We start from the raw sequence: 281,392 nt of genomic DNA on the forward strand, positions 1-281,392 counted from the left end.
TGAATTGGTGTCAGTGTATGTCTTTGTTACTGGGTATCAGTGTGGGTCTGTGTTACTGGGTATCAGTGTATGTCTTTGTTACTTGGTGTCAGTGTATGTCTGTGTTACTTGGTGTAATTGTGTGTCTGTGTTACTGGGTGTCAGTGTATGTCAGAGTTACTGGGTGTCAATGTATGTCTTTGTTACTGGGTGTCAGTGTATGTCTTTGTTACTTGGTGTAAGTGTGTGTCTGTGTTACTGGGTTTCAGTGTATGTCTGTGTTACTTGGTGTAAGTGTGTCTGTTTTACTGGGTGTCAGTGTATGTCTTTGTGACTTGGTGTCAGTTTATGTCTGTGTTACTTGGTGTAAGTGTGTGTCTGTGTTGCTGGGTATCAGCGTATGTCTTTGTGACTTGGTGTCAGTGTATGTCTTTGTTACTGGGTGTCAGTGTGTGTCTGTTACTGGGTGTCAGTGTATGTCTTTGTTACTTGGTGTAAGTGTGTGTCTGTGTTGCCTGGTATCAGCGTATGTCTTTGTGACTTGGTGTCAGTGTATGTCTTTGTTACTGGGTGTCAGTGTGTGTCTTTGTCACTTGGTGTCAGTGTATGTCTTTGTTACTTGGTGTAAGTGTGTTTCTGTGTTACTGGGTATCAGTGTATGTCTTTGTGACTTGGTGTCAGTGTATGTCTTTGTTACTTGGTGTCAGTGTCTGTCAAAATACTTGGTGTAATTGTCTGTCTTTGTTACTTGGTGTAAGTGTATGTCTTTGTTACTGGGTATCAGTGTCTGTCTTTGTGACTTGTTATCAGTGTATGTCTGTGTTACTTGGTGTAAGTGTGTCTCTGTGTTACTGGGTGTCAATGTGTGTCTGTGTTACTTGGTGTAAGTCAGTGTCTTTGTTACTTGGTGTCCGTGTTTGTCTGTGTTACTGGGTGTCAGTGTATGTCTTTGTTACTTGGTGTAAGGGTGTGTCTGTGTTACTGGGTGTCAGTGTATGTCTGTGTTACTTGGTGTAAGTGTGTCTGTTTTACTGGGTATCAGTGTATGTCAAAATACTTGGTGTAAGTGTATGTCTTTGTTACTTGTTGTAATTGTCTGTCTTTGTTACTTGGTGTAAGTGTATGTCTTTGTTACTTGGCGTCAGTGTATGTCTGTGTTACTTGGTGTAAGTGTGTGTCTTTGTTACTTGGTGTAAGTGTATGTCTTTGTTACTTGGTGTAATTGTCTGTCTTTGTTACTTGGTGTAAGTGTATGTCTTTGTTACTTGGCGTCAGTGTATGTCTGTGTTACTTGGTGTATGTGTATGTCTTTGTGACTTGGTATCAGTGTATGTCTTTGTCACTTGGTGACAGTGTATGTCTTTGTTACTGGGTGTCAGTGTGTGCCTGTGTTACTTGGTGTCAGTGTATGTCTTTGTTACTTGGTGTCAGTGTGTGTCTGTGATACTGGGTATCACTGTATGTCGTTGTGACTTGGTATCAGTGTATGTCTTTGTTATTTGATGTAAGTGTATGTCTGTGTTATTGGTGTAAGTGTGTGTCTATGTTACTGGGTATCAGTGTATGTCTTTGTTACTTGGTGTCAGTGTATGTCTGTGTTACTTGGTGTCAGTGTATGTCTTTGTTACTTGGTGTAAGTGTATGTCTTTGTTACTTGGTGTCAGTGTATGTCTTTTGTAACTTGGTGTCAGTGTGTGTCTGTGTTACTGGGTATCAGTGTATGTCTTTGTGAATTGGTGTCAGTGTATGTCTTTGTTACTGGGTATCAGTGTGGGTCTGTGTTACTGGGTATCAGTGTATGTCTTTGTTACTTGGTGTCAGTGTATGTCTGTGTTACTTGGTGTAATTGTGTGTCTGTGTTACTGGGTGTCAGTGTATGTCAGAGTTACTGGGTGTCAATGTATGTCTTTGTTACTGGGTGTCAGTGTATGTCTTTGTTACTTGGTGTAAGTGTGTGTCTGTGTTACTGGGTTTCAGTGTATGTCTGTGTTACTTGGTGTAAGTGTGTCTGTTTTACTGGGTGTCAGTGTATGTCTTTGTGACTTGGTGTCAGTTTATGTCTGTGTTACTTGGTGTAAGTGTGTGTCTGTGTTGCTGGGTATCAGCGTATGTCTTTGTGACTTGGTGTCAGTGTATGTCTTTGTTACTGGGTGTCAGTGTGTGTCTTTGTGACTTGGTGTCAGTGTATGTCTTTGTTACTTGGTGTAAGTGTGTTTCTGTGTTACTGGGTATCAGTGTATGTCTTTGTGACTTGGTGTCAGTGTATGTCTTTGTTACTTGGTGTCAGTGTCTGTCAAAATACTTGGTGTAATTGTCTGTCTTTGTTACTTGGTGTAAGTGTATGACTTTGTTACTGGGTATCAGTGTCTGTCTTTGTGACTTGTTATCAGTGTATGTCTGTGTTACTTGGTGTAAGTGTGTCTCTGTGTTACTGGGTGTCAATGTGTGTCTGTGTTACTTGGTGTAAGTCAGTGTCTTTGTTCCTTGGTGTCCGTGTTTGTCTGTGTTACTGGGTGTCAGTGTGTGTCTTTGTTACTTGGTGTAAGGGTGTGTCTGTGTTACTGGGTGTCAGTGTATGTCTGTGTTACTTGGTGTAAGTGTGTCTGTTTTACTGGGTATCAGTGTATGTCAAAATATTTGGTGTAAGTGTATGTCTTTGTTACTTGTTGTAATTGTCTGTCTTTGTTACTTGGTGTAAGTGTATGTCTTTGTCACTTGGCGTCAGTGTATGTCTGTGTTACTTGGTGTAAGTGTGTGTCTTTGTTACTTGGTGTAAGAGTATGTCTTTGTTACTTGGTGTAATTGTCTGTCTTTGTTACTTGGTGTCAGTGTGTGTCTATTACTGGGTGTCAGTGTATGTCTTTGTTACTTGGTGTAAGTGTGTGTCTGTGTTGCTGGGTATCAGTGTATGTCTTTGTTACTTGGTGTCAGTGTATGTCTGTGTTACTTGGTGTAATTGTGTGTCTGTGTTACTGGGTGTCAGTGTATGTCAGAGTTACTGGGTGTCAATGTATGTCTTTGTTACTGGGTGTCAGTGTATGTCTTTGTTACTTGGTGTAAGTGTGTGTCTGTGTTACTGGGTTTCAGTGTATGTCTGTGTTACTTGGTGTAAGTGTGTCTGTTTTACTGGGTGTCAGTGCATGTCTTTGTGACTTGGTGTCAGTTTATGTCTGTGTTACTTGGTGTAAGTGTGTGTCTGTGTTGCTGGGTATCAGCGTATGTCTTTGTGACTTGGTGTCAGTGTATGTCTTTGTTACTGGGTGTCAGTGTGTGTCTGTTACTGGGTGTCAGTGTATGTCTTTGTTACTTGGTGTAAGTGTGTGTCTGTGTTGCCTGGTATCAGCGTATGTCTTTGTGACTTGGTGTCAGTGTATGTCTTTGTTACTGGGTGTCAGTGTGTGTCTTTGTGACTTGGTGTCAGTGTATGTCTTTGTTACTTGGTGTAAGTGTGTTTCTGTGTTACTGGGTATCAGTGTATGTCTTTGTGACTTGGTGTCAGTGTATGTCTTTGTTACTTGGTGTCAGTGTCTGTCAAAATACTTGGTGTAATTGTCTGTCTTTGTTACTTGGTGTAAGTGTATGTCTTTGTTACTGGGTATCAGTGTCTGTCTTTGTGACTTGTTATCAGTGTATGTCTGTGTTACTTGGTGTAAGTGTGTCTCTGTGTTACTGGGTGTCAATGTGTGTCTGTGTTACTTGGTGTAAGTCAGTGTCTTTGTTACTTGGTGTCCGTGTTTGTCTGTGTTACTGGGTGTCAGTGTATGTCTTTGTTACTTGGTGTAAGGGTGTGTCTGTGTTACTGGGTGTCAGTGTATGTCTGTGTTACTTGGTGTAAGTGTGTCTGTTTTACTGGGTATCAGTGTATGTCAAAATACTTGGTGTAAGTGTATGTCTTTGTTACTTGTTGTAATTGTCTGTCTTTGTTACTTGGTGTAAGTGTATGTCTTTGTTACTTGGCGTCAGTGTATGTCTGTGTTACTTGGTGTAAGTGTGTGTCTTTGTTACTTGGTGTAAGTGTATGTCTTTGTTACTTGGTGTAATTGTCTGTCTTTGTTACTTGGTGTAAGTGTATGTCTTTGTTACTTGGCGTCAGTGTATGTCTGTGTTACTTGGTGTATGTGTATGTCTTTGTGACTTGGTATCAGTGTATGTCTTTGTCACTTGGTGACAGTGTATGTCTTTGTTACTGGGTGTCAGTGTGTGCCTGTGTTACTTGGTGTCAGTGTATGTCTTTGTTACTTGGTGTCAGTGTGTGTCTGTGATACTGGGTATCACTGTATGTCGTTGTGACTTGGTATCAGTGTATGTCTTTGTTATTTGATGTAAGTGTATGTCTGTGTTATTGGTGTAAGTGTGTGTCTATGTTACTGGGTATCAGTGTATGTCTTTGTTACTTGGTGTCAGTGTATGTCTGTGTTACTTGGTGTCAGTGTATGTCTTTGTTACTTGGTGTAAGTGTATGTCTTTGTTACTTGGTGTCAGTGTATGTCTTTTGTAACTTGGTGTCAGTGTGTGTCTGTGTTACTGGGTATCAGTGTATGTCTTTGTGAATTGGTGTCAGTGTATGTCTTTGTTACTGGGTATCAGTGTGGGTCTGTGTTACTGGGTATCAGTGTATGTCTTTGTTACTTGGTGTCAGTGTATGTCTGTGTTACTTGGTGTAATTGTGTGTCTGTGTTACTGGGTGTCAGTGTATGTCAGAGTTACTGGGTGTCAATGTATGTCTTTGTTACTGGGTGTCAGTGTATGTCTTTGTTACTTGGTGTAAGTGTGTGTCTGTGTTACTGGGTTTCAGTGTATGTCTGTGTTACTTGGTGTAAGTGTGTCTGTTTTACTGGGTGTCAGTGTATGTCTTTGTGACTTGGTGTCAGTTTATGTCTGTGTTACTTGGTGTAAGTGTGTGTCTGTGTTGCTGGGTATCAGCGTATGTCTTTGTGACTTGGTGTCAGTGTATGTCTTTGTTACTGGGTGTCAGTGTGTGTCTTTGTGACTTGGTGTCAGTGTATGTCTTTGTTACTTGGTGTAAGTGTGTTTCTGTGTTACTGGGTATCAGTGTATGTCTTTGTGACTTGGTGTCAGTGTGTGTCTTTGTTACTTGGTGTCAGTGTCTGTCAAAATACTTGGTGTAATTGTCTGTCTTTGTTACTTGGTGTAAGTGTATGTCTTTGTTACTGGGTATCAGTGTCTGTCTTTGTGACTTGTTATCAGTGTATGTCTGTGTTACTTGGTGTAAGTGTGTCTCTGTGTTACTGGGTGTCAATGTGTGTCTGTGTTACTTGGTGTAAGTCAGTGTCTTTGTTCCTTGGTGTCCGTGTTTGTCTGTGTTACTGGGTGTCAGTGTGTGTCTTTGTTACTTGGTGTAAGGGTGTGTCTGTGTTACTGGGTGTCAGTGTATGTCTGTGTTACTTGGTGTAAGTGTGTCTGTTTTACTGGGTATCAGTGTATGTCAAAATATTTGGTGTAAGTGTATGTCTTTGTTACTTGTTGTAATTGTCTGTCTTTGTTACTTGGTGTAAGTGTATGTCTTTGTTACTTGGCGTCAGTGTATGTCTGTGTTACTTGGTGTAAGTGTGTGTCTTTGTTACTTGGTGTAAGAGTATGTCTTTGTTACTTGGTGTAATTGTCTGTCTTTGTTACTTGGTGTCAGTGTGTGTCTATTACTGGGTGTCAGTGTATGTCTTTGTTACTTGGTGTAAGTGTGTGTCTGTGTTGCTGGGTATCAGCGTATGTCTTTGTGACTTGGTGTCAGTGTATGTCTTTGTTACTGGGTGTCAGTGTGTGTCTTTGTGACTTGGTGTCAGTGTATGTCTTTGTTACTTGGTGTAAGTGTGTTTCTGTGTTACTGGGTATCAGTGTATGTCTTTGTGACTTGGTGTCAGTGTATGTCTTTGTTACTTGGTGTCAGTGTCTGTCAAAATACTTGGTGTAATTGTCTGTCTTTGTTACTTGGTGTAAGTGTATGTCTTTGTTACTGGGTATCAGTGTCTGTCTTTGTGACTTGTTATCAGTGTATGTCTGTGTTACTTGGTGTAAGTGTGTCTCTGTGTTACTGGGTGTCAATGTGTGTCTGTGTTACTTGGTGTAAGTCAGTGTCTTTGTTACTTGGTGTCCGTGTTTGTCTGTGTTACTGGGTGTCAGTGTATGTCTTTGTTACTTGGTGTAAGGGTGTGTCTGTGTTACTGGGTGTCAGTGTATGTCTGTGTTACTTGGTGTAAGTGTGTCTGTTTTACTGGGTATCAGTGTATGTCAAAATACTTGGTGTAAGTGTATGTCTTTGTTACTTGTTGTAATTGTCTGTCTTTGTTACTTGGTGTAAGTGTATGTCTTTGTTACTTGGCGTCAGTGTATGTCTGTGTTACTTGGTGTAAGTGTGTGTCTTTGTTACTTGGTGTAAGTGTATGTCTTTGTTACTTGGTGTAATTGTCTGTCTTTGTTACTTGGTGTAAGTGTATGTCTTTGTTACTTGGCGTCAGTGTATGTCTGTGTTACTTGGTGTATGTGTATGTCTTTGTGACTTGGTATCAGTGTATGTCTTTGTCACTTGGTGACAGTGTATGTCTTTGTTACTGGGTGTCAGTGTGTGCCTGTGTTACTTGGTGTCAGTGTATGTCTTTGTTACTTGGTGTCAGTGTGTGTCTGTGATACTGGGTATCACTGTATGTCGTTGTGACTTGGTATCAGTGTATGTCTTTGTTATTTGATGTAAGAGTATGTCTGTGTTATTGGTGTAAGTGTGTGTCTATGTTACTGGGTATCAGTGTATGTCTTTGTTACTTGGTGTCAGTGTATGTCTGTGTTACTTGGTGTCAGTGTATGTCTTTGTTACTTGGTGTAAGTGTATGTCTTTGTTACTTGGTGTCAGTGTATGTCTTTTGTAACTTGGTGTCAGTGTGTGTCTGTGTTACTGGGTATCAGTGTATGTCTTTGTGAATTGGTGTCAGTGTATGTCTTTGTTACTGGGTATCAGTGTGGGTCTGTGTTACTGGGTATCAGTGTATGTCTTTGCTACTTGGTGTCAGTGTATGTCTGTGTTACTTGGTGTAATTGTGTGTCTGTGTTACTGGGTGTCAGTGTATGTCAGAGTTACTGGGTGTCAATGTATGTCTTTGTTACTGGGTGTCAGTTTATGTCTTTGTTACTTGGTGTAAGTGTGTGTCTGTGTTACTGGGTTTCAGTGTATGTCTGTGTTACTTGGTGTAAGTGTGTCTGTTTTACTGGGTATCAGTGTATGTCTTTGTGACTTGGTGTCAGTTTATGTCTGTGTTACTTGGTGTCCATGTGCGTCTGTGTTACTGGTGGTCAGTTCATGTCTTTGTTACTGGGTGTCAGTGTATGTCTTTGTTACTTGGTGTAAGTGTGTGTCTGTGTTACTGGGTGTCAGTGTGTGTCTGTGTGACTTGGTGTAAGTCAGTGTCTTTGTTACTTGGTGTCCGTGTGTGTCTGTGTTACTGGGTGTCAGTGTATGTCTTTGTTACTGGGTGTCAGTGGATGTCTTTGTTACTTGGTGTAAGTGTGTGTCTGTGTTACTGGGTGTCAGTGTATGTCTGTGTTACTTTGTGTAAGTGTGTGTCTGTGTTACTGGGTATCACTGTATGTCTTTGTGACTTGGTGTCAGTGTATGTCTTTGTTACTGGGTGTCAGTGTGTGTCTTTGTGACTTGGTGTAAATGTATGTCTTTGTTACTTGGTGTTAATTTTCAGTCTTTGTTATCTGGTGTCAGTGTATGTCTGTGTTACTGGGTATCAGTGTATGTCTTTGTTACTTGATGTAAGTGTGTGTCTGTGTTACTGGGAATCATGGTATGTCTTTGTTACTTGGTGTCAGTGTATGTCTATTTTACTTGGTCTAAGTGTATGTCTTTGTTACTTGGTGTCAGTGTATGTCTGTGTTACTAGGTGCAAGTGTGTGTCTGTGTTACTGGGTGTCAGTGTGTGTCTGTGTTCCTTGGTGTAAGTCTGTGTCTTTGTTACTTGGTGCCCGTGTGCGTCTGTGTTACTGGTTGTCAATGTATGTCTTTGTTACTGGGTGTCAGTGTATGTCTTTGTTACTTGGTGTAAGTGTGTGTCTGTGTTACTGGGTGTCAGTGTTTGTCTGTGTTACTTGGTGTAAGTCAGTGTCTTTGTTACTTGGTGCCCGTGTGTGTCTGTGTTACTGGGTGTCAGTGTATGTCTTTGTTACTTGGTGTAAGTGTGTGTCTGTGTTACTGGGTGTCAGTGTATGTCTGTGTTACTTGGTGTAAGTGTGTGCCTGTGTAACTGGGTATCACTGTATGTCTTTGTGACTCGGTGTCAGTGTATGTCTTTGTTACTGGGTGTCAGTGTGTGTCTTTGTGACTTGGTGTAAGTGTGTGTATGTGTTACTGGGTATCAGTGTATGACTTTGTTATTAGGTATCAGTGTATGTCAAAATACTTGGTGTAAGTGTATGTCTTTGTGACTTGGTGCAATTGTCTGTCTTTGTTACTTGGTATAAGTGTATGTCTTTGCTTCTTGGTGTCAGTGTATGTCTTTGTTACTTGGTGTAAGTGTCTGTCTTTGTTACTTGGTGTAAGTGTATGTCTTTGTTACTTGGTGTCAGTATGTGTCTGTGTTACTGGGCATCAGTGTATGTCTTTGTGACTTGGTATCAGTGTATGTCTTTGTGAATTGGTGTCAGTGTATGTCTTTGTTACTGGGTGCCAGTGTGTGTCTTTGTGACTTGGTGTCAGTGTATGTCTTTGTTACTTGGTGTCAGTGTCTGTCAAAATACTTGGTGTAATTGTCTGTCTTTGTTACTTGGTGTAAGTGTATGTCTTTGTTACTGGGTATCAGTGTCTGTCTTTGTGACTTGTTATCAGTGTATGTCTGTGTTACTTGGTGTAAGTGTGTCTCTGTGTTACTGGGTGTCAATGTGTGTCTGTGTTACTTGCTGTAAGTCAGTGTCTTTGTTACTTGGTGTCCGTGTTTGTCTGTGTTACTGGGTGTCAGTGTATGTCTTTGCTACTTGGTGTAAGGGTGTGTCTGTGTTACTGGGTGTCAGTGTATGTCTGTGTTACTTGGTGTAAGTGTGTCTGTTTTACTGGGTATCAGTGTATGTCAAAATACTTGGTGTAAGTGTATGTATTTGTTACTTGTTGTAATTGTCTGTCTTTGTTACTTGGTGTAAGTGTATGTCTTTGTTACTTGGCGTCAGTGTATGTCTGTGTTACTTGGTGTATGTGTATGTCGTTGTGACTTGGTATCAGTGTATGTCTTTGTTATTTGATGTAAGTGTATGTCTGTGTTATTGGTGTAAGTGTGTGTCTATGTTACTGGGTATCAGTGTATGTCTTTGTTACTTGGTGTCAGTGTATGTCTGTGTTACTTGGTGTCAGTGTATGTCTTTGTTACTTGGTGTAAGTGTATGTCTTTGTTACTTGGTGTCAGTGTATGTCTTTTGTAACTTGGTGTCAGTGTGTGTCTGTGTTACTGGGTATCAGTGTATGTCTTTGTGAATTGGTGTCAGTGTATGTCTTTGTTACTGGGTATCAGTGTGGGTCTGTGTTACTGGGTATCAGTGTATGTCTTTGTTACTTGGTGTCAGTGTATGTCTGTGTTACTTGGTGTAATTGTGTGTCTGTGTTACTGGGTGTCAGTGTATGTCAGAGTTACTGGGTGTCAATGTATGTCTTTGTTACTGGGTGTCAGTGTATGTCTTTGTTACTTGGTGTAAGTGTGTGTCTGTGTTACTGGGTTTCAGTGTATGTCTGTGTTACTTGGTGTAAGTGTGTCTGTTTTACTGGGTATCAGTGTATGTCTTTGTGACTTGGTGTCAGTTCATGTCTTTGTTACTGGGTGTCAGTGTATGTCTTTGTTACTTGGTGTAAGTGTGTGTCTGTGTTACTGGGTGTCAGTGTGTGTCTGTGTTACTTGGTGTAAGTGTGTGTCTGTGTTACTGGGTATCACTGTATGTCTTTGTGACTTGGTGTCAGTGTATGTCTTTGTTACTGGGTGTCAGTGTGTGTCTTTGTGACTTGGTGTAAATGTATGTCTTTGTTACTTGGTGTTAATTTTCAGTCTTTGTTATCTGGTGTCAGTGTATGTCTGTGTTACTGGGTATCAGTGTATGTCTTTGTTACTTGGTGTAAGTGTGTGTCTGTGTTACTGGGAATCATGGTATGTCTTTGTTACTTGGTGTCAGTGTATGTCTATTTTACTTGGTCTAAGTGTATGTCTTTGTTACTTGGTGTCAGTGTATGTCTGTGTTACTAGGTGCTAGTGTGTGTCTGTGTTACTGGGTGTCAGTGTGTGTCTGTGTTCCTTCGTGTAAGTCTGTGTCTTTGTTACTTGGTGCCCGTGTGCGTCTGTGTTACTGGTTGTCAATGTATGTCTTTGTTACTGGGTGTCAGTGTATGTCTTTGTTACTTGGTGGAAGTGTGTGTCTGTGTTACTGGGTGTCAGTGTTTGTCTGTGTTACTTGGTGTAAGTCAGTGTCTTTGTTACTTGGTGTCCGTGTGTGTCTGTGTTACTGGGTGTCAGTGTATGTCTTTGTTACTTGGTGTAAGTGTGTGTCTGTGTTACTGGGTGTCAGTGTATGTCTGTGTTACTTGGTGTAAGTGTGTGTCTGTGTAACTGGGTATCACTGTATGTCTTTGTGACTCGGTGTCAGTGTATGTCTTTGTTACTGGGTGTCAGTGTGTGTCTTTGTGACTTGGTGTAAGTGTGTGTCTGTGTTACTGGGTATCAGTGTATGTCTTTGTTATTAGGTATCAGTGTATGTCAAAATACTTGCTGTAAGTGTATGTCTTTGTTACTTGGTGCAATTGTCTGTCTTTGTTACTTGGTATAAGTGTATGTCTTTGCTTCTTGGTGTCAGTGTATGTCTTTGTTACTTGGTGTAAGTGTCTGTCTTTGTTACTTGGTGTAAGTGTATGTCTTTGTTAATTGGTGTCAGTATGTGTCTGTGTTACTGGGCATCAGTGTATGTCTTTGTGACTTGGTATCAGTGTATGTCTTTGTGACTTGGTGTCAGTGTATGTCTTTTTTACTGGGTATCAGTGTATGTCTTTGTTACTTGGTGTGAGTGTATGTCTGTGTTACTAGGTGTAAGTCTGTGTCTTTGTTACTTGGTGTCCGTGTGTGTCTGTGTTACTGGGTGTCAGTGTATGACTTTGTTACTGGGTGTCAGTGTATGTCTTTGTTACTTGGTGTCAGTGTGTTTCTGTTACTGGGTGTCAGTGTATGTCTGTGTTACTTGGTGTAAGTGTGTGTCTGTGTTGCTGGGTATCAGCGTATGTCTTTGTGACTTGGTGTCAGTGTATGTCTTTGTTACTGGGTGTCAGTGTGTGTCTTTGTGACTTGGTGTCAGTGTATGTCTTTGTTACTTGGTGTAAGTGTGTTTCTGTGTTACTGGGTATCAGTGTATGTCTTTGTGACTTGGTGTCAGTGTATGTCTTTGTTACTTGGTGTCAGTGTCTGTCAAAATACTTGGTGTAATTGTCTGTCTTTGTTACTTGGTGTAAGTGTATGTCTTTGTTACTGGGTATCAGTGTCTGTCTTTGTGACTTGTTATCAGTGTATGTCTGTGTTACTTGGTGTAAGTGTGTCTCTGTGTTACTGGGTGTCAATGTGTGTCTGTGTTACTTGGTGTAAGTCAGTGTCTTTGTTACTTGGTGTCCGTGTTTGTCTGTGTTACTGGGTGTCAGTGTATGTCTTTGTTACTTGGTGTAAGGGTGTGTCTGTGTTACTGGGTGTCAGTGTATGTCTGTGTTACTTGGTGTAAGTGTGTCTGTTTTACTGGGTATCAGTGTATGTCAAAATACTTGGTGTAAGTGTATGTATTTGTTACTTGTTGTAATTGTCTGTCTTTGTTACTTGGTGTAAGTGTATGTCTTTGTTACTTGGCGTCAGTGTATGTCTGTGTTACTTGGTGTAAGTGTGTGTCTTTGTTACTTGGTGTAAGTGTATGTCTTTGTTACTTGGTGTAATTGTCTGTCTTTGTTACTTGGTGTAAGTGTATGTCTTTGTTACTTGGCGTCAGTGTATGTCTGTGTTACTTGGTGTATGTGTATGTCTTTGTGACTTGGTATCAGTGTATGTCTTTGTCACTTGGTGACAGTGTATGTCTTTGTTACTGGGTGTCAGTGTGTGACTGTGTTACTTGGTGTCAGTGTATGTCTTTGTTACTTGGTGTCAGTGTGTGTCTGTGATACTGGGTATCACTGTATGTCGTTGTGACTTGGTATCAGTGTATGTCTTTGTTATTTGATGTAAGTGTATGTCTGTGTTATTGGTGTAAGTGTGTGTCTATGTTACTGGGTATCAGTGTATGTCTTTGTTACTTGGTGTCAGTGTATGTCTGTGTTACTTGGTGTCAGTGTATGTCTTTGTTACTTGGTGTAAGTGTATGTCTTTGTTACTTGGTGTCAGTGTATGTCTTTTGTAACTTGGTGTCAGTGTGTGTCTGTGTTACTGGGTATCAGTGTATGTCTTTGTGAATTGGTGTCAGTGTATGTCTTTGTTACTGGGTATCAGTGTGGGTCTGTGTTACTGGGTATCAGTGTATGTCTTTGTTACTTGGTGTCAGTGTATGTCTGTGTTACTTGGTGTAATTGTGTGTCTGTGTTACTGGGTGTCAGTGTATGTCAGAGTTACTGGGTGTCAATGTATGTCTTTGCTACTGGGTGTCAGTGTATGTCTTTGTTACTTGGTGTAAGTGTGTGTCTGTGTTACTGGGTGTCAGTGTATGTCAGAGTTACTGGGTGTCAATGTATGTCTTTGTTACTGGGTGTCAGTGTATGTCTTTGTTACTTGGTGTAAGTGTGTGTCTGTGTTACTGGGTTTCAGTGTATGTCTGTGTTACTTGGTGTAAGTGTGTCTGTTTTACTGGGTATCAGTGTATGTCTTTGTGACTTGGTGTCAGTTCATGTCTTTGTTACTGGGTGTCAGTGTATGTCTTTGTTACTTGGTGTAATTGTGTGTCTGTGTTACTGGGTGTCAGTGTGTGTCTGTGTTACTTGGTGTAAGTCAGTGTCTTTGTTACTTGGTGTCCGTGTGTGTCTGTGTTACTGGGTGTCAGTGTATGTCTTTGTTACTGGGTGTCAGTGGATGTCTTTGTTACTTGGTGTAAGTGTGTGTTTGTGTTACTGGGTGTCAGTGTATGTCTGTGTTACTTTGTGTAAGTGTGTGTCTGTGTTACTGGGTATCACTGTATGTCTTTGTGACTTGGTGTCAGTGTATGTCTTTGTTACTGGGTGTCAGTGTGTGTCTTTGTGACTTGGTGTAAATGTATGTCTTTGTTACTTGGTGTTAATTTTCAGTCTTTGTTATCTGGTGTCAGTGTATGTCTGTGTTACTGGGTATCAGTGTATGTCTTTGTTACTTGGTGTAAGTGTGTGTCTGTGTTACTGGGAATCATGGTATGTCTTTGTTACTTGGTGTCAGTGTATGTCTATTTTACTTGGTCTAAGTGTATGTCTTTGTTACTTGGTGTCAGTGTATGTCTGTGTTACTAGGTGCTAGTGTGTGTCTGTGTTACTGGGTGTCAGTGTGTGTCTGTGTTCCTTCGTGTAAGTCTGTGTCTTTGTTACTTGGTGCCCGTGTGCGTCTGTGTTACTGTTTGTCAATGTATGTCTTTGTTACTGGGTGTCAGTGTATGTCTTTGTTACTTGGTGGAAGTGTGTGTCTGTGTTACTGGGTGTCAGTGTTTGTCTGTGTTACTTGGTGTAAGTCAGTGTCTTTGTTACTTTGTGTCCGTGTGTGTCTGTGTTACTGGGTGTCAGTGTATGTCTTTGTTACTTGGTGTAAGTGTGTGTCTGTGTTACTGGGTGTCAGTGTATGTCTGTGTTACTTGGTGTAAGTGTGTGTCTGTGTAACTGGGTATCACTGTATGTCTTTGTGACTCGGTGTCAGTGTATGTCTTTGTTACTGGGTGTCAGTGTGTGTCTTTGTGACTTGGTGTAAGTGTGTGTCTGTGTTACTGGGTATCAGTGTATGTCTTTGTTATTAGGTATCAGTGTATGTCAAAATACTTGGTGTAAGTGTATGTCTTTGTTACTTGGTGCAATTGTCTGTCTTTGTTACTTGGTATAAGTGTATGTCTTTGCTTCTTGGTGTCAGTGTATGTCTTTGTTACTTGGTGTAAGTGTCTGTCTTTGTTACTTGGTGTAAGTGTATGTCTTTGTTACTTGGTGTCAGTATGTGTCTGTGTTACTGGGCATCAGTGTATGTCTTTGTGACTTGGTATCAGTGTATGTCTTTGTGACTTGGTGTCAGTGTATGTCTTTTTTACTGGGTATCAGTGTATGTCTTTGTTACTTGGTGTGAGTGTATGTCTGTGTTACTAGGTGTAGGTCTGTGTCTTTGTTACTTGGTGTCCGTGTGTGTCTGTGTTACTGGGTGTCAGTGTATGACTTTGTTACTGGGTGTCAGTGTATGTCTTTGTTACTTGGTGTCAGTGTGTTTCTGTTACTGGGTGTCAGTGTATGTCTGTGTTACTTGGTGTAAGTGTGTGTCTGTGTTGCTGGGTATCAGCGTATGTCTTTGTGACTTGGTGTCAGTGTATGTCTTTGTTACTGGGTGTCAGTGTGTGTCTTTGTGACTTGGTGTCAGTGTATGTCTTTGTTACTTGGTGTAAGTGTGTTTCTGTGTTACTGGGTATCAGTGTATGTCTTTGTGACTTGGTGTCAGTGTATGTCTTTGTTACTTGGTGTCAGTGTCTATCAAAATACTTGGTGTAATTGTCTGTCTTTGTTACTTGGTGTAAGTGTATGTCTTTGTTACTGGGTATCAGTGTCTGTCTTTGTGACTTGTTATCAGTGTATGTCTGTGTTACTTGGTGTAAGTGTGTCTCTGTGTTACTGGGTGTCAATGTGTGTCTGTGTTACTTGGTGTAAGTCAGTGTCTTTGTTACTTGGTGTCCGTGTTTGTCTGTGTTACTGGGTGTCAGTGTGTGTCTTTGTTACTTGGTGTAAGGGTGTGTCTGTGTTACTGGGTGTCAGTGTATGTCTGTGTTACTTGGTGTAAGTGTGTCTGTTTTACTGGGTATCAGTGTATGTCAAAATACTTGGTGTAAGTGTATGTCTTTGTTACCTGTTGTAATTGTCTGTCTTTGTTACTTGGTGTAAGTGTATGTCTTTGTTACTTGGCGTCAGTGTATGTCTGTGTTACTTGGTGTAAGTGTGTGTCTTTGTTACTTGGTGTAAGTGTATGTCTTTGTTACTTGGTGTAATTGTCTGTCTTTGTTACTTGGTGTCAGTGTGTGTCTGTTACTGGGTGTCAGTGTATGTCTGTGTTACTTGGTGTAAGTGTGTGTCTGTGTTGCTGGGTATCAGCGTATGTCTTTGTGACTTGGTGTCAGTGTATGTCTTTGTTACTGGGTGTCAGTGTGTGTCTTTGTGACTTGGTGTCAGTGTATGTCTTTGTTACTTGGTGTAAGTGTGTTTCTGTGTTACTGGGTATCAGTGTATGTCTTTGTGACTTGGTGTCAGTGTATGTCTTTGTTACTTGGTGTCAGTGTCTGTCAAAATACTTGGTGTAATTGTCTGTCTTTGTTACTTGGTGTAAGTGTATGTCTTTGTTACTGGGTATCAGTGTCTGTCTTTGTGACTTGTTATCAGTGTATGTCTGTGTTACTTGGTGTAAGTGTGTCTCTGTGTTACTGGGTGTCAATGTGTGTCTGTGTTACTTGGTGTAAGTCAGTGTCTTTGTTACTTGGTGTCCGTGTTTGTCTGTGTTACTGGGTGTCAGTGTATGTCTTTGTTACTTGGTGTAAGGGTGTGTCTGTGTTACTGGGTGTCAGTGTATGTCTGTGTTACTTGGTGTAAGTGTGTCTGTTTTACTGGGTATCAGTGTATGTCAAAATACTTGGTGTAAGTGTATGTCTTTGTTACTTGTTGTAATTGTCTGTCTTTGTTACTTGGTGTAAGTGTATGTCTTTGTTACTTGGCGCCAGTGTATGTCTGTGTTACTTGGTGTATGTGTATGTCTTTGTGACTTGGTATCAGTGTATGTCTTTGTCACTTGGTGACAGTGTATGTCTTTGCTACTGGGTGTCAGTGTGTGCCTGTGTTACTTGGTGTCAGTGTATGTCTTTGTTACTTGGTGTCAGTGTGTGTCTGTGATACTGGGTATCACTGTATGTCGTTGTGACTTAGTATCAGTGTCTGTCTTTGTTATTTGATGTAAGTGTATGTCTGTGTTATTGGTGTAAGTGTGTGTCTATGTTACTGGGTATCAGTGTCTGTCTTTGTTACTTGGTGTCAGTGTATGTCTGTGTTACTTGGTGTCAGTGTATGTCTTTGTTACTTGGTGTAAGTGTATGTCTTTGTTACTTGGTGTCAGTGTATGTCTTTTGTAACTTGGTGTCAGTGTGTGTCTGTGTTACTGGGTATCAGTGTATGTCTTTGTGAATTGGTGTCAGTGTATGTCTTTGTTACTGGGTATCAGTGTGGGTCTGTGTTACTTGGTATCAGTGTATGTCTTTGTTACTTGGTGTCAGTGTATGTCTGTGTTACTTGGTGTAATTGTGTGTCTGTGTTACTGGGTGTCAGTGTATGTCTGAGTTACTGGGTGTCAATGTATGTCTTTGTTACTGGGTGTCAGTGTATGTCTTTGTTACTTGGTGTAAGTGTGTGTCTGTGTTACTGGGTTTCAGTGTATGTCTGTGTTACTTGGTGTAAGTGTGTCTGTTTTACTGGGTATCAGTGTATGTCTTTGTGACTTGGTTTCAGTTTATGTCTTTGTTACTTGGTGTCCATGTGCGTCTGTGTTACTGGTGGTCAGTTTATGTCTTTGTTACTGGGTGTCAGTGTATGTCTTTGTTACTTGGTGTAAGTGTGTGTCTGTGTTACTGGGTGTCAGTGTGTGTCTGTGTTACTTGGTGTAAGTCAGTGTCTTTGTTACTTGGTGTCCGTGTGTGTCTGTGTTACTGGGTGTCAGTGTATGTCTTTGTTACTGGGTGTCAGTGGATGTCTTTGTTACTTGGTGTAAGTGTGTGTCTGTGTTACTGGGTGTCAGTGTATGTCTGTGTTACTTTGTGTAAGTGTGTGTCTGTGTTACTGGGTATCACTGTATGTCTTTGTGACTTGGTGTCAGTGTATGTCTTTGTTACTGGGTGTCAGTGTGTGTCTTTGTGACTTGGTGTAAATGTATGTCTTTGTTCCTTGGTGTTAATTTTCAGTCTTTGTTATCTGGTGTCAGTGTATGTCTGTGTTACTGGGTATCAGTGTATGTCTTTGTTACTTGGTGTAAGTGTGTGTCTGTGTTACTGGGAATCATGGTATGTCTTTGTTACTTGGTGTCAGTGTATGTCTGTGTTACTAGGTGCAAGTGTGTGTCTGTGTTACTGGGTGTCAGTGTGTGTCTGTGTTCCTTGGTGTAAATCTGTGTCTTTGTTACTTGGTGTCCGTGTGCGTCTGTGTTACTGGTTGTCAATGTATGTCTTTGTTACTGGGTGTCAGTGTATGTCTTTGTTACTTGGTGTAAGTGTGTGTCTGTGTTACTGGGTGTCAGTGTGTGTCTGTGTTACTTGGTGTAAGTCAGTGTCTTTGTTACTTGGTGTCCGTGTGTGTCTGTGTTACTGGGTGTCAGTGTATGTCTGTGTTACTTGGTGTAAGTGTGTCTGTTTTACTGGGTATCAGTGTATGTCAAAATACTTGGTGTAAGTGTATGTCTTTGTTACTTGTTGTAATTGTCTGTCTTTGTTACTTGGTGTAAGTGTATGTCTTTGTTACTTGGCGTCAGTGTATGTCTGTGTTACTTGGTGTAAGTGTGTGTCTTTGTTACTTGGTGTAAGTGTATGTCTTTGTTACTTGGTGTAATTGTCTGTCTTTGTTACTTGGTGTCAGTGTGTGTCTGTTACTGGGTGTCAGTGTATGTCTGTGTTACTTGGTGTAAGTGTGTGTCTGTGTTGCTGGGTATCAGCGTATGTCTTTGTGACTTGGTGTCAGTGTATGTCTTTGTTACTGGGTGTCAGTGTGTGTCTTTGTGACTTGGTGTCAGTGTATGTCTTTGTTACTTGGTGTAAGTGTGTTTCTGTGTTACTGGGTATCAGTGTATGTCTTTGTTACTTGGTGTCAGTGTATGTCTTTGTTACTGGGTGTCAGTGTCTGTCTTTGTGACTTGTTATCAGTGTATGTCTGTGTTACTTGGTGTAAGTGTGTCTCTGTGTTACTGGGTGTCAATGTGTGTCTGTGTTACTTGGTGTAAGTCAGTGTCTTTGTTACTTGGTGTCCGTGTTTGTCTGTGTTACTGGGTGTCAGTGTATGTCTTTGTTACTTGGTGTAAGGGTGTGTCTGTGTTACTGGGTGTCAGTGTATGTCTGTGTTACTTGGTGTAAGTGTGTCTGTTTTACTGGGTATCAGTGTATGTCAAAATACTTGGTGTAAGTGTATGTCTTTGTTACTTGTTGTAATTGTCTGTCTTTGTTACTTGGTGTAAGTGTATGTCTTTGTTTCTTGGCGTCAGTGTATGTCTGTGTTACTTGGTGTAAGTGTGTGTCTTTGTTACTTGGTGTAAGTGTATGTCTTTGTTACTTGGTGTAATTGTCTGTCTTTGTTACATGGTGTAAGTGTATGTCTTTGTTACTTGGCGTCAGTGTATGTCTGTGTTACTTGGTGTATGTGTATGTCTTTGTGACTTGGTATCAGTGTATGTCTTTGTCACTTGGTGACAGTGTATGTCTTTGTTACTGGGTGTCAGTGTGTGCATGTGTTACTTGGTGTCAGTGTATGTCTTTGTTACTTGGTGTCAGTGTGTGTCTGTGATACTGGGTATCACTGTATGTCGTTGTGACTTAGTATCAGTGTCTGTCTTTGTTATTTGATGTAAGTGTATGTCTGTGTTATTGGTGTAAGTGTGTGTCTATGTTACTGGATATCAGTGTCTGTCTTTGTTACTTGGTGTCAGTGTATGTCTGTGTTACTTGGTGTCAGTGTATGTCTTTGTTACTTGGTGTAAGTGTATGTCTTTGTTACTTGGTGTCAGTGTATGTCTTTTGTAACTTGGTGTCAGTGTGTGTCTGTGTTACTGGGTATCAGTGTATGTCTTTGTGAATTGGTGTCAGTGTATGTCTTTGTTACTGGGTATCAGTGTGGGTCTGTGTTACTGGGTATCAGTGTATGTCTTTGTTACTTGGTGTCAGTGTATGTCTGTGTTACTTGGTGTAATTATGTGTCTGTGTTACTGGGTGTCAGTGTATGTCTGAGTTACTGGGTGTCAATGTATGTCTTTGTTACTGGGTGTCAGTGTATGTCTTTGTTACTTGGTGTAAGTGTGTGTCTGTGTTACTGGGTTTCAGTGTATGTCTGTGTTACTTGGTGTAAGTGTGTCTGTTTTACTGGGTATCAGTGTATGTCTTTGTGACTTGGTGTCAGTTTAAGTCTGTGTTACTTGGTGTCCATGTGCGTCTGTGTTACTGGTGGTCAGTTTATGTCTTTGTTACTGGGTGTCAGTGTATGTCTTTGTTACTTGGTGTAAGTGTGTGTCTGTGTTACTGGGTGTCAGTGTGTGTCTGTGTTACTTGGTGTAAGTCAGTGTCTTTGTTACTTGGTGTCCGTGTGTGTCTGTGTTACTGGGTGTCAGTGTATGTCTTTGTTACTGGGTGTCAGTGTATGTCTGTGTTACTTGGTGTAAGTGTGTGTCTGTGTTACTGGGTATCACTGTATGTCTTTGTGACTTGGTGTCAGTGTATGTCTTTGTTACTGGGTGTCAGTGTGTGTCTTTGTGACTTGGTGTAAATGTATGTCTTTGTTACTTGGTGTTAATTTTCAGTCTTTGTTATCTGGTGTCAGTGTATGTCTGTGTTACTGGGTATCAGTGTATGTCTTTGTTACTTGGTGTAAGTGTTTGTCTGTGTTACTGGGAATCATGGTATGTCTTTGTTACTTGGTGTCAGTGTATGTCTATTTTACTTGGTCTAAGTGTATGTCTTTGTTACTTGGTGTCAGTGTATGTCTGTGTTACTAGGTGCAAGTGTGTGTCTGTGTTACTGGGTGTCAGTGTGTGTCTGTGTTCCTTGGTGTAAATCTGTGTCTTTGTTACTTGGTGTCCGTGTGCGTCTGTGTTACTGGTTGTCAATGTATGTCTTTGTTACTGGGTGTCAGTGTATGTCTTTGTTACTTGGTGTAAGTGTGTGTCTGTGTTACTGGGTGTCAGTGTGTGTCTGTGTTACTTGGTGTAAGTCAGTGTCTTTGTTACTTGGTGTCCGTGTGTGTCTGTGTTACTGGGTGTCAGTGTATGTCTTTGTTACTTGGTGTAAGTGTGTGTCTGTGTTACTGGGTGTCAGTGTATGTCTGTGTTACTTGGGGTAAGTGTGTGTCTGTGTAACTGGGTATCACTGTATGTCTTTGTGACTCGGTGTCAGTGTATGTCTTTGTTACTGGGTGTCAGTGTGTGTCTTTGTGACTTGGTGTCAGTGCATGTCTTTGTTACTTTGTGTAAGTGTGTGTCTGTGTTACTGGGTATCAGTGTATGTCTTTGTTACTTGGTGTCAGTGTATGTCAACATACTTGGTGTAAGTGTATGTCTTTGTTACTTGGTGTAATTGTCTGTCTTTGTTACTTGGTGTAAGTGTATGTCTTTGTTACTGGGTATCAGTGTATGTCTTTGTGACTTGTTATCAGTGTATGTCTGTGTTACTTGTTGGAAGTGTGTGTCTGTGATACTGGGTGTCAATGTGTGTCTGTGTTACTTGGTGGAAGTCTGTGTCTTTGTTACTTGGTGTCCGTGTTTGTCTGTGTTACTGGGTGTCAGTGTGTGTCTGTGTTACTTGGTGTAAGTTTGTGTCTGTGTTACTGGGTATCAGTGTATGTCTTTGTGACTTGGTGTCAGTGTATGTCTTTGTTACTGGGTGTCAGTGTGTGTCTTTGTGACTTGGTGTCAGTGTATGTCTTTGTTACTTGGTGTAAGTGTGCGTCTGTGTTACTGGCTATCAGTGTATGTCTTTGTTACTTGGTGTCAGTGTATGTCAAAATACTTGGTGAAAGTGTATGTCTTTGTTACTTGGTGTATTTGTCTGTCTTTTTTACTTGTTGTAAGTGTATGTCTTTGTTACTGGGTATCAGTGTATGTCTTTGTGACTTGTTATCAGTGTATGTCTGTGTTACTTGGTGTAAGTGTGTGTCTGTGTTTCTGGGTGTCAATGTGTGTCTGTGTTACTTGGTGTAAGTCTGTTTCTTTGTTACTTGGTGTCCGTGTTTGTCTGTGTTACTGTGTGTCAGTGTATGTCTTTGTTACTTGGTGTTAGGGTCTGTCTGTGTTCCTGTGTGTCAGTGTATGTCTGTGTTACTTGGTGTAAGTATGTCTGTTTTACTGGGTGTCAGTGTATGTCAAAATACTTGTTGTAAGTGTATGTCTTTGTTACTTGGTGTAATTGTCTGTCTTTGTTACTTTGTGTAAGTGTATGTCTTTGTTACTTGGCGTCAGTTTATGTCTGTGTTACTTGGTGTAAGTGTGTGTCTTTGTTACTTGGTGTAAGTGTATGTCTTTGTCACTTGGTGTAATTGTCTGTCTTTGTTACTTGGTGTAAGTGTATGTCATTGTTACTTGGCGTCAGTGTATGTCTGTGTTACTTGGTGTAAGTGTATGTCTTTGTGACTTGGTATCAGTGTATGTGTTTGTGACTTGGTGACAGTGTATGTCTTTGTTACTGGGTGTCAGTGTGTGTCTGTGTTACTTGGTGTCCGTGTGTGTCTGTGTTACTGGGTATCAGTGCATGTCTTTGTTACTTGGTGTAGGTGTGTGTCTGTGCTCCTGTGTGTCAGTGTATGTCTGTGTTACTTGATGTATGTGTGTGTCTGTGTTATTGGGTATCAGTGTATGTCTTTGTGACTTGGTGTAAGTGTGTGTCTGTGTTACTGGGTGTCAGTGTATGTCTGTGTTACTTGGTGTAAGTGCGTGTCTGTGTTACATGGTGTCCGTGCGTGTCTGTGTTACTGGGTGTCAGTGTATGTCTTTGTTACTGGGTGTCAGAGTATGTCTGTGTTACTTGGTGTATGTGTGTGTCTGTGTTACTGGGTATCAGTGTATTTCTTTGTGACTTGGTGTCAGTGTATGTCTTTGTTACTTGGTGTCAGTGTATGTCTTTGTTACTTGGTGTAAGTGTGTGTCTGTGTTACTGGGTATCAGTGTATGTCTTTGTTACTCGGTATCAGTGTATGTCAAAATACTTGGTGTAAGTGTGTGTCTTTGTTACTTGGTATAAGTGTATGTCTTTGCTTCTTGGTGTCAGTGTATGTCTTTGTTACTTGGTGCAAGTGTCTGTCTTTGTTACTTGGTGTAAGTGTATGTCTTTGTTACTTGGTGTCAGTATGTGTCTGTGTTACTGGGCATCAGTGTATGTCTTTGTGACTTGGTGTCAGTGTATGTCTTTTTTACTGGGTATCAGTATATGTCTTTGTTACTTGGTGTGAGTGTATGTCTGTGTTACTAGGTGTAACTGTGTGTCTGTGTTACTGGGTGTCTGTGTGTCTGTGTTCCTTGGTGTAAGTCTGTGTCTTTGTTACTTGGTGTCCGTGTGTGTCTGTTACTGGGTGTCAGTGTATGTCTGTGTTACTTGGTGTAAGTGTGTGTCTGTGTTACTGGGTGTCAGTGTATGACTTTGTTACTGGGTGTCAGTGTATGTATTTGTTACTTGGTGTCAGTGTGTGTCTGTTACTGGGTGTCAGTGTATGTCTGTGTTACTTGGTGTAAGTGTGTGTCTGTGTTACTGGGTATCAGTGTATGTCTTTGTGACTTGGTGTCAGTGTATGTCTTTGTTACTGGGTGTCAGTGTGTGTCTTTGTGACTTGGTGTCAGTGTATGTCTTTGTTACTTGGTGTAAGTGTGTTTCTGTGTTACTTGGTGTAAGTGTATGTCTTTGTTACTGGGTATCAGTGTATGTCTTTGTGACTTGTTATCAGTGTATGTCTGTGTTACTTGGTGTAAGTGTGTCTCTGTGTTACTGGGTGTCAATGTGTGTCTGTGTTACTTGGTGTAAGTCAGTGTCTTTGTTCCTTGGTGTCCGTGTTTGTCTGTGTTACTGGGTGTCAGTGTATGTCTTTGTTACTTGGTGTAAGGGAGTGTCTATGTTACTGGGTGTCAGTGTATGTCTGTGTTACTTGGTGTAAGTGTGTCTGTTTTACTGGGTATCAGTGTATGTCAAAATACTTGGTGTAAGTGTATGTCTTTGTTACTTGTTGTAATTGTCTGTCTTTGTTACTTGGTGTAAGTGTATGTCTTTGTTACTTGGCGTCAGTGTATGTCTGTGTTACTTGGTGTAAGTGTGTGTCTTTGTTACTTGGTGTAAGTGTATGACTTTGTTACTTGGTGTAATTGTGTTTCTGTGTTACTGGGTGTCAGTGTATGTCTGAGTTACTGGGTGTCAATGTATGTCTTTGTTACTGGGTGTCAGTGTATGTCTTTGTTACTTGGTGTAAGTGTGTGTCTGTGTTACTGGGTTTCAGTGTATGTCTGTGTTACTTGGTGTCAGTGTATGTCTGTGTTACTTGGTGTAATTGTGTTTCTGTGTTACTGGGTGTCAGTGTATGTCTGAGTTACTGGGTGTCAATGTATGTCTTTGTTACTGGGTGTCAGTGTATGTCTTTGTTACTTGGTGTAAGTGTGTGTCTGTGTTACTGGGTTTCAGTGTATGTCTGTGTTACTTGGTGTAAGTGTGTCTGTTTTACTGGGTATCAGTGTATGTCTCTGTGACTTGGTGTCAGTGTATGTCTGTGTTACTTGGTGTGCGTGTGCGTCTGTGTTACTGGTTGTCAGTTTATGTCTTTGTTACTGGGTGTCAGTGTATGTCTTTGTTACTTGGTGTAAGTGTGAGTCTGTGTTACTGGGTGTCAGTGTGTGTCTGTGTTACTTGGTGTAAGTCAGTGTCTTTGTTACTTGGTGTCCGTGTGTGTCTGTGTTACTGGGTGTCAGTGTATGTCTTTGTTACAGGGTGTCAGTGTGTGTCTTTGTGACTTGGTGTCAGTGTATGTCTTTGTTACTTTGTGTAAGTGTGTGTCTGTGTTACTGGGTATCAGTGTATGTCTTTGTTACTTGGTGTAAGTGTATGTCAAAATACTTGGCGTAAGTGTATGTCTTTGTTACTTGGTGTAATTGTCCGTCTTTCTTACTTGGTGTCAGTGTATGTCAGTGTTACTTGGTGTAAGAGTGTGTCTTTGTTACTTGGAGTAAGCGTATGTCTTTGTTACTTGGTGTCAGTGTATGTCTTTGTGACTTGGTGTCAGTGTATGTCTGTGTTACTTGGTGTCAGTGTATGTCTTTGTGACTTGGTGTCAGTGTATTTCTGTGTTACTTGGTGTCTGTGTGTTTGTTTGTGTTACTGGGTGTCAGTGTGTGTCTGTGTTACTTGGTGTAAGTGTGTGTCTTTGTTACTTGGTGTCCGTGTGTGTCTGTGTTACTGGGTGTCAGTGTATGTCTTTGTTACTGGGTGTCAGTGTATATCTTTGTTACTTGGTGTAAGTTTGTGTCTGTGTTACTGGGTATCAGTGTCTGTCTTTGTTACTTGGTGTAAGTGTGTGCCTGTGTTACTGGGTATCAGTGTATGTCTTTGTTACTTGATGTCAGTGTATTTCTGTGTTACTTGGTGTCTGTGTGTTTGTTTGTGTTACTGGGTGTCAGTGTGTGTCATCGTTACTTGGTGTAAGTGTGTGTCTTTGTTAGTTGGTGTCCGTGTGTGTCTGTGTTACTGGGTGTCAGTGTATGTCTTTGTTACTGGGTGTCACTGTATGTCTTTGTTACCTGGTGTAAGTGTGTGTCTGTGTTACTGGGTATCAGTGTCTGTCTTTGATACTTGGTGTAAGTGTGTGTCTGTGTTACTGGGTATCAGTGTACGTCTTTGTTACTTGGAGTCTGTGTATGTCTGTGTTACTTGGTGCAAGAGTGTGTCTTTGTTACTTGGTGTCAGTGTATGTCTGTGTTACTTGGTGTAAGAGTGTGCCTGTGTTGCTGGGTATCAGTGTATGTCTTTGTTACTTGATGTCAGTGTATTTCTGTGTTACTTGGTGTCTGTGTGTTTGTTTGTGTTACTGGGTGTCAGTGTGTGTCTGTGTTACTTGGTGTATGTGTGTGTCTTTGTTACTTGGTGTCCGTGTGTGTCTGTGTAACTGGGTGTCAGTGTACGTCTTTGTTACTGGGTGTCAGTGTATATCTTTGTTACTTGGTGTAAGTATGTGTCTGTGTTACTGGGTATCAGTGTCTGTCTTTGTTACTTGGTGTAAGTGTGTGTCTGTGTTACTGGATATCAGTGTATTTCTTTGTGACTTGGTGTCAGTGTATGTCTTTGTTACTGGGTTTCAGTGTGTGTCTTTGTGACTTGGTGTCAGTGTATGTCTTAGTTACTTGGTGTAAGTGTGTGTCTGTGTTACTGGGTATCAGTGTATGTCTTTGTTACTTGGTGTCAGTGTATGTCAAAATACTTGGTGTAAGTGTATGTCTTTGTTACCTGGTGTAATTGTCTGTCTTTGTTTCTTGGTGTCAGTGTATGTCTGTGTTACTTGGTGTAAGTGTGTGTCTTTGTTACTTGGAGTAAGCGTATGTCTTTGTTACTTGGTGTCAGTGCATGTCTTTGTGTCTTGGTGTCAGTGTATGTCTGTGTTACTTGGTGTAAGAGTGTGCCTGTGTTACTGGGTATCAGAGTATGTCTTTGTTACTTGGTGTCAGTGTATTTCTGTGTTACTTGGTGTCAGTGTGTTTGTTTGTGTTACTGGTTGTCAGTGTGTGTCTGTGTTACTTGGTGTAAGTGTGTGTCTTTGTTACTTGGTGTCCGTGTGTGTCTGTGTTACTGGGTGTGAGTGTATGTCTTTGTTACTTGGTGTCAGTGCATGTCTTTGTTACTTGGTGTAAGTGTGTGTCTGTGTTACTGGGTATCAGTGTCTGTCTTTGTTACTTGGTGTAAGTGTGTGTCTGTGTTACTGGGTATCAGTGTATGTCTTTGTTACTTGGTGTCAGTGTATGTCTGTGTTACGTGGTGTAAGTGTGTGTCTGTGTTACTGGGTATCAGTGTATGTCTTTGTGACTTGGTGTCAGCGCATGTCTTTGTTACTGGGTGTCAGTGTGTGTCTGTGTTACTGGGTATCAGTTGATGTCTTTGTTACTTGGTGTAAGAAAGCCCCCAGCGATTTTACATCCGCAGCACTTAAAGCAGCCAGAAGTACTGCACAAAGAACAGCTAGGCGTTGCGCAAACGACTACTGGCAACACCTATGCAGTCATATTCAGCTGGCCTCAGACACCGGAAACATCAGAGGAATGTATGATGGCATGAAGAGAGCTCTTGGGCCAACCATCAAGAAGATCACCCCCCTCAAATCTAAATCGGGGGACATAATCACTGACCAACGCAAACAGATGGACCGCTGGGTTGAGCACTACCTAGAACTGTACTCCAGGGAGAATGCTGTCACTGAGACTGCCCTCAATGCAGCCCAGCCTCTACCAGTCATGGATGAGCTGGACATACAGCCAACCAAATCGGAACTCAGTGATGCCATTGATTCCCTAGCCAGCGGAAAAGCCCCTGGGAAGGACAGTATTACCCCTGAAATAATCAAGAGTGCCAAGCCTGCTATACTCTCAGCACTACATGAACTGCTATGCCTGTGCTGGGACGAGGGAGCAGTACCCCAGGACATGCGCGATGCCAACATCATCACCCTCTATAAAAACAAAGGTGACCGCGGTGACTGTAACAACTACCGTGGAATCTCCCTGCTCAGCATAGTGGGGAAAGTCTTTGCTCGAGTCGCTCTGAACAGGCTCCAGAAGCTGGCCGAGCGCGTCTACCCTGAGGCACAGTGTGGCTTTCGTGCAGAGAGATCGACTATTGACATGCTGTTCTCCCTTCGTCAGATACAGGAGAAATGCCGTGAACAACAGATGCCCCTCTACATTGCTTTCATTGATCTCACCAAAGCCTTTGACCTCGTCAGCAGACGTGGTCTCTTCAGACTACTAGAAAAGATCGGATGTCCACCAAAGCTACTAAGTATCATCACCTCATTCCATGACAATATGAAAGGCACAATTCAACATGGTGGCTCCTCATCAGAGCCCTTTCCTATCCTGAGTGGTGTGAAACAGGGCTGTGTTCTCGCACCCACACTTTTTGGGATTTTCTTCTCCCTGCTGCTTTCACATGCGTTCAAATCCTCTGAAGAAGGAATTTTCCTCCACACAAGATCAGGGGGCAGGTTGTTCAACCTTGCCCGTCTAAGAGCGAAGTCCAAAGTACGGAAAGTCCTCATCAGAGAACTCCTCTTTGCTGACGATGCTGCTTTAACATCTCACACTGAAGAATGCCTGCAGAGTCTCATCGACAGGTTTGCGTCTGCCTGCAATGAATTTGGCCTAACCATCAGCCTCAAGAAAACGAACATCATGGGGCAGGATGTCAGAAATGCTCCATCCATCAATATTGGCGACCACGCTCTGGAAGTGGTTCAAGAGTTCACCTACCTAGGCTCAACTATCACCAGTAACCTGTCTCTAGATGCAGAAATCAACAAGCGCATGGGTAAGGCTTCCACTGCTATGTTCAGACTGGCCAAGAGAGTGTGGGAAAATGGCGCACTGACACGGAACACAAAAGTCCGAGTGTATCAGGCCTGTGTCCTCAGCACCTTGCTCTACGGCAGCGAGGCCTGGACAACGTATGCCAGCCAAGAGCGACGTCTCAATTCATTCCATCTTCGCTGCCTTCGGAGAATACTTGGCATCAGGTGGCAGGACTATATCTCCAACACAGAAGTCCTTGAAGCGGCCAACATCCCCAGCTTATACACACTACTGAGTCAGCGGCGCTTGAGATGGCTTGGCCATGTGAGCCGCATGGAAGATGGCAGGATCCCCAAAGACACATTGTACAGCGAGCTCGCCACTGGTATCAGACCCACCGGCCGTCCATGTCTCCGTTATAAAGACGTCTGCAAACGCGACATGAAATCGTGTGACATTGATCACAAGTCGTGGGAGTCAGTTGCCAGCATTCGCCAGAGCTGGCGGGCAGCCATAAAGACAGGGCTAAATTGTGGCGAGTCGAAGAGACTTAGTAGTTGGCAGGAAAAAAGACAGAGGCGCAAGGGGAGAGCCAACTGTGCAACAGCCCCAACAAACAAATTTCTCTGCAGCACCTGTGGAAGAGCCTGTTACTCCAGAATTGGCCTTTATAGCCACTCCAGGCGCTGCTTCACAAACCACTGACCACCTCCAGGCGCGTATCCATTGTCTCTCGAGATAAGGAGGCCCAAAAGAAAAGAAGAAGTAAGTGTGTGTCTGTGTTACTTGTTGTATGTGCGTGTCTTTGTTACCTGGTGTCCGTGTGTGTCTGTGTTACTGGGTGTCAGTATATGTCTTTGTTGCTGGGTGTCAGTGTATGTCTTTGTTACATGTTGTAATTGTGTTTCTGTGTTACTGGGTATCAGTATCTGTCTTTGTTCCTTGGTGTACGTGTGTGTCTGTGTTACTGGGTATCAGTGTATGTCTTTGTTACCTGGTGCCAGTGTATATCTGTGTTATTTGGTGTAAGTGTGTGTCTGTGTTACTGGGTATCAGTGTATGTCTTTGTGACTTGGTGTCAGTGCATGTCTTTGTTACTTGGTGTCCGTGTGTGTCTGTGTTACTGGGTGTCAGTGTATGTCTTTGTTACTGGGTGTCAGTGTATATCTTTGTTACTTGGTGTAAGTATGTGTCTGTGTTACTGGGTATCAGTGTCTGTCTTTGTTACTTGGTGTAAGTGTGTGCCTGTGTTACTGTGTATCAGTGTATGTCTTTGTTACTTGATGTCAGTGTATTTCTGTGTTACTTGGTGTCTGTGTGTTTGTTTGTGTTACTGGGTGTCAGTGTGTGTCTGCGTTACTTGGTGTAAGTGTGTGTCTTTGTTAGTTGGTGTCCGTGTGTGTCTGTGTTACTGGGTGTCAGTGTATGTCTTTGTTACTGGGTGTCAGTGTATGTCTTTGTTACTTGGTGTAAGTGTGTGTCTGTGTTACTGGGTATCAGTGTCTGTCTTTGATACTTGGTGTAAGTGTGTGTCTGTGTTACTGGGTATCAGTGTACGTCTTTGTTACTTGGAGTCTGTGTATGTCTGTGTTACTTGGTGCAAGAGTGTGTCTTTGTTACTTGGTGTCAGTGTATGTCTGTGTTACTTGGTGTAAGAGTGTGCCTGTGTTGCTGGGTATCAGTGTATGTCTTTGTTACTTGATGTCAGTGTATTTCTGTGTTACTTGGTGTCTGTGTGTTTGTTTGTGTTACTGGGTGTCAGTGTGTGTCTGTGTTACTTGGTGTATGTGTGCGTCTTTGTTACTTGGTGTCCGTGTGTGTCTGTGTAACTGGGTGTCAGTGTACGTCTTTGTTACTGGGTGTCAGTGTATATCTTTGTTACTTGGTGTAAGTATGTGTCTGTGTTACTGGGTATCAGTGTCTGTCTTTGTTACTTGGTGTAAGTGTGTGTCTGTGTTACTGGATATCAGTGTATTTCTTTGTGACTTGGTGTCAGTGTATGTCTTTGTTACTGGGTGTCAGTGTGTGTCTTTGTGACTTGGTGTCAGTGTATGTCTTAGTTACTTGGTGTAAGTGTGTGTCTGTGTTACTGGGTATCAGTGTATGTCTTTGTTACTTGGTGTCAGTGTATGTCAAAATACTTGGTGTAAGTGTATGTCTTTGTTACTTGGTGTAATTGTCTGTCTTTGTTTCTTGGTGTCAGTGTATGTCTGTGTTACTTGGTGTAAGTGTGTGTCTTTGTTACTTGGAGTAAGCGTATGTCTTTGTTACTTGGTGTCAGTGCATGTCTTTGTGTCTTGGTGTCAGTGTATGTCTGTGTTACTTGGTGTAAGAGTGTGCCTGTGTTACTGGGTATCAGAGTATGTCTTTGTTACTTGGTGTCAGTGTATTTCTGTGTTACTTGGTGTCAGTGTGTTTGTTTGTGTTACTGGTTGTCAGTGTGTGTCTGTGTTACTTGGTGTAAGTGTGTGTCTTTGTTACTTGGTGTCCGTGTGTGTCTGTGTTACTGGGTGTCAGTGTATGTCTTTGTTACTTGGTGTCAGTGCATGTCTTTGTTACTTGGTGTAAGTGTGTGTCTGTGTTACTGGGTATAAGTGTCTGTCTTTGTTACTTGGTGTAAGTGTGTGTCTGTGTTACTGGGTATCAGTGTATGTCTTTGTTACTTGGTGTCAGTGTATGTCTGTGTTACTTGGTGTAAGTGTGTGTCTGTGTTACTGGGTATCAGTGTATGGCTTTGTGACTTGGTGTCAGCGCATGTCTTTGTTACTGGGTGTCAGTGTGTGTCTGTGTTACTGGGTATCAGTTTATGTCTTTGTTACTTGGTGTAAGTGTGTGTCTGTGTTACTTCTTGTATGTGCGTGTCTTTGTTACCTGGTGTCCGTGTGTGTCTGTGTTACTGGGTGTCAGTATATGTCTTTGTTGCTGGGTGTCAGTGTATGTCTTTGTTACATGTTGTAATTGTGTTTCTGTGTTACTGGGTATCAGTATCTGTCTTTGTTCCTTGGTGTACGTGTGTGTCTGTGTTACTGGGTATCAGTGTATGTCTTTGTTACCTGGTGCCAGTGTATATCTGTGTTATTTGGTGTAAGTGTGTGTCTGTGTTACTGGGTATCAGTGTATGTCTTTGTGACTTGGTGTCAGTGCATGTCTTTGTTACTTGTTGTCAGTGTGTGTCTTTGTGACTTGGTGTAAGTGTGTCTCTGTGTTACTGGGTATCAATGTATGTCTTTGTTACTTGGTGTCAGTGTATGTCAAAATAATTGGTGTAAGTGTATGTCTTTGTTACTTGGTGTATTTGTCTGTCTTTGTTACATTGTGTCAGTGTTTGTCTGTGTTACATGGTGTAAGTGTGTGTCTTTGTTACTTGGTGTAAGTGTATGCCTTTGTTACTTGGTGTCAGTGTATGACTTTGTTACTTGGAGTCCGTGTGTGTCTGTGTTACTGGGTATCAGTGTCTGTCTTTGTTACTTTTTGTAAGTGTGTGACTGTGTTACTGTGTATCAGTGTATGTCTTTGTGACTTGGTGTCAGTGTATGTCTTAGTTACTTGGTGTAAGTGTGTGTCTGTGTTACTGGGTATCAGTGTATGTCTTTGTTACTTGGTGTCAGTGTATGTCAAAATACTTGGTGTAAGTGTATGTCTTTGTTACTTGGTGTAATTGTCTGTCTTTGTTTCTTGGTGTCAGTGTATGTCTGTGTTACTTGGTGTAAGTGTGTGTCTTTGTTACTTGGAGTAAGCGTATGTCTTTGTTACTTGGTGTCAGTGCATGTCTTTGTGTCTTGGTGTCAGTGTATGTCTGTGTTACTTGGTGTAAGAGTGTGCCTGTGTTACTGGGTATCAGAGTATGTCTTTGTTACTTGGTGTCAGTGTATTTCTGTGTTACTTGGTGTCAGTGTGTTTGTTTGTGTTACTGGTTGTCAGTGTGTGTCTGTGTTACTTGGTGTAAGTGTGTGTCTTTGTTACTTGGTGTCCGTGTGTGTCTGTGTTACTGGGTGTCAGTGTATGTCTTTGTTACTTGGTGTCAGTGCATGTCTTTGTTACTTGGTGTAAGTGTGTGTCTGTGTTACTGGGTATCAGTGTCTGTCTTTGTTACTTGGTGTAAGTGTGTGTCTGTGTTACTGGGTATCAGTGTATGTCTTTGTTACTTGGTGTCAGTGTATGTCTGTGTTACTTGGTGTAAGTGTGTGTCTGTGTTACTGGGTATCAGTGTATTTCTTTGTGACTTGGTGTCAGCGCATGTCTTTGTTACTGGGTGTCAGTGTGTGTCTGTGTTACTGGGTATCAGAGTATGTCTTTGTTACTTGGTGTCAGTGTATTTCTGTGTTACTTGGTGTCAGTGTGTTTGTTTGTGTTACTGGTTGTCAGTGTGTGTCTGTGTTACTTGGTGTAAGTGTGTGTCTTTGTTACTTGGTGTCCGTGTGTGTCTGTGTTACTGGGTGTCAGTGTATGTCTTTGTTACTTGGTGTCAGTGCATGTCTTTGTTACTTGGTGTAAGTGTGTGTCTGTGTTACTGGGTATCAGTGTCTGTCTTTGTTACTTGGTGTAAGTGTGTGTCTGTGTTACTGGGTATCAGTGTATGTCTTTGTTACTTGGTGTCAGTGTATGTCTGTGTTACTTGGTGTAAGTGTGTGTCTGTGTTACTGGGTATCAGTGTATGTCTTTGTGACTTGGTGTCAGCGCATGTCTTTGTTACTGGGTGTCAGTGTGTGTCTGTGTTACTGGGTATCAGTTTATGTCTTTGTTACTTGGTGTAAGTGTGTGTCTGTGTTACTTGTTGTATGTGCGTGTCTTTGTTACCTGGTGTCCGTGTGTGTCTGTGTTACTGGGTGTCAGTATATGTCTTTGTTGCTGGGTGTCAGTGTATGTCTTTGTTACATGTTGTAATTGTGTTTCTGTGTTACTGGGTATCAGTATCTGTCTTTGTTCCTTCGTGTACGTGTGTGTCTGTGTTACTGGGTATCAGTGTATGTCTTTGTTACCTGGTGCCAGTGTATATCTGTGTTATTTGGTGTAAGTGTGTGTCTGTGTTACTGGGTATCAGTGTATGTCTTTGTGACTTGGTGTCAGTGCATGTCTTTGTTACTTGTTGTCAGTGTGTGTCTTTGTGACTTGGTGTAAGTGTGTCTCTGTGTTACTGGGTATCAATGTATGTCTTTGTTACTTGGTGTCAGTGTATGTCAAAATAATTGGTGTAAGTGTATGTCTTTGTTACTTGGTGTATTTGTCTGTCTTTGTTACATTGTGTCAGTGTTTGTCTGTGTTACATGGTGTAAGTGTGTGTCTTTGTTACTTGGTGTAAGTGTATGCCTTTGTTACTTGGTGTCAGTGTATGACTTTGTTACTTGGAGTCCGTGTGTGTCTGTGTTACTGGGTATCAGTGTCTGTCTTTGTTACTTTTTGTAAGTGTGTGACTGTGTTACTGTGTATCAGTGTATGTCTTTGTGACTTGGTGTCAGTGTATGTCTTTGTTACTTGGTGTAAATGTGTGTCTGTGTTACTGGGTATCAGTGTATGTCATTGTTACTTGGTGCCAGTGTATGTCTGTGTTACTTGGTGTAAGTGTGTGTCTGTGTTACTGGGTATCAGTGTATTTATTTGTGACTTGGTGTCAGTGTATGTCTTTGTTACTGGGTGTCAGTATGTTTCTTTGTGACTTGTTGTCATTGTATGTCTTTGTTACTTGGTGTAAGTGTGTGTCAAAATACTTGGTGTAAATGTGTGTCTTTGTTACTTGGTGTAATTGTCTGTCTTTGTTACTTGGTGTCAGTGTATGTCTGTGTTACTTGGTGTAAGTGTTTGTCTTTGTTACTTGGTGTAAGTGTATGCCTTTGTTACTTGGTGTCAGTGTATGTCTTTGTTCCTTGGTGACAGTGTGTGTCTGTGTTACTGGGTATCAGTGTATGTCTTTGTTACTTTGTGTCAGTGTATGTCTTTGTTACTTGGTGTAAGTGTATGTCTTTGTTACTTGGTGTCAGTGTATGTCGTTGTTACTTGGTGTAAGTGTGTGTCTGTGTTACTGGTTATCAGTGTATGTCTTTGTGACTCGGTGTCCGTGCATGTCTTTGTTACTGGGTGTCAGTTTTTGTCTTTGTTACTTGGTGACTGTGTTTGTCTGTGTGTCAGTGTATGTCTTTGTTACTGTGTGTCAGTGGTTTTCTATGTTACTTGGTGTCAGTGTGTGTTTGTTTGTGTTACTGGGTGTCAGTATTTAGTTTAGTGATACAGCACTGAAACAAGCCCTTCGGCCAACCGAGTCTGTGCCGACAATCAACCACCCATTTATACTAATCCTACACTAATCCCGTATTCCTATCACATCCCCACCTGTCCCTATCTATTTCCCTACCACCTACCTAAACTAGGGTCAATTTATAATGGCCAATTAACCTATCAACCTGCAAGTCTTTGGCATGTGGGAGGAAACCGGAGCACCCGGAGGAATCTCACGCAGACACAGGGAGAACTTGCAAACTCCGCACAGGCAGTACCCAGAATCGAGCCCGGGTCCATGGAGCTGTGAGGCTGCTAACCACTGTGCCAATGTGCCGCCCAGTGTGTGTCAGTGTTACTGGGTATCAGTGTATGTCTTTGTTTCTTGGTGTATGTGTGTGTCTGTGTTACTGGGTAACAGTGTATGTCTTTGTTACTTGGTGTAAGTGTGTGTCTTTGTCACTTGGTGTAATTGTATTTCTTTGTTACTTGCTGTCAGTGTATGTCTCTGTTACTTGGTGTAAGTGTATGTCTTTGTTACTTGGTGTCAGTGTATGTCTTTGTGACGTGGTGTAAATGTGTGTCTGTGTTACTGGGTATCAGTGTATGTCTTTGTTACTTGGTGTAAGTGTCTGTCTTTGCCACATGGTGACAGTGTATGACTGTGTTACTTGGTGTAAGTGTATGTCTTTGTTACTTGGTGTCAGTGGATGTCTTTGTTACTGGGTGTCAATGTGTGTCTGTGTTACTTGGTGTCAGTTTATGTATTTGTTACTGTGTATCAGTGGTTCTCTGTGTCACTGGGTGTCAGTGTGTGTTTGTTTGTGTTACTGGCTGTCAGTGTGTGTCTCTGACACTAGGTGTCAGTATTTAGTTTAGTTTCGAGATACAGCACTTAAACAGGCCCTTCGGCCCACCGAGTCTGTGCCGACCATCAACCACCCATTTATGCTAATCCTACACTAATTCCGTATTCCGATCACATCCCCACCTGTCCCTATATATTTCCCTACCACCTACCTAAACTAGGGGCAATTTATGATGGCCAATTAACCTATCAACCTGCAAGTCTTTGGCATGTGGGAGGAAACCGGAGCACCCGGAGGAAACTCACGCAGACACAGGGAGAACTTGCAAACTCCGCACAGGCAGTACCCAGAATCGAAACCGGGTCCCTGGAGCTGTGAGGCTGCGGTGCTAACCACTGCGCCAATGTGTCGCCCCCCCCCCCCCCCCCGCCCACGCAGTGTGTGCCTGTGTTACTGGTTATCAGTGTTTGTCTTTGTTACTTGGTGTCAGTGTATGTCTGTGTTACTTGGTGTCAGTGTGTTTGTTTGTGTTGCTGGTTGTCAGTGTGTGTCTGTGTTACTTGGTGTAAGTGTGTGTCTTTGCTATTTGGTGTCCGTGTGTGTCTGTGTTACAGGTTATCAGTGTATGTCTTTGCTACTTGGTGTCAGTGTATTTCAAAATACTTGGTGTAAGTGTATGTCTTTGTTACTTGGTGTAATTGTCTGTCATTGTTAATTGGTGTCAGTGTATTTCTGTGTTACTTGGTGTAAGTGTGTGTCTTTGTTACTTGGTGTAAGTGTATGTCTTTGTTACTTGGTGTCAGTGTATGTCTTTGTTACTTGGTGTCAGTGTATGTCTGTGTTACTTGGTGTAAGTGTGTGCCTATTTTACTGGGTATTAGTGTATGTCTTTGTTACTTGGTGTCTGTGTATGTCTGTGTTACTTGGTGTAAGTTTGTGTCTGTGTTACTGGGTGTCCGTGTGTGTCTGTGTTACTGGGTGTCAGTGTATGTCTTTGTTACTTGGTGTAAGTGTGTGACTGTGTTACTGGGTATCAGTGTCTGTCTTTGTTACTTGGTGTAAGTGTGTGTCTGTGTTACTTGGTGCAATTGTCTGTCTTTGTTACTTGTTGTCAGTGTATGTCTTTGTTACTTGGTGTAAGTGTGTGTCTTTGTTACTTGGAGTAAGCGTATGTCTTTGTTACTGGTTGTCAGTGAATGTCTTTGTTACTGGGTGTCAGTGTATGTCTTTTTTACTTGGTGTAAGTGTGTGTCTGTGTTACTGGGTGTCAGTGTGTGTCTGTGTTACTTGGTGTAAGTCAGTGTCTTTGTTACTTGGTGTCCGTGTGTGTCTGTGTTACTGGGTGTCAGTGTATGTCTTTGTTACTGGGTGTCAGTGTATGTCTTTGTTACTTGGTGTAAGTGTGTGTCTGTGTTACTGGGTGTCAGTGTATGTCTGTGTTACTTGGTGTAAGTGTGCGTCTGTGTTACTGGGTATCAGTGTATGTCTTTGTGACTTGGTGTCAGTGTATATCTTTGTTACTGGGTGTCAGTGTGTGTCTTTGTGACTTGGTGTCAGTGTATGTCTTTGTTACTTGGTGTAAGTGTGTGTCTGTGTTACTGGGTATCAGTGTATGTCTTTGTTACTTGGTGTAATTGTCTGTCTTTGTTACTTGGTGTAAGTGTATGTCTTGGTTACTTGGTAGCAGTGTATGTCTTTGTGACTTGTTATAAGTGTATGTCTGTGTCATTTGGTGTTAGTGTGTGTCTGTGTTACTGGGTGTCAATGTGTGTCTGTGTTACTTGGTGTAAGACTGTGTCTTTGTTACTTGGTGTCCGTGTTTGTCTGTGTTTCTGGGTGTCAGTGTATGTCTTTGTTACTTGGTGTAAGGGTGTGTCTGTGTTACTGGGTGTAAGTGTGTGTCTTTGTTACTTGGTGTAAGTGTATGTCTTTGTTACTTGGTGTAATTGTCTGTCTTTGTTACTTGGTGTAAGTGTATGTCTTTGTTACTTGGCGTCAGTGTATGTCTGTGTTACTTCGTGTAAGTGTATGTCTTTGTGACTTGGTATCAGTGTGACCAAGTGGGCCCACATCAGAGACGCCATCTATGAGTCAGCTTTGACCACCTGCGGCAAAAGTGCGAAGAGAAATGCAGACTGGTTTCAATCTCATAATGAAGAGCTGGAACCTGTCATAGCCGCTAAGCGCATTGCACTTTTGAACTACAAGAAAGCCCCCAGCGATTTAACATCCGCAGCACTTAAAGCATCCAGAAGTACTGCACAAAGAACAGCTAGGCGTTGCGCAAACGACTACTGGCAACACCTATGCAGTCATATTCAGCTGGCCTCAGACACCGGAAACAACAGAGGAATGTATGATGGCATGAAGAGAGCTCTTGGGCCAACCATCAAGAAGATCACCCCCCTCAAATCTAAATCGGGGGACATAATCACTGACCAACGCAAACAGATGGACCGCTGGGTTGAGCACTACCTAGAACTGTACTCCAGGGAGAATGCTGTCACTGAGACTGCCCTCAATGCAGCCCAGCCTCTACCAGTCATGGATGAGCTGGACATACAGCCAACCAAATCGGAACTCAGTGATGCCATTGATTCCCTAGCCAGCGGAAAAGCCCCTGGGAAGGACAGCATTACCCCTGAAATAATCAAGAGTGCCAAGCCTGCTATACTCTCAGCACCACATGAACTGCTATGCCTGTGCTGGGACGAGGGAGCAGTACCCCAGGACATGCGCGATGCCAACATCATCACCCTCTATAAAAACAAAGGTGACCGCGGTGACTGCAACAACTACCGTGGAATCTCCCTGCTCAGCATAGTGGGGAAAGTCTTTGCTCGAGTCGCTCTGAACAGGCTCCAGAAGCTGGCCGAGCGCGTCTACCCTGAGGCACAGTGTGGCTTTCGTGCAGAGAGATCGACTATTGACATGCTGCTCTCCCTTCGTCAGATACAGGAGAAATGCCGTGAACAACAGATGCCCGTCTACATTGCTTTCATTGATCTCACCAAAGCCTTTGACCTCGTCAGCAGACGTGGTCTCTTCAGACTACTAGAAAAGATCGGATGTCCACCAAAGCTACTAAGTATCATCACCTCATTCCATGACAATATGAAAGGCACAATTCAACATGGTGGCTCCTCATCAGAGCCCTTTCCTATCCTGAGTGGTGTGAAACAGAGCTGTGTTCTCGCACCCACACTTTTTGGGATTTTCTTCTCCCTGCTGCTTTCACATGCGTTCAAATCCTCTGAAAAAGGAATTTTCCTCCACACAAGATCAGGGGGCAGCTTGTTCAACCTTGCCCGTCTAAGAGCGAAGTCCAAAGTACGGAAAGTCCTCATCAGAGAACTCCTCTTTGCTGACGATGCTGCTTTAACATCTCACAGTGAAGAATGCCTGCAGAGTCTCATCGACAGGTTTGCGTCTGCCTGCAATTAATTTGGCCTAACCATCAGCCTCAAGAAAACGAACATCATGGGGCAGGATGTCAGAAATGCTCCATCCATCAATATTGGCGACCACGCTCTGGAAGTGGTTCAAGAGTTCACCTACCTAGGCTCAACTATCACCAGTAACCTGTCTCTAGATGCAGAAATCAACAAGCGCATGGGTAAGGCTTCCACTGCTATGTCCAGACTGGCCAAGAGAGTGTGGGAAAATGGCGCACTGACACGGAACACAAAAGTCCGAGTGTATCAGGCCTGTGTCCTCAGTACCTTGCTCTACGGCAGCGAGGCCTGGACAACGTATGCCAGCCAAGAGCGACGTCTCAATTCATTCCATCTTCGCTGCCTTCGGAGAATACTAGGCATCAGGTGGCAGGACTATCTCTCCAACACAGAAGTCCTTGAAGCGGCCAACACCCCCAGCTTATACACACTACTGAGTCAGCGGCGCTTGAGATGGCTTGGCCATGTGAGCCGCATGGAAGATGGCAGGATCCCCAAAGACACATTGTACAGCGAGCTCGCCACTGGTATCAGACCCACCGGCCGTCCATGTCTCCGTTATAAAGACGTCTGCAAACGCGACATGAAATCGTGTGACATTGATCACAAGTCGTGGGAGTCAGTTGCCAGCATTCGCCAGAGCTGGCGGGCAGCCATAAAGACAGGGCTAAATTGTGGCGAGTCGAAGAGACTTAGTAGTTGGCAGGAAAAAAGACAGAGGCGCAAGGGGAGAGCCAACTGTGCAACAGCCCCAACAAACAAATTTCTCTGCAGCACCTGTGGAAGAGCCTGTCACTCCAGAATTGGCCTTTATAGCCACTCCAGGCGCTGCTTCACAAACCACTGACCACCTCCAGGCGCGTATCCATTGTCTCTCGAGATAAGGAGGCCCAAAAGAAAGAATCAGTGTATGTCTTTGTGACTTGGTGACAGTGTATGTCTTTGTTACTGGGTGTCAGTATGTGTCTGTGTTACTTGGTGTCAGTGTATGTCTTTGTCAATTGGTGTAAGTGTGTGTCTGTGTTACTGGGTATCAGTGTATGTCTTTGTGACTTGGTATCAGTGCATGTCTTTGTTACTTGGTGTCAGTGTATGTCTGTGTTACTTGGTGTAAGTGTGTGTCTATGTTACTGGGTATCAGTGTATGTCTTTGTTACTTGGTGTCAGTGTATGTCTGTGTTACTTGGTGTAAGTGTATGTCTTTGTTACTTGGTGTCAGTGTATGTCTTTGTTACTTGGTGTCAGTGTGTGTCTGTGTTACTGGGTATCAGTGTATGTCTTTGTGACTTGGTGTCAGTGTATGTCTTTGTGAATTGGTGTCAGTGTATGTCTTTGTTACTGGGTATCAGTGTGTGTCTGTGTTACTGGGTATCAGTGTATGTCTTTGTTACTTGGTGTCAGTGTATGTCTGTGTTACTTGGTGTAATTGTGTGTCTGTGTTACTGGGTGTCAGTGTATGTCTGAGTTACTGGGTGTCAATGTATGTCTTTGATACTGGGTGTTAGTGTATGTCTGTGTTACTTGGTGTCAGTGTATGTCTTTGTTACTTGGTGTATGTGCATGTCTTTGTTACTTGGTGTAAGTGTATGTCTTTGTTACTTGGCGTCAGTGTATGTCTGTGTTACTTGGTGAAAGTGTATGTCTTTGTGACTTGGTATCAGTGTATGTCTTTGTGACTTGGTGACAGTGTATGTCTTTGTTACTGGGTGTCAGTATGTGTCTGTGTTACTTGGTGTCAGTGTATGTCTTTGTCACTTGGTGTAAGTGTGTGTCTGTGTTACTGGGTATCAGTGTATGTCTTTGTGACTTGGTATCAGTGTATGTCTTTGTTACTGGGTGTCAATGTATGTCTTTGATATTGGGTGTCAGTGTATGTCTTTGATACTGGGCGTCAGTGTATGTCTTTGTTACTTGGTGTAAGTGTGTGTCTGTGTTACTGGGTTTCAGTGTATGTCTGTGTTACTTGGTGTAAGGCTGTGTCTGTGTTACTGGGAGCAAGTGTATGTCTTTGTTACTTGGTGTAATTGTCTGTCTTTGTTACTTGGTGTAAGTGTATGTCTTTGTTACTTGGCGTCAGTGTATGTCTGTGTTACTTGGTGTAAGTGTGTGTCTTTGTTACTTGGTGTAAGTGTATGCCTTTGTTACTTGGTGTAATTGTCTGTCTTTGTTACTTGGTGGAAGTGTATGTCTTTGTTACTTGGCGTCAGTGTATGTCTGTGTTACTTGGTGACAGTGTATGTCTTTGTTACTGGGTGTCAGTGTGTGTCTGTGTTACTTGGTGTCAGTGTATGTCTTTGTCACTTGCTGTCAGTGTGCGTCTGTGATACTGGGTATCAGTGTATGTCTTTGTGACTTGGTATCAGTGTATGTCTTTGTTCCTTGGTGTCAGTGTATGTCTGTGTTACTTGGTGTCAGTGTATGTCTTTATTACTTGGTGTATGTGTATGTCTGTGTTACTTGGTGTCAGTGTATGTCTTTGTTACTTGGTGTCAGTGTGTGTCTGTGTTACTGGGTGTCAGTGTAAGTCTTTGTGACTAGGTGTCAGTGTATGTCTTTGTGAATTGGTGTCAGTGTATGTCTTTGTTACTGGGTATCAGTGTGTGTCTGTGTTACTTGGTGTAATCGTGTGTCTGTGTTACTGGGTGTCAGTGTATGTCTGAGTTACTGGGTGTCAATGTATGTCTTTGTTACTGGGTGTCAGTGTATGTCTTTGTTACTTGGTGTAAGTGTGTGTCTGTGTTACTGGGTTTCAGTGTATGTCTGTGTTACTTGGTGTGTGTGAGTGTCTGTGTTACTGGGTATCAGTGTATTCCTTTGTGACTTGGTGTCAGTGTATGTCTTTGTTACTGGGTGTCAGTGTGTGTCTTTGTGACTTGGTGTCAGTGTATGTCTTTGTTACTTGGTGTAAGTGTGTGTCTGTGTTACTGGGTATCAGTGTATGTCTTTGTTACTTGGTGTCAGTGTATGTCAAAATACTTGGTGTAAGTGCTTGTCTTTGTTACTTGGTGTAATTGTCTGTCTTTGTTACTTGGTGTGAGTGTGCCTTTGTTACTTGGTGTCAGTGTATGTCTTTGTTACTTGGTGTATGTGCATGTCTTTGTTACTTGGTGTAAGTGTATGTCTTTGTTACTTGGCGTCAGTGTATGTCTGTGTTACTTGGTGTAAGTGTATGTCTTTGTGACTTGGTATCAGTGTATGTCTTTATTACTTGGTGTCAGTGTGTGTCTGTGTTACTGGGTATCGGTGTATGTCTTTGTGACTTGGTGTCAGTGTATGTCTTTGTGAATTGGTGTCAGTGTATGTCTTTGTTACTGGGTATCAGTGTGTGTCTGTGTTACTGAGTATCAGTGCATGTCTTTGTTACTTGGTGTCAGTGTATGTCAGTGTTACTTGGTGTAATTGTGTGTCTGTGTTACTGGGTGTCAGTGTATGTCTGAGTTACTGGGTGTCAATGTATGTCTTTGATACTGGGTGTCAGTGTATGTCTTTGTTACTTGGTGTAAGTGTGTGTCTGTGTTACTGGGTTTCAGTGTATGTCTGTGTTACTTGGTGTCAGTGTATGTCTTTGTTACTGGGTATCAGTGTGTGTCTGTGTTACTGGGTATCAGTGTATGTCTTTGTTACTTGGTGTCAGTGTATGTCTTTGTTACTTGGCGTCTGTGTATGTCTGTGTTACTTGGTGTAAGTGTATGTCTGAGTTACTGGGTGTCAATGTATGTCTTTGATACTGGGTGTCAGTGTATGTCTTTGTTACTTGGTGTAAGTGTGTGTCTGTGTTACTGGGTTTCAGTGTATGTCTGTGTTCCGTGGTGTAAGTGTATGTCTTTGTGACTTGGTATCAGTGTATGTCTTTGTGACTTGGTGACAGTGTATGTCTTTGTTACTGGGTGTCAGTATGTGTCTGTGTTACTTGGTGTCAGTGTATGTCTTTGTCACTTGGTGTAAGTGTGTGTCTGTGTTACTGGGTATCAGTGTATGTCTTTGTGACTCGGTGTCAGTGTATGTCTGTGTTACTTGGTGTAAGTGTGTGTCTATGTTACTGGGTATCAGAGTATGTCTTTGTTACTTGGTGTCAGTGTATGTCTGTGTTACTTGGTGTCAGTGTATGTCTTTGTTACTTGGTGTCAGTGTGTGTCTGTGTTACTGGGTATCAGTGTCTGTCTTTGTGACTTGGTGTCAGTGTATGTCTTTGTGAATTGGTGTCAGTGTATGTCTTTGTTACTGGTTATCAGTGTGTGTCTGTGTTACTGGGTATCAGTGTATGTCTTTGTTACTTGGTGTCAGTGTATGTCTGTGTTACTTGGTGTAATTGTGTGTCTGTGTTACTGGGTGTCAGTGTATGTCTGAGTTACTGGGTGTCAATGTATGTCTTTGTTACTGGGTGTCAGTGTATGTCTTTGTTACTTGGTGTAAGTGTGTGTCTGTGTTACTGGGTTTCAGTGTATGTCTGTGTTACTTGGTGTGTGTGAGTGTCTGTGTTACTGGGTATCAGTGTATTCCTTTGTGACTTGGTGTCAGTGTATGTCTTTGTTACTGGGTGTCAGTGTGTGTCTTTGTGACTTGGTGTCAGTGTATGTCTTTGTTACTTGGTGTAAGTGTGTGTCTGTGTTACTGGGTATCAGTGTATGTCTTTGTTACTTGGTGTCAGTGTATGTCAAAATACTTGGTGTAAGTGCTTGTCTTTGTTACTTGGTGTAATTGTCTGTCTTTGTTACTTGGTGTGAGTGTGCCTTTGTTACTTGGTGTCAGTGTATGTCTTTGTTACTTGGTGTATGTGCATGTCTTTGTTACTTGGTGTAAGTGTATGTCTTTGTTACTTGGCGTCAGTGTATGTCTGTGTTACTTGGTGTAAGTGTATGTCTTTGTGACTTGGTATCAGTGTATGTCTTTGTTACTTGGTGTCAGTGTGTGTCTGTGTTACTGGGTATCAGTGTATGTCTTTGTGACTTGGTGTCAGTGTATGTCTTTGTGAATTGGTGTCAGTGTATGTCTTTGTTACTGGGTATCAGTGTGTGTCTGTGTTACTGGGTATCAGTGTATGTCTTTGTTACTTGGTGTCTGTGTATGTCTGTGTTACTTGGTGTAATTGTGTGTCTGTGTTACTGGGTGTCAGTGTATGTATGAGTTACTGGGTGTCAATGTATGTCTTTGATACTGGGTGTCAGTGTATGTCTTTGTTACTTGGTGTAAGTGTGTGTCTGTGTTACTGGGTTTCAGTGTATGTCTGTGTTACTTGGTGTCAGTGTATGTCTTTGTTACTGGGTATCAGTGTGTGTCTGTGTTACTGGGTATCAGTGTATGTCTTTGTTACTTGGTGTCAGTGTATGTCTTTGTTACTTGGCGTCAGTGTATGTCTGTGTTACTTGGTGTAAGTGTATGTCTGAGTTACTGGGTGTCAATGTATGTCTTTGATACTGGTTGTCAGTGTATGTCTTTGTTACTTGGTGTAAGTGTGTGTCTGTGTTACTGGGTTTCAGTGTATGTCTGTGTTCCGTGGTGTAAGTGTATGTCTTTGTGACTTGGTATCAGTGTATGTCTTTGTGACTTGGTGACAGTGTATGTCTTTGTTACTGGGTGTCAGTATGTGTCTGTGTTACTTGGTGTCAGTGTATGACTTTGTCACTTGGTGTAAGTGTGTGTCTGTGTTACTGGGTATCAGTGTATGTCTTTGTGACTCGGTGTCAGTGTATGTCTGTGTTACTTGGTGTAAGTGTGTGTCTATGTTACTGGGTATCAGAGTATGTCTTTGTTACTTGGTGTCAGTGTATGTCTGTGTTACTTGGTGTCAGTGCATGTCTTTGTTACTTGGTGTCAGTGTGTGTCTGTGTTACTGGGTATCAGTGTATGTCTTTGTGACTTGGTGTCAGTGTATGTCTTTGTGAATTGGTGTCAGTGTATGTCTTTGTTACTGGGTATCAGTGTGTGTCTGTGTTACTGGGTATCAGTGTATGTCTTTGTTACTTGGTGTCAGTGTATGTCTGTGTTACTTGGTGTAATTGTGTGTCTGTGTTACTGGGTGTCAGTGTATGTCTGAGTTACTGGGTGTCAATGTCTGTCTTTGATACTGGGTGTCAGTGTATGTCTTTGTTACTTGGTGTAAGTGTGCGTCTGTGTTACTGGGTTTCAGTGTATGTCTGTGTTACTTGGTGTAAGGGTGTGTCTGTGTAACTGGGTGCAAGTGTATGTCTTTGTTACTTGGTGTAATTGTCTGTCTTTGTTACTTGGTGTAAGTGTATGTCTTTGTTACTTGGCGTCAGTGTATGTCTGTGTTACTTGGTGTAAGTGTGTTTGTTTGTGTTGCTGGGTGTCAGTGTATGTCTGAGTTACTGGGTGTCAATGTATGTCTTTGTTACTGGGTGTCAGTGTATGTCTTTGTTACTTGGTGTAAGTGTGTGTCTGTGTTACTGGGTTTCAGTGTATGTCTGTGTTACTTGGTGTATGTGAGTGTCTGTGTTACTGGGTATCAGTGTATTCCTTTGTGACTTGGTGTCAGTGTATGTCTTTGTTACTGGGTGTCAGTGTGTGTCTTTGTGACTTGGTGTCAGTGTATGTCTTTGTTACTTGGTGTAAGTGTGTGTCTGTGTTACTGGGTATCAGTGTATGTCTTTGTTACTTGGTGTCAGTGTATGTCAAAATACTTGGTGTAAGTGCATGTCTCTGTTACTTGGTGTAATTGTCTGTCTTTGTTACTTGGTGTGAGTGTGTCTTTGTTACTTGGTGTAAGTTTATGTCTTTGTTACTTGGTGTCAGTGTATGTCTGTGTTACTAGGTGTAAGTGTGTGTCTTTGTTCCTTGCTGGAAGTGTGTCTGTTTTACTGGGTATCTGTGTATATCTTTGTGGCTTGGTGTCTGTGTATGTCTTTGTTACTGGGTGTCAGTGTATCTCTTTGTTACTTGGTGTAAGTGTGTGTCTGTGTTACTGTGTGTCAGTGTATGTCTGTGTTACTTGGTGTATGTGTGTTTCTGTGTTACTGGGTGTCAGTGTATGTCTGTGTCACATGGTATAAGTGTGTGTCTTTGTTACTGGGGTGTCAGTGTATGTCTTTGTTACTTGGTGTCAGTGTGTGTCTGTGTTACTGGGTATCAGTGTATGTCTTTGTGACTTGGTGTCAATGTATGTCTTTGTTACTTGGTGTCAGTTTATGACTTTGTTACTGGGTGTCAGTGTGTGTCTGTGACACTAGGTGTCAGTATTTAGTTTAGTTTAGAGATACAGCACTTAAACAGGCCCTTCGGCCCACCGAGTCTGTGCCGACCATCAACCACCCATTTATGCTAATCCTACACTAATTCCGTATGTCTGTGTTACTGGTGTAAGTGTGTGTCTGTGTTACTGATTATCTGTGTATGTCTTTGTTACTTGCTGTCAGTGTATGTCTGTGTTACTTGGTGTAAGTGTGTGTCTGTGTTACTGGGTATCAGTGTATGTCTTTGTGACATGGTGTCAGTGTTTGTCTTTGTTACTGGGTGTCAGTGTGTGTCCTCGTGACTTGCTGTCAGTGTATGTCTTTGTTACTTGGTTGAAGTGTGTGTCTGTGTTACTGGGTATCAGTGTATGTCTTTGCTACTTGGTGTCAGTTTATTTCAAAATACTTTCTGTAAGTGTATGTCTTTGTTACTTGGTGTAATCGTCTGTCTTTGTTACTTCGTGTCAGTGTATGTCTGTGTTACTTGGTGTAAGTGTGTGTCTTTGGTACTTGGTGGAAGTGTATGTCTTTGTTACTTGGTGTCAGTGTATGTCTTTGTTACTTGGTGTCAGTGTGTGTCTGTCTTACTGGGCATCAGTGTATGTCTTTGTTACTGGGTGTCAGTGTATGTATTTGTTACTTTGTGTAAGTGTGTGTCTGTGTTACTGGGTATCAGTGTCTGTCTTTGTTACTTGGTGTAAGTGTGTGTCTGTGTTACTGATTATCTGTGTTTGTCTTTGTTACTTGCTGTCAGTGTACGTCTGTGTTACTTGGTGTAAGTGTGTGTCTGTGTTACTGGGTATCAGTGTATGTCTTTGTGACATGGTGTCAGTGTTTGTCTTTGTTGCTGGGTGTCAGTGTGTGTCCTCGTGACTTGCTGTCAGTGCATGTCTTTGTTACTTGGTTGAAGTGTGTGTCTGTGTTACTGGGTATCAGTGTATGTCTTTGCTACTTGGTGTCAGTGTATTTCAAAATACTTGGTGTAAGTGTATGTCTTTGTTACTTGGTGTAATTGTCTGTCTTTGTTACTTCGTGTCAGTGTATGTCTGTGTTACTTGGTGTAAGTGTGTGTCTTTGGTACTTGGTGTCAGTGTATGTCTTTGTTAGTTGGTGTCAGTGTGTGTCTGTCTTACTGGGCATCAGTGTATGTCTTTGTGACTTGGTGTCAGTGTATGTCTTTTTTACTGGGTGTCATTATGTGTCTGTGTTACTTGGTGTCAGTGAATGTCTTTGTTACTGTGTATCAGTGTTTCTCTGTGTTACTGGGTATAAGTGTGTGTTTCTGGGTGTCAGTGTATGTCTGTGACACTAGGTGTCAGTATTTAGTTTAGTTTAAAGATGCAGCACTTAAACAGGCCCTTCGGACCAACGAGTCTGTGCCGACCAGCAACCACCCATTCATACTAATCCTACAAGAATCCCATATTCCAATAACATCCCCACCGGTCCCTATATATTTCCCTACCACCCACCTATACTAGGGGCAATTTATAATGGCCAATTAACCTATCAACCTGCAAGTCTTTGGCATGTGGGAGGAAACCGGAGCACCCGGAGAAAATCCATGCAGACACAGGGAGAACTTGCAAACTCCGCACAGGCAGTTCCCAGAATCGAACCCGGGTCCCTGAAGCTGTGAGGCTGCAGTGCGAACCACTGCGGCACTGTGCCGCCCAGTGTGTGTCTGTGTTACTGGGTGTCAGTGTATGTCTTTGTTACTGGTTGTCAGTGTATGTCTGTGTTACTGGTTATCAGTGTATGCCTTTGTTACTTGGTGTCAGTGTAAGTCTGTGTTACTTGGTGTAAGTGTGTGTCTGTGTTACTGGGTATCAGTGTCTATCTTTGTTACTTGGTGTAAGTGTGTGTCTGTGTTACTGGTTATCAGTGTATGCCTTTGTTACTTGGTGTCAGTGTATGTCTGTGTTACTTGGTGTAAGTTTGTGTCTGTGTTACTGGGTATCAGTGTATCTCTTTGTGACTTGGTGTCAGTGTATGTCTTTGTTACTGGGTGTCAGTGTGTGTCTTTGTGACTTGCTGTCAGTGTATGTCTTTGTTAATTGGTTGAAGTGTGTGTCTGTGTTACTGGGTATCAGTGTATGTCTTTGCTACTTGATGTCAGTGTATTTCAAAATACCTGGTGTAATTGTATGTCTTTGTTACTTGGTGTAATTGTCTGTCTTTGTTACTTGGTGTCAGTGTATGTCTGTGTTACTTGGTGTAAGTGTGTGTCTTTGTTACTTGGTGTAAGTGTATGTCCTTGTTACTTGGTGTCAGTGTATGTCTTTGCTACTTGGTGTCAGTCTATGTCTGTGTTACTTGGTGTAAGTGTGTGTCTGTGTTACTGGGTATAAGTGTATGTCTTTGTGACTTGGTGTCAGTGTATGTCTTTGTTACTTGGAGTAAGTGTATGTCTTTGTTACTTGGTGTCAGTGCATGTCTTTGTTACTTGGTGTAAGTGTGTGTCTGTGTTACTGGGTATCAGTGTATGTCTTTGTTACTTGGTGTAAGTGTGTGTCTGTGTTACTGGGTATCAGTGTATGTCTTGGTTCCTTGGTGTCTGTGTATGTCTTTGTTACTTGGTGTAAGTGTATGTCTTTGTTACTTTGTGTCAGTGTATGTCTTTGTTACTTGGTGTAAGTGTGTGTCTGTGTTACTTGGTGTAAGTGTGTGTCTTTGTTACTTGGTGTCCGTGTGTGTCTGTGTTACTGGGTGTCAGTGTATGTCTTTGTTACTGGGTGTCAGTGTATGTCTGTATTACTTGGTGTAAGTGTGTGTCTGTGTTACTGGGTATCAGTGTTTGTCTTTGTGACTTGGCATCAGTGTATGTCTTTGTTACTGGGTGTCAGTGTGTGTCTTTGTGACTTGGTGTCAGTGTATGTCTTTGTTACTTGGTGTAAGTTTGTGTCTGCGTTACTGGGTATCAATGTATGTCTTTGTTGCTTGGTGTCAGTGTATGTCAAAATACTTGGTGTAAGTGTATGTCTTTGTTACTTGGTATATTTGTCTGTCTTTGTTACTTGGTGTCAGTGTTTGCTGTGTTACTTGGTGTAAGTGTCTGTCTTTGTTACTTGGTGTAAGTGTATGCCTTTGTTACTTGGTGTCAGTGTATGTCTTTGTTACTTGGTGTCAGTGTGTGTCTGTGTTGCTGGGTATCAATGTATGTCTTTGTTACTTGGTGTCAGTGTATGTCTTTGTTACTGGGTGTCAGTGTGTGTCTGTGTTACTTGGTGTCAGTGTATGTCTTTGTTACTGTGTATCAGTGGTTCTCTGTGTTACTGGGTGTCAGTGTGTGTTTGTTTGTGTTACTGGCTGTCAGTGTGTGTCTGTAACACGAGGTGTCAGTATTTTGTTTAGTTTAGAGATACAGCACTTAAACAGGCATTTCGGCCCACCGAGTCTGCGTCGACCATCAACCACCCATTTATGCTAATCCTACACTAATTCCGTATTCCGATCACATCCCCACCTGTCCCTATATATTTCCCTACCACCTACCTATACTAGGGCCAATTTATGATGGCCAATTAACCTATCAACGTGGAAGTCTTTGGCATGTGGGAGGAAACAGGAGCACCCGGAGGAAACTCACGCAGACACAGGCAGAACTTGCAAACTCCGCACAGGCAGTACCCAGAATCGAAACCGGGACCCTGGAGCTGTGAGGCTGCGGTGCTAAACACTGCGCCAATGTGCCCCCCCCCCCACTTCCCCCCAGTGTGTGCCTATGTTACTGGGTGTCAGTGTGTGTGTCTGTGTTACTTGGTGTAAGTGTGTGTCTTTGTTACTTGGTGTCTGTGTGTGTCTGTGTTACTGGGTGTCAGTGTATGCCTTTGTTACTGGTTGTCAGTGTATCTCTTTGTTACTTGGTGTCAGTGTATGTCTGTGTTACTTGGTGTAAGAATGTGTCTGTGTTACTGGGTATCAGTGTATGTCTTTGTGACTTGATGTCAGTGTATGTCTTTGTTACTGGGTGTCAGTGTGTGTCGTTGTGACTTGCTGTCAGTGTATGTCTTTGTTATTTGGTTGAAGTGTGTGTCTGTGTTACTGGGTATCAGTGTATGTCTTTGCTACTTGATGTCAGTGTATTTCAAAATACTTGGTGTAATTGTATGTCTTTGTTACTTGGTGTAATTGTCTGTCTTTGTTACTTGGTGTCAGTGTATGTCTGTGTTACTTGGTGTAAGTGTGTGTCTTTGTTACTTGGTGTAAGTGTATGTCTTTGTTACTGGGTGTCAGTGCGTGTCTTTGTGACTTGGAGTCAGTGTATGTCTATGTTACTTGGTGTCAGTGCGTGTCTGTGTTACTGGGTATCAGTGTATGTCTTTGTGACTTGGTATCAGTGTATGTCTTTGTGACTTGGTGTCAGTGTATGTCTTTGTTACTGGGTGTCAGTGTGTGTCTGTGTTACTGGGTATCAGTGTATGTCTTTGTTACTTGGTATCAGTGTATGTCAAAATACTTGGTGTAAGTGTATGTCTTTGTTACTTGGTGTAATTGTCTGTCTTTGTTACCTGGTGTCAGTGTATGTCTGTGTTACCTGGTGTAAGTGTGTGTCTTTGTTACTGGGTGTAAGCGTATGTCTGTGTTACATGGTGTAAGTGTGTGTCTTTGTTACTGGGTATCAGTGTATGTCTTTTTTACTTGGTGTAAGTGTGTGTCTGTGTTACTGGGTATCAGTGTATGTCTTTGTTACTTGGTGTCAGTGTATGTCTGTGTTACTTGGTGTAAGTGTGTGTCTTTGTTACATGGTGTAAGTGTATGTCTATGTTACTTGGAGTCAGTGTATGTCTTTGTTACTTGGTGTCACTGCGTGTCTGTGTTACTGGGTATCAGTGTATTTCTTTGTGACTTGGTATCAGTGTATGTCTTTGTGACTTGGTGTCAGTGTATGTCTTTGTTACTGGGTGTCAGTGTATGTCTTTGTTACTTGGTGTAAGTGTATGTCTTTGTTACTTTGTGTCAGTGTAGGTCTTTGTTACTTGGAGTAAGTATGTGACTGTGTTACTGGGTGTCACTGTGTGTCTGTGTTACTTGGTGTAAGAGTGTGTCTTTGTGACTTGGTGACCGTGTGTGTCTGTGTTACTGGGTTTCAGTGTATGTCTTTGTTACTGGGTGTCAGTGTATGTCTTTGTTACATGGTGTAAGTGTGTGTCTGTGTTGCTGGGTATCAGTATCTATCTTTGTTACTTGGTGTAAGTGTGTGTCTGTGTTACTGGGTATCTGTGTATGTCGTTGTTACTTGGTGTCAGTGTATGTCTGTGTTACTTGGTGTAAGTGTGTGTCTGTGTTACTGGGTATCAGTGTATGTCTTTGTGACTTGGTGTCAGTGTATGTCTTTGTTACTGGGTGTCAGTGTGTGTCTTTGTGACTTGGTGACAAGTGTATGTCTTTGTTACTTGGTGTAAGTGTGTCTCTGTGTTACTGGGTATCAATGTATGTCTTTGTCACTTGGTGTCAGTGTATGTCAAAATACTTGGTGTAAGTGTATGTCTTTGTTACTTGGTTTATTTGTCTGTCTTTGTTACTTGGTGTCAGTGTTTGTCTGTGTTACTTGGTGTAAGTGTCTGCCTTTGTTACTTGGTGTTAATGTATGCCTTTGTTACTTGGTGTCAGTATATGTCTTTGTTACTTGGTGTCAGTGTGTGTCTGTGTTACTGGGTATCAGTGTATGTCTTTGCTACTTGGTATCAATGTATGTCTTTGTTACTTGGTGTCAGTGTATGTCTTTGTTACTGGGTGTCAGTGTGTGTCTGTGTTACTTGGTGTCAGTGTATGTCTTTGTTACTGTGTATCAGTGGTTCTCTGTGTTACTGGGTGTCAGTGTGTGTTTGTTTGTGTTTCTGGCTGTCAGTGTGTGTCTGTGACACTAGGTGTCAGTATTTAGTTTAGTTTAGAGATACAGCACTTAAACAGGCCCTTCGGCCCACCGAGACTGTGCCGACCATCAACCACCCATTTATGCTAATCCTACACTAATTCCATATTCCGATCACATCCCCACCTGTCACTATATATTTCCAAACCAACTCCCTATACTTGGGCCAATTCATGATGGCCAATTAATCTATCAACGTGTAAGTCTTTGGCATGTGGGAGGAGACCGGAGCACCCGGAGGAAACTCACGCAGACACAGGGAGAACTTGCAAACTCCGCACAGGCAGTACCCAGAATCGAAACCGGGTCCCTGGAGCTGTGAGGCTGCGGTGCTAACCACTGCGCCAATGTGCCAGCCCCCACTTCCCCCCAGTGTGTGCCTGTGTTACTGGGTGTCAGTGTGTGTGTCTGTGTTACTTGGTGTAAGTGTGTGTCTTTGTTACTTGGTGTCCGTGTGTGTCTGTGTTACTGGGTGTCAGTGTATGTCTTTGTTACTGGTTGTCAGTGTATGTCTTTGTTACTTGGTGTAAGTGTGTGTCTGTGTTACTCGGTATCAGTGTCTCTCTTTGTTACTTGGTGTAAGTGTGTGTCTGTGTTACTGGTTATCAGTGTATGTCTTTGTTACTTGGTGTCAGTGTATGTCTGTGTTACTTGGTGTAAGTGTGTGTCTGTGTTACTGGGTATCAGTGTATGTCTTTGTGACTTGGTGTCAGTGTATGCCTTTGTTACTGGGTGTCAGTGTGTGTCTCTGTGACTTGCTGTCAGTGTATGTCTTTGTTACTTGGTTGAAGTGTGTGTCTGTGTTACTGGGTATCAGTGTATGTCTTTGCTACTTGATGTCAGTGTATTTCAAAATACTTGGTGTAATTGTATGTCTTTGTTACTTGGTGTAATTGTCTGTCTTTGTTACTTGGTGTCAGTGTATGTCTGTGTTACTTGGTGTAAGTGTGTGTCTTTGTTACTTGGTGTAAGTGTATGTCTTTGTTGCTTGGTGTCAGTGTATGTCTTTGTTACTTGGTGTCAGTGTATGTCTTTGTGACTTGGTGTCAGTGTATGTCTTTGTTCCTGGGTGTCAGTGCGTGTCTTTGTGACTTGGTGTAAGTGTGTGTGTTTGTTACTTGGTGTCCGTGTGTGTCTGTGTTACAGGGTGTCAGTGTATGTCTTTGTTACTTGGTGTCAGTGTATGTCAAAATACTTGGTGTAAGTGTATGTATTTGTTACTTGGTGTAATTGTCTGTCTTTGTTACTTGGTATCAGTGTATGTCTGTGTTACTTGGTGTAAGTGTGTGTCTTTGTTACATGGTGTAAGTGTATGTCTTTGTTACTTGGTGTCAGTGTATGTCTTTGTTACTTTTTGTCAGTGTATGTCTTTGTTACTGGGTGTCAGTGTGTGTCTGTGTTACTTGGTGTCAGTGTATGTCTTTGTTACTTGGTGTCAGTGTGTGTCTGTGTTACTGGGTATCAGTGTATGTCTTTGTGACTTGGTATCAGTGTATGTCTTTGTTACTTGGTGTCAGTGCATGTCTGTGTTCCTTGGTGTAAGTGTGTGTCTGTGTTACTGGGTATCAGTGTATGTCTGTGTTACTTGGTGTCAGTGTATGTCTTTGTTACTGGGTGTCAGTGTGTGTCTGTGTTACTGGGTATCAGTGTACGTCTTTGTAACTTTGCATCAGTGTATGTCAAAATACTAGGTGTAAGTGTATGTCTTTGTTACTTGGTGTAAATGTCTGTCTTTGTTACCTGGTGTCAGTGTATGTCTGTGTTACCTGGTGTAGGTGTGTGTCTTTGTTACTTGGTGTAAGCGCAAATCTGTGTTACATGGTGCAAGTGCGTGTCTTTGTGACTTGGTGTCAGTGTATGTCTTTGTTCTTTGGTGTAAGTGTGCGTCTGTGTTACTGGGTATCAGTGTATGTCTTTCTTACTTTGTATCAGTGTATGTCAAAATACTTGGTGTAAGTGTATGTCTTTGTTACTTGGTGTAATTGTCTGTCTTTGTTACCTGGTGTCAGTGTATGTCTGTGTTACCTGGTGTAAGTGTGTGTCTTTGTTACTTGGTGTAAGCGTATGTCTGTGTTACATGGTGCAAGTGTGTGTCTGTGTTACTGGGTATCAGTGTATGTCTTTGTTACTTGGTGTCAGTGTATGTCTTTGTTACTTGGTGTAAGTGTATGTCTTTGTTAATTGTTGTCAGTGTATGTCTTTGTGACTTGGTGTCAGTGTATGTCTGTGTTACATGGTGTAAGTGTGTGTCTGTGTTACTGGGTATCAGTGTATGTCTTTGTTACTTGGTGTAAGTGTGTGTCTGTGTTACTGGGTATCAGTGTATGTCTTTGTTACTTGGTGTCAGTGTATGTCTTTGTTCCTTGGTGTAAGTGTATGTCTTTGTTACTTTGTGTCAGTGTATGTCTTTGTTACTTGGTGTAAGTGTGTGACTGTGTTACTGGGTGTCAGTGTGTGTCTGTGTTACTTGGTGTAAGTGTGTGTCTTTGTTACTTGGTGTCCGTGTGTGTCTGTGTTACAGGGTTTCAGTGTATGTCTTTGTTACTGGGTGTCAGTGTATGGCTTTGTTACATGGTGTAAGTGTGTGTCTGTGTTACTGGGTGTCAGTGTATGTCGTTGTTACTTGGTGTCAGTGTATGGCTGTGTTACTTGGTGTAAGTGTGTGTCTGTGTTACTGGGTATCAGTGTATGTCTTTGTGACTTGGTGTCAGTGTATGTCTTTGTTACTGGGTGGCAGTGTGTGTCTTTGTGACTTGGTGACCAGTGTATGTCTTTGTTACTTGGTGTATGTGTGTCTCTGTGTTACTGGGTATCAATGTATGTCTTTGTTACTTGGTGTCAGTGTATGTCAGAATAGATGGTGTAAGTGTATGTCTTTGTTACTTGGTGTATTTGTCTGTCTTTGTTACTTGGTGTCAGTGTTTGTCTGTGTTACTTCGTGTAAGTGTGTGTCTTTGTTACTTGGTGTAAGTGTATGCCTTTGTTACTTGGTGTCAGTGTTTGTCTGTGTTACTGGGTATCAGTGTATGTCTTTGTGACTTGGTATCAATGTATGTCTTTGTTACTTGGTGTCAGTGTATGTCTTTGTTACTGGGTGTCAGTGTGTGTCTGTGTTACTTGGTGTCAGTGTATGTCTTTGTTACTGTGTATCAGTGGTTCTCTGTGTTACTGGGTGTCAGTGTGTGTTTGTTTGTGTTACTGGCTGTCAGTGTGTGTCTGTGACACTAGGTGTCAGTATTTAGTTTAGTTTAGAGTTACAGCACTTAAACAGGCCCTGCGGCCCACCGAGTCTGTGCCGACCATCAACCACCCATTTATGCTAATCCTACACTAATTCCGTATTCCGATCACATCCCCACCTGTCCCTATATATTTCCCAACCACCTACCTATACTAGGGCCAATTTATGATGGCCAATTAACCTATCAACCTGCAAGTCTTTGGCATGTAGGAGGAAACCGGAGCACCCGGAGGAAACTCACGCAGACACAGGGAGAACTTGCAAACTCCGCACAGGCAGTACACAGAATCGAAACCGGGTCCCTGGAGCTGTGAGGCTGCGGTGCTAACCACTGCGCCAATGTGCCCCCGCCCCCCCACCTCCTCCCAGTGTGTGCCCGTGTTACTGGGTATCAGTGTTTGTCTTTGCTACTTGATGTCAGTGTATTTCAAAATACTTGGTGTAATTGTATGTCTTTGTTACTTGGTGTAATTGTCTGTGTTTGTTACTTGGTGTCAGTGTATGTCTGTGTTACTTGGTGTAAGTGTGTGTCTTTGTTACTGGGTGTAAGTGAATGTCTTTGTTACTTGGTGTCAGTGTATGTCTTTGTTACTTGGTGCCAGTGTATGTCTGTGTTACTTGGTGTAAGTGTGTGACTGTGTTACAGGGTATCAGTTTATGTCTTTGTTACTTGGTGTCAGTGTATGTCTGTGTTACTTGGTGTATGAGTGTGTCTGTGTTACTGGGTGTCAGTGCGCGTCTGTGTTACTTGGTGTAAGTGTGTGTCTTTGTTACTTGGTGTCCGTGTGTGTCTGTGTTACTGGGTGTCAGCGTATGTCTTTGTTACTGGGTGTCAGTGTATGTCTTTGTTACTTGGTGTAAGTGTGTGTCTTTGTTACTTGGTGTCCGTGTGTGTCTGTGTTACTGGGTGCCAGTGTATGTCTTTGTTACTGGTTGTCAGTGTATGTCTTTGCTACTTGGTGTAAGTGTGTGTCTGTGTTACTGGGTATCAGTGTCTATCTTTGTTACTTGGTGTAAGTGTGTGTCTGTGTTACTGGGTATCAGTGTATGTCTTTGTTACTTGGTGTCTGTGTATGCCTGTGTTACTTGGTGTAAGTGTCTGACTGTGTTACTGTGTATCAGTGGATGTCTTTGTGACTTGGTGTCAGTGTATGTCTTTGTTACTGGGTGTCAGTGTGTGTCTTTGTGACTTGGTGTCAGTGTATGTCTTTGTTACTTGGTGTAAGTGTGTGTCTGTGTTACTGGGTATCAGTGTATGTCTTTGTTACTTGGTGTCGGTGTATGTCAAAATACTTGGTGTAAGTGTATGTCTTTGTTACTTGGTGTAATTGTCCGTCTTTGTTACTTGGTGTCAGTGTCTGTCGATGTAACTTGGTGTAAGAGTGTGTCTTTGTTACTTGGAGTAAGCGTATGTCTTTGTTACCTGGTGTCAGTGTATGTCTTTGTGACTTGGTGTCAGTGTATGTCTGTGTTACTTGGTGTAAGAGTGTGCCTGTGTTACTGGGTATCAGTGTATGTCTTTGTTACTTGATGTCAGTGTATTTCTGTGTTACTTGGTGTCTGTGTGTTTGTTTGTGTTACTGGGTGTCAGTGTGTGTCTGTGTTACTTGGTGTAAGTGTGTGTCTTTGTTACTTGGTGTCCGTGTGTGTCTTTGTTACTGGGTGTCAGAGTATGTCTTTGTTACTTGGTGTAAGTGTGTGTCTGTGTTACTGGGTATCAGTGTCTGTCTTTGTTACTTGGTGTATGTGTGTGTCTGCGTTACTGGGTATCAGTGTATGTCTTTGTTACTTGGTGTCTGTGTATGTCTGTGTTACTTGGTGTAAGAGTGTGTCTTTGTTACTTGGAGTAAGCGTATGTCTTTGTTACTTGGTGTCAGTGTATGTCTTTGTGACTTGGTGTCAGTGTATGTCTGTGTTACTTGGTGTAAGAGTGTGCCTGTGTTACTGGGTATCAGTGTATGTCTTTCTTACTTGGTGTCAGTGTGTGTCTGTGTTACTGGGTATCAGTGTGTGTCTTTGTGACTTGGTATCAATGTATGTCTTTGTTACTTGGTGTCAGTGTATGTCTTTGTTACTGGGTGTCAGTGTGTGTCTGTGTTACTTGGTGTCAGTGTATGTCTTTGTTACCGTGTATCAGTGGTTCTCTGTGTTCCTGGGTGTCAGTGTGTGTTTGTTTTTGTTACTGGCTGTCAGTGTGTGTCTGTGACACTAGGTGTCAGTATTTAGTTTAGTTTAGAGATACAGCACTTAAACAGGCCCTTCGGCCCACCGAGTCTGTGCCGACCATCAACCACCCATTTATGCTAATCCTACACTAATTCCGTATTCCGATCACATCCCCACCTGTCACTATATATTTCCCGACGACCTACCTATACTAGGGCCAATTTATGATGGCCAAATAACCTATCAACCTGCAAGTCTTTGGCATGTGGGAGGAAACCGGAGCACCCGAAGGAAACTCACGCAGACACAGGGAGAACTTGCAAACTACGCACAGGCAGTAACCAGAATCGAAACCGGGTCACTGGAGCTGTGAGGCTGCGGTGCTAACCACTGCGCCAATGTGCCCCCCCCCACCTCCCCCCAGTGTGTGCCTGTGTTACTGGGTATCAGTGTTTGTCTTTGTTACTTGGTGTCAGTGTATGTCTGTGTTACTTGGTGTCAGTGTGTGTGTCTGTGTTACTTGGTGTAAGTGTGTGTCTTTGTTACTTGGTGTCCGTGTGTGTCTGTGTTACTGGGTGCCAGTGTATGTATTTGTTACTGGTTGTCAGTGTATGTCTTTGTTACTTGGTGTAAGTGTGTGTCTGTGTTACTGGGTATCAGTATCTATCTTTGTTACTTGGTGTAAGTGTGTGTCTGTGTTACTGGTTATCAGTGTATGTCTTTGTTACTTGGTGTCAGCGTATGTCTGTGTTACTGGGTTTCAGTGTGTGTCTTTGTGACTTGCTGTCAGTGTATGTCTTTGTTACTTGGTTGAAGTGTGTGTCTGTGTTACTGGGTATCACTGTATGTCTTTGCTACTTGATGTCAGTGTATTTCAAAATACTTGGTGTAATTGTATGTCTTTGTTACTTGGTGTAATTGTCTGTCTTTGTTACTTGGTGTCAGTGTATGTCTGTGTTACTTGGTGTAAGTGTGTGTCTTTGTTACTTGGTGTAAGTGTATGTCTTTGTTACTTGGTGTCAGTGTATGTCTTTGTTACTTGGTGTCAGTGTATGTCTGTGTTACTTGGTGTAAGTGTGTGACTGTGTTACTGGGTATCAGTGTATGTCTTTGCTACTTGGTGTAAGTGTGTGTCTTTGTTACTTGGTGTCCGTGTGTGTCTGTGTTACTGGGTGTCAGTGTATGTCTTTGTTACTGGGTGTCAGTGTATGTCTTTGTGACGTGGTGTAAGTGTGTGTCTGTGTTACTGGGTATCAGTGTCTGTCTTTGTTACTTGGTGTAAGTGTGTGTCTGTGTTACTGGGTATCAGTGTATGTCTTTGTTACTTGGTGTCTGTGTATGTCTTTGTTACTGGGTGTCAGTGTGTGTCTTTGTGACTTGGTGTCAGTGTATGTCTTTGATACTTGGTGTAAGTGTGTGTCTGTGTTACTGGGTATCAGTGTATGGCTTTGTTACTTGGTGTCAGTGTATGTCTTTGTTACTGGGTGTCAGTGTGTGTCTTTGAGACTTGGTGTAAGTGTGTGTCGGTGTTACTGGGTATCAGTGTATGTCTTTGTTACTTGGTGTCAGTGTATGTCAAAATACTTGGTGTAAGTGTATGTCTTTGTTACTTGGTGTAATTGTCCGTCTTTGTTACTTGGTGTCAGTGTATGTCGGTGTTACTTGGTGTAAGAGTGTGTCTTTGTTACTTGGAGTAAGCGTATGTCTTTGTTACTTGGTGTCAGTGTATGTCTTTGTGACTTGGTGTCAGTGTATGTCTGTGTTACTTGGTGTAAGAGTGTGCCTTTGTTACTGGGTATCAGTGTATGTCTTTGTTACTTGATGTCAGTGTATTTCTGTGTTACTTGGTGTCTGTGTGTTTGTTTGTGTTACTGGGTGTCAGTGTGTGTCTGTGTTACTTGGTGTAAGTGTGTGTCTTTGTTACTTGGTGTCCGTGTGTGTCTGTGTTACTGGTTGTCAGTGTATGTCTTTGTTACTGGGTGTCAGTGTATGTCTTTGTTACTTGGTGTAAGTGTGTGTCTGTGTTACTGGGTATCAGTGTCTGTCTTTGTTACTTGGTGTAAGTGTGTGTCTGTGTTACAGGGTATCAGTGTATGTCTTTGTTACTTGGTGTCTGTGTATGTCTTTGTGACTTGGTGTCAGTGTATGTCTGTGTTACTTGGTGTAAGAGTGTGCCTGTGTTACTGGGTATCAGTGTATGTCTTTGTTACTTGGTGTAAGAGTGTGTCTTTGTTACTTGGAGTAAGCGTATGTCTTTGTTACTTGGTGTCAGTGTATGTCTTTGTGACTTGGTGTCAGTGTATGTCTGTGTTACTTGGTGTAAGAGTGTGCCTGTGTTACTGGGTATCAGTGTATGTCTTTGTTACTTGATGTCAGTGTATTTCTGTGTTACTTGGTGTCTGTGTGTTTGTTTGTGTTACTGGGTGTCAGTGTGTGTCTGTGTTACTTGGTGTAAGTGTATGTCTTTGTTACTCGGTGTCCGTGTGTATCTGTGTTACTGGGTGTCTGTGTGTTTGTTTGTGTTACTGGGTGTCATTGTGTGTCTGTGTTACTTGGTGTAAGTGTGTGTCTTTGTTACTTGGTGTCCGTGTATGTCTTTGTTACTGGGTGTCAGTGAATATCTTTGTTACTTGGTGTAATTATGTGTCTGTGTTACAGGGTATCAGTGTATGTCTTTGTTACTTGGTGTCTGTGTATGCCTGTGTTACTTGGTGTAAGTGTGTGACTGTGTTAATGTGTATCAGTGTATGTCTTTGTGACTTCGTGTCAGTGTATGTCTTTGTTACTGGGTGTCAGTGTGTGTCTTTGTGACTTGGTGTCAGTGTACGTCTTTGTTACTTGGTGTAAGTGTGTGTCTGTGTTACTGGGTATCAGTGTATGTCTTTGTTACTTGGTGTAAGTGTATGTCAAAATACTTGGTGTAAGTGTATGTCTTTGTTACTTGGTGTAATTGTCCGTCTTTGTTACTTGGTGTCAGTGTATGTCGGTGTTACTTGGTGTAAGAGTGTGTCTTTGTTACTTGGAGTAAGCGTATGTCTTTGTTACTTGGTGTCAGTGTATGTCTTTGTGACTTGGTGTCAGTGTATGTCTGTGTAACTTGGTGTAAGAGTGTGCCTGTGTTACTGGGTATCAGTGTATGTCTTTGTTTCTTGATGTCAGTGTATTTCTGTGTTACTTGGTGTCTGTGTGTTTGTTTGTGTTGCTGGGTGTCAGTGTGTGTCTGTGTTACTTGGTGTAAGTGTGTGTCTTTGTTACTTGGTGTCCGCGTGTGTCTGTGTTACTGGGTGTCAGTGTATGTCTTTGTTACTGGGTGTCAGTGTATGTCTTTGTTACTTGGTGTAAGTGTGTGTCTGTGTTACTGGGTATCATTGTCTGTCTTTGTTACTTGGTGTAAGTGTGTGTCTTTGTTACTTGGTGTCCGTGTGTGTCTGTGTTACTGGGTGTCAGTGTATGTCTTTGTTACTTGGTGTCTGTGTATGTCTGTGTTACTTGGTGTAAGAGTGTGCCTTTGTTACTTGGAGCAAGCATATGTCTTTGTTACTTGGTGTCAGTGTATGTCTTTGTGACTTGGTGTCAGTGTATGTCTGTGTTACTTGGTGTAAGAGTGTGCCTGTGTTACTGGGTATCAGTGTATGTCTTTGTTACTTGATGTCAGTATATTTCTGTGTTACTTGGTGTCTGTGTGTTTGTTTGTGTTACTGGGTGTCAGTGTGTGTCTGTGTTACTTGGTGTAAGTGTGTGTCTTTGTTACTTGGTGTCCGTGTGAGTCTGTGTTACTGGGTGTCAGTGTATGTCTTTGTTACTGGGTGTCAGTGTATATCTTTGTTACTTGGTGTAAGTATGTGTCTGTGTAACTGGGTATCAGTGTCTGTCTTTGTTACTTGGTGTAAGTGTGTGTCTGTGTTACTGGGTATCAGTGTATGTCTTTGTGACTTGGTGTCAGTGTATGTCTTTGTTACTGGGTGTCAGCGTGTGTCTTTGTGACTTGTTGTCAGTGTATGTCTTTGTTACTTGGTGTAAGTGTGTGTCTGTGTTACTGGGTATCAGTGTATTTCTTTGTTACTTGGTGTCAGTGAATGTCAAAATACTTGGTGTAAGTATATATCTTTGTTACTTGGTGTAATTGTCTGTCTTTGTTTCTTGGTGTCAGTGTATGTCTGTGTTACTTGGTGTAAGTGTGAGTCTTTGTTACTTGGAGTAAGCGTATGTCTTTGTTACTTGGTGTCAGCGCATGTCTTTGTGTGTTGGTGTCAGTGTATGTCTCTGTTACTTGGTGTAAGAGTGTGCCTGTGTTACTGGGTATCAGTGTATGTCTGTGTTCCTTGGTGTCAGTGTATTTCTGTGTTACTTGGTGTCAGTGTGTTTGTTTGTGTTGCTGGGTGTCAGTGTGTGTCTGTGTTACTTGGTGTAAGTGTGTGTCTTTGTTACTTGGTGTCCGTGTGTGTCTGTGTTACTGGGTGTCAGTGTATGTCTTTGTTACTGGGTGTCAGTGTATGTCTTTGTTACTTGGTGTAAGTGTGTGTCTGTGTTACTGGGTATCATTGTCTGTCTTTGTTACTTGGTGTAAGTGTGTGTCTTTGTTACTTGGTGTCCATGTGTGTCTGTGTTACTGGGTGTCAGTGTATGTCTTTGTTACTTGGTGTCTGTGTATGTCTGTGTTACTTGGTGTAAGAGTGTGCCTTTGTTACTTGGAGCAAGCGTATGTCTTTGTTACTTGGTGTCAGTGTATTTCTGTGTTACTTGGTGTCTGTGTGTTTGTTTGTGTTACTGGGTGTCAGTGTGTGTCTGTGTTACTTGGTGTAAGTGTGTGTCTTTGTTACTTGGTGTCCGTGTGAGTCTGTGTTTCTGGGTGTCAGTGTATGTCTTTGTTACTGGGTGTCAGTGTATATCTTTGTTACTTGGTGTAAGTATGTGTCTGTGTTACTGGGTATCAGTGTCTGTCTTTGTTACTTGGTGTAAGTGTGTGTCTGTGTTACTGGGTATCAGTGTATGTCTTTGTGACTTGGTGTCAGTGTATGTCTTTGTTACTGGGTGACAGCGTCTGTCTTTGTGACTTGGTGTCAGTGTATGTCTTTGTTACTTGGTGTAAGTGTGTGTCTGTGTTACTGGGTATCAGTGTATGTCTTTGTTACTTGGTGTCAGTGTTTGTCAAAATACTTGGTGTAAGTATATATCTTTGTTACTTGGTGTAATTGTCTGTCTTTGTTTCTTGGTGTCAGTGTATGTCTGTGTTACTTGGTGTAAGTGTGAGTCTTTGTTACTTGGAGTAAGCGTATGTCTTTGTTACTTGGTGTCAGCGCATGTCTTTGTGTCTTGGTGTCAGTGTATGTCTGTGTTACTTGGTGTAAGAGTGTGCCTGTGTTACTGGGTATCAGTGTATGTCTGTGTTCCTTGGTGTCAGTGTATTTCTGTGTTACTTGGTGTCAGTGTGTTTGTTTGTGTTACTGGGTGTCAGTGTGTGTCTGTGTTACTTGGTGTAAGTGTGTGTATTTGTTACTTAGTGTCCGTGTGTGTCTGTGTTACTGGGTGTCAGTGCATGTCTTTGTTACTTGGTGTCAGTGCATGTCTTTGTTACTTGGTGTAAGTGTGTGTCTGTGTTACTGGGTATCAGTGTCTGTCTTTGTTACTTGGTGTAAGTGTGCGTCTGTGTTACTGGGTATCAGTGTCTGTCTTTGTTACTTGGTGTAAGTGTGTGTCTGTGTTACTGGGTATCAGTGTATGTCTTTGTTACTTGGTGTCAGTGTATGTCTGTGTTACTTGGTGTAAGTGTGTGTCTGTGTTACTGGGTATCAGTGTATGTCTTAGTGACTTGGTGTCAGTGTATGTCTTTGTTACTGGGTGTCAGTTTGTGTCTGTGTTACTGGGTATCAGTGTATGTCTTTGTGACATGGTGTCAGTGTCTGTCTTTGTTACTGGGTGTCAGTGTGTGTCTGTGTTACTTAATGTCAGTGGATGTCTTCGTTACTTGGTGTCAGTGTGTGTCTGTGTTACTGGGTATCAGTGTATGCCTTTGTGACTTGGCATCAGTGTATGTCTTTGTTACTTGGTGTAAGTGTATGTCTGTGTTACTGGGTATCAGTGTATGTCTTTGTTACTTGGTGTCAGTGTTTGTCTTTGTTACTTGGTATAAGTGAATGTCTTTGTTACTTGGTGTCAGTATATGTCTTTGTTACTTGGTGTAATTGTGTGTCTGTGTTACTTGGTGTAAGTGTGTGTCTTTGTTACCTGGTGTCCGAGTGTGTCTGTGTTACTGGGTGTCAGTATATGTCTTTGTTACTGGGTGTCAGTGTATGTCTTTGTTGCATGTTGTAATTGTGTTTCTGTGTTACTGGGTAACAGTATCTGTCTTTGTTACTTGGTGTACGTGTGTGTCTGTGTTACTGGGTGTCAGTGTATGTCTTTGTTACCTGGTGCCAGTGTATGTCTGTGTTACTTGTTGTAAGTGTGTTTCTGTGTTACTGGGTATCAGTGTATGTCTTTGTGACTTGGTGTCAGTGCATGTCTTTGTTACTTGGTGTCAGTGTGTGTCTTTGTGACTTGGTGTCAGTGTATGTCTTTGTTACTTGGTGTAAGTGTGTGTCTGTTTTCCTGGGTATCAATGTATGTCTTTGTTACTTGGTGTCAATGTATGTCAAAATAATTGGTGTAAGTGTATGTCTTTGTTACTTGGTGTATTTGTCTGTCTTTGTTACTTTGTGTCAGTGTTTGTCTGTGTTACATGGTGTAAGTGTGTGTCTTTGTTATTTGGTGTAAGTGTATGCCTTTGTTACTTGGTGTCAGTGTATGACTTTGTTACTTGGTGTCCGTGTGTGTCTGTGTTACTGGGTATCAGTGTCTGTCTTTGTTACTTGGTGTAATTGTGTGACTGTGTTACTGTGTATCAGTGTATGTCTTTGTTACTTGGTGTCAGTGTATGTCTTTGTTACTTGGTGTAAGTGTGTGTCTGTGTTACTGGGTATCAGTGTATGTCATTGTTACTTGGTGCCAGTGTATGTCTGTGTTACTTGGTGTAAGTGTGTGTCTGTGTTACTCGGTATCAGTGTATCTCTTTGTGACTTGGTGTCAGTGTATGTCTTTGTTAATGGGTGTCAGTATGTGTCTTTGTGACTTGGTGTCATTGTATGTCTTTGTTACTTGGTGTAAGTGTGTGTCAAAATACTTGGTGTAAGTGTATGTCTTTGTTACTTGGTGTAATTGTCTGTCTTTGTTACTTGGTGTCAGTGTATGTCTGTGTTACTTGGTGTAAGTGTTTGTCTTTGTTACTTGGTGTAAGTGTATGCCTTTGTTACTTGGTGTCAGTGTATGTCTTTGTTACTTGGTGACAGTGTGTGTCTGTGTTACTGGGTATCAGTGTATGTCTTTGTTACTTAGTGTCAGTGTATGTCTTGGTTACTTGGTGTAAGTGTATGTCTTTGTTACTTGGTGTCTGTGTTTGTCGTTGTTACTTGGTGTAAGTGTGTGTCTGTGTTACTGGTTATCAGTGTATGTCTTTGTGACTCGGTGTCCGTGCATGTCTTTGTTACTGGGTGTCAGTGTATGTCTTTGTTACTTTTTGACTGTGTGTGTCTGTGTGTCAGTGTATGTCTTTGTTACTGTGTGTCAGTGGTTCTCTATGTTACTTGGTGTCAGTGTGTGTTTGTTTGTGTTACTGGGTGTCAGTATTTAGTTTAGTGATACAGCACTGAAACAGGCCCTTCGGCCAACCGAGTCTGTGCCGACAATCAACCACCCATTTATACTAATCCTACACAAATCCCGTATTCCTATCACATCCCCACCTGTCCCTATTTATTTCCCTGCCACCAACCTAGACTAGGGTCAATTTATAATGGCCAATTAACCTATCAACCTGCAAGTCTTTGGCATGTGGGAGGAAACCGGAGCACCCGGAGGAATCTCACGCAGACACAGGGAGAACTTGCAAACTCCGCACAGGCAGTACCCTGAATCGAGCCCGGGTCCATGGAGCTGTGAGGCTGCTAACCAATGTGCCAATGTGCCGCCCAGTGTGTGTCAGTGTTACTGGCTATCAGTGTATGTCTTTGTTACTTGGTGTAAGTGTGTGTCTTTGTTACTTGGTGTAATTGTATTTCTTTGTTACTTGGTGTCAGTGTATGTCTCTGTTACTTGGTGTAAGTGTATGTCTTTGTTACTTGGTGTCAGTGTATGTCTTTGTGACGTGGTGTAAATGTGTGTCTGTGTTACTGGGTATCAGTGTATGTCTTTGTTACTTGGTGTAAGTGTCTGTCTTTGCTACATGGTGACAGTGTATGACTGTGTTACTTGGTGTAAGAGTATGTCTTTGTTACTTGGTGTCAGTGTATGTCTTTGTTACTGGGTGTCAATATGTGTCTGTGTTACTTGGTGTCAGTGTATGTCTTTGTTACTGTGTATCAGTTGTTCTCTGTGTTACTGGGTGTCAGTGTGTGTTTGTTTGTGTTCCTGGCTGTCAGTGTGTGTCTCTGACACTAGGTGTAAGTATTTAGCTTAGTTTAGAGATACAGCACTTAAACAGGCCCTTCGGCCCACCGAGTCTGTGCCGACCATCAACCACCCATTTCTGCTAATCCTACACTAATTCCGTATTCCGATCACATCCCCACCTGTCCCTATATATTTCCCGACCACCTACCTATACTAGGGCCAATTTATGATGGCCAATTAACCTATCAACCTGCAAGTCTTTGGCATGTGGGAGGAAACCGGAGCACCCGGAGGAAACTCACGCAGACACAGGGAGAACTTGCAAACTCCGCACAGGCAGTACCCAGAATCGAAACCGGGTCCCTGGAGCTGTGAGGCTGCGGTGCTAACCACTGCGCCAATGTGTCGACCCCGCCCACCCCACCCCCCCAGTGTGTGCCTGTGTTACTGGGTATCAGTGTATGTCTTTGTTACTTGGTGTCAGTGTATGTCAAAATACTTGGTGTAAGTGTATGTCTTTGTTACTTGGTGTAATTGTCTGTCTTTGTTACTTGGTGTGAGTGTGTGTCTTTGTTACTTGGTGTACGTTTATGTCTTTGTTACTTGGTGTCAGTATGTGTCTGTGTTAATGGGCATCAGTTTCTGTCTTTGTGACTTGGTATCAGTCTATGTCTTTGTGACTTGGTGTCAGTGTATGTCTTTTTTACAGGGTATCAGTGTATGTCTTTGTTACTTGGTGTCAGTGCATGTCTGTGTTACGAGGTGTAAGTGTGTGTCTGTGTTCCTTGCTGTAAGTGTGTCTGTTTTACTGGGTATCTGTGTATGTCTTTGTGAATTGGTGTCTGTGTATGTCTTTGTTACTGGATGTCAGTGTAGGTCTTTGTTACTTGGTGCAAGTGTGTGTCTGTGTTACTGTGTGTCAGTGTATGTCTGTGTTAATTGGTGTATGTGTGTGTCTGTGTTACTGGGTATCAGTGTATTTCTTTGTGACTTGGTGTCAGTGTATGTCTTTGTTACTTGGTGTAAGTGTGTGTCTGTGTTACTGGGTATCAGTGTGTGTCTTTGTTACTTGGTGTCTGTGTATGTCAAAATACTTGGTGTAAGTGTATGTCTTTGTTACTTGGTGTAATTGTCTCTGTTTTTTACTTGGTGTAAGTGTATGTCTTTGCTTCTTGGTGTCAGTGTATGTCTTTGTTACTTGGTGTAAGTGTCTGTCTTTGTTACTTGGTGTAAGTGTATGTCTTTGTTACTTGGTGTCAGTATGTGTCTGTGTTACTGGGCATCAGTGTATGTCTTTGTGACTTGGTATCAGTGTATGTCTTTGTGACTTGGTGTCAGTGTATGTCTATTTTACTGGGAATCAGTGTATGTCTTTGTTACTTGGTGTGAGTGTATGTCTGTGTTACTAGGTGTAAGTGTGTGTCTGTGTTACTGGGTGTCAGTGTGTGTCTGCGTTCCTTGGTGTAAGTCTGTTTCTTTGTTACTTGGTGTCCGTGTGTGTCTGTGTTACTGGTTGTCAGTGTATGTCTTTGTTACTGGGTGTCAGTGTATGTCTTTGTTACTTGGTGTAATTGTGTGTCTGTGTTACTTGGTGTAAGTGTGTGTCTTTGTTACCTGGTGTCCGAGTGTGTCTGTGTTACTGGGTGTCAGTATATGTCTTTGTTACTGGGTGTCAGTGTATGTCTTTGTTGCATGTTGTAATTGTGTTTCTGTGTTACTGGGTAACAGTATCTGTCTTTGTTACTTGGTGTACGTGTGTGTCTGTGTTACTGGGTGTCAGTGTATGTCTTTGTTACCTGGTGCCAGTGTATGTCTGTGTTACTTGTTGTAAGTGTGTGTCTGTGTTACTGGGTATCAGTGTATGTCTTTGTGACTTGGTGTCAGTGCATGTCTTTGTTACTTGGTGTCAGTGTGTGTCTTTGTGACTTGGTGTCAGTGTATGTCTTTGTTACTTGGTGTAAGTGTGTGTCTGTTTTCCTGGGTATCAATGTATGTCTTTGTTACTTGGTGTCAGTGTATGTCAAAATAATTGGTGTAAGTGTATGTCTTTGTTACTTGGTGTATTTGTCTGTCTTTGTTACTTTGTGTCAGTGTTTGTCTGTGTACATGGTGTAAGTGTGTGTCTTTGTTATTTGGTGTAAGTGTATGCCTTTGTTACTTGGTGTCAGTGTATGACTTTGTTACTTGGTGTCCGTGTGTGTCTGTGTTACTGGGTATCAGTGTCTGTCTTTGTTACTTGGTGTAATTGTGTGACTGTGTTACTGTGTATCAGTGTATGTCTTTGTTACTTGGTGTCAGTGTATGTCTTTGTTACTTGGTGTAAGTGTGTGTCTGTGTTACTGGGTATCAGTGTATGTCATTGTTACTTGGTGCCAGTGTATGTCTGTGTTACTTGGTGTAAGTGTGTGTCTGTGTTACTCGGTATCAGTGTATCTCTTTGTGACTTGGTGTCAGTGTATGTCTTTGTTAATGGGTGTCAGTATGTGTCTTTGTGACTTGGTGTCATTGTATGTCTTTGTTACTTGGTGTAAGTGTGTGTCAAAATACTTGGTGTAAGTGTATTTCTTTGTTACTTGGTGTAATTGTCTGTCTTTGTTACTTGGTGTCAGTGTATGTCTGTGTTACTTGGTGTAAGTGTTTGTCTTTGTTACTTGGTGTAAGTGTATGCCTTTGTTACTTGGTGTCAGTGTATGTCTTTGTTACTTGGTTACAGTGTGTGTCTGTGTTACTGGGTATCAGTGTATGTCTTTGTTACTTAGTGTCAGTGTATGTCTTGGTTACTTGGTGTAAGTGTATGTCTTTGTTACTTGGTGTCTGTGTTTGTCGTTGTTACTTGGTGTAAGTGTGTGTCTGTGTTACTGGTTATCAGTGTATGTCTTTGTGACTCGGTGTCCGTGCATGTCTTTGTTACTGGGTGTCAGTGTATGTCTTTGTTACTTTTTGACTGTGTGTGTCTGTGTGTCAGTGTATGTCTTTGTTACTGTGTGTCAGTGGTTCTCTATGTTACTTGGTGTCAGTGTGTGTTTGTTTGTGTTACTGGGTGTCAGTATTTAGTTTAGTGATACAGCACTGAAACAGGCCCTTCGGCCAACCGAGTCTGTGCCGACAATCAACCACCCATTTATACTAATCCTACACAAATCCCGTATTCCTATCACATCCCCACCTGTCCCTATTTATTTCCCTGCCACCAACCTAGACTAGGGTCAATTTATAATGGCCAATTAACCTATCAACCTGCAAGTCTTTGGCATGTGGGAGGAAACCGGAGCACCCGGAGGAATCTCACGCAGACACAGGGAGAACTTGCAAACTCCGCACAGGCAGTACCCTGAATCGAGCCCGGGTCCATGGAGCTGTGAGGCTGCTAACCAATGTGCCAATGTGCCGCCCAGTGTGTGTCAGTGTTACTGGCTATCAGTGTATGTCTTTGTTACTTGGTGTAAGTGTGTGTCTTTGTTACTTGGTGTAATTGTATTTCTTTGTTACTTGGTGTCAGTGTATGTCTCTGTTACTTGGTGTAAGTGTATGTCTTTGTTACTTGGTGTCAGTGTATGTCTTTGTGACGTGGTGTAAATGTGTGTCTGTGTTACTGGGTATCAGTGTATGTCTTTGTTACTTGGTGTAAGTGTCTGTCTTTGCTACATGGTGACAGTGTATGACTGTGTTACTTGGTGTAAGAGTATGTCTTTGTTACTTGGTGTCAGTGTATGTCTTTGTTACTGGGTGTCAATATGTGTCTGTGTTACTTGGTGTCAGTGTATGTCTTTGTTACTGTGTATCAGTTGTTCTCTGTGTTACTGGGTGTCAGTGTGTGTTTGTTTGTGTTCCTGGCTGTCAGTGTGTGTCTCTGACACTAGGTGTAAGTATTTAGCTTAGTTTAGAGATACAGCACTTAAACAGGCCCTTCGGCCCACCGAGTCTGTGCCGACCATCAACCACCCATTTATGCTAATCCTACACTAATTCCGTATTCCGATCACATCCCCACCTGTCCCTATATATTTCCCGACCACCTACCTATACTAGGGCCAATTTATGATGGCCAATTAACCTATCAACCTGCAAGTCTTTGGCATGTGGGAGGAAACCGGAGCACCCGGAGGAAACTCACGCAGACACAGGGAGAACTTGCAAACTCCGCACAGGCAGTACCCAGAATCGAAACCGGGTCCCTGGAGCTGTGAGGCTGCGGTGCTAACCACTGCGCCAATGTGTCGACCCCGCCCACCCCACCCCCCCAGTGTGTGCCTGTGTTACTGGGTATCAGTGTATGTCTTTGTTACTTGGTGTCAGTGTATGTCAAAATACTTGGTGTAAGTGTATGTCTTTGTTACTTGGTGTAATTGTCTGTCTTTGTTACTTGGTGTGAGTGTGTGTCTTTGTTACTTGGTGTACGTTTATGTCTTTGTTACTTGGTGTCAGTATGTGTCTGTGTTAATGGGCATCAGTTTCTGTCTTTGTGACTTGGTATCAGTCTATGTCTTTGTGACTTGGTGTCAGTGTATGTCTTTTTTACAGGGTATCAGTGTATGTCTTTGTTACTTGGTGTCAGTGCATGTCTGTGTTACGAGGTGTAAGTGTGTGTCTGTGTTCCTTGCTGTAAGTGTGTCTGTTTTACTGGGTATCTGTGTATGTCTTTGTGAATTGGTGTCTGTGTATGTCTTTGTTACTGGATGTCAGTGTAGGTCTTTGTTACTTGGTGCAAGTGTGTGTCTGTGTTACTGTGTGTCAGTGTATGTCTGTGTTAATTGGTGTATGTGTGTGTCTGTGTTACTGGGTATCAGTGTATTTCTTTGTGACTTGGTGTCAGTGTATGTCTTTGTTACTTGGTGTAAGTGTGTGTCTGTGTTACTGGGTATCAGTGTGTGTCTTTGTTACTTGGTGTCTGTGTATGTCAAAATACTTGGTGTAAGTGTATGTCTTTGTTACTTGGTGTAATTGTCTCTGTTTTTTACTTGGTGTAAGTGTATGTCTTTGCTTCTTGGTGTCAGTGTATGTCTTTGTTACTTGGTGTAAGTGTCTGTCTTTGTTACTTGGTGTAAGTGTATGTCTTTGTTACTTGGTGTCAGTATGTGTCTGTGTTACTGGGCATCAGTGTATGTCTTTGTGACTTGGTATCAGTGTATGTCTTTGTGACTTGGTGTCAGTGAATGTCTATTTTACTGGGAATCAGTGTATGTCTTTGTTACTTGGTGTGAGTGTATGTCTGTGTTACTAGGTGTAAGTGTGTGTCTGTGTTACTGGGTGTCAGTGTGTGTCTGCGTTCCTTGGTGTAAGTCTGTTTCTTTGTTACTTGGTGTCCGTGTGTGTCTGTGTTACTGGTTGTCAGTGTATGTCTTTGTTACTGGGTGTCAGTGTATGTCTTTGTTACTTGGTGTAAGTGTGTGTCTGTGTTACTGGGCATCAGTGTGTGTCTTTGTGACTTGGTATCAGTCTATGTCTTTGTGACTTGGTGTTTGTGTATGTCTTTTTTACTGGGTATCAGTGTATGTCTTTGTTACTTGGTGTCAGTGCATGTCTGTGTTACGAGGTGTAAGTGTGTGTCTGTGTTCCTTGCTGTAAGTGTGTCTGTTTTACTGGGTATCTGTGTATGTCTTTGTGACTTGGTGTCTGTGTATGTCTTTGTTACTGGGTGTCAGTGTATGTCTTTGTTACTTGGTGCAAGTGTGTGTCTGTGTTACTGTGTGTCAGTGGATGTCTGTGTTACTTGGTGTATGTGTGTGTCTGTGTTACTGGGTATCAGTGCATTACTTTGTGACTTGGTGTCAGTGTATGTCTTTGTTACTTGGTGTAATTGTGTGTCTGTGTTACTGGGTATCAGTGTGTGTCTTTGTTACTTGGTGTCTGTGTATGTCAAAATACTTGGTGTAAGCGTATGTCTTTGTTACTTGGTGTAATTGTCTGTCTTTTTTACTTGGTGTAAGTGTATGTCTTTGCTTCTTGGTGTCAGTGTATGTCTTTGTTACTTGGTGTAAGTGTCTGTCTTTGTTACTTGGTGTGAGTGTGTGTCTTTGTTACTTGGTGTACGTTTATGTCTTTGTTACTTGGTGTCAGTATGTGTCTGTGTTACTGGGGATCAGTGTGTGTCTTTGTGACTTGGTATCAGTCTATGTCTTTGTGACTTGGTGTCTGTGTATGTCTTTGTTACTGGGTGTCAGTGTAGGTCTTTGTTACTTGGTGCAAGTGTGTGTCTGTGTTACTGTGTGTCAGTGTATGTCTGTGTTAATTGGTGTATGTGTGTGTCTGTGTTACTGGGTATCAGTGTATTTCTTTGTGACTTGGTGTCAGTGTATGTCTTTGTTACTTGGTGCAAGTGTGTGTCTGTGTTACTGGGTATCAGTGTGTGTCTTTGTTACTTGGTGTCTGTGTATGTCAAAATACTTGGTGTAAGTGTATGTCTTTGTTACTTGGTGTAATTGTCTCTGTTTTTTACTTGGTGTAAGTGTATGTCTTTGCTTCTTGGTGTCAGTGTATGTCTTTGTTACTTGGTGTAAGTGTCTGTCTTTGTTACTTGGTGTAAGTGTATGTCTTTGTTACTTGGTGTCAGTATGTGTCTGTGTTACTGGGCATCAGTGTATGTCTTTGTGACTTGGTATCAGTGTATGTCTTTGTGACTTGGTGTCAGTGTATGTCTTTTTTACTGGGAATCAGTGTATGTCTTTGTTACTTGGTGTGAGTGTATGTCTGTGTTACTAGGTGTAAGTGTGTGTCTGTGTTACTGGGTGTCAGTGTGTGTCTGCGTTCCTTGGTGTAAGTCTGTTTCTTTGTTACTTGGTGTCCGTGTGTGTCTGTGTTACTGGTTGTCAGTGTATGTCTTTGTTACTGGGTGTCAGTGTATGTATTTGTTACTTGGTGTAAGTGTGTGTCTGTGTGACTTGGTATCAGTCTATGTCTTTGTGACTTGGTGTTTGTGTATGTCTTTTTTACTGGGTATCAGTGTATGTCTTTGTTACTTGGTGTCAGTGCATGTCTGTGTTACGAGGTGTAAGTGTGTGCCTGTGTTCCTTGCTGTAAGTGTGTCTGTTTTACTGGGTATCTGTGTATGTCTTTGTGACTTGGTGTCTGTGTATGTCTTTGTTACTGGGTGTCAGTGTATGTCTTTGTTACTTGGTGCAAGTGTGTGTCTGTGTTACTGTGTGTCAGTGTATGTCTGTGTTACTTGGTGTATGTGTGGGTCTGTGTTACTGGGTATCAGTGCATTTCTTTGTGACTTGGTGTCAGTGTATGTCTTTGTTACTTGGTGTAATTGTGTGTCTGTGTTACTGGGTATCAGTGTGTGTCTTTGTTACTTGGTGTCTGTGTATGTCAAAATACTTGGTGTAAGTGTATGTCTTTGTTACTTGGTGTAATTGTCTGTCTTTTTTACTTGGTGTAAGTGTATGTCTTTGCTTCTTGGTGTCAGTGTATGTCTTTGTTACTTGGTGTAAGTGTCTGTCTTTGTTACTTGGTGTAAGTGTATGTCTTTGTTACTTGGTGTCAGTATGTGTCTGTGTTACTGGGCATCAGTGTATGTCTTTGTGACTTGGTATCAGTGTATGTCTTTGTGACTTGGTGTCAGTGTATGTCTTTTTTACTGGGTATCAGTGTATGTCTTTGTTACTTGGTGTGAGTGTATGTCTGTGTTACTAGGTGTAAGTGTGTGTCTGTGTTACTGGGTGTCAGTGTGTGTCTGCGTTCCTTGGTGTAAGTCTGTGTCTTTGTTACTTGGTGTCCGTGTGTGTCTGTGTTACTGGTTGTCAGTGTATGTCTTTGTTACTGGGTGTCAGTGTATGTCTTTGTTACTTGGTGTAAGTGTGTGTCTGTGTTACTGGGTGTCAGTGTGTGTCTGTGTTACTTGGTGTAAGTCAGTGTCTTTGTTACTTGGTGTCCATGTGTGTCTGTGTTACTGGGTGTCAGTGTATCTCTTTGTTACTGGGTGTTAGTGTATGTCTTTGTTACTTGGTCTAAGTGTGTGTCTGTGTTCCTGGGTGTCAGTGTATGTCTGTGTTACTTGGTGTAAGTATGTCTCTGTGTTACTGGGTATCAGTGTATGTCTTTGTGACTTGGTGTCAGTGTATGTCTTTGTTACTGGGTGTCAGTGTGTGTCTTTGTGACTTGGTGTCAGTGTATGTCTTTGTTACTTGGTGTAAGTGTGTGTCTGTGTTACTGGGTATCAGTGTATGTCTTTGTGACTTGGTGTCAGTGTGTGTCTGTGTTACTTGGTGTCAGTGTGTGTCTGTGTTACTTGGTGTCAGTGTATGTCAAAATACTTGGTGTAAGTGTGTGTCTGTCTTACTGGGTGTCAATGTGTGTCTGTGTTACTTGGTGTAAGTCTGAGCCTTTGTTACTTGGTGTCCGTGTTTGTCTGTGTTACTGGGTGTCAGTGTATGTCTGTGTTACTTGGTGTCAGTGTATGTCTGTGATACTTGGTGTCCGTGTGTGTCTGTGTTACTGGGTATCAGTGTATGTCTTTGTTACTTGGTGTCAGTGTATGTCAAAATACTTGGTGTAAGTGTATGTCTTTGTTACTTGGTGCTAATTGTCTGTCTTTGTTATCTGGTGTCAGTGTATGTCTGTGTTGCTTGGTGTAAGTGTGTGTCTGTGTTTTTGGTGTAAGCGTATGTCTTTGTTACTTGGTGTCAGTGTGTGTCTGTGTTACTGGGTATCAGTGTATGTCTATTTTACTTGGTGTAAGTGTATGTCTTTGTTACTTGGTGTCAGTGTATGTCTGTGTTATTAGGTGTAAGTGTGTGTCTGTGTTACTGGGTGTCAGTGTGTGTCTGTGTTCCTTGGTGTAAGTCTGTGTCTTTGTTACTTGGTGTCCGTGTGTGTCTGTGTTACTGGTTGTCAGTGTATGTCTTTGTTACTGGGTGTCAGTGTATGTCTTTGTTACTTTGTGTAAGTGTGTGTCTGTGTTACTGGGTGTCAGTGTGTGTCTGTTATACTTGGTGTAAGTCAGTGTCTTTGTTACTTTGTGTCCGTGTGTGTCTGTGTTACTGGGTGTCAGTGTATGTCTATGTTACTGGGTGTCAGTGTATGTCTTTCTAACTTGGTGTAAGTGTGTGTCTGAGTTACTGGGTGTCAGTGTATGTCTGTGTTACTTGGTGTAAGTGTGTGTCTGTGTTACTGGGTATCAGTGTATGTCTTTGTGACTTGGTGTCAGTGTATGTCTTTGTTACTGGGTGTCAGTGTGTGTCTTTGTGACTTGGTATCAGTGTATGTCTTTGTTACTTGGTGTCAGTGTATGTCAAAATACTTGGTGTAAGTGTGTGTCTGTCTTACTGGGTGTCAATGTGTGTCTGTGTTACTTGGTGTAAGTCTGTGCCTTTGTTACTTGGTTTCCGTGTTTGTCTGTGTTACTGGGTGTCAGTGTATGTCTGTGTTACTTGGTGTAAGTGTGTGTCTGTGTTACTGGGTATCAATGTATGTCTTTGTGACTTGGTGTCAGTGTATGTCTTTGTTACTGGGTGTCAGTGTGTGTCTTTGAGACTTGGTGTCAGTGTATGTCTTTGTTACTTGGTGTAAGTGTGTGTCTGTGTTACTGGGTATCAGTGTATGTCTTTGTTACTTGGTTTCAGTGTATGTCAAAATACTTGGTGTCAGTGTATGTCTTTGTTACTTGGTGTAATTGTCTGTATTTGTTACTTGGTGTAAGTGTGTGTCTGAGTTACTGGGTGTCAATGTGTGTCTGTGTTACTTGGTGTAAGTTTGTGTCTTTGTTACTTGGTGTCCGTGTTTGTCTTTGTTACTTGGTGTCCGTGTTTGTCTGTGTTACTGGGTGTAAATGTATGTCTTTGTTACTTGGTGTAATTGTCTGTCTTTGTTACTTGGTGTAAGTGTATGTCTTTGTTACTTGGCGTCAGTGTATGTCTGTTTTACCTGGTGTAAGTGTATGTCTTTGTGATTTGGTATCAGTGTATGTCTTTGTGACTTGGTGACAGTGTTGTCTTTGTTACTGGGTTTCAGTGTGTGTCTGTGTTACTTGGTGTCAGTGTATGTCTTTGTTACTTGATGTCAGTGTGTGTCTGTGATACTGGGTATCAGTGTATGTCTTTGCGACTTGGTATCAGTGTATGTCTTTGTTACTTGGTGTCAGTGTATGTCTGTGTTACTTGGTGCAAGTGGGTGACTATGTTCCTGGGTATCAGTGTATGTCTCTGTTACTTGGTGTCAGTGTATGTCTGTGTTACTTGGTGTCAGTGTATGTCTTTGTTACTGGGTGTCAGTGTGTGTCTGTGTTAATGGGTATCAGTGTATGACTTTGTGACTTGGTATCAGTGTATGTCTTTGTTACTTGGTGTCAGTGTATGTCTGTGTTAATTGGTGTCAGTGTATGTCTTTGTTACTTGGTGTAAGTGTATGTCTTTGTTACTTGGTGTCAGTGTATGTCTTTGTTACTTGGTGTAATTGTCTGTCTTTGTTACTTGGTGTAAGTGTATGTCTTTGTTACTTGGCGTCAGTGTATGTCTGTGTTACTTGGTGTAAGTGTATGTCTTTGTGACTTGGTATCAGTGTATGTCTTTGTGACTTGGTGACAGTGTATGTCTTTGTTACTGGGTGTCAGTGTGTGTCTGTGTTACTTGGTGTCAGTGTATGTCATTGTTACTTGGTGTCAGTGTGTGTCTGTGATACTGGGTATCAGTGTATGTCTTTGTGACTTGGTATCAGTGTATGTCTTTGATACTTGGTGTCAGTGTATGTCTGTGTTACTTGGTGTAAGTGTGTGCCTATGTTACTGGGTGTCAGTGTGTGTCTGTGTTACTGGGTATCAGTGTATGTCTTTGTGACTTGGTGTCAGTGTATGTCTTTGTTACTGGGTGTCAGTGTGTGTCTTTGAGACTTGGTGTCAGTGTATGTCTTTGTTACTTGGTGTAAGTGTGTGTCTGTGTTACTGGGTATCAGTGTATGTCTTTGTTACTTGGTGTCAGTGTATGTCAAAATAATTGGTGTCAGTGTATGTCTTTGTTACTTGGTGTAATTGTCTGTATTTGTTACTTGGTGAAAGTGTGTGTCTGAGTTACTGGGTGTCAATGTGTGTCTGTGTTACTTGGTGTAAGTTTGTGTCTTTGTTACTTGGTGTCCGTGTTTGTCTTTGTTACTTGGTGTCCGTGTTTGTCTGTGTTACTGGGTGTAAATGTATGTCTTTGTTACTTGGTGTAATTGTCTGTCTTTGTTACTTGGTGTAAGTGTATGTCTTTGTTACTTGGCGTAAGTGTATGTCTTTGTTACTTGGTGTAATTGTCTGTCTTTGTTACTTGGTGTAAGTGTATGTCTTTGTTACTTGGCGTCAGTGTATGTCTGTTTTACTTGGTGTAAGTGTATGTCTTTGTGATTTGGTATCAGTGTATGTCTTTGTGACTTGGTGACAGTGTATGTCTTTGTTACTTGGTGTAAGTGTATGTCTTTGTGACTTGGTATCAGTGTATGTCTTTGTGACTTGGTGACAGTGTATGTCTTTGTTAGTGGTTTTCAGTGTGTGTCTGTGTTACTTGGTGTCAGTGCATGTCTTTGTTACTTGGTGTCAGTGTGTGTCTGTGATACTGGGTATCAGTGTATGTCTTTGCGACTTGGTATCAGTGCATGTCTTTGTTACTTGGTGTCAGTGTATGTCTGTGTTACTTGGTGTAAGTGGGTGGCTATGTTCCTGGGTATCAGTGTATGTCTTTGTTACTTGGTGTCAGTGTATGTCTGTGTTACTTGGTGTCAGTGTATGTCTTTGTTACTGGGTGTCAGTGTGTGTCTGTGTTACTGGGTATCAGTGTATGTCTTTGTTACTTGGTGTCAGTGTATGTCAAAATACTTGGTGTAAATGTATGTCTTTGTTACTTGGTGTTAATTGTCTGTCTTTGTTATCTGGTGTCAGTGTATGTCTGTGTTACTTGGTGTAAGTGTGTGTCTGTGTTACTTGTTGTAAGCGTATGTCTTTGTTACATGGTTTAACTGTGTGTCTTTGTTACTGGGTATCAGTGTATGTCTTTGTTACTTGGTGTAAGTGTGTGTCTGTGTTACTGGGTATCAGTGTATGTCTTTGTTACTTGGTGTCAGTGTATGTCTATTTTACTTGGTGTAAGTGTATGTCTTTGTTACTTGGTTTCAGTGTATGTCTTTGTTACTTGGTGTCAGTGTATGTCTGTGTTACATGGTGTAAGTGTGTGTCTGTGTTACTGGGTATCAGTGTATGTCTTTGTGACTTGTTATCAGTGTATGTCTGTGTTACTTGGTGTAAGTGTGTGTCTGTGTTACTGGGTGTCAACGTGTGTCTGTGTTACTTGGTGTAAGTCTGTGTCTTTGTTACTTGGTGTCCGTGTTTGTCTGTGTTACTGGGTGCAAGTGTATGTCTGTGTTACTTGGTGTAAGTGTGTGTCTGTGTTACTGGGTATCAGTGTATGTCTTTGTGACTTGGTGTCAGTGTATGTCTTTGTTACTGGGTGTCAGTGTGTGTCTTTGTGACTTGGTGTCAGTGTATGTCTTTGTTACTTGGTGTAAGTGTGTGTCTGTGTTACTGGGTATCAGTGTATGTCTTTGTTACTTGGTGTCAGTGTATGTCAAAATACTTGGTGTAAGTGTATGTCTTTGTTACTTGGTGTAATTGTCTGTCTTTGTTACTTGGTGTAAGTGTATGTCTTTGTTACTGGGTATCAGTGTATGTCTTTGTGACTTGTTATCAGTGTATGTCTGTGTTACTTGGTGTAAGTGTGTGTCTCTGTTACTGGGTGTCAATGTGTGTCTGTGTTACTTGGTGTAAGTCTGTGTCTTTGTTACTTGGTGTCCGTGTTTGTCTTTGTTACTTGGTGTCCGTGTTTGTCTGTGTTACTTGGTGTAATTGTCTGTCTTTGTTACTTGGTGTAAGTGTATGTCTTTGTTACTTGGCGTCAGTGTATGTCTGTGTTACTTGGTGTAAGTGTATGTCTTTGTTACTTGGTGTAATTGTCTGTCTTTGTTACTTGGTGTAAGTGTATGTCTTTGTTACTGGGTATCAGTGTATGTCTTTGTGACTTGTTATCAGTGTATGTCTGTGTTACTTGGTGTAAGTGTGTGTCTCTGTTACTGGGTGTCAATGTGTGTCTGTGTTACTTGGTGTAAGTCTGTGTCTTTGTTACTTGGTGTCCGTGTTTGTCTTTGTTACTTGGTGTCCGTGTTTGTCTGTGTTACTTGGTGTAATTGTCTGTCTTTGTTACTTGGTGTAAGTGTATGTCTTTGTTACTTGGCGTCAGTGTATGTCTGTGTTACTTGGTGTAAGTGTATGTCTTTGTTACTTGGTGTAATTGTCTGTCTTTGTTACTTGGTGTAAGTGTATGTCTGTGTTACTTGGCGTCAGTGTATGTCTGTGTTACTTGGTGTAAGTGTATGTCTTTGTGACTTGGTATCAGTGTATGTCTTTGTGACTTGGTGACAGTATATGTCTTTGTTAGTGGTTTTCAGTGTGTGTCTGTGTTACTTGGTGTCAGTGCATGTCTTTGTTACTTGGTGTCAGTGTGTGTCTGTGATACTGGGTATCAGTGTATGTCTTTGCGACTTGGTATCAGTGCATGTCTTTGTTACTTGGTGTCAGTGTATGTCTGTGTTACTTGGTGTAAGTGGGTGGCTATGTTCCTGGGTATCAGTGTATGTCTTTGTTACTTGGTGTCAGTGTATGTCTGTGTTACTTGGTGTCAGTGTATGTCTTTGTTACTGGGTGTCAGTGTGTGTCTGTGTTACTGGGTATCAGTGTCTGTCTTTGTTACTTGGTGTCAGTGTATGTCAAAATACTTGGTGTAAATGTATGTCTTTGTTACTTGGTGTTAATTGTCTGTCTTTGTTATCTGGTGTCAGTGTATGTCTGTGTTACTTGGTGTAAGTGTGTGTCTGTGTTACTTGTTGTAAGCGTATGTCTTTGTTACATGGTTTAACTGTGTGTCTTTGTTACTGGGTATCAGTGTATGTCTTTGTTACTTGGTGTAAGTGTGTGTCTGTGTTACTGTGTATCAGTGTATGTCTTTGTTACTTGGTGTCAGTGTATGTCTATTTTACTTGGTGTAAGTGTATGTCTTTGTTACTTGGTGTCAGTGTATGTCTTTGTTACTTGGTGTCAGTGTATGTCTGTGTTACATGGTGTAAGTGTGTGTCTGTGTTACTGGGTATCAGTGTATGTCTTTGTTACTTGGTGTCAGTGTATGTCTGTGTTACTTGGTGTCATTGTGTGTCTGTGACACTAGGTGTCAGTATTTAGTTTAGTTTAGAGATACAGCACTTAAAAAGGCCCTTCGGCCCAAGGAGTCTGTGCCGACCATCAACCACCCATGTATGCTAATCCTACAATAATTCCGTACTCCGATCACATCCCCACCTGTCCGTATATATTTCCCTACCACCTACCTATACTAGGGGCAATTTATGATGGCCAATTAACCTATCAACCTGCAAGTCTTTGGCATGTGGGAGGAAACCGGAGCACCCGGAGGAAACTCACGCAGACACAGGGAGAACTTGCAAACTCCGCACAGGCAGTACCCAGAATCGAAACCGGGTCCCTGGATCTGTGAGGCTGCGGTGCTAACCACTGCGCCAATGTGTCCCCCAGTGTGTGCCTGTGTTACTGGGTATCAGTGTTTGTCTTTGTTACTTGGTGTCAGTGTATGTCTGTGTTAATTGGTGTCAGTGTGTGTGTCTGTGTTACTTGATGTAAGTGTCTGTCTTTGTTACTGGGTGTCAGTGTATGTCTTTGTTACTGGTTGTCAGTGTATGTCTTTGTTACTTGGTGTAAGTGTGTGTCTGTGTTACTGGGTATCAGTGTCTATCTTTGTTACTTGGTGTAAGTGTGTGTCTGTGTTACTGGTTATCAGTGTATGTCTTTGTTACTTGGTGTAAGTGTGTGTCTGTGTTACTGGGTATCAGTGTATGTCTTTGTGACTTGGTGTCAGTGTATGTCTTTGTTAGTTGGTTGAAGTGTGTGTCTGTGTTACTGGGTATCAGTGTATGTCTTTGCTACTTGATGTCAGTGTATTTCAAAATACTTGGTGTAATTGTATGTCTTTGTTACTTGGTGTAATTGTCTGTCTTTGTTACTTGGGGTCAGTGTATTTCTGTGTTACTTGGTGTAAGTGTGTGTCTTTGTTACTTGGTGTAAGTGTATGTCTTTGTTACTTGGTGTCAGTGTATGTCTTTGTTACTTGGTGTCAGTGTATGTCTGTGTTACTTGGTGTAAGTGTGTGACTGTGTTACTGGGTATCAGTGTATGTCTTTGTTACTTGGTGTCAGTGTATGTCTGTGTTACTTGGTGTCAGTGTGTTTGTTTGTGTTGCTGGGTGTCAGTGTGTGTCTGTGTTACTTGGTGTAAGTTTGTGTCTTTGTTACTTGGTGTCCGTGTGTGTCTGTGTTACTGGGTGTCAGTGTATGTCTTTGTTACTGGGTGTCAGTGTATGTATTTGTTACTTGGTGCAAGTGTGTGTCTGTATTACTGGGTATCAGTGTCTGTCTTTGTTACTTGGTGTAAGTGTGTGTCTGTGTTACTGATTATCTGTGTATGTCTTTGTTACTTGCTTTCAGTGTATGTCTGTGTTACTTGGTGTTAGTGTGTGTCTGTGTTACTGTGTATCAGTGTATTTCTTTGTGACATGGTGTCAGTGTTTGTCTTTGTTACTGGGTGTCAGTGTATGTATTTGTTACTTGGTGTAAGTGTGTGTCTGTGTTACTGGGTATCAGTGTCCGTCTTTGTTACTTGGTGTAAGTGTGTGTCTGTGTTACTGATTATCAATGTGTGTCTCTGTTACTTGGTGACCAGTGTATGTCTTTGTTACTTGGTGTAAGTGTGTCTCTGTGTTACTGGGTATCAATGTATGTCTTTGTTACTTGGTGTCTGTGTATGTCATTATTCTTGGTGTAAGTGTATGTCTTTGTTACTTGGTGTATTTGTCTGTCTTTGTTACTTGGTGTAAGTGTGTGTCTTTGTTACTTGGTGTAAGTGTGTGTCTGTGTTACTGGGTGTCAGTGTGTGTCTGTGTTACTTGGTGTAAGTGTGTGTCTTTGTTACTTGGTGTCCGTGTGTGTCTGTGTTACTGGGTGTCAGTGTATATCTTTGTTACTGGGCGTCAGTGTATGTCTTTGTTACATGGTGTAAGTGTGTGTCTGTGTTACTGAGTATCAGTGTATGTCTTTGTTACATGGTGTTGGTGTATGTCTGTGTTAATTGGTGTAAGTGTGTGTCTGTGTTACTGGGTATCAGTGTATGTCTTTGTGACTTGGTGTCAGTGTATGTCTTTGTTACTGGGTGTCAGTGCGTTTCTTTGTGACTTGGTGTCAGTGTATGTCTTTGTTACTTGGTGTAAGTGTGTGTCTGTGTTACTGGGTATCAATGTATGTCTTTGTTACTTGGTGTCAGTGTATGTCAAAATACTTGGTGTAAGTGTATGTCTTTGTTACTTGGTCTATTTGTCTGTCTTTGTTAGTTGGTGTCAGTGTTTGTCTGTGTTACTTGGTGTAAGTGTGTGTCTTTGTTACTTGGTGTAAGTGTATGCCTTTGTTACTTGGTGTCAGTGTATGTATTTGTTACTTGGTGTCAGTGTGTGTCTGTGTTACTGGGTATCAGTGTATGTCTTTGTTACTGGGTGTCAGTGTGTGTCTGTTTGACCTGGTGTCATTGTATGTCTTTGTTACTATGTATCAGTGGTTCTCTGTGTTACTGGGTGTCAGTGTGTGTTTGTTTGTTTTACTGGCTGTCAGTGTGTGTCTGTGACACTTGGTGTCAGTATTTAGATTAGTTTAGAGATACAGCACTTAAATAGGCCCTTCAGCCCACCGAGTCTGTGCCGACCATCAACCACCCATTTATGCTAATCCTACACTAATTCCGTATTCCGATCACATCCCCACCTATCCCTATATATTTCCCAACCACATACCTATACTAGGGCAATTTATGATGGCCAATTAACCTATCAACATGCACAGTGGCGCAGTGGTTGGCACCGCAGCCTCACAGCTCCAGGGACCCGGGTTCGATTCCGGTACTGCCTGTGTGGAGTTTGCAAGTTCTCCCTGTGTCTGCGTGGGTTTTCTCCGGGTGCTCCGGTTTCCTCCCACAAGCCAAAAGACTTGCAGGTTGATAGGTAAATTGGCCATTATAAATTGTCACTGGTAGAGGTAGGTGGCAGGGAAATATAGGGACAGGTGTGGATGTTTGGTAGGAATATGGGATTAGTGTAGGATTAGTATAAATGGGTGGTTGATGTTCGGCACAGACTCGGTGGGCCGAAGGGCCTGTTTCAGTGCTGTATCTCTAATCAAATGTCATCTAATCTAAGCCTTTGGCATGTGGGGGGAAACCGGAGCATCCGGAGGAAACTCACGCAGACACAGGGAGAACTTGCAAACTCCGCACAGGCAGTGCGCAGAATCGAAACCGGGTCCCTGGAGCTGTGAGGCTGCGGTGCAAACCACTGCGCCAATGCGTCCCCCCCACCCCCCCCCCCCCCCGCCCCCAGTGTGTGCCTGTGTCACTGGGTATCAGTGTATGTCTTTGTTACTTGGTGTCAGTGTGTTTGTTTGTGTTGCTGGGTGTCCGTGTGTGTCTGTGTTACTTGGTGTAAGTTTGTGTCTTTGTTGCTTGGTGTCCGTGTGTGTTTGTGTTACTGGGTGTCAGTGTATGTCTGTCTAACTTGGTGTCAGTGTGTGTCTGTGTTACTGGGTATCAGTGTATGTCTTTGTAACTTGGTATCAATGTATGTCTTCGTTACTTGGTGTCAGTGTAAGTCTTTGTTACTGGGTGTCAGTGTGTGTCTGTGTTACTTGGTGTCAGTGTATGTCTTTGTTAGTGTGTATCAGTGGTTCTCTGTGTTACTGGGTGTCAGTGTGTGTTTGTTTGTGTTACTGGCTGTCAGTGTATGTCTGTGACACTAGGTGTCAGTATTTTGTTTAGTTTAGAGATGCAGCACTTAAACAGGCCCTTCGGCCCAAGGAGTCTGTGAAGACCATCAACCACCCATTTATGCTAATCCTACAATAATTCCGTATTCCGACCACATCCCCACCTGTCCCTATATATTTCCCTACCACCTACCTATACTAGGGGCAGTTTAAGATGGCCAATTAACCTATCAACCTGCAAGTCTTTGGCATTTGGGAGGAAACCGGAGCACCCGGAGGAAACTCACGCAGACACAGGGAGAACTTGCAAACTCCGCACAGGCAGTACCCAGAATCGAAACCGGGTCCCTGGAGCTGTGAGGCTGCGGTGCTAACCACTGCGCCAATGTGTCCCCCAGTGTGTGCCTGTGTTACTGGGTATCAGTGTTTGTCTTTGTTACTTGGTGTCAGTGTATGTCTGTGTTACTTGGTGCCAGTGTGTGTGTCTGTGTTACTTGGTGTAAGTGTGTGTCTTTGTTACTGGGTGTCAGTGTATGTCTTCGTTACTGGTTGTCATTGTATGTCTTTGTTACTTGGTGTAAGTGTGTGTCTGAGTTACTGGGTATCAGTGTCTATCTTTGTTACTTGGTGTAAGTGTGTGTCTGTGTTACTGGTTATCAGTGTATGTCTTTGTTACTTGGTGTAAGTGTATGTCTGTGTTACTTGGTGTAAGTGTGTGTCTGTGTTACTGGGTATCAGTGTCTGTCTTTGTGACTTGGTGTCAGTGTATGTCTTTGTTACTGGGTCCCACTGTGTGTCTTTGTGTCTTGCTGTCAGTGTATGTCTTTGTTACTTGGTTGAAGTGCGTGTCTGTGTTACTGGGTATCAGTGTATGTCTTTGCTACTTGATGTCAGTGTATTTCAAAATACTTGGTGTAAGTGTATGTCTTTGTTACTTGGTGTAATTGTCTGTCTTTGTTACTTGGGGTCAGTGTATTTCTGTGTTACTTGGTGTAAGTGTGTGTCTTTGTTACTTGGTGTAAGTGTATGTCTTTGTTACTTGGTGTCAGTGTATGTCTTTGTAAGTTGGTGTCAGTGTATGTCTGTGTTACTTGGTGTAAGTGTGTGACTGTGTTACTGGGTATCAGTGTATGTCTTTGTTACTTGGTGTCAGTGTATGTCTGTGTTACTTGGTGTAAGTGTGTGTCTGTGTTACTGGGTGTCAGTGCGCGTCTGTGTTACTTGGTGTAAGTGTGTGTCTTTGTTACTTGGTGTCCGTGTGTGTCTGTGTTACTGGGTGTCAGTGTATGTCTTTGTTACTGGGTGTCAGTGTATGTCTTTGTTACTTGGTGTAAGTGTGTGTCTGTGTTACTGGGTATCAGATTATGTTTTTGTTACTTGGTGTCTGTGTATGCCTTTGTTACTTGGTGTAAGTGTGTGACTGTGTTACTGTGTATCAGTGTATGTCTTTGTGACTTGGTGTCAGTGTATGCCTTTGTTACTGGGTGTCAGTGTGTGTCTTTGTGACTTAGTGTCAGTGTATGTCTTTGTTACTTGGTGTAAGTGTGTGTCTGTGTTACTGGGTATCAGTGTATGTCTTTGTTACTTGTTGTCAGTGTATGTCAAAATCCTTGGTGTCACTGTATGTCTTTGTTACTTGGTGTAATTGTCCGTCTTTGTTACTTGGTGTCAGTGTTTGTCTGTGTTACTTGGTGTAAGTGTGTGTCTTTGTTACTTGGTGTCCGTGTGTGTCTGTGATACTGGGTGTCAGTGTATGTCTTTGTTACTTGGTGTCAGTGCATGTCTTTGTTACTTGGTGTAAGTGTGTGCCTGTGTTACTGGGTATCAGTGTCTGTCTTTGTTACTTGGTGTAAGTGTGTGTCTGTGTTACTTGGTGTAAGTGTGTGTCTGTGTTACTGGGTATCAGTGTATGTCTTTGTGACTTGGTGTCAGTGTATGTCTTTGTTACTGGGTGTCAGTGTGTGGCTGTGTTACTGGGTATCAGTGTATGTCTTTGTGACTTGGTGTCAGTGTATGTCTTTGTTACTGGGTGTAAGTGTGTGTCTGTGTTACTTGATGTCAGTGGATGTCTTTGTTCCTTGGTGTCAGTGTGTGTCTGTGTTACTGGGTATCAGTGTATGTCTTTGTGACTTGGTATCAGTGTATGTCTTTGTTACTGGGTCTCAGTATGTGTCTTTGTTACTTGGTGTCAGTGTATGTCTGTGTTACTTGGTGTAAGTGTGTGTCTGTGTTACTGGGTATCAGTGTATGTCTTTGTGACTTGGTGTCAGTGTATGTCTTTGTTACTGGGTGTCAGTGTGTGTCTGTGTTACTGGGTATCAGTGTATGTCTTTGTGACTTGGTGTCAGTGTATGTCTTTGTTACTGGGTGTAAGTGTGTGTCTGTGTTACATGATGTCAGTGGAAGTCTTTGTTCCTTGGTGTCAGTGTGTGTCTGTGTTACTGGTATCAGTGTATGTCTTTGTGACTTGGTATTAGTGTATGTCTTTGTTACTTGGTGTCAGTGTGTGTCTGTGTAACTGGGTATCAGTGTATGTCTTTGTTACTTGGTGTCAGTGTATGTCTTTGTTACTTGGTGTAATTGTATGTCTTTGTTACTTGGTGTCAGTATATGTCTTTGTTACTTGGTGTAAGTGCGTGTCTGTGTTACTGGGTGTCAGTGTGTGTCTGTGTTACTTGGTGTAAGTGTGTGTCTTTGTTACCTGGTGTCCGTGTGTGTCTCTGTTACTGGGTGTCAGTATATGTCATTGTTACTGGGTGTCAGTGTGTGTCTTTGTTAAATGTTGTAAGTGTGTGTCTGTGTTACGGGGTATCAGTATCTGTCTTTGTTACTTGGTGTACGTGTGTGTCTGTGTTACTGGGTATCAGTGTATGTCTTTGTTACCTGGTGCCAGTGTATGTCTGTGTTACTTGGTGTAAGTGCGTGTCTGTGTTACTGGGTATCAGTGTATGTCTTTGTGACTTGGTGTCAGTGCATGTCTTTGTTACTTGTTGTCAGTGTGTGTCTTTGTGACTTGGTGTCAGTGTATGTCTTTGTTACTTGGTGTAAGTGTGTGTCTGTGTTACTGGGTATCAATGTATGTCTTTGTTACTTGGTGGCAGTGTATGTCAAAATATTTGGTGTAAGTGTATGTCTTTGTTACTTGGTGTATTTGTCTGTCTTTGTTACTTTGTGTCAGTGTTTGTCTGTGTTACTTGGTGTAAGTGTGTGTCTTTGTTACTTGGTGTAAGTGTATGCCTTTGTTACTTGGTGTCAGTGTATGACTTTGTTACTTGGTGTCCGTGTGCGTCTGTGTTAGTGGGTGTCAGTGTATGTCTTTGTTACTGGGTGTCAGTGTATGTCTTTGTTACTTGGTGTAAGTGTGTGTCTGTGTTACTGGGTATCAGTGTCTGTGTTTGTTACTTGGTGTAAGTGTTTGACTGTGTTACTGTGCATCAGTGTATGTCTTTGTGACTTGGTGTCAGTGTATGTCATTGTTACTTGGTGTAAGTGTGTGTCTTTGTTACTGGGTATCAGTGTATGTCATTGTTACTTGGTGCCAGTGTATGTCTGTGTTACTTGGTGTAAGTGTGTGTCTGTGTTACTGGGTATCAGTGTATGTCTTTGTGACTTGGTGTCAGTGTATGTCTTTGTTTCTGGGTCTCAGTATGTGTCTTTGTGACTTGGTGTCATTGTATGTCTTTGTTACTTGGTGTCAGTGTATGTCTTTGTTACTTGGTGACAGTGTGTGTCTGTGTGTCAGTGTATATCTTTTTTACTGTGTATCAGTGTTTCTCTATGTTACTTGGTGTCAGTGTGTGTTTGTTTGTGTTACTGGGTGTCAGTATTTAGTTTAGTGACACAGCACAGAAACAGGCCCTTCGGCCAACCGAGTCTGTGCCGACCATCAACCACCCATTTATACTAATCCTACACTAATCCCGTATTCCTATCACATCCCCACCTGTCCCTATCTATTTCCCTACCACCTACTTATACTAGGGTCAATTTATAATGGCCAATTAACCTATCAACCTGCAAGTCTTTGGCATGTGGGAGGAAACCGGAGCACCCAGAGGAATCTCACGCAGACACAGGGAGAACTTGCAAACTCCGCACAGGCAGAACCCAGAATCGAGCCCGGGTCCATGGAGCTGTGAGGCTGCTAACCACTGTGCCAATGTGCCGCCCAGTGGGTGTCAGTGTTACTGGGTATGAGTGTATGTCTTTGTTTCTTGGTGTATGTGTGTGTCTGTGTTACTGGGTAACAGTGTATGTCTTTGTTACTTGGTGTAAGTGTGTGTCTTTGTTACTTGGTGTAATTGGATATCTTTGTTACTTGGTGTCAGTGTATGTCTCTGTTACTTGGTGTAAGTGTATGTCTTTGTTACTTGGTGTCAGTGTATGTCTTTGTGACGTGGTGTAAGTGTGTGTCTGTGTTACTGGGTATCAGTGTATGACTGTGTTACTTGGTGTAAGTGTATGTCTTTGTTACTTGGTGTCAGTGTATGTCTGTGTAACTTGGTGTAAGTGTGTGTCTGTGTTACTTTGTATCAATGTATGTCTTTGTGACTTGGTGTCAGTGTATGTCTTTGTTACTGGGTATCAGTGTGTGTCTTTGTGACTTGGTGTCAGTGTATGTCTTTGTTACTTGGTGTATTTGTCTGTTTTTGTTACTTGTTGTCCGTGTGTGTTTGTGTTACTGGGTGTCAGTGTATGTCTTTGTTACTGGGTGTCAGTGTATGTCTGTGTAACTTGGTGTAAGTGTGTGTCTGTGTTACTGATTATCAGTGTGTGTCTTTGTTACTTGGTGACCAGTGTATGTCTTTGTTACTTGGTGTAAGTGTGTCTCTGTGTTACTGGGTATCAATGTAAGTCTTTGTTACTTGGTGTCAGTGTATGTCATAATACTTGGTGTCAGTGTTTGTCTGTGTTACTTGGTGTAAGTGTGTGTCTTTGTTACTTGGTGTAAGTGTATGCCTTTGTTACTTGGTGTCAGTGTGTGTCTGTGTTACTGGGTATCAGTGTATGTCTTTGTAACTTGGCATCAATGTATGTCTTTTTTACTTGGTGTCAGTGTAAGTCTTTGTTACTGGGTGTCAGTGTGTGTCTGTGTTACTTGGTGTCAGTGTATGTCTTTGTTAGTGTGTATCAGTGGTTCTCTGTGTTACTGGGTGTCAGTGTGTGTTTGTTTGTGTTACTGGCTGTCAGTGTGTGTCTGTGACACTAGGTGTCAGTATTTAGTTTAGTTTCGAGATACAGCACTTAAACAGGCCCTTCGGCCCAAGGAGTCTGTGCCGACCATCAACCACCCATTTATGCTAATCCTACAATAATTCCGTATTCCGATCACATCCCCACCTGTCCCTATATATTTCCCTACCACCTACCTATACTAGGGGCAATTTATGATGGCCAATTAACCTATCAACCTGCAAGTCTTTGGCATGTGGGAGGAAACCGGAGCACCGGGAGGAAACTCAAGCAGACACAGGGAGAACTTGCAAACTCCGCACAGGCAGTACCCAGAATGGAAACCGGGTCCCTGGAGCTGTGAGGCTGCGGTGCTAACCACTGCGCCAATGTGTCGCACCCCCCCCCCCCCCCCCCCACCACCCGCCTTCCATTGTGTGCCTGTTTTACTGGGTATCAGTGTATGTCTGTGTTACTTGGTGTCAGTGTGTTTCTTTGTGTTGCTGGGTGTCAGTGTGTGTCTGTGCGACTTGGTGTCAGTGTATTTCAAAATACTTGGTGTAAGTGTATGTCTTTGTTACTTGGTGTAATTGTCTGTCATTGTTACTTGGTGTCAGTGTATTTCTGTGTTACTTGGTGTAAGTGTGTGTCTTTGTTACTTGGTGTAAGTGTATGTCTTTGTTACTTGGTGTCAGTGTATGTCTTTGTTACTTGGTGTCATTGTATGTCTGTGTTACTTGGTGTAAGTGTGTGTCTGTGTTACTGGGTGTCAGTGCGCGTCTGTGTTACTTGGTGTAAGTGTGTGTCTTTGTTACTTGGTGTCCGTGTGTGTCTGTGTTTCTGGGTGTCAGTGCATGTCTTTGTTACTGGGTGTCAGTGTATGTCTTTGTTACTTGGTGTAAGTGTGTGTCTGTGTTACTGGGTATCAGTGTCTGTCTTTGTTACTTGGTGTCATTGTATGTCTGTGTTACTTGGTGTAAGTGTGTGTCTATGTTACTGGGTGTCAGTGCGCGTCTGTGTTACTTGGTGTAAGTGTGTGTCTTTGTTACTTGGTGTCCGTGTGTGTCTGTGTTTCTGGGTGTCAGTGCATGTCTTTGTTACTGGGTGTCAGTGTATGTCTTTGTTACTTGGTGTAAGTGTGTGTCTGTGTTACTGGGTATCAGTGTCTGTCTTTGTTACTTGGTGTAAGTGTGTGTCTGTGTTACTGGGTATCAGTGTATGTCTTTGTTACTTGGTGCCTGTGTATGTCTGTGTTACTGGTGTAAGTGTGTGACTGTGTTACTGTGTATCAGTGTATGTCTTTGTGACTTGGTATCAGTGTATGTCTTTGTTACTGTGTGTCAGTGTGTGTCTTTGTGACATGGTGTCAGTGTATGTCTTTGTTACTTGGTGTAAGTGTGTGTCTGTGTTACTGGGTATCAGTGTATGTCTTTGTTACTTGGTGTCAGTGTATGTCAAAATACATGGTGTAAGTGTATGTCTTTGTTACTTGGTGCAATTGTCTGTCTTTGTTACTTGGTGTCAGTGCATGTCTGTGTTACTTGGTGTAAGTGTGTGTCTTTGTTATTTGGAGTAAGCGTATGTCTTTGTTACTTGGTGTCAGTGTGTGTCTTTGTGACTTGGTGTCAGTGTATGTCTTTGTTACTTTGTGTAAGGGTGTGCCTGTGTTACTGGCTATCAGTGTATGTCTTTGTTTCTTGGTGTATATGTGTGTCTGTGTTACTGGGTAACAGTGTATGTCTTTGTTACTTGGTGTAAGTGTGTGTCTTTGTTACTTGGTGTAATTGGATATCTTTGTTACTTGGTGTCAGTGTATGTCTCTGTTACTTGGTGTAAGTGTATGTCTTTGTTACTTGGTGTCAGTGTATGTCTTTGTGACGTGGTGTAAGTGTGTGTCTGTGTTACTGGGTATCAGTGTATGACTGTGTTACTTGGTGTAAGTGTATGTCTTTGTTACTTGGTGTCAGTGTATGTCTGTGTAACTTGGTGTAAGTGTGTGTCTGTGTTACTTTGTATCAATGTATGTCTTTGTGACTTGGTGTCAGTGTATGTCTTTGTTACTGGGTATCAGTGTGTGTCTTTGTGACTTGGTGTCAGTGTATGTCTTTGTTACTTGGTGTATTTGTCTGTTTTTGTTACTTGTTGTCCGTGTGTGTTTGTGTTACTGGGTGTCAGTGTATGTCTTTGTTACTGGGTGTCAGTGTATGTCTGTGTAACTTGGTGTAAGTGTGTGTCTGTGTTACTGATTATCAGTGTGTGTCTTTGTTACTTGGTGACCAGTGTATGTCTTTGTTACTTGGTGTAAGTGTGTCTCTGTGTTACTGGGTATCAATGTAAGTCTTTGTTACTTGGTGTCAGTGTATGTCATAATACTTGGTGTCAGTGTTTGTCTGTGTTACTTGGTGTAAGTGTGTGTCTTTGTTACTTGGTGTAAGTGTATGCCTTTGTTACTTGGTGTCAGTGTGTGTCTGTGTTACTGGGTATCAGTGTATGTCTTTGTAACTTGGCATCAATGTATGTCTTTTTTACTTGGTGTCAGTGTAAGTCTTTGTTACTGGGTGTCAGTGTGTGTCTGTGTTACTTGGTGTCAGTGTATGTCTTTGTTAGTGTGTATCAGTGGTTCTCTGTGTTACTGGGTGTCAGTGTGTGTTTGTTTGTGTTACTGGCTGTCAGTGTGTGTCTGTGACACTAGGTGTCAGTATTTAGTTTAGTTTCGAGATACAGCACTTAAACAGGCCCTTCGGCCCAAGGAGTCTGTGCCGACCATCAACCACCCATTTATGCTAATCCTACAATAATTCCGTATTCCGATCACATCCCCACCTGTCCCTATATATTTCCCTACCACCTACCTATACTAGGGGCAATTTATGATGGCCAATTAACCTATCAACCTGCAAGTCTTTGGCATGTGGGAGGAAACCGGAGCACCCGGAGGAAACTCAAGCAGACACAGGGAGAACTTGCAAACTCCGCACAGGCAGTACCCAGAATCGAAACCGGGTCCCTGGAGCTGTGAGGCTGCGGTGCTAACCACTGCGCCAATGTGTCGCACCCCCCCCCCCCCCCCCACCACCCGCCTTCCATTGTGTGCCTGTTTTACTGGGTATCAGTGTATGTCTGTGTTACTTGGTGTCAGTGTGTTTCTTTGTGTTGCTGGGTGTCAGTGTGTGTCTGTGCGACTTGGTGTCAGTGTATTTCAAAATACTTGGTGTAAGTGTATGTCTTTGTTACTTGGTGTAATTGTCTGTCATTGTTACTTGGTGTCAGTGTATTTCTGTGTTACTTGGTGTAAGTGTGTGTCTTTGTTACTTGGTGTAAGTGTATGTCTTTGTTACTTGGTGTCAGTGTATGTCTTTGTTACTTGGTGTCATTGTATGTCTGTGTTACTTGGTGTAAGTGTGTGTCTGTGTTACTGGGTGTCAGTGCGCGTCTGTGTTACTTGGTGTAAGTGTGTGTCTTTGTTACTTGGTGTCCGTGTGTGTCTGTGTTTCTGGGTGTCAGTGCATGTCTTTGTTACTGGGTGTCAGTGTATGTCTTTGTTACTTGGTGTAAGTGTGTGTCTGTGTTACTGGGTATCAGTGTCTGTCTTTGTTACTTGGTGTCATTGTATGTCTGTGTTACTTGGTGTAAGTGTGTGTCTATGTTACTGGGTGTCAGTGCGCGTCTGTGTTACTTGGTGTAAGTGTGTGTCTTTGTTACTTGGTGTCCGTGTGTGTCTGTGTTTCTGGGTGTCAGTGCATGTCTTTGTTACTGGGTGTCAGTGTATGTCTTTGTTACTTGGTGTAAGTGTGTGTCTGTGTTACTGGGTATCAGTGTCTGTCTTTGTTACTTGGTGTAAGTGTGTGTCTGTGTTACTGGGTATCAGTGTATGTCTTTGTTACTTGGTGCCTGTGTATGTCTGTGTTACTTGGTGTAAGTGTGTGACTGTGTTACTGTGTATCAGTGTATGTCTTTGTGACTTGGTATCAGTGTATGTCTTTGTTACTGTGTGTCAGTGTGTGTCTTTGTGACATGGTGTCAGTGTATGTCTTTGTTACTTGGTGTAAGTGTGTGTCTGTGTTACTGGGTATCAGTGTATGTCTTTGTTACTTGGTGTCAGTGTATGTCAAAATACATGGTGTAAGTGTATGTCTTTGTTACTTGGTGCAATTGTCTGTCTTTGTTACTTGGTGTCAGTGCATGTCTGTGTTACTTGGTGTAAGTGTGTGTCTTTGTTATTTGGAGTAAGCGTATGTCTTTGTTACTTGGTGTCAGTGTGTGTCTTTGTGACTTTGTGTCAGTGTATGTCTTTGTTACTTTGTGTAAGGGTGTGCCTGTGTTACTGGCTATCAGTGTATGTCTTTGTTACTTGGTGTCAGTGTATTTCTGTGTTACTTGGTGTCAGTGTGTTTGTTTGTATTACTGGGTGTCAGTGTGTGTCTGTGTTACTTGGTGTAAGTGTGTGTCTTTGTTACTTGGTGTAAGTGTGTGTCTGTGTTACTGGGTGTCAGTGTGTGTCTGTGTTACTTGGTGTAAGTGTTTGTCTTTGTTACCTGGTGTCCGTGTGTGTCTGTGTTATTGGGTGTCAGCATATGTCTTTGTTACTTGGTGTAAGTGTGTGTTTGTGTTACTTGGTGTAAGTGTGTGTCTGTGTTACTTGGTATCAGTGTATGTCTTTGTGACTTGGTGTCAGTGTATGTCTCTTTTACTGGATAGCAGTGTGTTTGTTTGTGTTACTGGGTGTCAGTGTGTGTCTGTGTTACTTGGTGTAATTGTCTGTCCTTGTTACTTGGTGTCAGTGTATGTCTTTGTGACTTGGTGTCAGTGTATGTCTTTGTTAATGGGTGTCAGTGTGTGTCTTTGTGACTTGGTGTCAGTGTATGTCTTTGTTACTTGGTGTAAGTGTGTGTCTGTGTTACTGGGTATCAGTGTATGTCAAAATACTTGGTGTAAGTGTATGTCTTTCTTACTTGGTGTAATTGTCTGTCTTTGTTACTTGGTGTAAGTGTATGTCTTTGTTACTTTGTGTGAGTGTATGTCAAAATACTTGGTGTAAGTGTATGTCTTTGCTACTTGGTGTAATTGTCTGTCTTTGTTACTTTGTGTAAGTGCATGTCTTTGTTACTTGGTGTCAGTGTATGTCTTTGTTGTTTGGTGTCAGTGTATGTCTGTGTTACTTGGCGTAAGTATGTGTCTTTGTTACTTGGTGTAAGTGTATGTCTTTGTTACTTGGTGTCAGTATATATGTGTTACTGGGTATCAGTGTATGTCTTTGCTACTGTGTATCAGTGTGTGTTACTGGGTGTCAGTATTTGGTTTAGTTTAGAGATACAGCACTGAAACATGCCCTTCGGCCCACCGAGTCTGTGCCGACCATGAACCAACCATTTATACAAATCCTACACGAATCCCATATTCCAATAACATCCCCACCGGTCCCTATATATTTCCCTACCACCTAAGTATACCAGGGGCAATTTATAATGGCCAATTAACCTCCCAACCTGCAAGTCTTTGGCATGTGGAAGGAAACCGGGGCACCCGGAGGAAACCCACGCAGACACAGGGAGAACTTGCAAACTCCGCACAGGCAGTACCCTGAATCGAACCCGGGTCTCTGGAGCTGTGAGGCTGCAGTGCTAACCACTGCGCCAATGTGCCGCCCAGTGTGTGTCCGTGTTACTGGGTGTCAGTGTCTGTCTTTGTTACTTGGTGTCAGTTTGTATCTGTGTTACTGGGTGTCAGTGTGTTTGTTTGTGTTACTGGGTGTCAGTGTGTGTCTGTGTTACTTGGTGTAAGTGTGTGACTTTGTTACTTGGTGTCCGTGTGTGTCTGTGTTACTGGGTATCAGTGTATGTCTTTGTTACTGGGTGTCAGTGTATGTCTGTTTTACTTGGTGTAAGTGTGTGTCTTTGTTACTTGGTGTCAGTGTATGTCTTTGTTACTTGGTGTAAGTGTGTGTCTGTGTCACTGGGTATCAGTGTATGTCTTTGTTACAGGGTGTCACTGTGTGTCTGTGTTACTTGGTGTCAGTGTATGTCTTTGTTACTGTGTATCAGTGTTTCTCTGTGTTCCTGGGTGTCAGTGTGTGTTTGTTTGTGTTGTTTTGTGTCAGTGACACTAGGTGTCAGTATTTAGTACAGTTTAGAGATACAGCACTGAAACAGGACCTTCGGCCCACCGAGTCTGTGCCGACCATCAACCACCCATTTATACTATTCCTACACGAATCCCATATTCCAATAACATCCCCACCTGTCCCTATATATTTCCCTACCACCTACCTATACTAGGGTCAATTTATAATGGCCAATTAACCTAACAACCTGCAAGTGGGATGCGGGAGGAAACCAGAGCACCCGGAGGAAACCCACGCAGACACAGGGAGAACTTGCAAACTCCGCACAGGCAGTACCCAGAATCGATCCCGGGTCCCTGGAGCTGTGAGGCTGCAGTGCTAACAAATGCACCACTGTGCCGCCCAGTGTGTGTCTGTGTTACTGGGTGTCAGTGTATGTCTTTGTTACTTGGTGTCAGTATGTGTCTATGTTACTGGGTATCAGTGTATGTCTGTGTTACTGGCGGTCAGTGTGTGACTGTGTTACTGGGGGTCAGTGCGTGTTTCTAACTGGGTGTCAGTGTGTGTCTGTGTTACTGGGTATCAGTGTATGTCTTTGTTACTTGGTGTAAGTGTATGTCAAATTACTTGGTGTCAGTGTATGTCTGTGTTACTTGGTGTAAGTGTATGTCTTTGTTACTTGGTGTAAGTGTGTGTCTGTGTTACTGGGTATCAGTGTCTGTCTTTGTTACTTGGTGTAAGTGTGCGTCTGTGTTACTGGGTATCAGTGTATGTCTTTGTTACTTGATGTCAGTGTATGTCTTTGTTACTTGGTGTAAGTGTGTGTCTGTGTTACTGGGTATCAGTGTATGTCTTTGTTACTGGGTGTCAGTGTATGTCTGTGTTACTTGGTGTAAGTGTGTGTCTTTGTTAATTTGTGTCAGTGTATGTCTTTGTTACTTGGTGTAAGTGTGTGTCAGTGTGACTGGGTATCAGTGTGTGTCTGTGTTACTGGCTGTCAGTGTGTTTGTTTGTGTTACTGGGTGTCAGTGTGTGTCTGTGTTACTTGGTGTAATTGTCTGTCTTTGTTACTTGGTGTTAGTGTATGTCTGTGTTACTTGGTGTAAGTGTATGTCTTTGTGACTTGGTGTCAGTTTATGTCTTTGTTACTTGGTGTAAGTGTATGTCTTTGTTACTTGGTGTAATTGTCTGTCTTTGTTACTTGGTGTCAATGTATGTCTTTGTTACTTGGTGTAAGTGTGTGTCTGTGTTACTGGGTATCAGTGTATGTCTTTGTGACTTGGTGTCAGAGTATGTCTTTGTGACTTGGTGTCAGAGTATGTCTTTGTTACTGGGTGTCAGTGTGTGTCTGTGTTACTGGGTATCAGTGTATGTCTTTGTTACTTGGTGTCAGTGTATGTCAAAAAACTTGGTGTAAGTGTATGTCTTTGTTACTTGGTGTAATTGTCTGTCTTTGTTCCATGGTGTAAGTGTATGTCTTTGTTACTGGGTGTCAGTGTATGTCTTTGTTACTTGGTGTAAGTGTATGTCTTTGTTTCTGGGTGTCAGTGTATGTCTGTGTTACTTGGTGTAAGTGTGCGTCTTTGTTAATTGGTGTCAGTGTATGTCTTTGTTACTTGGTGTCGGTGTATGTCTTTGTTACTTGGTGTCAGTGTATGTCTTTGTTACTTGGTGTCAGTGTATGTCTTTGTTACTGGGTGTCAGTGTATGTCTGTGTTACTTGGTGTAAGCGTGTGTTTTTGTTAATTGGTGTCAGTGTATGTCTTTGTTACTTGGTGTAAGTGTGTGTCTGTGTTACTGGGTATCAGTGTATGTCTTTGTTATTTGGTGTAAGTGTGTGTCTGTGTTACTGGGTATCAGTGTATGTCTTTGTTACCTGGTGTCAGTGTATGTCTTTGTTACTTGGTGTAAGTGTATGTCTTTGTTACTTGGTGTCAGTGTATGTCTGTGTTACTTGGTGTAAGTGTGTGTTTGTGTTACTTGGTGTAAGTGTGTGTCTGTGTTACTGGGTGTCAGTTTATGTCTTTGTTACTTGGTGTAAGTGTGTGTTTGTGTTACTTGGTGTAAGTGTGTGTCTGTGTTACTTGGTGTCAGTGTATGTCTTTGTTACTGGGTATCAGTGTATGTCTTTGTTACTTGGTGTCAGTGTATGTCTGTGTTGCTTGGTGTAAGTGTATGTCTTTGTTACTTGGTGTCAGTCTATGTCTGTGTTACTTGGTGTAAGTGTGTGTCTTTGTTACTTGGTGTCAGTGTATGTCTTTGTTACTTGGTGTAAGTGTGTGTTTGTGTTACTTGGTGTAAGTGTGTGTCTGTGTTACTTGGTGTAAGTGTGTGTCTTTGTGACTTGGTGTTCGTGTGTGTCTGTGTTACTGGGTGTCATTGTATGTCTATGTCACTTGGTGTAAGTGTGTGTCTGTGTTACTGGGTATCAGTGTATGTCTTTGTTACTTGGTGTCAGTGTATGTCTGTGTTACTTGGTGTAAGTGTGTGTCTGTGTTACTGGGTATCATTGTATGTCTTTGTTACTTGGTGTATGTGTGTGTCTGTGTTACTGGGTATCAGTGTATGTCTTTGTTACTTGGTGTCAGTGTATGTCAAAATACTTGGTGTAAGTGTGTGTCTGTGTTACTGGGTATCAGTGTATGTCTTTGTTACTTGGTGTAAGTGTGTGTCTGTGTTACTGGGTATCAGTGTGTGTCTTTGTTACTAGGTGTAAGTGTGTGTCTGTGTTACTGGGTATCAGTGTATGTCTTTGTTACTGGGTATCAGTGTATGACTTTGTGACTTGGTGTCAGTGTGTGTCTGTGTTACTGGGTGTCAGTGTGTGTCTGTGTTACTGGGTGTCAGTGTATGTCTTTGTTACTTGGTGTCAGTATTTGTCTGTGTTACTGGGTATCAGTGTATGTCTGTGTTACTGGGGGTCAGTGTGTGTCTGTGTTACTGGGGGTCAGTGTGTGTTTCTAACTGGGTGTCAGTGTGTGTCTGTGTTACTGGGTATCAGTGTATGTCTTTGTTACTTGGTGTAAGTGTATGTCAAATTACTTGGTGTCAGTGTATGTCTGTGTTACTTGGTGTAAGTGTATGTCTTTGTTACTTGGTGTAAGTGTGTGTCTGTGTTACTGGGTATCAGTGTCTGTCTTTGTTACTTGGTGTAAGTGTGCGTCTGTGTTACTGGGTATCAGTGTATGTCTTTGTTACTTGATGTCAGTGTATGTCTTTGTTACTTGGTGTAAGTGTGTGTCTGTGTTACTGGGTATCAGTGTATGTCTTTGTTACTGGGTGTCAGTGTATGTCTGTGTTACTTGGTGTAAGTATGTGTCTTTGTTAATTGGTGTCAGTGTATGTCTTTGTTACTAGGTGTAAGTGTGTGTCAGTGTGACTGGGTATCAGTGTGTGTCTGTGTTACTGGCTGTCAGTGTGTTTGTTTGTGTTACTGGGTGTCAGTGTGTGTCTGTGTTACTTGGTGTAATTGTCTGTCTTTGTTACTTGGTGTTAGTGTATGTCTGTGTTACTTGGTGTAAGTGTATGTCTTTGTGACTTGGTGTCAGTTTATGTCTTTGTTACTTGGTGTAAGTGTAAGTCTTTGTTACTTGGTGTAATTGTCTGTCTTTGTTACTTGGTGTCAATGTATGTCTTTTTTACTTGGTGTAAGTGTGTGTCTGTGTTACTGGGTATCAGAGTATGTCTTTGTGACTTGGTGTCAGAGTATGTCTGTGTTACTGGGTGTCAGTGTGTGTCTGTGTTACTGGGTATCAGTGTCTGTCTTTGTTACTTGGTGTCAGTGTATGTCAAAAAACCTGGTGTAAGTGTATGTCTTTGTTACTTGGTGTAATTGTCTGTCTTTGTTCCATGGTGTAAGTGTATGTCTTTGTTACTGGGTGTCAGTGTATGTCTTTGTTACTTGGTGAAAGTGTTTGTCTTTGTTTCTGGGTGTCAGTGTATGTCTGTGTTACTTGGTGTAAGTGTGCGTCTTTGTTAATTGGTGTCAGTGTATGTCTTTGTTACTTGGTGTCGGTGTATGCCTTTGTTACTTGGTGTCAGTGTATGTCTTTGTTACTTGGTGTCAGTGTATGTCTGTGTTACTTGGTGTAAGCGTGTCTTTTTGTTAATTGGTGTCAGTGTATGTCTTTGTTACTTGGTGTAAGTGTGTGTCTGTGTTACTGGGTATCAGTGTATGTCTTTGTTATTTGGTGTAATTGTGTGTCTGTGTTACTGGGTATCAGTGTATGTCTTTGTTACTTGGTGTCAGTGTATGTCTTTGTTACTTGGTGTAAGTGTATGTCTTTGTTACTTGGTGTCAGTGTATGTCTGTGTTACTTGGTGTAAGTGTGTGTTTGTGTTACTGGGTGTCAGTTTATGTCTTTGTTACTTGGTGTAAGTGTGTGTTGGTGTTACTTGGTGTAAGTGTGTGTCTGTGTTACTTGGTGTCAGTGTATGTGTGTGTTGCTTGGTGTAAGTGTATGTCTTTGTTACTTGGTGTCAGTCTATGTCTGTGTTACTTGGTGTAAGTGTGTGTCTTTGTTACTTGGTGTCAGTGTATGTCTTTGTTACTTGGTGTAAGTGTGTGTTTGTGTTACTTGGTGTAAGTGTGTGTCTGTGTTACTTGGTGTAAGTGTGTGTCTTTGTTACTTGGTGTCCGTGTGTGTCTGTGTTACTGGGTGTCATTGTATGTCTTTGTTACTTGGTGTAAGCGTGTGTCTTTGTTACTTGGTGTAAGTGTGTGTCTGTGTTACTGGGTATCATTGTATGTCTTTGTTACTTGGTGTATGTGTGTGTCTGTGTTACTGGGTATCAGTGTATGTCTTTGTTACTTGGTGTAAGTGTGCGTCTGTGTTACTGGGTATCAGTGTATGTCTTTGCTACTGGGTGTCAGTGTATGTCTGTGTTACTTGGTGTAAGTGTGTGTCTTTGTTAATTGGTGTCAGTGTATGTATTTGTTACTGGGTGTCAGTGTGTGTCTTTGTGACTTGGTGTCAGTTTATGTCTTTGTTACTTGGTGTAAGTGTGTGTCAGTGTGACTGGGTGTCAGTGTGTGTCTGTGTTACTTGGTGTAATTGTCTGTCTTTGTTACTTGGTGTTAGTGTATGTCTGTGTTACTTGGTGTAAGTGTATGTCTTTGTGAATTGGTGTCAGTGTATGTCTGTGTTACTTGGTGTAAGCGTGTCTTTTTGTTAATTGGTGTCAGTGTATGTCTTTGTTACTTGGTGTCAATGTATGTCTTTGTTACTTGGTGTAAGTGTGTGTCTGTGTTACTGGGTATCAGTGTATGTCTTTGTGACTTGGTGTCAGAGTATGTCTTTGTTACTGGGTGTCAGTGTGTGTCTGTGTTACTGGGTATCAGTGTATGTCTTTGTTAATTGGTGTCAGTGTATGTCAAAATACTTGGTGTAAGTGTATGTCTTTGTTACTTGGTGTAATTGTCTGTCTTTGTTCCATGGTGTAAGTGTATGTCTTTGTTACTGGGTGTCAGTGTATGTCTTTGTTACTTGGTGTAAGTGTATGTCTTTGTTTCTGGGTGTCAGTGTATGTCTGTGTTACTTGGTGTAAGTGTGCGTCTTTGTTAATTGGTGTCAGTGTATGTCTTTGTTACTTGGTGTCGGTGTATGTCTTTGTTACTTGGTGTCAGTGTATGTCTTTGTAACTTGGTGTCAGTGTATGTCTTTGTTACTGGGTGTCAGTGTATGTCTGTGTTACTTGGTGTAAGCGTGTGTTTTTGTTAATTGGTGTCAGTGTATTTCTTTGTTACTTGGTGTAAGTGTGTGTCTGTGTTACTGGGTATCAGTGTATGTCTTTGTTATTTGGTGTAAGTGTGTGTCTGTGTTACTGGGTATCAGTGTATGTCTTTGTTACTGGGTGTCAGTGTATGTCTTTGTTACTTGGTGTAAGTGTATGTCTTTGTTACTTGGTGTCAGTGTATGTCTGTGTTACTTGGTGTAAGTGTGTGTTTGTGTTACTTGGTGTAAGTGTGTGTCTGTGTTACTGGGTGTCAGTTTATGTCTTTGTTACTTGGTGTAAGTGTGTGTTTGTGTTACTTGGTGTAAGTGTGTGTCTGTGTTACTTGGTGTCAGTGTATGTCTTTGTTACTTGGTGTCAGTGTATGTCTGTGTTGCTTGGTGTAAGTGTATGTCTTTGTTACTTGGTGTCAGCCTATGTCTGTCTTACTTGGTGTAAGTGTGTGTCTTTGTTACTTGGTGTCAGTGTATGTCTTTGTTACTTGGTGTAAGTGTGTGTTTGTGTTACTTGGTGTAAGTGTGTTTCTGTGTTACTTGGTGTAAGTGTGTGTCTTTGTGACTTGGTGTCCGTGTGTGTCTGTGTTACTGGGTGTCATTGTATGTCTATGTCACTTGGTGTAAGTGTGTGTCTGTGTTACTGGGTATCAGTGTATGTCTTTGTTACTTGGTGTCAGTGTATGTCTGTGTTACTTGGTGTAAGTGTGTGTCTGTGTTACTGGGTATCATTGTATGTCTTTGTTACTTGGTGTATGTGTGTGTCTGTGTTACTGGGTATCAGTGTATGTCTTTGTTACTTGGTGTCAGTGTATGTCAAAATACTTGGTGTAAGTGTGTGTCTGTGTTACTGGGTATCAGTGTATGTCTTTGTTACTTGGTGTAAGTGTGTGTCTGTGTTACTGGGTATCAGTGTATGTCTTACTTACTTGGTGTCAGTGTATGTCTTTGTTACTTGGTGTCAGTGTATGTCTTTGTTACTGGGTGTCAGTGTATGTCTGTTTTACTTGGTGTAAGCGTGTGTTTTTGTTAATTGGATTCAGTGTATGTCTTTGTTATTTGGCGTAAGTGTGTGTCTGTGTTACTGGGTATCAGTGTATGTCTTTGTTACTTGATGTAAGTGTGTGTCTGTGTTACTGGGTATCAGTGTATGTCTTTGTTACTTGGTGTCAGTGTATGTCTTTGTTACTTGGTGTAAGTGTATGTCTTTGTTACTTGGTGTCAGTGTATGTCTGTGTTACTTGGTGTAAGTGTTTGTCTTTGTTACTTGGTGTCCGTGTGTGTCTGTGTTACTGGGTGTCAGTTTATGTCTTTGTTACTTGGTGTCAATGTATGTCTTTGTTACTTGGTGTAAGTGTGTGTCTGTGTTACTGGGTATCAGTGTATGTCTTTGTTACTTGGTGTCAGTGTATGTCTGTGTTACTTGGTGTAAGTGTGTGTCTGTGTTACTGGGTATGATTGTATGTTTTTGTTACTTGGTGTATGTGTGTGTCTGTGTTACTTGGTGTAAGTGTATGTCTTTGTTACTTGGTGTCAGTGTATGTCTGTGTTACTTGGTGTAAGTGTATGTCTTTGTTACTTGGTGTCAGTCTATGTCTGTGTTACTTGGTGTAAGTATGTGTCTTTGTTACTTGGTGTCATTGTATGTCTTTGTTACTTGGTGTAAGTGTGTGTTTGTGTTAATTGGTGTAAGTGTGTGTCTGTGTTACTTGGTGTCAGTGTATGTCTTTGTTACTTGGTGTCAGTGTATGTCTGCGTCACTTGGTGTCAGTGTGTTTGTTTATGTTACTGGGTGTCAGTGTGTCTCTGTGTTACTTGGTGTAAGTGTGTGTCTTTGTTACTTGGTGTAAGTGTGTGTCTGTGTTACTGGGTATCAGTGTATGTCCTTGTTACTTGGTATAAGTGTGTGTCTGTGTTACTGGGTATCAGTGTATGTCTTTGTTACTTGGTGTCAGTGTATGTCTGTGTTACTTGGTGTAAGTGTATGTCTTTGTTACTTGGTGTCAGTCTATGTCTGTGTTACTTGGTGTAAGTGTGTGTCTTTGTTACTTGGTGTCAGTGTATGTCTCTGTTACTTGGTGTAAGTGTGTGTTTGTGTTACTTGGTGTAAGTGTGTGTCTGTGTTACTTGGTGTCAGTGTATGTCTGTGTCACTGGGTGTCAGTGTGTTTGTTTATGTTACTGGGTGTCAGTGTGTGTCTGTGTTACTTGGTGTAAGTGTGTGTCTTTGTTACTCTGTGTAAGTGTGGTGGCTGTGTTACTGGGTATCAGTGTATGTCTTTGTTACTTGGTGTAAGTGTGTGTCTGTGTTACTGGGTATCAGTGTATGTCTTTGTTACTTGGTGTCAGTGTACGTCTTTGTTACTTGGTGTCAGTGTATGTCATTTTTACTGGGTGTCAGTGTATGTCTGTTTTAATTGGTGTAAGCGTGTGTTTTTGTTAATTGGTGTCAGTGTATGTCTTTGTTACTTGGTGTAAGTGTGTGTCTGTGTTACTGGGTATCAGTGTATGTCTTTGTTATTTGGTGTAAGTGTGTGTCTGTGTTACTGGGTATCAGTGTATGACTTGGTTACTTGGTGTCAGTGTATGTCTTTGTTACTTGGTGTAAGTGTATGTCTTTGTTACTTGGTGTCAGTGTATGTCTGTGTTACTTGGTGTAAGTGTGTGTTTGTGTTACTTGGTGTAAGTGTGTGTCTGTGTTACTGGGTGTCAGTTTATGTCTTTGTTACTTGGTGTAAGTGTGTGTTTGTGTTACTTGGTGTAAGTGTGTGTCTGTGTTACATGGTGTCAGTGTATGTCTTTGTTACTGGGTATCAGTGTATGTCTTTGTTACTTGGTGTCAGTGTATGTCTGTGTTACTTGGTGTAAGTGTATGTCTTTGTTACTTGGTGTCAGTCTATGTCTGTGTTACTTGGTGTAAATGTGTGTCTTTGTTACTTGGTGTCAGTGTATGTCTTTGTTACTTGGTGTAAGTGTGTGTTTGTGTTACTTGGTGTAAGTATGTGTCTGTGTTACTTGATCTCAGTGTATGTCTTTGTTACTTGGTGTAAGTGTGTGTGTGTGTTACTGGGTATCAGTGTCTGTCTTTGTTAATTGGTGTACGTGTGTGACTGTGTTACTGGGTACCAGTGTATGTCTTTGTTACTTGGTGTCAGTGTATGTCTGTGTTACTTGGTGTAATTGTGTGTCTGTGTTACTGGGTATCAGTGTATGTCTTTGTTACTTGGTGTCAGTGTGTTTCAAAATACTTGGTGTCAGTGTAAGTCTTTGTTACTTGGTGTCAGTTTATGTCTCTGTTACTTGGTGTAAGTGTGTGTCTGTGTTACTGGGTATCAGTGTATGTCTTTGTTACTTGGTGTCAGTGTATGTCTTTGTTACTTCGTGGATGTGTATGTCTTTGTTAATTGGTGTAAGTGTGTGTCTGTGTTACTGGTTATCAGTGTATGTCTTTGTGACTCGGTGTCAGTGTATGTCTTTGTTACTTGGTGTCCGTGTGTGACTGTGTTACTGGGTACCAGTGTATGTCTTTGTTACTTGGTGTCAGTGTTTGTCTTTGTGACTTGGTGTCAGTGTATGTCTCTGTTACTGGGTATCAGTGTATGTCTTTGTGACTTGGTGTCAGTGTATGTCTTTGTTACTGGGTGTCAATGTGTGTCTTTGTGACTTGGTGTCAGTGTATGTCTTTGTTACTTGGTGTAGGTGTGTGTCTGTGTTACTGGGTATCAGTGTATGTCATTGTTACTTGGTGTCAGTGTGTTTCAAAATACTTGGTGTCAGTGTAAGTCTTTGTTACTGGGTGTCAGTGTGTGTCTTTGTGACTTGTTGTCAGTGTATGTCTTTGTTACTTTGTGTAAGTGTGTGTCTGTGTTACTGGGTATCAGTGTATGTCTTTGTTACTTGGTGTAAGTGCCTGTCTGTGTTACTGGGTATCAGTGTATGTCTTTGTTACTTGGTGTCAGTGTATGTCTTTGTTACTTGGTGTATGTGTATGTCTTTGTTACTTGGTGCCAGTGTATGTCTTTGTTACTTGGTGTAAGTGTGTGTCTGTCTTACTGGTTATCAGTGTATGTCTTTTTGACTCGGTGTCAGAGTATGTCTTTGTTTCTGTGTGTCAGTGTATGTCTTTGGTACTGTGTATCAGTGTTTCTCTATGTTACTGGGTGTCAGTGTGTGTTTGTTTGTTTTACTGGGTGTCAGTATTTAGTTTAGTGATACAGCACTGAAACAGGCCCTTCGGCCAACCGAGTCTGTGCCGACCATCAACTACACATTTATACGAATCCTACACTAATCCCGTATTCCTATCACATCCCCATCTGTCCCTATATATTTCGCTACCACCTACCTATACTAGGGACAATTTATAATGGCCAATTAACCTATCAACCTGCAAGTCTTTGGCATGTGGGAGGAAACCGGAGCACCCGGAGGAAACCCACGCAGACACAGGGAGAACTTGCAAACTCCGCACAGGCAGTACCCAGAATCGAGCCCGGGTCCGTGGAGCTGTGAGGCTGCTAACCATTGTGCCAATGAGCCGCCCAGTGTGTGTCTGTGTTACTGGGTATCAGTGTATGTCTTTGTTACTTGGTGTCAGTGTATGTCTTTGTTACTTGGTGTAAGTGTATGTCTTTGTTACTTGGTGTCAGTGTATGTCTTTGTTACTTGGAGTAAATGTGTGTCTGTGTTACTGGGTGTCAGTGTGTGTCTGTGTTACTTGGTGTATGTGTGTGTCTTTGTTACTTGGTGTCCGTGTGTGTCTGTGTTACTGGATGTCTGTTTATGTCTTTGTTACTTGATGTCAGTGTACGTCTTTGTTACTTGGTGTAAGTGTGTGTGTGTGTTACTGGGTATCAGTGTCTGTCTTTGTTACTTGGTGTACGTGTGTGACTGTGTTACTGGGTACCAGTGTATGTCTTTGTTACTTGGTGTCAGTGTATGTCTGTGTTACTTGGTGTAATTGTGTGTCTGTGTTACTGGGTATCAGTGTATGTCTTTGTTACTTGGTGTAAGTGTGTGTCTGTGTTACTGGGTATCAGTGTATGTCTTTGTTACTTGGTGTAAGTGTGTGTCTGTGTTACTGGGTATCAGTGTATGTCTTTGTTACTTGGTGTAAGTGTGTGTCTGTGTTACTGGGTATCAGTGTATGTCTTTGTTACTTGGTGTAAGTGTGTGTCTGTGTTACTGGGTATCAGTGTATGTCTTTGTTACTTGGTGTCAGTGTATGTCTTTGTTACTTGGTGTCAGTTTATGTCTCTGTTACTTGGTGTAAGTGTGTGTCTGTGTTACTGGGTATCAGTGTATGTCTTTGTTACTTGGTGTAAGTGTGTGTCTGTGTTACTGGGTATCAGTGTATGTCTTTGTTACTTGGTGTCAGTGTATGTCTTTGTTACTTGGTGGATGTGTATGTCTTTGTTAATTGGTGTAAGTGTGTGTCTGTGTTACTGGTTATCAGTGTATGTCTTTGTGACTCGGTGTCAGTGTATGTCTTTGTTACTTGGTGACAGTTTGTGTCTGTGTGTCAGTGTATGTCTTTGTTAATGTGTATCAGTGTTTCTCTATGTTACTGGGTGTCAGTGCGTGTTTGTTTGTGTTACTTGGTTTCATTATTTAGTTTAGTGATCCAGCACTGAAACAGGCCCTTCGGCCAACCGAGTCTGTGCCGACCATCAACCACCCATTTATACTAATCCAACACTAATCCCGTATTCCTATCACATCCCCATCTGTCCCTATATATTTCCCTACCACCTACCTATACGAGGGGCAATTTATAATGGCCAATTAACCTATCAACCTGCAAGTCTTTGGCATGTGGGAGGAAACCGGAGCACCCGGAGGAAACCCACGCAGACACAGGGAGAACTTGCAAACTCCGCACAGGCAGTACCCAGAATCGAAGCCGGGTCCCTGGAGCTGTGAGGCTGCGGTGCTAACCACTGCGCCAATGTGGCCAATGTGTGCCTGTGTTACTGGGTATCAGTGTATGTCTTTGTTACTTGGTGTCAGTGTATGTCTGTCTAACTTGGTGTAAGTGTGTGTCTTTGTTACTTGGTGTCAGTGTATGTCTTTGTTACTTGGTGTAAGTGTGTGTTTGTGTTACTTGGTGCAAGTGTGTGTCTGTGTTACTTGGTGTCAGTGTATGTCTTTGTTACTTGGTGTCATTGTATGTCTGTGTCACTTGGTGTCAGTGTGTTTGTTTGTGTTACTGGGTGTCAGTGTGTGTCTGTGTTACTTGGTGTAAGTGTGTGTCTTTGTTACTTGGTGTCAGTGTGTGTCTGTGTTACTGGGTGTCAGTGTATGTCTTTGTTACTGGGTGTCAGTGTATGTCTTTGATACTTGGTGTAAGTGTGTGTCTGTGTTACTGGGTATCAGTGTCTGTCTTTTTAACTTGGTGTAAGTGAGTGTCTGTGTTACTGGGTATCAGTGTTTGTCTTTGATACTTGGTGTCAGTGTCTGTCTGTGTTACTTGGTGTAAGTGTGTGTCTGTGTTACTGGTTATCAGTGTATGTCTTTGTGACTTGGTGTCAGTGTCTGTCTGTGTTACTTGGTGTAAGTGTATGTCTTTGTTACTTGGTGTCAGTCTATGTCTGTGTTACTTGGTGGAAGTGTGTGTCTTTGTTACTTGGTGTCAGTGTATGTCTTTGTTACTTGGTGTAAGGGTGTGTTTGTGTTACTTGGTGTAAGTGTGTGTCTGTGTTACATGGTGTCAGTGTATGTCTTTGTTACTTGGTGTCAGTGTATGTCTGAGTCACTTGGTGTCAGTGTCTTTGTTTGTGTTACTGGGTGTCATTGTGTGTCTGTGTTACTTGGTGTAAGTGTGTGTCTTTGTTACTTGGTGTCCGTGTGTGTCTGTGTTACTGGGAGTCCGTGTATGTCTTTGTTACTGGGTGTCAGTGTATGTCTTTGTTACTTGGTGTAAGTGTGTGTATGTGTTACTGGGTATCAGTGTATGTCTTTGTTACTTGGTGTCAGTGTATGTCTTTGTTACTTGGTGTAAGTGTATGTCTTTGTTACTTGGTGTCAGTGTATGTCTTTGTTACTTGGTGTAAATGTGTGTCTGTGTTACTAGGTGTCAGTGTGTGTCTGTGTTACTTGGTGTAATTGTGTGTCTTTGATACTTGGTGTCCGTGTGTGTCTGTGTTACTGGGTGTCAGTTTATGTCTTTGTTACTTGATGTCAGTGTATGTCTTTGTTACTTGGTGTACGTGTGTGTCTGTGTTACTGGGTATCAGTGTATGTCTTTGTTACTTGGTGTCAGTGTATGTCTGTGTTACTTGGTGTAATTGTGTGTCTCTGTTACTGGGTATCAGTGTATGTCTTTGTGACTTGGTGTCAGTGTATGTCTTTGTTACTTGGTGCAGGTGTGTGTCTGTGTTACTGGGTATCAGTGTATGTCATTGTTACTTGGTGTCAGTGTGTTTCAAAATAATTGGTGTCAGTGTAAGTCTTTGTTACTGGGTGTCAGTGTGTGTCTTTGTGACTTGGTGTCAGTGTATGTCTTTGTTACTTGGTGTAAGTGTGTGTCTGTGTTTCTGGGTATCAGTGTATGTCTTTGTTACTTTGTGTAAGTGTGTGTCTGTGTTACTGGGTATCAGTGTATGTCTTTGTTACTTGGTGTAAGTGCCTGTCTGTGTTACTGGGTATCAGTGTATGTCTTTGTTACTTGGTGTCAGTGTATGTCTTTGTTACTTGGTGTATGTGTATGTCTTTGTTACTTGGTGCCAGTGTATGTCTTTGTTACTTGGTGTAAGTGTGTGTCTGTCTTACTGGTTATCAGTGTATGTCTTTTTGACTCGGTGTCAGAGTATGTCTTTGTTTCTGTGTGTCAGTGTATGTCTTTGGTACTGTGTATCAGTGTTTCTCTATGTTACTAGGTGTCAGTGTGTGTTTGTTTGTTTTACTGGGTGTCAGAATTTAGTTTAGTGATACAGCACTGAAACAGGCCCTTCGGCCAACCGAGTCTGTGCCGACCATCAACTACCCATTTATACGAATCCTACACTAATCCCGTATTCCTATCACATCCCCATCTGTCCCTATATATTTCGCTACCACCTACCTATACTAGGGGCAATTTATAATGGCCAATTAACCTATCAACCTGCAAGTCTTTGGCATGTGGGAGGAAACCGGAGCACCCGGAGGAAACCCACGCAGACACAGGGAGAACTTGCAAACTCCGCACAGGCAGTACCCAGAATCGAGCCCGGGTCCCTGGAGCTGTGAGGCTGCTAACCACTGTGCCAATGAGCCGCCCAGTGTGTGTCTGTGTTACTGGGTATCAGTGTATTTCTTTGTTACTTGGTGTCAGTGAATGTCTGTGTTACTTGGTGTCAGTTTGTGTCTGTGTTACTTGGTGGAATTGTATGTCTTTGTTACTTGGTGTCATTGTATGCCTTTGATACTTGGTGTAAGTGTATGTCTGTGTTACTGGCTATCAGTGTCTGTCTTTGTTACTTGGTGTAAGTGTGTGTCTGTGTTGCTGGGTATCAGTGTATGTCTTTGTTACTTGGTGTAAGTGTGTGTCTGTGTTTCTGGGTATCAGTGTCTGTCTTTGTTACCTGGTGTCCGTGTATGTCTTTGTTACTTGGTGTAAGTGTGTCTCTGTGTTACTGGGTATCAGTGTACGTCTTTGTTACTTGGTGTCTGTGTATGTCTTTGTTACTTGGTGTCAGTGTATGCCTGTGTACTTGGTGTATGTGTGTGTCTTTGTTACTTGGTGTCAGTGTATTTCTGTGTTTCTTGGTGTAAAGTGTATGTCTGTGTTACTGGGTATCAGTGTCTGTCTTTGTTACTTGGTGTAAGTGTGTGTTTGTGTTGCTGGGTATCAGTGTATGTCTTTGTTACTTGGTGTAAGTGTGTGTCTGTGTTACTGGGTATCAGTGTCTGTCTTTGTTACTTGGTGTCATTGTAAGTCTTTTGTAATTGGTGTAAGTGTATGTCTTTGTTACTTGGTGTCAGTGTATGTCTTTGTTACTTGGTGCATGTGTGTGCCTGTGTTACTGGGTATCAGTGTATGTCTTTGTTAATTGGTGTCAGTGTATGTCTTTGTTACCTGGTGTAAGTGTGTATCTGTGCTACTGGGTATCAGTGTACGTCTTTGTTACTTGGTGTCTGTGTGTGTCTGTGTTACTTGGTGTAAGTGTGTGTCTGTGTTATTGGGTATCAGTGTATGTCTTTGTTACTTGGTGTCAGTGTAAGTCTTTTGTAATTGGTGTCAGTGTATGTCTTTGTTACTTGGTGTCAGTGTATGTCTTTGTTACTTGGTGTATGTGTGTGTCTGTGTTACTGGGTATCAGTGTATGTCTTTGTTAATTGGTTTCAGTGTATGTCTTTGATACTTGGTGTAAGTGTGTGTCTGTGTTACTGGGTATCAGTGTATGTCTTTGTTACTTGGTGTCAGTGTATGTCTTTGTTACTTGGTGTTAGTGTATGTCTTTGTTTCTTGGTGTCAGTGCATGTCTTTGTTCCTTGGTGTAAGTGTATGTCTTTGTTACTTGGTGTCATTGTCTGTCTTTGTTACTTGGTGTAAGTGTGTGTCTGTGTTACTTGGTGTTAGTGTGCGTCTGTGTTACTGGGTATCAGTGTATGTCTTTGTTACTTGGTGTCAGTGTATGTCTTTGATACTTGTTGTAAGTGTATGTATTTGTTACTTGGTGTCAGTGTATGTCTGTGTCACTTGGGGTCAGTGTATGTCTGTGTTACTTGGTGTAAGTGTATGTCTTTGTTACTTCTTGTCAGTGTATGTCTTTGTTACTTGGTGTAAGTGTATGTCATTGTTACTTGGTGTAAGTGTGTGTCTTTGTTACTTGGTGTAAGTGTATGTCTTTGCTACTTGGTGTCAGTGTATGCCTTTGATACTTGGTGTAAGTGTATGTCTGTGTTACTGGGTATCAGTGTCTGTCTTTGTTACTTGGTGTAAGTGTGTGTCTGTGTTGCTGGGTATCAGTGTATGTCTTTGTTACTTGGTGTAAGTGTGTGTCTGTGTTTCTGGGTATCAGTGTCTGTCTTTGTTACCTGGTGTCCGTGTATGTCTTTGTTACTTGGTGTAAGTGTGTATCTGTGTTACTGGGTATCAGTGTACGTCTTTGTTACTTGGTGTCTGTGTATGTCTTTGTTACTTGGTGTCAGTGTATGTCTGTGTACTTGGTGTATGTGTGTGTCTTTGTTACTTGGTGTCAGTGTATTTCTGTGTTTCTTGGTGTAAAGTGTATGTCTGTGTTACTGGGTATCAGTGTCTGTCTTTGTTACTTGGTGTAAGTGTGTGTCTGTGTTGCTGGGTATCAGTGTATGTCTTTGTTACTTGGTGTAAGTGTGTCTCTGTGTTACTGGGTATCAGTGTCCGTCTTTGTTACTTGGTGTCTGTGTGTGTCTGTGTTACTTGGTGTAAGTGTGTGTCTGTGTAACTGGGTATCAGTGTATGTCTTTGTTACTTGGTGTAAGTGTGTGTCTGTGTTATTGGGTATCAGTGTATGTCTTTGTTACTTGGTGTCAGTGTAAGTCTTTTGTAATTGGTATAAGTGTATGTATTTGTTACTTGGTGTCAGTGAATGTCTTTGTTACTTGGTGTATGTGTGTGTCTGTGTTACTGGGTATCAGTGTATGTCTTTGTTAATTGTTTTCAGTGTATGTCTTTGTTACTTGGTGTAAGTGTGTGTCTGTGTTACTGGGTATCAGTGTATGTCTTTGTTACTTGGTGTCAGTGTAAGTCTTTGTTACTTGGTGTAAGTGTTTGTCTTTGTTTCTTGGTGTCAGTGCATGTCTTTGTTCCTTGGTGTAAGTGTATGTCTTTGTTACTTGGTGTCATTGTCTGTCTTTGTTACTTGGTGTAAGTGTGTGTCTGTGTTACTTGGTGTAAGTGTGCGTCTGTGTTACTGGGTATCAGTGTATGTCTTTGTTACTTGGTGTCAGTGTATGTCTTTGATACTTGTTGTAAGTGTATGTATTTGTTACTTGGTGTCAGTGTATGTCTGTGTTACTTGGAGTAAGTGTATGTCTTTGTTACTTCTTGTCAGTGTATGTCTTTGTTACTTGGTGTAAGTGTATGGCTTTGTTACTTGGTGTCAGTTTATGTCTTTGTTACTTGGTGTAAGTGTATTTCTTTGCTACTTGGTGTCAGTGTATGCCTTTGATACTTGGTGTAAGTGTATGTCTGTGTTACTGGGTATCAGTGTCTGTCTTTGTTACTTGGTGTAAGTGTGTGTCTGTGTTGCTGGGTATCAGTGTATGTCTTTGTTACTTGGTGTAAGTGTGTGTCTGTGTTTCTGGGTATCAGTGTCTGTCTTTGTTACCTGGTGTCCGTGTATGTCTTTGTTACTTGGTGTAAGTGTGTCTCTGTGTTACTGGGTATCAGTGTACGTCTTTGTTACTTGGTGTCTGTGTATGTCTTTGTTACTTGTTGTCAGTGTATGTCTGTGTACTTGGTGTATGTGTCTGTCTTTGTTACTTGGTTTCAGTGTATTTCTTTGTTACTTGGTGTAAAGTGTATGTCTGAGTTACTGGGCATCAGTGTCTGTCTTTGTTACTTGGTGTAAGTGTCTGTCTGTGTTGCTGGGTATCAGTGTATGTCTTTGTTACTTGGTGTAGTTGTATGTCTGTGTTACTGGGTATCAGTGTCTGTCTTTGTTACTTGGTTTCAGTGCATGTCTTTGTTACTTGGTGTAAGTGTGTCTCTGTGTTACTGGGTATCAGTGTACGTCTTTGTTACTTGGTGTCTGTGTGTGTCCGTGTTACTTGGTGTAAGTGTGTGTCTGTGTAACTGGGTATCAGTGTATGTCTTTGTTACTTGGTGTAAGTGTGTGTCTGTGTTATTGGGTATCAGTGTATGTCTTTGTTACTTGGTGTCAGTGTATGTCTTTTGTAATTGGTGTAAGTGTATGTCTTTGTTACTTGGTGTCAGTGTATGTCTTTGTTACTTGGTGTATGTGTGTGTCTGTGTTACTGGGAATCAGTGTATGTCTTTGTTAATTGGTGTCAGTGTATGTCTTTGTTACTTGGTGTAAGTGTGTGTCTGTGTTACTGGGTATCAGTGTATGTCTTTGTTACTTGGTGTCAGTGCATGTCTTTGTTACTTGGTGTAAGTGTGTGTCTTTGTTACTGGGTATCAGTGTATGTCTTTATACTTGGTGTAAGTGTGTGTCCGTGTTACTGGGTATCAGTGTCTGTCTTTGTTACTTGGTGTCAGTGTATGTCTTTGTTACTTGGTGTAAGTGTGTGTCTGTGTTACTGGATATCAGTGTATGTCTTTGTTACTTGGTGTCAGTGTATGTCATTGTTACTTGGTGTAAGTGTATGTCTTTGTTACTTGGTGTCAGTGTATGTCTGTGTTACTTGAAGTAACTGTATGTCTTTTTACTTGGTGTCAGTGTATGTCTTTGTTACTTGGTGTAAGTGTGTGTCTGTGTTACTGGGTATCAGTGTATTTCTTTGTTACTTGGTGTAAGTGTGTGTCTGTGTTACTGGGTATCAGTGTCTGGCTTTGTTACTTGGTGTCAGTGTATGTCTTTGTTACTTGGTGTAAGTGTGTCTCTGTGTTACTGGGTATCAGTGTCCGTCTTTGTTACTTGGTGTCTGTGTGTGTCTGGGTTACTTGGTGTAAGTGTGTGTCTGTGTTACTGGGTATCAGTGTATTTCTTTGTTACTTGGTGTAAGTGTGTGTCTGTGTTATTGGGTATCAGTGTATGTCTTTGTAACTTTGTGTCAGTGTAAGTCTTTTGTAATTGGTGTAAGTGTATGTCTCTGTTACTTGGTGTCAGTGAATGTGTTTGTTACTTGGTGTATGTGTGTGTCTGTGTTACTGGGTATCAGTGTATGTCTTTGTTAATTGGTGTCAGTGTAAGTCTTTGTTACTTGGTGTAAATGTATGTCTTTGTTTCTTGGTGTCAGTGCATGTCTTTGTTCCTTGGTGTAAGTGTATGTCTTTGTTACTTGGTGTCATTGTCTGTCTTTGTTACTTGGTGTAAGTGTGTGTCTGTGTTACTTGGTGTAAGTGTGCGTCTGTGTTACTGGGTATCAGTGTATGTCTTTGTTACTTGGTGTCAGTGTATGTCTTTGATACTTGTTGTAAGTGTATGTATTTGTTACTTGGTGTCAGTGTATGTCTGTGATACTTGGTGTCAGTGTATGTCTGTGTTACTTGGTGTAAGTGTATGTCTTTGTTACTTCTTGTCAGTGTATGTCTTTGTTACTTGGTGTAAGTGTATGGCTTTGTTACTTGGTGTCAGTGTATGTCTTTGTTACTTGGTGTAAGTGTATGTCTTTGCTACTTGGTGTCAGTGTATGCCTTTGATACTTGGTGTAAGTGTATGTCTGTGTTACTGGGTATCAGTGTCTGTCTTTGTTACTTGGTGTAAGTGTGTGTCTGTGTTGCTGGGTATCAGTGTATGTCTTTGTTACTTGGTGTAAGTGTGTCTCTGTGTTACTGGGTATCAGTGTATGTCTTTGTTACTTGGTGTAAGTGTGTGTCTGTGTTATTGAGTATCAGTGTATGTCTTTGTTACTTGGTGTCAGTGTAAGTCTTTTGTAATTGGTGTAAGTGTATGTCTTTGTTACTTGGTGTCAGTGAATGTCTTTGTTACTTGGTGTATGTGTGTGTCTGTGTTACTGGGTATCAGTGTATGTCTTTGTTAATTGTTTTCAGTGTATGTCTTTGTTACTTGGTGTAAGTGTGTGTCTGTGTTACTGGGTATCAGTGTATGTCTTTGTTACTTGGTGTCAGTGTAAGTCTTTGTTACTTGGTGTAAGTGTATGTCTTTGTTTCTTGGTGTCAGTGCATGTCTTTGTTCCTTGGTGTAAGTGTATGTCTTTGTTACTTGGTGTCATTGTCTGTCTTTGTTACTTGGTGTAAGTGTGTGTCTGTGTTACTTGGTGTAAGTGTGCGTCTGTGTTACTGGGTATCAGTGTATGTCTTTGTTACTTGGTGTCAGTGTATGTCTTTGATACTTGTTGTAAGTGTATGTATTTGTTACTTGGTGTCAGTGTATGTCTGTGATACTTGGTGTCAGTGTATGTCTGTGTTACTTGGTGTAAGTGTATGTCTTTGTTACTTCTTGTCACTGTATGTCTTTGTTACTTGGTGTAAGTGTATGGCTTTGTTACTTGGTGTCAGTGTATGTCTTTGTTACTTGGTGTAAGTGTATGTCTTTGCTACTTGGTGTCAGTGTATGCCTTTGGTACTTGGTGTAAGTGTATGTCTGTGTTACTGGGTATCAGTGTCTGTCTTTGTTACTTGGTGTAAGTGTATGCCTGTGTTGCTGGGTATCAGTGTATGTCTTTGTTACTTGGTGTAAGTGTGTGTCTGTGTTTCTGGGTATCAGTGTCTGTCTTTGTTACCTGGTGTCCGTGTATGTCTTTGTTACTTGGTGTAAGTGTGTCTCTGTGTTACTGGGTATCAGTGTACGTCTTTGTTACTTGATGTCTGTGTATGTCTTTGTTACTTGTTGTCAGTGTATGTCTGTGTACTTGGTGTATGTGTGTGTCTTTGTTACTTGGTTTCAGTGTATTTCTTTGTTACTTGGTGTAAAGTGTATGTCTGTGTTACTGGGCATCAGTGTCTGTCTTTGTTACTTGGTGTAATTGTGTGTCTGTGTTGCTGGGTATCAGTGTATGTCTTTGTTACTTGGTGTAAGTGTGTGTCTGTGTTACTGGGTATCAGTGTCTGTCTTTGTTACTTGGTGTCAGTGCATGTCTTTGTTACTTGGTGTAAGTGTGTGTCTGTGTTATTGGGTATCAGTGTATGTCTTTGTTACTTGGTGTCAGTGTATGTCTTTTGTAATTGGTGTAAGTGTATGTCTTTGTTACTTGGTGTATGTGTGTGTCTGTGTTACTGGGTATCAGTGTATGTCTTTGTTAATTGGTGTCAGTGTATGTCTTTGTTACTTGGTGTAAGTGTGTGTCTGTGTTACTGGATATCAGTGTATGTCTTTGTTACTTGGTGTCATTGTATGTCTTTGTTACTTGGTGTAAGTGTGTGTCTGTGATACTGCGTATCATTGTATGTCTTTGTTGCTTGGTGTCAGTGTATGTCTTTGTACTTGGTGTAACTGGATGTCTTTGTTACTTGGTGTCAGTGTATCTCTGTGTTACTTGGTGTCATTGTGTGTCTTTGTTACTTGGTGTCAGTGTTTCTCTGTGTTACTGGGTGTCACTGTGTATCTGTGTTCCTGGGTGTCAGTGTATGTCTTTCTTACTTGGTGTCTGTGTATGTCAGTGTTACTTGGTGTAAGTGTGTATCTGTGTTACTTGGTGTAAGTGTGTCTCTGTGTTACTGGGTATAAGTGTACGTCTTTGTTACTTGGTGTCTGTGTATGTCTTTGTTACTTGGTGTCAGTGTATGTCTGTGTACTTGGTGTATGTGTGTGTCTTTGTTAATTGGTGTCAGTGTATTTCTGTGTTTCTTGGTGTAAAGTGTATGTCTGTGTTACTGGGTATCAGTGTCTGTCTTTGTTACTTGGTGTAAGTGTGTGTTTGTGTTGCTGGGTATCAGTGTATGTCTTTGTTACTTGGTGTAAGTGTGTGTCTGTGTTACTTGGTGTAAGTGTGTGTCTGTGTAACTGGGTATCAGTGTATGTCTTTGTTACTTGGTGTAAGTGTGTGTCTGTGTTATTGGGTATCAGTGTCTGTCTTTGTTACTTGGTGTCAGTGTAAGTCTTTTGTAATTGGTGTCAGTGTATGTCTTTGTTACTTGGTGTCAGTGTATGTCTTTGTTACTTGGTGTATGTGTGTGTCTGTGTTACTGGGTATCAGTGTATGTCTTTGTTAATTGGTTTCAGTGTATGTCTTTGATACTTGGTGTAAGTGTGTGTCTGTGTTACTGGGTATCAGTGTATGTCTTTGTTACTTGGTGTCAGTGTATGTCTTTGTTACTTGGTGTTAGTGTATGTCTTTGTTTCTTGGTGTCAGTGCATGTCTTTGTTCCTTGGTGTAAGTGTATGTCTTTGTTACTTGGTGTCATTGTCTGTCTTTGTTACTTGGTGTAAGTGTGTGTCTGTGTTACTTGGTGTAAGTGTGCGTCTGTGTTACTGGGTATCAGTGTATGTCTTTGTTACTTGGTGTCAGTGTATGTCTTTGATACTTGTTGTAAGTGTATGTATTTGTTACTTGGTGTCAGTGTATGTCTGTGTCACTTGGTGTCAGTGTATGTCTGTGTTACTTGGTGTAAGTGTATGTCTTTGTTACTTCTTGTCAGTGTATGTCTTTGTTACTTGGTGTAAGTGTATGTCATTGTTACTTGGTGTAAGTGTGTGTCTTTGTTACTTGGTTTAAGTGTATGTCTTTGCTACTTGGTGTCAGTGTATGCCTTTGATACTTGGTGTAAGTGTATGTCTGTGTTACTGGGTATCAGTGTCTGTCTTTGTTACTTGGTGTAAGTGTGTGTCTGTGTTGCTGGGTATCAGTGTATGTCTTTGTTACTTGGTGTAAGTGTGTGTCTGTGTTTCTGGGTATCAGTGTCTGTCTTTGTTACCTGGTGTCCGTGTATGTCTTTGTTACTTGGTGTAAGTGTGTATCTGTGTTACTGGGTATCAGTGTATGTCTTTGTTACTTGGTGTCTGTGTATGTCTTTGTTACTTGGTGTCAGTGTATGTCTGTGTACTTGGTGTATGTGTGTGTCTTTGTTACTTGGTGTCAGTGTATTTCTGTGTTTCTTGGTGTAAAGTGTATGTCTGTGTTACTGGGTATCAGTGTCTGTCTTTGTTACTTGGTGTAAGTGTGTGTCTGTGTTGCTGGGTATCAGTGTATGTCTTTGTTACTTGGTGTAAGTGTGTCTCTGTGTTACTGGGTATCAGTGTCCGTCTTTGTTACTTGGTGTCTGTGTGTGTCTGTGTTACTTGGTGTAAGTGTGTGTCTGTGTAACTGGGTATCAGTGTATGTCTTTGTTACTTGGTGTAAGTGTGTGTCTGTGTTATTGGGTATCAGTGTATGTCTTTGTTACTTGGTGTCAGTCTAAGTCTTTTGTAATTGGTATAAGTGTATGTATTTGTTACTTGGTGTCAGTGAATGTCTTTGTTACTTGGTGTATGTGTGTGTCTGTGTTACTGGGTATCAGTGTATGTCTTTGTTAATTGTTTTCAGTGTATGTCTTTGTTACTTGGTGTAAGTGTGTGTCTGTGTTACTGGGTATCAGTGTATGTCTTTGTTACTTGGTGTCAGTGTAAGTCTTTGTTACTTGGTGTAAGTGTATGTCTTTGTTTCTTGGTGTCAGTGCATGTCTTTGTTCCTTGGTGTAAGTGTATGTCTTTGTTACTTGGTGTCATTGTCTGTCTTTGTTACTTGGTGTAAGTGTGTGTCTGTGTTACTTGGTGTAAGTGTGCGTCTGTGTTACTGGGTATCAGTGTATGTCTTTGTTACTTGGTGTCAGTGTATGTCTTTGATACTTGTTGTAAGTGTATGTATTTGTTACTTGGTGTCAGTGTATGTCTGTGTTAATTGGTGTCAGTGTATGTCTGTGTTACGTGGAGTAAGTGTATGTCTTTGTTACTTCTTGTCAGTGTATGTCTTTGTTACTTGGTGTAAGTGTATGGCTTTGTTACTTGGTGTCAGTGTATGTCTTTGTTACTTGGTGTAAGTGTATGTCTTTGCTACTTGGTGTCAGTGTATGCCTTTGATACTTGGTGTAAGTGTATGTCTGTGTTACTGGGTATCAGTGTCTGTCTTTGTTACTTGGTGTAAGTGTGTGTCTGTGTTGCTGGGTATCAGTGTATGTCTTTGTTACTTGGTGTAAGTGTGTGTCTGTGTTTCTGGGTATCAGTGTCTGTCTTTGTTACCTGGTGTCCGTGTATGTCTTTGTTACTTGGTGTAAGTGTGTCTCTGTGTTACTGGGTATCAGTGTACGTCTTTGTTACTTGGTGTCTGTGTATGTCTTTGTTACTTGTTGTCAGTGTATGTCTGTGTACTTGGTGTATGTGTGTGTCTTTGTTCCTTGGTTTCAGTGTAATTCTTTGTTACTTGGTGTAAAGTATATGTCTGTGTTACTGGGCATCAGTGTCTGTCTTTGTTACTTGGTGTAAGTGCCTGTCTGTGTTGCTGGGTATCACTGTATGTCTTTGTTACTTGGTGTAAGTGTGTGTCTGTGTTACTGGGTATCAGTGTCTGTCTTTGTTACTTGGTTTCAGTGCATGTCTTTGTTACTTGGTGTAAGTGTGTCTCTGTGTTACTGGGTATCAGTGTACGTCTTTGTTGCTTGGTGTCTGTGTGTGTCTGTGTTACTTGGTGTAAGTGTGTGTCTGTGTAACTGGGTATCAGTGTATGTCTTTGTTACTTGGTGTAAGTGTGTGTCTGTGTTATTGGGTATCAGTGTATGTCTTTGTTACTTGCTGTCAGTGTATGTCTTTTGTAATTGGTGTAAGTGTATGTCTTTGTTACTTGGTGTCAGTGTATGTCTTTGTTACTTGGTGTATGTGTGTGTCTGTGTTACTGGGTATCAGTGTATGTCTTTGTTAATTGGTGTCAGTGTATGTCTTTGCTACTTGGTGTAAGTGTGTGTCTGTATTACTGGGTATCAGTGTATGTCATTGTTACTTGGTGTCAGTGTATGTCTTTGTTACTTGGTGTAAGTGTGTGTCTTTGTTACTGGGTATCAGTGTATGTCTTTATACTTGGTGTAAGTGTGTGTCCGTGTTACTGGGTATCAGTGTCTGTCTTTGTTACTTGGTGTCAGTGTATGTCTTTGGTACTTGGTGTAAGTGTGTGTCTGTGTTACTGGATATCAGTGTATGTCTTTGTTACTTGGTGTCAGTGTATGTCATTGTTACTTGGTGTAAGTGTATGTCTTTGTTACTTGGTGTCAGTGTATGTCTGTGTTACTTGAAGTAACAGTATGTCTTTTTACTTGGTGTCAGTGTATGTCTTTGTTACTTGGTGTAAGTGTGTGTCTGTGTTACTGGGTGTCAGTGTATGTCTTTGTTACTTGGTGTAAGTGTGTGTCTGTGTTACTGGGTATCAGTGTCTGGCTTTGTTTCTTGGTGTCAGTGTATGTCTTTGTTACTTGGTGTAAGTGTGTCTCTGTGTTACTGGGTATCAGTGTCCGTCTTTGTTACTTGGTGTCTGTGTGTGTCTGGGTTACTTGGTGTAAGTGTGTGTCTGTGTAACTGGGTATCAGTGTATGTCTTTGTTACTTGGTGTAAGTGTGTGTCTGTGTTATTGGGTATCAGTGTATGTCTTTGTTACTTGGTGTCAGTGTAAGTCTTTTGTAATTGGTGTAAGTGTTTGTCTTTGTTACTTGGTGTCAGTGAATGTGTTTGTTACTTGGTGTATGTGTGTGTCTGTGTTACTGGGTATCAGTGTATGTCTTTGTTAATTGTTTTCAGTGTATGTCTTTGTTACTTGGTGTAAGTGTGTGTCTGTGTTACTGGGTATCAGTGTATGTATTTGTTACTTGGTGTCAGTGTAAGTCTTTGTTACTTGGTGTAAATGTATGTCTTTGTTTCTTGGTGTCAGTGCATGTCTTTGTTCCTTGGTGTTAATGTATGTCTTTGTTACTTGGTGTCATTGTCTGTCTTTGTTACTTGGTGTAACTGTGTGTCTGTGTTACTTGGTGTAAGTGTGCGTCTGTGTTACTGGGTATCAGTGTATGTCTTTGTTACCTGGTGTCAGTGTATGTCTTTGATACTTGTTGTAAGTGTATGTTTTTGTTACTTGGTGTCAGTGTATGTCTGTGATACTTGGTGTCAGTGTATGTCTTTGTTACTTGTTGTAAGTGTATGTCTTTGTTACTTCTTGTCAGTGTATGTCTTTGTTACTTGGTGTAAGTGTATGGCTTTGTTACTTGGTGTCAGTGTATGTCTTTGTTACTTGGTGTAAGTGTATGTCTTTGCTACTTGGTGTCAGTGTATGCCTTTGATACTTGGTGTAAGTGTATGTCTGTGTTACTGGGTATCAGTGTCTGTCTTTGTTACTTGGTGTAAGTGTGTGTCTGTGTTGCTGGGTATCAGTGTATGTCTTTGTTACTTGGTGTAAGTGTGTGTCTGTGTTTCTGGGTATCAGTGTCTGTCTTTGTTACCTGGTGTCCGTGTATGTCTTTGTTACTTGGTGTAAGTGTGTCTCTGTGTTACTGGGTATCAGTGTATGTCTTTGTTACTTGGTGTAAGTGTGTGTCTGTGTTATTGGGTATCAGTGTATGTCTTTGTTACTTGGTGTCAGTGTAAGTCTTTTGTAATTGGTGTAAGTGTATGTCTTTGTTACTTGGTGTCAGTGAATGTCTTTGTTACTTGGTGTATGTGTGTGTCTGTGTTACTGGGTATCAGTGTATGTCTTTGTTAATTGTTTTCAGTGTATGTCTTTGTTACTTGGTGTAAGTGTGTGTCTGTGTTACTGGGTATCAGTGTATGTCTTTGTTACTTGGTGTCAGTGTAAGTCTTTGTTACTTGGTGTAAGTGTATGTCTTTGTTTCTTGGTGTCAGTGCATGTCCTTGTTCCTTGGTGTAAGAGTATGTCTTTGTTACTTGGTGTCATTGTCTGTCTTTGTTACTTGGTGTAAGTGTGTGTCTGTGTTACTTGGTGTAAGTGTGCGTCTGTGTTACTGGGTATCAGTGTATGTCTTTGTTACTTGGTGTCAGTGTATGTCTTTGATACTTGTTGTAAGTGTATGTATTTGTTACTTGGTGCCAGTGTATGTCTGTGATACTTGGTGTCAGTGTATGTCTGTGTTACTTGGTGTAAGTGTATGTCTTTGTTACTTCTTGTCAGTGTATGTCTTTGTTACTTGGTGTAAGTGTATGGATTTGTTACTTGGTGTCAGTGTATGTCTTTGTTACTTGGTGTAAGTGTATGTCTTTGCTACTTGGTGTCAGTGTATGCCTTTGATACTTGGTGTAAGTGTATGTCTGTGTTACTGGGTATCAGTGTCTGTCTTTGTTACTTGGTGTAAGTGTGTGTCTGTGTTGCTGGGTATCAGTGTATGTCTTTGTTACTTGGTGTAAGTGTGTGTCTGTGTTTCTGGGTATCAGTGTCTGTCTTTGTTACCTGGTGTCCGTGTATGTCTTTGTTACTTGGTGTAAGTGTGTCTCTGTGTTACTGGGTATCAGTGTACGTCTTTGTTACTTGGTGTCTGTGTATGTCTTTGTTACTTGTTGTCAGTGTATGTCTGTGTACTTGGTGTATGTGTGTGTCTTTGTTACTTGGTTTCAGTGTATTTCTTTGTTACTTGGTGTAAAGTGTATGTCTGTGTTACTGGGCATCAGTGTCTGTCTTTGTTACTTGGTGTAAGTGTGTGTCTGTGTTACTGGGTATCAGTGTATGTCTTTGTTACTTGGTGTCAGTGTAAGTCTTTGTTACTTGGTGTAAGTGTATGTCTTTGTTTCTTGGTGTCAGTGCATGTCTTTGTTCCATGGTGTAAGTGTATGTCTTTGTTACTTGGTGTCATTGTCTGTCTTTGTTACTTGGTGTAAGTGTGTGTCTGTGTTACTTGGTGTAAGTGTGCGTCTGTGTTACTGGGTATCAGTGTATGTCTTTGTTACTTGGTGTCAGTGTATGTCTTTGATACTTGTTGTAAGTGTATGTATTTGTTACTTGGTGTCAGTGTATGCCTGTGTTACTTGGTGTCAGTGTATGTCTGTGTTACGTGGAGTAAGTGCATGTCTTTGTTACTTCTTGTCAGTGTATGTCTTTGTTACTTGGTGTAAGTGTATGGCTTTGTTACTTGGTGTCAGTGTATGTCTTTGTTACTTGATGTAAGTGTATGTCTTTGCTACTTGGTGTCAGTGTATGCCTTTGATACTTGGTGTAAGTGTATGTCTGTGTTACTGGGTATCAGTGTCTGTCTTTGTTACTTGGTGTAAGTGTGTGTCTGTGTTGCTGGGTATCAGTGTATGTCTTTGTTACTTGGTGTAAGTGTGTCTCTGTGTTACTGGGTATCAGTGTACGTCTTTGTTACTCGGTGTCTGTGTATGTCTTTGTTACTTGGTGTCAGTGTATGTCTGTGTACTTGGTGTCTGTGTGTGTCTTTGATACTTGGTGTCAGTGTATGTCTGTGTTACTTGGTGTAAGTGTATGTCTTTGTTACTTCGTGTCAGTGTATGTCTTTGTTACTTGGTGTAATTGTATGTCTTTGTTTCTTGGTTTCAGTGCATGTCTTTGTTCCTTGGTGTAAGTGTATGTCTTTGTTACTTGGTGTAAGTGTGTGTCTGTGTTACTTGGAGTCAGTGTATGTCTGTGTACTTGGTGTATGTGGGTGTCTCTGTTACTTGGTGTCAGTGTATGTCTGTGTTACTTGGTGTAAGTGTATGTCTTTGTTGCTTGGTGTCAGTGTATGTCTTTGTTACTTGGTGTAAGTGTATGTCTTTGTTTCTTGGTGTCAGTGCATGTCTTTGTTCCTTGGTGTAAGTGTATGTCTTTGTTACTTGGTGTAAGTGTGTGTCTGTGTTACTTGGTGTAAGTGTGTGTCTGTGTTACTGGGTGTCAGTGTATGTCTTTGTTACTTGGTGTCATTGTCTGTCTTTGTTGCTTGGTGTAAGTGTGTGTCTGTGTTACTTGGTGTAAGTGTGCGTCTGTGTTACTGGGTATCAGTGTATGTCTTTGTTACTTGGTGTCAGTGTATGTCTTTGATACTTGTAGTAAGTGTATGTATTTGTTACTTGGTGTCAGTGTATGTCTGTGTTACTTGGTGTCAGTGTATGTCTTTGTTACTTGGTGTCAGTGTATGTCTTTGTTACTTGGTGTAAGTGTATGTCTTTGCTACTTGGTGTCAGTGTATGCCTTTGATACTTGGTGTAAGTGTATGTCTGTGTTACTGAGTATCAGTGTCTGTCTTTGTTACTTGGTGTAAGTGTGTGTCTGTGTTGCTGGTTATCATTGTATGTCTTTGTTACTTGGTGTAAGTGTGTGTCTGTGTTTCTGGGTGTCAGTGTCTGTCTTTGTTACCTCGTGTCCGTGCATGTCTTTGTTACTTGGTGTAAGTGTGTCTCTGTGTTAATGGGTATCAGTGTCCGTCTTTGTTACTCGGTGTCTGTGTACGTCTTTGTTACTTGGTGTCAGTGTATGTCTGTGTACTTGGTGTCTGTGTGTGTCTTTGTTACTTGGTGTCAGTGTATTTCTGTGTTACTTGGTGTAAATTGTATGTCTGTGTTACTGGGTATCAGTGTCTGTCTTTGTTACTTGGTGTAAGTGTGTGTCTGTGTTGCTGGGTATCAGTGTATGTCTTTGTTACTTGGTGTAGTTGTATGTCTGTGTTACTGGGTATCAGTGTCTGTCTTTGTTACTTGGTGTCAGTGTATGTCTTTGTTACTTGGTGTAAGTGTGTCTCTGTGTTTCTGGGTATCAGTGTACGTCTTTGTTACTTGGTGTCTGTGTGTGTCTGTGTTACTTGGTGTAAGTGTGTGTCTGTGTAACTGGGTATCAGTCTATGTCTTTGTTACATGGTGTAAGTGTGTGTCTGTGTTATTGGGTATCAGTGTATGTCTTTGTTACTTGGTGTCACTGTATGTCTTTTGTAATTGGTGTAAGTGTATGTCTTTGTTACTTGGTGTCAGTGTATGTCTTTGTTACTTGGTGTAAGTGTGTGTCTGTGTTTCCGGGTATCAGTGTATGTCTTTGTTAATTGGTGTCAGTGTATGTCTTTGTTACTTGGTGTCAGTGTGTGTATTTGTTACTGGGTGTCAGTGCATGTCTTTGTTACTGGGTGTCAGTGTATGTCTTCGTGACTTGTTGTAAGTGCGTGTCTGTGTTCCTGGGAGTCAGTGTATGTCTATGTTACTTTGTGTCAGTGTATGACTGTGTTAGTTTGTGTAAGTGTGTTTCTGTGTTATTGGGTATCAGTGTATGTCTTTGTTACTAAGTGTAAGTGTGTGTCTGTGTTACTGGGTATCAGTGTATGTCTTTGTTACTTGGTGTCAGTGTATGTCTTTGTTACTTGGTGTAAGTGTGTGTCTGTGTTACTGGGTATCAGTGTGTATCTGTGTTCCTGGGTGTAAGTGTGTGTCTGTGTTACTGGGTATCAGTGTCTGTCTTTGTTACTTGGTGTCAGTGTATGTCTTTGTTACTGGGTGTCAGTGCGTGTCTGTGATACTGGGTATCATTGTATGTCTTTGTTGCTTGGTGTCAGTGTACGTCTTTGTACTTGGTGTAACTGGATGTCTTTGTTACTTGGTGTCAGTGTATGTCTGTGTTACTTGGTGTCAGTGTGTGTCTTTGTTACTTGGTGTCAGTGTTTATCTGTGTTACTGGGTGTCACTGTGTATCTGTGTTCCTGGGTGTCAGTGTATGTCTTTGTTACTTGGTGTCAGTGTATGTCAGTGTTACTTGGTGTAAGTGTGTGTCTGTGTTACTTGGTTCAAGTGTGTGTCTGTGTTACTGGATATCAGTGTATGTCTTTGTTACTTGGTGTCAGTGTATGTCATTGTTACTTGGTGTAAGTGTATGTCTTTGTTACTTGGTGTCAGTGTATGTCTGTGTTACTTGGCGTAACTGTATGTCTTTGTTACTTGGTGTCAGTGTATGTCTTTGTTACTTGGTGTAAGTGTGTATCTGTGTTACTGGGTATCAGTGTATGTCTTTGTTACTTGGTGTCAGTGTGTGTCTTTGTTACTTGGTGTCAGTGTATGTCTTTGTTACTTGGTGTAAGTGTGTGTCTGTGTTACCGGGTATCAGTGTATGTCTTTGTTAATTGGTGTCAGTGTAAGTCTTTGTTACTTGGTGTAAGTGTGTGTCTGTGTTACTGGGTATCAGTGTATGTCTTTGTTACTTGGTGTCAGTGTGTGTCTTTGTTACTGGGTGTCAGTGCATGTCTTTGTTACTGGGTGTCAGTGTATGTCTTCGTGACTTGTTGTAAGTGCGTGTCTGTGTTACCGGGTACCAGTGTACGTCTATGTTACTTGGAGTAAGTGTTTCTCTGTGTTACTGGGAGTCAGTGTGTATCTTTGTTCCTTGGTGTCAGTGTATGTCTATGTTACTTTGTGTCAGTGTATGACTGTGTTAGTTGGTGTAAGTGTGTTTCTGTGTTATTGGGTATCAGTGTATGTCTTTGTTACTAAGTGTAAGTGTGTGTCTGTGTTACTGGGTACCAGTGTATGTCTTTGTTACTTGGTGTCAGTGTATGTCTTTGTTACTTGGTGTAAGTGTGTGTTTGTGTTACTGGGTATCAGTGTGTATCTGTGTTCCTGGGTGTAAGTGTGTGTCTGTGTTACTGGGTATCAGTGTCTGTCTTTGTTACTTGGTGTCAGTGTATGTCTTTGTTACTGGGTGTCAGTGCGTGTCTGTGATACTGGGTATCATTGTATGTCTTTGTTGCTTGGTGTCAGTGTACGTCTTTGTACTTGGTGTAACTGGATGTCTTTGTTACTTGTTGTCAGTGTACGTCTGTGTTACTTGGTGTCAGTGTGTGTCTTTGTTACTTGGTGTCAGTGTTTCTCTGTGTTCCTGGGTGTCACTGTGTATCTGTGTTCCTGGGTGTCAGTGTATGTCTTTGTTACTTGGTGTCAGTGTATGTCAGTGTTACTTGGTGTAAGTGTGTGTCTGTGTTACTTGGTGTAAGTGTGTGTCTGTGTTACTGGATATCAGTGTATGTCTTTGTTACTTGGTGTCAGTGTATGTCATTGTTACTTGGTGTAAGTGTATGTCTTTGTAACTTGGTGTCAGTGTATGTCTGTGTTACTTGGCGTAACTGTATGTCTTTGTTACTTGGTGTCAGTGTATGTCTTTGTTACTTGGTGTAAGTGTGTGTCTGTGTTACTGGGTATCAGTGTATGTCTTTGTTACTTGGTGTCAGTGTGTGTCTTTGTTACTGGGTGTCAGTGCATGTCTTTGTTACTGGGTGTCAGTGTATGTCTTTGTGACTTGGTGTAAGTGCGTGTCTGTTTTACTGGGTATCAGTGTACGTCTTTGTTACTTGGAGTAAGTGTTTCTCTGTGTTACTGGGTGTCAGTGTGTATCTGTGTTCCTGGGTGTCAGTGTATGTCTTTGTTACTTTGTGTCAGTGTATGACTGTTTTTGTTGGTGTAAGTGTGTGTCTGTGTTATTGGGTATCAGTGTATGTCTTTGTTACTAAGTGCAAGTGTGTGTCTGTGTCACTGGGTATCAGTGTATGTCTTTGTTACATAGTGTCAGTGTATGTCTTTGTTACTTGGTGTAAGTGTGTGTCTGTGTTACTGGGTATCAGTGTATGTCTTTGTTACTTGGTGTAAGTGTGTGTCTGTGTTACTGGGTATCAGTGTCTGTCTTTGTTACTTGGTGTCAGTGTATGTCTTTGTTACTGGGTGTCAGTGCGTGTCTGTGATACTGGGTATCATTGTATGTCTTTGTTGCTTGGTGTCAGTGTATGTCTTTGTACTTGGTGTAACTGGATGTCTTTGTTTTTTGGTGTCAGTGTATTTCATTGTTACTTGGTGTCAGTGTGTGTCTTTGTTACTTGGTACCAGTGTTTCTCTGTGTTACTGGGTGTCAGTGTGTATCTGTGTTCCTGGGTGTCAGTGTATGTCTATGTTACTTGGTGTCAGTGTATGACTGTGTTACTTGGTGTAAGTGTGTTTCTGTGTTAATGGGTATCAGTGTACGTCTTTGTTACTAAGTGTAAGTGTGTGTCTGTGTTACTGGGTATCAGTGTATGTCATTGTTACTTGGTGTCAGTGTGTGTCTTTGTTACTTGGTGCCAGTGTTTCTCTGTGTTACTGGGTGTCAGTGTGTATCTGTGTTCCTGGGAGTCAGTGTATGTCTATGTTACTTGGTGTCAGTGTATGACTGTGTTACTTGGTGTAAGTGTGTTTCTGTGTTAATGGGTATCAGTGTACGTCTTTGTTACTAAGTGTAAGTGTGTGTCTGTGTTACTGGGTATCAGTGTATGTCTTTGTTACTTGGTGTCAGTGTATGTCTTTATTACTTGGTGTAAGTGTGTGTCTGTGTTACAGGGTATCAGTGTCTGTCTTTGTTACTTGGTGTCAGTGTATGTCTTTGTTACTGGGTGTCAGTGCGTGTCTGTGATACTGGGTATCATTGTATGTCTTTGTTGCTTGGTGTCAGTGTACGTATTTGTACTTGGTGTAACTGGATGTCTTTGTTACTTGGTGCCAGTGTATGTCTGTGTTACTTGGTGTCAGTGTGTGTCTTTGTTACTTGGTGTCAGTGTTTCTCTGTGTTACTGGGTGTCACTGTGTAACTGTGTTCCTGGGTGTCAGTGCATGTCTTTGTAACTTGGTGTCAGTGTATGTCAGTGTTACTTGGTGTAAGTGTGTGTCTGTGTTACTTGGTGTAAGTGTGTGTCTGTGTTACTGGATATCAGTGTATGTCTTTGTTACTTGGTGTCAGTGTATGTCATTGTTACTTGGTGTAAGTGTATGTCTTTGTTACTTGGTGTCAGTGTATGTCTGTGTTACTTGGCGTAACTGTATGTCTTTGTTACTTGGTGTCAGTGTCTGTCTTTGTTACTTGGTGTAAGTGTGTGTCTGTGTTACTGGGTATCAGTGTATGTCTTTGTTACTTGGTGTCAGTGTGTGTCTTTGTTACTTGCTGTCAGTGTATGTCTTTGTTACTTGGTGTAAGTGTGTGTCTGTGTTACCGGGTATCAGTGTATGTCTTTGTTAATTGGTGTCAGTGTAAGTCTTTGTTACTTGGTGTAAGTGTGTGTCTGTGTTACTGGGTATCAGTGTATGTCTTTGTTACTTGGTGTCAGTGTGTGTCTTTGTTACTGGGTGTCAGTGCATGTCTTTGTTACTGGGTGTCAGTGTATGTCTTCGTGACTTGTTGTAAGTGCGTGTCTGTGTTACTGGGTACCAGTGTACGTCTATGTTACTTGGAGTAAGTGTTTCTCTGTGTTACTGGGTGTCAGTGTTTATCTGTGTTCCTGGGTGTCAGTGTATGTCTATGTTACTTTGTGTCAGTGTATGACTGTGTTAGTTGGTGTAAGTGTGTTTCTGTGTTATTGGATATCAGTGTATGTCTTTGTTACTAAGTGTAAGTGTGTGTCTGTGTTACTGGGTATCAGTGTATGTCTTTGTTACTTGGTGTCAGTGTATGTCTTTGTTACTTGGTGTAAGTGTGTGTCTGTGTTACTGGGTATCAGTGTGTATCTGTGTTCCTGGGTGTAAGTGTGTGTCTGTGTTACTGGGTATCAGTGTCTGTCTTTGTTACTTGGTGTCAGTGTATGTCTTTGTTACTGGGTGTCAGTGCGTGTCTGTGATACTGGGTATCATTGTATGTCTTTGTTGCTTGGTGTCAGTGTACGTCTTTGTACTTGGTGTAACTGGATGTCTTTGTTACTTGGTGTCAGTGTATGTCTGTGTTACTTGGTGTCAGTGTGTGTCTTTGTTACTTGGTGTCAGTGTTTCTCTGTGTTACTGGGTGTCACTGTGTATCTGTGTTCCTGGGTGTCAGTGTATGTCTTTGTTACTTGGTGTAAGTGTGTGTCTGTGTTACTTGGTGTAAGTGTGTGTCTGTGTTACTGGATATCAGTGTATGTCTTTGTTACTTGGTGTCAGTGTATGTCATTGTTACTTGGTGTAAGTGTATGTCTTTGTTACTTGGTGTCAGTGTATGTCTGTGTTACTTGGCGTAACTGTATGTCTTTGTTACTTGGTGTCAGTGTATGTCTTTGTTACTTGGTGTAAGTGTGTGTCTGTGTTACTGGGTATCAGTGTATGTCTTTGTTAATTGGTGTCAGTGTGTGTCTTTGTTACTGGGTGTCAGTGCATGTCTTTGTTACTGGGTGTCAGTGCATGTCTTTGTGACTTGGTGTAAGTGCGTGTCTGTGTTACTGGGTATCAGTGTGTATCTGTGTTCCTGGGTGTCAGTGTATGTCTTTGTTACTTTGTGTCAGTGTATGACTGTGTTAGTTGGTGTAAGTGTGTGTCTGTGTTATTGGGTATCAGTGTATGTCTTTGTTACTAAGTGTTAGTGTGTGTCTGTGTCACTGGGTATCAGTGTATGTCTTTGTTACATAGTGTCAGTGTATGTCTTTGTTACTTGTTGTAAGTGTGTGTCTGTGTTACTGGGTATCAGTGTATGTCTTTGTTACTTGGTGTAAGTGTGTGTCTGTGTTACTGGGTATCAGTGTCTGTCTTTGTTACTTGGTGTCAGTGTATGTCTTTGTTACTGGGTGTCAGAGCGTGTCTGTGATACTGGGTATCATTGTATGTCTTTGTTGCTTGGTGTCAGTGCATGTCTTTGTACTTGGTGTAACTGGATGTCTTTGTTACTTGGTGTCAGTGTATGTCATTGTTACTTGGTGTCAGTGTGTGTCTTTGTTACTTGGTGTCAGTGTTTCTCTGTGTTACTGGGTGTCACTGTGTATCTGTGTTCCTGGGTGTCAGTGTATGTCTTTGTTACTTGGTGTCAGTGTTTGTCAGTGTTACTTGGTGTAAGTGTGTGCCTGTGTTACTTGGTGTAAGTGTGTGTCTGTGTTACTGAATATCAGTGTATGTCTTTGTTACTTGGTGTCTGTGTATGTCATTGTTACTTGGTGTAAGTGTATGTCTTTGTAACTTGGTGTCAGTGTATGTCTGTGTTACTTGGCGTAAACTGTATGTCTTTGTTACTTGGTGTCAGTGTATGTCTTTGTTACTTGGTGTAAGTGTGTGTCTGTGTTACTGGGTATCAGTGTATGTCTTTGTTACTTGGTGTCAGTGTGTGTCTTTGTTACTGGGTGTCAGTGCATGTCTTTGTTACTGGGTGTCAGTGTATGTCTTTGTGACTTGGTGTAAGTGCGTGTCTGTGTTACTGGGTATCAGTGTACGTCTTTGTTACTTGGAGTAAGTGTTTCTCTGTGTTACTGGGTGTCAGTGTGTATCTGTGTTCCTGGGTGTCAGTGTATGTCTTTGTTACTTTGTGTCAGTGTATGACTGTGTTTGTTGGTGTAAGTGTGTGTCTGTGTTATTGTGTATCATAGTATGTCTTTGTTACTAAGTGCAAGTGTGTGTCTGTGTCACTGGGTATCACTGTATGTCTTTGTTACATAGTGTCAGTGTATGTCTTTGTTACTTGGTGTAAGTGTGTGTCTGTGTTACTGGGTATCAGTGTATGTCTTTGTTACTTGGTGTAAGTGTGTGTCTGTGTTACTGGGTATCAGTGTCTGTCTTTGTTACTTGGTGTCAGTGTATGTCTTTGTTACAGGGTGTCAGTGCGTGTCTGTGATACTGGGTATCATTGTATGTCTTTGTTGCTTGGTGTCAGTGTATGTCTTTGTTACTTGGTGCCAGTGTTTCTCTGTGTTACTGGGTGTTAGTGTGTATCTGTGTTCCTGGGTGTCAGTGTATGTCTTTGTTACTTGGTGTCAGTGTATGACTGTGTTACTTGGTGTAAGAGTGTTTCTGTGTTAATGGGTATCAGTGTACGTCTTTGTTACCAAGTGTAAGTGTGTGTCTGTGTTACTGGGTATCCGTGTATGTCTTTGTTACTTGGTGTCAGTGTATGTCTTTGTTACTTGGTGTAAGTGTGTGTCTGTGTTACTGGGTATCAGTGTGTATCTGTGTTCCTGGGTGTAAGTGTGTGTCTGTGTTACTGGGTATCAGTGTCTGTCTTTGTTACTTGGTGTCAGTGTATGTCTTTGTTACTGGGTGTCAGTGCGTGTCTGTGATACTGGGTATCATTGTATGTCTTTGTTGCTTGGTGTCAGTGTACGTCTTTGTACTTGGTGTAACTGGATGTCTTTGTTACTTGGTGTCAGTGTATGTCTGTGTTACTTGGTATCAGTGTGTGTCTGTGTTACTGGGTATCAGTGTGTATATGTGTTCCTGGGTGTAAGTGTGTGTCTGTGTTACTGGGTATCAGTGTCTGTCTTTGTTACTTGGTGTCAGTGTATGTCTTTGTTACTGGGTGTCAGTGCGTGTCTGTGATACTGGGTATCATTGTATGTCTTTGTTGCTTGGTGTCAGTGTACGTCTGTGTTACTTGGTGTCAGTGTGTGTCTTTGTTACTTGGTGTCAGTGTTTCTCTGTGTTACTGGGAGTCACTGTGTATCTGTGTTCCTGGGTGTCAGTGCATGTCTTTGTTACTTGGTGTCAGTGTATGTCAGTGTTACTTGGTGTAAGTGTGTGTCTGTGTTACTTGGTGTAAGTGTGTGTCTTTGTTACTGGATATCAGTGTCTGTCTTTGTTACTTGGGGTCAGTGTATGTCATTGTTACTTGGTGTAAGTGTATGTCTTTGTTACTTGGTGTCAGTGTATGTCTGTGTTACTTGGCGTTACTGTATGTCTTTGTTACTTGGTGTCAGTGTATGTCTTTGTTACTTGGTGTAAGTGTGTGTCTGTGTTACTGGGTATCAGTGTATGTCTTTGTTACTTGGTGTCAGTGTGTGTCTTTGTTACTTGGTGTCAGTGTATGTCTTTGTTACTTGGTGTAAGTGTGTGTCTGTGTTACCGGGTATCAGTGTATGTCTTTGTTAATTGGTGTCAGTGTAAGTCTTTGTTACTTGGTGTAAGTGTGTGTCTGTGTTACTGGGTATCAGTGTATGTCTTTGTTACTTGGTGTCAGTGTGTGTCTTTGTTACTGGGTGTCAGTGCATGTCTTTGTTACTGGGTGTCAGTGTATGTCTTCGTGACTTGTTGTAAGTGCGTGTCTGTGTTACTGGGTACCAGTGTACGTCTATGTTACTTGGAATAAGTGTTTCTCTGTGTTACTGGGTGTCAGTGTTTATCTGTGTTCCTGGGTGTCAGTGTATGTCTATGTTACTTTGTGTCAGTGTATGACTGTGTTAGTTGGTGTAAGTGTGTTTCTGTGTTATTGGATATCAGTGTATGTCTTTGTTACTAAGTGTAAGTGTGTGTCTGTGTTACTGGGTATCAGTGTATGTCTTTGTTACTTGGTGTCAGTGTATGTCTTTGTTACATGGTGTAAGTGTGTGTCTGTGTTACTGGGTATCAGTGTGTATCTGTGTTCCTGGGTGTAAGTGTGTGTCTGTGTTACTGGGTATCAGTGTCTGTCTTTGTTACTTGGTGTCAGTGTATGTCTTTGTTACTGGGTGTCAGTGTATGTCTTTGTTACTGGGTGTCAGTGCGTGTCTGTGATAGTGGGTATCATTGTATGTCTTTGTTGCTTGGTGTCAGTGTACGTCTTTGTACTTGGTGTAACTGGATGTCTTTGTTACTTGGTGTCAGTGTATGTCTGTGTTACTTGGTGTCAGTGTGTGTCTTTGTTACTTGGTGTCAGTGTATGTCTGTGTTACTGGGTGTCACTGTGTATGTCTTTGTTACTTGGTGTCAGTGTATGTCAGTGTTACTTGGTGTAAGTGTGTGTCTGTGTTACTTGGTGTAAGTGTGTGTCTGTGTTACTGGATATCAGTGTATGTCTTTGTTACTTGGTGTCAGTGTATGTCATTTTTACTTGGTGTAACTGGATGTCTTTGTTACTTGGTGTCAGTGTATGTCTGTGTTCCTGGGTGCCAGTGTATGTCTTTGTTACTTGGTGTCAGTGTATGTCAGTGTTACTTGGTGTAAGTGTGTGTCTGTGTTACTTGGTGTAAGTGTGTGTCTGTGTTACTGGATATCAGTGTATGTCTTTGTTACTTGGTGTCAGTGTATGTCATTGTTACTTGGTGTAAGTGTATGTCTTTGTTACTTGGTGTCAGTGTATGTCTGTGTTACTTGGCGTAACTGTATGTCTTTGTTACTTGGTGTCAGTGTATGTCTTTGTTACTTGGTGTAAGTGTGTGTCTGTGTTACTGGGTATCAGTGTATGTCTTTGTTAATTGGTGTCAGTGTGTGTCTTTGTTACTGGGTGTCAGTGCATGTCTTTGTTACTTGGTGTCAGTGTATGTCTTTGTGACTTGGTGTAAGTGCGTGTCTGTGTTACTGGGTATCAGTGTACGTCTTTGTTACTTGGAGTAAGTGTTTCTCTGTGTTACTGGGTGTCAGTGTGTATCTGTGTTCCTGGGTGTCAGTGTATGTCTTTGTTACTTTGTGTCAGTGTATGACTGTGTTAGTTGGTGTAAGTGTGTGTCTGTGTTATTGGGTATCAGTGTATGTCTTTGTTACTAAGTGTTAGTGTGTGTCTGTGTCACTGGGTATCAGTGTATGTCTTTGTTACATAGTGTCAGTGTATGTCTTTGTTACTTGGTGTAAGTGTTTGTCTGTGTTACTGGGTATCAGTGTATGTCTTTGTTACTTGGTGTAAGTGTGTGTCTGTGTTACTGGGTATCAGTGTCTGTCTTTGTTACTTGGTGTCAGTGTATGTCTTTGTTACTGGGTGTCAGAGCGTGTCTGTGATACTGGGTATCATTGTATGTCTTTGTTGCTTGGTGTCAGTGTATGTCTTTGTACTTGGTGTAACTGGATGTCTTTGTTACTTGGTGTCAGTGTATGTCATTGTTACTTGGTGTCAGTCTGTGTCTTTGTTACTTGGTGTCAGTGTTTCTCTGTGTTACTGGGTGTCACTGTGTATCTGTGTTCCTGGGTGTCAGTGTATGTCTTTGTTACTTGGTGTCAGTGTTTGTCAGTGTTACTTGGTGTAAGTGTGTGCCTGTGTTACTTGGTGTAAGTGTGTGTCTGTGTTACTGAATATCAGTGTATGTCTTTGTTACTTGGTGTCACTGTATGTCATTGTTACTTGGTGTAAGTGTATGTCTTTGTTACTTGGTGTCAGTGTATGTCTGTGATACTTGGCGTAACTGTATGTCTTTGTTACTTGGTGTCAGTGTATGTCTTTGTTACTTGGTGTAAGTGTGTGTCTGTGTTACTGGGTATCAGTGTATGTCTTTGTTACTTGGTGTAAGTGTGTGTCTGTGTTACTGGGTATCAGTGTATGTCTTTGTTACTTGTTGTCCGTGTATCTCTTTGTTACTTGGTGTAAGTGTATGTCTTTGTTACTTGGTGTCAGTGTATGTCTTTGTTACTTGGTGTAAGTGTGTGTCTGTGTTACTGGGTATCAGTGTATGTTTTTGTTAATTGGTGTCAGAGTATGTCTTTGTTACTTGGTGTCAGTGTATGTCTTTGTTACTTGGTGTAATTGTGTGTCTGTGTTACTGGGTATCAGTGTATGTCTTTGTTACTTGGTGTCAGTGTGTGTCTTTGTTACTGGGTGTCAGTGTATGTCTTTGTTATTGGGTGTCAGTGTGTGCCTTTGTGACTTGGTGTAAGTGTGTGTCTGTGTTACTGGATGTCATTGTCTGTCTTTGTTACTTGGTGTAAGTGTGTGTCTGTGTTATTGGGTATCAGTGTCTGTCTTTGTTACTGGGTGTCAGTGTGTGTCTTTGTGACTTGGTGTAAGTCTGTGTCTGCATTACTGGGTATCACTGTCTGTCTTTGTTACTTGGTGTAAGTGTGTGTCTGTGTTACTGGGTATCATTGTATGTCCGTGTTACTTGGTTTAAGTGTGTGTCTTTGTTAATTGGTGTAAGTGTATGTCTGTCTTACTTGGTGGATGTGTATGTATTTGTTACTTGTTGTCAGTGTATGTCTTTGTTACTTGGTGTAAGTGACTGCCTTTGTTACTTGGTGTCAGTGTATGTCTTTGTTACTTGGTGTAAGTGTGTGTCTTTGTTAGTTGGTGTAAGTGTATGTCTTTGTTACTTGGTGTCAGTGTATGTCTGTGCTATTTGCTGTAAGTGTATGTCTTTGTTACTTGGTGTCAGTTTATGTCTTTGTTACTTGCTGTAAGTGTTTGTCTGTGTTACTGGGTTTCAGTGTATGTCTTTGTTACTTGGTGTCAGTGTATGTCTGTGTACTTGATGTAAGTGTGTGTCTTTGTTACTTGGTGTCAGTGTATGTCTGTGTTACTTGGTGTAAGTGTATGTCTTTGTTACTTGGTGTCAGTGTATGTATTTGTTACTTGGTGTAAGTGTATGTCTTTGTTACTTGGTGCAAGTGTATGTCTTTGTTACTTGGTGTCAGTATATGTCTCTGTTACTTGCTGTAAGTGTGTGTCCGTGTTACTGGGTTTCAGTGAATGTCTTTGTTACTTGGTGTCAGTGTATGTCATTGTTACTTGGTGTAAGTATATGTCTTTGTTACTTTCTGTCAGTGTATGTCTGAGTTACTTGGTGTAAGTGTATGTCTTTCTTACTGGCTGTCAGTGTATGCTTTTGTTACTTGGTGTAAGTGTACGTCTTTGTTACTTGGTGTCAGTGTATGTCTTTGTTACTGGGTGTAAGTGTATGTCTTTGCTACTTGGTGTCAGTGCATGTCTTTGATACTTGGTGTAAGTGTATGTCAGTGTTACTGGGTGTCAGTGTCTGTCTTTGTTCCTTGGTGTAAGTGTGTGTCTGTGTTGCTGGGAATCAGTGTATGTCTTTGTTACTTGGTGTAAGTGTGTGTCTGTGTTACTGGGTATCAGTGTATGTCTTTGTTACTTGGTGTCAGTGTGTGTCTTTGTTACTTGGTGTCAGTGTGTGTCTTTGTTACTGGGTGTCAGTGTTTGTCTTTGTTACTGGGTGTCAGTGTATGTCTTTGTGACTTGGTCTTAGTGTGCATCTATGTTACTGTGTATCAGTGTCTGTCTTTGTTACTTGGTGTAAGTGTGTGTCTGTGTTACTGGGTATCAGTGTATGTCTTTGTTACTTGGTATCAGTGTCTGTCTTTGTTACTTGGTGTCAGTGTATGTCTTTGTTACTGGGTGTCAGTGCGTGTCTGTGATACTGGGTATCATTGTATGTCTTTGTTGCTTGGTGTCAGTGTATGTCTTTGTACTTGGTGTAACTGGATGTCTTTGTTTTTTGGTGTCAGTGTATTTCATTGTTACTTGGTGTCAGTGTGTGTCTTTGTTACTTGGTACCAGTGTTTCTCTGTGTTACTGGGTGTCAGTGTGTATCTGTGTTCCTGGGAGTCAGTGTATGTCTATGTTACTTTGTGTCAGTGTATGACTTTGTTAGTTTGTGTAAGTGTGTTTCTGTGTTATTGGGTATCAGTGTATGTCTTTGTTACTAAGTGTAAGTGTGTGTCTGTGTTACTGGGTATCAGTGTATGTCTTTGTTACTTGGTGTCAGTGTATGTCTTTGTTACTTGGTGTAAGTGTGTGTCTGTGTTACTGGGTATCAGTGTGTATCTGTGTTCCTGGGTGTAAGTGTGTGTCTGTGTTACTGGGTATCAGTGTCTGTCTTTGTTACTTGGTGTCAGTGTATGTCTTTGTTACTGGGTGTCAGTGCGTGTCTGTGATACTGGGTATCATTGTATGTCTTTGTTGCTTGGTGTCAGTGTACGTCTTTGTACTTGGTGTAACTGGATGTCTTTGTTACTTGGTGTCAGTGTATGTCTGTGTTACCTGGTGTCAGTGTGTGTCTTTGTTACTTGGTGTCAGTGTTTATCTGTGTTACTGGGTGTCACTGTGTATCTGTGTTCCTGGGTGTCAGTGTATGTCTTTGTTACTTGGTGTCAGTGTATGTCAGTGTTACTTGGTGTAAGTGTGTGTCTGTGTTACTTGGTTCAAGTGTGTGTCTGTGTTACTGGATATCAGTGTATGTCTTTGTTACTTGGTGTCAGTGTATGTCATTGTTACTTGGTGTAAGTGTATGTCTTTGTTGCTTGGTGTCAGTGTATGTCTGTATTACTTGGCGTAACTGTATGTCTTTGTTACTTGGTGTCAGTGTATGTCTTTGTTACTTGGTGTAAGTGTGTATCTGTGTTACTGGGTATCAGTGTATGTCTTTGTTACTTGGTGTCAGTGTGTGTCTTTGTTACTTGGTGTCAGTGTATGTCTTTGTTACTTGGTGTAAGTGTGTGTCTGTGTTACCGGGTATCAGTGTATGTCTTTGTTAATTGGTGTCAGTGTAAGTCTTTGTTACTTGGTGTAAGTGTGTGTCTGTGTTACTGGGTATCAGTGTATGTCTTTGTTACTTGGTGTCAGTGTGTTTCTTTGTTACTGGGTGTCAGTGCATGTCTTTGTTACTGGGTGTCAGTGTATGTCTTCGTGACTTGTTGTAAGTGCGTGTCTGTGTTACTGGGTACCAGTGTACGTCTATGTTACTTGGAGTAAGTGTTTCTCTGTGTTACTGGGAGTCAGTGTGTATCTTTGTTCCTTGGTGTCAGTGTATGTCTATGTTACTTTGTGTCAGTGTATGACTGTGTTAGTTGGTGTAAGTGTGTTTCTGTGTTATTGGGTATCAGTGTATGTCTTTGTTACTAAGTGTAAGTGTGTGTCTGTGTTACTGGGTATCAGTGTATGTCTTTGTTACTTGGTGTCAGTGTATGTCTTTGTTACTTGGTGTAAGTGTGTGTTTGTGTTACTGGGTATCAGTGTGTATCTGTGTTCCTGGGTGTAAGTGTGTGTCTGTGTTACTGGGTATCAGTGTCTGTCTTTGTTACTTGGTGTCAGTGTATGTCTTTGTTACTGGGTGTCTGTGCGTGTCTGTGATACTGGGTATCATTGTATGTCTTTGTTGCTTGGTGTCAGTGTACGTCTTTGTACTTGGTGTAACTGGATGTCTTTGTTACTTGGTGTCAGTGTACGTCTGTGTTACTTGGTGTCAGTGTGTGTCTTTGTTACTTGGTGTCAGTGTTTCTCTGTGTTCCTGGGTGTCACTGTGTATCTGTGTTACTGGGTGTCAGTGTATGTCTTTGTTACTTGGTGTCAGTGTATGTCAGTGTTACTTGGTGTAAGTGTGTGTCTGTGTTACTTGGTGTAAGTGTGTGTCTGTGTTACTGGATATCAGTGTATGTCTTTGTTACTTGGTGTCAGTGTATGTCATTGTTACTTGGTGTAAGTGTATGTCTTTGTAACTTGGTGTCAGTGTATGTCTGTGTTACTTGGCGTAACTGTATGTCTTTGTTACTTGGTGTCAATGTATGTCTTTGTTACTTGGTGTAAGTGTGTGTCTGTGTTACTGGGTATCAGTGTATGTCTTTGTTACTTGGTGTCAGTGTGTGTCTTTGTTACTGGGTGTCAGCGCATGTCTTTGTTACTGGGTCTCAGTGTATGTCTTTGTGACTTGGTGTAAGTGCGTGTCTGTTTTACTGGGTATCAGTGTACGTCTTTGTTACTTGGAGTAAGTGTTTCTCTGTGTTACTGGGTGTCAGTGTGTATCTGTGTTCCTGGGTGTCAGTGTATGTCTTTGTTACTTTGTGTCAGTGTATGACTGTTTTTGTTGGTGTAAGTGTGTGTCTGTGTTATTGGGTATCAGTGTATGTCTTTGTTACTAAGTGCAAGTGTGTGTCTGTGTCACTGGGTATCAGTGTATGTCTTTGTTACATAGTGTCAGTGTATGTCTTTGTTACTTGGTGTAAGTGTGTGTCTGTGTTACTGGGTATCAGTGTATGTCTTTGTTACTTGGTGTAAGTGTGTGTCTGTGTTACTGGGTATCAGTGTCTGTCTTTGTTACTTGGTGTCAGTGTATGTCTTTGTTACTGGGTGTCAGTGCGTGTCTGTGATACTGGGTATCATTGTATGTCTTTGTTGCTTGGTGTCAGTGTATGTCTTTGTACTTGGTGTAACTGGATGTCTTTGTTTTTTGGTGTCAGTGTATTTCATTGTTACTTGGTGTCAGTGTGTGTCTTTGTTACTTGGTACCAGTGTTTCTCTGTGTTACTGGGTGTCAGTGTGTATCTGTGTTCCTGGGTGTCAGTGTATGTCTATGTTACTTGGTGTCAGTGTATGACTGTGTTACTTGGTGTAAGTGTGTTTCTGTGTTAATGGGTATCAGTGTACGTCTTTGTTACTAAGTGTAAGTGTGTGTCTGTGTTACTGGGTATCAGTGTATGTCATTGTTACTTGGTGTCAGTGTGTGTCTTTGTTACTTGGTGCCAGTGTTTCTCTGTGTTACTGGGTGTCAGTGTGTATCTGTGTTCCTGGGTGTCAGTGTATGTCTATGTTACTTGGTGTCAGTGTATGACTGTGTTACTTGGTGTAAGTGTGTTTCTGTGTTAATGGGTATCAGTGTACGTCTTTGTTACTAAGTGTAAGTGTGTGTCTGTGTTACTGGGTATCAGTGTATGTCTTTGTTACTTGGTGTCAGTGTATGTCTTTATTACTTGGTGTAAGTGTGTGTCTGTGTTACTGGGTATCAGTGTCTGTCTTTGTTACTTGGTGTCAGTGTATGTCTTTGTTACTGGGTGTCAGTGCGTGTCTGTGATACTGGGTATCATTGTATGTCTTTGTTGCTTGGTGTCAGTGTACGTCTTTGTACTTGGTGTAACTGGATGTCTTTGTTACTTGGTGCCAGTGTATGTCTGTGTTACTTGGTGTCAGTGTGTGTCTTTGTTACTTGGTGTCAGTGTTTCTCTGTGTTACTGGGTGTCACTGTGTAACTGTGTTCCTGGGTGTCAGTGCATGTCTTTGCAACTTGGTGTCAGTGTATGTCAGTGTTACTTGGTGTAAGTGTGTGTCTGTGTTACTTGGTGTAAGTGTGTGTCTGTGTTACTGGATATCAGTGTATGTCTTTGTTACTTGGTGTCAGTGTATGTCATTGTTACTTGGTGTAAGTGTATGTCTTTGTTACTTGGTGTCAGTGTATGTCTGTGTTACTTGGCGTAACTGTATGTCTTTGTTACTTGGTGTCAGTGTCTGTCTTTGTTACTTGGTGTAAGTGTGTGTCTGTGTTACTGGGTATCAGTGTATGTCTTTGTTACTTGGTGTCAGTGTGTGTCTTTGTTACTTGCTGTCAGTGTATGTCTTTGTTACTTGGTGTAAGTGTGTGTCTGTGTTACCGGGTATCAGTGTATGTCTTTGTTAATAGGTGTCAGTGTAAGTCTTTGTTACTTGGTGTAAGTGTGTGTCTGTGTTACTGGGTATCAGTGTATGTCTTTGTTACTTGGTGTCAGTGTGTGTCTTTGTTACTGGGTGTCAGTGCATGTCTTTGTTACTGGGTGTCAGTGTATGTCTTCGTGAATTGTTGTAAGTGCGTGACTGTGTTACTGGGTACCAGTGTACGTCTATGTTACTTGGAGTAAGTGTTTCTCTGTGTTACTGGGTGTCAGTGTTTATCTGTGTTCCTGGGTGTCAGTGTATGTCTATGTTACTTTGTGTCAGTGTATGACTGTGTTAGTTGGTGTAAGTGTGTTTCTGTGTTATTGGATATCAGTGTATGTCTTTGTTACTAAGTGTAAGTGTGTGTCTGTGTTACTGGGTATCAGTGTATGTCTTTGTTACTTGGTGTCAGTGTATGTCTTTGTTACTTGGTGTAAGTGTGTGTCTGTGTTACTGGGTATCAGTGTGTATCTGTGTTCCTGGGTGTAAGTGTGTGTCTGTGTTACTGGGTATCAGTGTCTGTCTTTGTTACTTGGTGTCAGTGTATGTCTTTGTTACTGGGTGTCAGTGCGTGTCTGTGATACTGGGTATCATTGTATGTCTTTGTTGCTTGGTGTCAGTGTACGTCTTTGTACTTGGTGTAACTGGATGTCTTTGTTACTTGGTGTCAGTGTATGTCTGTGTTACTTGGTGTCAGTGTGTGTCTTTGTTACTTGGTGTCAGTGTTTCTCTGTGTTACTGGGTGTCACTGTGTATCTGTGTTCCTGGGTGTCAGTGTATGTCTTTGTTACTTGGTGTAAGTGTGTGTCTGTGTTACTTGGTGTAAGTGTGTGTCTGTGTTACTGGATATCAGTGTATGTCTTTGTTACTTGGTGTCAGTGTATGTCATTGTTACTAGGTGTAAGTGTATGTCTTTGTTACTTGGTGTCAGTGTATGTCTGTGTTACTTGGCGTAACTGTATGTCTTTGTTACTTGGTGTCAGTGTATGTCTTTGTTACTTGGTGTAAGTGTGTGTCTGTGTTACTGGGTATCAGTGTATGTCTTTGTTAATTGGTGTCAGTGTGTGTCTTTGTTACTGGGTGTCAGTGCATGTCTTTGTTACTGGGTGTCAGTGCATGTCTTTGTGACTTGGTGTAAGTGCGTGTCTGTGTTACTGGGTATCAGTGTGTATCTGTGTTCCTGGGTGTCAGTGTATGTCTTTGTTACTTTGTGTCAGTGTATGACTGTGTTAGTTGGTGTAAGTGTGTGTCTGTGTTATTGGGTATCAGTGTATGTCTTTGTTACTAAGTGTTAGTGTGTGTCTGTGTCACTGGGTATCAGTGTATGTCTTTGTTACATAGTGTCAGTGTATGTCTTTGTTACTTGGTGTAAGTGTGTGTCTGTGTTACTGGGTATCAGTGTATGTCTTTGTTACTTGGTGTAAGTGTGTGTCTGTGTTACTGGGTATCAGTGTCTGTCTTTGTTACTTGGTGTCAGTGTATGTCTTTGTTACTGGGTGTCAGAGCGTGTCTGTGATACTGGGTATCATTGTATGTCTTTGTTGCTTGGTGTCAGTGTATGTCTTTGTACTTGGTGTAACTGGATGTCTTTGTTACTTGGTGTCAGTGTATGTCATTGTTACTTGGTGTCAGTGTGTGTCTTTGTTACTTGGTGTCAGTGTTTCTCTGTGTTACTGGGTGTCACTGTGTATCTGTGTTCCTGGGTGTCAGTGTATGTCTTTGTTACTTGGTGTCAGTGTTTGTCAGTGTTACTTGGTGTAAGTGTGTGCCTGTGTTACTTGGTGTAAGTGTGTGTCTGTGTTACTGAATATCAGTGTATGTCTTTGTTACTTGGTGTCTGTGTATGTCATTGTTACTTGGTGTAAGTGTATGTCTTTGTAACTTGGTGTCAGTGTATGTCTGTGTTACTTGGCGTAACTGTATGTCTTTGTTACTTGGTGTCAGTGTATGTCTTTGTTACTTGGTGTAAGTGTGTGTCTGTGTTACTGGGTATCAGTGTATGTCTTTGTTACTTGGTGTCAGTGTGTGTCTTTGTTACTGGGTGTCAGTGCATGTCTTTGTTACTGGGTGTCAGTGTATGTCTTTGTGACTTGGTGTAAGTGCGTGTCTGTGTTACTGGGTATCAGTGTACGTCTTTGTTACTTGGAGTAAGTGTTTCTCTGTGTTACTGGGTGTCAGTGTGTATCTGTGTTCCTGGGTGTCAGTGTATGTCTTTGTTACTTTGTGTCAGTGTATGACTGTGTTTGTTGGTGTAAGTGTGTGTCTGTGTTATTGTGTATCATAGTATGTCTTTGTTACTAAGTGCAAGTGTGTGTCTGTGTCACTGGGTATCACTGTATGTCTTTGTTACATAGTGTCAGTGTATGTCTTTGTTACTTGGTGTAAGTGTGTGTCTGTGTTACTGGGTATCAGTGTATGTCTTTGTTACTTGGTGTAAGTGTGTGTCTGTGTTACTGGGTATCAGTGTCTGTCTTTGTTACTTGGTGTCAGTGTATGTCTTTGTTACAGGGTGTCAGTGCGTGTCTGTGATACTGGGTATCATTGTATGTCTTTGTTGCTTGGTGTCAGTGTATGTCTTTGTACTTGGTGTAACTGGATGTCTTTGTTACTTGGTGTCAGTGTATGTCATTGTTACTTGGTGTCAGTGTGTGTCTTTGTTACTTGGTGCCAGTGTTTCTCTGTGTTACTGGGTGTTAGTGTGTATCTGTGTTCCTGGGTGTCAGTGTATGTCTTTGTTACTTGGTGTCAGTGTATGACTGTGTTACTTGGTGTAAGAGTGTTTCTGTGTTAATGGGTATCAGTGTACGTCTTTGTTACCAAGTGTAAGTGTGTGTCTGTGTTACTGGGTATCCGTGTATGTCTTTGTTACTTGGTGTCAGTGTATGTCTTTGTTACTTGGTGTAAGTGTGTGTCTGTGTTACTGGGTATCAGTGTGTATCTGTGTTCCTGGGTGTAAGTGTGTGTCTGTGTTACTGGGTATCAGTGTCTGTCTTTGTTACTTGGTGTCAGTGTATGTCTTTGTTACTGGGTGTCAGTGCGTGTCTGTGATACTGGGTATCATTGTATGTCTTTGTTGCTTGGTGTCAGTGTACGTCTTTGTACTTGGTGTAACTGGATGTCTTTGTTACTTGGTGTCAGTGTATGTCTGTGTTACTTGGTGTCAGTGTGTGTCTGTGTTACTGGGTATCAGTGTGTATCTGTGTTCCTGGGTGTAAGTGTGTGTCTGTGTTACTGGGTATCAGTGTCTGTCTTTGTTACTTGGTGTCAGTGTATGTCTTTGTTACTGGGTGTCAGTGCGTGTCTGTGATACTGGGTATCATTGTATGTCTTTGTTGCTTGGTGTCAGTGTACGTCTTTGTACTTGGTGTAACTGGATGTCTTTGTTACTTGGTGTCAGTGTATGTCTGTGTTACTTGGTGTCAGTGTGTGTCTTTGTTACTTGGTGTCAGTGTTTCTCTGTGTTACTGGGAGTCACTGTGTATCTGTGTTCCTGGGTGTCAGTGCATGTCTTTGTTACTTGGTGTCAGTGTATGTCAGTGTTACTTGGTGTAAGTGTGTGTCTGTGTTACTTGGTGTAAGTGTGTGTCTTTGTTACTGGATATCAGTGTCTGTCTTTGTTACTTGGGGTCAGTGTATGTCATTGTTATTGGTGTAAGTGTATGTCTTTGTTACATGGTGTCAGTGTATGTCTGTGTTACTTGGCGTTACTGTATGTCTTTGTTACTTGGTGTCAGTGTATGTCTTTGTTACTTGGTGTAAGTGTGTGTCTGTGTTACTGGGTATCAGTGTATGTCTTTGTTACTTGGTGTCAGTGTGTGTCTTTGTTACTTGGTGTCAGTGTATGTCTTTGTTACTTGGTGTAAGTGTGTGTCTGTGTTACCGGGTATCAGTGTATGTCTTTGTTAATTGGTGTCAGTGTAAGTCTTTGTTACTTGGTGTAAGTGTGTGTCTGTGTTACTGGGTATCAGTGTATGTCTTTGTTACTTGGTGTCAGTGTGTGTCTTTGTTACTGGGTGTCAGTGCATGTCTTTGTTACTGGGTGTCAGTGTATGTCTTCGTGACTTGTTGTAAGTGCGTGTCTGTGTTACTGGGTACCAGTGTACGTCTATGTTACTTGGAGTAAGTGTTTCTCTGTGTTACTGGGTGTCAGTGTTTATCTGTGTTCCTGGGTGTCAGTGTATGTCTATGTTACTTTGTGTCAGTGTATGACTGTGTTAGTTGGTGTAAGTGTGTTTCTGTGTTATTGGATATCAGTGTATGTCTTTGTTACTAAGTGTAAGTGTGTGTCTGTGTTACTGGGTATCAGTGTATGTCTTTGTTACTTGGTGTCAGTGTATGTCTTTGTTACATGGTGTAAGTGTGTGTCTGTGTTACTGGGTATCAGTGTGTATCTGTGTTCCTGGGTGTAAGTGTGTGTCTGTGTTACTGGGTATCAGTGTCTGTCTTTGTTACTTGGTGTCAGTGTATGTCTTTGTTACTGGGTGTCAGTGCGTGTCTGTGATACTGGGTATCATTGTATGTCTTTGTTGCTTGGTGTCAGTGTACGTCTTTGTACTTGGTGTAACTGGATGTCTTTGTTACTTGGTGTCAGTGTATGTCTGTGTTACTTGGTGTCAGTGTGTGTCTTTGTTACTTGGTGTCAGTGTATGTCTGTGTTACTGGGTGTCACTGTGTATGTCTTTGTTACTTGGTGTCAGTGTATGTCAGTGTTACTTGGTGTAAGTGTGTGTCTGTGTTACTTGGTGTAAGTGTGTGTCTGTGTTACTGGATATCAGTGTATGTCTTTGTTACTTGGTGTCAGTGTATGTCATTGTTACTTGGTGTAACTGGATGTCTTTGTTACTTGGTGTCAGTGTATGTCTGTGTTCCTGGGTGCCAGTGTATGTCTTTGTTACTTGGTGTCAGTGTATGTCAGTGTTACTTGGTGTAAGTGTGTGTCTGTGTTACTTGGTGTAAGTGTGTGTCTGTGTTACTGGATATCAGTGTATGTCTTTGTTACTTGGTGTCAGTGTATGTCATTGTTACTTGGTGTAAGTGTATGTCTTTGTTACTTGGTGTCAGTGTATGTCTGTGTTACTTGGCGTAACTGTATGTCTTTGTTACTTGGTGTCAGTGTATGTCTTTGTTACTTGGTGTAAGTGTGTGTCTGTGTTACTGGGTATCAGTGTATGTCTTTGTTAATTGGTGTCAGTGTGTGTCTTTGTTACTGGGTGTCAGTGCATGTCTTTGTTACTTGGTGTCAGTGTATGTCTTTGTGACTTGGTGTAAGTGCGTGTCTGTGTTACTGGGTATCAGTGTACGTCTTTGTTACTTGGAGTAAGTGTTTCTCTGTGTTACTGGGTGTCAGTGTGTATCTGTGTTCCTGGGTGTCAGTGTATGTCTTTGTTACTTTGTGTCAGTGTATGACTGTGTTAGTTGGTGTAAGTGTGTGTCTGTGTTATTGGGTATCAGTGTATGTCTTTGTTACTAAGTGTTAGTGTGTGTCTGTGTCACTGGGTATCAGTGTATGTCTTTGTTACATAGTGTCAGTGTATGTCTTTGTTACTTGGTGTAAGTGTTTGTCTGTGTTACTGGGTATCAGTGTATGTCTGTGTTACTGGGTATCAGTGTATGTCTTTGTTACTTGGTGTAAGTGTGTGTCTGTGTTACTGGGTATCAGTGTCTGTCTTTGTTACTTGGTGTCAGTGTATGTCTTTGTTACTGGGTGTCAGAGCGTGTCTGTGATACTGGGTATCATTGTATGTCTTTGTTGCTTGGTGTCAGTGTATGTCTTTGTACTTGGTGTAACTGGATGTCTTTGTTACTTGGTGTCAGTGTATGTCATTGTTACTTAGTGTCAGTGTGTGTCTTTGTTACTTGGTGTCAGTGTTTCTCTGTGTTACTGGGTGTCACTGTGTATCTGTGTTCCTGGGTGTCAGTGTATGTCTTTGTTACTTGGTGTCAGTGTTTGTCAGTGTTACTTGGTGTAAGTGTGTGCCTGTGTTACTTGGTGTAAGTGTGTGTCTGTGTTACTGAATATCAGTGTATGTCTTTGTTACTTGGTGTCACTGTATGTCATTGTTACTTGGTGTAAGTGTATGTCTTTGTTACTTGGTGTCAGTGTATGTCTGTGATACTTGGCGTAACTGTATGTCTTTGTTACTTGGTGTCAGTGTATGTCTTTGTTACTTGGTGTAAGTGTGTGTCTGTGTTACTGGGTATCAGTGTATGTCTTTGTTACTTGGTGTAAGTGTGTGTCTGTGTTACTGGGTATCAGTGTATGTCTTTGTTACTTGTTGTCCGTGTATCTCTTTGTTACTTGGTGTAAGTGTATGTCTTTGTTACTTGGTGTCAGTGTATGTCTTTGTTACTTGGTGTAAGTGTGTGTCTGTGTTACTGGGTATCAGTGTATGTTTTTGTTAATTGGTGTCAGAGTATGTCTTTGTTACTTGGTGTCAGTGTATGTCTTTGTTACTTGGTGTAATTGTGTGTCTGTGTTACTGGGTATCAGTGTATGTCTTTGTTACTTGGTGTCAGTGTGTGTCTTTGTTACTGGGTGTCAGTGTATGTCTTTGTTATTGGGTGTCAGTGTGTGCCTTTGTGACTTGGTGTAAGTGTGTGTCTGTGTTACTGGATGTCAGTGTCTGTCTTTGTTACTTGGTGTAAGTGTGTGTCTGTGTTATTGGGTATCAGTGTCTGTCTTTGTTACTGGGTGTCAGTGTGTGTCTTTGTGACTTGGTGTAAGTCTGTGTCTGCATTACTGGGTATCACTGTCTGTCTTTGTTACTTGGTGTAAGTGTGTGTCTGTGTTACTGGGTATCATTGTATGTCCGTGTTACTTGGTTTAAGTGTGTGTCTTTGTTAATTGGTGTAAGTGTATGTCTGTCTTACTTGGTGGATGTGTATGTATTTGTTACTTGTTGTCAGTGTATGTCTTTGTTACTTGGTGTAAGTGACTGCCTTTGTTACTTGGTGTCAGTGTATGTCTTTGTTACTTGGTGTAAGTGTGTGTCTTTGTTAGTTGGTGTAAGTGTATGTCTTTGTTACTTGGTGTCAGTGTATGTCTGTGCTATTTGCTGTAAGTGTATGTCTTTGTTACTTGGTGTCAGTTTATGTCTTTGTTACTTGCTGTAAGTGTTTGTCTGTGTTACTGGGTTTCAGTGTATGTCTTTGTTACTTGGTGTCAGTGTATGTCTGTGTACTTGATGTAAGTGTGTGTCTTTGTTACTTGGTGTCAGTGTATGTCTGTGTTACTTGGTGTAAGTGTATGTCTTTGTTACTTGGTGTCAGTGTATGTATTTGTTACTTGGTGTAAGTGTATGTCTTTGTTACTTGGTGCAAGTGTATGTCTTTGTTACTTGGTGTCAGTATATGTCTCTGTTAATTGCTGTAAGTGTGTGTCTGTGTTACTGGGTTTCAGTGAATGTCTTTGTTACTTGGTGTCAGTGTATGTCATTGTTACTTGGTGTAAGTATATGTCTTTGTTACTTTCTGTCAGTGTATGTCTGAGTTACTTGGTGTAAGTGTATGTCTTTCTTACTGGCTGTCAGTGTATGCTTTTGTTACTTGGTGTAAGTGTATGTCTTTGTTACTTGGTGTCAGTGTATGTCTTTGTTACTGGGTGTAAGTGTATGTCTTTGCTACTTGGTGTCAGTGTATGTCTTTGATACTTGGTGTAAGTGTATGTCAGTGTTACTGGGTGTCAGTGTCTGTCTTTGTTCCTTGGTGTAAGTGTGTGTCTGTGTTGCTGGGAATCAGTGTATGTCTTTGTTACTTGGTGTAAGTGTGTGTCTGTGTTACTGGGTATCAGTGTATGTCTTTGTTACTTGGTGTAAGTGTGTGTCTTTGTTACTTGGTGTCAGTGTGTGTCTTTGTTACTGGGTGTCAGTGTTTGTCTTTGTTACTGGGTGTCAGTGTATGTCTTTGTGACTTGGTCTTAGTGTGCGTCTATGTTACTGTGTATCAGTGTCTGTCTTTGTTACTTGGTGTAAGTGTGTGTCTGTGTTGCTGGGTATCAGTGTATGTCTTTGTTACTTTGTGTCAGTGTATGTCTGTGTACTTGGTGTATGTGTGTGCATTTGTTACTTGGTGTCAGTGTTCGTCTGTGTTACTTGGTGTAAGTGTATGTCTTTGTTACTTGGTGTCAGTGTATCTCTTTGTGACTTGGTGTCAGTGTATATCTTTGTTACTTGGTGTAAGTGTGTGTCTGTGTTAATGGGTATCAGTGTATGTTTTTGTTAATTGGTGTCAGAGTATGTCTTTGTTACTTGGTGTCAGTCTATGTCTTTGTTACTTAATGTAATTGTGTGTCTGTGTTACTGGGTATCAGTGTATGTCTTTGTTACTTGGTGTCAGTGTGTGTCTTTGTTACTGGGTGTCAGTGTATGTCTTTGTTACTGGGTGTCAGTGTGTGCCTTTGTGACTTGGTGTAAGTGTGTGTCTGTGTTACTGGATGTCAGTGTCTGTCTTTGTTACTTGGTGTAAGTGTGTGTCTGTGTTATTGGGTATCAGTGTCTGTCTTTGTTACTGGGTGTCAGTGTGTGTCTTTGTGACTTGGTGTAAGTCTGTGTCTGCATTACTGGGTATCACTGTCTGTCTTTGTTACTTGGTGTAAGTGTGTGTCTGTGTTACTGGGTATCATTGTATGTCCGTGTTACTTGGTTTAAGTGTGTGTCTTTGTTAATTGGTGTAAGTGTATGTCTGTCTTACTTGGTGGATGTGTATGTCTTTGTTACTTGGTGTCAGTGTATGTCTTTGTTACTTGGTGTCAGTGTATGTCTTTGTTACTTGGTGTAAGTGTGTGTCTTTGTTAGTTGGTGTAAGTGTATGTCTTTGTTCCTTGGTGTCAGTGTATGTCTGTGCTATTTGCTGTAAGTGTATGTCTTTGTTACTTGGTGTCAGTGTATGTCTTTGTTAATTGCTGTAAGTGTCTGTCTGTGTTACTGGGTTTCAGTGTATGTCTTTGTTACTTGGTGTCAGTGTATGTCTGTGTACTTGGTGTAAGTGTGTGTCTTTGTTACTTGGTGTCAGTGTATGTCTGTGTTACTTGGTGTAAGTGTATGTCTTTGTTACTTGGTGTCAGTGTATGTATTTGTTACTTGGTGTAAGTGTATGTCTTTGTTACTTGGTGCAAGTGTATGTCTTTGTTACTTGGTGTCAGTGTATGTCTCTGTTACTTGGTGTAAGTGTGTGTCTGTGTTACTGGGTATCAGTGTATGTCTTTGTAACTTTGTGTCATTGTCAGTCTTTGTTACTTGGTGTAATTATATGTCTTTGTTACTTTCTGTCAGTGTATGTCTGAATTACTTGGTGTAAGTGTATGTCTTTGTTACTTGGTGTCAGTGTATGCTTTTGTTACTTGGTGTAAGTGTATGTCTTTGTTACTTGGTGTCAGTGTATGTCTTTGTTACTTGGTGTAAATGTATGTCTTTGCTACTTGGTGTCAGTGTATGTCTTTGATACTTGGTGTAATTGTGTGTCTGTGTTACTGGGTATCAGTGTTTGTCTTCGTTACTTGGTGTCATTGTCAGTCTTTGTTACTTGGTATAAGTGTCTGTCTGTGTTACTGGGTATCAGTGTATGTCTTTGTTACTTGGTGTCTGTGTATGTCTTTGTTACTTGGTGTAGGTATATGTCTTTGTTACTTTCTGTCAGTGTATGTCTTTGATAATTGGTGTAAGTGTATGTCAGTGTTACTGGGTATCAGTGTCTGTCTTTGTTACTTGGTGTAAGTGTGTGTCTGTGTTGCTGGGTATCAGTGTATGTCTTTGTTAAGTGGTGTAAGTGTGTGTCTGTGTTACTGGGTATCAGTGTATGTCGTTGTTACTTGGTGTCTGTGCATGTCTTTGTTACTTGGTGTCAGTGTGTGTCTTTGTTACTTGGTGTCAGTGTGTGTCTTTGTTACTGGGTGTCAGTGTTTGTCTTTGTTACTGGGTGTCAGTGTATGTCTTTGTGACTTGGTCTTAGTGTGTGTCTATGTTACTCCGTATCAGTGTCTGTCTTTGTTACTTGGTGTAAGTGTGTGTCTGTGTTACTGGGTATCAGTGTATGTCTTTGTTACTTTGTGTCAGTGTATGTCTGTGTACTTGGTGTATGTGTGTGTCTTTGTTACTTGCTGTCAGTGTTTGTCTGTGTTACTTGGTGTAAGTGTATGTCTTTGTTACTTGATGTCAGTGTATGTCTTTGTTACTTGGTGTAAGTGTATGTCTTTGTTACTTGGTGTCAGTGTATGTCTCTGTTGCTTGGTGTAAATGTGTGTTTTTGTTACTGGGTATCAGTGTCTGTCTTTGTTACTTGGTGTCATTGTCTGTCTTTGTTACTTGGTGTAGGTGTGTGTCTGTGTTACTTGGTGTAAGTGTGTGTCTGTGTTACTGGGTATCAGTGTATGTCTTTGTTACTTGGTGTCAGTGTATGTCTTTGTTACTTGGTGTCAGTGTTTGTCTGTGTTACTTGGTGTAAGTGTATGCCTTTGTTACTTGGTGTCAGTGTATGTCTTTGTTACTTGGTGTATGTGTATGTCTTTGTTACTTGGTGTCAGTGTATGTCTCTGTTACTTGGTGTAATTGTGTGTCTGTGTTACTGGGTATCAGTGTATGTCTTTGTTACTTGGTGTCATTGTCTGTCTTTGTTACTTGGTGTAAGTGTGTGTCTGTGTTACTTGGTGTAAGTGTGTGTCTGTGTTACTGGGTATCAGTGTATGTATTTGTTACATGGTGTCGGTGTATGTCTTTGTTACTTGGTGTAACTGTATGTCTTTGTTACTTGGTGTAACTGTATGTCTTTGTTACTTGGTGTCAGTGTATGTCTTTGTTACTTGTTGTAAGTGTATGTCTTAGTTACTTGGTGTCAGTGTATGTCTTTGTTACTTGGTGTAAGTGTATGTCTTTGCTACTTGGTGTCAGTGTATGTCTTTGATACTTGGTATAAGTGTATGTCTGTGTTACTGGGTATCAGTGTCTGTCTTTGTTACTTGGTGTAAGTGTGTGTCTGTGTTGCTGGGTAGCAGTGTATGTCTTTGTTACTTGGTGTAAGTGTGTGTCTGTGTTACTGGGTATCAGTGTCTGTCTTTGTTACTTGGTGTCTGCGTATGTCTTTGTTACTTGGTGTCAGTGTGTGTCTTTGTTACTTGGTGTCAGTGTTTGTCTTTGTTACTGGGTGTCAGTGTTTGTCTTTGTTACTGGGTGTCAGTGTATGTCTTTGTGACTTGGTCTTAGTGTGTGTCTATGTTACTGGGTATCTGTGTCTGTCTTTGTTACTTGGTTTAAGTGTGTGTCTGTGTTACTGGGTATCAGTGTATGTCTTTGTTACTTTGTGTCAGTGTATGTCTGTGTACTTGGTGAATGTGTGTGTCTTTGTTACTTGGTGTCAGTGTTTGTCTGTGTTACTTGGTGTAAGTGTATGTCTTTGTTACTTGGTGTAAGTGTTTGTCTTTGTTACTTGGTGTCAGTGTATGTCTCTGTTACTTGGTGTAATTGTGTGTCTGTGTTACTGGGTATCAGTGTATGTCTTTGTTACTTGGTGTCATTGTCTGTCTTTGTTACTTGGTGTAAGTGTGTGTCTGTGTTACTTGGTGTAAGTGTGTGTCTGTGTTACTGGGTATCAGTGTATGTCGTTGTTACTTGGTGTCAGTGTATGTCTTTGTTACTTGGTGTCAGTGTATGTCTTTGTTACGTGCTGTAAGTGTTTGTCTGTGTTACTGGGTTTCAGTGTATGTCTTTGTTACTTGGTGTCAGTGTATGTCTGTGTACTTGGTGTAAGTGTGTGTCTTTGTTACTTGGTGTCATTGTATGTCTGTGTTACTTGGTGTAAGTGTATGTCTTTGTTACTTGGTGTCAGTTTATGTCTTTGTTACTTGCTGTAAGTGTTTGTCTGTGTTACTGGGTTTCAGTGTATGTCTTTGTTACTTGGTGTCAGTGTATGTCTGTGTACTTGATGGAAGTGTGTGTCTTTGTTACTTGGTGTCAGTGTATGTCTGTGTTACTTGGTGTAAGTGTATGTCTTTGTTACTTGGTGTCAGTGTATGTATTTGTTACTTGGTGTAAGTGTATGTCTTTGTTACTTGGTGCAAGTGTATGTCTTTGTTACTTGGTGTCAGTATATGTCTCTGTTACTTGCTGTAAGTGTGTGTCTGTGTTACTGGGTTTCAGTGAATGTCTTTGTTACTTGGTGTCAGTGTATGTCATTGTTACTTGGTGTAAGTATATGTCTTTGTTACTTTCTGTCAGTGTATGTCTGAGTTACTTGGTGTAAGTGTATGTCTTTCTTACTGGCTGTCAGTGTATGCTTTTGTTACTTGGTGTAAGTGTATGTCTTTGTTACTTGGTGTCAGTGTATGTCTTTGTTACTGGGTGTAAGTGTATGTCTTTGCTACTTGGTGTCAGTGTATGTCTTTGATACTTGGTGTAAGTGTATGTCAGTGTTACTGGGTGTCAGTGTCTGTCTTTGTTCCTTGGTGTAAGTGTGTGTCTGTGTTGCTGGGAATCAGTGTATGTCTTTGTTACTTGGTGTAAGTGTGTGTCTGTGTTACTGGGTATCAGTGTATGTCTTTGTTACTTGGTGTCAGTGTGTGTCTTTGTTACTTGGTGTCAGTGTGTGTCTTTGTTACTGGGTGTCAGTGTTTGTCTTTGTTACTGGGTGTCAGTGTATGTCTTTGTGACTTGGTCTTAGTGTGCGTCTATGTTACTGTGTATCAGTGTCTGTCTTTGTTACTTGGTGTAAGTGTGTGTCTGTGTTGCTGGGTATCAGTGTATGTCTTTGTTACTTTGTGTCAGTGTATGTCTGTGTACTTGGTGTATGTGTGTGTATTTGTTACTTGGTGTCAGTGTTTGTCTGTGTTACTTGGTGTAAGTGTATGTCTTTGTTACTTGGTGTCAGTGTATCTCTTTGTGACTTGGTGTCAGTGTATGTCTTTGTTACTTGGTGTAAGTGTGTGTCTGTGTTAATGGGTATCAGTGTATGATTTTGTTAATTGGTGTCAGAGTATGTCTTTGTTACTTGGTGTCAGTCTATGTCCTTGTTACTTAATGTAATTGTGTGTCTGTGTTACTGGGTATCAGTGTATGTCTTTGTTACTTCGTGTCAGTGTGTGTCTTTGTTACTGGGTGTCAGTGTATGTCTTTGTTACTGGGTGTCAGTGTGTGCCTTTGTGACTTGGTGTAAGTGTGTGTCTGTGTTACTGGATGTCAGTGTCTGTCTTTGTTACTTGGTGTAAGTGTGTGTCTGTGTTATTGGGTATCAGTGTCTGTCATTGTTACTGGGTGTCAGTGTGTGTCTTTGTGACTTGGTGTAAGTCTGTGTCTGCATTACTGGGTATCACTGTCTGTCTTTGTTACTTGGTGTAAGTGTGTGTCTGTGTTACTGGGTATCATTGTATGTCCGTGTTACTTGGTTTAAGTGTGTGTCTTTGTTAATTGGTGTAAGTGTATGTCTGTCTTACTTGGTGGATGTGTATGTCTTTGTTACTTGGTGTCAGTGTATGTCTTTGTTACTTGGTGTCAGTGTATGTCTTTGTTACTTGGTGTAAGTGTGTGTCTTTGTTAGTTGGTGTAAGTGTATGTCTTTGTTCCTTGGTGTCAGTGTATGTCTGTGCTATTTGCTGTAAGTGTATGTCTTTGTTACTTGGTGTCAGTGTATGTCTTTGTTAATTGCTGTAAGTGTTTGTCTGTGTTACTGGGTTTCAGTGTATGTCTTTGTTACTTGGTGTCAGTGTATGTCTGTGTACTTGGTGTAAGTGTGTGTCTTTTTTACTTGGTGTCAGTGTATGTCTGTGTTACTTGGTGTAAGTGTATGTCTTTGTTACTTGGTGTCAGTGTATGTATTTGTTACTTGGTGTAAGTGTATGTCTTTGTTACTTGGTGCAAGTGTATGTCTTTGTTACTTGGTGTCAGTGTATGTCTCTGTTACTTGGTGTAAGTGTGTGTCTGTGTTACTGGGTATCAGTGTATGTCTTTGTAACTTTGTGTCATTGTCAGTCTTTGTTACTTGGTGTAATTATATGTCTTTGTTACTTTCTGTCAGTGTATGTCTGAATTACTTGGTGTAAGTGTATGTCTTTGTTACTTGGTGTCAGTGTATGCTTTTGTTACTTGGTGTAAGTGTATGTCTTTGTTACTTGGTGTCAGTGTATGTCTTTGTTACTTGGTGTAAATGTATGTCTTTGCTACTTGGTGTCAGTGTATGTCTTTGATACTTGGTGTAATTGTGTGTCTGTGTTACTGGGTATCAGTGTTTGTCTTCGTTACTTGGTGTCATTGTCAGTCTTTGTTACTTGGTATAAGTGTCTGTCTGTGTTACTGGGTATCAGTGTATGTCTTTGTTACTTGGTGTCTGTGTATGTCTTTGTTACTTGGTGTAGGTATATGTCTTTGTTACTTTCTGTCAGTGTATGTCTTTGATAATTGGTGTAAGTGTATGTCAGTGTTACTGGGTATCAGTGTCTGTCTTTGTTACTTGGTGTAAGTGTGTGTCTGTGTTGCTGGGTATCAGTGTATGTCTTTGTTAAGTGGTGTAAGTGTGTGTCTGTGTTACTGGGTATCAGTGTATGTCGTTGTTACTTGGTGTCTGTGTATGTCTTTGTTACTTGGTGTCAGTGTGTGTCTTTGTTACTTGGTGTCAGTGTGTGTCTTTGTTACTGGGTGTCAGTGTTTGTCTTTGTTACTGGGTGTCAGTGTATGTCTTTGTGACTTGGTCTTAGTGTGTGTCTATGTTACTCCGTATCAGTGTCTGTCTTTGTTACTTGGTGTAAGTGTGTGTCTGTGTTACTGGGTATCAGTGTATGTCTTTGTTACTTTGTGTCAGTGTATGTCTGTGTACTTGGTGTATGTGTGTGTCTTTGTTACTTGCTGTCAGTGTTTGTCTGTGTTACTTGGTGTAAGTGTATGTCTTTGTTACTTGATGTCAGTGTATGTCTTTGTTACTTGGTGTAAGTGTATGTCTTTGTTACTTGGTGTCAGTGTATGTCTCTGTTACTTGGTGTAAATGTGTGTTTTTGTTACTGGGTATCAGTGTCTGTCTTTGTTACTTGGTGTCATTGTCTGTCTTTGTTACTTGGTGTAAGTGTGTGTCTGTGTTACTTGGTGTAAGTGTGTGTCTGTGTTACTGGGTATCAGTGTATGTCTTTGTTACTTGGTGTCAGTGTATGTCTTTGTTACTTGGTGTCAGTGTTTGTCTGTGTTACTTGGTGTAAGTGTATGCCTTTGTTACTTGGTGTCAGTGTATGTCTTTGTTACTTGGTGTATGTGTATGTCTTTGTTACTTGGTGTCAGTGTATGTCTCTGTTACTTGGTGTAATTGTGTGTCTGTGTTACTGGGTATCAGTGTATGTCTTTGTTACTTGGTGTCATTGTCTGTCTTTGTTACTTGGTGTAAGTGTGTGTCTGTGTTACTTGGTGTAAGTGTGTGTCTGTGTTACTGGGTATCAGTGTATGTATTTGTTACATGGGGTCGGTGTATGTCTTTGTTACTTGGTGTAACTGTATGTCTTTGTTACTTGGTGTAACTGTATGTCTTTGTTACTTGGTGTCAGTGTATGTCTTTGTTACTTGTTGTAAGTGTATGTCTTAGTTACTTGGTGTCAGTGTATGTCTTTGTTACTTGGTGTAAGTGTATGTCTTTGCTACTTGGTGTCAGTGTATGTCTTTGATACTTGGTATAAGTGTATGTCTGTGTTACTGGGTATCAGTGTCTGTCTTTGTTACTTGGTGTAAGTGTGTGTCTGTGTTGCTGGGTAGCAGTGTATGTCTTTGTTACTTGGTGTAAGTGTGTGTCTGTGTTACTGGGTATCAGTGTCTGTCTTTGTTACTTGGTGTCTGCGTATGTCTTTGTTACTTGGTGTCAGTGTGTGTCTTTGTTACTTGGTGTCAGTGTTTGTCTTTGTTACTGGGTGTCAGTGTTTGTCTTTGTTACTGGGTGTCAGTGTATGTCTTTGTGACTTGGTCTTAGTGTGTGTCTATGTTACTGGGTATCTGTGTCTGTCTTTGTTACTTGGTTTAAGTGTGTGTCTGTGTTACTGGGTATCAGTGTATGTCTTTGTTACTTTGTGTCAGTGTATGTCTGTGTACTTGGTGAATGTGTGTGTCTTTGTTACTTGGTGTCAGTGTTTGTCTGTGTTACTTGGTGTAAGTGTATGTCTTTGTTACTTGGTGTAAGTGTTTGTCTTTGTTACTTGGTGTCAGTGTATGTCTCTGTTACTTGGTGTAATTGTGTGTCTGTGTTACTGGGTATCAGTGTATGTCTTTGTTACTTGGTGTCATTGTCTGTCTTTGTTACTTGGTGTAAGTGTGTGTCTGTGTTACTTGGTGTAAGTGTGTGTCTGTGTTACTGGGTATCAGTGTATGTCGTTGTTACTTGGTGTAAGTGTATGTCTTTGTTACTTGGTGTCAGTGTATGTCTTTGTTACATGCTGTAAGTGTTTGTCTGTGTTACTGGGTTTCAGTGTATGTCTTTGTTACTTGGTGTCAGTGTATGTCTGTGTACTTGGTGTAAGTGTGTGTCTTTGTTACTTGGTGTCATTGTATGTCTGTGTTACTTGGTGTAAGTGTATGTCTTTGTTACTTGGTGTCAGTGTATGTCTTTGTTACTTGGTGAAAGTGTATGTCTTTGTTACTTGGTGTCAGTGTATGTCTCTGTTACTTGGTGAAAGTGTGTGTCTGTGTTACTGGGTATCAGTGTATGTCTTCGTTACTTGGTGTCATTGTCAGTCTTTGTTACTTGGTGTAAGTGTCTGTCTGTGTTACTGGGTATCAGTGTATGTCTTTGTTACTTGGTGTCTTTGTATGTCTTTGTTACTTGGTGTAAGTATATGTCTTTGTTACTTTCTGTCAGTGTATGTCTGATTTACTTGGTGTTAGTGTATGCCTTTGTTACTTGGTGTCAGTGTATGTCTTTGTTACTTGGTGTAAGTGTATGTCTTTGTTACTTGGTGTCAGTGTATGTCTTTGTTACTTGGTGTAAGTGTATGTCTTTGCTACTTGGTGTCAGTGTATGTCTTTGATAATTGGTGTAAGTGTATGTCAGTGTTACTGGGTATCAGTGTCTGTCTTTGTTACTTGGTGTAAGTGTGTGTCTGTGTTGCTGGGTATCAGTGTATGTCTTTGTTACTTGGTGTAAGTGTGTGTCTGTGTTACTGGGTATCAGTGTCTGTCTTTGTTACTTGGTGTCTGTGTATGTCTTTGTTACTTGGTGTCAGTGTGTGTCTTTGTTACTTGGTGTCAGTGTGTGTCTTTGTTACTGGGTGTCAGTGTTTGTCTTTGTTACTGGGTGTCAGTGTATGTCTTTGTGACTTGGTCTTAGTGTGTGTCTATGTTACTGGGTATCAGTGTCTGTCTTTGTTACTTGGTGTAAGTGTGTGTCTGTGTTACTGGGTATCAGTGTATGTGTTTGTTACTTTGTGTCAGTGTATGTCTGTGTACTTGGTGTATGTGTGTGTCTTTGTTACTTGGTGTCAGTGTTTGTCTGTGTTACTTGGTGTAAGTGTATGTCTTTGTTACTTGGTGTCAGTGTATGTCTTTGTTACTTGGTGTAAGTGTATGTCTTTGTTACTTGGTGTCAGTGTATGTCTCTGTTACTTGGTGTAATTGTGTGTTTTTGTTACTGGGTATCAGTGTCTGTCTTTGTTACTTGGTGTCATTGTCGGTCTTTGTTACTTGGTGTAAGTGTGTGTCTGTGTTACTTGGTGTAAGTGTGTGTCTGTGTTACTGGGTATCAGTGTATGCCTTTGTTACTTGGTGTCAGTGTATGTCTTTGTTACTTGGTGTCAGTGTTTGTCTGTGTTACTTGGTGTAAGTGTATGTCTTTGTTACTTGGTGTCAGTGTATGTCTTTGTTACTTGGTGTATGTGTATGTCTTTCTTACTTGGTGTCAGTGTATGTCTCTGTTACTTAGTGTAATTGTGTGTCTGTGTTACTGGGTATCAGTGTAAGTCTTTGTTACTTTGTGTCATTGTCTGTCTTTGTTACTTGGTGTAAGAGTGTGTCTGTGTTACTTGGTGTAAGTGTGTGTCTGTGTAACTGGGTATCATTGTATGTCTTTGTTACATGGTGTCAGTGTATGTCTTTGTTACTTGGTGTAACTGTATGTCTTTGTTACTTGGTGTCAGTGTATGTCTTTGTTACTTGTTGTAAGTGTATGTCTTTGTTACTTGGTGTCAGTGTATGTCTTTGTTACTTGGTGTAAGTGTATGTCTTTGCTACTTGGTGTCAGTGTATGTCTTTGATACTTGTATAAGTGTATGTCTGTGTTACATGGTGTCGGTGTATGTCTTTGTTACTTGGTGTAACTGTATGTCTTTGTTACTTGGTGTCAGTGTATGTCTTTGTTACTTGTTGTAAGTGTATGTCTTTGTTACTTGGTGTCAGTGTATGACTTTGTTACTTGGTGTAAGTGTATGTCTTTGCTACTTGGTGTCAGTGTATGTCTTTGATACTTGGTATAAGTGTATGTCTGTGTTACTGGGTATCAGTGTCTGTCTTTGTTACTTGGTGTAAGTATGTGTCTGTGTTGCTGGGTAGCAGTGTATGTCTTTGTTACTTGGTGTAAGTGTGTGTCTGTGTTACTGGGTATCAGTGTCTGTCTTTTTTACTTGGTGTCTGCGTATGTCTTTGTTACTTGGTGTCAGTGTGTGTCTTTGTTACTTGGTGTCAGTGTTTGTCTTTGTTACTGGGTGTCAGTGTTTGTCTTTGTTACTGGGTGTCAGTGTATGTCTTTGTGACTTGGTCTTAGTGTGTGTCTATGTTACTGGGTATCTGTGTCTGTCTTTGTTACTTGGTGTAAGTGTGTGTCTGTGTTACTGGGTATCAGTGTATGTCTTTGTTACTTTGTGTCAGTGTATGTCTGTGTACTTGGTGTATGTGTGTGTCTTTGTTACTTGGTGTCAGTGTTTGTCTGTGTTACTTGGTGCAAGTGTATGTCTTTGTTACTTGGTGTAAGTGTATGTCTTTGTTACTTGGTGTAAGTGTTTGTCTTTGTTACTTGGTGTCAGTGTATGTCTCTGTTACTTGGTGTAATTGTGTGTCTGTGTTACTGGGTATCAGTGTATGTCTTTGTTACTTGGTGTCATTGTCTGTCTTTGTTACTTGGTGGAAGTGTGTGTCTGTGTTACTTGGTGTAAGTGTGTGTCTGTGTTACTGGGTATCAGTGTATGTCGTTGTTACTTGGTGTCAGTGTATGTCTTTGTTACTTGGTGTCAGTGTATGTCTTTGTTACTTGCTGTAAGTGTTTGTCTGTGTTACTGGGTTTCAGTGTATGTCTTTGTAACTTGGTGTCAGTGTATGTCTGTGTACTTGGTGTAAGTGTGTGTCTTTGTTAATTGGTGTAAGTGTGTGTCTTTGTTACTTGGTGTCATTGTATGTCTGTGTTACTTGGTGTAAGTGTATGTCTTTGTTACTTGGTGTCAGTGTATGTCTTTGTTACTTGGTGTAAGTGTATGTCTTTGTTACTTGGTGTCAGTGTATGTCTCTGTTACTTGGTGAAAGTGTGTGTCTGTGCTACTGGGTATCAGTGTATGTCTTCGTTACTTGGTGTCATTGTCAGTCTTTGTTACTTGGTGTAAGTGTCTGTCTGTGTTACTGGGTATCAGTGTATGTCTTTGTTACTTGGTGTCTGTGTATGTCTTTGTTACTTGGTGTAAGTATATGTCTTTGTTACTTTCTGTCAGTGTATGTCTGATTTACTTGGTGTTAGTGTATGCCTTTGTTACTTGGTGTCAGTGTATGTCTTTGTTACTTGGTGTAAGTGTATGTCTTTGTTAATTGGCGTCAGTGTATGTCTTTGTTACTTGGTGTAAGTGTATGTCTGTGTTGCTGGGTATCAGTGTATGTCTTTGTTACTTGGTGTAAGTGTGTGTCAGTGTTACTGGGTATCAGTGTCTGTCTTTGTTACTTGGTGTAAGTGTGTGTCTGTGTTGCTGGGTATCAGTGTATGTCTTTGTTACTTGGTGTAAGTGTGTGTCTGTGTTACTGGGTATCAGTGTCTGTCTTTGTTACTTGGTGTCTGTGTATGTCTTTGTTACTTGGTGTCAGTGTGTGTCTTTGTTACTTGGTGTCAGTGTGTGTCTTTGTTACTGGGTGTCAGTGTTTGTCTTTGTTACTGGGTGTCAGTGTATGTCTTTGTGACTTGGTCTTAGTGTGTGTCTATGTTACTGGGTATCAGTGTGTGTCTGTGTTACTGGGTATCAGTGTATGTCTTTGTTACTTGGTGTCAGTGTATGTCTTTGTTACTTTGTGTCAGTGTATGTCTGTGTACTTGGTGTATGTGTGTGTCTTTGTTACTTGGTGTCAGTGTTTGTCTGTGTTACTTGGTGTAAGTGTATGTCTTTGTTACTTGGTGTCAGTGTATGTCTTTGTTACTTGGTGTAAGTGTATGTCTTTGTTACTTGGTGTCACTGTATGTCTCTGTTACTTGGTGTAATTGTGTGTTTTTGTTACTGGGTATCAGTGTCTGTCTTTGTTACTTGGTGTCATTGTCTGTCTTTGTTACTTGGTGTAAGTGTGTGTCTGTGTTACTTGGTGTAAGTGTGTGTCTGTGTTACTGGGTATCAGTGTATGTCCTTGTTACTTGGTGTCAGTGTATGTCTTTGTTACTTGGTGTCAGTGTTTGTCTGTGTTACTTGGTGTAAGTGCATGTCTTTGTTACTTGGTGTCAGTGTATGTCTTTGTTACTTGGTGTATGTGTATGTCTTTGTTACTTGTTGTCAGTGTATGTCTCTGTTACTTGGTGTAATTGTGTGTCTGTGTTACTGGGTATCAGTGTATGTCTTTGTTACTTGGTGTCATTGTCTGTCTTTGTTACTTGGTGCAAGAGTGTGTCTGTGTTACTTGGTGTATGTGTGTGTCTGTGTTACTGGGTATCAGTGTATGTCTTTGTTACATGGTGTCAGTGTATGTCTTTGTTACTTGGTGTAACTGTATGTCTTTGTTACTTGGTGTCAGTGTATGTCTTTGTTACTTGTTGTAAGTGTATGTCTTTGTTACTTGGTGTCAGTGTATGTCTTTGTTACTTGGTGTAAGTGTATGTCTTTGCTACCTGGTGTCAGTGTATGTCTTTGATACTTGGTATAAGTGTATGTCTGTGTTACTGGGTATCAGTGTCTGTCTTTGTTACTTGGTGTAAGTGTGTGTCTGTGTTGCTCGGTATCAGTGTATGTCTTTGTTACTTGGTGTAAGTGTGTGTCTGAGTTACTGGGTATCAGTTTCTGTCTTTGTTACTTGGTGTCAGTGTATGTCTTTGTTACTTGGTGTAAGTGTGTGTCTGTGTTACTGGGTATCAGTGTACGTCTTTGTTACTTGGTGTCTGTGTGTGTCTGTGATACTTGGTGTAAGTGTGTGTCTGTGTAACTGGGTATCAGTGTATGTATTTGTTACTTGGTGTAAGTGTGTTTCTGTGTTATTGGGTATCAGTGTATGTGTTTGTTACTTGGCGTCAGAGTATGTCTTTTTTAAGTAGTGTAAATGTATGTCTTTGTTACTTGGTGACAGTGTATGTCTTAGTTACTTGGTGTAAGTGTGTGACTGTGTTACTGGGTATCAGTGTATGTCTTTGTTAATTGGTGTCAGTGTATGTCTTTGTTACTTGGTGTAAGTGTGTGTCAGTGTTAATCGGTATCAGTGTCTGTCTTTGCTACTTGGTGTCAGTGTGTGTCTTTGTTACTCGGTGTCAGTGCATGTCTTTGTTACTTGGTGTCAGTGTGTGTCTTTGTTACTCGGTGTAAGTGCGTGTCTGTGTTACTGTGTATCAGTGTATGTCTTTGTTACTTGGAGTAAGTGTTTCTCTGTGTTACTGGGTGTCAGTGTGTATCTGTGTTCCTGGCTGTCAGTTTATGTCTTTGTTCCTTTGTGTCAGTGTATGACTGTGTTAGTTGGTGTAAGTGTTTGTCTGTTTTATTGGGTATCAGTGTATGTCTTTGTTACTTGAAGTAAGTGTTTCTCTGTGTTACTGGGTGTCAGTGTGTATCTGTGTTCCTGGCTGTCAGTGCATGTCTTTGTTACTTTGTGTCAGTGTTTGACTGTGTTAGTTGGTGTAAGTGTGTTTCTGTGTTATTGGGTATCAGTGTATGTCTTCGTTACTTGGTGTCAGTGTATGTCTTTGTTACTTGGTGTAAGTGTGTGTCTTTGTTACTGGGTATCAGTGTATGTCTTTGCTACTTGGTGTCAGTGTACGTCTTTGATACTTGGTATAAGTGTATGTCTGTGTCACTGGGTATCAGTGTCTGTCTTTGTTACTTGGTGTAAGTGTGTGTCTGTGTTGCTGGGTATCAGTGTATGTCTTTGTTACTTGGTGTAAGTGTGTGTCTGTTTTACTGGGTATCAGTGTACGTCTTTGTTACTTGGTGTCTGTGTGTGTCTGTGATACTTGGTGTAAGTGTGTGTCTGTGTAACTGCGTATCAGTGTATGTCTTTGTTACTTGGTGTAAGTGTGTTTCTGTGTTATTGGGTATCAGTGTATGTGTTTGTTACTTGGCGTCAGAGTATGTATTTTTTTAATTGGTGCAAGTGTGTGTCTGTGTTACTGGGTATCAGTGTCTGTCTTTGTTACTTGGTGTAAGTGTGTGTCTGTGTTAATCGGTATCAGTGTATGTCTTCGTTACTTGGTGTCAGTGTGTGTCTTTGTTAATCGGTGTCAGTGCATGTCTTTTTTACTGGGTGTCAGTGTATGTCTTTGTGTCTTGGTGTAAGTGCGTGTCTGTGTTACTGTGTATCAGTGCATGTCTTTGTTACTTGGAGCAAGTGTTTCTCTGTGTTACTGGGTGTCAGTGTGTATCTGTGTTCCTGGCTGTCAGTGTATGTCTTTGTTACTTTGTGTCAGTGTATGACTGTGTTAGTTGGTGTAAGTGTGTGTCTGTGTTATTGGGTATCAGTGTATGTCTTTGTTACTTGGTGTAAGTGTGACTCTGTGTTACTGGGTATCAGTGTATGTCTTTGCTACTTGCTGTAAGTGTGTGTCTGTGTTATTGGGTATCAGTGTCTGTCTTTGTTACTTGGTGTCAATGTATGTCTTTGTTACTGTTTGTCAGTGCGTGTCTGTGATACTGGGTATCATTGTATGTCTTTGTTGCTTGGTGTCAGTGTATGTCTTTGTACTTGGTCTAAGTGGGTGTCTTTGTTACTTGGTTTCAGTGTATGTCTGTGTTACTTGGTGTCAGTGTGTGTCTTTGTTACTTGCTGTCAGTATTTCTCTCTGTTACTGGGTGTCACTGTGTATCTGTGTTCCTTGATGTCAGTGCATGACTTTGTACTTGGTGTCAGTGTATGTCCGTGATACTTGGTGTAAGTGTGTGTCTGTGTTACTGGGTATCAGTGTATGTCTTTGTTACTTGGTGTAAGTGTGTGTCTGTGTTCATGCGTATCAGTGTATGTCTTTGTTACTTGGTGTCAGTGTATGTCTTTGCTCCTTGGTGTAAGTGTATGTCTTTGTTACTTGCTTTCAGTGTATGTCTTTGTTACTTGGTGTAAGTGTGTGTCTGTGTTACTGGGTATCAGTGTATGTCTTTGTTAATTGGTGTCAGTGTCTGTCTTTGTTACTTGGTGTCAGTGTATGTCTTTGTTACTTGGTGTAATTGTGTGTCTGTGTTACTGGGTATCAGTGTATGTCTTTGTTACTTGGTGTCACTGTCTGTCTTTGTTACTGGGTGTCAGTGTATGTCTTTGTTACTGGGTGTCAGTGTGTGTCTTTGTGACTTGGTGTAATTGTGTGTCTGTGTTACTGGATGTCAGTGTCTGTCTTTGTTACTTGGTGTAAGTGTGTGTCTTTGTTACTTAGTGTAAGTGTGTGTCTGTGTTCATGCGTATCAGTGTATGTCTTTGTTACTTGGTGTCAGTGTATGTCTTTGTTCCTTGGTGTAAGTGTATGTCTTTGTTACTTGCTTTCAGTGTATGTCTTTGTTACTTGGTGTAAGTGTGTGTCTGTGTTACTGGGTATCAGTGTATGTCTTTGTTAATTGGTGTCAGTGTCTGTCTTTGTTACTTGGTGTCAGTGTATGTCTTTGTTACTTGGTGTAATTGTGTGTCTGTGTTACTGGGTATCAGTGTATGTCTTTGTTACTTGGTGTCATTGTCTGTATTTGTTACTTGGTGTAAGTGTGTGTCTGTGTTACTTGGTGTAAGTCTGCGTCTGTGTTACTGGGTATCAGTGTATGTCTTTGTTACTTGGTGTCAGTGTATGTCTGTGTTATTTGCTGTAATTGTATGTATTTGTTACTTGGTGTCAGTGTATGTCTTTGTTACTTGGTGTAAGTGTATGTCTTTGTTACTTGGTGTCAGTGTATGTCTCTGTTACTTGGTGTAAGTGTGTGTCTGTGTTACTGGGTAAAAGTGTTTGTCTTTGTTACTTGGTGTCAGTGTATGTCTTTGTTACTTGGTGTAAGTATATGTCTTTGTTACTTTCTGTCAGTGTATGTCTGAGTTACTTGGTGTAAGTGTATGTCTTTGTTACTTGGTGTCAGTGTATGTCTTTGTTACTTGGTGTAAGTGTTTGTCTTTGTTACTTGGTGTCAGTGTATGTCTTTGTTACTTGGTGTAAGTGTATGACTATGCTACTTGGTGTCAGTGTATGTCTTTGTTACTTGGTGGAAGTGTATGTCAGTGTTACTGGGTATCAGTTTCTGTCTTTGTTACTTGGTGTAAGTGTGTGTCTTTGTTGCTGTGTATCAGTGTATGTCTTTGTTACTTGGTGTAAGTGTCTGTCTGTGTTACTGGGTATCAGTGTCTGTCTTTGTTACTTGGTGTCTGTGTATGTCTTTGTTACTTGGTGTCAGTGTGTGTCTTTGTTACTTGGTGTCAGTGTGTGTCTTTGTTACTGGGTGTCAGTGTTTGTCTTTGTTACTGGGTGTCAGTGTATGTCTTTGTGACTTGGTCTTAGTGTGTGTCTGTGTTACTGGGTATCAGTGTCTGTCTTTGTTACTTGGTGAAAGTGTGTGTCTGTGTTACAGGGTATCAGTGTATGTCTTTGTTACTTTGTGTCAGTGTATGTCTGTGTACTTGGTGTATGTGTGTGTCTTTGTTACTTGGTGTCAGTGTTTGTCTGTGTTACGTGGTGTAAGTGTATGTCTTTGTTACTTGGTGTCAGTGTATGTCTTTGTTACTTGGTGTAAGTGTATGTCTTTGTTACTTGGTGTCAGTGTATGTCTCTGTTTCTTGGTGTAATTGTGTGTCTGTGTTACTGGGTATCAGTGTATGTCTTTGTTACTTGGTGTCAGTGTATGTCTGTGTACTTGGTGTATGTGTGTGTCCTTGTTACTTGGTGTCAGTATTTGTCTGTGTTACTTGGTGTAAGTGTATGGCTTTGTTACTTGGTGTCTGTGTATGTCTTTGTTACTAGGTGTCAGTGTATGTCTCTGTTTCTTGGTGTAATTGTGTGTCTGTGTTACTGTGTATCAGTGTATGTCTTTGTTACTTGGTGTCAGTGTATGTCTGTGTACTTGGTGTATGTGTGTGTCCTTGTTACTTGGTGTCAGTATTTGTCTGTGCTACTTGGTGTAAGTGTATGGCTTTGTTACTTGGTGTCAGTGTATGTCTTTGTTACTTGGTGTCATTGTCTGTCTTTGTTACTTGGTGTAAGTGTGTGTCTGTGTTACTTGGTGTATGTCTGCGTCTGTGTTACTGGGTATCAGTGTATGTATTTGTTACTTGGTGTCAGTGTATGTCTGTGTTATTTGCTGTAAGTGTATGTATTTGTTACTTGGTGTCAGTGTATGTCTTTGTTACTTGGTGTAAGTGTATGTCTTTGTTACTTGGTGTCAGTGTATGTCTCTGTTACTTGGTGGAAGTGTGTGTCTGTGTTACTGGGTATCAGTGTATGTCTTTGTTACTTGGTGTCAGTGTATGTCTTTGTTACTTGGTGTAAGTATATGTCTTTGTTACTTTCTGTCAGTGTATGTCTGAGTTACTTGGTGTAAGTGTATGTCTTTGTTACTTGGTGTCAGTGTATGTCTTTGTTACTTGGTGTAAGTGTATGTCTTTGCTACTTGGTATCAGTGTATGTCTTTGTTACTTGGTGGAAGTTTATGTCAGTGTTACTGGGTATCAGTGTCTGTCTTTGTTACTTGGTGTAAGTGTGTGTCTTTGTTGCTGGGTATCAGTGTATGTCTTTGTTACTTGGTGTAAGTGTCTGTCTGTGTTACTGGGTATCAGTGTCTGTCTTTGTTACTTGGTGTCTGTGTATGTCTTTGTTACTTGGTGTCAGTGTGTGTCTTTGTTACTTGGTGTCAGTGTGTGTCTTTGTTACTGGGTGTCAGTGTTTGCCTTTGTTACTGGGTGTCAGTGTATGTCTTTGTGACTTGGTCTTAGTGTGTGTCTGTGTTACTGGGTATCAGTGTCTGTCTTTGTTACTTGGTGAAAGTGTGTGTCTGTGTTACTGGGTATCAGTGTATGTCTTTGTTACTTTGTTTCAGTGTATGTCTGTGTACTTGGTGTATGTGTGTGTCTTTGTTACTTGGTGTCAGTGTTTGTCTGTGTTACTTGGTGTAGGTGTATGTCTTTGTTACTTGGTGTCAGTGTATGTCTTTGTTACTTGGTGTAAGTGTATGTCTCTGTTTCTTGGTGTAATTGTGTGTCTGTGTTACTGGGTATCAGTGTATGTCTTTGTTACTTGGTGTCATTGTCTGTCTTTGTTACTTGGTGTAAGTGTGTGTCTGTGTTACTTGGTGTAAGTGTGTGTCTGTGTTACTGGGTATCAGTGTATGTCTTTGTTACTTGGTGTCAGTGTATGTCTTTGTTACTTAGTGTCAGTGTTTGTCTGTGTTACTTGGTGTAAGTGTATGTCTTTGTTACTTGGTGTCAGGGTATGTCTTTGTTACTTGGTGTATGTGTATGTCTTTGTTACTTGGTGTCAGTGTATGTCTCTGTTACTTGGTGTAATTGTGTGTCTGAGTTACCGGGTATCAGTGTATGTCTTTGTTACTTGGTGTCAGTGTATGTCTTTGTTACTTGTTGTAAGTGTATGTCTTTGTTACTTGGTGTCAGTGTATGTCTTTGTTACTTGGTGTAAGTGTATGTCTTTGCTACTTGGTGTCAGTGTATGTCTTTGATACTTAATGTCAGAGTATGTCTTTGTTACTTGGTGTAAGTGTGTGTCTTTGTTACTGGGTATCAGTGTATGTCTTTGCTACTTGGTGTAAGTGTGTGTCTGTGTTGCTGGGTATCAGTGCATGTCTTTGTCACTTGGTGTAAGTGTGTGTCTGTGTTACTGGGTATCAGTGTCTGTCTTTGTTACTTGGTGTCAGTGTATGTCTTTGTTACTTGGTGTAGGTGTGTGTCTGTGTTACTGGGTATCAGTGTGTGTCTTTGTTACTTGGTGTCTGTGTGTGTCTGTGATACTTGGTGCAAGTGTGTGTCTGTGCAACTGGGTATCAGTGTATGTCTTTGTTACTTGGTGTAAGTGTGTTTCTGTGCTATTGGGTATCAGTGTATGTCTTTGTTACTTGGCGTCAGAGTATGTCTTTGTTACTTGGTGTAAGTGTGTGTCTGTGTTAATCGGTATCAGTGCATGTGTTTGTTACTGGGTGTCAGTGTATGTCTTTGTGACTTGGTGTAAGTGCGTGTCTGTGTTACTGTGTATCAGTGCATGTCTTTGTTTCTTGGAGCAAGTGTTTCTCTGTGTTACTGGGTGTCAGTGTGTATCTGTGTTCCTGGCTGTCAGTGTATGTCTTAGTTACTTTGTGTCAGTGTATGACTGTGTTAGTTGGTGTAAGTGTGTGTCTGTGTTATTGGGTATCAGTGTATGTCTTTGTTACTTGGTGTAAGTGCGTGTCTGTGTTACTGTGTATCAGTGCATGTCTTTGTTACTTGGAGCAAGTGTTTCTCTGTGTTACTGGGTGTCAGTGTGTATCTGTGTTCCTGGCTGTCAGTGTATGTCTTTGTTACTTTGTGTCAGTGTATGACTGTGTTAGTTGGTGTAAGTGTGTGTCTGTGTTATTGGGTATCAGTGTATGTCTTTGTTACTTGGTGTAAGTGCGTGTCTGTGTTACTGTGTATCAGTGCATGTCTTTGTTACTTGGAGCAAGTGTTTCTCTGTGTTACTGGGTGTCAATGTGTATCTGTGTTCCTGGCTGTCAGTGTATGTCTTTGTTACTTTATGTCAGAGTATGTCCTTGTTACTTGGTGTAAGTGTGTGTCTTTGTTACTGGGTATCAGTGTATGTCTTTGCTACTTGGTGTAAGTGTGTGTCTGTGTTATTGGGTATCAGTGTCTGTCTTTGTTACTTGGTGTCAATGTATGTCTTTGTTACTGTTTGTCAGTGCGTGTCTGTGATACTGGGTATCATTGTATGTCTTTGTTGCTTGGTGTCAGTGTATGTCTTTGTACTTGGTCTAAGTGGGTGTCTTTGTTACTTGGTGTCAGTGTATGTCTCTGTTACTTGGTGTCAGTGTGTGTCTTTGTTACTTGGTGTCAGTGTTTCTCTGTGTTACTGGGTGTCACTGTGTATCTGTGTTCCTTGATGTCAGTGCATGACTTTGTTACTTGGTGTCAGTGTATGTCCGTGATACTTGGTGTAAGTGTGTGTCTGTGTTACTGGGTATCAGTGTATGTCTTTGTTACTTGGTGTAAGTGTGCGTCTGTGTTACTGCGTATCAGTGTATGTCTTTGTTACTTGGTGTCAGTGTATGTCTTTGTTACTTGGTGTAAGTGTATGTCTTTGTTACTTGGTTTCAGTGTATGTCTTTGTTACTTGGTGTAAGTGTGTGTCTGTGTTACTGGGTATCATTGTATGTCTTTGTTAATTGGTTTCAGTGTATGTCTTTGTTACTTGGTGTCAGTGTATGTCTTTGTTACTTGGTGTAATTGTGTGTCTGTGTTACTGGGTATCAGTGTATGTCTTTGTTACTTGGTGTCACTGTGTGTCTTAGTTACTGGGTGTCAGTGTATGTCTTTGTTACTGGGTGTCAGTGTGTGTCTTTGTGACTTGGTGTAATTGTGTGTCTGTGTTACTGGATGTCAGTGTCTGTCTTTGTTACTTGGTGTAAGTGTGTGCCTTTGTTACTTGGTGTCAGTGTGTGTCTTTGTTACTGGGTGTCAGTGTCTGTCTGTGTTACTGGGTGTCAGTGTTTGTCTTTGTGACTTGGTCTTAGTGTGTGTCTGTGTTACTGGGTATCAGTGTCTGTCTTTGTTACTTGGTGGAAGTGTGTGTCTGTGTTACTGGGTATCAGTGTATGTCTTTGTTACTTGGTGTCAGTGTATGTCTGTGTACTTGGTATATGTGTGTGTTTTTGTTACTTGGTGTCAGTGTTTGTCTGTGTTACTTGGTGTCAGTGCATGTCTTTGCTACTTGGTGCAAGTGTATGTCTTTGTTACTAGGTGTCAGTGTACGTCTCTGTTACTTGGTGTAATTGTGTGTCTGTGTTACTGGGTATCAGTGTATGTCTTTGTTACTTGGTGTCAGTGTATGTCTGTGTTATTTGCTGTAAGTGTATGTCTTTGTTACTTGTTGTCAGGGTTTGTCTTTGTTACTTGCTGTAAGTGTTTGTCTCTGTTACTGGGTTTCAGTGTATGTCTTTGTTACTTGGTGTCAGTGTATGTCTGTGTACTTGTTGTCAGTGTGTGTCTTTGTTACTTGGTGTCAGTGTATGTCTGTGTTACTTGGTGTAAGTGTATCCCTTTGTTACTTGGTGTCAGTGTATGTCTTTGTTACTTGGTGTAAGTGTATGTCTTTGTTACTTGGTGTCAGTGTATGTCTTTGTTACTTGGTGTAAGTGTATGTCTTTGCTACTTGGTGTCAGTGTATGTCTTTGTTACTTGGTGTAAGTGTATGTCAGTGTTACTGGGTATCAGTGTCTGTCTTTGTTACTTGGTGTAAGTGTGTGTCTTTGTTGCTGGGTATCAGTGTATGTCTTTGTTACTTGGTGTAAGTGTCTGTCTGTGTGACTGGGTATCAGTTTCTGTCTTTGTTACTTGGTGTCTGTGTATGTCTTTGTTACTTGGTGTCAGTGTGTGTCTTTGTTACATGGTGTCAGTGTGTGTCTTTGTTACTGGGTGTCAGTGTTTGTCTTTGTTACTGGGTGTCAGACTATGTCTTTGTGACTTGGTCTCAGTGGGTGTCTGTGTTACTGGGGATCATTGTCTGTCTTTGTTACTTGGTGTAAGTGTGTGTCTGTGTTAATGGGTATCAGTGTATGTCTTTGTTACTTTGTGTCAGTGTATGACTGTGTACTTGGTGTATGTGTGTGTCTTTGTTACTTTGTGTCAGTGTTTGTCTGTGTTACTTGGTGTAAGTGTATGTCTTTGTTACTTGGTGTCAGTGTATGTCTTTGTTACTTGGTGTAAGTGTATGGCTTTGTTACTTGGTGTCAGTGTATGTCTCTGTTTCTTGGTGTAATTGTGTGTCTGTGTTACTGGGTATCAGTGTATGTCTTTGTTACTTGGTGTCATTGTCTGTCTTTGTTACTTGGTGTAAGTGTGTGTCTGTGTTACTTGGTGTAAGTGTGTGTCTGTGTTACTGGGTATCAGTGTATGTCTTTGTTACTTGGTGTCAGTGTATGTCTTTGTTACTTAGTGTCAGTGTTTGTCTGTGTTACTTGGTGTAAGTGTATGTCTTTGTTACTTGGTGTCAGTGTATGTCTTTGTTACTTGGTGTATGTGTATGTCTTTGTTACTTGGTGTCAGTGTATGTCTCTGTTACTTGGTGTAATTGTGTGTCTGTGTTACTGGGTATCAGTGTATGTCTTTGTTACTTGGTGTCAGTGTATGTCTTTGTTACTTGTTGTAAGTGTATGTCTTTGTTACTTGGTGTCAGTGTATGTCTTTGTTACTTGGTGTAAGTGTATATCTTTGCTACTTGGTGTCAGTGTATGTCTTTGATAATTGGTGTAAGTGTATGTCTGTGTTACTGGGTATCAGTGCCTGTCTTTGTTACTTGGTGTAAGTATGTGTCTGTATTGCTGGGTATCAGTGCATGTCTTTGTTACTTGGTGTAAGTGTGTGTCTGTGTTACTGGGTATCAGTGTCTGTCTTTGTTACTTGGTGTCAGTGTATGTCTTTGTTACTTGGTGTAAGTGTGTGTCTGTGTTACTGGGTATCAGTGTACGTCTTTGTTACTAGCTGTCTGTGTGTGTCTGTGATACTTGGTGTAAGTGTGTGTCTGTGTAACTGGGTATCAGTGTATGTCTTTGTTACTTGGAGTAAGTGTGTTTCTGTGTTATTGGGTATCAGTGTATGTCTTTGTTACTTGGCGTCAGAGTATGTCTTTTTTAATTGGTGTAAGTGTATGTCTTTGTTACTTGGTGACAGGGTATGTCTTTGTTACTTGGTGTAAGTGTGTGTCTGTGTTGCTGGGTATCAGTGAATGTCTTTGTAAATTGGTGTCAGTGTATGTCTTTGTTACTTGGTGTAAGTGTGTGTCTTTGTTACTTGTTTCAGTGTATGTCTTTGTTACTTGGTGTAATTGTGTGTCTGTGTTACTGGGTATCAGTGTATGTCTTTGTTAATTGGTGTCAGTGTATGTCTTTTTTTAATTGGTGTAAGTGTGTGTCTGTGTTGCTGGGTATCAGTGTATGTCTTTGTTAATTGGTGTCAGTGTATGTCTTTGTTACTTGGTGTCAGTGTATGTCTTTGTTACTTGGTGTAATTGTGTGTCTGTGTTACTGATATCAGTGTATGTCTTTGTTACTTGGTGTCACTGTGTGTCTTAGTTACTGGGTGTCAGTGTATGTCTTTGTTACTGGGTGTCAGTGTGTGTCTTTGTGACTTGGTGTAATTGTGTGTCTGTGTTACTGGATGTCAGTGTCTGTCTTTGTTACTTGGTGTAAGTGTGTGCCTTTGTTACTTGGTGTCAGTGTGTGTCTTTGTTACTGGGTGTCAGTGTCTGTCTGTGTTACTGGGTGTCAGTGTTTGTCTTTGTGACTTGGTCTTAGTGTGTGTCTGTGTTACTGGGTATCAGTGTCTGTCTTTGTTACTTGGTGGAAGTGTGTGTCTGTGTTACTGGGTATCAGTGTATGTCTTTGTTACTTGGTGTCAGTGTATGTCTGTGTACTTGGTGTATGTGTGTGTCTTTGTTACTTGGTGTCAGTGTTTGTCTGTGTTACTTGGTGTCAGTGCATGTCTTTGCTACTTTGTGTAATTGTGTGTCTTTGTTACTAGGTGTCAGTGTACGTCTCTGTTACTTGGTGTAATTGTGTGTCTGTGTTACTGGATGTCAGTGTCTGTCTTTGTTACTTGGTGTAAGTGTGTGCCTTTGTTACTTGGTGTCAGTGTGTGTCTTTGTTACTGGGTGTCAGTGTCTGTCTGTGTTACTGGGTGTCAGTGTTTGTCTTTGTGACTTGGTCTTAGTGTGTGTCTGTGTTACTGGGTATCAGTGTCTGTCTTTGTTACTTGCTGTAAGTGTTTGTCTCTGTTACTGGGTTTCAGTGTATGTCTTTGTTACTTGGTGTCAGTGTATGTCTGTGTACTTGGTGTCAGTGTGTGTCTTTGTTACTTGGTGTCAGTGTATGTCTGTGTTACTTGGTGTAAGTGTATCTCTTTGTTACTTGGTGTCAGTGTATGTCTTTGTTACTTGGTGTAAGTGTATGTCTTTGTTACTTGGTGTCAGTGTATGTCTTTGTTACTTGGTGTAAGTGTATGTCTTTGTTACTTGGTGTCAGTGTATGTCTGTGTTACTTGGTGTAAGTGTATCTCTTTGTTACTTGGTGTCAGTGTATGTCTTTGTTACTTGGTGTAAGTGTATGTCAGTGTTACTGGGTATCAGTGTCTGTCTTTGTTACTTGGTGTAAGTGTGTGTCTTTGTTGCTGGGTATCAGTGTATGTCTTTGTTACTTGGTGTAAGTGTGCGTCTGTGTTAATGGGTATCAGTGTATGTCTTTGTTACTTTGTGTCAGTGTATGTCTGTGTACTTGGTGTATGTGTGTGTCTTTGTTACTTTGTGTCAGTGTTTGTCTGTGTTACTTGGTGTAAGTGTATGTCTTTGTTACTTGGTGTCAGTGTATGTCTTTGTTACTTGGTGTAAGTGTATGGCTTTGTTACTTGGTGTCAGTGTATGTCTCTGTTTCTTGGTGTAATTGTGTGTCTGTGTTACTGGGTATCAGTGTATGTCTTTGTTACTTGGTGTCATTGTCTGTCTTTGTTACTTGGTGTAAGTGTGTGTCTGTGTTACTTGGTGTAAGTGTGTGTCTGTGTTACTGGGTATCAGTGTATGTCTTTGTTACTTGGTGTCAGTGTATGTCTTTGTTACTTAGTGTCAGTGTTTGTCTGTGTTACTTGGTGTAAGTGTATGTCTTTGTTACTTGGTGTCAGTGTATGTCTTTGTTACTTGGTGTATGTGTATGTCTTTGTTACTTGGTGTCAGTGTATGTCTCTGTTACTTGGTGTAATTGTGTGTCTGTGTTACTGTGTATCAGTGTATGTCTTTGTTACTTGTTGTAAGTGTATGTCTTTGTTACTTGGTGTCAGTGTATGTCTTTGTTACTTGGTGTATGTGTATGGCTTTGTTACTTGGTGTCAGTGTATGTCTCTGTTTCTTGGTGTAATTGTGTGTCTGTGTTACTGGGTATCAGTGTATGTCTTTGTTACTTGGTGTCATTGTCTGTCTTTGTTACTTGGTGTAAGTGTGTGTCTGTGTTACTTGGTGTAAGTGTATGTCAGTGTTACTGGGTATCAGTGTCTGTCTTTGTTACTTGGTGTAAGTGTGTGTCTTTGTTGCTGGGTATCAGTGTATGTCTTTGTTACTTGGTGTAAGTGTCTGTCTGTGTTACTGGGTATCAGTTTCTGTCTTTGTTACTTGGTGTCTGTGTATGTCTTTGTTACTTGGTGTCAGTGTGTGTCTTTGTTACATGGTGTCAGTGTGTGTCTTTGTTACTGGGTGTCAGTGTTTGTCTTTGTTACTGGGTGTCAGACTATGTCTTTGTGACTTGGTCTTAGTGTGTGTCTGTGTTACTGGGTATCAGTGTCTGTCTTTGTTACTTGGTGTAAGTGTGTGTCTGTGTTAATGGGTATCAGTGTATGTCTTTGTTACTTTGTGTCAGTGTATGTCTGTGTACTTGGTGTATGTGTGTGTCTTTGTTACTTTGTGTCAGTGTTTGTCTGTGTTACTTGGTGTAAGTGTATGTCTTTGTTACTTGGTGTCAGTGTATGTCTTTGTTACTTGGTGTAAGTGTATGGCTTTGTTACTTGGTGTCAGTGTATGTCTCTGTTTCTTGGTGTAATTGTGTGTCTGTGTTACTGGGTATCAGTGTATGTCTTTGTTACTTGGTGTCATTGTCTGTCTTTGTTACTTGGTGTAAGTGTGTGTCTGTGTTACTTGGTGTAAGTGTGTGTCTGTGTTACTGGGTATCAGTGTATGTCTTGGTTACTTGGTGTCAGTGTATGTCTTTGTTACTGAGTGTCAGTGTTTGTCTGTGTTACTTGGTGTAAGTGTATGTCTTTGTTACTTGGTGTCAGTGTATGTCTTTGTTACTTGGTGTATGTGTATGTCTTTGTTACTTGGTGTCAGTGTATGTCTCTGTTACTTGGTGTAATTGTGTGTCTGTGTTACTGGGTATCAGTGTATGTCTTTGTTACTTGGTGTCAGTGTATGTCTTTGTTACTTGGTGTAAGTGTATATCTTTGCTACTTGGTGTCAGTGTATGTCTTTGATAATTGGTGTAAGTGTATGTCTGCGTTACTGGGTATCAGTGCCTGTCTTTGTTACTTGGTGTAAGTATGTGTCTGTATTGCTGGGTATCAGTGCATGTCTTTGTTACTTGGTTAAGTGTGTGTCTGTGTTACTGGGTATCTGTGTCTGTCTTTGTTACTTGGTGTCAGTGTATGTCTTTGTTACTTGGTGTAAGTGTGTGTCTGTGTTACTGGGTATCAGTGTATGTCTTTGTTACTTGTAGTAAGTGTGTTTCTGTGTTATTGGGTATCAGTGTATGTCTTTGTTACTTGGCGTCAGAGTATGTCTTTTTTAATTGGTGTAAGTGTATGTCTTTGTTACTTGGTGACAGTGTATGTCTTTGTTACTTGGTGTAAGTGTGTGTCTGTGTTACTGGGTATGAGTGTATGTCTTTGTTAATTGGTGTCAGTGTATGTCTTTGTTTAATTGGTGTAAGTGTGTGTCTGTGTTACTGGGTATCAGTGTATGTCTTTGTAAATTGGTGTCAGTGTATGTCTTTGTTACTTGGTGTCAGTGTGTGTCTTTGTTACTCGGTGTCAGTGCATGTCTTTGTCACAGGGTGTCAGTGTATGTCTTTGTGACTTGGAGCAAGTGTTTCTCTGTGTTACTGGGTGTCAGTGTGTATCTGTGTTCATGGCTGTCAGTGTATGTCTTTGTTACTTTGTGTCTGTTTATGACTGTGTTAGTTGGTGTAAGTGTGTGTCTGTGTTATTGGGTATCAGTGTATGTCTTTGTTACTTGGTGTAAGTGTGAGTCTGTGTTACTGGGTATCAGTGTATGTCTTGGTTACTTGGTGTCAGTGTATGTCTTTGTTACTTGGTGTATGTGTATGTCTTTGTTACTTTATGTCAGAGTATGTCTTTGTTACTTGCTGTAAGAGTGTGTCTTTGTTACTGAGTATCAGTGTATGTCTTTGCTACTTGGTGTAAGTGTGTGTCTGTGTTATTGGGTATCAGTTTCTGTCTTTGTTGCTTGGTGTCAATGTATGTCTTTGTTACTGTTTGTCAGTGCGTGTCTGTGATACTGGATATCATTGTATGTCTTTGTTGCTTGGTGTCAGTGTATGTCTGTGTTACTTGGTGTCAGTGTGTGTCTTTGTTACTTGGTGTCATTGTTTCTCTGTGTCACTGGGTGTCTCTGTGTATCTGTGTTCCTGGATGTCAGTGTATGACTTTGTTACTTGGTGTCAGTGTATGTCCGTGATACTTGGTGTAAGTGTGTGTCTGTGTTACTGGGTATCAGTGTATGTCTTTGTTACTTGGTGTAATTGTGTGTCTGTGTTACTGCGTATCAGTGTATGTCTTTGTTACTTGGTGTCAGTGTATGTCTTTGTTACTTGGTGTAAGTGTATGTCTTTGTTACTTGGTTTCAGTGTATGTCTTTGTTACTTGGTGTAAGTGTGTGTCTGTGTAACTGGGTATCAGTGTATGTCTTTGTTAATTGGTGTCAGTGCATGACTTTGTTACTTGGTGTCAGTGTATGTCTTTGTTACTTGGTGTAATTGTGTGTCTGTGTTACTGGGTATCAGTGTATATCTTTGTTAATTGGTGTCACTGTGTGCCTTTGTTACTGGGTGTCAGTGTATGTCTTTGTTACTGGGTGTCAGTGTGTGTCTTTGTGACTTGGTGTAATTGTGTATCTGTGTTACTGGGTATCAGAGTATGTCTTTGTTAATTGGTGTCAGTGTATGTCTTTTTTAATTGGTGTAAGTGTGTGTCTGTGTTACTGGGTATCAGTGTATGTCTTTGTAAATTGGTGTCAGTGTATGTCTTTGTTACTTGGTGTCAGTGTATGTCTTTGTTACTTGGTGTAAGTGTGTGTCTGTGTTACTGGGTATCAGTGTATGTCTTTGTTAATTGGTGTCAGTGTATGTCTCTTTTTAATTGGTGTAAGTGTGTGTCTGTGTTACTGGGTATCAGTGTATGTCTTTGTAAATTGGTGTCAGTGTATGTCTTTGTTACTTGGTGCAAGTGTGTGTCTGTGTTAATCGGTATCAGTGTATGTCTTTGTTACTTGGTGTCAGTGTGTGTCTTTGTTACTCGGTGTCAGTGCATGTCTTTGTCACTGGGTGTCAGTGTATGTCTTTGTTACTTGGTGTAAGTGTATGTCAGTGTTACTGGATGTCAGTGTCTGTCTTTGTTACTTGGTGTAAGTGTGTGCCTTTGTTACTTGGTGTCAGTGTGTGTCTTTGTTACTGGGTGTCAGTGTCTGTCTGTGTTACTGGGTGTCAGTGTTTGTCTTTGTGATTTGGTCTTTGTGTGTGTCTGTGTTACTGGGTATCAGTGTCTGTCTTTGTTACTTGGTGGAAGTGTGTGTCTGTGTTACTGGGTATCAGTGTATGTCTTTGTTACTTGGTGTCAGTGTTTGTCTGTGTTACTTGGTGTCAGTGCATGTCTTTGCTACTTGGTGTAAGTGTATGTCTTTGTTACTAGGTGTCAGTGTACGTCTCTGTTACTTGGTGTAATTGTGTGTCTGTGTTACTGGGTATCAGTGTATGTCTTTGTTACTTGGTGACAGTGTATGTCTGTGTTATTTGCTGTAAGTGTATGTCTTTGTTACTTGGTGTCAGTGTATGTCTTTGTTACTTGCTGTAAGTGTTTGTCACTGTTACTGGGTTTCAGTGTATGTCTTTGTTACTTGGTGTCAGTGTATGTCTGTGTACTTGGTGTCAGTGTGTGTCTTTGTTACTTGGTGACAGTGTATGTCTGTGTTACTTGGTGTAAGTGTATCTCTTTGTTACTTGGTGTCAGTGTATGTCTTTGTTACTTGGTGTAAGTGTATGTCTTTGTTACTTGGTGTCAGTGTATTTCTTTGTTACTTGGTGTAAGTGTATGTCTTTGCTACTTGGTGTCAGTGTATGTCTTTGTTACTTTGTGTAAGTGTATGTCGGTGTTACTGGGTATCAGTGTCTCTCTTTGTTACTTGGTGTAAGTGTGTGTCTTTGTTGCTGGGTATCAGTGTATGTCTTTGTTACTTGGTGTAAGTGTCTGTCTGTGTTACTGGGTATCAGTTTCTGTCTTTGTTACTTGGTGTCTGTGTATGTCTTTGTTACTTGGTGTCAGTGTGTGTCTTTGTTACATGGTGTCAGTGTGTGTCTTTGTTACTGGGTGTCAGTGTTTGTCTTTGTTACTGGGTGTCAGACTATGTCTTTGTGACTTGGTGTAATTGTGTGTCTGTGTTACTGGGTATCAGTGTATGTCTTTGTTACTTGGTGTCACTGTGTGCCTTTGTTACTGGGTGTCAGTGTATGTCTTTGTTACTGGGTGTCAGTGTGTGTCTTTGTGACTTGGTGTAATTGTGTGTCTGTGTTACTGGGTATCAGAGTATGTCTTTGTTAATTGGTGTCAGTGTATGTCTTTTTTAATTGGTGTAAGTGTGTGTCTGTGTTACTGGGTATCAGTGTATGTCTTTGTAAATTGGTGTCAGTGTATGTCTTTGTTACTTGGTGTCAGTGTATGTCTTTGTTACTTGGTGTAAGTGTGTGTCTGTGTTACTGGGTATCAGTGTATGTCTTTGTTAATTGGTGTCAGTGTATGTCTTTTTTTAATTGGTGTAAGTGTGTGTCTGTGTTACTGGGTATCAGTGTATGTCTTTGTAAATTGGTGTCAGTGTATGTCTTTGTTACTTGGTGCAAGTGTGTGTCTGTGTTAATCGGTATCAGTGTATGTCTTTGTTACTTGGTGTCAGTGTGTGTCTTTGTTACTCGGTGTCAGTGCATGTCTTTGTCACTGGGTGTCAGTGTATGTCTTTGTTACTTGGTGTAAGTGTATGTCAGTGTTACTGGATGTCAGTGTCTGTCTTTGTTACTTGGTGTAAGTGTGTGCCTTTGTTACTTGGTGTCAGTGTGTGTCTTTGTTACTGGGTGTCAGTGTCTGTCTGTGTTACTGGGTGTCAGTGTTTGTCTTTGTGATTTGGTCTTTGTGTGTGTCTGTGTTACTGGGTATCAGTGTCTGTCTTTGTTACTTGGTGGAAGTGTGTGTCTGTGTTACTGGGTATCAGTGTATGTCTTTGTTACTTGGTGTCAGTGTTTGTCTGTGTTACTTGGTGTCAGTGCATGTCTTTGCTACTTGGTGTAAGTGTATGTCTTTGTTACTAGGTGTCAGTGTACGTCTCTGTTACTTGGTGTAATTGTGTGTCTGTGTTACTGGGTATCAGTGTATGTCTTTGTTACTTGGTGACAGTGTATCTCTGTGTTATTTGCTGTAAGTGTATGTCTTTGTTACTTGGTGTCAGTGTATGTCTTTGTTACTTGCTGTAAGTGTTGTCACTGTTACTGGGTTTCAGTGTATGTCTTTGTTACTTGGTGTCAGTGTATGTCTGTGTACTTGGTGTCAGTGTGTGTCTTTGTTACTTGGTGACAGTGTATGTCTGTGTTACTTGGTGTAAGTGTATCTCTTTGTTACTTGGTGTCAGTGTATGTCTTTGTTACTTGGTGTAAGTGTATGTCTTTGTTACTTGGTGTCAGTGTATTTCTTTGTTACTTGGTGTAAGTGTATGTCTTTGCTACTTGGTGTCAGTGTATGTCTTTGTTACTTTGTGTAAGTGTATGTCAGTGTTACTGGGTATCAGTGTCTCTCTTTGTTACTTGGTGTAAGTGTGTGTCTTTGTTGCTGGGTATCAGTGTATGTCTTTGTTACTTGGTGTAAGTGTCTGTCTGTGTTACTGGGTATCAGTTTCTGTCTTTGTTACTTGGTGTCTGTGTATGTCTTTGTTACTTGGTGTCAGTGTGTGTCTTTGTTACATGGTGTCAGTGTGTGTCTTTGTTACTGGGTGTCAGTGTTTGTCTTTGTTACTGGGTGTCAGACTATGTCTTTGTGACTTGGTGTAATTGTGTGTCTGTGTTACTGGGTATCAGTGTATGTCTTTGTTACTTGGTGTCACTGTGTGCCTTTGTTACTGGGTGTCAGTGTATGTCTTTGTTACTGGGTGTCAGTGTGTGTCTTTGTGACTTGGTGTAATTGTGTGTCTGTGTTACTGGGTATCAGAGTATGTCTTTGTTAATTGGTGTCAGTGTATGTCTTTTTTAATTGGTGTAAGTGTGTGTCTGTGTTACTGGGTATCAGTGTATGTCTTTGTAAATTGGTGTCAGTGTATGTCTTTGTTACTTGGTGTCAGTGTATGTCTTTGTTACTTGGTGTAAGTGTGTGTCTGTGTTACTGGGTATCAGTGTATGTCTTTGTTAATTGGTGTCAGTGTATGTCTTTTTTTAATTGGTGTAAGTGTGTGTCTGTGTTACTGGGTATCAGTGTATGTCTTTGTAAATTGGTGTCAGTGTATGTCTTTGTTACTTGGTGCAAGTGTGTGTCTGTGTTAATCGGTATCAGTGTATGTCTTTGTTACTTGGTGTCAGTGTGTGTCTTTGTTACTCGGTGTCAGTGCATGTCTTTGTCACTGGGTGTCAGTGTATGTCTTTGTTACTTGGTGTAAGTGTATGTCAGTGTTACTGGATGTCAGTGTCTGTCTTTGTTACTTGGTGTAAGTGTGTGCCTTTGTTACTTGGTGTCAGTGTGTGTCTTTGTTACTGGGTGTCAGTGTCTGTCTGTGTTACTGGGTGTCAGTGTTTGTCTTTGTGATTTGGTCTTTGTGTGTGTCTGTGTTACTGGGTATCAGTGTCTGTCTTTGTTACTTGGTGGAAGTGTGTGTCTGTGTTACTGGGTATCAGTGTATGTCTTTGTTACTTGGTGTCAGTGTTTGTCTGTGTTACTTGGTGTCAGTGCATGTCTTTGCTACTTGGTGTAAGTGTATGTCTTTGTTACTAGGTGTCAGTGTACGTCTCTGTTACTTGGTGTAATTGTGTGTCTATGTTACTGGGTATCAGTGTATGTCTTTGTTACTTGGTGACAGTGTATGTCTGTGTTATTTGCTGTAAGTGTATGTCTTTGTTACTTGGTGTCAGTGTATGTCTTTGTTACTTGCTGTAAGTGTTTGTCTCTGTTACTGGGTTTCAGTGTATGTCTTTGTTACTTGGTGTCAGTGTATGTCTGTGTACTTGGTGTCAGTGTGTGTCTTTGTTACTTGGTGACAGTGTATGTCTGTGTTACTTGGTGTAAGTGTATCTCTTTGTTACTTGGTGTCAGTGTATGTCTTTGTTACTTGGTGTAAGTGTATGTCTTTGTTACTTGGTGTCAGTGTATTTCTTTGTTACTTGGTGTAAGTGTATGTCTTTGCTACTTGGTGTCAGTGTATGTCTTTGTTACTTTGTGTAAGTGTATGTCAGTGTTACTGGGTATCAGTGTCTCTCTTTGTTACTTGGTGTAAGTGTGTGTCTTTGTTGCTGGGTATCAGTGTATGTCTTTGTTACTTGGTGTAAGTGTCTGTCTGTGTTACTGGGTATCAGTTTCTGTCTTTGTTACTTGGTGTCTGTGTATGTCATTGTTACTTGGTGTCAGTGTGTGTCTTTGTTACATGGTGTCAGTGTGTGTCTTTGTTACTGGGTGTCAGTGTTTGTCTTTGTTACTGGGTGTCAGACTATGTCTTTGTGACTTGGTCTTAGTGTGTGTCTGTGTTACTGGGTATCAGTGTCTGTCTTTGTTACTTGGTGTAAGTGTGTGTCTGTGTTAATGGGTATCAGTGTATGTCTTTGTTACTTTGTGTCAGTGTATGTCTGTGTACTTGGTGTATGTGTGTGTCTTTGTTACTTTGTGTCAGTGTTTGTCTGTGTTACTTGGTGTAAGTGTATGTCTTTGTTACTTGGTGTCAGTGTATGTCTTTGTTACTTGGTGTAAGTGTATGGCTTTGTTACTTGGTGTCAGTGTATGTCTCTGTTTCTTGGTGTAATTGTGTGTCTGTGTTACTGGGTATCAGTGTATGTCTTTGTTACTTGGTGTCAGTGTATGTCTTTGTTACTTGCTGTAAGTGTTTGTCTCTGTTACTGGGTTTCAGTGTATGTCTTTGTTACTTGGTGTCAGTGTATGTCTGTGTACTTGGTGTCAGTGTGTGTCTTTGTTACTTGGTGTCAGTGTATATCTGTGTTACTTGGTGTAAGTGTATCTCTTTGTTACTTGGTGTCAGTGTATGTCTTTGTTACTTGGTGTAAGTGTATGTCTTTGTTACTTGGTGTCAGTGTATGTCTTTGTTACTTGGTGTAAGTGTATGTCTTTGCTACTTGGTGTCAGTGTATGTCTTTGTTACTTGGTGTAAGTGTATGTCAGTGTTACTGGGTATCAGTGTCTGTCTTTGTTACTTGGTGTAAGTGTGTGTCTTTGTTGCTGGGTATCAGTGTATGTCTTTGTTACTTGGAGTAAGTGTCTGTCTGTGTTACTGGGTATCAGTTTCTGTCTTTGTTACTTGGTGTCTGTGTATGTCTTTGTTACTTGGTGTCAGTGTGTGTCTTTGTTACATGGTGTCAGTGTGTGTCTTTGTTACTGGGTGTCAGTGTTTGTCTTTGTTACTGGGTGTCAGACTATGTCTTTGTGACTTGGTCTTAGTGTGTGTCTGTGTTACTGGGTATCAGTGTCTGTCTTTGTTACTTGGTGTAAGTGTGTGTCTGTGTTAATGGGTATCAGTGTATGTCTTTGTTACTTTGTGTCAGTGTATGTCTGTGTACTTGGTGTATGTGTGTGTCTTTGTTACTTTGTGTCAGTGTTTGTCTGTGTTACTTGGTGTAAGTGTATGTCTTTGTTACTTGGTGTCAGTGTATGTCTTTGTTAATTGGTGTAAGTGTATGGCTTTGTTACTTGGTGTCAGTGTATGTCTCTGTTTCTTGGTGTAATTGTGTGTCTGTGTTACTGGGTATCAGTTTATGTCTTTGTTACTTGGTGTCATTGTCTGTCTTTGTTACTTGGTGTAAGTGTGTGTCTGTGTTACTTGGTGTAAGTGTGTGTCTGTGTTACTGGGTATCAGTGTATGTCTTTGTTACTTGGTGTCAGTTTATGTCTTTGTTACTTAGTGTCAGTGTTTGTCTGTGTTACTTGGTGTAAGTGTATGTCTTTGTTACTTGGTGTTAGTGTATGTCTTTGTTACTTGGTGTTTGTGTATGTCCTTGTTACTTGGTGACAGTGTATGTCTCTGTTACGTGGTGTAATTGTGTGTCTGTGTTACTGGGTATCAGTGTATGTCTTTGTTACTTGGTGTCAGTGTATGTCTTTGTTACTTGTTGTAAGTGTATGTCTTTGTTACTTGGTGTCAGTGTATGTCTTTGTTACTTGGTGTAAGTGTATGGCTTTGTTACTTGGTGTCAGTGTATGTCTCTGTTTCTTGGTGTAATTGTGTGTCTGTGTTAATGGGTATCAGTGTATGTCTTTGTTACTTGGTGTCATTGTCTGTCTTTGTTTCTTGGTGTAAGTGTGTGTCTGTGTTACTTGGTGTAAGTGTATGTCAGTGTTACTGGGTATCAGTGTCTGTCTTTGTTACTTGGTGTAAGTGTGTGTCTTTGTTGCTGGGTATCAGTGTATGTCTTTGTTACTTGGTGTAAGTGTCTGTCTGTGTTACTGGGTATCAGTTTCTGTCTTTGTTACTTGGTGTCTGTGTATGTCTTTGTTACTTGGTGTCAGTGTGTGTCTTTGTTACATGGTGTCAGTGTGTGTCTTTGTTACTGGGTGTCAGTGTTTGTCTTTGTTACTGGGTGTCAGACTATGTCTTTGTGACTTGGTCTTAGTGTGTGTCTGTGTTACTGGGTATCAGTGTCTGTCTTTGTTACTTGGTGTAAGTGTGTGTCTGTGTTAATGGGTATCAGTGTATGTCTTTGTTACTTTGTGTCAGTGTATGTCTGTGTACTTGGTCTATGTGTGTGTATTTGTTACTTTGTGTCAGTGTTTGTCTGTGTTACTTGGTGTAAGTGTATGACTTTGTTACTTGGTGTCAGTGTTTGTCTTTGTTACTTGGTGTAAGTGTATGGCTTTGTTACTTGGTGTCAGTGTATGTCTCTGTTTCTTGGTGTAATTGTGTGTCTGTGTTACTGGGTATCAGTGTATGTCTTTGTTACTTGGTGTCATTGTCTGTCTTTGTTACTTGGTGTAAGTGTGTGTCTGTGTTACTTGGTATAAGTGTGTGTCTGTGTTACTGGGTATCAGTGTATGTCTTTGTTACTTGGTGTCAGTGTATGTCTTTGTTACTTAGTGTCATTGTTTGTCTGTGTTACTTGGTGTAAGTGTATGTCTTTGTTACTTGGTGTCAGTGTGTGTCTTTGTTACATGGTGTCAGTGTGTGTCTTTGTTACTGGGTGTCAGTGTTTGTCTTTGTTACTGGGTGTCAGACTATGTCTTTGTGACTTGGTCTTAGTGTGTGTCTGTGTTACTGGGTATCAGTGTCTGTCTTTGTTACTTGGTGTAAGTGTGTGTCTGTGTTAATGGGTATCAGTGTATGTCTTTGTTACTTTGTGTCAGTGTATGTCTGTGTACTTGGTCTATGTGTGTGTCTTTGTTACTTTGTGTCAGTGTTTGTCTGTGTTACTTGGTGTAAGTGTATGTCTTTGTTACTTGGTGTCAGTGTTTGTCTTTGTTACTTGGTGTAAGTGTATGGCTTTGTTACTTGGTGTCAGTGTATGTCTCTGTTACTTGGTGTAATTGTGTCTCTGTGTTACTGGGTATCAGTGTATGTCTTTGTTACTTGGTGTCAGTGTATGTCTTTGTTACTTGTTGTAAGTGTATGTCTTTGTTACTTGGTGTCAGTGTATGTCTTTGTTACTTGGTGTAAGTGTATATCTTTGCTACTTGGTGTCAGTGTATGTCTTTGATAATTGGTGTAAGTGTATGTCTGTGTTACTGGGTATCAGTGCCTGTCTTTGTTACTTGGTGTAAGTATGTGTCTGTATTGCTGGGTATCAGTGCATGTCTTTGTTACTTGGTGTAAGTGTGTGTCTGTGTTACTGGGTATCAGTGTCTGTCTTTGTTACTTGGTGTCAGTGTATGTCTTTGTTACTTGGTGTAAGTGTGTGTCTGTGTTACTGGGTATCAGTGTACGTCTTTGTTACTAGGTGTCTGTGTGTGTCTGTGATACTTGGTGTAAGTGTGTGTCTGTGTAACTGGGTATCAGTGTATGTCTTTGTTACTTGGAGTAAGTGTGTTTCTGTGTTATTGGGTATCAGTGTATGTCTTTGTTACTTGGCGTCAGAGTATGTCTTTTTTAATTGGTGTAAGTGTATGTCTTTGTTACTTGGTGACAGTGTATGTCTTTGTTACTTGGTGTAAGTGTGTGTCTGTGTTACTGGGTATCAGTGTATGTCTTTGTTAATTGGTGTCAGTGTATGTCTTTTTTTAATTGGTGTAAGTGTGTGTCTGTGTTACTGGGTATCAGTGTATGTCTTTGTGACTTGGTGTCAGTGTATGTCTTTGTTACTTGGTGTAAGTGTGTGTCTGTGTTAATCGGTATCAGTGTATGTCTTTGTTACTTGGTGTCAGTGTGTGTCTTTGTTACTCGGTGTCAGTGCATGTCTTTGTCACTGGGTGTCAGTGTATGTCTTTGAGATTTGGAGTAAGTGCGTGTCTGTGTTACTGTGTATCAGTGCATGTCTTTGTTACTTGGAGCAAGTGTTTCTCTGTGTTACTGGGTCTCAGTGTGTATCGGTGTTCCTGGCTGTCAGTGTATGTCCTTGTTACTTTGTGTCAGTGTATGACTGTGTTAGTTGGTGTAAGTGTGTGTCTGTGTTATTGGGTATCAGTGTATGTCTTTGTTACTTGGTGTAAGTGTGAGTCTGTGTTACTGGGTATCAGTGTATGTCTTGGTTACTTGGTGTCAGTGTATGTCTTTGTTACTTGGTGTATGTGTATGTCTTTGTTACTTTATGTCAGAGTATGTCTTTGTTACTTGGTGTAAGAGTGTGTCTTTGTTACTGAGTATCAGTGTATGTCTTTGCTACTTGGTGTAAGTGTGTGTCTGTGTTATTGGGTATCAGTTTCTGTCTTTGTTGCTTGGTGTCAATGTATGTCTTTGTTACTGTTTGTCAGTGCGTGTCTGTGATACTGGATATCATTGTATGTCTTTGTTGCTTGGTGTCAGTGTATGTCTTTGTACTTGGTCGAAGTGGGTGTCTATGTTACTTGGTGTCAGTGTATGTCTGTGTTACTTGGTGTCAGTGTGTGTCTTTGTTACTTGGTGTCAGTGTTTCTCTGTGTCACTGGGTGTCACTGTGTATCTGTGTTCCTGGATGTCAGTGTATGACTTTGTTACTTGGTGTCAGTGTATGTCCGTGATACTTGGTGTAAGTGTGTGTCTGTGTTACTGGGTATCAGTGTATGTCTTTGTTACTTGGTGTAAGTGTGTGTCTGTGTTACTGCGTATCAGTGTATGTCTTTGTTACTTGGTGTCAGTGTATGTCTTTGTTACTTGGTGTCACTGTGTGTCTTTGTTACTGGGTGTCAGTGTATGTCTTTGTTACTGGGTGTCAGTGTGTGTCTTTGTGACTTGGTGTAATTGTGTGTCTGTGTTACTGGGTATCAGAGTATGTCTTTGTTAATTGGTGTCAGTGTATGTCTTTTTTTAATTGGTGTATGTGTGTGTCTGTGTTACTGGGTATCAGTGTATGTCTTTGTAAATTGGTGTCAGTGTATGTCTTTGTTACTTGGTGTCAGTGTATGTCTTTGTTACTTGGTGTAAGTGTGTGTCTGTGTTACTGGGTATCAGTGTATGTCTTTGTTAATTGGTGTCAGTGTATGTCTTTTTTTAATTGGTGTAAGTGTGTGTCTGTGTTACTGGGTATCAGTGTATGTCTTTGTAAATTGGTGTCAGTGTATGTCTTTGTTACTTGGTGTAAGTGTGTGTCTGTGTTATTCGGTATCAGTGTATGTCTTTGTTACTTGGTGTCAGTGTGTGTCTTTGTTACTCGGTGTCAGTGCATGTCTTTGTCACTGGGTGTCAGTGTATGTCTTTGTGACTTGGAGTAAGTGCGTGTCTGTGTTACTGTGTATCAGTGCATGTCTTTGTTACTTGGAGCCATTGTTGCTCTGTGTTACTGGGTGTCAGAGTGTATCTGTGTTCCTGGCTGTCAGTGTATGTCTTTGTTACTTTGTGTCAGTGTATGACTGTGTTAGTTGGTGTAAGTGTGTGTCTGCGTTATTGGGTATCAGTGTATGTCTTTGTTACTTGGTGTAAGTGTGAGTCTGTGTTACTGGGTATCAGTGTATGTCTTGGTTACTTGGTGTCAGTGTATGTCTTTTTTTAATTGGTGTAAGTGTGTGTCTGTGTTACTGGGTATCAGTGTATGTCTTTGTAAATTGGTGTCAGTGTATGTCTTTGTTACTTGGTGTCAGAGTATGTCTTTGTTACTTGGTGTAAGAGTGTGTCTTTGTTACTGAGTATCAGTGTATGTCTTTGCTACTTGGTGTAAGTGTGTGTCTGTGTTATTGGGTATCAGTTTCTGTCTTTGTTGCTTGGTGTCAATGTATGTCTTTGTTACTGTTTGTCAGTGCGTGTCTGTGATACTGGATATCATTGTATGTCTTTGTTGCTTGGTGTCAGTGTATGTCTTTGTACTTCGTCTAAGTGGGTGTCTTTGTTACTTGGTGTCAGTGTATGTCTGTGTTACTTGGTGTCAGTGTGTGTCTTTGTTACTTGGTGTCAGTGTTTCTCTGTGTCACTGGGTGTCACTGTGTATCTGTGTTCCTGGATGTCAGTGTATGACTTTGTTACTTGGTGTCAGTGTATGTCCGTGATACTTGGTGTAAGTGTGTGTCTGTGTTACTGGGTATCAGTGTATGTCTTTGTTACTTGGTGTAAGTGTGTGTCTGTGTTACTGCGTATCAGTGTATGTCTTTGTTACTTGGTGTCAGTGTATGTCTTTTTTACTTGGTGTCAGTGTATGTCTTTGTTACTTGGTGTAAGTGTGTGTCTGTGTTACTGGGTATCAGTGTATGTCTTTGTTAATTGGTGTCAGTGTATGTCTTTTTTTAATTGGTGTAAGTGTGTGTCTGTGTTACTGGGTATCAGTGTATGTCTTTGTAAATTGGTGTCAGTGTATGTCTTTGTTACTTGGTGTAAGTGTGTGTCTGTGTTAATCGGAATCAGTGTATGTCTTTGTTACTTGGTGTCAGTGTGTGTCTTTGTTACTCGGTGTCAGTGCATGTCTTTGTCACTGGGTGTCAGTGTATGTCTTTGTGACTTGGAGTAAGTGCGTGTCTGTGTTACTGTGTATCAGTGCATGTCTTTGTTACTTGGAGCAAGTGTTGCTCTGTGTTACTGGGTGTCAGAGTGTATCTGTGTTCCTGGCTGTCAGTGTATGTCTTTGTTACTTTGTGTCAGGGTATGACTGTGTTAGTTGGTGTAAGTGTGTGTCTGTGTTATTGGGTATCAGTGTATGTCTTTGTTACTTGGTGTAAGTGTGAGTCTGTGTTACTGGGTATCAGTGTATGTCTTGGTTACTTGGTGTCAGTGTATGTCTTTTTTTAATTGGTGTAAGTGTGTGTCTGTGTTACTGGGTATCAGTGTATGTCTTTGTAAATTGGTGTCAGTGTATGTCTTTGTTACTTGGTGTCAGAGTATGTCTTTGTTACTTGGTGTAAGAGTGTGTCTTTGTTACTGAGTATCAGTGTATGTCTTTGCTACTTGGTGTAAGTGTGTGTCTGTGTTATTGGGTATCAGTTTCTGTCTTTGTTGCTTGGTGTCAATGTATGTCTTTGTTACTGTTTGTCAGTGCGTGTCTGTGATACTGGATATCATTGTATGTCTTTGTTGCTTGGTGTCAGTGTATGTCTTTGTACTTGGTCTAAGTGGGTGTCTTTGTTACTTGGTGTCAGTGTATGTCTGTGTTACTTGGTGTCAGTGTGTGTCTTTGTTACTTGGTGTCAGTGTTTCTCTGTGTCACTGGGTGTCACTGTGTATCTGTGTTCCTGGATGTCAGTGTATGACTTTGTTACTTGGTGTCAGTGTATGTCCGTGATACTTGGTGTAAGTGTGTGTCTGTGTTACTGGGTATCAGTGTATGTCTTTGTTACTTGGTGTAAGTGTGTGTCTGTGTTACTGCGTATCAGTGTATGTCTTTGTTACTTGGTGTCAGTGTATGTCTTTTTTACTTGGTGTAAGTGTATGTCTTTGTTACTTGGTTTCAGTGTATGTCTTTGTTACTTGGTGTAAGTGTGTGTCTGTGTAACTGGGTATCCGTGTATGTCTTTGTTAATTGGTGTCAGTGTATGTCTTTGTTACTTGGTGTCAGTGTATGTCTTTGTTACTTGGTGTAATTGTGTGTCTGTGTTATTGGGTATCAGTGTATGTCTTTGTTACTTGGTGTCAGTGTGTGTCTTTGTTACTGGGTGTCAGTGTATGTCTTTGTTACTGGGTGTCATTGTGTGTCTTTGTGACTTGGTGTAATTGTGTGTCTGTGTTACTGGATGTCAGTGTCTGTCTTTGTTACTTGGTGTAAGTGTGTGTCTTTGTTACTTGGAGTCAGTGTGTGTCTTTGTTACTGGGTGTCAGTGCTTGTCTTTGTTACTGGGTGTCATTGTATGTCTTTGTGACTTGGTCTTAGTGTGTGTCTGTGTTACTGGGTATCAGTGTCTGTCTTTGTTACTTGGTGTAAGTGTGTGTCTGTGTTACTGGGTATCAGTGCATGTCTTTGTTACTTGGTGTCAGTGTATGTCTGTGTACTTGGTGTAATTGTGTGTCTGTGTTACTGGGTATCACTGTATGTCTTTGTTACTTGGTGTCATTGTTTGTCTTTGTTACTTGGTGTAAGTGTGTGTCTGTGTTACTTGGTGTAAGTCTGCGTCTGTGTTACTGGGTATCAGTGTATGTCTTTTTTACTTGGTGTCAGTGTATGGCTGTGTTAATTGCTGTAAGTGTATGTCTTTGTTACTTGGTGTCAGTGTATGTCTTTGTTACTTGGTGTAAGTGTATGTCTTTGTTACTTGGTGTAAGTATATCTCTTGGTTACTTTCTGTCAGTGTATGTCTGAGTTACTTGGTGTAAGTGTATGTCTTTGTTACTTGGTGTCAGTGTATGTCTTTGTTACTGGGTGTCAGTGTGTGTCTTTGTTACTTGGTGTCAGTGTGTGTCTTTGTTACTGGGTGTCAGTGTTTATCTTTGTTACTGGGTGTCAGTGTATGTCTTTGTGACTTGGTCTTAGTGTGTGTCTGTGTTACTGGGTATCAGTGTCTGTCTTTGTTACTTGGTGTAAGTGTTTGTCTGTGTTACTATGTATCAGTGTATGTCTTTGTTACTTTGTGTCAGTGTATGTCTGTGTACTTGGTGTATGTGTGTGTCTTTGCTACTTGGTGTCAGTGTTTGTCTGTGTTACTTGGTGTAAGTGTATGTCTTTGTTACTTGGTGTCAGTGTATGTCTTTGTTACTTGGTGTAAGTGTATGTCTGTGTTACTTGGTGTCAGTGTGTGTCTTTGTTACTTGGTGTCAGTGTTTCTCTGTGTCACTGGGTGTCACTGTGTATCTGTGTTCCTGGATGTCAGTGTATGACTTTGTTACTTGGTGTCAGTGTATGTCTGTGTTACTGCGTATCAGTGTATGTCTTTGTTACTTGGTGTAAGTGTGTGTCTGTGTTACTGGGTATCAGTGTATGTCTTTGTTACTTGGTGTAAGTGTGTGTCTGTGTTACTGCGTATCAGTGTATGTCTTTGTTACTTGGTGTCAGTGTATGTCTTTGTTACTTGGTGTAAGTGTATGTCTTTGTTACTTGGTTTCAGTGTATGTCTTTGTTACTGGGTGTAAGTGTGTGTCTGTGTAACTGGGTATCAGTGTATGTCTTTGTTAATTGGTGTCAGTGTATGTCTTTGTTACTTGGTGTCAGTGTATGTCTTTGTTACTTGGTGTAATTGTGTGTCTGTGTTACTGGGGATCAGTGTATGTCTTTGTTACTTGGTGTCACTGTGTGTCTTTGTTACTGGGTGTCAGTGTATTTCTTTGTTACTGGGTGTCAGTGTGTGTCTTTGTGACTTGGTGTAATTGTGTGTCTGTGTTACTGGATGTCAGTGTCTGTCTTTGTTACTTGGTGTAAGTGTGTGTCTTTGTTACTTGGTGTCAGTGTGTGTCTTTGTTCCTGTGTGTCAGTGCTTGTCTTTGTTACTGGGTGTCATTGTATGTCTTTGTGACTTGTTCTTAGTGTGTGTCTGTGTTACTGGGTATCAGTGTCTGTCTTTGTTACTTGGTGTAAGTGTGTGTCTGTGTTACTGGGTATCAGTGCATGTCTTTGTTACTTGGTGTCAGTGTATGTCTGTGTTACTTGGTGTAAGTGTATGGCTTTGTTACTTGGTGTCAGTGTATGTCTTTGTTACTTGGTGTCAGTGCATGTCTTTGTTACTTGGTGTAAGTGTATGTATTTGTTACTAGGTGTCAGTGTATGTCTCTGTTACTTGGTGTAATTGTGTGTCTGTGTTACTGGGTATCACTGTATGTCTTTGTTACTTGGTGTCATTGTTTGACTTTGTTACTTGGTGTAAGTGTGTGTCTGTGTTACTTGGTGTAAGTCTGCGTCTGTGTTACTGGGTATCAGTGTATGTCTTTGTTACTTGGTGTCAGTGTATGTCTTTGTTACTTGGTGTAAGTGTATGTCTTTGTTACTTGGTGTAAGTGTATGTCTTTGTTACTTGGTGTCAGTGTATGTCTCTGTTACTTGGTGTAAGTGTGTGTCTGTGTTACTGGGTATCAGTGTATGTCTTTGTTACTTGGTGTCAGTGTATGTCTTTGTTACTTGGTGTAAGTATATGTCTTGGTTACTTTCTGTCAGTGTATGTCTGAGTTACTTGGTGTAAGTGTATGTCTTTGTTACTTGGTGTCAGTGTATGTCTTTGTTACTTGGTGTAAGTGTATGTCTTTGTTACTTGGTGTCAGTGTATGTCTTTGTTACTTGGTGTAAGTGTCTGTCTTTGTTGCTGGGTATCAGTGTATGTCTTTGTCACTTGGTGTCTGTGTATGTCTTTGTTACTGGGTGTCAGTGTGTGTCTTTGTTACTTGGTGTCAGTGTGTGTCTTTGTTACTGGGTGTCAGTGTTTATCTTTGTTACTGGGTGTCAGTGTATGTCTTTGTGACTTGGTCTTAGTGTGTGTCTGTGTTACTGGGTATCAGTGTCTGTCTTTGTTACTTGGTGTAAGTGTGTGTCTGTGTTACTGGGTATCAGTGTATGTCTTTGTTACTTTGTGTCAGTGTATGTCTGTGTACTTGGTGTATGTGTGTGTCTTTGTTACTTGGTGTCAGTGTTTGTCTGTGTTACTTGGTGTAAGTGTATGTCTTTGTTACTTGGTGTCAGTGTGTGTCTTTGTTACTTGGTGTAAGTGTATGTCTTTGTTACTTGGTGTCAGTGTATGTCTCTGTTTCTTGGTGTAATTGTGTGTCTGTGTTACTGGGTATCAGTGTATGTCTTGGTTACTTGGTGTCACTGTCTGTCTTTGTTACTTGGTGTAAGTGTGTGTCTGTGTTACTTTGTGTAAGTGTGTGTCTGTGTTACTGGGTATCAGTGTATGTCTTTGTTACTTAGTGTCAGTGTTTGTCTGTGTTACTTGGTGTCAGTGTATGTCTTTGTTACTTGGTGTATGTGTATGACTTTGTTACTTGGTGTCAGTGTATGTCTCTGTTACTTGGTGTAATTGTGTGTCTGTGTTACTGGGTATCAGTGTATGTCTTTGTTACTTGGTGTCAGTGCATGTCTTTGTTACTTGGTGTAAGTATATGCCTTTGCTACTTGGTGTCAGTGTATGTCTTTGTTACTTGGTGTCACTGTGTGTCTTTGTTACTGGGTGTCAGTGTATGTCTTTGTTACTGGGTGTCAGTGTGTGTCTTTGTGACTTGGTGTAATTGTGAGTCTGTGTTACTGGATGTCAGTGTCTGTCTTTGTTACTTGGTGTAAGTGTGTGTCTTTTTTACTTGGTGTCAGTGTGTGTCTTTGTTACTGGGTGTCAGTGTTTGTCTTTGTTACTGGGTGTCAGAGTATGTCTTTGTGACTTGGTCTTAGTGTGTGTCTGTGTTACTGGGTATCAGTGTCTGTCTTTGTTACTTGGTGTAAGGGTGTGTCTGTGTTACTGGGTATCAGTGTATGTCTTTGTTACTTGGTGTCAGTGTATGTCTGTGTACTTGGTGTATGTGTGTGTCTTTGTTACTTGGTGTCAGTGTTTGTCTGTGTTAGTTGGTGTAAGTGTATGGCTTTGTTACTTGGTGTCAGTGTATGTCTTTGTTACTTGGTGTCAGTGCATGTCTTTGTTACTTGGTGTAAGTGTATGTCTTTGTTACTAGGTGTCAGTGTATGTCTCTGTTACTTGGTGTAAGTGTATGTCTGTGTTACTGGGTAACAGTGTATGTCTTTGTTACTTGGTGTCAGTGTATGTCTTTGTTACTTGGTGTAAGTATATGTCTTGGTTACTTTCTGTCAGTGTATGTCTGAGTTACTTGGTGTAAGTGTATGTCTTTGTTACTTGGTGTCAGTGTATGTCTTTGTTACTGGGTGTCAGTGTGTGTCTTTGTTACTTGGTGTCAGTGTGTGTCTTTGTTACTGGGTGTCAGTGTTTATCTTTGTGACTGGGTGTCAGTGTATGTCTTTGTGACTTGGTCTTAGTGTGTGTCTGTGTTACTGGGTATCAGTGTCTGTCTTTGTTACTTGGTGTAAGTGTGTGTCTGTGTTACTGGGTATCAGTGTATGTCTTTGTTACTTTGTGTCAGTGTATGTCTGTGTACTTGGTGTATGTGTGTGTCTTTGTTACTTGGTGTCAGTGTTTGTCTGTGTTACTTGGTGTAAGTGTATGTCTTTGTTACTTGGTGTCAGTGTATGTCTTTGTTACTTGGTGTAAGTGTATGTCTGTGTTACTTGGTGTCAGTGTGTGTCTTTGTTACTTGGTGTCAATGTTTCTCTGTGTCACTGGGTGTCACTGTGTATCTGTGTTCCTGGATGTCAGTGTATGACTTTGTTACTTGGTGTCAGTGTATGTCCGTGATACTTGGTGTAAATGTGTGTCTGTGTTACTGGGTATCAGTGTATGTCTTTGTTACTTGGTGTAAGTGTGTGTCTGTGTTACTGCGTATCAGTGTATGTCTTTGTTACTTGGTGTCAGTGTATGTCTTTGTTACTTGGTGTAAGTGTATGTCTTTGTTACTTGGTTTCCGTGTATGTCTTTGTTACTTGGTGTAAGTGTGTGTCTGTGTAACTGGGTATCAGTGTATGTCTTTGTTAATTGGTGTCAGTGTATGTCTTTGTTACTTGGTGTCAGTGTATGTCTTTGTTACTTGGTGTAATTGTGTGTCTGTGTTACTGGGTATCAGTGTATGTCTTTGTTACTTGGTGTCACTGTGTGTCTTTGTTACTGGGTGTCAGTGTATGTCTTTGTTACTGGGTGTCAGTGTGTGTCTTTGTGACTTGGTGTAATTGTGTGTCTGTGTTACTGGATGTCAGTGTCTGTCTTTGTTACTTGGTGTAAGTGTTTGTCTTTGTTACTTGGTGTCAGTGTGTGTCTTTGTTCCTGGGTGTCAGTGCTTGTCTTTGTTACTGGGTGTCATTGTATGTCTTTGTGACTTGGTCTTAGTGTGTGTCTGTGTTACTGGGTATCAGTGTATGTCTTTGATACTTGGTGTAAGTGTGTGTCTGTGTTACTGGGTATCAGTGCGTGTCTATGTTACTTGGTGTCAGTGTTTGTCTATGTTACCTGGTTTAAGTGTATGGCTTTGTTACTTGGTGTCAGTGTATGTCTTTGTTACTTGGTGTCAGTGCATGTCTTTGTTACTTGGTGTAAGTGTATGCCTTTGTTACTAGGTGTCAGTGTATGTCTCTGTTACTTGGTGTAATTGTGTGTCTGTGTTACTGGGTATCACTGCATGTCTTTGTTACTTGGTGTCATTGTTTGACTTTGTTACTTGGTGTAAGTGTGTGTCTGTGTTACTTGGTGTAAGTCTGCGTCTGTGTTACTGGGTATCAGTGTATGTCTTTGTTACTTGGTGTCAGTGTATGGCTGTGTTATTTGCTGTAAGTGTATGTCTTTGTTACTTGGTGTCAGTGTATGTCTTTGTTACTTGGTGTAAGTGTATGGATTTGTTACTTGGTGTAAGTATATGTCTTTGTTACTTGGTGTCAGTGTATGTCTCTGTTACTTGGTGTTAGTGTGTGTCTGTGTTACTGGGTATCAGTGTATGTCTTTGTTACTTGGTGTCAGTGTATGTCTTTGTTACTTGGTGTCAGTATATGTCTTGGTTACTTTCTGTCAGTGTATGTCTGAGTTACTTGGTGTAAGTGTATGTCTTTGTTACTTGGTGTCAGTGTATGTCTTTGTTACTTGGTGTAAGTGTATGTCTTTGTTACTTGGTGTAAGTGTGTGTCTTTGTTGCTGGGTATCAGTGTATGTCTTTGTCACTTGGTGTCTGTGTATGTCTTTGTTACTGGGTGTCAGTGTGTGTCTTTGTTACTTGGTGTCAGTGTGTGTCTTTGTTACTGGGTGTCAGTGTTTATCTTTGTTACTGGGTGTCAGTGTATGTCTTTGTGACTTGGTCTTAGTGTGTGTCTGTGTTACTGGGTATCAGTGTATGTCTTTGTTACTTTGTGTCAGTGTATGTCTGTGTACTTGGTGTATGTGTGTGTCTTTGTTACTTGGTGTCAGTGTTTGTCTGTGTTACTTGGTGTAAGTGTATGTCTTTGTTGCTTGTTGTCAGTGTATGTCTTTGTTACTTGGTGTAAGTGTATGTCTTTGTTACTTGGTGTCAGTGTATGTCTCTGTTTCTTGGTGTAATTGTGTGTCTGTGTTACTGGGTATCAGTGTATGTCTTTGTTACTTGGTGTCATTGTCTGTCTTTGTTACTTGGTGTAAGTGTGCGTCTGTGTTACTTTGTGTAAGTGTGTGTCTTTGTTACTGGGTATCAGTGTATGACTTTGTTACTGGGTGTCAGTGTATGTCTTTGTTACTGGGTGTCAGTGTGTGTCTTTGTGACTTGGTGTAATTGTGTGTCTGTGTTACTGGATGTCAGTGTCTGTCTTTGTTACTTGGTGTAAGTGTGTGTCTTTGTTACTTGGTGTCAGTGTGTGTCTTTGTTACTGGGTGTCAGTGTTTGTCTTTGTTACTGGGTGTCAGTGTATGTCTTTGTGACTTGGCCTTAGTGTGTGTCTGTGTTACTGGGTATCAGTGTCTGTCTTTGTTGCTTGGTGTAAGGGTGTGTCTGTGTTACTGGGTATCAGTGTATGTCTTTGTTACTTGGTGTCAGTGTATGTCTGTGTACTTGGTTTATGTGTGTGTCTTTGTTACTTGGTGTCAGTGTTTGTCTGTGTTACTTGGTGTAAGTGTATGGCTTTGTTACTTGGTGTCAGCGTATGTCTTTGTTACTTGGTGTCAGTGCATGTCTTTGTTACTTGGTGTAAGTGTATGTCTTTGTTACTAGGTGTCAGTGTATGTCTCTGTTAATTGGTGTAATTGTGTGTCTGTGTTACTGGGTATCAGTGTATGTCTTTGTTACTTGGTGTCATTGTCTGTCTTTGTTACTTGGTGTAAGTGTGTGTCTGTGTTACTTGGTGTAAGTCTGCGTCTGTGTTACTGGGTATCAGTGTATGTCTTTGTTACTTGGTGTCACTGTATGTCTGTGTTATTTGCTGTAAGCGTATGTCTTTGTTACTTGGTGTCAGTGTATGTCTTTGTTACTTGCTGTAAGTGTTTGTCTGTGTTACTGGGTTACAGTGTATGTCTTTGTTACTTGGTGTCAGTGTATGTCTGTGTACTTGGTGTCAGTGTCTGTCTTTGTTACTTGGTGTCAGTGTATGTCTGTGTTACTTGGTGTAAGTGTATGTCTTTGTTTTTTGGTGTCAGTGTATGTCTTTGTTACTTGGTGTAAGGGTATTTCTTTGTTACTTGGTGTCAGTGTATGTCTCTGTTACTTGGTGTAAGTGTGTGTCTGTGTTACTGGGTATCAGTGTATGTCTTTGTTACTTGGTGTCAGTGTATGTCTTTGTTACTTGGTGTAAGTATATGTCTTTGTTACTTTCTGTCAGTGTATGTCTGAGTTACTTGGTGTAAGTGTATGTCTTTGTTACTTGGTGTCAGTGTATGTCTTTGTTACTTGGTGTAAGTGTATGTCTTTGTTACTTGGTGTCAGTGTATGTCTTTGTTACTTGGTGTAAGTGTATGTCTTTGCAACTTGGTGTCAGTGTATGTCTTTGTTACTTGGTGTAAGTGTATGTCAGTGTTACTGGGTATCAGTGTCCGTCTTTGTTACTTGGTGTCTGTGTATGTCTTTGTTACTTGGTGTCAGTGTGTGTCTTTGTTACTTGGTGTCAGTGTATGTCTGTGTACTTGGTGTATGTGTGTGTCTATGTTACTTGGTGTCAGTGTTTGTCTGTGTTACTTGGTGTAAGTGTATGTCTTTGTTACTTGTTGTCAGTGTATGTCTTTGTTACTTGGTGTCAGTGCATGTCTTTGTCACTTGATGTAAGTGTATGTCTTTGTTACTAGGTGTCAGTGTATGTCTCTGTTACTTGGTGTAATTGTGTGTCTGTGTTACTGGGTATCAGTGTATGTCTTTGTTACTTGGTGTCAGTGTATGTCTTTGTTACTTGGTGTAAGTGTATGTCTTTGTAACTTGGTGTCAGTGTATGTCTTTGTTACTTGGTGTAAGTGCATGTCTTTGTTACTTGGTGTAAGTGTATGTCTTTGTTACTTGGTGTAAGTGTATGTCTTTGTTACTAGGTGTCAGTGTATGTCTGTGTACTTGGTGTATGTGTGTGTCTATGTTACTTGGTGTCAGTGTTTGTCTGTGTTACTTGGTGTAAGTGTATGGCTTTGTTACTTGGTGTCAGTGTATGTCTTTGTTACTTGGTGTCAGTGCATGTCTTTGTTACTTGGTGTAAGTGTATGTCTTTTTTACTAGGTGTCAGTGTATGTCTCTGTTACGTGGTGTAATTGTGTGTCTGTGTTACTGGGTATCAGTGTATGTCTTTGTTACTTGGTGTCATTGTTTGTCTTTGTTACTTGGTGTAAGTGTGTGTCTGTGTTACTTGGTGTAAGTCTGCGTCTGTGTTACTGGGTATCAGTGTATGTCTTTGTTACTTGGTGTCAGTGTATGGCTGTGTTATTTGCTGTAAGTGTATGTCTTTGTTACTTGGTGTCAGTGTATGTCTTTGTTACTTGGTGTCAGTGTATGTCTTTGTTACTTGGTGTAAGTGTATGTCTTTGTTACTTGGTGTCAGTGTATGTCTTTGTTACTTGGTGTAAGTGTGTGTCTTTGTTGCTGGGTATCAGTGTATGTCCTTGTCACTTGGTGTCTGTGTATGTCTTTGTTACTGTGTGTCAGTGTGTGTCTTTGTTACTTGGTGTCAGTGTGTGTCTTTGTTACTTGGTGTAAGTGTATGTCAGTGTTACTGGGTATCAGTGTCCGTCTTTGTTACTTGGTGTCTGTGTATGTCTTTGTTACTTGGTGTCAGTGTGTGTCTTTGTTACTTGGTGTCAGTGTATGTCTGTGTACTTGGTGTATGTGTGTGTCTATGTTACTTGGTGTCAGTGTTTGTCTGTGTTACTTGGTGTAAGTGTATGTCTTTGTTACTTGGTGTGAGTGTATGTCTTTGTTACTTGGTGTCAGTGCATGTCTTTGTTACTTGGTGTAAGTGTATGTCTTTGTTACTAGGTGTCAGTGTATGTCTCTGTTACTTGGTGTAATTGTGTGTCTGTGTTACTGGGTATCAGTGTATGTCTTTGTTACTTGGTGTCAGTGTATGTCTTTGTTACTTGGTGTAAGTGTATGTCTTTGTAACTTGGTGTCAGTGTATGTCTTTGTTACTTGGTGTAAGTGCATGTCTTTGTTACTTGGTGTAAGTGTATGTCTTTGTTACTTGGTGTAAGTGTATGTCTTTGTTACTAGGTGTCAGTGTATGTCTGTGTACTTGGTGTATGTGTGTGTCTATGTTACTTGGTGTCAGTGTTTGTCTGTGTTACTTGGTGTAAGTGTATGGCTTTGTTACTTGGTGTCAGTGTATGTCTTTGTTACTTGGTGTCAGTGCATGTCTTTGTTACTTGGTGTAAGTGTATGTCTTTTTTACTAGGTGTCAGTGTATGTCTCTGTTACTTGGTGTAATTGTGTGTCTGTGTTACTGGGTATCAGTGTATGTCTTTGTTACTTGGTGTCATTGTTTGTCTTTGTTACTTGGTGTAAGTGTGTGTCTGTGTTACTTGGTGTAAGTCTGCGTCTGTGTTACTGGGTATCAGTGTATGTCTTTGTTACTTGGTGTCAGTGTATGGCTGTGTTATTTGCTGTAAGTGTATGTCTTTGTTACTTGGTGTCAGTGTATGTCTTGGTTACTTGGTGTAAGTGTATGTCTTTGTTACTTCGTGTAAGTGTATGTCTTTGTTACTTGGTGTCAGTGTATGTCTCTGTTACTTGGTGTAAGTGTGTGTCTGTGTTACTGGGTATCATTGTATGTCTTTGTTACTTGGTGTCAGTGTATGTCTCTGTTACTTGGTGTAAGTATATGTCTTGGTTACTTTCTGTCAGTGTATGTCTGAGTTACTTGGTGTAAGTGTATGTCTTTGTTACTTGGTGTCAGTGTATGTCTTTGTTACTTGGTGTAAGTGTATGTCTTTGTTACTTGGTGTCAGTGTATGTCTTTGTTACTTGGTGTAAGTGTGTGTCTTTGTTGCTGGGTATCAGTGTATGTCTTTGTCACTTGGTGTCTGTGTATGTCTTTGTTACTGGGTGTCAGTGTGTGTCTTTGTTACTTGGTGTCAGTGTGTGTCTTTGTTACTGGGTGTCTGTGTTTATCTTTGTTACTGGGTGTCAGTGTATGTCTTTGTGACTTGGTCTTAGTGTGTGTCTGTGTTACTGGGTATCTGTGTCTGTCTTTGTTACTTGGTGTAAGTGTGTGTCTGTGTTACTGGGTATCAGTGTATGTCTTTGTTACTTTGTGTCAGTGTATGTCTGTGTACTTGGTGTATGTGTGTGTCTTTGTTACTTGGTGTCAGTGTTTGTCTGTGTTACTTGGTGTAAGTGTATGTCTTTGTTACTTGGTGTCAGTGTATGTCTTTGTTTCTTGGTGTCAGTGTATGTCTCTGTTTCTTGGTGTAATTGTGTGTCTGTGTTACTGGGTATCAGTGTATGTATTTGTTACTTGGTGTCATTGTCTGTCTTTGTTACTTGCTGTAAGTTTGTGTCTGTGTTACTTGGTGTAAGTGTGTGTCTGTGTTACTGGGTATCAGTGTCTGTCTTTGTTACTTGGTGTAAGGGTGTGTCTGTGTTACTGGGTATCAGTGTATGTCTTTGTTACTTGGTGTCAGTGTATGTCTGTGTACTTGGTGTATGTGTGTGTCTTTGTTACTTGGTGTCAGTGTTTGTCTGTGTTACTTGGTGTAAGTTTATGGCTTTGTTACTTGGTGTCAGTGTATGTCTTTGTTACTTGGTGTCAGTGTTTGTCTGTGTTACTTGGTGTCAGTGTATGTCTTTGTTACTTGGTGTCAGTGTATGTCTTTGTTACTTGTTGTAAGTGTATGTCTTTGTTACTTGGTGTCAGTGTATGTCTTTGTTACTTGGTGTAAGTATATGTCTTTGCTACTTGGTGTCAGTGTATGTCTTTGTTACTTGGCTTCAGTGTATGTCTTTGTTACTTGGTGTAAGTGTGTGTCTGTGTAACTGGGTATCAGTGTATGTCTTTGTTAATTGGTGTCAGTGTATGTCTTTGTTACTTGGTGTCAGTGTAAGTCTTTGTTACTTGGTGTAATTGTGTGTCTGTGTTACTGGGTATCAGTGTCTGTCTTTGTTACTTGGTGTCACTGTGTGTCTTTGTTACTGGGTGTCAGTGTATGTCTTTGTTACTGGGTGTCAGTGTGTGTCTTTGTGACTTGGTGTAATTGTGTGTCAGTGTTACTGGATGTCAGTGTCTGTCTTTGTTACTTGGTGTAAGTGTGTGTCTTTGTTACTTGGTGTCAGTGTGTGTCTTTGTTACTGGGTGTCAGTGTTTGTCTTTGTTACTGGGTGTCAGTGTATGTCTTTGTGACTTGGTCTTAGTTTCTGTCTGTGTTACTGGGTATCAGTGTCTGTCTTTGTTACTTGGTGTAAGGGTGTGTCTGTGTTTCTGGGTATCAGTGTATGTCTTTGTTACTTGGTGTCAGTGTATGTCTGTGTACTTGGTGTATGTGTGTGTCTTTGTTACTTGGTGTCAGTGTTTGTCTGTGTTACTTGGTGTAAGTGTATGTCTTTGTGACTTGGTCTTAGTGTCTGTCTGTGTTACTGGGTATCAGTGTCTGTCTTTGTTACTTGGTGTAAGGGTGTGTCTGTGTTACTGGGTATCAGTGTATGTCTTTGTTACTTGGTGTCAGTGTATGTCTGTGTACTTGGTGTATGTGTGTGTCTTTGTTACTTGGTGTCAGTGTTTGTCTGTGTTACTTGGTGTAAGTGTATGGCTTTGTTACTTGGTGTCAGTGTATGTCTTTGTTACTTGGGGTCAGTGCATGTCTTTGTTACTTGGTGTAAGTGTATGTCTTTGTTACTAGGTGTCAGTGTATGTCTCTGTTACTTGGTGTAATTGTGTGTCTGTGTTACTGGGTATCAGTGTATATCTTTGTTACTTGGTGTCAGTGTATGTCTTTGTTACTTGTTGTAAATGTATGTCTTTGTTACTTGGTGTCAGTGTATGTCTTTTTTATTTGGTGTAAGTATATGTCTTTGCTACTTGGTGTCAGTGTATGTCTTTGTTACTTGGTTTCAGTGTATGTCTTTGTTACTTGGTGTAAGTGTGTGTCTGTGTAACTGGGTATCAGTGTATGTCTTTGTTACTTGGTGTCAGTGTATGGCTGTGTTATTTGCTGTAAGTGTATGTCTTTGTTACTTCGTGTAAGTGTATGTCTTTGTTACTTGGTGTCATTGTATGTCTCTGTTACTTGGTGTAAGTGTGTGTCTGTGTTACTGGGTATCAGTGTATGTCTTTGTTACTTGGTGTCAGTGTATGTCTTTGTTACTTGGTGTAAGTATATGTCTTGGTTACTTTCTGTCAGTGTATGTCTGAGTTACTTGGTGTAAGTGTATGTCTTTGTTACTTGGTGTCAGTGTATGTCTTTGTTACTTGGTGTAAGTGTATGTCTTTGTTACTTGGTGTCAGTGTATGTCTTTGTTACTTGGTGTAAGTGTGTGTCTTTGTTGCTGGGTATCAGTGTATGTCTTTGTCACTTGGTGTCTGTGTATGTCTTTGTTACTTGGTGTAAATGTGAGTCTGTGTAACTGGGTATCAGTGTATGTCTTTGTTACTTGGTGTCAGTGTATGGCTGTGTTATTTGCTGTAAGTGTATGTCTTTGTTACTTGGTGTCAGTGTATGTCTTTGTTACTTGGTGTAAGTGTATGTCTTTGTTACTTCGTGTAAGTGTATGTCTTTGTTAATTGGTGTCATTGTATGTCTCTGTTACTTGGTGTAAGTGTGTGTCTGTGTTACTGGGTATCAGTGTATGTCTTTGTTACTTGGTGTCAGTGTATGTCTTTGTTACTTGGTGTAAGTATATGTCTTGGTTACTTTCTGTCAGTGTATGTCTGAGTTACTTGGTGTAAGTGTATGTCTTTGTTACTTGGTGTCAGTGTATGTCTTTGTTACTTGGTGTAAGTGTATGTCTTTGTTACTTGGTGTCAGTGTATGTCTTTGTTACTTGGTGTAAGTGTGTGTCTTTGTTGCTGGGTATCAGTGTATGTCTTTGTCACTTGGTGTCTGTGTATGTCTTTGTTACTGGGTGTCAGTGTGTGTCTTTGTTACTTGGTGTCAGTGTGTGTCTTTGTTACTGGGTGTCAGTGTTTATCTTTGTTACTGGGTGTCAGTGTATGTCTTTGTGACTTGGTCTTAGTGTGTGTCTGTGTTACTGGGTATCTGTGTCTGTCTTTGTTACTTGGTGTAAGTGTGTGTCTGTGTTACTGGGTATCAGTGTATGTCTTTGTTACTTTGTGTCAGTGTATGTCTGTGTACTTGGTGTATGTGTGTGTCTTTGTTACTTGGTGTAAGTGTATGTCTTTGTTACTTCGTGTAAGTGTATGTTTTTGTTACTTGGTGTCATTGTATGTTTCTGTTACTTGGTGTAAGTGTGTGTCTGTGTTACTGGGTATCAGTGTATGTCTTTGTTACTTGGTGTCAGTGTATGTCTTTGTTACTTGGTGTAAGTATATGTCTTGGTTACTTTCTGTCAGTGTATGTCTGAGTTACTTGGTGTAAGTGTATGTCTTTGTTACTTGGTGTCAGTGTATGTCTTTGTTACTTGGTGTAAGTGTATGTCTTTGTTACTTGGTGTCAGTGTATGTCTTTGTTACTTGGTGTAAGTGTGTGTCTTTGTTGCTGGGTATCAGTGTATGTCTTTGTCACTTGGTGTCTGTGTATGTCTTTGTTACTGGGTGTCAGTGTGTGTCTTTGTTACTTGGTGTCAGTGTGTGTCTTTGTTACTGGGTGTCAGTGTTTATCTTTGTTACTGGGTGTCAGTGTATGTCTTTGTGACTTGGTCTTAGTGTGTGTCTGTGTTACTGGGTATCTGTGTCTGTCTTTGTTACTTGGTGTAAGTGTGTGTCTGTGTTACTGGGTATCAGTGTATGTCTTTGTTACTTTGTGTCAGTGTATGTCTGTGTACTTGGTGTATGTGTGTGTCTTTGTTACTTGGTGTCAGTGTTTGTCTGTGTTACTTGGTGTAAGTGTATGTCTTTGTTACTTGGTGTCAGTGTATGTCTTTGTTACTTGGTGTCAGTGTATGTCTCTGTTTCTTGGTGTAATTGTGTGTCTGTGTTACTGGGTATCAGTGTATGTCTTTGTTACTTGGTGTCATTGTCTTTCTTTGTTACTTGGTGTAAGTGTGTGTCTGTGTTACTTGGTGTAAGTGTGTGTCTGTGTTGCTGGGTATCAGTGTATGTCTTTGTTACTTAGTGTCAGTGTTTGTCTGTGTTACTTGGTGTCAGTGTATGTCTTTGTTACTTGGTGTCAGTGTATGTCTTTGTTACTTGTTGTAAGTGTATGTCTTTGTTACTTGGTGTCAGTGTATGTCTTTGTTACTTGGTGTAAGTATATGTCTTTGCTACTTGGTGTCAGTGTATGTCTTTGTGACTTTGTTTCAGTGTATGTCTTTGTTACTTGGTGTAAGTGTGTGTCTGTGTAACTGGATATCAGTGTATGTCTTTGTTAATTGGTGTCAGTGTATGTCTTTGTTACTTGGTGTCAGTGTAAGTCTTTGTTACTTGGTGTAATTGTGTGCCTGTGTTACTGGGTATCAGTGTCTGTCTTTGTTACTTGGTGTCACTGTGTGTCTTTGTTACTGGGCGTCAGTGTATGTCTTTGTTACTGGGTGTCAGTGTGTGTCTTTGTGACTTGGTGTAATTGTGTGTCAGTGTTACTGGATGTCAGTGTCTGTCTTTGTTACTGGGTGTCAGTGTTTGTCTTTGTTACTGGGTGTCAGTGTATGTCTTTGTGACTTGGTCTTAGTGTCTGTCTGTGTTACTGGGTATCAGTGTCTGTCTTTGTTACTTGGTGTAAGGGTGTGTCTGTGTTACTGGGTATCAGTGTATGTCTTTGTTACTTGGTGTCAGTGTATGTCTGTGTACTTGGTGTATGTGTGTGTCTTTGTTACTTGGTGTCAGTGTTTGTCTGTGTTACTTGGTGTAAGTGTATGTCTTTGTGACTTGGTCTTAGTGTCTGTCTGTGTTACTGGGTATCAGTGTCTGTCTTTGTTACTTGGTGTAAGGGTGTGTCTGTGTTACTGGGTATCAGTGTATGTCTTTGTTACTTGGTGTCAGTGTATGTCTGTGTACTTGGTGTATGTGTGTGTCTTTGTTACTTGGTGTCAGTGTTTGTCTGTGTTACTTGGTGTAAGTGTATGGCTTTGTTACTTGGTGTCAGTGTATGTCTTTGTTACTTGATGTCAGTGCATGTCTTTGTTACTTGGTGTAAGTGTATGTCTTTGTTACTAGGTGTCAGTGTATGTCTCTGTTACTTGGTGTAGTTGTGTGTCTGTGTTACTGGGTATCAGTGTATGTCTTTGTTACTTGGTGTCAGTGTATGTCTTTGTTACTTGTTGTAAGTGCATGTCTTTGTTACTTGGTGTCAGTGTATGTCTTTGTTACTTGTTGTAAGTATATGTCTTTGCTACTTGGTGTCAGTGTATGTCTTTGTTACTTGGTGTCAGTGTATGTCTTTGTTACTTGGTGTAAGTGTATGTCTTTGTTACTTGGTTTCAGTGTATGTCTTTGTTACTTGGTGTAAGTGTGTGTCTGTGTAACTGGGTATCAGTGTATGTCTTTGTTAATTGGTGTCAGTGTATGTCTTTGTTAATTGGTGTCAGTGTCTGTCTTTGTTACTTGGTGTCACTGTGTGTCTTTGTTACTGGGTGTCAGTGTATGTCTTTGTTACTGGGTGTCAGTGTGTGTCTTTGTGACTTGGTGTAATTGTGTGTCAGTGTTACTGGATGTCAGTGTCTGTCTTTGTTACTTGGTGTCAGTGTATGTCTTTGTTACTTGGTGTCAGTGTATGTCTTTGTTACTGGGTGTCAGTGTGTGTCTTTGTGACTTGGTGTAATTGTGTGTCAGTGTTACTGGATGTCAGTGTCTGTCTTTGTTACTTGGTGTAAGTGTGTGTCTTTGTTACTTGGTGTCAGTGTGTGTCTTTGTTACTGGGTGTCAGTGTTTGTCTTTGTTACTGGGTGTCAGTGTATGTCTTTGTGACTTGGTCTTAGTGTCTGTCTGTGTTACTGGGTATCAGTGTCTGTCTTTGTTACTTGGTGTAAGGGTGTGTCTGTGTTACTGGGTATCAGTGTATGTCTTTGTTACTTGGTGTCAGTGTATGTCTGTGTACTTGGTGTATGTGTGTGTCTTTGTTACTTGGTGTCAGTGTTTGTCTGTGTTACTTGGTGTAAGTGTATGGCTTTGTTACTTGGTGTCAGTGTATGTCTTTGTTACTTCGTGTCAGTGCAAGTCTTTGTTACTTGGTGTAAGTGTATGTCTTTGTTACTAGGTGTCAGTGTATGTCTCTGTTACTTGGTGTAATTGTGTGTCTGTGTTACTGGGTATCAGTGTATGTCTTTGTTACTTGGTGTCATTGTCTGTCTTTGTTACTTGCTGTAAGTGTATGTCTTTGTTACTTGGTGTCAGTGTATGTCTGTGTTATTTGCTGTAAGTGTATGTCTTTGTTACTTGGTGTCAGTGTATGTCTTTGTTACTTGCTGTAAGTGTTTGTCTGTGTTACTGGGTTTCAGTGTGTGTCTTTGTTACTTGGTGTCAGTGTATGTCTGTGTACTTGGTGCCAGTGTCTGCCTTTGTTACTTGGTGTCAGTGTATGTCTGTGTTACTTGGTGTAAGTGTATGTCTTTGTTACTTGGTGTCAGTGCATGTCTTTGTTACTTGGTGTAAGTGTATGTCTTTGTTACTTGGTGTAAGTGTATGTCTTTGTTACTTGGTGTCAGTGTATGTCTCTGTTACTTGGTGTAAGTGTGTGTCTGTGTTACTGGGTATCAGTGTATGTCTTTGTTACTTGGTGTCAGTGTATGTCTTTGTTACTTGGTGTAAGTATATGTCTTTGTTACTTTCTGTCAGTATATGTCTGAGTTTCTTGGTGTAAGTGTATGTCTTTGTTACTTGGTGTCAGTGTTTGTCTGTGTTACTTGGTGTAAGTGTATGGCTTTGTTACTTGGTGTCAGTGTATGTCTTTGTTACTTGGTGTCAGTGCATGTCTTTGTTACTTGGTGTAAGTGTATGTCTGTGTTACTGGGTATCAGTGTATGTCTTTGTTACTTGGTGTCATTGTCTGTCTTTGTTACTTAGTGTAAGTCTGTGTCTGTGTTACTTGTTGTAAGTCTGCGTCTGTGTTACTGGGTATCAGTGTATGTCTTTGTTACTTGGTGTCAGTGTATGTCTGTGTTATTTGCTGTAAGTGTATGTCTTTGTTATTTGGTGTCAGTGTATGTCTTTGTTACTTGCTGTAAGTGTTTGTCTGTGTTACTGGGTTTCAGTGTATGTCTTTGTTACTTGGTGTCAGTGTATGTCTGTGTACTTGGTGTCAGTGTCTGTCTTTGTTACTTGGTGTCAGTGTATGTCTGTGTTACTTGGTGTAAGTGTATGTCTTTGTTACTTGGTGTCAGTGTATGTCTCTGTTACTTGTAGTAAGTGTGTGTCTGTGTTACTGGGTATCAGTGTATGTCTTTGTTACTTGGTGTCAGTGTATGTCTTTGTTACTTGGTGTAAGTATATGTCTTTGTTACTTTCTGTCAGTGTATGTCTGAGTTACTTGGTGTAAGTGTATGTCTTTGTTACTTGGTGTCAGTGTATGTCTTTGTTACTTGGTGTAAGTGTATGTCTTTGTTACTTGGTGTCAGTGTAAGTCTTTGTTACTTGGTGTAAGTGGATGTCTTTGCTACTTGGTGTCAGTGTATATCTTTGTTACTTGGTGTAAGTGTATGTCAGTGTTACTGGGTATCAGTGTCTGTCTTTGTTACTTGGTGTCTGTGTATGTCTTTGTTACTGGGTGTCAGTGTGTGTCTTTGTTACTTGGTGTCAGTGTATGTCTGTGTACTTGGTGTATGTGTGTGTCTATGTTACTTGGTGTCAGTGTTTGTCTGTGTTACTTGGTGTAAGTGTATGGCTTTGTTACTTGGTGTCAGTGTATGTCTTTGTTACTTGGTGTCAGTGCATGTCTTTGTTACTTGGTGTAAGTGTATGTCTTTGTTACGAGGTGTCAGTGTATGTCTCTGTTACTTGGTGTAAATGTGTGTCTGTGTTACTGGGTATCACTGTATGTCTTTGTTACTTGGTGTCATTGTTTGTCTTTGTTACTTGGTGTAAGTGTGTGTCTGTGTTACTTGGTGTAAGTCTGCGTCTGTGTTACTGGGTATCAGTGTATGTCTTTGTTACTTGGTGTCAGTGTATGGCTGTGTTATTTGCTGTAAGTGTATGTCTTTGTTACTTGGTGCCAGTGTATGTCTTTGTTACTTGGTGTAAGTGTATGTCTTTGTTACTTGGTGTAAGTGTACGTCTTTGTTACTTGGTGTCAGTGTATGTCTCTGTTACTTGGTGTAAGTGTGTGTCTGTGTTACTGGGTATCAGTGTATGTCTTTGTTACTTGGTGTCAGTGTATGTCTTTGTTACTTGGTGTAAGTATATGTCTTGATTACTTTCTGTCAGTGTATGTCTGAGTTACTTGGTGTAAGTGTATGTCTTTGTTACTTGGTGTCAGTGTATGTCTTTGTGACTTGGTGTAAGTGTATGTCTTTGTTACTTGGTGTCAGTGTATGTCTTTGTTACTTGGTGTAAGTGTGTGTCTTTGTTGCTGGGTATCAGTGTATGTCTTTGTCATTTGGTGTCTGTGTATGTCTTTGTTACTGGGTGTCAGTGTGTGTCTTTGTTACTTGGTGCCTGTGTGTGTCTTTGTTACTGGGTGTCAGTGTTTATCTTTGTTACTGAGTGTCAGTGTATGTCTCTGTGACTTGGTCTTAGTGTGTGTCTGTGTTACTGGGTATCAGTGTCTGTCTTTGTTACTTGGTGTAAGTGTGTGTCTGTGTTACTGGGTATCAGTGTATGTCTTTGTTACTTTGTGTCAGTGTATGTCTGTGTACTTGGTGTATGTGTGTGTCTTTGTTACTTGGTGTCAGTGTTTGTCTGTGTTACTTGGTGTAAGTGTATGTCTTTGTTACTTGGTGTCAGTGTATGTCTTTGTTACTTGGTGTAAGTGTATGTCTTTGTTACTTGGTGTCAGTGTATGTCTCTGTTTCTTGGTGTAATTGTGTGTCTGTGTTACTGGGTATCAGTGTATGTCTTTGTTACTTAGTGTCAGTGTTTGTCTGTGTTACTTGGTGTCAGTGTATGTCTTTGTTACTTGGTGTCAGTGTATGTCTTTGTTACTTGGTGTATTTGTATGTCTTTGTTACTAGGTGTAAGTATATGCCTTTGCTACTTGGTGTCAGTGTATGTCTTTGTTACTTGGTTTCAGTGTATGTCTTTGTTACTTGGTGTAAGTGTGTGTCTGTGTTACTGGGTATCAGTGTATGTCTTTGTTAATTGGTGTCAGTGTATGTCTTTGTTACTTGGTGTCAGTGTAAGTCTTTGTTACTTGGTGTAATTGTGTGTCTGTGTTACTGAGTATCAGTGTATGTCTTTGTTACTTGGTGTCACTGTGTGTCTTTGTTACTGGGTGTCAGTGTATGTCTTTGTTACTGGGTGTCAGTGTGTGTCTTTGTGACTTGGTGTAATTGTGTGTCTGTGTTAGTGGATGTCAGTGTCTGTCTTTGTTACTTGGTGTAAGTGTGTGTCTTTGTTACTTGGTGTCAGTGTGTGTCTTTGTTACTGGGTGTCAGTGTTTGTCTTTGTTACTGGGTGTCAGTGTATGTCTTTGTGACTTGGTCTTAGTGTGTGTCTGTGTTACTGGGTATCAGTGTCTGTCTTTGTTACTTGGTGTAAGGGTGTGTCTGTGTTACTGGGTATCAGTGTATGTCTTTGTTACTTGGTGTCAGTGTATGTCTGTGTACTTGGTGTATGAGTGTGTCTTTGTTACTTGGTGTCAGTGTTTGTCTGTGTTACTTGGTGTAAGTGTATGGCTTTGTTACTTGGTGTCAGTGTATGTCTTTGTTACTTGGTGTCAGTGCATGTCTTTGTTACTTGGTGTAAGTGTATGTATTTGTTACTAGGTGTCAGTGTATGTCTCTGTTACTTGGTGTAATTGTGTGTCTGTGTTACTGGGTATCAGTGTATGTCTTTGTTACTTGGTGTCATTGTCTGTCTTTGTTAAATGGTGTTAATGTGTGTCTGTGTTACCTGGTGTAAGTCTGCGTCTGTGTTACTGGGTATCAGTGTATGTCTTTGTTACTTGGTGTCATTGTATGTCTGTGTTATCTGCTGTAAGTGTATGTCTTTGTTACTTGGTGTCAGTGTATGTCTTTGTTACTTGCTGTAAGTGTTTGTCTGTGTTACTGGGTTTCAGTGTATGTCTTTGTTACTTGGTGTCAGTGTATGTCTGTGTACTTGGTGTCAGTGTCTGTCTTTGTTACTTGGTGTCAGTGTATGTCTGTGTTACTTGGTGCAAGTGTATGTCTTTGTTACTTGGTGTCAGTGTATGTCTTTGTTACTTGGTGTATGTGTATGTATTTGTTACTTGGTGTAAGTGTATGTCTTTGTTACTTGGTGTCAGTGTATGTCTCTGTTACTTGGTGTAAGTTTGTGTCTGTGTTACTGGGTATCAGTGTATGTCTTTGTTACTTGGTGTCAGTGTATGTCTTTGTTACTTGGTGTAAGTATATGTCTTTGTTACTTTCTGTCAGTGTATGACTGAGTTACTTGGTGTAAGTGTATGTCTTTGTTACTTGGTGTCAGTGTATGTCTTTGTTACTTGGTGTAAGTGTATGTCTTTGTTACTTGGTGTCAGTGTATGTCTTTGTTACTTGGTGTAAGTGTATGTCTTTGCTACTTGGTGTCAGTGTATGTCTTTGTTACTTGGTGTAAGTGTATGTCAGTGTTACTGGGTATCAGTGTCTGTCTTTGTTACTTGGTGTCTGTGTATGTCTTTGTTACTGGGTGTCAGTGTGTGTCTTTGTTACTTGGTGTCAGTGTGTGTCTTTGTTACTGGGTGTCAGTGTTCATCTTTGTTACTGGGTGTCAGTGTATGTCTTTGTGACTTGGTCTTAGTGTGTGTCTGTGTTACTGGGTATCAGTGTCTGTCTTTGTTACTTGGTGTAAGTGTGTGTCTGTGTTACTGGGTATCAGTGTATGTCTTTGTTACTTTGTGTCAGTGTATGTCTGTGTACTTGGTGTATGTGTGTGTCTTTGTTACTTGGTGTAAGTGTTTGTCTGTGTTACTTTGTGTAAGTGTATGTCTTTGTTACTTGGTGTCAGTGTATGTCTTTGTTACTTGGTGTAAGTGTATGTCTTTGTTACTTGGTGTCAGTGTATGTCTCGTTTCTTGGTATAATTGTGTGTCTGTGTTACTGGGTATCAGTGTATGTCTTTGTTACTTGGTGTCATTGTCTGTCTTTGTTACTTGGTGTAAGTGTGTGTCTGTGTTACTTGGTGTAAGTGTGTGTCTGTGTTACTGGGTATCAGTGTATGTCTTTGTTACTTGGTGTCAGTCTATGTCTTTGTTACTTAGTGTCAGTGTTTGTCTGTGTTACTTGGTGTAAGTGTATGTCTTTGTTACTTGGTGTCAGTGTATGTCTTTGTTACTTGGTGTATGTGCATGCCTTTGTTTCTTGGTGTCAGTGTATGTCTCTGTTACTTGGTGTAATTGTGTGTCTGTGTTACTGGGTATCAGTGTATGTCTTTGTTACTTGGTGTCAGTGTATGTCTTTGTTACTTACTGTAAGTGTATGTCTTTGTTACTTGGTGTCAGTGTATGGCTTTGTTACTTGGTGTAAGTGTATGTCTTTGCTACTTGGTGTCAGTGTATGTCTTTGATACTTGGTGTAAGTGTATGTCTTTGTCACTAGGTGTCAGTGTATGTCTCTGTTACTTGGTGTCATTGTTTGTCTTTGTTTCTTGGTGTAAGTGTGTGTCTGTGTTACCTGGTGTAAGTCTGCGTCTGTGTTACTGGGTATCAGTGTATATCTTTGTTACTTGCTGTCAGTGTATGTCTGTGTTATTTGCTGTAAGTGTATGTCTTTGTTACTTGGTGTCAGTGTATGTCTTTGTTACTTGCTGTAAGTGTTTGTCTGTGTAACTGGGTTTCATTGTATGCCTTTGTTATTTGGTGTCAGTGTATGTCTGTGTACTTGGTGTCAGTGTGTGCCTTTGTTACTTAGTGTCAGTGTTTGTCTGTGTTACTTGGTGTAAGTGTATGTCTTTGTTACTTGGTGTCAGTGTATGTCTTTGTTACTTGGTGTATGTGCATGCCTTTGTTTCTTGGTGTCAGTGTATGTCTCTGTTACTTGGTGTAATTGTGTGTCTGTGTTACTGGGTATCAGTGTATGTCTTTGTTACTTGGTGTCAGTGTATGTCTTTGTTACTTACTGTAAGTGTATGTCTTTGTTACTTGGTGTCAGTGTATGGCTTTGTTACTTGGTGTAAGTGTATGTCTTTGCTACTTGGTGTCAGTGTATGTCTTTGATACTTGGTGTAAGTGTATGTCTTTGTCACGAGGTGTCAGTGTATGTTTCTGTTACTTGGTGTCATTGTTTGTCTTTGTTTCTTGGTGTAAGTGTGTGTCTGTGTTACCTGGTGTAAGTCTGCGTCTGTGTTACTGGGTATCAGTGTATATCTTTGTTACTTGCTGTCAGTGTATGTCTGTGTTATTTGCTGTAAGTGTATGTCTTTGTTACTTGGTGTCAGTGTATGTCTTTGTTACTTGGTGTAAGTGTATGTCTTTGTTACTTGGTGTCATTGTATGCCTTTGTTATTTGGTGTCAGTGTATGTCTGTGTACTTGGTGTCAGTGTGTGTCTTTGTTACTTGGTGTCAGTGTATGTCTGTGTTACTTGGTGTAAGTGTATTTCTTTGTTACTTGGTGTCAGTGTATGTCTTTGTTACTTGGTGTAAGTGTATGTCTTTGTTACTTGGTGTCAGTGTATGTCTCTGTTACTTGGTGTAAGTGTGTGTCTGTGTTACTGGGTATCAGTGTATGTCTTTGTCACTTGGTGTCAGTGTATGTCTTTGTTACTTGGTGTAAGTATATGTCTTTGTTACTTTCTGTCAGTGTATGTCTGAGTTACTTGGTGTAAGTGTATGTCTTTGTTACTTGGTGTCAGTGTATGTCTTTGTTACTTGGTGTAAGTGTATGTCTTTGTTACTTGGTGTCAGTGTATGTCTTTGTTACTTGGTGTAAGTGTGTGTCTTTGCTACTTGGTGTAAGTGTATGTCAGTGTTACTGGTTATCAGTGTCTGTCTTTGTTACTTGGTGTAAGTGTGTGTCTTTGTTGCTGGGTATCAGTGTATGTCTTTGTTACTTGGTGTCTGTGTATGTCTTTGTTACTGGGTGCCAGTGTGTGTCTTTGTTACTTGGTTTCAGTGTGTGTCTTTGTTTCTGGGTGTCAGTGTTTATCTTTGTTACTGGGTGTCAGTGTATGTCTTTGTGACTTGATCTTAGTGTGTGTCTGTGTTACTGGGGATCAGTGTCTGTCTTTGTTACTTGGTGTAAGTATGTGTCTGTGTTACTGGGTATCAGTGTATGTCTTTGTTACTTTGTGTCAGTGTATGTCAGTGTACTTGGTGTATGTGTGTGTCTTTGTTACTTGGTGTCAGTGTTTGTCTGTGTTACTTGCTGTAAGTGTATGTCTTTGTTACTTGGTGTCAGTGTATGTATGTGTTACTTGGTGTAAGTGTGTGTCTTTGCTACTTGGTGTCAGTGTATGTCTTTGTTACTTGGTGCAAGTGTATGTCAGTGTTACTGGTTATCAGTGTCTGTCTTTGTTACTTGGTGTAAGTGTGTGTCTTTGTTGCTGGGTATCAGTGTATGTCTTTGTTACTTGGTGTCTGTGTATGTCTTTGTTACTGGGTGCCAGTGTGTGTCTTTGTTACTTGGTTTCAGTGCGTGTCTTTGTTACTGGGTGTCAGTGTTTGTCTGTGTTACTTGCTGTAAGTGTATGTCTTTGTTACTTGGTGTCAGTGTATGTCTTTGTTACTTGGTGTAAGTGTATGTCTTTGTTACTTGGTGTCAGTGTATGTCTCTGTTTCTTGGTGTAATTGTGTGTCTGTGTTACTGGGTATCAGTTTATGTCTTTGTTACTTGGTGTCATTGTCTGTCTTTGTTACTTGGTGTAAGTGTGTGTCTGTGTTACTTGGTGTAAGTGTGTGTCTGTGTTACTGGGTATCAGTGTATGTCTTTGTTACTTGGTGTCAGTGTATGTCTTTGTTACTTAGTGTCAGTGTTTGTCTGTGTTACTTGGTGTAAGTGTATGTGGTTGTTACTTGGTGTCAGTGTATGTCTTTGTTACTTGGTGTATGTGTATGTCTTTGTTACTTGCTGTCAGTGTATGTCTCTGTTACTTGGTGTAATTGTGTGTCTGTGTTACTGGGTATCAGTGTATGTCTTTGTTACTTGGTGTCAGTGTATGTCTTTGTTACTTGTTGTAAGTGTATGTCTTTGTTAAGTGGTGTCAGTGTATGTCTTTGTTACTTGGTGTAAGTGTATGTCTTTGCTACTTGGTGTCAGTGTATGTCTTTGTTACTTGGTTTCAGTGTATGTCTTTGTTACTTGGTGTAAGTGTGTGTCTGTGTTACTGGGTATCAGTGTATGTCTTTGTTAATTGGTGTCAGTGTATGTCTTTGTTACTTGGTGTCAGTGTAAGTCTTTGTTACTTGGTGTAATTGTGTGTCTGCGTTACTGGGTATCAGTATATGTCTTTGTTACTTGGTGTCAGTGTATGTCTTTGTTACGTGGTGTAAGTATATGTCTTTGTTACTTTCTGTCAGTGTATGTCTGAGTTACTTGGTGTAAGTGTATGTCTTTGTTACTTGGTGTAAGTGTATGTCTTTGTTACTTGGTGTCAGTGTATGTCTTTGTTACTTGGTGTAAGTGTATGTCTTTGCTACTGGGTGTCAGTGTGTGTCTGTGTGACTTGGTGTAATTGTGTGTCTGTGTTACTGGATGTCAGTGTCTGTCTTTGTTACTTGGTGTAAGTGTATGTCTTTGTTACTGGGTGTCAGTGTGTGTCTTTGTGACTTGGTGTAATTGTGTGTCTGTGTTACTGGATGTCAGTGTCTGTCTTTGTTACTTGGTGTAAGTGTGTGTCTTTGTTACTTGGTGTCAGTGTGTGTCTTTGTTACTGGGTGTCAGTGTTTGTCTTTGTTACTGGGTGTCAGTGTATGTCTTTGTGACTTGGTCTTAGTGTGTGTCTGTGTTACTGGGTATCAGTGTCTGTCTTTGTTACTTGGTGTAAGTAGTGTCTGTGTTACTGGGTATCAGTGTATGTCTTTGTTACTTGGTGTCAGTGTATGTCTGTGTACTTGGTGTATGTGTGTGTCTTTGTTACTTGGTGTCAGTGTTTGTCTGTGTTACTTGGTGTAAGTGTATGGCTTTGTTACTTGGTGTCAGTGTATGTCTTTGTTACTTGGTGTCAGTGCATGTCTTTGTTACTTGGTGTAAGTGTATGTCTTTGTTACTCGGTGTCAGTGTATGTCTCTGTTACTTGGTGTAATTGTGTGTCTGTGTTACTGGGTATCAGTGTATGTCTTCGTTACTTGGTGTCATTGTCTGTCTTTGATACTTGGTGTAAGTGTGTGTCTGTGTTACTTGGTGTAAGTCTGCGTCTGTGTTACTGGGTATCAGTGTATGTCTTTGTTACTTGGTGTCAGTGCATGTCTGTGTTATTTGCTGTAAGTGTATGTCTTTGTTAATTGGTGTCAGTGTATGTCTTTGTTACTTGCTGTAAGTTTTTGTCCGTGTTACTGGGTTTCAGTGTATGTCTTTGTTACTTGGTGTCAGTGTATGTCTGTGTACTTGGTGTAAGTGTCTGTCTGTGTTACTTGGTGTCAGTGCATGTCTCTGTTACTTGGTGTAAGTGTGTGTCTGTGTTACTGGGTATCAGTGTATGTCTTTGTTACTTGGTGTCAGTGTATGTCTTTGTTACTTGGTGTAATTATATGTCTTTGTTACTTTCTGTCAGTGTATGTCTGAGTTACTTGGTGTAAGTGTATGTCTTTGTTACTTGGTGTCAGTGTATGTCTTTGTTACTTGGTGTAAGTGTATGTCAGTGTTACTGGGTATCAGTGTCTGTCTTTGTTACTTGGTGTCTGTGTATGTCTTTGTTACTGGGAGTCAGTGTGTGTCTTTGTTACTTGGTGTCAGTGTGTGTCTTTGTTCCTGGGTGTCAGTGTTTATCTTTGTTACTGGGTGTCAGTGTATGTCTTTGTGACTTGGTCTTAGTGTGTGTCTGTGTTCCTGGGTATCAGTGTCTGTCTTTGTTACTTGGTGTAAGTGTGTGTCTGTGTTATTGGGTATCAGTGTATGTCTTTTTTACTTTGTGTCAGTGTATGTCTGTGTACTTGGTGTATGTGTGTGTCTTTGTTACTTGGTGTCAGTGTTTGTCTGTGTTACTTGGTTTAAGTGTGTGTCTGTGTTACTTGGTGTAAGTATGCGTCTGTGTTACTGGGTATCAGTGTATGTCTTTGTTACTTGGTGTCAGTGTATGTCTGTGTTATTTGCTGTAAGTGTATGTCTTTGTTACTTGGTGTCAGTGTATGTCTTTGTTACTTGCTGTAAGTGTTTGTCTGTGTTACTGTGTTTCATTGTATGTCTTTGTTACTTGGTGTCAGTGTATGTCTGTGTACTTGGTGTCAGTGTGTGTCTTTGTTACTTGGTGTCAGTGTATGTCTGTGTTACTTGGTGTAAGTGTGTGTCTGTGTTACTGGGTATCAGTGTATGTCTTTGTTACTTAGTGTCAGTGTTTGTCTGTGTTACTTGGTGTAAGTGTATGTCTTTGTTACTTGGTGTCAGTGTATGTCTTTGTTACTTGGTGTATGTGTATGTCTTTGTTACTTGGTGTCAGTGTATGTCTCTGTTACTTGGTGTAATTGTGTGTCTGTGTTACTGGGTATCAGTGTATGTCTTTGTTACTTGGTTTCAGTGTATGTCTTTGTTACTTGGTGTAAGTGCGTGTCTGTGTTACTTGGTGTCAGTGTAAGTCTTTGTTACTTGGTGTCACTGTGTGTCTTTTTTACTGGGTGTCAGTGTATGTCTTTGTTACTGGGTGTCAGTGTGTGTCTTTGTGACTTGGTGTAATTGTGTGTCTGTGTTACTGGATGTCAGTGTCTGTCTTTGTTACTTGGTGTAAGTGTGTGTCTTTGTTACTTGGTGTCAGTGTGTGTCTTTGTTACTGGGTGTCAGTGTTTGTCTTTGTTACTGGGTGTCTGTGTATGTCTTTGTGACTTGTTCTTAGTGTGTGTCTGTGTTACTGGGTATCAGTGTCTGTCTTTGTTAATTGGTGTAAGGGTGTGTCTGTGTTACTGGGTATCAGTGTATGTCTTTGTTACTTGGTGTCAGTGTATGTCTGTGTACTTGGTATATGTTTGTGTCTTTGTAACTTGGTGTCAGTGTTTGTCTGTGTTACTTGGTGTAAGTGTATGGCTTTGTTACTTGGTGTCAGTGTATGTCTTTGTTACTTGGTGTCAGTGCATGTCTTTGTTACTTGGTGTAACTGTATGTCTTTGTTACTAGGTGTCAGTGTATGTCTCTGTTACTTGGTGTAATTGTGTGTCTGTGTTACTGGGTATCAGTGTATGTCTTTGTTACTTGGTGTCATTGTCTGTCTTTGTTACTTGGTGTAAGTGTGTGTCTGTGTTACTTGGTGTAAGTCTGCGTCTGTGTTACTGGGATCCAGTGTATGTCTTTGTTACTTAGTGTCAGTGTATGTCTGTGTTATTTGCCTTAAGTGTATGTCTTTGTTACTTGGTGTCAGTGTATGTCTTTGTTACTTGCTGTAAGTGTTTGTCTGTGTTACTGGGTTTCAGTTTTTGTCCTTGTTACTTGGTGTCAGTGTATGTCTGTGTACTTGGTGTCAGTGTCTGTCTTTGTTACTTGGTGTCAGTGTATGTCTGTGTTACTTGATGTAAGTGTATGTCTTTGTTACGTGGTGTCAGTGTATGTCTTTGTTACTTGGTGTAAGTGTATGTCTTTGTTACTTGGTGTCAGTGTATGTCTCTGTTACTTGGTGTAAGTGTGTGTCTGTGTTACTGGGTATCAGTGTATGTCTTTGTTACTTGGTGTCAGTGTATGTCTTTGTTACTTGGTGTCAGTGTATGTCTTTGTTACTTGGTGTAAGTATATTTCTTTGTTACTTTCTGTCAGTGTATGTCTGAGTTACTTGGTGTAAGTGTATGTCTTTGTGACTTGGTGTCAGTGTATGTCTTTGTTACTTGGTGTAAGTGGATGTCTTTGTTACTTGGTGTCAGTGTATGTCTTTGTTACTTGGTGTAAGTGTATGTCTTTGCTACTTGGTGTCAGTGTATGTCTTTGTTACTTGGTGTAAGTGTATGTCAGTGTTACTGGGTATCAGTGTCTGTCTTTGTTACTTTGTGTCTGTGTATGTCTTTGTTACTGGGTGTCAGTGTGTGTCTTTGTTACTTGGTGTCAGTGTGTGTCTTTGTTACTGGGTGTCAGTGTTTATCTTTGTTACTGGGTGTCAGTGTATGTCTTTGTGACTTGGTCTTAGTGTGTGTCTGTGTTACTGGTTATCAGTGTCTGTCTTTGTTACTTGGTGTAAGTGTGTGTCTGTGTTACTGGGTATCAGTGTATGTCTTTGATACTTTGTGTCAGTGTATGTCTGTGTACTTGGTGTATGTGTGTGTCTTTGTTACTTGGTGTAAGTGTTTGTCTGTGTTACTTTGTGTAAGTGTATGTCTTTGTTACTTGGTGTCAGTGTATGTCTTTGTTACTTGGTGTACGTGTATGTCTTTGTTACTTGGTGTCAGTGGATGTCTCTGTTTCTTGGTGTAATTGTGTGTCTGTGTTACTGGGGATCAGTGTATGTCTTTGTTACTTGGTGTCATTGTCTGTCTTTGTTACTTGGTGTAAGTGTGTGTCTGTCTTTGTTACTTGGTGTCAGTGTTTGTCTGTGTTACTTGGTGTAAGTGTATGGCTTTGTTACTTGGTGTCAGTGTATGTCTTTGTTACTTGGTGTCAGTGCATGTCTTTGTTACTTGGTGTAACTGTATGTCTTTGTTACTAGGTGTCAGTGTATGTCTCTGTTACTTGGTGTAATTGTGTGTCTGTGTTACTGGGTATCAGTGTATGTCTTTGTTACTTGGTGTCATTGTCTGTCTTTGTTACTTGGTGTAAGTGTGTGTCTGTGTTACTTGGTGTAAGTCTGCGTCTGTGTTACTGGGATCCAGTGTATGTCTTTGTTACTTAGTGTCAATGTATGTCTGTGTTATTTGCCTTAAGTGTATGTCTTTGTTACTTGGTGTCAGTGTATGTCTTTGTTACTTGCTGTAAGTGTTTGTCTGTGTTACTGGGTTTCAGTTTTTGTCCTTGTTACTTGGTGTCAGTGTATGTCTGTGTACTTGGTGTCAGTGTCTGTCTTTGTTACTTGGTGTCAGTGTATGTCTGTGTTACTTGATGTAAGTGTATGTCTTTGTTACGTGGTGTCAGTGTATGTCTTTGTTACTTGGTGTAAGTGTATGTCTTTGTTACTTGGTGTCAGTGTATGTCTCTGTTACTTGGTGTAAGTGTGTGTCTGTGTTACTGGGTATCAGTGTATGTCTTTGTTACTTGGTGTCAGTGTATGTCTTTGTTACTTGGTGTCAGTGTATGTCTTTGTTACTTGGTGTAAGTATATTTCTTTGTTACTTTCTGTCAGTGTATGTCTGAGTTACTTGGTGTAAGTGTATGTCTTTGTGACTTGGTGTCAGTGTATGTCTTTGTTACTTGGTGAAAGTGGATGTCTTTGTTACTTGGTGTCAGTGTATGTCTTTGTTACTTGGTGTAAGTGTATGTCTTTGCTACTTGGTGTCAGTGTATGTCTTTGTTACTTGGTGTAAGTGTATGTCAGTGTTACTGGGTATCAGTGTCTGTCTTTGTTACTTTGTGTCTGTGTATGTCTTTGTTACTGGGTGTCAGTGTGTGTCTTTGTTACTTGGTGTCAGTGTGTGTCTTTGTTACTGGGTGTCAGTGTTTATCTTTGTTACTGGGTGTCAGTGTATGTCTTTGTGACTTGGTCTTAGTGTGTGTCTGTGTTACTGGTTATCAGTGTCTGTCTTTGTTACTTGGTGTAAGTGTGTGTCTGTGTTACTGGGTATCAGTGTATGTCTTTGATACTTTGTGTCAGTGTATGTCTGTGTACTTGGTGTATGTGTGTGTCTTTGTTACTTGGTGTAAGTGTTTGTCTGTGTTACTTTGTGTAAGTGTATGTCTTTGTTACTTGGTGTCAGTGTATGTCTTTGTTACTTGGTGTACGTGTATGTCTTTGTTACTTGGTGTCAGTGGATGTCTCTGTTTCTTGGTGTAATTGTGTGTCTGTGTTACTGGGGATCAGTGTATGTCTTTGTTACTTCTTGTCATTGTCTGTCTTTGTTACTTGGTGTAAGTGTGTGTCTGACTTTGTTACTTGGTGTAAGTGTGTGTCTGTGTTACTGGGTATCAGTGTATGTCTTTGTTACTTGGTGTCAGTGTATGTCTTTGTTACTTAGTGTCAGTGTTTGTCTGTGTTACTTGGTGTAAGTGTATGTCTTTGTTACTTGGTGTCAGTGTATGTCTTTGTTACTTGGTGTATGTGCATGTATTTGTTTCTTGGTGTCATTGTATGTCTTTGTTACGTGGTGTAATTGTGTGTCTGAGTTACTGGGTATCAGTGTATGTCTTTGTTACTTGGTGTCAGTGTATGTCTTTGATATTTGGTGTAAGTGTATGTCTTTGTTTCTAGGTGTCAGTGTATGTCTCTGTTACTTGGTGTAATTGTGTGTCTGTGTTACTGGGTATCAGTGTATGTCTTTGTTACTTGGTGTCATTGTTTGTCTTTGTTACTTGGTGTAAGTGTGTGTCTGTGTTACTTGGTGTAAGTCTGTGTCTGTGTTACTGGGTATCAGCGTATGTCTTTGTTACTTGGTGTCAGTGTATGTCTGTGTTATTTGCTGTAAGTGTATGTCTTTGTTACTTGGTGTCAGTGTATGTCTTTGTTACTTGCTGTAAGTGTTTGTCTGTGTTAATGGGTTTCATTGTATGTCTTTGTTACTTGGTGTCAGTGTATGTCTGTGTTACTTGGTGTAAGTGTATGTCTTTGTTACTTGGTGTCAGTGTATGTCTTTGTTACTTGGTGTAAGTGTATGTCTTTGTTACTTGGTGTCAGTGTATGTCTCTGTTACTTGGTGTAAGTGTGTGTCTGTGTTACTGGGTATCAGTGTATGTCTTTGTTACTTGGTGTCAGTGTATGTCTTTGTTACTTGGTGTAAGTATGTGTCTTTGTTACTTTCAGTCAGTGTATGTCTGAGTTACTTGGTGTAAGTGTATGTCTTTGTTACTTAGTGTCAGTGTATGTATTTGTTACTTGGTGTAAGTGTATGTCTTTGTTACTTGGTGTCAGTGTATGTCTTTGTTACTTGGTGTAAGTGTATGTCTTTGCTACTTGGTGTCAGTGTATGTCTTTGTTACTTGGTGTAAGTGTATGTCAGTGTTACTGGGTATCAGTGTCTGTCTTTGTTACTTGGTGTAAGTGTATGTCTTTGTTGCTGGGTATCAGTGTATGTCTTTGTTACTTGGTGTCTGTGTATGTCTTTGTTACTTGGTGTCAGTGTGTGTCTTTGTTACTTGGTTTCAGTGTGTGTCTTTGTTACTGGGTGTCAGTGTTTATCTCTGTTACTGGGTGTCAGTGTATGTCTTTGTGACTTGATCTTCGTGTGTGTCTGTGTTACTGGGTATCAGTGTCTGTCTTTGTTACTTTGTGTCAGTGTATGTCTGTGTAATTGGTGTATGTGTGTGTCTTTGTTACTTGGTGTCAGTGTTTGTCTGTGTTACTTGCTGTAAGTGTACGTCTTTGTTACTTGGTGTCAGTGTATGTCTTTGTTACTTGGTGTAAGTGTATGTCTTTGTTACTTGGTGTCAGTGTATGTCTCTGTTTCTTGGTGTAATTGTGTGTCTGTGTTACTGTGTATCAGTGTATGTCTTTGTTACTTGGTGTCATTGTCTGTCTTTGTTACTTGGTGTAAGTGTGTGTCTGTGTTACTTGGTGTAAGTGTGTGTCTGTGTTACTGGGTATCAGTGTATGTCTTTGTTACTTGGTGTCAGTGTATGTCTTTGTTACTTAGTGTCAGTTTTTGACTGTGTTACTTGGTGTAAGTGTATGTCTTTGTTACTTGGTGTCAGTGTATGTCTTTGTTACTTGGTGTATGTGTATGTCTTTGTTACTTGGTGTCAGTGTAAGTCTTTGTTACTTGGTGTAATTGTGTGTCTGTGTTACTGGGTATCAGTGTAAGTCTTTGTTACTTGGTGTAATTGTGTGTCTGTGTTACAGGATGTCAGTGTCTGTCTTTGTTACTTGGTGTAAGTGTGTGTCTTTGTTACTTGGTGTCAGTGTGTGTCTTTGTTACTGGGTGTCAGTGTTTGTCTTTGTTACTGGGTGTCAGTGTATGTCTTTGTGACTTGGTCTTAGTGTGTGTCTGTGTTACTGGGTATCAGTGTCTGTCTTTGTTACTTGGTGTAAGTGTGTGTCTGTGTTACTGGGTATCAGTGTATGTCTTTGTTACTTGGTGTCAGTGTATGTCTGTGTACTTGGTGTATGTGTGTGTCTTTGTTACTTGGTGTCAGTGTTTGTCTGTGTTACTTGGTGTAAGTGTATGGCTTTGTTACTTGGTGTCAGTGTATGTCTAAGTTACTTGGTGTCAGTGCATGTCTTTGTTACTTGGTGTAAGTGTATGTCTTTGTTACTAGGTGTCAGTGTATGTCTCTGTTACTTGGTGTAATTGTGTGTCTGTGTTACTGGGTATCAGTGTATGTCTTCGTTACTTGGTGTCATTGTCTGTCTTTGATACTTGGTGTAAGTGTGTGTCTGTGTTACTTGGTGTAAGTCTGCGTCTGTGTTACTGGGTATCAGTGTATGTCTTTGTTACTTGGTGTCAGTGTATGTCTGTGTTATTTGCTGTAAGTGTATGTCTTTGTTACTTGGTGTCAGTGTATGTCTTTGTTACTTGCTGTAAGTGTTTGTCCGTGTTACTGGGTTTCAGTGTATGTCTCTGTTACTTGGTGTCAGTGTATGTCTGTGTACTTGGTGTAAGTGTATGTCTGTGTTACTTGGTGTCAGTGTATGTCTCTGTTACTTGGTGCAAGTGTGTGTCTTTGTTACTGGGTATCAGTGTATGTCTTTGTTACTTGGTGTCAGTGTATGTCTTTGTTACTTGGTGTAAGTATATGTCTTTGTTACTTTCTGTCAGTGTATGTCTGAGTTACTTGGTGTAAGTGTATGTCTTTGTTACTTGGTGTCAGTGTATGTCTTTGTTACTTGGTGTAAGTGTATGTCTTTGTTACTTGGTGTCATTGTATGTCTTTGTTACTTGGTGTAAGTGTATGTCTTTGCTACTTGGTGTCAGTGTATGTCTTTGTTACTTGGTGTAAGTGTATGTCAGTGTTACTGGGTATCAGTGTCTGTCTTTGTTACTTGGTGTCTGTGTATGTCTTTGTTACTGGGTGTCAGTGTGTGTCTTTGTTACTTGGTGTCAGTGTGTGTCTTTGTTCCTGGGTGTCAGTGTTTATCTTTGTTACTGGGTGTCAGTGTATGTCTTTGTGACTTGGTCTTAGTGTGTGTCTGTGTTATTGGGTATCAGTGTATGTCTTTGTTACTTTGTGTCAGTGTATGTCTGTGTACTTGTTGTATGTGTGTGTCTTTGTTACTTGGTGTCAGTGTTTGTCTGTGTTACTTGGTGTAAGTGTATGTCTTTGTTACTTGGTGTCAGTGTATGTCTTTGTTACTTGGTGTAAGTGTATGTCTTTGTTACTTGGTGTCAGTGTATGTCTCTGTTTCTTGGTGTAATTGTGTGTCTGTGTTACTGGGTATCAGTGTATGTCTTTGTTAATTGGTGTCATTGTCTGTCTTTGTTACTTGGTGTAAGTGTGTGTCTGTGTTACTTGGTGTAAGTGTGTGTCTGTGTTACTGGGTATCAGTGTATGTCTTTGTTACTTGGTGTCAGTGTATGTCTTTGTTACTTAGTGTCAGTGTTTGTCTGTGTTACTTGGTGTCAGTGTATGTCTTTGTTACTTGCTGTCAGTGTATGTCTTTGTTACTTGGTGTATGTGTATGTCTTTGTTACTTGGTGTCAGTGTATGTCTCTGTTACTTGGTGTAATTGTGTGTCTGTGTTACTGCGTATCAGTGTATGTCTTTGTTACTTGTTGTCAGTGTATGTCTTTGTTACTTGTTGTAAGTGTATGTCTTTGTTACTTGGTGTCAGTGTATGGCTTTGTTACTTGTTGTAAGTGTATGTCTTTGCTACTTGGTGTCAGTGTATGTCTTTGATACTTGGTGTAAGTGTATGTCTTTGTTACTAGGTGTCAGTGTATGTCTCTGTTACTTGGTGTAATTGTGTGTCTGTGTTACTGGGTATCAGTGTATGTCTTTGTTACTTGGTGTCATTGTTTGTCTTTGTTACTTGGTGTAAGTGTGTGTCTGTGTTACTTGGTGTAAGTCTGCGTCTGTGTTACTGGGTATCAGTGTATGTCTTTGTTACTTGGTGTCAGTGTATGTCTGTGTTATTTGCTGTAAGTGTATGTCTTTGTTACTTGATGTCAGTGTATGTCTCTGTTACTTGCTGTAAGTGTTTGTCTGTGTTACTGTGTTTCATTGTATGTCTTTGTTACTTGGTGTCAGTGTATGTCTGTGTACTTGGTGTCAGTTTAGAGACTGTTTAGAGATACAGCACTGAAACAGGCCCTACGGCCCACCGAGTCTGTGCTGACCATCAACCACCCATTTATACTAATCCTACACTAATCCCATATTCCTACCACATCCCCACCTGTCCCTATATTTCCCTACCACCTACCTATACTAGGGGCAATTTATAATGGCCAATTAACCTATCAACCTGCAAGTCTTTGGCATGTGGGAGGAAACAGGAGCACCCGGAGGAAACCCACGCAGAAACAGGGAGAACTTGCAAACTCCACACAGGCTTTGTTACTTGGTGTAAGTGTATGTCAGTGTTACTGGGTATCAGTGTCTGTCTTTGTTACTTGGTGTAAGTGTGTGTCTTTGTTGCTGGATATCAGTGTATGTCTTTGTCACTTGGTCTCTGTGTATGTCTTTGTTACTGGGTGTCAGTGTGTGTCTTTGTTACTTGGTGTCAGTGTGTGTGTGTGTCTTTGTTACTGGGTGTCAGTGTTTATCTTTGTTACTGGGTGTCAGTGTATGTCTTTGTGACTTGGTCTTAGTGTGTGTCTGTGTTACTGGGTATCAGTGTCTGTCTTTGTTACTTGGTGTAAGTGTGTGTCTGTGTTACTGGGTATCAGTGTATGTCTTTGTTACTTTGTGTCAGTGTATGTCTGTGTACTTGGTGTATGTGTGTGTCTTTGTTACTTGGTGTCAGTGTTTGTCTGTGTTACTTGGTGTAAGTGTATGTCTTTGTTACTTGGTGTCAGTGTATGTCTTTGTTGCTTGGTGTCAGTGTATGTCTTTGTACTTGGTCTAAGTGGGTGTCTTTGTTACTTGTTGTCAGTGTATGTCTGTGTTACTTGGTGTCAGTGTGTGTCTTTGTTACTTGGTGTCAGTGTTTCTCTGTGTTACTGGGTGTCACTGTGTATCTGTGTTCCTGGATGTCAGTGTATGTCTTTGTTACTTGGTTTCAGTGTGTCTCTTTGTTACTTGGTGTAAGTGTGTGTCTTTGTTACTGGGTATCAGTGTATGTCTTTGTTAATTGGTGTCAGTGTATGTCTTTGTTACTTGGTGTCTGTGTATGTCTTTGTTACTTGGTGTAATTGTGTGTCTGTGTTATTGGGTATCAGTGTATGTCTTTGTTACTTGGTGTCACTGTGTGTCTTTGTTACTGGGTGTCAGTGTATGTCTTTGTTACTGGGTGTCAGTGTGTGTCTTTGTGACTTGGTGTAATTGTGTGTCTGTGTTACTGGATGTCAGTGTCTGTCTTTGTTACTTGGTGTAAGTGTGTGTCTGTGTTACTGGGTATCAGTGTCTTTCTTTGTTACTGGGTATCAGTGTCTGTCTTTGTTACTTGGTGTAAGAGTGTGTCTGTGTTGCTGGGTTTCAGTGTATGTCTGTGTTACTTGGTGTCAGTGTATGTCTGTGTACTTGGTGTCAGTGTATGTCTTTGTTACTTGGTGTAAGTGTATGTCTTTGCTACTTGGTGTAAGTGTATGTCTTTGTTACTTGGTGTCAGTGTATGTCTCTGTTACTTGGTGTAAGTGTGTGTCTGTGTTACTGGGTATCAGTGTATGTCTTTGCTACTTGGTGTCAGTGTATGTCTTTGTTACTTGGTGTAAGTGTATGTCAGTGTCACTGGGTATCAGTGTCTGTCTTTGTTACTTGGTGTAAGTGTGTGTCTTTGTTGCTGGGTATCAGTGTATGTCTTTGTCACTTGGTGTCTGTGTATGTCTTTGTTACTGGGTGTCAGTGTGTGTCTTTGTTACTTGGTGTCAGTGTGTGTCTTTGTTACTGGGTGTCAGTGTTTATCTTTGTTACTGGGTGTCAGTGTATGTCTTTGTTACTTGGTGTAAGTGTTTGTCTGTGTTACTGGGTATCAGTGTATGTCTGTGTACTTGGTGTATGGGTATGTCTTTGTTACTTGGTGTCAGTGTATGTCTTTGTTGCTTGGTGTCAGTGTATGTCTTTGTACTTGGTCTAAGTGGGTGTCTTTGTTACTTGTTGTCAGTGTATGTCTGTGTTACTTGGTGTCAGTGTGTGTCTTTGTTACTTGGTGTCAGTGTTTCTCTGTGTTTCTGGGTGTCACTGTGTATCTGTGTTCCTGGATGTCAGTGTATGTCTTTGTTACTTGGTTTCAGTGTATCTCTTTGTTACTTGGTGTAAGTGTGTGTCTGTGTTACTGGGTATCAGTGTATGTCTTTGTTAATTGGTGTCAGTGTATCTCTTTGTTACTTGGTGTAAGTGTGTGTCTGTGTTACTGGGTATCAGTGTATGTCTTTGTTAATTGGTGTCAGTGTATGTCTTTGTTACTTGGTGTCAGTGTATGTCTTTGTTACTTGGTGTCACTGTGTGTCTTTGTTACTGGGTGTCAGTGTATGTCTTTGTTACTGGGTGTCATTGTGTGTCTTTGTGACTTGGTGTAATTGTGTGTCTGTGTTACTGGATGTCAGTGTCTGTCTTTGTTACTTGGTGTAAGTGTGTGTCTGTGTTACTGGGTATCAGTGTCTGTCTTTGTGACTGGGTATCAGTGTCTGTCTTTGTTACTTGGTGTAAGAGTGTGTCTGTGTTGCTGGGTTTCAGTGTATGTCTTTGTTACTTGGTGTCAGTGTAGGTCTGTGTTACTTGGTGTATGTGTGTGTCTTTCTTTCTTGGTGAAAGTGCATGTCTTTGTTAATTGGTGTCAGTGTATGTCTGTGTTACTTGGTGTAATTGTGTGTCTTTGTTATTTGGTGTAAGTGTATGTCTTTGTTACTTGGTGTCAGTGTATGTCTGTGTTATTTGGTGTAAGTGGATGTCTTTGTTACTTGGTGTCAGTGTATGTCTTTGTTACTTGGTGTAAGTGTTTGTCTGTGTCACTGGATATCAGCGTATGTCTTTGTTCGTTGGTGTCAGTGTATGTCTGTGTTACTTGGTGTCAGTGTATGTCTTTGTTACTTGGTGTCAGTGTTTTTCTGAGTAACTGGGTCTCACTGTGTATCTGTGTTCCTGGGTGTCAGTGTCTGTCTTTGTTACTTGGTGTCAGTGTATGTCCGTGTTTCTTGGTGTAAGTGTGTGTCTGTGTTACTGGGTATCAGTGTATGTCTTTGTTACTTGGTGTAAGTGTGTGTCTGTGTTACTGGGTATCAGTGCATGTCTTTGTTATTTGGTGTCAGTGTATGTCTTTGTTACTTGGTGTAAGTGTATGTCTTTGTTACTTGGTTTCAGTGTCTGTCTTTGTTACTTGGTGTAAGTGTGTGTCTGTGTTACTGGGTATCAGTGTCTGTCTTTGTTAATTGGTGTCAGTGTATGTCTTTGTTACTTGGTGTCAGTGTATGTCTTTGTTACTTGGTGTCAGTGTGTGTCTTTGTTACTGGGTGTCAGTGTGTGTCTTTGTGACTCGGTGTAAGTGTGTGTCTGTATTACTGGGTGTCAGTGTCTGTCTTTGTTACTGGGTGTCAGTGCATGTGTTTGTGACTTGGTGTCAGTGTATGTCTTTGTTACTGGGTGTCAGTGTGTGTCTGTGTTACTGGGTGTCATTGTATGTCTTTGTGACTTGGTATCAGTGTATGTCTTTGTGACTTGGTGTCAGTGTATGTCTTTGTTACTGGGTGTCAGTGTGTGTCTTTGTGACTTGGTGTTAGTGTATGTCTTTGTTACTTGGTGTAAGTGTGTGTCTGTGATACTGGGTATCAGTGTATGTCTTTGTTACTTGGTGTCAGTGTATGTCTGTGTTAAATGGTGTAAGTGTGTGTCTTTGCTACTTGGTGTCCGTGTGTGTCTGTGTTACTGGGTGTCAGTGTATGTCTTTGTTACTGGGTGTCAGTGCATGTGTTTGTGACTTGGTGTCAGTGTATGTCTTTGTTACTGTTTATTAGTATTTCTCTGTGTTACTGCGTGTCAGTGTGTGTTTGTTTGTGTCGCTGGGTGTCAGTGTTTATCTGTGACACTAGGTGTCAGTATTTAGTTTAGTTTAGAGATACAGCACTTTAAAAGGCCCATCGGCCCTCCGAGTCTGTGCCGACCATCAACCACCCATTTATACTAATCGTACACTAATCCCGTATTCCTATCACATCCCCACCTGTCCCTATATATTTCCCTAACACCTACCTATACTAGGGGCAGTTTATGATGGCCAATTAACCTATCAACCTGCAAGTCTTTGGCATGTGGGAGGAAACCGGAGCACCCGGAGGAAACCCACGCAGACACAGGGAGAACTTGCAAACTCCGCACAGGCAGGACCCAGAATCGAACCCTGTTCAGTGTCAGTGTCTGTCTTTGTTACTTGGTGTAAGTGTGTGTCTTTGTTACTTGGAGCAATTGTATGTCTTTGTTACTGGGTGTAAGTGTGTGTCTGTGTTACTTGGTGTCAGTGTCTGTCTTTGTTACTGTTTATTAGTGTTTCTCTGTGTTACTGGGTGTCAGTGTGTGTTTGTTTGTGTTACTTGGTGTCAGTGTATGTCGTTGTTACTGGGTGTAAGTGTGTGTCTGTGTTACTTGGTGTCAGTGTGTGTTTGTTTGTGTTACTTGGTGTCAGTGTATGTCTTTGTTACTTGGTGTAAGTGTGTGTCTGTGTTACTGGGTATCTGTGTCTGTCTTTGTTACTTGGTGTAAGTGTGTGTCTTTGTTACTTGGAGCAATTGTATGTCTTTGTTACTGGGTGTAAGTGTGTGTCTGTGTTACTTGGTGTCAGTGTCTGTCTTTGTTACTGTTTATTAGTGTTTCTCTGTGTTACTGGGTGTCAGTGTGTGTTTGTTTGTGTTACTTGGTGTCAGTGTCTGTCGTTGTCACTTGGTGTAAGTGTGTGTCTGTGTTACTTGGTGTCCGTGTGTGTCTGTGTTACTGGGTGTCAGTGTATGTCTTTGTTACTTGGTGTCAGTGTCTGTCTGTGTTACTTGGTGTAAGTGTGTGTCTTTGTTACTTGGTTTCCGTGTGTGTCTGTGTTACTGGGTGGCAGTGTATTTCTTTGTTACTGGGTGTCAGTGTATGTCTTTGTTACTTGGTGTAAGTGTGTGTCTGTGTTACTGGGTATCAGTGTCTGTCTTTGTTACTTGATGTAAGTGTGTGTCTGTGTTACTGGGTATCAGTGCATGTCTTTGTTACTTGGTGTCAGTGTATGTCTTTGTTACTGGGTGTCAGTGTGTGTCTTTGTGACTTGGTGTCAGTGTATGTCAAAATATTTGGTTTAATTGTATGTCTTTGTTACTTGGTGTAATTGTCTGTCTTTGTTACTTGGTGTCAGCGTATGTCTGTGTTACTTGTTGTAAGTGTGTGTCTTTTTTACTTGGTGTAAGTGTATGTCTTTGTTACTTGGTGTCAGTGTATGTCTTTGTTACTTAAAGTCAGTGTGTGTCTGTGTTACTGGGCATCAGTGTATGTCTTTGTGACTTGGTATCAGTGCATGTCTTTGTGACTTGGTGTCAGTGTATGTCTTTGTTACTTGGTGTAAGTGTGTGTCTGTGCTACTGGGTGTCAGTGTATGTCTGTGTTACTTGGTGTAAGTGTGTGTCTGTGTTACTGGGTATCAGTGAATGTCTTTGTGACTTGGTGTCAATTTATGTCTTTGTTACTGGGTGTCAGTGTGTGTCTTTGTGACTTGTTGTCAGTGTATGTCTTTGTTACTTGGTGTAAGTGTGTGTCTGTGTTACTGGGTATCAGTGAATGTCTTTGTTACTTGGTGTCAGTGTATGTCAAAATACTTGGTGTAGGTGTATGTCTTTGTTACTTGGTGTCAGTGTGTGTCTGTGTTACTGGGCATCAGTGTATGTCTTTGTGACTTGGTATCAGTGTATGTCTTTGTGACTTGGTGTCAGTGTATGTCTTCGTTACTTGGTGTAAGTGTGTGTCTGTGTTACTGGGTGCGAGTGTATGTCTGTGTTACTTGGTGTAAGTGTGTGTCTGTGTTACTGGGTATCAGTGTATGTCTTTGTGACTTGGTGTCAGTTTATGTCTTTGTTACTGGGTGTCAGTGTGTGTCTTTGTTACTTGGTGTCAGTGAATGTCTGTGTTACTTGTTGTAAGTGTGTGTCTTTGTTACTTTGTGTCCGTGTGTGTCTTTGTTACTGGGTGTCAGTGTACGTCTTTGTTACTTGGTGTCAGTGTATGTCTTTGTTACTTGGTATCAGTGTATGTCTTTGTTACTTGGTGTCAGTGTATGTCTGTGTTACTTGGTGTAAGTGTGTGTCTGTGTTACTGGGTGTCAGTGTGTGTCTGTGTTACTTGGTGTAAGTCTGTGTCTTTGTTACTTGGTGTCCGTGTGAGCCTTTGTGACTGGGTGTCAGTGTATGTCTTTGTTACTGGGTGTCAGTGTATGTCTTTGTTACTGTGTATCAGTGTTTCTCTGTGTTACTGGGTGTCAGTGTGTGTTTGTATGTGTTACTGGGTTTCAGTGTGTGTCTGTGACACCAGGTGTCAGTATTTAGTTTAGTTTAGAAATACAGCACTTAAACAGGCCCTTCGGCCCACGGAGTCTGCGCCGACCATCAACAACCCATTTATACTAATCCTACACTAATCCCGTATTCCTATCACATCCCCACCGGTCCCTATATATTTCCCTACCACCTACCTATACTAGGGGCAATTTATAATGGCCCATTAACCTATCAACCTGCAAGTCTTTGGCATGTGGGAGGAAACAGGAGCACCCGGAGGAAACCCACGCAGAAACAGGGAGAACTTGCAAACTCCGCACCCGCAAAACCCAGAATCGAACCCGGGTCCCTGGAGCTGTGATGCTGCGGTGCTAACCACGGCGTCAATATGTGCCTGTGTTACTGGGTATCAGTGTATGTCTTTGTTACTTGGTGTCAGTGTATGTCTGTGTTACTTGGTGTCGGTGTGTTTATTTGTGTTACTGGGTGTCAGTGTGTGTCTGTGTTACTTGGTGTCCGTGTGTGTCTGTGTTACTGAGTGTCAGTGTATGTCTTTGTTACTGGGTGTCAGTGTATGTCTTTGTTACTTGGTGTAAGTGTGTGCCTGTGTTACTGGGTATCAGTGTATGTCTTTGTTACTTGGTGTCAGTGTATGTCTGTGTTACTTGGTGTCGGTGTGTTTATTTGTGTTACTGGGTGTCAGTGTGTGTCTGTGTTACTTGGTGTAAGTGTGTGTCTTTGTTACTTGGTGTCCGTGTGTGTCTGTGTTACTGAGTGTCAGTGTAAGTCTTTGTTACTGGGTGTCAGTGTATGTCTTTGTTACTTGGTGTAAGTGTGTGTCTGTGTTACTGAGTGTCAGTGTATGTCTTTGTTACTGTGTATCAGTGTTTCTCTGTGTTACTGGGTGTCAGTGTGTGTTTGTTTGTGGTACTGGGTGTCAGTGTGTGTCTGTGACACTGTGAGTCAGTATTTAGTTTAGTTTAGAGATACAGCACTTAAACAGGCCCTTCGGCCTATAGAGTCTGTGCCGACCATCAACAACACATTTATACAAATCCTACACTAATCCCGTATTCCTAACACATCCCCACCGGTCCCTATATATTTCCCTACCACCTACCGATACTAGGGGCAATTTATAATGGCCAATTAACCGATCAACCTGCAAGTCTTTGGCATGTGGGAGGAAACCGGAGCACCCGGAGGAAACCCACGCAGACACAGGGAGAACTTGCAAACTCCGCACAGGCAGTACCCAGAATCGAACTCGGGTCCCTGGAGCTGTGAGGCTGCGGTGCTAACCACGGCGCCAATGAGCCCCGCCCCCCAGTGTTTGCCTGTGTTACTGGGTATCAGTGTATGTCTTTATGACTTGGTGTCAGTGTATGTCTGTGTTACTTGGTGTCAGTGTGTTTATTTGTGTTACTGGGTGTCAGTGTGTGTCTGTGTTACTTGGTGTAAGTGTGTGTCTTTGTTACTTGGTGTCCGTGTGTGTCTGTGTTCCTGGGCATCAGTGTATGTCTTTGTGACTTGGTCTCAGTGTATGTCTTTGTTACTTGGTGTCAGTGTATGTCTGTGTTACTTGGTGTCAGTGTGTTTATTTGTGTTACTGGGTGTCAGTGTGTGTCTGTGTTACTTGGTGTAAGTGTGTCTCTTTGTTACTTGGTGTCCGTGTGTGTCTGTGTTACTGAGTGTCAGTGTATGTCTTTGTTACTGGGTGTCAGTGTATGTCTTTGTTACTTGGTGTAAGTGTGCGTCTGTGTTACTGGGCATCAGTGTATGTCTTTGTGACTTGGTCTCAGTGTATGTCTTTGTTACTTGGTGTCAGTGTATGTCTGTGTTACTTGGTGTCAGTGTGTTTATTTGTGTTACTGGGTGTCAGTGTATGTCTGTGTTACTTGGTGTAAGTGTGTCTCTTTGTTACTTGGTGTCCGTGTGTGTCTGTGTTACTGAGTGTCAGTGTATGTCTTTGTTACTGGGTGTCAGTGTATGTCTTTGTTACTTGGTGTAAGTGTGCGTCTGTGTTACTGGGTATCAGTGTCTGATCTTTTTACTTGGTGTAAGTGTGTGTCTGTGTTACTGGGTATCAGTGCATGTCTTTGTTACTTGGTGTCAGTGTATGTCTGTGTTACTTGGAGCAAGTGTGTGTCTGTGTTACTGGGTATCAGTGTATGTCGTTGTTACTTGGTGTCAGTGTATGTCAAAATACTTGGTGTAAGTGTATGTCTTTGTAACTTGGTGTAATTGTTTGTCTTTGTTAGTTGGTGTCAGTGTATGTCTGTGTTACTTGGTGTAAGTGTGTGTCTTTGTTACTTGGTGTAAGTGTATGTCTTTGTTACTTGGTGTCAGTGGATGTGTTTGTTACTTGGTGTCAGTGTGTGTCTGTGTTACTGGGCATCAGTGCATGTCTTTGTGACTTGGTATCAGTGTATGTCTTTGTGACGTGGTGTCAGTGTATGTCTTTTTTACTCGGTGTCAGTGTGTGTCTGTGTGACTTGGTGTCAGTGTATGTCTTTGTTACTGTGTATCAGTGTTTCTCTGTGTTACTGGGTGTCAGTGTGTGTTTGTTTGTGGTACTGGGTGTCAGTGTGTGTCTGTGACACTGGGAGTCAGTATTTAGTTTAGTTTAGAGATACAGCACTTAAACAGGCCCTTCGGCCTATAGAGTCTGTGCCGACCATCAACAACACATTTATACAAATCCTACACTAATCCCGTATTCCTAACACATCCTCACCGGTCCCTATATATTTCCCTAAAACCTACCTATACTAGGGGCAATTTATAATGGCCAATTAACCTATCAACCTGCAAGTCTTTGGCATGTGGGAGGAAACCGGAGCACACGGAGGAAACCCACGCAGACACAGGGAGAACTTGCAAACTCCGCACAGGCAGTACCCAGAATCGAACTCGGGTCCCTGGAGCTGTGAGGCTGCGGTGCTAACCACGGCGCCAATGTGCCCCCCCCCCCCCCCAGTGTTTGCCTGTGTTACTGGGTATCAGTGTATGTCTTTGTGACTTGGTGTCAGTGTATGTTTGTGTTACTTGGAGTCAGTGTGTTTATTTGTGTTACTGGGTGTCAGTGTGTGTCTGTGTTACTTGGTGTAAGTGTGTGTCTTTGTTACTTGGTGTCCGTGTGTGTCTGTGTTACTGAGTCTCAGTGTATGTCTTTGTTACTGGGTGTCAGTGTATGTCTTTGTTACTTGGTGTAAGTGTGTGTCTGTGTTACTGGGTATCAGTGCATGTCTTTGTTACTTGGTGTCAGTGTATGTCTGTGTTACTTGGTGTAAGTGTGTGTCTGTGTTCCTGGGTATCAGTGTATGTCTTTGTTACTTGGTATCAGTGTATGTCAAAGTACTTGGTGTAAGTGTATGTCTTTGTTACTTGGTGTAATTGTCTGTCTTTGTTACTTGGTGTCAGTGTATGTCTGTGTTACTTGGTGTCAGTGTGTTTGTTTGTGTTACTGGGTGTCAGTGTGTGTCTGTGTTACTTGGTGTAAGTGAGTGTCTTTGTTACTTGGTGTCCGTGTGTGTCTGTGTTACTGGGTGTCAGTGTATGTCTTTGTTACTGGGTGTCAGTGCATGTCTTTGTTTCTTGTTGTAAGTGTGAGTCTGTGTTACTGGGTATCAGTTTCTGTCTTTTTTACCAGGTGTATGTGTCTGTCTGTGTTACTGGGTGTCAGTGCATGTCTTTGTTACTTGGTGTCAGTGTATGTCTGTGTTACGTGGTCTAAGTTTGTGTCTGTGTTACTGGGTATCAGTGTATGTCAAAGTACTTGGTGTAAGTGTATGTCTTTGTTACTTGGTGTAATTGTCTGTCTTTGTGACTTGGTGTCAGTGTATGTCTGGCATACTTGGTGTAAGTGTGTGTCTTTGTTACTTGGTGTAAGTGTATTTCTTTGTTAATTGGTGTCAGTGTATGTCTTTGTTACTTGGTGTCAGTGTGTGTCTGTGTTGCTGGGCATCAGTGTATGTCTTTGTGACTTGGTATCAGTGTATGTCTTTGTGACTTGGTGTCAGTGTATGTCTTTTTTACTGGGTATAAGTGTGTGTCTGCGTTACTGGGTATCAGTGTATGTCTTTGTCACTTGGTATCAGTGCATGTCTTTGTGACTTGGTGTCAGTGTATGTCTTTTTTACTGGGTGTCAGTGTGTGTCTGTGTTACTTGGTGTCAGTGTATGTCTTTGTTACTGTGTATCAGTGTTTCTCTGTGTTACGGGGTGTCAGTGTGTGTTTGTTTGTGGTACTGGGTGTCAGTGTGTTTCTGTGACACTAGGTGTCAGTATTTAGTTTAGTTTAGAGATACAGCACTTAAACAGGCCCTTCGGCCCACCGAGTCTGTGCCGACCATCAACCACTCATTAACACGAATCCTACAGTAATCCCGTATTCCTATCACATCCCCACCTATCCCTATATATTTCCCTACCACCTACCTATACTAGCGGCAATATATGATGGCCAATTAACCTATCAACCTGCAAGTCTTTGGCATGTGGGAGGAAACCGGAGCACCGGGAGGAAACCCACGCAGACACAGGGAGAACTTGCAAACTCCGCACAGGCAGTACCCAGAATCGAACCCGGGTCCCTGGAGCTGTGAGGCTGCGGTGCTAACCACTGCGCCAATGTGCCCACCGCCAATGTGTGCCTGTGTTACTGGGTAACAGTGCACGTCTTTGTTACTTGGTGTCACTGAATGTCTGTGTTACTTGGTGTCAGTGTGTTTGTTTGTGTTACTGGGTGTCAGTGTGTGTCTGTGTTACTTGGTGTAAGTGTGTGACTTTGTTCTTTGGTGTCCGTGTGTGTTTGTGTTACTGGGTGCCAGTGTATGTCTTTGTTACTGGGTGTCAGTGTCTGTCTTTGTTACTTGGTGTAAGTGTGTGTCTGTGTTACTGGGTATCAGTGTCTGTCTTTTTTACTTGGTGTCATTGTATGTCTGTATTACTTGGTGTAAGTGTGTGTCTGTGTTACTGGGTATCAGTGTATGTCTTTGTTACTTGTTGTCAGTGCATGTCAAAATACTTGTTGTCAGTGTATGTCTTTGTGACTTGGTGTCAGTGTTTGTCTTTTTTACTGGGTGTCAGTGTGTGTCTGTGACACTAGGTGTCAGTATATAGTTTAGTTTAGAGACACAGCACTTAAACAGGCCCTTCGGCCCACCGAGTCTGTGACGACCAACAACCACCCATTTACACGAATCCTACACTAATCCCGTATTCCTATCACATCCCAACCTATCCCTATATATTTCCCTACCACCTACCTATACTTGGGGCAATTTACGATGGACAATTAACCTATCAACCTGCAAGTCTTTGGTATGTGGGAAGAAACTGGAGCACCGGGAGAAAACCCACGCAGACACAGGCAGAACTTGCAAACTCCGCACAGGCAGTACCCAGAATCGATCCCGGGGCCCTGGAGCTGTGAGGCTGCGGTGCTAACCACTGCGCCAATGTCCCCCCCCCCCCCCAACCAGTGAGTGCCTGTGTTACTGGGTATCAGTGTGTGTCTTTGTTACTTGGTGTCAGTGTATGTCTTTGTTACTGGTTGTCAGTGTGTGTCTTTGTGACTTGGTGTCAGAGTATGTCTTTGTTACTTGCTGTCAGTGTATGTCTGTGTTACTTGGTGTCAGTGTGTTTGTTTGTGTTACTGGGTGTCAGTGTGTGTCTGTGTTAGTTGGTGTAAGTTTGTGCCTTTGTTACTTGGTGTCAGTGTATGTCAAAATACTTGGTGTAAGTGTATGTCTTTGTTACCTGGTGTAATTTACTGTCTTTTTTACTTGGTGTCAGTGTATGTCTGTGTTACTTGGTGTACGTCTGTGTCTTTGTTTCTTGGTGTAAGTGTATGTCAATATACTTCGTGTAAGTGTATGTCTTTGTTACTGGGTGTCAGTGTGTGTATTTGTGACTTGGTGTCAGTGTATGTCTTTGTTACTTGGTGTAAGTGTGTGCCTTTGTTACTGGGCATCAGTGTATGTCTTTGTGACTTGGTATCAGTGTATGTCTTTGTGACTTGGTGTCAGTGTGTGTCTGTGTTACTTGGTGTACGTGTATGTCTTTGTTACCTGGTGTAATTTTCTGTCTTTTTTACTTGGTGTCAGTGTATGTCTGTGTTACTTGGTGTAAGTGTGTGTCTTTGTTTCTTGGTGTAAGTGTATGTCTATATACTTTGTGTAAGTGTATGTCTTTGTTACTGGGTGTCAGTGTGTGTATTTGTGACTTGGTGTCAGTGTATGTCTTTGTTACTTGGTGTAAGTGTGTGCCTTTGTTACTGGGCATCAGTGTATGTCTTTGTGACTTGGTATCAGTGTATGTCATTGTGACTTGGTGTCAGTGTGTGTCTGTGTTACTTGGTGTAAGTGTGTGTCTTTGTTACTTGGTGCCCTTGTGTGTTTGTGTTACTGGGTGTCAGTGTATGTCTTTGTTACTGGGTGTCAGTGTCTGTCTTTGTTACTTGGTGTAAGTGTGTGTCTGTGTTACTGGGTATCAGTGTCTGTCTTTTTTACTTGGTGTAATTGTCTGTCTTTGTTACTTGTTGTAAGTGTATGTCTTTGTTACTTGGTGTCGGTGTGTGTCTGTGTTCCTGGGTGTCAGTGCATGTCTTTGTTGCTGTGTATCAGTGTGTGTCTTTGTGACTTGGTTTCAGTGTATGTCAAAATACTTGGTGTAATTGTCTCTCTTTGTTACTTGGTGTCAGTGTATGTCTTTGTTACTTGGTGTAAGTGTGTGTCTGTGTTACTGGGTAACAGTGTGTGTCTGTGTTAATGGGGGTCAGTGTATGTCTGTGTTCCTTGGTGCAAGTGTATGTCTTTGTTACTTGGTGTAAGTGTGTGTCTGTGTTACTGGGTATCAGTGTCTGTCTTTGCTACTGGGTGTCAGTCTGTGTCTGTGACAAGAGGTGTCAGTATTTAGTTTAGTTTAGAGATGCAGCACTTAAACAGGCCCTTCGGCCCACCGAGTCTGTGCCGACCATCAACAACCCATTTAGACTAATCCTACACTTGTCCCGTATTCCTATCACATCCCCACCGGTCCCTATATATTTCCCTACCGCCTACCTATACTAGGGGCAATTATTAATGGCCAATTAACCTATCAACCTGCAAGTCTTTGGCATGTGGGAGGAAACCGGAGCACCCGGAGGAAACCGAAGCAGACACAGGGAGAACTTGCAAACTCCGCACAGGCAGTACCCAGAATCGAACCCGAGTCCCTGGAGCTGTGAGGCTGCGGTGCTAACCACTGCGCCAATGTGCCCACCCCCAATGTGTGCCTGTGTTACTGGGTAACAGTGCACGTCTTTGTTACTTGGTGTCACTGTATGTCTGTGTTACTTGGTGTCAGTGTGTTTGTTTGTGTTACTGGGTGTCAGTGTGTCTGTGTTACTTGGTGTAAGTGTGTGACTTTGTTATTTGGTGTCCGAGTGTGTTTGTGTTACTGGGTGTCAGTGTATGTCTTTGTTACTGGGTGTCAGTGTCTGTCTTTGTTACTTGGTGTAAGTGTGTGTCTGTGTTACTGGGTATCAGTGTCTGTCTTTTTTACTTGGTGTAATTGTCTGTCTTTGTTACTTGTTGTAAGTGTATGTCTTTGTTACTTGGTGTCAGTGTATGTCTTTGTTAATTGGTGTCAGTGTATGTCTGTGTTACTTGGTGTCACTGTATGTCTGTGTTACTTGGTGTCAGTGTGTTTGTTTGTGTTACTGGGTGTCAGTGTGTGTCTGTGTTACTTGGTGTAAGTGTGTGACTTTGTTATTTGGTGTCCGTGTGTGTTTGTGTTACTGGGTGTCAGTGTATGTCTGTGTTACTGGGTGTCAGTGTGGTCAATTTCAGCGTAAGTTTAAAAGTGAATTCCCTTTTGTTTTCGGAGGACCAGGGCACTGCTGGGTATGGAAAAAGGTATATATTTGTGTGGTGGCTGTACCCGAGACGCTACACGTGTAGTGTCTCCCACCCACCCTCCTCCTCTAACCAAAAAAAAAGGACTCTGGTGTGTTGCTAAGGTAAGCTTTTTATTTCGGAAGTTCTGTCCGTTGGATTGCTAACCTAACAAGTTTTGACGTTTTGTTTTTTTTTGTTTTTTCAGTCGATTTGTTGGGAATTTTGAGTAGTGGGAATGGAGGTTAAGGCAGTTGTATGTTCCTCCTGCAGAATGTGGGAGGTAAGGGTCGCCAAGAGTGTCCCTGCTGACTGCATCTGTGGGAAGTGCACCCAACTCCAGCTCCTCGAGAACCGCGTTCGGGAACTGGAGCTGGAGCTGGATGAACTTCGGATCATTCGGGAGGCAGAGGAGGTTATTGAGAGGAGTTATGGGGAGGTAGTCACACCTCAGGTAAAAGAAGTAGGTAGATGGGTTACCGTCAGGGGAAGGAGAGGGAACCAGCAGGCAGTGCAGGGATCCCCTGTGGCCGTTTCCCTCAACAACAGGTATACCGTTTTGGATACTGTTGCGGGGTCGACTTACCAGGGGTAAGCAATGGGGTACAGATATCTGGCACAGAGTCTGTCCCTGTTGCTCAGAAGGGAAGGGGGAAGATGAGCAGAACATTAGTCATTGGGGACTCCATAGTTCGGGGAACAGATAGGAGGTTCTGTGGGAACGAGAGAGTCTCACGGTTGGTATGTTGCCTCCCAGGTGCCAGGGTTCGTGATGTCTCGGATCGTGTTTTTCGGATCCTTAATGGGGAGGAGGAGCAGCCCCAAGTCGTGGTCCACATAGGCACCAACGACAGAGGTAGGAAGAGAGATGGGGAATTAAGACAGAAATTTAGGGAGCTAGGGTGGAAGCTTAGAGCGAGAACAAACAGAGTTGTTACATCTGGGTTGTTGCCCGTGCCACGTGATAGCGAAGCGAGGAATAGGGAGAGAGAGGAGTTGAACACGTGGCTGCAGGGATGGTGCAGGATGGAGGGTTTTGGTTTCCTGGATAACTGGGGCTCTTTCTGGGGTAGGCGGGACCTCTACAAACAGGATGGTCTTCACCTGAACCAGAAGGGTACCAATATCCTGGGGGGGAGGTTTGCTAGTGCTCTTCGGGGGGCTTTAAACTAATTCAGCAGGGGAATGGGAACCTAAATTGTAGTGCCAGTGTACAGGATGTTGAGAGTAGTGAGGTCAGGGACGCAAGAGGGCACTGGCAAGCAAGAACCTGGTTTAAAGTGTGTCTATTTCAACGCCAGGAGCATCCGGAATAAGGTGGGTGAGCTTGCAGCATGGGTTGGTACCTGGGATCTCGATGTAGTGGCCATTTCGGAGACATGGGTAGAGCAGGGGCAGGAATGGATGTTGCAGATTCCGGGATTTAGATGTTTCAGTCAGAACAGAGAAGATGGTAAAAGAGGCGGGGGGTGGCATTGTTAATCAAGGAGAGTATTACAGCGACAGAAAGGACGTTTGAGGACTCGTCTACTGAGGTAGTATGGGCTGAGGTTAGAAACAGGAGAGGTGAGGTTACCCTGTTGGGAGTCTTTTATAGACCTCCGAATAGTTCCAGAGATGTAGAGGAAAGGATAGCGAAGACGATTCTCGACAGGGGTGAGAGTAACAGGGTAGTTGTTATGGGGGACTTTAACTTTCCAAATATCGACTGGAAATACTATAGTTCGAGTACTTTAGATGGGTCAGTTTTTGTCCAGTGTGTGCAGGAGGGTTTTCTGACACAGTATGTAGACAGGCCAACCAGGGGCGATGCCACATTGGATTTGGTACTGGGAAATGAAACCGGCCAGGTGTTAGATTTAGATGTAGGTGAGCACTTTGGTGATAGTGATCACAATTCGGTTAGGTTTACCTTAGCGATGGGCAGGGACAGGTATATACCGCAGGGCAAGAATTATAATTGGGGGAAAGGAAATTATCATGCGATTAGGCAAGATTTAGGATGCGTAGGATGGGGAAGGAAACTGCAGGGGATGGGAACAATCGAAATGTGGAGCTTATTCAAGGAGCAGCTACTGCGTGTCCTTGATAAGTATGTACCTGTGAGGCAGGGAGGAAGTTGTCGTGCGAGGGAGCCGTGGTTTACTAAAGAAGTTGTAGCGCTTGTCAAGAGGAAGAAGAAGGCTTATGTTAGGATGAGACGTGAAGGCTCAGTTAGGGCGCTTGAGAGCTACAAGCTAGCCAGGAAGGATCTAAAGGGAGAGCTAAGAAGAGCAAGGAGACGACACGAGAAGTCATTGGTGGATCGGATCAGGGAATACCCTAAGGCTTTCTATAGGTATATCAGGAATAAAAGAATGACTAGAGTTAGATTAGGGCCAATTAAGGATAGTAGTGGGAAGTTCTGTGTGGAATCAGAGGAGATAGGGGAAGCGTTAAATGAATATTTTGCGTCAGTATTTACAGTAGAGAAAGAAAATGTTGTTGAGAATACTGAGATTCAGGCTACGAGGCTAGATGGGATTGAGGTTCACAAGGAGGAGGTGTTAGAAATTTTGGAAAGTGTGAAAATAGATAAGTCCCCTGGGCCAGATGGGATTTATCCTAGGATTCTCTGGGAAGCTAGGGAGGAGATTGCAGAGCCTTTGTCATTGATCTTTATGTCGTCATTGTCGACAGGAATAGTGCCGGAAGACTGGAGGATTGCAAATGTTGTCCCCTTGTTCAAGAAGGGGAGTAGAGACAGCCCTGGTAATTATAGACCTGTGAGCCTTACTTCGGTTGTGGGTAAAATGTTGGAAAAGGTTATAAGAGACAGGATTTATAATCATCTTGAAAAGAATAAGTACATTAGAGATAGTCAGCACGGTTTTGTGACGGGTAGGTCGTGCCTCACAAACCTTATTGAGTTTTTCGAGAAGGTGACCAAACAGGTGGATGAGGGTAAAGCAGTGGATGTGGTGTATATGGATTTCAGTAAGGCGTTTGATAAGGTTCCCCACGGTAGGCTATTGCAGAAAATACGGAAGTATGGGGTTGAAGGCGATTTAGAGATTTGGATCAGAAATTGGCTAGCTGAAAGAAGACAGAGGGTGGTGGTTGATGGCAAATGTTCGTCCTGGAGTTTAGTTACTAGTGGTGTACCGCAAGGATCTGTTTTGGGGCCACTGCTGTTTGTCATTTTTATAAATGACCTGGAAGAGGGTGTAGAAGGGTGGGTTAGTAAATTTGCAGATGACACTAAGGTCGGTGGAGTTGTGGATAGTGCCGAAGGATGTTGTAGGGTACAGAGAGACATAGATAGGCTGCAGAGCTGGGCTGAGAGATGGCAAATGGAGTTTAATGCGGAAAAGTGTGAGGTGATTCACTTTGGAAGGAGTAACAGGAATGCAGAGTACTGAGCTAATGGGAAGATTCTTGGTAGTGTAGATGAACAGAGAGATCTTGGTGTCCAGGTACATAAATCCCTGAAGGTTGCTAACCAGGTTAATAGGGCTGTTAAGAAGGCATATGGTGTGTTAGCTTTTATTAGTAGGGGGATCGAGTTTCGGAGCCATGAGGTCATGCTGCAGCTGTACAAAACTCTGGTGCGGCCGCACCTGGAGTATTGCGTGCAGTTCTGGTCACCGCATCATAGGAAGGATGTGGAAGCTATGGAAAGGGTGCAGAGGAGATTTACTAGGATGTTGCCTGGTATGGAGGGAAGGTCTTACGAGGAAAGGCTGAGGGACTTGAGGTTGTTTTCGTTGGAGCGAAGGAGGAGGAGAGGTGACTTAATAGAGACATATAAGATAATCAGAGGGTTAGATAGGGTGGATAGTGAGCGTCTTTTTCCTCGGATGGTGATGGCAAACACGAGGGGACATAGCTTCAAGTTGAGGGGTGATAGATATGGGACAGATGTGAGAGGTAGTTTCTTTACTCAGAGAGTAGTAAGGGCGTGGAGCGCCCTGCTTGCAGCAGTAGTAGATTCGCCAACTTTAAGGGCATTTAAGTGGACATTGGATAGACACATGGATGAAAATGGAATAGTGTAGGTCAGATGGTTTCACAGGTCGGCGCAACATCGAGGGCCGAAGGGCCTGTTCTGCGCTGTAATGTTCTAATTCTAAGTGTATGTCTTTGTTACTTGGTGTCAGTGTATGTCTGTGTTACTTGGTGTAAGTGTGTGCCTGTGTTAATGGGTATCAGTGTATGTCTTTGTGACTTGGTGTCAGTGTATGTCTTTGTTACTGGGTGTCAGTGTGTGTCTCTGTGATTTGGTGTCAGTGTATGTCTTTGTTACTTGGTGTAAGTGTGTGTCTGTGTTACTGGGTATCAGTGTATGTCTTTGTTACTTGGTGTCAGTATATGTCAAAATACTTGGTGTAAGTGTATGTCTTTGTTACTTGGTGTAATTGTCTGTCTTTGTTACTTGGTGTCAGTGTATGTCTGTGTTACTTGGTGTAAGGGTGTGTTTTTGTTACTTGGTGTAGGTGTATGTCTTTGTTACTTGGTGTAAGTGTGTGTCTGTGTTACTGGGTGTCAGTGTGCGTCTGTGTTACTTGGTGTAAGTGTCTGTCTTTGTTACTTGGTGTCCGTGTGTGTCTGTGTTACTTGGTGTCAGTGTATGTCTTTGTTACTTGGTGTCAGTGTGTGTCTGTGTTACTGGGCATCAGTGTATGTCTTTCTGACTTGGTATCAGTGTATGTCTTTGTTACTTGGTGTCAGTGTATGTCTGTGTTACTTGGTGTAAGTGTGTGTCTGTGTTACTGGGTATCAGTGTATGTCTTTGTTACTTGGTGTCAGTGTATGTCTGTGTTACTTGGTGTAAGTGTGTGTCTGTGTTACAGGGTATCAGTGTATGTCTTTGTGACGTGGTGTCACTGTATGTCTTTGTTACTGGGTGTCAGTGTGTGTCTTTGTGACTTGGTGTCAGTGTATGTCTTTGTTAATTGGTGTAAGTGTGTGTCTGTGTTACTGGGTATCAGTGTATGTATTTGTTACTTTGTGTCAGTGTATGTCAAAATACTTGGTGTAAGTGTGTGTCTTTGTTACTTGGTGTAATTGTCTTTCTTTGTTACTTGGTGTCAGTGTGTGTCTGTGTTACTTGGTGTAAGTGTGTGTCTTTGTTACTTGGTGTAAGTGTATGTCTTTGTTACTTGGTGTCAGTGTATGTCTTTGTTACTTGGTGTCAGTATATGTTTTGTTACTGGGTGTCAGTGTATTTCTTTATTAATTGGTGTAAGTGTGTGTCTGTGTTACTGGATATCAGTGTCTGTCTTTGTTACTTGTTGTAAGGGTGTGTCTGTGTTACTGGGTATCAGTGTATGTCTTTGTTACTAGTTGTCAGTGTATGTCTGTGTTACTTGGTGTAAGTGTGTGTCTGCGTTGCTGGGTATCAGTGTATGTCTTTGTTACTTGGTGTCAGTGTATGTCTGTGGTACTTGGTGTAAGTGTGTGTCTGTGCTACTGGGTGTCAGTGTATGTCTTTGTTACTTGGTGTCAGTGTATTCTTTGTTACTTGGTGTAAGTGTGTGTCTGTGTTACTGAGTATCAGTGTCTGTCTTTGTTACTTGGTGTAAGTGTGTGTCTGTGTTACTGGGTGTCAGTGTGTGTCTTTGTGACTTGGTGTCAATGTATGTCTTTGTTACTTGATGTAAGTGTGTATCTGTGTTACTGAGTATCAGTGTATGTCTTTGTTACTTGGTGTCAGTGTATGTCAAAATACTTGGTGTAAGTGTATGTCTTTGTTACTTGGTGTAATTGTCTGTCTTTGTTACTTGGTGTAAGTGTGTGTCTGTGTTACTGGGTGTCACTGTATGTCTGTGTTACTTGGTGCAAGTGTGTGTCTCTGTTACTTGGTGTAAGTGTATGTCTTTGTTACTTGGTGTCAGTGTATTTCTTTGTTACTTGGTGTCAGTGTATGTCTGTGTTACTTGGTGTAAGTGTGCGCCTGTGTTACTGGGTGTCAGTGTATGTCTTTGTTACTTGGTGGTAGTGTATGTCTGTGTTACTTGGTGTAAGTGTGTGTCTGTGTTCCTGGGTGTCAGTGTGTGTCTGTGTTACTTGGTGTAAGTGTGTGTCTTTGTTACTTGGTGTCCGTGTGTGTCTGTGTTACTGGGTGTCAGCGTATGTCTTTGTTACTGGGTGTCAGTGTATGTCTTTGTTAATTGGTGTTAGTGTGTGTCTGTGTTACTGGGTATCAGAGTCTGTTTTTTTGTTACTTGGTGTAAGTGTGTGTCTGTGTTACTGGGTATCAGTGTATGTCTTTGTTACTGGGTATCAGTGTATGTCTTTGTTACTTGGTGTAAGTGTGTGACTGTGTTACTGGGTATCAGTGCATGTCTTTGAGACTTGGTGTCAATGTATGTCTGTGTTACTTGGTGTAAGTGTGTGACTGTGTTACTGGGTATCAGTGTCCGTCTTTGTGACTTCGTGTCAGTGTATGTCTTTGTTACTGGGTGTCAGTGTGTGTCTTTGTGACTTGATGTCAGTGTATGTCTTTGTTACTTGGTGGTAAGTGTATGTCTGCGTTACTGGGTATCAGTGTATGTCTTTGTTACTTGGTGTCAGTGTATGTCAAAATACTTGGTGTAAGTGTATGTCTTTGTTCCTTGGTGTAATTGTGTGTCTGTGCTACTTGGTGTAAGTGTGTGTCTGTGTTACTGGGTATCAGTGTATGTCTTTGTTACTTGGTGTCAGTGTATTCTTTGTTACTTGGTGTAAGTGTGTGTCTGTGCTGCTGAGTATCAGTGTCTGTCTTTGTTACTTGGTGTAAGTGTGTGTCTGTGTTACTGGGTATCAGTGCATATCTTTGTTAGTTGTTGTCAGTGTATGTCTGTCTTACTTGGTGTAAGTGTGTGTCTGTGTTACTGGGTATCAGTGTATGTCTTAGTGACTTGGTGTCAGTTTATGTCTTTGTTACTGGGTGTCTGTGTGTGTCTTTGTGACCTGGTGTCAGTGTATGTCTTTGTTACTTGGTGTAAGTGTGTGTCTGTGTTACTGGGTATCAGTGTATGTCTTTGTTACTTGGTGTCAGTGTATGTCAAAATACTTGGTGTAAGTGTATGTCTTTGTTACTTGGTGTAATTGTCTGTCTTTGTTACTTGGTGTCAGTGTATTTCTTTGTTACTTGGTGTCAGTGTATGTCTGTGTTACTTGGTGTAAGTGTGTGCCTGTGTTACTGGGTATCAGTGTATGTCTTTGTTACTTGGTGTCAGTGTATGTCAAAATACTTGGTGTCAGTGTATGTCTGTGTTACTTGGTGTAAGTGTGTGTCTTTGTTACTTGGTGTAATTGTATGTCTTTGTTACTTGGTGTCAGTGTATTTCTTTGTTACTTGGTGTCAGTGTATGTCTGTGTTACTTGGTGTAAGTGTGTGCCTGTGTTACTGGGTATCAGTGGATGTTTTGTTACTTGGTGTCAGTGTATGTCTGTGTTACTAGGTGTAAGGGTGTGTCTGTGTTACTGGGTTTCAGTGTGTGTCTGTGTTACTTGGTGTAAGTGTGTGTCTTCGTTACTTGGTGTCCGTGTGTGTCTGTGTTACTGGGTGTCAGTGTATCCCTTTGTTACTGGGTGTCATTGTATGTCTTTGTTAATTGGTGTAAGTGTGTGTCTGTGTTACTGGGTATCAGTGTCTGTTTTTTGTTACTTGGTGTAAGTGTGTGTCTGTGTTACTGGGTATCAGTGTATGTCTTTGTTACTGGGTATCAGTGTCTGTCTTTGTTACTTGGTGTAAGTATGTGACTGTGTTACTGGGTATCAGTGCATGTCTTTGAGACTTGGTGTCAGTGTATGTCTGTGTTACTTGGTGTAATTGTGTGACTGTGTTACTGGGTATCAGTGTATGTCTTTGTGACTTCGTGTCAGTGTATGTCTTTGTTACTGGGTGTCAGTGTGTGTCTTTGTGACTTGGTGTCAGTGTATGTCTTTGTTAATTGGTGGTAAGTGTATGTCTGTGTTCCTGGGTATCAGTGTATGTCTTATTTACTTGGTGTCAGTGTATGTCAAAATACTTGGTGTAGGTGTATGTCTTTGTTACTTGGTGTAATTGTCTGTCTTTGTTACCTGGTGTCAGTGTATGTCTGTGTTACTTGCTGTAAGTGTGTGTCTGTGTTACTGGGTGTCAGTGTGTGTCTTTGTGACTTGGTGTCAATGTATGTCTTTGTTACTTGGTGTAAGTCTGTATCTGTGTTACTGGGTATCAGTGTACGTCTTTGTTACTTGGTGTCAGTGTATGTCAAAATACTTGGTGTAAGTGTATGTCTTTGTTACTTGGTGTAATTGTCTGTCTTTGTTACTTGGTGTAAGTGTGTGTCTGTGTTACTGGGTGTCACTGTATGTCTGTGTTACTTGGTGTAAGTGTGTGTCTTTGTTACTTGGTGTAAGTGTATGTCTTTGTTACTTGGTGTAAGTGTGTATCTGTGTTACTGGGTATCAGTGTATGTCTTATTTACTTGGTGTCAGTGTATGTCAAAATACTTGGTGTAGGTGTATGTCTTTGTTACTTGGTGTAATTGTCTGTCTTTGTTACCTGGTGTCAGTGTATGTCTGTGTTACTTGGTGTAAGTGTGTGACTTTGTTAATTGCTGTAAGCGTATGTCTGTGTTACATGGTGTACGTGTGTGTCTGTGTTACTGGGTATCAGTGTATATCTTTGATACTTGGTGTCAGTGTATGTCTGTCTTACTGGGTGTAAGAGTGTGTCTGTGTTACTGGTATTAGTGTATGTCTTTGTTACTTGGTGTAAGTGTATGTCTTTGTTACTTGGTGTAATTGTCTGTCTTTCTTACTTGGTGTCAGTGTATGTCTGTGTTACTTGGTGTAAGTGTGTGTCTTTGTTACTTGGTGTAAGTGTATGTCTTTGTTACTTGGTGTCAGTGTATTTCTTTCTTACTTGGTGTCAGTGTATGTCTGTGTTACTTGCTGTAAGTGTGTGCCTGTGTTACTGGGTATCAGTGTATGTCTTTGTAACTTGGTGTCAGTGTATGTCTGTGCTACTTGGTGTAAGTGTGTGTCTCTGTTACTGGGTGTCAGTGTGTGTCTGTGTTACTTGGTGTAAGTGTGTGTCTTTGTTACTTGGTGTCCGTGTGTGTCTGTGTTACTGGGTGTCAGTGGATGTCTCTGTTACCTGGTGTCAGTGTATTTCTTTATTAATTGGTGTAAGTGTGTGTCTGTGTTACTGGATATCAGTGTCTGTCTTTGTTACTTGGTGTAAGGGTGTGTCTGTGTTACTGGGTATCAGTGTATGTCTTTGTTACTAGGTGTCAGTGTATGTCTGTGTTACTTGGTGTAAGTGTGTGTCTGCGTTGCTGGGTATCAGTGTATGTCTTTGTTACTTGGTGTAAGTGTATGTCTGTGGTACTTGGTGTAAGTGTATGTCTTTGTTACTTTGTGTAAGTGTGTGTCTGTGCTACTGGGTGTCAGTGTATGTCTTTGTTACTTGGTGTCAGTGTATTCTTTGTTACTTGGTGTAAGTGTGTGTCTGTGTTACTGAGTATCAGTGTCTGTCTTTGTTACTTGGTGTAAGTGTGTGTCTGTGTTACTGGGTGTCAGTGTGTGTCTTTGTGACTTGGTGTCAATGTATGTCTTTGTTACTTGGTGTAAGTGTGTATCTGTGTTACTGGGTATCAGTGTATGTCTTTGTTACTTGGTGTCAGTGTATGTCAAAATACTTGGTGTAAGTGTATGTCTTTGTTACTTGGTGCAATTGTCTGTCTTTGTTACTTGGTGTAATTGTGTGTCTGTGTTACTGGGTGTCACTGTATGTCTGTGTTACTTGGTGTAAGTGTGTGTCTTTGTTACTTGGTGTAAGTGTATGTCTTTGTTACTTGGTGTCAGTGTATTTCTTTGTTACTTGGTGTCAGTGTATGTCTGTGTTACTTGGTGTCAGTGTGCGCCTGTGTTACTGGGTATCAGTGTATGTCTTTGTTACTTGGTGTCAGTGTATGTCTGTGTTACTTGGTGTAAGTGTGTGTCTGTGTTACTGGGTGTCACTGTATGTCTGTGTTACTTGGTGTAAGTGTGTGTCTTTGTTACTTGGTGTAAGTGTATGTCTTTGTTACTTGGTGTCAGTGTATTTCTTTGTTACTTGGTGTCAGTGTATGCCTGTGTTACTTGGTGTAAGTGTGCGCCTGTGTTACTGGGTATCAGTGCATGTCTTTGTTACTTGGTGTCAGTGTATGTCTGTGTTACTTGGTGTAAGTGTGTGTCTGTGTTACTGGGTGTCAGTGTGTGTCTGTGTTACTTGGTGTAAGTGTGTGTCTTTGTTACTTGGTTTCCGTGTGTGTCTGTGTTACTGGGTATCAATGTATGTCTTTGTTACTTGGTGTAAGTGTGTATCTGTGTTACTGGGTATCAGTGTATGTCTTTGTTACTTGGTGTCAGTGTATGTCTTTGTTACTTGGTGTCAGTGTATGTCTTTGTTACTTGGTGTCAGTGTGTGTCTGTGTTACTGGGTATCAGTGTATGTCTTTGTGACTTTGTATCAGTGTCTGTCTTTGTGACTTGGTGTCAGTGTATGTCTTTTTTACTGAGTGCCAGTGTCTGTCTGTGTTACTTGGTGTCAGTGTCTGTCATTGTTCCTGCGTATCAGTGTTTCTCTGTGTTCCTGTGTGTCAGTGAGTGTTTGTTTGTGTTACTGGGTATCAGTGTATGTCTGTGAATTGGTATCAGTGTATGTCTTTGTTACTGGGTGTCAGTGTGTGTCTGTGTGTCAGTGTCTCAGTGTTTCTCTGTGTGACTGGGTGTCAGTGTGTGTTTGTTTGTGTTAATGGGTTTCAGTGACACTAGGTGTCAGTATTTAGTTTAGTTTAGAGATACAGCAATTAAACAGGCCCTTCGGCTCACCGAGTCTGTGCCGACCATCAACCACCCATTTATACTAATCCTACACTAATCCATCCGATCTTTTCTAGTAGTCTGAAGAGACCACGTCTGCTGACGAGGTCAAAGGCTTTGGTGAGATCAATGAAAGCAATGTAGAGGGGCATCTGTTGTTCACGGCATTTCTCCTGTATCTGACGAAGGGAGAACAGCATGTCAATTGTCGATCTCTCTGCACGAAAGCCACACTGTGCCTCAAGGTAGACGCGCTCGGCCAGCTTCTGGAGCCTGTTCAGAGCGACTCGAGCAAAGACTTTCCCCACTATGCTGAGCAGGGAGATTCCACGGTAGTTGTTGCAGTCACCACGGTCACCTTTGTTTTTATAGAGGGTGATGATGTTGGCATCGCGCATGTCCTGGGGTACTGCTCCCTCGTCCCAGCACAGGCATAGCAGTTCATGTGGTGCTGAGAGTATAGCAGGCTTGGCACTCTTGATTATTTCAGGGGTAATGCTGTCCTTCCCAGGGGCTTTTCCGCTGGCTAGGGAATCAATGGCATCACTGAGTTCCGATTTGGTTGGCTGTATGTCCAGCTCATCCATGACTGGTAGAGGCTGGGCTGCATTGAGGGCAGTCTCAGTGACAGCATTCTCCCTGGAGTGCAGTTCTAGGTAGTGCTCAACCCAGCGGTCCATCTGTTTGCGTTGGTCAGTGATTATGTCCCCCGATTTAGATTTGAGGGGGGTGATCTTCTTGATGGTTGGCCCAAGAGCTCTCTTCATGCCATCATACATTCCTCTGATGTTTCCGGTGTCTGAGGCCAGCTGAATATGGCTGCATAGGTGTTGCCAGTAGTCGTTTGCGCAACGCCTAGCTGTTCTTTGTGCAGTACTTCTGGCTGCTTTAAGTGCTGCGGATGTTAAATCGCTGGGGGCTTTCTTGTAGTTCAAAAGTGCAATGCGCTTAGCGGCTATGACAGGTTCCAGCTCTTCATTATGAGATTGAAACCAGTCTGCATTTCTCTTCGCACTTTTGCCGTAGGTGGTCAAAGCTGACTCATAGATGGCGTCTCTGATGTGGGCCCACTTGGTCTCAGCATCCCCTGTGGGAGTGTTTTGAAGGGCTGTTACAAGTGAATTTAGAAATTTTTGTAACAGCTGTGGGTGAGAAATTCTGCTCGTGTTGATGCGCGGGTGGCCCTTCTGCTTGGAATGATGCAACTTCTTTGGTCTGAGTCTAACCTTGCTGCACACCAGGGAGTGGTCGGTGTCGCAGTCCGCACTGTGGAAGCTGCGTGTGATTTGAACACTGTTTAAGGCGGCTCGCCTTGTGACAATGAGGTCTAGCTGGTGCCAACGACGTGATCTTGGGTGCCTCCATGAAACCTGGTGACAAGGTTTAGTGTGAAAGAACGAGTTGGTGATGCAGAGGTTATGATAGGTACACAACCCAAACAGTCTCTGCCCGTTCTCATTCATCCTTCCAACGCCATAGCGCCCAAGGCAGTAGGGCCATGAGTCATGGTCGGCCCCAACCCTGGCATTAAAGTCCCCCAGCAGGAATAGGTGTTCGGTGTTGGGGATGCTGCTAATGATGTTATGGAGTTGTTCATAGAACTGGTCTTTAGCTTCAGGTGCGGAACAGAGTGTTGGAGCATAGATGCTGAGTAGGTGTACTGGACCAGAGGTGGTGAGCAGTCGGATGGACAGTATGCGTTCCGAGCCATTTGAGGGAGGCTCTATCATGCTGAGCAAGGAGTTTCTGATGGCGAAGCCCACTCCATGCTGTCTTGGTTCTTCAGGATCCCTGCCCTGCCAGAAGAAGGTGTAGTCTTGCTCTGCTAGAGAGCCACTCGCGGGGAGGCGAGTCTCCTGAAGTGCTGCAATGTCCACATTGAGTCTACTGAGCTCGTTGTTAATGATGGCGGTCTTCCGAGAATCGTTGATTTGTGTAAGGTCTTCCGACAGGCCAGGACACATAGTTCTGACGTTCCAGCTTGCAAAGCGAAGGGCTGGTACCTTCTTTCCTTTTTTCATGTTGTTTGGTGCGGTGTATCAGTCCACCTTTCGGGCAATGACCCTGAGCTCCAAGCACCCATTGAAGCAGGCAGACTGTGGCGGGACAGAACCTTATTGACCGGGGGCTGCCCGGTTTGAGGCGGGCGGTAGCTGTCCAGTGAGGTGCAATGACCTCTCCCACCGACAAAGGCAACCCGTGGCGCCCAGTTTCTACGCCAATTTATCTGGACTTATAACCCGTAACTGCTGCCTTCCGTGTTGTTTCAGTCGCTGTGAGGCAACTATGGAGTGACCTCTCCATGGCGCATGCCTGGGCAAATTTATGGAGGTTGAGAGTTGCCCAGTCGTCAAAACCCCCCTCTCGGCCTTTCTGGTGGGGTCCAAAGGAGTGCAGGACACGACGTTTGGCACCAGTATGGCTGCAGGAACTGCCGGAAACATGCCAAAGGTGACACATGACCGCCTACGGGGTTCCGCTCCGGATTTTCTGTTAGGGTTTACTCCCTTAGCCTTGGTCTCTCCCGAGACGCCCACAAGGCAGTGGGGTTGTTGGGGCCCCTACACAGGTGTAGGATGGTGCCGGTGGGAGGAGGGGATGCAAGGGGGAGGGGTAGAGGGAGGGGGTGGGGGGGGTGCAGGGGAAGGGGGTGCGGGGTGAAGATGGTGCGAGGGGGGGTGCGGGCTGGGACGGGGTTGTGAGGGGGTGAGCTGAGAGGGTGGAGCAGGGAAGGGGACGGGGGTGGGGGGGGTGGAAGGGGGGTAAAGGGGGGGGAGGGGGGTGGAATCTGGTGCAGGTAATAAGCCATTTCCTCAGTGCCCACCATCGACGTCCGGAAAGCTCATCCACGTCCTTCGGGAGGTGAAGCATCATTTGGCAGACTTAGAGGTGATTACATTTGTTAAGGGTTTTTTTTTTGCAGTGGTTTAAATAAAGGCATGCAGCATTGCCGACAGTGCGCTGCAGATGCTCTCCGAGCCATCTCCCGCGGGCGCTTTGAAGTTGCGGCCGGGGGGCCGTTCGTGGATGTTTTGGGTGTTCGGGGCACCTTTTCACAGGACTTCTCTCGGGTCCCGCAGCTCCTTCACCTCAGTGGACTTACCGCATGCCGTGGCTGCAGACACTCTGGACTGTGAAGACAGCAGGATCGGAGATTGAAGTATCGGCAGCTGTGCTCGTCAGTTTCATCCGGATCAATTTCATTGAGAAAACAAAGAGCAGGTGTGGCTGGGGGAGGGCAGTGGGCCCAGGTCACATACACTAAACTAACTGTTAACTTTTAGATAGGGCTAAAATGAACTGATTTAAAGAGCCAGGGGAATTTAAACAGTTTAAGAGGGCAGATTGGGGGAGAAAACGTTAGGGATGGGAGCAGATGGCCATGGATAGAGTTGAACAGCAAGGGAGCTTCCCTCTACATTGCTTTCACTGATCTCACCAAAGCCTTTGACCTCGTCAGCAGACGTGGTCTCTTCAGACTACTAGAAAAGATCGGATGTCCACCAAAGCTACTAAGTATCATCACCTCATTCCATGACAATATGAAAGGCACAATTCAACATGGTGGCTCCTCATCAGAGCCCTTTCCTATCCTGAGTGTTGTGAAACAGGGCTGTGTTCTCGCACCCACACTTTTTGGGATTTTCTTCTCCCTGCTGCTTTCACATGCGTTCAAATCCTCTGAAGAAGGAATTTTCCTCCACACAAGATCAGGGGGCAGGTTGTTCAACCTTGCCCGTCTAAGAGCGAAGTCCAAAGTACGGAAAGTCCTCATCAGAGAACTCCTTTTTGCTGACGATGCTGCTTTAACATCTCACACTGAAGAATGCCTGCAGAGTCTCATCGACAGGTTTGCGTCTGCCTGCAATGAATTTGGCCTAACCATCAGCCTCAAGAAAACGAACATCATGGGGCAGGATGTCAGAAATGCTCCATCCATCAATATTGGCGACCACGCTCTGGAAGTGGTTCAAGAGTTCACCTACCTAGGCTCAACTATCACCAGTAACCTGTCTCTAGATGCAGAAATCAACAAGCGCATGGGTAAGGCTTCCACTGCTATGTTCAGACTGGCCAAGAGAGTGTGGGAAAATTACGCACTGACACGGAACACAAAAGTCCGAGTGTATCAGGCCTGTGTCCTCAGTACCTTGCTCGACGGCAGCGAGGCCTGGACAACGTATGCCAGCCAAGAGCGACGTCTCAATTCATTCCATCTTCGCTGCCTTCGGAGAATACTTGGCATCAGGTGGCAGGACTATATCTCCAACACAGAAGTCATTGAAGCGGCCAACATCCCCAGCTTATACACACTACTGAGTCAGCGGCGCTTGAGATGGCTTGGCCATGTGAGCCGCATGGAAGATGGCAGGATCCCCAAAGACACATTGTACAGCGAGCTCGCCACTGGCATCAGACCCACCGGCCGTCCATGTCTCCGTTATAAAGACGTCTGCAAACGCGACATGAAATCGTGTGACATTGATCACAAGTCGTGGGAGTCAGTTGCCAGCATTCGCCAGAGCTGGCGGGCAGCCATAAAGACAGGGCTAAATTGTGGCGAGTCGAAGAGACTTAGTAGTTGGCAGGAAAAAAGACAGAGGCGCAAGGGGAGAGCCAACTGTGCAACAGCCCCAACAAACAAATTTCTCTGCAGCACCTGTGGAAGAGCCTGTCACTCCAGAATTGGCCTTTATAGCCACTCCAGGCGCTGCTTCACAAACCACTGACCACCTCCAGGCGCGTATCCATTGTCTCTCGAGATAAGGAGGCCCAAAAGAGAAAGACACTAATCCAGTATTCCTATCACATCCCCACCTATCCCTATATATTTCCCTACCACCTACCTATACTAGGGGCAATTTATGATGGCCGATTAACCTATCAACCTGCAAGTCTTTGGCATTTGGGAGGAAACCGGAGCACCCGAAGGAAACCCACGCAGACACAGGAGAACTTGCAAACTCCGCACAGGCAGTACCCAGAATCGAACCCGGGTCCCTGGAGCTGTGAGACTGCGGTGCTAACCACTGCGGCAATGTGCTCCCCCCCCCCCCCCACCAGTGTGTGCCTGTGTTACTGGGAATCAGTGTGTGTCTTTGTTGCTTGGTGTCAGTGTATGTCTGTGTTACTTGGTGTAAGTCTGTGTGTTTGTTACTTGGTGTGCGTGTGTGTCTGCGTTACTGGGTGTCAGTGTATGTCTTTGTTACTTGGTGTCAGTATATGTCAGTGTTACTTGGTGTAAGTGTGTGTCTGTGTTACTGGGTGTCAGTGTGTGTCTGTGTTACTTGGTGTAAGTGTGTGTCTTTGTTACTTGGTGTCCGTGTGTGTCTGTGTTACTGGGTGTCAGTGTATGTCTGTGTTACTTGGTGTAAGTGTGTGTCTGTGTTACTGGGTATCAGTGTATGTCTTTGTGACTTGGTGTCATTGTATGACTTTGTTACTGGGTGTCAGTGTATGTCTTTGTTACTGGGTGTCAGTGTATGTCTTTGTTACTTGGTGTAAGTGTGTGTCTGTGTTACTGGGTGTCAGTGTATGTCTGTGTTGCTTGGTGTAAGTGTGTGTCTGTGTTACTGGGTATCAGTGTATGTCTTTGTGACTTGGTGTCATTGTATGTCTTTGTTACTGGGTGGCAGTGTGTGTCTTTGTGACTTGGTGTCAGTGTATGTCTTTGTTACTTGGTGTAAGTGTGTGTCTGTGTTACTGGGTATCAGTGTATGTCTTTGTTACTTGGTGTCAGTGTATGTCAAAATACTTTTGTAAGTGTATGTCTTTGTTACTTGGTGTAATTGTCTGTCTTTGTTACTTGGTGTAAGTGTGTGTCTTTGTTACTTGGTGTCAGTGAATGTCTTTGTTACTTGGTGTCAGTGTGTGTCTGTGTTACTGGGTATCAGTGTATGTCTTTGTGACTTGGTATCAGTGTACGTCTTTGTGACTTGGTGTCAGTGTATGTCTTTGTTACTGGGTGTCAGTGTTTGTCTGTGTTACTTGGTGTCAGTGTATGTCTTTGTTACTGTTTATCTGTGTTTCTCTGTGTTACTGGGTGTCAGTGTGTGTTTGTTTGTGTTACTGGGTGTCAGTGTGTATCTGTGACACTAGGTGTCAGTATTTAGTTTAGTTTAGAGATACAGCAATTAAACAGGCCCTTCGGCTCACCGAGTCTGTGCCGACCATCAACCACCCATTTATACTAATCCTACACTAATCCAGTATTCCTATCACATCCCCACCTATCCCTATATATTTCCCTACCACCTACCTATACTAGGGGCAATTTATGATGGCCGATTAACCTATCAACCTGCAAGTCTTTGGCATTTGGGAGGAAACCGGAGCACCCGAAGGAAACCCACGCAGACACAGGAGAACTTGCAAACTCCGCACAGGCAGTACCCAGAATCGAACCCGGGTCCCTGGAGCTGTGAGACTGCGGTGCTAACCACTGCGGCAATGTGCCCCCCCCCCCACCCCCGACCAGTGTGTGCCTGTGTTACTGGGAATCATTGTGTGTCTTTGTTACTTGATGTCAGTGTATGTCTGTGTTACTTGGTGTAATCTGTGTCTTTGTTACTTGGTGTGCGTGTGTGTCTGCGTTACTGGGTGTCAGTGTATGTCTTTGCTACTTGGTGTCAGTATATGTCAGTGTTACTTGGTGTAAGTGTGTGTCTGTGTTACTGGGTGTCAGTGTGTGTCTGTGTTACTTGGTGTAAGTGTGTGTCTTTGTTACTTGGTGTCCGTGTGTGTCTGTGTTACTGGGTGTCAGTGTATGTCTTTGTTACTGGGTGTCAGTGTATGTCTTTGTTACTTGGTGTAAGTGTGTGTCTGTGTTACTGGGTGTCAGTGTATGTCTGTGTTACTTGGTGTAAGTGTGTGTCTGTGTTACTGGGTATCAGTGTATGTCTTTGTGACTTGGTGTCATTGTATGACTTTGTTACTGGGTGTCAGTGTATGTCTTTGTTACTGGGTGTCAGTGTATGTCTTTGTTACTTGGTGTAAGTGTGTGTCTGTGTTACTGGGTGTCAGTGTATGTCTGTGTTGCTTGGTGTAAGTGTGTGTCTGTGTTACTGGGTATCAGTGTATGTCTTTGTGACTTGGTGTCATTGTATGTCTTTGTTCCTGGGTGGCAGTGTGTGTCTGTGTTACTGGGTATCAGTGTATGTCTTTGTTACTAGGTGTCAGTGTATGTCTGTGTTACTTGGTGTAAGTGTGTGTCTGCGTTGCTGGGTATCAGTGTATGTCTTTGTTACTTGGTGTCAGTGTCTGTCTTTGTTACTTGGTGTAAGGGTGTGTCTGTGTTACTGGGTATCAGTGTATGTCTTTGTTACTAGGTGTCAGTGTATGTCTGTGTTACTTGGTGTAAGTGTGTGTCTGCGTTGCTGGGTATCAGTGTATGTCTTTGTTACTTGGTGTCAGTGTATGTCTGTGGTACTTGGTGTAAGTGTATGCCTTTGTTACTTTGTGTAAGTGTGTGTCTGTGCTACTGGATGTCAGTGTATGTCTTTGTTACTTGGTGTCAGTGTATTCTTTGTTACTTGGTGTAAGTGTGTGTCTGTGTTACTGAGTATCAGTGTCTGTCTTTGTTACTTGGTGTAAGTGTGTATCTGTGCTACTGGGTGTCAGTGTGTGTCTTTGTGACTTGGTGTCAATGTATGTCTTTGTTACTTGGTGTAAGTGTGTATCTGTGTTACTGGGTATCAGTGTATGTCTTTGTTACTTGGTGTCAGTGTATGTCAAAATACTTGGTGTAAGTGTATGTCTTTGTTACTTGGTGTAATTGTCTGTCTTTGTTACTTGGTGTAAGTGTGTGTCTGTGTTACTGGGTGTCACTGTATGTCTGTGTTACTTGGTGTAAGTGTGTGTCTTTGTTACTTGGTGTAAGTGTATGTCTTTGTTACTTGGTGTCAGTGTATTTCTTTGTTACTTGGTGTCAGTGTATGTCTGTGTTACTTGGTGTAAGTGTGCGCCTGTGTTACTGGGTATCAGTGTATGTCTTTGTTACTTGGTGTCAGTGTATGTCTGTGTTACTTGGTGTAAGTGTGTGTCTGTGTTACTGGGTGTCACTGTATGTCTGTGTTACTTGGTGTAAGTGTGTGTCTTTGTTACTTGGTGTAAGTGTATGTCTTTGTTACTTGGTGTCAGTGTATTTCTTTGTTACTTGGTGTCAGTGTATGTCTGTGTTACTTGGTGTAAGTGTGCGCCTGTGTTACTGGGTATCAGTGTATGTCTTTGTTACTTGGTGTCAGTGTATGTCTGTGTTACTTGGTGTAAGTGTGTGTCTGTGTTACTGGGTGTCAGTGTGTGTCTATGTTACTTGGTGTAAGTGTGTGTCTTTGTTACTTGGTGTCCGTGTGTGTCTGTGTTACTGGGTATCAATGTATGTCTTTGTTACTTGGTGTAAGTGTGTATCTGTGTTACTGGGTATCAGTGTATGTCTTTGTTACTTGGTGTCAGTGTATGTCTTTGTTACTTGGTGTCAGCTTGTGTCTGTGTTACTGGGTATCAGTGTATGTCTTTGTGACTTTGTATCAGTGTCTGTTTTTGTGACTTGGTGTCAGTGTATGTCTTTTTTACTGGGTGCCAGTGTCTGTCTGTGTTACTTGGTGTCAGTGTTTGTCATTGTTCCTGTGTATCAGTGTTTCTCTGTGTCACTGGGTGTCAGTGAGTGTTTGTTTGTGTTACTGGGTATCAGTGTATGACTGTGAATTGGTATCAGTGTATGTCTTTGTTACTGGGTGTCAGTGTGTGTCTGTGTGTCAGTGTATCAGTGTTTCTCTGTGTGACTGGGTGTCAGTGTGTGTTTGTTTGTGTTAATGGGTGTCAGTGACACTAGGTGTCAGTATTTAGTTTAGTTTAGAGATACAGCAATTAAACAGGCCCTTCGGCTCACCGAGTCTGTGCCGACCATCAACCACCCATTTATACTAATCCTACACTAATCCAGTATTCCTATCACATCCCCACCTATCCCTATATATTTCCCTACCACCTACCTATACTAGGGGCAATTTATGATGGCCGATTAACCTATCAACCTGCAAGTCTTTGGCATTTGGGAGGAAACCGGAGCACCCGAAGGAAACCCACGCAGACACAGGAGAACTTGCAAACTCCGCACAGGCAGTACCCAGAATCGAACCCGGGTCCCTGGAGCTGTGAGACTGCGGTGCTAACCACTGCGGCAATGTGCCCCCCCCCCACCCCACCAGTGTGTGCCTGTGTTACTGGGAATCAGTGTGTGTCTTTGTTACTTGGTGTCAGTGTATGTCTGTGTTACTTGGTGTAAGTCTGTGTCTTTGTTACTTGGTGTGCGTGTGTGTCTGCGTTACTGGGTGTCAGTGTATGTCTTTGTTACTTGGTGTCAGTATATGTCAGTGTTAGTTGGTGTAAGTGTGTGTCTGTGTTACTGGGTGTCAGTGTATGTCTTTGTTACTTGGTGTAAGTGTGTGTCTGTGTTACTGGGTGTCAGTGTATGTCTGTGTTGCTTGGTGTAAGTGTGTGTCTGTGTTACTGGGTATGAGTGTATGTCTTTGTGACTTGGTGTCATTGTATGTCTTTGTTACTGGGTGGCAGTGTGTGTCTTTGTGACTTGGTGTCAGTGTATGTCTTTGTTACTTGGTGTAAGTGTGTGTCTGTGTTACTGGGTATCAGTGTGTGTCATTGTACTTGGTGTCAGTGTATGTCAAAATACTTTTGTAAGTGTATGTCTTTGTTACTTGGTGTAATTGTCTGTCTTTGTTACTTGGTGTAAGTGTGTGTCTTTGTTACTTGGTGTCAGTGAATGTCTGTGTTACTTGGTGTCAGTGTGTGTCTGTGTTACTGGGTATCAGTGTAAGTCTTTGTGACTTGGTATCAGTGTACGTCTTTGTGACTTGGTGTCAGTGTATGTCTTTGTTACTGGGTGTCAGTGTTTGTCTGTGTTACTTGGTGTCAGTGTATGTCTTTGTTACTGTTTATCTGTGTTTCTCTGTGTTACTGGGTGTCAGTGTGTGTTTGTTTGTGTTACTGGGTGTCAGTGTGTATCTGTGACACTAGGTGTCAGTATATAGTTTAGTTTCGAGATACAGCACTTTAAAAGGCCCTTCGGCCCACCGAGTCCGTGCCGACCATCAACCACCCATTTATACTAATCCTACACTAATCCCGTATTCCTATCTCATCCCCACCTGTCCCTATATATTTCCCTACCACCTACCTATACTAGGGGCAATTTATGATGGCCAATTAACCTATCAACCTGCAAGTCTTTGGCATGTGGGAGGAAACCGGAGCACCCGGAGGAAACCGAAGCAGACACAGGGAGAACTTGCAAACTCCGCACAGGCAGTACCCAGAATCGAACCCGAGTCCCTGGAGCTGTGAGGCTGCGGTGCTAACCACTGCGCCAATGTGCCCCCCCCCCCCCCCCAGTGTGTGCCTGTGTTAATGGGTATCAGTGTATGTCTTTGTTACTTGGTGTCAGTGTATGTCAACATACTTTTGTAAGTGTATGTCTTTGTTACTTGGTGTCAGTGAATGTCTTTGTTACTTGGTGTCAGTGTGTGTCTGTGTTACTGGGTATCAGTGTATGTCTTGTGACTTGGTATCAGTGTACGTCTTTGTGACTTGGTGTCAGTGTATGTCTTTGTTACTGGGTGTCAGTGTTTGTCTGTGTTACTTGGTGTCAGTGTATGTCTTTGTTACTGTTTATCTGTGTTTCTCTGTGTTACTGGGTGTCAGTGTGTGTTTGTTTGTGTTACTGGGTGTCAGTGTAAGTCTTTGTTACTTGGTGTCAGTGTATGTCTGTGTTACTTGGTGTTAGTGTGTTTGTTTGTGTTACTGGGTGTCAGTGTGTGTCTGTGTTACTTGGTGTAAGTGTGTTTCTTTGTTAATTGGTGTCCGTGTGTGTCTGTGTTACTGGGTGTCAGTGTATGTCTTTGTTACTGGGTGTCAGTGTATGTCTTTGTTACTTGCTGTAAGTGTGTGTCTGTGTTACTGGGTATCAGTGCATGTCTTTGTTACTTGGTGTCAGTGTATGTCTGTGTTCCTTGGTGTAAGTCTGTGTCTTTGTTACTTGGTGTCAGTGCATGTCAAAATACTTGGTGTAATTGTATGTCTTTGTAACTTGGTGTAATTGTCTGTCTTTGTTCGTTGGTTTCAGTGTATGTCTTTGTTACTTGGTGTCAGTGTATGTCTTTGTTATTTGCTGTCAGTGTGTGTCTGTGTTACTGGGTATCAGTGTCTGTCTTTGTGACTTACTGTCAGTGTATGTCTTTTTTACTTGGTGCCAGTGTGTGTCTGTGTTACTTGGTGTCAGTGTATGTCATTGTTACTGTGTATCAGCGTTTCTCTGTGTTACTGGGTGTCAGTGTGTGTCTGTGTTACTTGGTGTCAGTGTATCAGTGTTTCTCTGTGTGACTGGGTGTCAGTGTGTGTTTGTTTGTGTTACTGGGTTTCAGTGACACTAGGTGTCAGTATTTAGTTTAGTTTAGAGATACAGCACTTAAACAGGCCCTTCGGCTCACCGAGTCTGTGCCGACCATCAACCACCCATTTATACTAATCCTACACTAATCCCGTATTCCTATCACATCCCCACCTATCCCTATATATTTCCCTACCACCTACCTATACTAGGGGCAATTTATGATGGCCAATTAACCTATCAACCTGCAAGTCTTTGGCATTTGGGAGGAAACCGGAGCACCCTAAGGAAACCCACGAAGACACAGGAGAACTTGCAAACTCCGCACAGGCAGTACACAGAATCGAACCCGGGTCCCTGGAGCTGTGAGACTGCGGTGCAAACCACTGCGGCAATGTGCCCCCCTCCCCCCCACCAGTGTGTGCCTGTGTTACTGGGAATCAGTGTGTGTCTTTGTTACTTGGTGTCAGTGTATGTCTGTGTTACTTGGTGTAAGTCTGTGTCTTTGTTACTTGGTGTGCGTGTGTGTCTGCGTTACTGGGTGTCAGTGTATGTCTTTGTTACTTGGTGTCAGTATATGTCTGTGTTACTTGGTGTAAGTGTGTGTCTGTGTTACTGGGTGTCAGTGTGTGTCTGTGTTACTTGGTGTAAGTGTATGTCTGTTTTACTTGGTGTAAGTGTGTGTCTGTGTTACTGGGTGTCAGTGTATGTCTTTGTGACTTTGTGTCAGTGTATGTCTTTGTTAGTGGCTGTCAGTGTGTGTCTTTGTGACTTGGTGTCAGTGTATGTCTTTGGTACTGGGTGTCAGTGTATGTCTGTGTTACTTGGTGTAAGTGTGTGTCTGTGTTACTGGGTATCAGTGTATTTCTTTGTGACTTGGTGTCATTGTATGACTTTGTTACTGGGTGTCAGTGTATGTCTTTGTTACTGGGTGTCAGTGTATGTCTTTGTTACTTGGTGTAAGTGTGTGTCTGTGTTACTGGGTGTCAGTGTATGTCTGTGTTGCTTGGTGTAAGTGTGTGTCTGTGTTACTGGGTATCAGTGTATGTCTTTGTGACTTGGTGTCATTGTATGTCTTTGTTACTGGGTGGCAGTGTGTGTCTTTGTGACGTGGTGTCAGTGTATGTCTTTGTTACTTGGTGGAAGTGTGTGTCTGTGTTACTGGGTATCAGTGTATGTCTTTGTTACTTGTTGTCAGTGTATGTCAAAATACTTTTGTAAGTGTATGTCTTTGTTACTTGGTGTAATTGTCTGTCTTTGTTACTTGGTGAAGTGTGTGTCTTTGTTACTTGGTGTCAGTGAATGTCTTTGTTACTTGGTGTCAGTGTGTGTCTGTGTTACTGGGTATCAATGTATGTCTTTGTGACTTGGTATCAGTGTACGTCTTTGTGACTTGGTGTCAGTGTATGTCTTTGTTACTGGGTGTCAGTGTTTGTCTGTGTTACTTGGTGTCAGTGTATGTCTTTGTGACTTGGTATCAGTGTACGTCTTTGTGACTTGGTGTCAGTGTATGTCTTTGTTACTGGGTGTCAGTGTTTCTCTGTGTTACTGGGTGTCAGTGTGTGTTTGTTTGTGTTACTGGGTGTCAGGGTGTATCTGTGACACTAGATGTCAGTATATAGTTTAGTTTCGAGATACAGCACTTTAACAGGCCCTTCGGCTCACCGAGTCTGTGCCGACCATCAACCACCCATTTATACTAATCCTAACTAATCCCGTATTCCTATCACACCCCCACCTATCCCTATATATTTCCCTACCACCTACCTATACTAGGGGCAATTTATGATGGCCAATTAACCTATCAACCTGCAAGTCTTTGGCATTTGGGAGGAAACCGGAGCACCCTAAGGAAACCCACGCAGACACAGGAGAACTTGCAAACTCCGCACAGGCAGTACACAGAATCGAACCCGGGTCCCTGGAGCTGTGAGACTGCGGTGCAAACCACTGCGGCAATGTGCCCCCCTCCCCCCCACCAGTGTGTGCCTGTGTTACTGGGAATCAGTGTGTGTCTTTGTTACTTGGTGTCAGTGTATGTCTGTGTTACTTGGTGTAAGTCTGTATCTTTGTTACTTGGTGTGCGTGTGTGTCTGCGTTACTGGGTGTCAGTGTATGTCTTTGTTACTTGGTGTCAGTATATGTCTGTGTTACTTGGTGTAAGTGTGTGTCTGTGTTACTGGGTGTCAGTGTGTGTCTGTGTTACTTGGTGTGTGTGTGTGTCTTTGTTACTTGGTGTCCGTGTGTGTCTGTGTTACTGGGTGTCAGTGTATGTCTTTGTTACTGGGTGTCAGTGTATGTCTTTGTTACTTGGTGTAAGTGTGTGTCTGTGTTACTGGGTGTCAGTGTATGTCTGTGTTACTTGGTGTAAGTGTATGTCTGTTTTACTTGGTGTAAGTGTGTGTCTGTGTTACTGGGTGTCAGTGTATGTCTTTGTGACTTTGTGTCAGTGTATGTCTTTGTTAGTGGCTGTCAGTGTGTGTCTTTGTGACTTGGTGTCAGTGTATGTCTTTGGTACTGGGTGTCAGTGTATGTCTGTGTTACTTGGTGTAAGTGTGTGTCTGTGTTACTGGGTATCAGTGTATTTCTTTGTGACTTGGTGTCATTGTATGACTTTGTTACTGGGTGTCAGTGTATGTCTTTGTTACTGGGTGTCAGTGTATGTCTTTGTTACTTGGTGTAAGTGTGTGTCTGTGTTACTGGATGTCAGTGTATGTCTGTGTTGCTTGGTGTAAGTGTGTGTCTGTGTTACTGGGTATCAGTGTATGTCTTTGTGACTTGGTGTCATTGTATGTCTTTGTTACTGGGTGGCAGTGTGTGTCTTTGTGACTTGGTGTCAGTGTATGTCTTTGTTACTTGGTGGAAGTGTGTGTCTGTGTTACTGGGTATCAGTGTATGTCTTTGTTACTTGGTGTCAGTGTATGTCAAAATACTTTTGTAAGTGTATGTCTTTGTTACTTGGTGTAATTGTCTGTCTTTGTTACTTGGTGAAGTGTGTGTCTTTGTTACTTGGTGTCAGTGAATGTCTTTGTTACTTGGTGTCAGTGTGTGTCTGTGATACTGGGTATCAGTGTATGTCTTTGTGACTTGGTATCAGTGTACGTCTTTGTGACTTGGTGTCAGTGTATGTCTTTGTTACTGGGTGTCAGTGTTTGTCTGTGTTACTTGGTGTCAGTGTATGTCTTTGTTACTGTTTATCTGTGTTTCTCTGTGTTACTGGGTGTCAGTGTGTGTTTGTTTGTGTTACTGGGTGTCAGGGTGTATCTGTGACACTAGATGTCAGTATATAGTTTAGTTTCGAGATACAGCACTTTAACAGGCCCTTCGGCCCACCGAGTCTGTGCCGACCATCAACCACCCATTTATACTAATCCGACACTAATCCCGTATTCCTATCACATCCCCACCTGTCCCTATATATTTCCCTACCACCTACATATACTAGGGGCAATTTATGATGGCCAATTAACCTATCAACCTGCAAGTCTTTGGCATGTGGGAGGAAACCGGAGCACCCGGAGGAAAACGAAGCAGACACAGGGAGAACTTGCAAACTCCGCACAGGCAGTACCCAGAATCGAACCCGAGTCCCTGGAGCTGTGAGGCTGCGGTGCTAACCACTGCGCCAATGTGCCCCCCCCCCCCCCCAGTGTGTGCCTGTGTTACTGGGTATCAGTGTATGTCTTTGTTACTTGGTGTCAGTGTATGTCTGTGTTACTTGGTGTCAGTGTGTTTGTTTGTGTTACTGGGTGTCAGTGTGTGTCTGTGTTACTTGGTGTAAGTGTGTTTCTTTGTTAATTGGTGTCCGTGTGTGTCTGTGTTACTGGGTGTCAGTGTATGTCTTTGTTACTGGGTGTCAGTGTATGTCTTTGTTACTTGCTGTAAGTGTGTGTCTGTGTTACTGGGTATCACTGCATGTCTTTGTAACTTGGTGTCAGTGTATGTCTGTGTTACTTGGTGTAAGTCTGTGTCTTTTTTACTTGGTGTCAGTGTATGTCAAAATACTTGGTGTAATTGTATGTCTTTGTAACTTGGTGTGATTGTCTGTCTTTGTTCGTTGGTTTCAGTGTATGTCTTTGTTACTTGGTGTCAGTGTATGTCTTTGTTATTTGCTGTCAGTGTGTGTCTGTGTTACTGGGTATCAGTGTATGTCTTTGTGACTTGGTATCAGTGTCTGTCTTTGTGACGTTGTGTCAGTGTATGTCTTTTTTACTGGGTGCCAGTGTGTGTCTGTGCTACTTGGTGTCAGTGTATGTCATTGTTACTGTGTATCAGCGTTTCTCTGTGTTACTGGGTGTCAGTGTGTGTCTGTGTTACTTGGTGTCAGTGTATCATTGTTTCTCTGTGTGACTGGGTGTCAGTGTGTGTTTGTTTGTGTTACTGGGTTTCAGTGACACTAGGTGTCAGTATTTAGTTTAGTTTAGAGATACAGCACTTAAACAGGCCCTTCGGCTCACCGAGTCTGTGCCGACCATCAACCACCCATTTATACTAATCCTACACTAATCCCGTATTCCTATCACATCCCCACTTATCCCTATATATTTCCCTACCACCTACCTAAACTAGGGGCAATTTATGATGGCCAATTAACCTATCAACCTGCAAGTCTTTGGCATTTGGGAGGAAACCGGAGCACCCGAAGGAAACCCACGCAGACACAGGAGAACTTGCAAACTCCGCACAGGCAGTACACAGAATCGAACCCGGGTCCCTGGAGCTGTGAGACTGCGGTGCTAACCACTGCGGCAATGTGCCCCCCCACCCCCCCCACCAGTGTGTGCCTGTGTTACTGGGAATCAGTGTGTGTCTTTGTTACTTGGTGTCAGTGTATGTCTGTGTTACTTGGTGTAAGTCTGTGTCTTTGTTACTTGGTGTGCGTGTGTGTCTGCGTTACTTGGTGTCAGTGTATGTCTTTGTTACTTGGTGTCAGTATATGTCTGTGTTACTTGGTGTAAGTGTGTGTCTGTGTTGCTGGGTGTCAGTGTGTGTCTGTGTTACTTGGTGTAAGTGTGTGTCTTTGTTACTTGGTGTCATTGTATATCTTTGTTACTGGGTGTCAGTGTGTGTCTGTGTTACTTGGTGTAAGTGTATGTCTTTGTGACTTGGTGTCATTGTATATCTTTGTTACTGGGTGTCAGTGTATGTCTTTGCTACTGGGTGTCAGTGTATGTCTTTGTTACTTGGTGTAAGTGTGTGTCTGTGTTACTGGGTGTCAGTGTATGTCTGTGTTGCTTGGTGTAAGTGTGTGTCTGTGTTACTGGGTATCAGTGTATGTCTTTGTGACTTGGTGTCATTGTATGTCTTTGTTACTGGGTGGCAGTGTGTGTCTTTGTGACTTGGTGTCAGTGTATGTCTTTGTTACTTGGTGTAAGTGTGTGTCTGTGTTACTGGGTATCAGTGTATGTCATTGTTACTTGGTGTCAGTGTACGTCAAAATACTTGGTGTAAGTGTATGTCTTTGTTACTTGGTGTAATTGTCTGTTTTTGTTACTTGGTGTAAGTGTGTGTGTTTGTTACTTGGTGTCAGTGAATGTCTTTGTTACTTGGTGTCAGTGTGTGTCTGTGTTACTGGGTATCAGTGTATGTCTTTGTGACTTGGTATCAGTGTACGTCTTTGTGACTGGGTGTCAGTGTTTGACTTTGTTACTTGGTGTAAGTGTGTGTCTGTGTTACTGGGTGTCAGTGTCTGTCTGTGTTACTTGGTGTAAGTGTATGTCTTTGTTACTCGGTGTCAGTGTGTTTGTTTGTGTTACTGGGTGTCAGTGTGTGTCTGTGTTACTTGGTGTAAGTGTGTTTCTTTGTTACTTGGTGTCCGTGTGTGTCTGTGTTACTGGGTGTCAGTGTATGTCTTTGTTACTGGGTGTCAGTGTATGTCTTTGTTTCTTGGTGTAAGTGTGTGTCTGTGTTACTGTGTATCAGTGCATGTCTTTGTTACTTGGTGTCAGTGTATGTCTGTGTTACTTGGTGTAAGTGTGTGTCTGTGTTACTGGGTATCAGTGAATGTCTTTGTGACTTGGTGTCAGTGTATGACTTTGTTACTGGGTGTCAGTCTGTGTCTTTGTGACTTGGTGTCAGTGTATGTCTTTGTTACTTGGTGTAAGTGTGTGTCTGTGTTACTGGGTATCAGTGTATGTCTTTGTTACTTGGTGTCAGTGTATGTCAAAATACTTGGTGTAATTGTATGTCTTTGTTACTTGGTGTAATTGTCTATCTTTGTGACTTGGTGTCAGTGTATGTCTTTTTTACTGGGTGCCAGTGTGTGTCTGTGTTACTTGGTGTCAGTGCATGTCATTGTTACTGTGTATCAGTGTTTCTCTGTGTTGCTGGGTGTCAGTGTTTGTCTGTGTTACTTGGTGTCAGTGTATCAGTGTTTCTCTGTGTGACTGGGTGTCAGTGTGTGTTTGTTTGTGTAATGGGTGTCAGTGACACTGGGTGTCAGTATTTAGTTTAGTTTAGAGATACAGTACTTAAACAGGCCCTTCGGCCCACCGAGTCTGTGCCGACCATCAACCACCCATTTATACTAATCCTACACTAATCCCGTATTCCTATCACATCCCCACCTATCCCTATATATTTCCCAACCACCTACCTATACTCGGGGCAATTTATGATGGCCAGTTAAACTATAAACCTGCAAGTCTTTGGCATATGGAGGAAACCGGAGCTCCCGGAGGAAACCCAAGCCGACACAGGAGAACTTGCAAACCCCGCACAGGCAGTACCCAGAATCGAACCCGGGTCCCTGGAGCTGTGAGACTGCGGTGCTAACCACTGCGCCAATGTGCCCCCCCCCCCCCCAGTGTGTACCTGTGTTACTGGGTATCAGTGTGTGTCTTTGTGACTTGGTGTAAGTGTGTGTCTGTGTTACTGGGTATCAGTGTATGTCTTTGTGACTTTGTGTCATTGTATGTCTTTGTTACTGGGTATCAGTGTGTGTCTTTGTGACTTTTTGTCAGTGTATGTCTTTGTTACTTGGTGTAAGTGTGTGTCTGTGTTACTGGGTATCAGTGCATGTCTTTGTTACTTGGTGTCAGTGTATGTCAAAATACTTGGTGTAAGTGTATGTCTTTGTTACTTGGTGTAATTGTCTGTCTTTGTTACTTGGTGTAAGTGTGTGTCTGTGTTACTGGGTATCAGTGTATGTCTTTGTTACTGGGTGTCAGTGTATGACTTTGTTACTTGGTGTAAGTGTGTGTCTGTGTTACTGGGTGTCAGTGTATGTCTGTGTTACTTGGTGTAAGTGTGTGTCTGTGTTACTGGGTATCAGTGTATCTCTTTGTGGCTTGGTGTCATTGTATGTCTTTGTTACTGGGTGTCAGTGTGTGTCTTTGTGACTTGGTGTCAGTGTATGTCTTTGTTACTTGGTGTAAGTGTGTGTCTGTGTTACTGGGTATCAGTGTATGTCTTTGTTACTTGGTGTCAGTGTATGTCAAAATACTGGGTGTAAGTGTATGTCTTTGTTACTTGGTGCAATTGTCTGTCTTTGTTACTTGGTGTAAGTGTTTGTCTTTGTTACTTGGTGTCAGTGTATGTCTTTGTTACTTGGTGTCAGTGTGTGTCTGTGTTACTGGGTATCAGTATATGTCTTTGTGACTTGGTATCAGTGTACGTCTTTGTGACTTGGTGTCAGTGTATGTCTTTGTTACTGGGTGTCAGTGTTTGTCTGTGTTACTTTGTGTCAGTGTATGTCTTTGTTACTCTTTATCTGTGTTTCTCTGTGTTACTGGTTGTCAGTGTGTGTTTGTTTGTGTTACTGGGTGTCAGTGTGTATCTGTGACACTAGGTGTCAGTATATAGTTTAGTTTAGAGATACAGCACTTTAACAGGCCCTTCGGCCCACCGAGTCTGTGCCGACCATCAACCACCCATTTATACTAATCCTACACTAATCCCGTATTCCTATCACATCCCCACCTGTCCCTATATATTTCCCGACCACCTACATATACTAGGGGCAATTTATGATGGCCAATTAACCTATCAACCTGCAAGTATTTGGCATGTGGGAGGAAACCGGAGCACCCGGAGGAAACCGAAGCAGACACAGGGAGAACTTGCAAACTCCGCACAGGCAGTACCCAGAATAGAACCCGAGACCCTGGAGCTGTGAGGCTGCGGTGCGAACCACTGCGCCAATGTGCCCCCCCAGTGTGTGCCTGTGTTACTGGGTATCAGTGTATGTCTTTGTTACTTGGTGTCAGTGTATGTCTGTGTTACTTGGTGTCAGTGTGTTTGTTTGTGTTACTGGGTGTCAGTTTGTGTCTGTGTTACTTGGTGTAAGTGTGTGTCTTTGTTACTTGGTGTCCGTGTGTGTCTGTGTTACTGGGTGTCAGTGTATGTCTTTGTTACTGGGTGTCAGTGTATGTCTTTGTTACTTGGTGTAAGTGTGTGTCTGTGTTACTGGGTATCAGTGCATGTCTTTGTTACTTGGTGTCAGTGTATGTCTGTGTTACTTGGTGTAAGTGTGTGTCTGTGTTACTGGGTATCAGTGTATCTCTTTGTTACTTGGTGTCAGTGTATGTCAAAATACTTGGTGTAATTGTATGTCTTTGTTACTTGGTGTAATTGTCTGTCTTTGTTAGTTGGTTTCAGTGTATGTCTTTGTTACTTGGTGTCAGTGTATGTCTTTGTTACTTGGTGTCAGTATGTGTCTGTGTTACTGGGTATCAGTGTATGTCTTTGTGACTTGGTATCAGTGTCTGTCTTTGTGACTTGGTGACAGTGTATGTCTTTTATACTGGGTGCCAGTGTGTGTCTGTGCTACTTGGTGTCAGTGTATGTCATTGTTACTGTGTATCAGTGTTTCTCTGTGTTACTGGGTGTCAGTGAGTGTTTGTTTGTGTTACTGGGTATCAGTGTATGTCTTTGTGACTTGGTATCAGTGTATGTCTTTGTTACTGGGTGTCAGTGTGTGTCTGTGTTAATTGGTGTCAGTGTATCAGTGTTTCTCTGTGTGACTGGGTGTCAGTGTGTGTTTGTTTGTGTTACTGTGTGTCAGTGACACTAGGTGTCAGTATTTAGTTTAGTTTAGACATACAGCACTTAATCAGTCCCTTCGGCTAACCGAGTCTGTGCCGACCATCAACCACCAATTTATACTAATCCTACACTAATCCCGTATTCCTATCACATCCCCACCTATCCCTATATATTTCCCTACCACCTACCTATACTAGGGGCAATTTATGATGGCCAGTTAAACTATCAACCTGCAAGTCTTCGGCATATGGGTGGAAACCGGAGCTCCCGGAGGAAACCCAAGCCGACATAGGAGAACTTGCAAACTCCGCACAGGCAGTACCCAGAATCGAACCCGGGTCCCTGGAGCTGTGAGACTGCGGGACTAACCACTGCGCCAATGTGCCCCCCCCCCCCCCCCCAGTGTGTACCTGTGTGACTGGGTATCAGTGAAAGTCTTTGTGACTTGGTATCAGTGTATGTCTTTTTTACTGGGTGTCAGTGTGTGTCTGTGTTACTTGGTGTCATTGTATGTCATTGTTACTGTGTATCTGTGTTTCTCTGTGTTACTGTGTGTCAGTGTGTGTTTGTTTGTGTTACTGGGGATCAGTGTATGTCTCTGTGACTTGGTATCAGTGTATGTCTTTGTTACTGGGTGTCAGTGTGTGTCTGTGTTACTTGGTGTCAGTGTGTATCTTTGTTACTTGGTGTAAGTGTGTGTCTGTGTTACTGGGTATCAGTTTATGTCTTTGTGACTTGGTGTCATTGTATGTCTTTGTTACTGGGTGTCAGTGTGTGTCTGTGTTACTTCGTGTCAGTGTATGTCTTTGTGACTTGGTGTCAGTGTATGTCTTTGTGACTTGTTATCAGTGTATGTCTTTGTTACTGGGTGTCAGTGTGTGTCTTTGTTACTGGGTGTCAGTGCATGTCTTTGTTCCTTGGTATAAGTATGTGTCTGTGTTACTGGGTATCAGTGTATGTCTGTGTTACTTGGTGTAAGTGTGTGTCTGTGTTACTGGGTATCAGTGTCTGTCTTTGTGACTTGGTGTCAGTGTGTGTCTTTGTTTCTTGGTGTAAGTGTGTGGCTGTGTTACTGGGTATCAGTGTTTGTCTTTGTGACTTGCGATCAGTGTATGTCTTTGTTACTGGGTGTCTGTGTGTGTCTTTGTGACCTGGTGTCAGTGTATGTCTTTGTTACTTGGTGTAAGTGTGTGTCTGTGTTACTGGGTATCAGTGTATGTCTTTGTTACCTGGTGTCAGTGTATGTCAAAATACATGGTGTAAGTGTATGTCTTTGTTACTTGGTGTAATTGTCTGTCTTTGTTACTTGGTGTCAGTGTATGTCTGTGTTACTTGGTGTAAGTGTATGTCAAAATACTTGGTGTAATTGTATGTCTTTGTTACTTGGTGTAATTGTCTGTCTTTGTTAGTTGGTTTCAGTGTATGTCTTTGTTACTTGGTGTCAGTGTATGTCTTTGTTACTTGGTGTCAGTATGTGTCTGTGTTACTGGGTATCAGTGTATGTCTTTGTGACTTGGTATCAGTGTCTGTCTTTGTGACTTGGTGACAGTGTATGTCTTTTTTACTGGGTGCCAGTGTGTGTCTGTGCTACTTGGTGTCAGTGTATGTCATTGTTACTGTGTATCAGTGTTTCTCTGTGTTACTGGGTGTCAGTGAGTGTTTGTTTGTGTTACTGGGTATCAGTGTCTGTCTTTGTGACTTGGTATCAGTGTATGTCTTTGTTACTGGGTGTCAGTGTGTGTCTGTGTTACTTGGTGTCAGTGTATCAGTGTTTCTCTGTGTGACTGGGTGTCAGTGTGTGTTTGTTTGTGTTACTGTGTGTCAGTGACACTAGGTGTCAGTATTTAGTTTAGTTTAGACATACAGCACTTAATCAGTCCCTTCGGCTAACCGAGTCTGTGCCGACCATCAACCACCAATTTATACTAATCCTACACTAATCCCGTATTCCTATCACATCCCCACCTATCCCTATATATTTCCCTACCACCTACCTATACTAGGGGCAATTTATGATGGCCAGTTAAACTATCAACCTGCAAGTCTTCGGCATATGGGTGGAAACCGGAGCTCCCGGAGGAAACCCAAGCCGACATAGGAGAACTTGCAAACTCCGCACAGGCAGTACCCAGAATCGAACCCGGGTCCCTGGAGCTGTGAGACTGCGGTACTAACCACTGCGCCAATGTGCCCCCCCCCCCCAAGTGTGTACCTGTGTGACTGGGTATCAGTGAAAGTCTTTGTGACTTGGTATCAGTGTATGTCTTTTTTACTGGGTGTCAGTGTGTGTCTGTGTTACTTGGTGTCATTGTATGTCATTGTTACTGTGTATCTGTGTTTCTCTGTGTTACTGTGTGTCAGTGTGTGTTTGTTTGTGTTACTGGGGATCAGTGTATGTCTCTGTGACTTGGTATCAGTGTATGTCTTTGTTACTGGGTGTCAGTGTGTGTCTGTGTTACTTGGTGTCAGTGTGTATCTTTGTTACTTGGTGTAAGTGTGTGTCTGTGTTACTGGGTATCAGTTTATGTCTTTGTGACTTGGTGTCATTGTATGTCTTTGTTACTGGGTGTCAGTGTGTGTCTATGTTACTTCGTGTCAGTGTATGTCTTTGTGACTTGGTGTCAGTGTATGTCTTTGTGACTTGTTATCAGTGTATGTCTTTGTTACTGGGTGTCAGTGTGTGTCTTTGTTACTGGGTGTCAGTGCATGTCTTTGTTCCTTGGTGTAAGTATGTGTCTGTGTTACTGGGTATCAGTGTATGTCTGTGTTACTTGGTGTAAGTGTGTGTCTGTGTTACTGGGTATCAGTGTCTGTCTTTGTGACTTGGTGTCAGTGTGTGTCTTTGTTTCTTGGTGTAAGTGTGTGGCTGTGTTACTGGGTATCAGTGTTTGTCTTTGTGACTTGCGATCAGTGTATGTCTTTGTTACTGGGTGTCTGTGTGTGTCTTTGTGACCTGGTGTCAGTGTATGTCTTTGTTACTTGGTGTAAGTGTGTGTCTGTGTTACTGGGTATCAGTGTATGTCTTTGTTACCTGGTGTCAGTGTATGTCAAAATACTTGGTGTAAGTGTATGTCTTTGTTACTTGGTGTAATTGTCTGTCTTTGTTACTTGGTGTCAGTGTATGTCTGTGTTACTTGGTGTAAGTGTATGTCAAAATACTTGGTGTAATTGTATGTCTTTGTTACTTGGTGTAATTGTCTGTCTTTGTTAGTTGGTTTCAGTGTATGTCTTTGTTACTTGGTGTCAGTGTATGTCTTTGTTACTTGGTGTCAGTATGTGTCTGTGTTACTGGGTATCAGTGTATGTCTTTGTGACTTGGTATCAGTGTCTGTCTTTGTGACTTGGTGTCAGTGTATGTCTTTTTTACTGGGTTCCAGTGTGTGTCTGTGTTACTTGGTGTCAGTGTATGTCATTGTTACTGTGTATCAGTGTTTTTCTGTGTTACTGGGTGTCAGTGAGTGTTTGTTTGTGTTACTGGGTATCAGTGTATGTCTTTGTGACTTGGTATCAGTGTATGTCTTTGTTACTGGGTGTCAGTGTGTGTCTGTGTTACTTGGTGTCAGTGTATCAGTGTTTCTCTGTGTGACTGGGTGTCAGTGTGTGTTTGTTTGTGTTACTGGGTGTCAGTGACACTAGGTGTCAGTATTTAGTTTAGTTTAGACATACAGCACTTAAACAGTCCCTTCGGCGAACCGAGTCTGTGCCGACCATCAACCACCAATTTATACTAATCCTACACTAATCCCGTATTCCTATCACATCCCCACCTATCCCTATATATTTCCCTACCACCTACCAATACTAGGGGCAATTTATGATGGCCAGTTAAACTATCAACCTGCAAGTCTTCGGCATATGGGTGGAAACCGGAGCTCCCGGAGGAAACCCAAGCCGACATAGGAGAACTTGCAAACTCCGCACTGGCAGTACCCAGAATCGACCCGGGTCCCTGGAGCTGTGAGACTGCGGTGCTAACCACTGCGCCAATGTGCCCCCCAGTGTGTACCTGTGTGACTGGGTATCAGTGAAAGTCTTTGTGACTTGGTATCAGTGTATGTCTTTGTTACTGGGTGTCAGTGTGTGTCTGTGTTACTTGGTGTCAGTGTGTATCTTTGTTACTTGGTGTAAGTGTGTGTCTGTGTTACTGGGTATCAGTTTATGTCTTTGTGACTTGGTGTCATTGTATGTCTTTGTTACTGGGTGTCAGTGTGTGTCTGTGTTACTTCGTGTCAGTGTATGTCTTTGTGACTTGGTGTCAGTGTATGTCTTTGTGACTTGTTATCAGTGTATGTCTTTGTTCCATTGTCTCTCGAGATAAGGAGGCCCAAAGAAGATGTCTTTGTTGCTGGGTGTCAGTGTGTGTCTTTGTTACTGGGTGTCAGTGTATGTCTGTGTTACTTGGTGTAAGTATGTGTCTGTGTTACTGGGTATCAGTGTATGTCTGTGTTACTTGGTGTAAGTGTGTGTCTGTGTTACTGGGTATCAGTGTCTGTCTTTGTGACTTGGTGTCAGTGTGTGTCTTTGTTTCTTGGTGTAAGTGTGTGGCTGTGTTACTGGGTATCAGTGTTTGTCTTTGTGACTTGGTATCAGTGTATGTCTTTGTTACTGGGTGTCAGTGTTACTTGGTGTCAGTGTATGTCTTAGATTAGATTAAGATTAGAGATACAGCACTGAAACAGGCCCTTCGGCCCACCGAGTCTGTGCCGAACATCAACCACCCATTTAGACTAATCCTACACTAATCCCATATTCCCACCAAACATCCCCACCTGTCCCGATATTTCCCTACCACCTACCTATACTAGTGACAATTTATAATGGCCAATTTACCTATCAGCCTGCAAGTCTTTTGGCTTGTGGGAGGAAACCGGAGCACCCGGAGGAAACCCACGCAGACACAGGGAGAACATGCAAACTCCGCACAGGCAGTACCCAGAATCGTTCCCGTGTCCCTGGAACTGTGAGGCTGCGGTTCTAACCACTGGGCCAATGTGCCCCCCCCCCCCCCCCCCCCAGTGTGTACCTGTGTGACTGGGTATCAGTGAAAGTCTTTATGACTTGGTATCAGTGTATGTCTTTGTTACTGGGTGTCAGTGTGTGTCTGTGTTACTTGGTGTCAGTGTGTATCTTTGTTACTTGGTGTAAGTGTGTGTCTGTGTTACTGGGTATCGGTTTATGTCTTTGTGACTTGGTGTCATTGTATGTCTTTGTTACTGGGTGTCAGTGTGTGTCTGTGTTACTTCGTGTCAGTGTATGTCTTTGTGACTTGGTGTCAGTGTATGTCTTTGTGACTTGTTATCAGTGTATGTCTTTGTTCCATTGTCTCTCGAGATAAGGAGGCCCAAAGAAGATATCTTTGTTGCTGGGTGTCAGTGTGTGTCTTTGTTACTGGGTGTCAGTGTATGTCTTTGTTCCTTGGTGTAAGTTTGTGTCTGTGTTACTGGGTATCAGTGTATGTCTGTGTTACTTGGTGTAAGTGTGTGTCTGTGTTACTGGGTATCAGTGTCTGTCTTTGTGACTTGGTGTCAGTGTGTGTCTTTGTTTCTTGGTGTAAGTGTGTGGCTGTGTTACTGGGTATCAGTGTTTGTCTTTGTGACTTGGTATCAGTGTATGTCTTTGTTACTGGGTGTCAGTGTTACTTGGTGTCAGTGTATGTCTTAGATTAGATTAAGATTAGAGATACAGCACTGAAACAGGCCCTTTGGCCCACCGAGTCTGTGCCGAACATCAACCACCCATTTAGACTAATCCTACACTAATCCCATATTCCCACCAAACATCCCCACCTGTCCCGATATTTCCCTACCACCTACCTATACTAGTGACAATTTATAATGGCCAATTTACCTATCAGCCTGCAAGTCTTTTGGCTTGTGGGAGGAAACCGGAGCACCCGGAGGAAACCCACGCAGACACAGGGAGAACATGCAAACTCCGCACAGGCAGTACCCAGAATCGTTCCCGTGTCCCTGGAACTGTGAGGCTGCGGTTCTAACCACTGGGCCAATGAGCCCCCGCCCCCCCAGTGTTTGCCTCTGTAACTGGGTATCAGTGTATGTCTTTGTTACTTGGTGTCAGTGTATCAGTGTTTCTCTGTGTGACTGGGTGTCAGTGACACTAGCTGTCAGTATTTAGTTTAATTTAGAGATACATCACTTAAACAGGCTCTTCGGCCCACCGAGTCTGTGCCGACCATTAACCACCCATTTATACTAATCCTTCACTAATCCCGTATTCCTATCACATCCCCACCGATCCCTATATATTCTCCTACCACCTACCTAAACTAGGGGCAATTTATGATGGCCAATTAACCTATCAACCTGCAAGTCTTTGGCATGTGGGAGGAAACCGGAGCACCCGGAGGAAACCCACGCAGACACAGGGAGAACTTACAAACTCCGCACAGGCAGTACCCAGAATAGAACCCGCGTCCCTGGAGCTGTGAGGCTGCGGTGCTAACCACTGCGCCAATGTGCCCCCCCACCCCCCAGTGTGTGCCTGTGTAACTGGGTATCAGTGTATGTCTTTGTTACTTGGTGTCAGTGTATGTCTGTGTTACTTGGTGTCAGTGTGTTTGTTTGTGTTACTGGGTGTCAGAGTGTGTCTGTGTTACTTGGTGCAAGTGTGTGTCTTTGTTACTTGGTGTCCGTGTGTGTCTGTGTTACTGGATGTCAGTGTATGTCTTTGTTACCGGGTGTCAGTGTATGTCTCTGTTACTTGGTGTAAGTGTGTGTCTGTGTTACTGGGTATCAGTGCATGTCTTTTTTACTTGGTTTCAGTGTATGTCTGTGTTACTTGGTGTAAGTGTGTGTCTGTGTTACTCGGTATCAGTGTATGTCGTTGTGGCTTGGTATCAGTGTATGACTTTGTTACTGGGTGTCAGTGTGTGTCTTTGTTACTTGGTGTACGTGTGTGTCTGTGTTACTGGGTATCAGTGTATGTCTTTGTTACTTGGTGTCAGTTTATGTCAAAATACTTGGTGTAAGTGTATGTCTTTGTTACTTGGTGTAATTGTCTGTCTTTGTTACCGGGTGTCAGTGTATGTCTTTGTTACTTGGTGTAAGTGTGTGTCTGTGTTACTGGGTATCAGTGCATGTCTTTTTTACTTGGTTTCAGTGTATGTCTGTGTTACTTGGTGTAAGTGTGTGTCTGTGTTACTCGGTATCAGTGTATGTCGTTGTGGCTTGGTATCAGTGTATGACTTTGTTACTGGGTGTCAGTGTGTGTCTTTGTGACTTGGTGTCAGTGTATGTCTTTGTTACTTGGTGTACGTGTGTGTCTGTGTTACTGGGTATCAGTGTATGTCTTTGTTACTTGGTGTCAGTTTATGTCAAAATACTTGGTGTAAGTGTATGTCTTTGTTACTTGGTGTAATTGTCTGTCTTTGTTACTTGGTGTCAGTGTATGTCTTTGTTACTTGGTGTCAGTGTATGTCTTTGTGACTTGCTGTCAGTGTGTGTCTGTTTTACTGGGTATCAGTGTATGTCTTTGTGACTTGGTATCAGTGTCTGTCTTTGTGACTTGGTGTCAGTGTTTGGCTTTTTTACTGTGTGTCAATGTGTGTCTGTGTTACTTGGTGTCAGTGTATGTCATTGTTACTGTGTATCAGTGTTTCTCTGTGTTACTGGGTGTCAGTGAGTGTTTGTTTGTGTTACTGGGTATCAGTGTATGTCTTTGTGACTTGGTATCAGTGAATGTCTTTGTTACTGGGTGTCAGTGTGTGTCTGTGTTACTTGTTGTCAGTGTATGTCATTGTTACTGCATATCAGTGTTTCTCTCTGTTACTGGGTGTCAGTGTGTGTTTGTTTGTGTTACTGTGTATCAGTGTTTGTCTTTGTGACTTGGTATCAGTGTATGTCTTTGTCACTGGGTGTCAGAGTGTGTCTGTGTTACTTGGTGTCTGTGTATGTCTTTGTTACTTGGTGTAAGTGTGTGTCTGTGTTACTGGGTATCAGTGTATGTCTTTGTGACCTGGTATCAGTGTCTGTCTTTGTTACTGGGTGTCAGTGTGTGTCTGTGTTACTTCGTGTCAGTGTATGTCTTTGTTACTTGTTGTCAGTTTATGTCTGTGTTAGTTGGTGTAAGTGTGTGTCTTTGTTACTGGGTGTCAGTGTGTGTCTTTGTGACTTGGTGTCAGTGTATGTCTTTGTTACTTGGTGTAAGTGTGTGTCTGTGTTACTGGGTATCAGTGTATGTCTTTGTTACTTGGTGTCAGTGTATGTCTGTGTTACTTGGTGTAAGTGTGTGTCTTTGTTACTTGGTGTCAGTTTATGTCTTTGTTACTTGGTGTAAGTGTGTGGCTGTGTTACTGGGTATCAGTGCATGTCTTTTTTACTTGGTTTCAGTGTATGTCTGTGTTACTTGGTGTAAGTGTGTGTCTGTGTTACTCGGTATCAGTGTATGTCGTTGTGGCTTGGTATCAGTGTATGACTTTGTTACTGGGTGTCAGTGTGTGTCTTTGTGACTTGGTGTCAGTGTATGTCTTTGTTACTTGGTGTACGTGTGTGTCTGTGTTACTGGGTATCAGTGTATGTCTTTGTTACTTGGTGTCAGTTTATGTCAAAATACTTGGTGTAAGTGTATGTCTTTGTTACTTGGTGTAATTGTCTGTCTTTGTTACTTGGTGTCAGTGTATGTCTTTGTTACTTGGTGTCAGTGTATGTCTTTGTGACTTGCTGTCAGTGTGTGTCTGTTTTACTGGGTATCAGTGTATGTCTTTGTGACTTGGTATCAGTGTCTGTCTTTGTGACTTGGTGTCAGTGTTTGGCTTTTTTACTGGGTGTCAGTGTGTGTCTGTGTTACTTGGTGTCAGTGTATGTCATTGTTACTGTGTATCAGTGTTTCTCTGTGTTACTGGGTGTCAGTGAGTGTTTGTTTGTGTTACTGGGTATCAGTGTATGTCTTTGTGACTTGGTATCAGTGAATGTCTTTGTTACTGGGTGTCAGTGTGTGTCTGTGTTACTTGTTGTCAGTGTATGTCATTGTTACTGCATATCAGTGTTTCTCTCTGTTACTGGGTGTCAGTGTGTGTTTGTTTGTGTTACTGTGTATCAGTGTTTGTCTTTGTGACTTGGTATCAGTGTATGTCTTTGTCACTGGGTGTCAGAGTGTGTCTGTGTTACTTGGTGTCAGTGTATGTCTTTGTTACTTGGTGTAAGTGTGTGTCTGTGTTACTGGGTATCAGTGTATGTCTTTGAGACCTGGTATCAGTGTCTGTCTTTGTTACTGGGTGTCAGTGTGTGTCTGTGTTACTTCGTGTCAGTGTATGTCTTTGTTACTTGTTGTCAGTTTATGTCTGTGTTAGTTGGTGTAAGTGTGTGTCTTTGTTACTGGGTGTCAGTGTGTGTCTTTGTGACTTGGTGTCAGTGTATGTCTTTGTTACTTGGTGTAAGTGTGTGTCTGTGTTACTGGGTATCAGTGTATGTCTTTGTTACTTGGTGTCAGTGTATGTCTGTGTTACTTGGTGTAAGTGTGTGTCTTTGTTACTTGGTGTCAGTTTATGTCTTTGTTACTTGGTGTAAGTGTGTGGCTGTGTTACTGGGTATCAGTGTATGTCTTTGTGACTTGGTATCAGTGTAAGTCTTTGTTACTGGGTGTCAGTGTGTGTCTGAGTTACTTGGTGTCAGTGTATGTCTTTGTTACTGTGTATCAGTGTTTCTCTGTGTTACTGGGTGTCACTGTGTGTTTGTTTGTGTTACTGGGTGTCAGTGACACTATGTGTCAGTATTTAGTTTAATTTGGAGATACAGCACTTAAACAGGCCCTTCGGCCCACCGAGTCTGCGCCGACCATTAACCACCCATTTATACTAATCCTACACTAATCCCGTATTCCTATCACATCACCACCTATCACTTTCTATTCCCCTACCACCTACCTATACTAGGGGCAATTTATGATGACCAATTAACCTATCAACCTGCAAGTCTTTGGCATGTGGGAGGAAACCGGAGCACCCGGAGGAAACCCACGCAGACACAGGGAGAAATTGCAAATCCGCACAGGCAGTACCCAGAATCGAACCCGGGTCCCTGGAGCTGTGAGGCTGCGGTGCTAACCACTGCGCCAATGTGCCCCCCCCCCACCCCACCCTCCTCCTCTAACCAAAAAAAAAGGACTCTGGTGTGTTGATAAGGTAAGCTTTTTATTTAGGAAATTCTGTCTGTTGGATTGCTAACCTAACAAGTTTTGATTTTTTTTTGTTTTGTTTTATCAGTAGATTTGTTGGGAATTTGGAATAGTGGGAATGGAGGTTAAGGCAGTTGTATGTTCCTCCTGCAGAATGTGGGAGGTAAGGGTCGCCAAGAGTGTCCCTGCTGACTGCATCTGTGGGAAGTGCACCCAACTCCAGCTCCTCGAGAACCGCGTTAGGGAACTGGAGCTGGAGCTGGATGAACTTCGAATCATTCGGGAGGCGGAGGAGGTTATTGAGAGGAGTTATGGGGAGGTAGTCACACCTCAGGTAAAATAAGTAGGTAGATGGGTTACCGTCAGGGGAAGGAGAGGGAACCAGCATGCAGTGCAGGGATCCCCTGTGGCCGTTTCCCTCAACAACAGGTATACCGTTTTGGATACTGTTGCGGGGGACGACTTACCAGGGGTAAGCAATGGGGTACAGATATCTGGCACAGAGTCTGTCCCTGTTGCTCAGAAGGGAAGGGGGAAGAGGAGCAGAACATTAGTCATTGGGGACTCCATAGTTAGGGGAACAGATAGGAGGTTCTGTGGGAACGAGAGAGACTCACGGTTGGTATGTTGCCTCCCAGGTGCCAGGGTTCCTGATGTCTCGGATCGTGTTTTTGGGATCCTTAATGGGGATGGGGAGCTGCCCCAAGTCGTGGTCCACATAGGCACCAACGACATAGGTAGGAAGAGAGATGGGGATTTAAGACAGAAATTTAGGGAGCTAGGGTGGAAGCTTAGAGCGAGAACAAACAGAGTTGTTATCTCTGGGTTGTTGCCCGTGCCACGTGATAGCGAAGCGAGGAATAGGGAGAGAGATGAGTTGAACACGTGGCTTCAGGGATGGTGCCGGAGGGAGGGTTTTGGTTTCCTGGATAATTGGGGCTCTTTCTGGGGTAGGTGGGACATCTACAAACAGGATGGTCTTCACCTGAACCAGAGGGGTACCAATATCCTGGTGGGGGGAGGTTTGCTAGTGCTCTTCGTGGGGGTTTAAACTAATTCAGCAGGGGAATGGGAACCTAAATTGTAGTGCCAGTGTACAGGATGTTGAGAGTAGTGAGGTCAGGGATATGGTTACAAGGACGCAAGAGGGCACTGGCAAGCAAGAACCTGGTTTAAAGTGTGTCTATTTCAACGCCAGGAGCATCCAGAATAAGGTGGGTGAGCTTGCAGCATGGGTTGGTACCTGGGATCTCGATGTAGAGGCCATTTCGGAGACATGGGTAGAGCAGGGGCAGGAATGGATGTTGCAGATTCCGGGATTTAGATGTTTCAGTAAGAACAGAGAAGATGGTAAAAGAGTGGCGGTGGGGGTGGATGTGGCATTGTTAATCAAGGAGAGTATTACAGCGACAGAAAGGACGTTTGAGGATTCATCTACTGAGGTAGTATGGGCTGAGGTTAGAAACAGGAGAGGTGAGGTTACCCTGTTGGGAGTCTTTTATAGACCTCCGAATAGTTTCAGAGATGTAGAGGAAAGGATAGCGAAGCTGATTCTCGACAGGGGCGAGAGTAACAGGGTAGTTGTTATGGGGGACTTTAACTTTCCAAATATCGACCGGAAATACTATAGTTCGAGTACTTTAGATGGGTCAGTCTTTGTCCAGTGTGTGCAGGAGAGTTTTCTGACACAGTATGTAGACAGGCCAACCAGGGGCGATGCCACATTGGATTTGGTACTGGGAAATGAACCCGGCCGGGTGTTAGATTTAGATGTAGGTGAGCACTTTGGTGATAGTGATCACAATTCGGTTAGGTTGACCTTAGCGATGGGCAGGGACAGGTATATACCGCAGGGCAAGAATTATAACTGGGGGAAAGGAAATTATGATGCGATTAGGCAAGATTTAGGATGCGTAGGATGGGGAAGGAAACTGCAGGGGGTGGGAACAATCGAAATGTGGAGCTTATTCAAGGAGCAGCTACTGCGTGTCCTTGATAAGTATGTACCTGTGAGGCAGGGAGGAAGTTGTCGTGCGAGGGAGCCGTGGTTTACTAAAGAAGTTGAAGCGCTTGTCAAGAGGAAGAAGAAGGCTTATGTTAGGATGAGACGTGAAGGCTCAGTTAGGGCGCTTGAGAGCTACAAGCTCGCCAGGAAGGATCTAAAGGGAGAGATAAGAAGAGCAAGGAGAGGACACGAGAAGTCATTGGTGGCTCGGATCAGGGAAACCCTAAGGCTTTCTATAGGTATATCAGGAATAAAAGAATGACTAGAGTTAGATTAGGGCCAATTAAGGATAGTAGTGGGAAGTTGTGTGTGGAATCAGAGGAGATAGGGGAAGTGTTAAATGAATATTTACAGTAGAGAAAGAAAATGTTGTTGAGAATACTGAGATTCAGGCTATGAGGCTAGATGGGATTGAGGTTCACAAGGAGGAGGTGTTAGCAATTTTGGAAAGTGTGAAAATAGATAAGTCCCCTGGGCCAGATGGGATTTATCCTAGGATTCTCTGGGAAGCTAGGGAGGAGATTGTAGAGCCTTTGTCCTTGATCTTTATGTCGTCATTGTCGACAGGAATAGTGCTGGAAGACTGGAGGATTGCAAATGTTGTCCCCTTGTTCAAGAAGGGGAGTAGAGACAGCCCTGGTAATTATAGACCTGTGAGCCTTACTTCGGTTGTGGGTAAAATGTTGGAAAAGGTTATAAGAGACAGGATTTATAATCATCTTGAAAAGAATAAGTACATTAGAGATAGTCAGCACGGTTTTGTGACGGGTAGATCGTGCCTCACAAACCTTATTGAGTTTTTCGAGAAGGTGACCAAACAGGTGGATGAGGGTAAAGCAGTGGATGTGATGTATATGGATTTCAGTAAGGCGTTTGATAAGGTTCCCCACGGTAGGCTATTGCAGAAAATACGGAAGTATGGGGTTGAAGGCGATTTAGAGCTTTGGATCAGAAATTGGCTAGCTGAAAGAAGACAGAGGGTTGTAGTTGATGGCAAATGTTCATCCTGGAGTTTAGTTACTAGTGGTGTACCGCAAGGATCTGTTTTGGGGCCACTGCTGTTTGTCATTTTTATAAATGACCTGGAAGAGGGTGTAGAAGGGTGGGTTAGTAAATTTGCAGATGACACTAAGGTCGGTGGAGTTGTGGA

The sequence above is a fragment of the Heterodontus francisci genome, chromosome 28 (assembly GCF_036365525.1).
Source record: "Heterodontus francisci isolate sHetFra1 chromosome 28, sHetFra1.hap1, whole genome shotgun sequence".
NCBI classification, from domain to species: Eukaryota; Metazoa; Chordata; class Chondrichthyes; order Heterodontiformes; family Heterodontidae; genus Heterodontus; species Heterodontus francisci.